Raw genomic sequence first — 204,085 nt, forward strand, 5'->3', positions numbered from 1 at the left:
GTGGAGCGTGTGCTGGTTTAGTGTTCCTGGCAAATTGGAGCTGAGTGCCAGACTTAGACTTTTTGTCCAAAGCCTTTGCCTTTCACAGGCAATTTCTCCGGTGGCTAAGCTATCCAGGGGCAACCCACGTCCCACTCTCACAGGTACAGGTTCAGGGTTCGAGTCCCATTCTGGACACAGTTTTGGTCTGCCGGGAAGTTTCAAGTCAGTCCACAGTCTGCTGTAGAGTGGGGCTTCATTTTACAGACATACATATGGCTGATACACACAAGAAAAAATAATTAGTACACCTGGAAAGATGACATTGATTTTGATCTCACAATGGCATATGCCACCGGGGAGATACTGCATGTACTGATAATGGTTTCAACATCATCAGACAACAGATAGCATGGTGGCATAGCTATCAGAACGTCATCTGTGTCTACCCTTTAATAATGAATGCTCACAATCAGAAGGCTCAGTGTGGTGCAAACTTGTGAAGCAAGTAGGCAACCATGCCACAGAGATGCATTTGTGCTCCCTACAGCCAAGAGAGCAAGTTTGAAATGGATCAAATTGTGGCCTTCTGAATGGTGGGATGGTCCTTTTGAAAAAAACGTTACACAACTTGTACGTGCTGGGTCAGTTGTGCAACAATGCTGGTATAAGTGGTCATGTGAATATTGGCACATGAGGAAATGGGGTTCTGGATGTCCACGTTGCACACCCACCCACCAGGATTGTCGTACTGTAAGGGCAGCAGTGACAGATCTACAGCTACCACAGCACAGATAATAGGGCTTGTGAGCCCATTCATGTCAACATGATGAACTGTTGTGAACCAGTTGTTAGCAGTGGGACTATGGGCACACACATCTTTAATCCATCTTCCACTCACACCGCACCATCGACATGCAAGGCTCGACTGGTGTCATCAGAGGATCACTTGGAATATGGATGGTGCACCATGGTCTTCAGTAATGAAATCAGATTCCGCCTGCGTGCAAGTGATGGTCACATGCATTTACGATGTATACCTGATGAGTGCTGTCTTGTATAGCGCATTTGTCCAAGACACAGCGGCCCCACCACAGGCCTTATGGTCTAGGATCCAATGAGCTACAACTCTCGTTCACTTTTAGTGTTTCAGAAGGGGATGCTAATCAGTTCTCTGTATGTACAGAATGTTGTTTGGCCCATTTTTGCCATTCTTGCAACAAGAAGGTGATGTGTTGTCCCAACAGGGTAATGCTCGTCCAAACGTTTCCCACAAAACTCAACAGGAAAGTTGTTGCACATCTTTGGAGCATTCAAAAGAGGTGCAACAACTTTCCTGGCCTGCACAATCTCTGGATTTCTCTCCAATTGAGCACATGTGGGATGTGATGGTACAAGAACTGACTCATAGGACTCATCAACCAACAGCTCTTACAGAATTACATGCAGGTTGAGCACGCATGGACTAAAGTATTCACCATATGTACGATCAACTGGGTGCCAGAATCAGTGCCTGCTCTGGCACACATGGAGACTACACCATTTATTAATATGCGTGCTTCAGTATGGGTCAATAGCTGGTACCTCAGAACTGCTTGTGCTATATCCCGTGAAAGTCAATAAATCCTGAGCGAACTGAAACCTCTAACTAAAAGGGTGATCTAATTTTTCCTGCCAATGTATTTTTAGAATTTTGACATATGTTGAACCACGGTGATTTCACTTTGTTCCACGTGAACATGTGAAAATGGATGGAGGCCAGGAGGAATGCTGGGTTTTGTAAGCCGAGGTTTTTGCAGCTGGGGTCATGATGATGACTTTAGTAAAAAAAATTTTCTATGACCGTGAATTCAACCAATAAAAATCATTCTGATGAAGGATGCTACTAGCATCTGAAGAAACTAACTGCTGAGAGAGAATGAGGACAAAGGGCTGCTGCAATCCAAACCATTCAGTTGAAAACAAGAAGCCTAATCTGCAGTAATAATGGGAACTCTGCCACACATGATAATATACCATACATGTTTGATTATAAACTAATAAAATGAAGTATTTACCTATGGGAAAATAGGCTAAAAAAAAAATCATTGAACTTCATTCCACACCGATATACTGTAAGGAATATCAGATATGGCAGAAGTGAAATATTGCACATTTTTTAGAGTAAATATTTAGCAGTAAAAGGAGACCACTCAACAAATAGTAGAGGCATTGAGTCATCAAGACCCATTTACGAAAGAGAATGAAAACTTTGCTAAGCTAGTGTGTGTACACACACACACACACACACACACACACACACACACACACACATACACACACACAAGTGAAAAGCAGGAGGAGGAGGAGGAGGAGGAGGAGGAGGAGGAGGAGGAGGAGTTGGGGAAAGGTAGCTTGTAGCACAGAGGGAGGCAGTAAGTGTTCATGACAGGAATGTGGCAGGGAGGGATGGTATGTGAATGGGCTAGGCATGTGTCTCAAATGAACAGGAGTTGGTGAGGTGCATTGCACAATGAATGTGATTGGAGGCATGGATAGGGAGGGGTGACAAGACAGAGGGAGGGGAAACTGTCAGAGGAACATGTGTGGACACGGTGTAAGTAGAGGTTGAGAACAAGAGGATAATGAGAGCAATGAATGGTTTGTCATGGTAACTCCCACAAACGTAGCTCATGAAGGTTATTGTTTGGGGGAAGAATCCAGATGACATGGGTTGTGAAGCAGCTACTGGATTCAAGCACGCTGCGCTCAGCACCATGTTCTGCTACTGTATGATCGACATTGTTCTTGGCCACAGTTTGACGGTGACCGTTCCTTCTGATAGACAGAAAGTAGCAGGTCATGCCCACATAAAATGCTGTGTGTTGACTGTAGGACAGCTGTTATATAATGTAACTGCTTTCGAAGGTGGCCCTGTCTCTGATGGGACAGGATAAACATGTAATGTAATTGGTGTATCATGGGCTGGGTGGGTACACCAGGTAAGTCTTGCACCTGGATCTTCCACACAGACAGGACCCCTGTGGCAAGGTGTTGGGAATTATGGACATGGGGATGTATTAGGATGTTGTCTAGGTTTGGCGAGTGATGGAATACCACATTAAGATCTCAGGTAGGATGCACCTCATTTCTGGGTACGATGATAGGTAATCAAAGCCGTGATGAAGGAAATGTTCCAGTCCAAAGTGATACTAGCTGACAAGGGGGAGTGAAATGTGCCTCTTGAGTTTCCAAAATTTCTTTCTCAATAAACATACATGACGTATTTGAATCAGAATTACAGAAAATAGCAAAACCTAATGAGTACACGCACGAAACTCATAACAATGCAAGTACACTTTGGTTCAGTCAGCCACGACAATGGCTCTTATGTTTGCTACTGTTTCTTTAGTAGTAATTCTAGAAACTGACAACAGAAGGCACATAGTGAGATGTCCATACATTGTTTTCATATCAAATGAGTCCAGCTTTCAAGCAATAGGTGGCTTGCACATTCAGAAAATCATGGACTAAGATATTCTCGGGCTTGGTCATCTGATCACAGTGTTGTGGCATGAATTACATTTGGTCTTGCTCGCCAAAACATTATTAATTGTTTTAATTTGCTCTTAAAAGATTTTGATACAGTTTCTTTATATCATTACACAGCCTTTTAAAGAAATGTCTTCCACCAGCAAGTGGGCTGGGCTGTAGTCTGTGTTTCTCCCTCTCATCCTGTACAGTAAGTCTCTCCTGACCCACGGTTACTTTCCCAAAATCTATCCCTTTTCCTAGACCTCTCCAGCCCTTTTCCTCCAGCCCACTTCCTCCCCCTTCAACCCTCCTGTTCGAAGAAGGAGCCACTGGCTCCAAAAGCTTGACAAATTACAACCTTCTTTTATGTGTGTGTTCTCCCGCCAGTTGGAGAGTAGATTTTTTTATCTATCCCCTTAAATTCTTTCATTACTCAGTCTTTCATGATAATTTACTCTGGTTCATATAGTGTAATGATGCATGTTTCAATTCATTATGCTGTTTTTACATTCTCTTTCTCAAATATAATTCTCTTAAAAGTGTGCAAAGAAATACTCCCTACAGGGCTACTATTTACTTATATGAAGTGTGAATGCATTTGTTGTAATGGCGACCGGAACGGTCATGGGGTAGTAGTGATGGAAACGCGGCGGCACCCGCGGAGTGGCCCGCAAACAACAACACAACAGAGAGGACAGACACGACCAATGGAGGACCTTACAACACAACAAGAACAGACAACAGAGTAACGAACCAAACAAGACAACCATGTCCACTGAAATAGAAACATGAAGTTAACACGCTGTCTGAGACGATATGTCCTGAGACACAACGCGATGTTAGACTGCTGGCTGAGCGCGAGGTAGGCGCTTAAGTATGCTATCGGGGGCGCCGCTATTGGCCACTGGGACCACGTGTTCCACTGTGGCGCCCTCACACTAAAAGCAGGCCAGGAGGTGCGCACCGCCACAGCTTACTGTGCGATGGTGCAGAGACCTCTATGGGTCTTCGATGTCCATGACATCTGGTGCGGATTCAAATTCCGCAGCGCACGGTACCAGATCCCTCCCCCCTGAAACTTAGCGTAGGGGCGGAAATGCCCTGGACGTTGCCGAGGTGGGCGGCAGTAGGACGAGGAACTGGTGTATCAACTGCAATTGTTGGGGATGAAGGGGCGCCCGAAGTATCCATGACAGCCGATCCAGAGTCCAGGGCAGGGGAGGGAGCCGCTGATCCACCCGGAGGCGGAGAGGGCTGGTAGCAGGCCTGCGGGGTGACTCGAGGACCACATCCGTACCCAGAGGAGGTAGGGAAAGAGGCGGCGGCGCAAGTCCCAAGGCAGCACGAGGGCGGAGCTGATTATGATGGCCGTGCTCCAACCCTTTCGACGTCTGCACCGATGTCACACACCGCCCATGGGCCCCGGGTGTCCAACCCGCCTTGTGCCCGTACTCGAGGGCCCACATGGCCGTGTCAGGGGCATACCGCCGCAAGGGCTGGGAGTGGGGGTGGGAGGAGGACGGCATCAACAAATGGAGCAGGGTGCGTGGCTGTCGCCCATGAAGGAGCTCTGCTGGACTGCGTCCGTCAATGGGCGTAGTGCGATAGGTGCTCAAAAACAGGGTGAGAGCCGATGTGGCTGGGGATGTGTCGACTGCCTTAGCCAACTGGTGTTTAAAGGTGCAGACAAGCCTCTCCGCCATGCCATTGGATGAAGGGTGGAAAGGGGGGCTATGGATATGTTTGATACCATTGGCCTGACAGAAGACATAGGAGGAGGATGCTGTGAACTGGGGACCATTATCAGAGACCAACGTGTGGGGCAGGCCCTCAATGGCGAGAAACTGGGTATGGGCCGTGAGTGTAGCCTCCGTAGTGGTGGATGCCACTCAGACAACAGATGGGTATTTGGAGTAAGCATCAATGATGAGCAATGACATGGACCCCAAAAATGGGCCTGCAAAATCGATATTGATGCGACCCCAGGGCCAGCGAGGCACAGGCCAGGGTGCAAACGACTGAGGGGGGCTTGCCTGGTGATGCGCACAGACAGTACACCCACGGACCAGGTGCTCAATATCGCCATCGATGCCGAACCAGTACACATGCCAGCGAGCCAAAACAATGATACGGGACATACTTCAGTGCCCGCGGTGTAACAAACTGAGCACCCGAAGCTGCAATTTCGGAGGGATGACCACCCGGTGGGCATCTGACTCTGCGAGCAACAAAAGGACATCACTGACCACAGAGAGCCTGTGGGACAGGTGGCACCAGGAGCTGAAATCGGACTGCATCCAACAAGTAAAATAGGACGGCCACCCGTGGACCACATAGTTGAGAACCTGCCGCAAGACAGAGTTGGGGCGGGTAGCCGCAACGACTTCAGCAGCCATAAGAGAAAGACTGTCCAGCGCATCCCGGCAGGCGGAATCAATGTGAAAGCAGAGGACCTTCTGTTGGTCAAAGGCAGGATCAGGGCCTGCTGGGAGATGTGACAAAGCGTCCGCATTAGCATGCTGGGCGATGGGCTTATACTGGATGGTGTAAACGTAATTACGTAAAAACAATGCCCACCGCTGGAGACATTGAGCCGTCCGCTTGGGAATGTGAGAGTGGCGCCAAAAAAGTGTAACCAAGGGTTTATGGTCCGCCAGGAGGGTGAACTTTGCCCCAAAGAGATAGGTGTGAAATTTTTGGAAGGCGAACACGATCACCAGGGCTTCCTTTTCAATCTGTGAGTAGTTCTGTTGCACTGGGGTTAACGCCTTAGAGGCATAAGCAATGGGCTGTTTGGAGCCATCGGCATCCAGGTGCATGAGGATGGCCCCAAGGCCGTATGCCGATGCATCAGCTGCCACAACCAAGGGGCGGTCTGGAGAGAAGGGAGTAAGGCAAGAGGTGGACTTCAGCATCACCTTTAAATGGAGAAAAGCCTGGTCACAGGCAGGAGTCCAAACAAAAGGTACCCCTTTGTGATGCATGTGATTGAGGGGTTGAGCAATGGAGACAGCCTGTGGCAAGAACTTTAAGTAGTAAGTAACTGTGACCAAAAACACCTGCAGATCAGATAAGTCCTTGGTAGGAGGAAGGGCCTCAATGGCCATGACATTATGACCCGAAGGGCGAATGCCATCTTTGCTAAGCCAGTGGCCTAAGTATTCCACTTCCGGTTGAAAAAAAACAACACTTGTCCAGCCGACAGCAGAGACCAGCAGACTGCAGTGCGTGAAATAAGAAGCTGAGGCTTTGCAAATGTTCCTGGCGGGAACGCCCAGTGACTAAGATGTCATCCAGATAATTCACACGTGCAGGGATAGGCTGTGTAAGCTGCTCCAGGAATCGCTGGAAAATGGCCGGCACCAAAGAGACACCAAAGGGAAGGCGCTTGTACTTATACAATCTGAAAGGCGTGTTAATAACCATGATGTTCTGAGATTCGGCATCCAAGGGCAACTGGTGGTATGTCTCAGCCAGGTTGATCTTGGAAAAATACTCTCCCCCAGCAAGCTTGGCAAGAAGGTCTTCCTGTCAGGGAATGGGGTAAGTGTCAATGAGGGAATGAGCATTGACCGTAGCACCGAAGTCCCCACACAGCCGATGGGACCCATTGGGTTTCCGTATGGCCACCAGTGGTGTCACCCATGCCCTGTAAGTTACAGGTTCCAGCACACCAGCGGCCTGAAGCTGATCAAGTTACTGCTTGACGGCTGGCCGTAAGGCCACTGGAAGGGGCCAGGCCCGGAGAAAGCAAGGCTGTGCATCCAGCCATAGGGTGATGTGCGCCTGAAAGCCGTAAGCATATCCAAGATCCAGTGCAAACAACGATGCAAAAGCAGAGCACAGATCATCCAAGTCCTGAAAGGGAACAGCCGTGTAAATGACCTTAACTTTGTCAGAAATTGAAAAGCCAAACAGTTGAAACACATCCAGGCCAAAAATATTCAAAGCCAATGGATGGTCAATGACAAAGAGGGTGAGGAGCCGCCGAACCTGCTTGTACGTCACCTGGAGGACGAACTGCCCACGAAGGGGAATGGAACCAACTCCATAGGCGACCAAACAGCGAGAGGGAGGCGACAACACAGGAGAGCCCAGCCGTGTATACGTCACCATATTAATCAGGGAGACGGTGGCCCCAGTGTCGACCTGAAAACTGACATCCTCTGTGAAAATGCGGAGCTTGAGGAAAAGCCTCCACGCTGATGGATCATCCTGTGGGACGACCGATTGCAGAGCATGGATGGTATCTTGAGACCCAGGAGGGGCAGGACTGGATTGAGTCAAGCAACTACGACAAATCGATCAGATGTGGCCCTCCTTGTGACACAGCGCGCACGTTTTCCAGTGGTGAGGACTATCAGCCCACAAATGAGCAGTAAAGCACGGTGGGCAAGATGGAAGTGGGCCGCGTGACCGGCGACGAGGGGTGACCAAAGGCGCCGATGCCATAGACGTCAGACAATGAGGAGTCCTGACGGTGCTGGCCTGTTGGCTGGGCCACGCCAACAGCGCGAGGGAGGAGCCCACCGTGACGCCGCGATCACTGCCACCTGCGGTCATGCTGTAAGACGCTCGTTAACCACTTGAGCAATTTCAAAGGAGTGGGCAATGCGGAGAATCTCTTCCAAGGAGGGGCTCTCTAGTTTCAACTCCGCAGTACAGACCTCAGGATCGGCAGCCAGCTGAACCACCACATCTCGGATCAGGGAGTCCACGTACAAAGCCTTACACTGCTGATTGGTGCACATAAAATCGCATTGACGGCTGAGACCCTGCAAGTCCGTAACCCAGGAATGACACGATTGACCAGGCTGTTTATGGTACTGGTGGAACTCCAGCCGAGAGGTGACCACATGGTAGCGTTAGGAATAATAGTTTGTCAGCAAAAGGCAGATCTCCTGGAAAGAGAGAGACACAGGATCAGACAACGGTGCCAACTTGCAGAGAAGAAAGATAGTGTCCGGAGAGGCCCAAGACAAAAATAACGACCACTGCAAGGAGTCATCCGTGACTTGAAAAGCCATGAAATGTTGTTTCAGCCAATGTAAGTAGATTTCCCAGTCGTCTTTTGTGTCATTAAAGGGTGGAAACAATGGTGGATGCGGGAAAGCATCTGATGTGTTGGTAAATGTGCCAACACCTTGTAGATAGAGGAGGCCGAAATCTAACGCAGACGGGCGTGAATTCTGGAACAGGATAAGTAGTGAATTCTAATAAGAAAAGTATGCAGCTCCTCGAATACTTAACTTTATTCTATCCTTGTGGTACATCGCTCTTGATAATACAAATAAGACTATCTTCAGATACGGTTAATGGCGCCTTGCTAGGTCGTAGTCATGGACTTAGCTGAAGGCTATTCTAACTGTCTCTCAGCAAATGAGAGAAAGGCTTCGTCAGTGTAGTCGCTAGCACAGTCGTCGTACAACTGGGGCGAGTGCTATTCCATATCTCGAGACCTGCCTTGTGGTGGCGCTCGGTCTGCGATCACACAGTGGCGACACGCGGGTCCGACATGTACTAAATGGACCACGGCCGATTTAAGCTACCACCTAGCAAGTGTGGTGTCTGGCGGTGACACCACATTCCTCCCCCGCAAATCGTCGAACGGTCGTGTTATAAGGCTTCCGCCCGCCGTGGGGAGGACCCCATGTTGACGTATGCGATGAGGTGGGGAGCCTAACAACAGGCGAGGCTGTGCCACCCGCACCCGGCCATTCGGTCCGAGGGGAGCTAGAAACGCCTGAAAACCTAGTCCAGGGTGCACGTCAACATGCGGTGTATGCGCCCGTAAAGAGACAGGAGGGGCCGAAGGATCGACCTCCATTGCGTCGGGGTACCCGACGCGCGAAGACGCCATGTGGTCCGGAGCGGGCAAGAGGTCCATGGCGGAGGACAGCTGGCCACGGGAAGCGATCGGCGGCGCGTGACCCAGGGAGGCCATTGGCGCCAGCGAAGCGTCGAATGCGGGCGGCGCCGGCTGGCGGACAGGCGGCGGCTGCGGCGGCGTGTCGCCATGGGGCAAAATGGAAGGCATCGTCGGTAACACCTGGGGATGAGGCGAGCCAGTAGATGGGTCCCCAGGGCGCTGACCGGACGGCACCGTCGCTGAAAGCAGACGGGGAGTGGCAGAACCCGTGCGATGACAGAGGCGCAGCTGATTGAGATGCCGCCGCACCTCACTAGAGGCCCCCAAAACCAAATACATCGCGCGGCCGAGGCAGCGAAGAATGCGCCCTGCGAGCCAACGCCGTGAACCTCGATAGTTGCGATAAAATACAACGTCGCCTGGAGCAAAAGCAGAAGTCTGCCGCTGCACAGGAACCTGATGCGGCGGGTGCAGCAAAGACATCAAGGTCCGATGAGGACGGCCGTGGAGCAACTCAGCCGGTGAGCGACCATCTCAGGGCTGAGAGCGATACGATGACAAAAAGAGCAACAACGCGTCCTCCTGAGAATGCGACTCTTTCAACTTCAACATCTGTGACTTGAAAGTCCGGACCAATCGTTCAGCGGCACCGTTTGACTGAGGCGAAAACGGCGCGGATGTCAGATGTTGAATACCATTGGCCTGGCAGAATGACTGAAATTCTGCGGACATGAATTGTCGGCCATTGTCGGAAACAATAGACTGCGGAATACCTTCAATGCAAAAGATAGCAGACAACGCTTGGATGGTGGCAGAGGACGTCGTGGAAGACATCCGGACAACAAAAGGAAAATTACTGAAGGCATCTACCAGAACCAACCATCGAGCATTCCAGAATGGACCAGCAAAACCGATGTGCAAGCGTTGCCAAGGGGAAGTGGCTTTTGGCCATGCAAAGACTTTCCGCGGCGGTGCGGATTGTTGTTCGGCACACGCCATGCAAGAAGAACACATATTCGTAATCGCAGCACTGATCCCGAACCAAGTACAGTGCTGACGAGCAAGTTGTTTCGTTCGCACTATACCCCAATGTCCTTGGTGAAGAAGCCGTAAAACAGAGGACTGTAACGAACATGGGACCACGACTCTGGACTGATCATTATCAGAACGCAACAACAAAACACCACGTCGAACAAAAAGTCTCTCCTTATGAGCAAAAAATCGGCGAACCAACGGATCCTCGATCCGAGACTTTGACAAAGGCCATTGCGTAGCAACAAAACGCAAAATGGTAGCAAGGACAGGGTCAGCAGCTGTGGCTGTAGCTACTCGAAGAAAATCAATTGGAAACGATTCGACCACTTCATCGGTTTCCGCATCAATGAACATGCAAGCAAGTTCGGAAGAATCGAATGCTTTATCCTCAGCAACAGGCAAACGGGACAACGCATCGGCGTTTCCGTGCTTAGCAGTGGACCGATACAAGATATCGTAGCGGTACTGCGAGAGGAAAATAGACCAGCGAATGAATTTCTGCGCTGTACGTGGAGGTACAGGCTTGTTCGGATGAAAAAGCAATGTCAAAGGCTTGTGGTCTGTGATGATGGTAAAGTGACGACCATACAAGAAATCATGGAACTTAGTAACACCAAACACGAGAGCCAAAGCTTCTTTCTCTATCTGTGAGTAATTTCTTTGCGCAGACGAGAGCAATTTGGACGCAAAGGCAATAGGGCGATCATGCGAGCCATCTTTGTGCGCAAGCACAGCACCGATCCCGAAATCCGATGCATCTACCATCAACAAAAGGGGTTTCTGGGGATCGAATGGTGTAAGGCAAGTATTAGAAAGCAACGTCGATTTCAACTGGCGAAAGGCGCGTTCGCATTCCGTCGTCCAGACGAACGGAACACCCTTACGGCGTAAGCTATGAAGCGGAGCTGAAATAGAAGAGGCATTGCGCAGAAAGCGATGATGATAGTTAATTTTACCCAACACACTCTGTAGCTGCTTCACATTTTGTGGGGAAGGCAAATCTTGTATGGCACGGAGGTGCTCTGGACTCGGATGTATGCCTTGGGCATTGATGACATGTCCCAGGTATGGTAAGTCACGAGCAAAAAACACACATTTGTCCTTCCGCAAGCGAAGACCATTTTGTTGCAAGACTTGAAATAACGTTCGTAGGTGTGCTAAATGCTCGTCGGCTGTCTTTCCGGAGATCACAATATCGTCCAGATAGTTCGCAGCAGTAGGGACCGACGCACAAACAGTTTGTAAATATTGCTGAAACAATGCAGGGGCGGATGCACACCCGAATGGCAGTCTTTTGAATCGGTACAAACCAAGATGCGTGTTAACCACCAAGACGCGCTGGGATTCGGCGTCCACTGGGATTTGCAAGTACGCATCTGCTAGGTCCAACTTCGAAAAGTATTTACCCGGGCACAGTTTATCAAAAAGATCTTCCGGGCGGGGTAAGGGAAAAGTTGCAGTCACTAGTTGTGGATTCACTGTTGCCTTGAAGTCCACACAAAGTCTCAGTTTTCCGGAAGGTTTTGGCAAAATTACTAAGGGTGAGGCCCAGAGAGAAGCTTGCACACGTTCATTTACACCCTGTGATTCTAGATCGTTTAATGTTCTTGCGACCTCATCATGCAATGCGTGGGGAACATTGCGTGCCCGGAAAAATTTCGGTTGCGCGTTTACTTTCAGTTCCAAATGTGCTTCATAATTCTTAGCGCAACCAAGGCCCGGTGCAAAAATGTCTGCAAATTCTTCACATAGACTAGAAACACTGTCTGAAGGCACAGTCTGATTCACTGATTGGACCTGATTTACTATAGACATGTTATACAACTGAAATAAATCTAAGCCAAACAAGTTCACTGCAGTAGACGAACGAAGAACGTAAAATGACACAAGTTTTGTGTGTCCCTTGTATGTTGCAAGAAGGGTGCACTGTCCTAACACAGGGATAAGCTGGCCTGAATAACTTTTTAACTGAACATTTGCGGCACGCAACGGAGGTTGGCCCAGTTGTTTGTACGTGTCGTGATTGAGCAATGAAACTGCAGCTCCAGTATCGAGCTGGAATGGTATGACCGTGCCATTGAAGTCCAAATCTACAAAAAGTTTATTGTCCTGCTGACGACAAGAGCGACCGTCTCGTGCAATTTGAACTGATACAGGTACAGCATCACTTGTGACTTGACGTGATTTCCGGCGACGTCGATGCACACTTTTTGAGGGACGAACACAGTCACTGTTAGAGAAAGTGGCACTGGACTAAGCGGAATTAACTACATGAATGTCCATGGGCGAAGGTTCACGAGTCGGAGTGTCCTTGGTTCGATTCCGGCGCGAAGCAAAGGGCCTGGAATGGTTGTGATTGTCTGATCTGAGCCTTTTCTGGCAAACACTTTGAACATGTCCTTTCTTATTACAGAAAAAACAAATAGCTTGGCGTGACGGGCAATGTTCACGCGAATGTCTAGTAGCACACCGCGGGCATGATTTCACTGCATTTGTGTGCTGGCGCGGCACACCTGGTTTAGAGCGTGGCGGCAGCTGCGCAGACGTGCGCGAGGGCAGTTTACCGGGCCGCGCAGTGCGAGCGCGCCCGGCGGGCCGGTTAATGTTACACACTGCTGGCGAAGTTTCAAAAGATTCCTGAGCACAGTCAAGTGTGTCTTGCCTATGCAATATGTCTATCACTTGTTGAAGGGAGGGATTAACTAGTTTCAAAATTTGCTCCCAGATACGAACATCAGAAACGTTCTGTGCAATTGCATCACGTACCATAGTATCTGAATAAGGAAGGCCACAGTCACATTCAAACGCACAATCCCTAGTAAGGCCATGCAAAGTTGCAACCCACTCCCTATTAGTTTGACCGGCCGTACGTTTTGTACGAAAGAAAGTATACCTTTTTGCAACTACATTAACTGTTTCTTTGAAATAGGCGTCCAATGCCGACAAAATTTCCTCGTAGGACAGAGTTGCTACGTCGCGGCGGGGAAATAATTTCACTATCACACGGTAGGTGGACACACCTACACACGAAAGCAAAAACGGCTGCCGCTCATTACCTTGAATTCTGTAGGCGGCGAGATGGAATCCAAACTGGCGGAACCATTCCGTCCAGGATTGTACGTCTGCTTGAAAATTACGGAACGGCGGTGCAACTGCATGTTGTGGCTGTGGTAGTGGTGAAGCGGCGGCTGCCGCATCGTTGTGCAGTGCACGTTGACCCTGGACAAGCTGTCCAAGGGCATCCAATAACGCCTGCGTCTGCTGATTCTGCAAGCGATAAAATTCGGACAGTACATCTGGAGATTGTGGCGAAGCCATGACACAAATAAATCAGAGCAAGTTACTATCAAAATGACTGCAACGTGGGCGCGTCACCAATACTCGGCGCCAATGATGTGTTGGTAAATGTGCCAACACCTTGTAGATAGAGGAGGCCGAAATCTAACGCAGACGGGCGTGAATTCTGGAACAGGATAAGTAGTGAATTCTAATAAGAAAAGTATGCAGCTCCTCGAATACTTAACTTTATTCTATCCTTGTGGTACATCGCTCTTGATAATACAAATAAGACTATCTTCAGATACGGTTAATGGCGCCTTGCTAGGTCGTAGTCATGGACTTAGCTGAAGGCTATTCTAACTGTCTCTCGGCAAATGAGAGAAAGGCTTCGTCAGTGTAGTCGCTAGCACAGTCGTCGTACAACTGGGGCGAGTGCTATTCCGTATCTCGAGACCTGCCTTGTGGTGGCGCTCGGTCTGCGATCACACAGTGGCGACACGCGGGTCCGACATGTACTAAATGGACCGCGGCCGATTTAAGCTACCACCTAGCAAGTGTGGTGTCTGGCGGTGACACCACAGCATCGGACACCCGAGGACTCAGAAGCTGTTGCAGTAATGCGTCCCGGGCATCGACTTTGTCCGTGAGCAACTGCAGTGACTTTTATAAGATAACTGGAGCTGCTGCTGCTGCATGAGCTGCTGCTGTTGCTCCAGCAGACAGACCAACTTCACCTCCATACCAACAATGACCACCATTTACCTCATCACCAAATATGTTGTAAGGCGACCGGAACGGTCGCGGGGCAGTAGTGACGGAAACGTGGCGGGACCCGTGGAGCGGCCCGCGAACAACAACACAACGGAGAGGATAGACACGACCAACAGAGGACCTTACGACACAACAAGAACAGACAACAACGTAACGAACCAAACAAGACAACCACGTCCACTGGAATAGAAACACGAAGTCAATACGCTGTCTGAGACAATATGTCCTGAGACACAACGCAATGTTAGACTGCTGGCTGAGCGCAAGGCAGGCCCTTAAGTATGCTACTGGGGGCGCTGCTATTGGCCGCTGGGATCATGTGTTCCGCTGTGGCACCCTCACACTAAAAGCGGGCCAGGAGGCGCGCATCACCACACCTTACGGCGCGATGGTGCAGAGACCTCTATTGGTCTTCAACGTCCATGACGTCTGGCGCGGATTCAAATTCCATGTCGTGCGGTACCACAGCATTAGCGTTAAGTTTGTTATCATATTGAACAGGTTATGTCTCTATGATTTAATTGTTTTATGTTAATGTATGCTCTAATGTGATATTCTTTGTTTCATCTACAAAGTTTCTGACTTTTTAAAAATATAATTAATAATATCGTTCAACAGGAGATTTTGTTGACAAGACAACCTAAAGCTTGTCACAATGCAAGCACTGAAACAGACAACATTATAACAATAACAACAATATGCAAAGGATAGAGTGCTAATCACCACATACAGGGTGCTGAGTTGCATACAGGTAAACAGAATCACTTACACACATGGGACCACTGTCTCTGGTCACTGGAGCCTGTTTGCCATCCATATTCTTGTTATTTCACTTAGAACAATAGCAAAATATGCTTAATTTGCATCCTGAATAAACAAGTCCATAAATAACCTGAGTCAAATCTGTTAATTTATTCATTATAGGTGTGACAGTTAATATCACTTCTTTTGAAAGTCATCTTTTCAGTTTTACGTGTTAATTCTAGTTCAATCTCCACCATCATAACACAGTACTACAAAGCAATTCATAATACCAACCAAACACTGCTCTGAACTGAGACATGTGGTCACAACTGCATTCACCTACATAATGTTATGGCAATCAAATTACATTTTATGAAATTCATGACACACAGCTGTCTACATGTCCTTTATTATCGCTACCTATTTAAGTCAATAATCATCATAGTATAAGAGGTCCTACATTATTTACGTATCATTTGATGCCATATCTGCAGAGCAGAATTATCAAAATAGCCCCATCAGAACTTCTAAACATCAAAGAACAAGTATATATCTGTGCACAAGGGGTGATGAGTCAGATATCCATTACTTCTTTTGAGATTCAACAGTTCTGATGGGGCTATAGTAACAGCATTGCTACATATGTATGACATGACACTGTACATAAGTAACATATGAACACCTATACTGTGATGATGGTTATTAACCAAACCCAGTAGTGGTAATGAAGGACTTTTAGGCAGCTCTGTGTCTTGAAGCTCAAAAACACTTAACAGCTGTTAGCAATCACCTACAAAAAATCTTTAATCAACTCACAATTTTCTTTGTTACAACTTACAATATAATTACATTTTTACAATTCAATTGATTTCACAACAAATTTCTAATTACAGATTACCTGACATTTTTAACTGCCAGAATTTTAATTAAATATTCTGTGGAATAACATGTTCCACTTCTAACCACTCAGACCAGTGAAAGATGTTCATGGAAGCCAGAAACATTGTCTATGTATTTGTTAAGTGTGGAACATCCCACTGTGCCACCTCTGGCTTGTCATACGTTCAGATGGGTGTAATAGACTTCGGATCAAAACATAGACATGGCACGACAGCGAGTGAGCACCTCCACCTGCTGGGGAACGCCGCTTATGCTTTGGCATTGTGGCTTGGTGGTGCCTTAGAAGCCACAGACCAAAGGACTTGGACAATAATTTCAACATCAGAACAATTGAAGAATGTACAACATCAGATCAGTAAATCTATACATGTTGTGATATATTGTTAGCTACAAGTTGAGAGAGATTTGTTTCATCCACAACTGTAATGAAACTGTACAGTGAAAACAATGTGCTTATAATACACATCTACATCTACATTTACATCCATACTCCGCAAGCCACCTGACGGTGTGTGGCAGAGGGTAATTTGAGTACCTCTATCGGTTTTCCCTTCTATTCCAGTCCCATATTGTTTGTGGAAAGATAGATTGTTGGTATGCCTCTGTGTGGGCTCTAATCTCTCTGATTTTATCCTCATGGTCTCTTCGCGATATATACGTAGGAGGGAGAAATATACTGCTTGCCTCCTCGGTGAAGGTATGTTCTCGAAACTTCTTCCAATGAATCTCAGTCTGGCATCTGCTTTACCGACGATCAACTTTATACGATCATTCCATTTTAAATCACTCCTAATGCTTACTCCCAGATAATTTACGGAATTAACTGCTTCCAGTTGCTGACATGCTATATTGTAGCTAAATGATAAAGGATCTTTCTTTCTATGTATTCGCAGCACATTACACTTGTCTACATTGAGATTCAATTGCCATTCCCTGCACCATGCGTCAATTCGTTGCAGATCCTCCTGCATTTCAGTACAATTTTCCTTTGTTACAACCTCTTAATATACTACAGCATCATCCGCAAAAAGCCTCAGTGAACTTCTGATGTTATCCACAAGGTCATTTTTGTATATTGTGAATAGCAACGGTCCTACAACACTCCCCTGCGGCACACCTGAAATCATTCTTACTTCAGAAGGCTTCTCTCCATTGAGAGTTATTGCACAAATGGCTACATTATTTTAGTAGCTTGAATAGATCAGAGCCCTCTTTCAGTGCCCAGCCCTGCAAAAGGTGAAGAGGTCCATTATCAAGGGCTAGTCACAGTCCAGGGGGCATAGCACAGCATATCCATTATAGCAAATAATATTAAAAATGATGACCACAAGATATTTGCACATATCAGCTGTGTGACATTGTGTAAAAAGTGGAATACATATCAAAATCACATCTGTGTCACTCCATTTGTCGTCTTAGTGTATGACACGAATTAGAGGTGCTAAAAGAAAAGAACTTTAATAATAACAGAAAGAATTTACAAGAGATTTGATGAAAACAAGGGACAAAGACATAGTGTTGCCCAGGGCGACCCAAGTCAGTAACTGAGAAAATATGAACAGTCATACACAGTGGTACTGCCCGAATTGATTTGAATATTTAATGAGAAATTAGTTTCATTTGCTTACGATCAAAGACATGTTAACTGACAATCACGAGTTGGAGAAAGGATGTTAGTTGACCTCAGCAATGAGGTCAAGATCAACAATGAAAGATATTCACATGCTTAAGTAACCTTTCACACTTGAGTAGAGAAGAATTTCATTAGCAACAGAGAGGAATCCTACATTGTGATATCAAGACTACAATTGCATAGATCTTGACAGCATTCCTCTGGTGGCCAACCAGCACAACAACTGTGCAGTCCTGCTTCACTGCGTAGTGATCAAACAGCTGGCTATGCAGTGTCTGCACAGCAGGGCATTGCTACATCAGTTAGCTCACAAGTGACACCTTGTAGATAGCTGTACACCTGATAATGTGAGCTGTAAACAATTGGACCTGAGATTTTTTTAATATACAATTTATTCTGTGAAGATATGTAAAACAACATTTCACAGGCTTTGTTCAGTGGTGTCAAAACATTGCAACAATGTTTAAGTGCTACAGAGTAAAGATATATATTGTTGCCTATACCATATGGCAGTTACTATCCGTAACACAGAATATTTAAAAAATTAGAGGAAGTGTCTAATACAGTTCAAGCCACCAAAGAAGAGTTGTCAAATAGTATTAAAACTCAAGGGGAAGCATTGTCAAGTAGTACTGAAAAAGCACTAAAAAGTACTCAATGAGTTACAAATGGAGACAATTAAGCAATGTGACTTAGTATGGGAGTAGGTTACAGAACAGTTTAAAGAACAAAGCAATAAGATAAAAGAAACAGAGGAATCTAAAACCAATAAATTCAAAAGTATATATAATCAAATCTCAGATACAGAAGTCTGAAGAGGCATTAGAACAAAGCAGAGAATTTGGTGACGTAATTAGTGACCCATACACATTAATTAGTTTGTAAGTATATCCACAGGAACTAGCTGAACAAAAAGTGCAAGAGAATGTTAAGTCTGCTAGCTGTACCACCAATTCTTTGGGTAATACTGTAGAACCCAGAAGGAATTTCATAAGTCAGTAAGAACTTGGTAAGATGATGATGATGATGATGATGATGATGATGATGATTGGTTTGTGGTGCGCTCAACTGCGCATCATCAGCAACCGTACGAAGTCCCAAATTTTACACAGTCCATTTTCTTTTCACAATCCAATCCAGTCACTCTCACAAATGATGACGATGATGATGAAATGATAAGGACACAAACACCCAGTCCCCGGGCAGAGAAAATCCCATACCGGCCAGGAATAAAACCCGGGACCCCATGATCCAGAGGCAGCAACACTAGCCCCTAGACCACGAGCTGCAGATAACTTGGTAAGAAAATGACTAACAATAATACTTGAGTATCAAGTGATTTATTAGAGGAACTTAAACTAGGAAATGGTATAAATTTATCAAAACAATTTCCAAAGTTCAAACCTCATGGGGAGATACATTCAGCCCATTTTTTGCAAGTATTTCTCTAGGTTGTTACGTAAGAAATGGGAAGATTACAAGAAAATAGATTTTGCACTTAGTTATTTGGTAGGGGATGCAGCATAATGGGGAACTACTCCTTCACAAGACTTTAAATCATGGGAAAATTTTCAGGAAAAATTTCGAGATGAAATACTGGTCCTCCAGCATAAACAAAAAACTGCCTTTAGAATTACTAACCCCAAAATATTGTAATAGTTCTTGGGAAAATTATAAGAAATACATTGAGTGGCATCTAACTTGATCTAAATATTTGTATAACCTGTTAGAGGAATCACACCTTGTGAAAGTATTGGTATACAGGTTGTCACACTATTTAAGAAAGTCAATTTGCCATAGAGGGTGGACAACCATTAGTGATTTGCTGACCTTTGTTGAAAGGCTACAGACTTTTCATACAGATTGCTGTAAGAATGTTATAATCTTACCCTCCCACACATCACTGTTAAATTCTTTGTCTTTGCACAAATTTTGAAAGTTTCATGAGGTGTAAGATGTACAAAAGAAAAACTTTTTACTTACCTTCAGTATCTCGTTGTTATTGCTGTTGTAGGCTCCAAGTCTTGTCTAGGGGTACATTCTTGCAGCTGAAACTTTAACATTCTGGGTTCCTGAAGATGAAATAACTGATGAAGATTTTGCCTGTTGTTACGAATATCTTTTTATTGTATCCCATTCTTCTAAATCACACCGACTTTACAATTTTCACTTCTATCACACCAAAAATTGCATTGTTGTTGACAAGTTTAGCAAAATACGTGCATTTCCATCAGAGGCATGCCCACCACTACTGCTTACATTCTGCACAATTCCAAATAGTTTACAAAGCAAGAGAGTTTACAAACTTTCTTGATACAAAAAGCATCTTTACTAATTTACATCATTATTTTATAAATGAGTCCAGAATTAAATTTAACAATTCGCATTAGATTGTCCAATTAATAATATGAATTTTAAGTATGCCAAAAATTTTGTAATTTCAAATATTTCTAAAACAATAATAATTTTAACTGTTAGTACATATCAATTTTAAAACATTACTTTCTTTTTATGCATTTTAGCCTGAAATATAACACATCGTATAGAAAATCATATGAATTCTTTTAGAGAAACAGCCAAGATAATTTTAACCTATGTAAGAATCGATAGTATACATGGCATCAGTTATTTCTATAATAAAAAGGTAATGTTAGAGGAGGATGACTCATTATAATGTCCAGGGAGAAAACTGAAGAAATGATAACACAAAAGGCACGTTTATGTTTAAGAAATGCGGTACCAGAGGAAATAAACAAGATTATAGAAAACTAAATTGCTGAACACAGTGCTAGTATTTACATCAATCTCTTGTTGTCTGGCTACAGGTGGAGTACGTCTGGTCTTAGACGCACTTACTCTCAACAAACACGTTGAAACTGAGAGAGATGGACCTCTGTGTATTAATGAGTTGCTAACCATGTTTGAACAAACTGGATATTTCAGTTTGATTGGCAGTTGAAGTTACTTGAACATTCAAAACATTACACAGCCTTCTTGTTTGATGGGAAGTCATACTACGCAATTCACAAAACGAAAACATAGTATCCTATGACTATAATATCATTGAGTCACTGCTGGAATTGGCCACCTCATACTAATATCTGGGGATAACACTTTGTTGGGATATGAAATGGAATGATCATATAGGTTCAGTTGTGCATGAAGGAGGCGGTAGAATACTGGGGAAATGCTATCAGTCTACAAAGGAGATTGCTTACAAACCACTCATGTGATGAGTTCTAGAATACTGCTCAAGTGTTTGGGACCCATACCAAATAGGACTAACAGGGGTATTGAATATATAAAGGGAAGGGCAGCACAAATGGTCACAGGTTTGCTTGATCCATGTGAGAGTGTTACAGCAGTAATAAAGAAACTAAACTGGGAGATTCTTTAAGATAGGCATAAACTATCCCGAGAAAATCTACTAACAAAATTTCAAGAACTGGGTTTAAATGATGACTCTAGGAATATACTACAGCCCCCTATGTATCGCTCACATAGGGATCATAAGGATAAGATTAGAGCAATTACTGCACACACGGAGAAATCCAAACAATCATTCTTCCCGTACTCCATACAGGAATGGAACGGGAAAAACCATAATAACTGGCACAATGGGACATATCCCCTGCCATGCACCTCACAGTGATTTGCAGAGTATAGACGTAGAAAGTCCAGTTGATTCATATCTACATTCTGAGAACCTTTTACATAATTAAATATTTCAGATTTGGTATTTGTATTGCTATAGATGGGCCTCTGGGGAACAAATTTTTACAAGAACTGGTTATCTACATGAATGATATTTTAATAGTGACCAAGATGTGGGAAGAAGGTTATACGTTATTAGCAAAAACTCTGCACAGGTTTTATGAGAAATCTCCTTTCAACAGGAAGGAACTAAAGTTCTTAAGACATCAGGAAGACGTACATGAAATCAAATCCTATCCTGAAAGGAAAGGGATTATAAATGATTGTTTGGAACAGCAGAACATGAACCAATTACACTCTTTCCTACGACAAGCAGATTTCTATTGTTGGTACATAAACAATCCTTGATTATTAACATTATTAAAACAAAGATCAAGATGGATATGGGTGAAGGGGCATCAGCAAATATTAAGAATTTCAAGCCAGCATTAGTAAATGCACCTATGCTGAGCCATCCTGTGAAGCATGAGCCATTAAAATTAGCCACCAATGCTTCAAAATAGGAAGTCACTTCAGAAATTCTGGAGCAATGGAATTCTGAAGTTCAGGAACATAAGACTATCAGTTTCACAAGTAGAAGCCTTAATAAGCACAAGTTAAATTACACAGCTATGGAAAAGGTGTTATTGGCTATTGTTTGGAGCATTCAAAAATTACAAATGTTGATTAGGGGGTCAAAAATAATTACTTCAACCAGCATTATCAATGGAGCGTAGGTTATTACACATCAATTTAATGATGTGGGCCTTGCTTTTACAATACTTCCAAATAGAAATTCATTACATAAAGGGTTCTCAAAACCAAGTTTCCGATGCATTGTCAAGATTAATTCTAGGTATGAGTCAAATGAAAAGGACTGAAGGACCTGGTGTTATCTTTGCAATCAATTTTGTAACTCAAGTTATACCAATAATGAGGTTAGAACCATAGCAACAAAAATAAACCAGGAAACAGAAACACATGAATATTTTAGCACTAAATTTCAGCAATGCAAACAGACATAACCAGGTGAGGCGGCATTATGGAAGATAATACCGTAAATGGTACCTTGTTCTGGAGATTAAATACTACGGTATACAGCTGGAAACAATGCATCCTGCATAGTGTTGAAGATCTCATATGGTTTATCTATAAAGACATGGAAATTTTGGTGTACATAAGTGCATAAAGCACATGAATAAATTTTTTTGCTTTAAGAACTTAAGTTGCAAAATAGTAAAGCTACTATAATATTGTGAAGTATGACAGTAGGTAAAAGATGATAATAGCCATCATAATACTAAATCACCAGCTACTCACGGATACTAGATCACAATTACAAGCAATAACTTCACAGACTATCTAGCATGAGAAGGAATAGAACATATAGCTATTTCTAAATATCACCTCCAATCTAACACTTGTGAATGAGTCACGAAAGAGATTGGACATCTGTATAGAACATATTGTTCTAACAAGCATACCACATGGGCTCAGATGATTGCTGAGTTCCAAAATATTTTGAGTAAACTACTGCATATGTCTACAGGTTTATCAGCAGCAAAAATTCTGAACTTAACTTTCATTGATGAACCTATCAAAGTTACTTAAGAGGCGACCTTCAATGGAAATTACAACAGACGATGTACAGAATATGGTACAGGAAAATTTACAGAAACCAGTACAATTTTGGATACAGACACACAATAAAAAAGCAATTATACCTGCATTCCACGTTGAGGACTTAGTATTAGTCAAGGATTTCCATCCTAGTTCTAATCTGAAGAAAGAAACAATCAGATTTTTTCCACACTACAGGCTACCCTTCAAGGTGTTCGACTTACCTCATCCAAACGCTGGATTCCTTGTAAACTCAGAAATTGGTCAAGAAAAAAGATTATGTAATTGTGACATGTTAAAGAAATTCATAACTCAGGACAATTTGTGCCCATTGCAAATTCGGTGGAGTGAGCTCCATCTGTAGTCACAGTTAACTGCTTCATTACTTCCTATATAGTTTCCCATGCAGCAATGTCTTCCTCTTCAATTATCCTGTTTCCTTCAAGGCAAAAAAATCTCCCATTGTCCTATGTTAGTTTTACTGCTAGAATGAGAGGGATTGGCAGTGTCCTAATACAGAGAGAATAACCATTCTTTTTTCACAGGTAAAATAAACAAGCACATTAATATAAAAAAAGATACATTACAAATGTGATAGAAGAGAACAAAACAACTGAATAGCCACCGTAGGCTGTATATTTGTGTGTGATGTTGATCAAGTATAGTAGTTTCCAGAAACAGATGACAGAATCAAGCTGTCATCTTTCAATTGGCATTACACTATATGAAAAGAAAATAGGTAATTGGTAACATGTACAAGATACAACCATTTCTTGGATGACCCAAATTTTACAAAAACTTGCTTATGTGAACAAATATATGCATAATTGACATTTTGAGAACAAAATTCAAACATATTAAAACCTCCACATGGTTTGTCATTTATAAAACAGAATGTTCCCTAGTGGGTTGTCAAATGAATAAAAGGTAAATGTACAACATCCATAGCACCAATAGAGTTAAAACTATGCACCATGCCGACAGCCTCATGTGACTAACCTAGGGTGCCACAGAGCCCTAATGACTTGCCATGTAGACATCAGGTGGCGCCATCGTATTAACCGTCAATATATTGAAATATATTGGAATTAGTCTAATGAAAATTTTATGCAATTTAAAAAGCAGATTATGTACTATAGGAATCACAAAGGTAAATCTTCACACCTGATTCATACACACAGATATTATGCAACTCACCAATATAAATTACATGTGTGGAAAAACATAGTGGCAACAAACATTTATAATCCTTTTAGATGGTCGTTATGTGCTAGAGGGCACTCAGTACATCACAACATATGAGCTTGCCCACTGCACAAAACAATCTTTTTATTTATACTCTACACATACCATTCACTAATCCATCCAAGCCTAGTCATACAAAAAAATACTATATGCACCATTGAACAAATAATCCAAAAACAAGGTGGATGCGGATGGAGATGGGGATGGGGATAGGGAGGGAGAGGGCAAGGTAATGAGGAAAGGAGTGGCAGGAAGGGGAAGGAATCCTAGAGGATTAGGGAATTGTGTAGGGAACAGGGGTGGAAAGAAGAAAGGGGGAGGTGGTACATGGTTAAAAGTTATGTCACGTTAAATGTACAGTATCTTTGTAAAGATCAACAGTCAAAATATGGTGCTTACAAGGAAATAATAACACACTAATGCCACAGTGTGCATGAATTCACAATCATAAGAGTAAGATGATACACTAAGTGCCAAAAGTATCCGGACACCCCCAAAAACATACTTCTTTCATATTAGCTGCATTGTGCTGCCACCTACTGCCAGGTACTCAATATCAGTGATGTTGATAGTCATTAGACATCATGAGAGAGCTGAATGGGGAGTTCTACAGAACTCATGGACTTTGAATGTGGTCAGGTGATTGGGTGTCACTTGTGTGATATGTCTGTACACAAGATTTCCACATTCCTAAACATCCCTAGGTCCAGTGTTCCTGATGTGATAGTGAAATGTAAACGTGAAGGGACATGTAGAGCACAAGAGCATAAAGGTCAACCTCATCTGTTGACTGACAGAGACCGCTGACAATTGAAGAGGGTCATAATGTATGATAGGCAGTCATCTATCCAGACCATCACACAGGAACTCCAAACTGCATCAGGATCCACTGCAAGTACTATGACAGTTAGGCAGGAGGTGAGAAAACTTGGATTTCATGGTCGAACGGTTGCTCATAATCCACAAATCATGCCGGTAAATGCCAAACAACGCCTCACTAGGTATAAGGAGCATAAACATTGGATGATTGAACAGTGAAAAACATTGTGTGGAGTGACGAATCACAGTACACAATGTGGTGATCCGATGGTAGGGTATGGGTATGGCAAATGCCCGGTGAATGTCATCTGCCAGCTTATTTAGTGCCAACGGTAAAATTCAGAGGCGATGGTGCTATGGTGTGGTCGTGTTTTTCATGGAGGGGGCTTGCACTCATTGTTTTGCGTGCCACAATCACAGCACAAGCCTACACTGATGTTTTAAGCACCTTCTTGCTTCCCACTGTTGAAGAGCAATTCGGGATGGCAATTGCATCTTTCAACATGATCGAGCACCTGTTCATAATGGACAGCCTGTGGCAGTGTGGTTACATGACAATACCATCCCTGTAATGGAGTGGCCTGCACAGAGTCTTGACCTGAATCCTATGAAACAACTTTGGGATGTTTTGGAACGCAGACTTCATGCCAGGCCTCACAGACCGACATCGATACCTCTCCTCAGTGCAGCATGCCGTGAAGAATGGGCTGCCATTCCCCAAGAAAACTTCCAGCATGTGATTGAACGAATGCTGTCATCAAGGCTAAGGGTGGGCCAACACCATATTGAATTTCAGTATTACCGATGGAGGGTGCCACAAACTTGTAAGTCGTTTTCAGCCAGTTATCCGGATACTTTTGATCACATGGTGCAGCTAAGCAGAATTACAGTTCTATCCCCCTTGCCCCCTTCCTGTTTCTGCCCCAATTCCCTAACCCTTTGGGATTCTTTCCACTTCCTGAAACTCGTTCTCTCATTACCTCCATTTCCCTGCCCCCTTTCCCTTTTGCCTCCCCCACCCTCTATCCTTCCCTCTTCCAAATCCCTCCCTCCTCCCCCCCCCCCCCTCCCATCTTCCCACCCCCTCCGCCTGGTTTATAGATTTATTTTTCTATGGCGCATACAACTATTTTTGTATAACATGACTTGGATGGATTAGTGACTGAGATGTATTGGGTATAAGTAAAAATATCGTCATGTGCAGTGGGCGAGCTCATCGGCTGTTGCGGTGTAGGGAGTGCATTGTAGCACATAACGACAATCTAGTAGGATTAAAAATGTTTGTTACCATTACATTTTTCCACATGTTATTTACACTGGTGAGATGCACGATATCTGTGTGTATGAATCAGGTGTGAAGATTTACCTTTGTGATTCCTATAGTATACAATATGCTTTTTACATTGCACAAAATTTTCATTAGACTAATTTCAAAATTTTTCAATACATTGCCGGTTAATACAATGGCGCCACCTGATGTCTACACGGCAAGTCAGCAGGGCTCTGTGGCACCTCAGTTTAGTTCACATGAGGCTGTCAGCAAGGTGTGTAGTTTTAACTCTACTGGTGCTAGGGATGTTGTACTTTTACCTTTTATTCATTTGACAATTCACTAGGGAGCATTCTGTTTTATAAATGATAAACCATGTGGAGGTTTTAATATGTTTAAATTTTGTTCTCAAAATGTCAACGACACATATATTTGAACATATATGCAAGTTTTTGTAAAATTTGGGTCATCCAAAAAATGGTTGTATCTTGTGCAGATTATCGGTTATTTATTTTCTTTTCATACAGTGTATTGCCAATCGGAAGATGACAGCATGAGTCTGTTGAAACTAGTAATTGGAATAAAGGTCTTAAAATCAAGTGGTATTGGCTTTCACAAAATACATATACAAACAGAGATCACCCCAATAACATGTGTACGTTATATAATCATGTATGTTACGTACAATGAGAATTTTATACTTTTTCTATACTTTGATGTATTTTATTTCAGTTTGAACAACTTTTTGAAAGGGAGTTTACACACCATAAGGCAATATGAGGTTGTGGAGGTAATCACCACAGATAGGCATAGTGACATTGATGTCACCTCACTGAGTTATAAGCATGTAGTTACTCTCTCTTCATGCTAATTGTAGGGTTTTCTGAGGCTCAATTTTCAGGGCCTTACAGGTGATGCCAAGACAAGGCTTTTCTTTGGGTATGCGGGATGTTCTTCATCCCCTGGCATCTCAGTGATGAAAACATCAAGGAGGAGATCCTGGGTTGGGGAGTGCTATAGGACTCTGTCTTTAGGACTCTATCACCTTTCTCTCTCCAAGCCCACCAAATCCTAACATAGGACAGCAAGGGAAGTAACGCAAGTATGATGATGAATACAGACCCTGTTAAGTGAGTCACGCCATTTTTTCCCTTGGACAAATGGTTTATGTTTAAATATATGATAAGCTCTTCATAAAAAGGAAGGGAAGAGGTAGGAAAAGAACCTGTGATTATAAAGAATACCTTGACATGCTAACATGATCAGATAGTACCACAAAATAGTGCAACTAAAGCTGACGAGCAAAGATAATAAAATAAATAAAAAAGGACATGAATTATCCCTGACAAGAGAGAGCTCATGAAAACAATAAATAAGCCTTGAGTTATCTCTGTTGAGAGAATGCTGATGAATAAATGACTTAAGTGAATAAAATAAAACAGGCAATAGTTATTAACATATTTTGTCAGGAGGTATAAAATCGAAGTATTGAGTAGACATTTCTTACCTTATAAATACTGGAAAGATTAAATAAAGATTATGAGTAAACTTAGAATTAGTCTCAACAGATTTCAAGAAGCTACCTTACAGACAGTGAGCATTCGTCAATAGAAATGAGGAAAAGACTACATTTCACGGAAGTAAACACAGAGGACTATATTATTGCACTGTTTTTTATGTGAACAGAATGTGACTGCTTTAATAATAAATAATACACATAAAGTTTATATTCTGGTAACAATGAATAGATCCCTAGAGACAGCCATTGACAACAAATATTTATTGATAGGTGAAGACTTTCCTGAGAAGCCTGCCTGAATGTTAGTAGTTCAAGGTTCAAATGTATGTGAATTCCTAATGGCCTGCTGAGATCATCAATCCCTAGACTTACACACTACTTAAACCAGCTTAAACTAATTTTTGTAAGAACAAACCACACCCCCCTGCCCGAGGGAGGACTTGAACCTCCGGTGGGAGGGGCCGCGCAATACATAACATGGCGCCTCAAACCACGCGGCCACTCCGCACAGCTGTTAGTAGTAACTTTGCTAAGAACAACACACACACCCACGCCCAAGGGAGGACTCGAACCTCCGGCAGAAGGGGCTGCGCAAATTGTCACATGGCGCCTCAAACTGAGTGGCTGTTAGTAGTAACTTGTTGTAAAATGAACAAGGAGGAAAAACATGAGAGAAGACTCATTATTAGATGATGTAAGTTCAGGTATTAAAAGGAGTACAGGTAAAAAGGAACAAAGAAAGGAGGCAGGGATCATGCATTTGGAATGCATTATGTCACAGAGAAGCTTCATCACTGAGATGCTTAAAACTTGTTATTATTATTATTATTATCATCATCATTATTATTGTTGGTGTTGTTGTTGTTGTTTCCAACACTCTCTTCCCCCTGCATACTATAGCAAATGTTTTTTTTTTTTTTTTTTTTTTTTTTTCCTTTTCTTTCAATGCCACTTATTTCATAGCCAGCAGCCACCTATTTAAACAATTTTATTTATTTCAAAGTATTGGGTGGTAACAGAGACAGTATAAGTCACAGCCTCCACTAAAACATAATAAACAGTTACATTTGTAGTAAACGACGCAGTTGTGCAGAAAACACATCCTCGGGTAGCTTGCAGATGTGACATCAGGCATGGGGTGCAGGCAGGGGTCCTGAGAGCACGTAGCAGGCGCTCTGTTTTTGGCAGTGCAACATCTGTTGCAGGCGATCATATTTATAAGTTCTATAAATTTGTTCAACGATTGTGGAACTTCATTTTCCATTATTCATTTATTTAACTGTTATTATTTGAACAAATTATACAAGAACGTTATAAACAAATGGTCTGCATATGCAAGCTGATTTATTGTGTTGCCTTATTCTACCTGGGTTTACTTTTTTGTGTTCTAAAATTAAATTAAAAATTATTGAAGATGGTGTGTCTCCTTGTCTAACACCTGTTATGACTCTGAAATACTCTGCATTCTTGTACTCATCTTTACTCTGCAACAGGCTTCCTGTACACACATCTGTACTATGATTAGACACTGAGGTGACAAAAGTCATGGGATACCCCCTAGCATTGCATCAGACATTCTTTGCCCAACATAGTGCAGCAACTCAATGTGGCATAGACTGAGTAAGTTGTTGGAAGCCCCTGCAGAAATACTGAGCCATGCTGCTTCTATAGCCATACATAACTGTGAAAGTGTTGTTGTTGCACGATTTTGTGCATGAACTGACCTCCTGATTATGTCCCATTAATGTTCAGTGGGATTCATGTCAGGAAATCTGGGTGTCAAATCATTCACTCCAATTGCCCAGAATTTTCTTCAAACCAATCATGAACAACTGCGGTCTAGTGTCAAGGAGCATTGTCATCCATTAAAATCCCATTGTTGTTTGGAAACATGAAGTCCATGAATGGCTGCATATGGTCACCAATTAGCCAAACATAACCATTTCCAGTCCATGATTGGTTGATTTGGACCAGAGGACCCAGTCCATTTCGTGTAAACACAGCCCACATCATTATGGAGCCACCACCAGCTTGAGCAGTGCATTGTCGAGAACTTGTATCCATAGCTTCGTGAGGTCTGTGTCACACTCTAATGCCATCATCAACTCTTATCAACTGAAACTGAGATTCACCTGACAATGCCACGGTTTTCCAGTCAGCTGGTGTTAAACTGATATGGTCACAAGCCCAGGAGAGGTGCTGCAGGTGATGTCGTGCTTTGGCAAAAGGCACTCACATTGATTGTCTACTGCCTTAACCCATTAACACCAAATTTCACCACAATGTCCTAAAAGATACATTTGTAGTATGTCCACATTGATTTCTGTGGTTATTTCACACAGTGATGCTTGTCTGATAGCACTGACAACTCTACGCAAACGACACTGTTCTCGATCGTGAAGAGAATGCCATTAGCCACTGTGTTGTCAATGGTGAGGGGTAATGCCTGAAATATCTATGATGAATATACATGCAGACAGAAGCACCAGCACTCGGAATATTGAATTCCCTAGTGGTTTCCGAATTGGAATGCCCCCACACGTCTAGTGCCAACTACCATTCCATGTTCAAAGTCTGTTAATTCCCTCATCATACCATAATCAAGTCAGAAATCTTTTCACATGAATCACCTGAATACAAATGACAGATCTGTCCATGCACTGCCCTTTTATACCTAGTGTACACAATACTAGCACCACCTCTATATGTGCATATCGCTACCCAATGACTTTGTCACCTCGGTGTATATGCAGACACAAACAAAAATTTGTACAAGGCCAAGATTTGGTACGAGGTCTTCTGCTCACTAGATGGATGTGCTAACCCCTATGTCATCCTGTCACAGTGGCTTTGCACAACTGAAAGGACTACCCTAGCACACCTTCCTCCTCAATCCAAATTTCCATTCATGCCTGAGCCCACTTTGTGTGCCCCTAACTCTAACAGCATTGCAGAGGCTCTCCAACTGTATCAGAATAGCACCTCAGCAATGAACAAACACCCTGCAATGCTGTTCAGATTTAGAGGGAATACCAAGTGGGCTGAGGCATGAACGGAAATTTGGGTTGAGGAGGGAGGAGTGCTATGGTAGTCTGTCCAGTTGTGCAAAGCCACTATGCCAGGCTGTATAGTGGTTAACGTATCTGTCTAATGAGCAGGAGACCTGGGTTTGAATCCTGACTTCAGCACAAGTTTTCATTGGTGCTTCTGTCTGCATGTATATTCATCATATATATTTGAGATATGAAAAGCTATCTGGAAGCATATAGTTTCTCTTCACATCTGTACTGGATGTATTAACTCATGTGAAAACAAACTCTTTCAAGACACTGGTGACAAGACACTGGTGATTGTGTCCCTATGAAACCACATTGATAGTCCACTCAACTTCCTTCCGCAACTGGGATCGTTCTATTCAGTAGACACTGCAATAGAATTTTGTAGTTTACGTTAAGGAGTGTGATCCCTCTATTGTTATTACTTACCAGTGGATTGTTCTTTTTTAGCATAGGACTGATTATGGGCATTTTCCAATCTTCAGGTGACGTGTCGTATTTCCAAACTTTTTTCACACTTTTGTTATTAGTTTAACCATTACCGTTCCTTCACTCCTTATTAGCTCTCTTGCAATTTGATCTCCACTAAAAACCTTATTGTTTTTTGAATTTTTTATTATTTGTCTTATTTCTTCTTCATTTGAGGCCTCTTACTTTGCTGTCTATGGTATCTGGTACCTCAAATGGAAGACTCAGTAGGGTTATCACAGCTTAATAATTCTGTGAAGTACTCTGCCCATCACTGTTCTGTTTCAGTGACATTCATGGGTATCTTCCTGTGCCTTTAATAAATGTTCAGTTTTTCTTATATTTCTGTGTTACGTTCTTTACTTTTCGGTACATTTGTGTTGCCCTGTGATGAATACATCTTCCTTCCACTTGTTTTAGCTCCTTATAATATTTGTTTTTCTCCTGTGTTAGTGTAGTAGCCATTTCTTTCTTCTTCTGTCATCATCGTTTTGCAAGCAGACTTGATTGAACCATATCTTATCTGACCACTTCCATATCCCTAGAATTCTGGAAGCTACTCTGTTTACGGTCTCCTAATTTGAGATCAGTAGTGGTTGATACCACAGTCTCCTATCTCTTCCTCACATTTATTTTGGTTGCCTGCTAGTGTTGATTCTTATTTTCTATTAATCTTCATATCTTTTAATCTATTTATACTGTAATCTATAGTCTACTTTGGCATTCTAAGCATCTTCTTAAATTTAATGTTCATCTTACTTATCACCAGGAAGTGATCAGTGTCGCAGCCTGCTTGCATACCTTTGATGATGTTTCCATACTGTTTCTGGATACATACATGGCCTCCCTAGTGTCTGGTGCCACCGACGTCCCTTTAGGTATGTTTCATGTTGAAATCATTTACTCATGATGCAGATATTATAGTCAATTGCAAAACTGATCAAATGGCTGCTGAGCCACTGCTCTCTTGATGCAGACTTGCATTAACAGTCACAGATTTATACATGTCTTCCTGAACCACTTTGGCATTAAAATCACCTTATGGTTTGGAAATGAGTATAGACATGATCAAATTCAGTGCAAAATTCCACCTTATCCTCATAGGCTGTGTGTGCATTAATCAAGGGTAAGTCACTATTACAGAAAACAATTGCAGTCTTGGAGATTCTGTTGTTAATGGAATTAAACTCTTTAACTTCAGAAAGCAAAAAACATACTATTGTATAACTAAAATATCACTCAGCCACAGTTGGAATCGGCCAGCTTGTACAAACATCCTGCGGTATCAGTTTGTACAGATATGAAAAGGAACATTCACATAACAAAAGTCCTGTGATGCATAGCAGAATATTGCTCAGCTGTCAGGATCTGCACCAAACAGGACTACCAGGATATTGAATGTATACAGAGAAGAGCAGCACAAATTTTCAAACATTTGTTTGCTTCATGGGACAGTGACACACAGATCCTGAAGAAACTGGACTGGTATAAGTGTTAAGATATATGTGAACTACTCAGTGAAAGTCTGCTTACAAAGTTTCGAGAAACAACTTTAACTGATGAATCTCGTAACATACTGCATCCCCCTTTCTTTTGCTCCCACTGTGATTACAAAGATAATAGTAGACTAATAACAGCAGGCACAGAGGTTAATACGCAACCTTTCTTCCAACATTCCATACTTGAATGGAGCAGGCAAAAGCCTTGGTACAATGGAAAGTACACTACGCCCTGCACTTCACAGTGATTCACAGAACTATGGACTTTGACGGTGAAAAAATTCTCATGAAGGATGTTACTCTTGAGTTCACACAAATTCTTTTTTACTGTTATCAATTGGTACTTTCCTATCGATGTGATGCAGGGCTTTAGAATTCTTGTTAGCATTTGTGATCTGTAGTGATCCCAGTAAAGTCAGCTGTAATATCTCTGCTTTCTGTCCCCCATATTCTGGTCACCTGCATTGCATTCATAACCCCCTCACTTTCTGTCCTCCATATTCTAGTCACCTGCATTGCTTTCATACCAGTGGAATTTTGATTTGCTTTTTTAGCGAAATCATCTTACAGAAGGAGATCAAATAGTTTTCTTCAGTCCCTCAACCTACAAACACTCAGCAAATTGAAACTGGCTCACCTTGAAAAAATCTAGCTGTAACCAAGAAACTACTACTGTCCTCAATGTATACGTTTCACAGTTCCAAAACTGGCAATCTTGTACCAAAAAAGAATATATCTATTGATGGCAAAGCACCACAATGGAAATAGTTACTTGAGGGTAAAAGGTTCAGGTTAATTTCTAAGACAATCATCGAGCTATAAGGAACATTTTTATTTTTTGTGGGAGGGTGCACTGAACATTAATCACCATCCACTGTATCTTTGCCTTATTCTGGAATACAATGAGGTGGCAAAAGTCATGGGTTACCTCTTTTTACCTGGCATAGTGCAGCTACTCGAAGTGGCATGGTCTCCTGCAGAAATATTGAGCCATGCTGCCTCCCTAGCCATACATAATTGCAAAAGCGTTGCCAGTGCAGGATTTTGTGCACGAACTAATCTCTCAATTAAGTCTCATAAATGTTCGATGGGATTCATATCAGGCAATCTGCGTGGCCAAACCATTCGTTCGAACTGTCCAGAATGTTCTTCAAACCATACATGAACAACTGTGACCCAGTGACATGGCACTTTATAGCCATAAAGATCTCATCGTCGTTTGGAAACATGGTGTCCATGAATGTCTGCAAATGGTCTCCAAAATGGCTGAACATCCATGGGACCTGGTCCATTCTATGCAAACACAGCCCACACCATTATGGAGCCACCATCAACTTGCACAATACCTTGTTGAAAATTTGGGTTTATTGATTCTTGAGAATGTGCATCACATTCGAACCCTACCATCAGATCTTACCAATTGAAATTGGGACTGATCTGATCAGGCCATGGTTTTCCAGTTGCCTAGGGTCCAATGAATATGGTTACGAGTCCAGGAGAGGCACTGCAAGTGATGTCGTGATGTGATGTGACGTGATGTGCTGTTAGCAAAGGCAGTCCCATCAGTCTTCCAATGCCATAGCCTATTAACGCCACATTCTACCGCACTCTGCTAACATATATGTTTGTTTTACTTCCCACACTGATTTCTGGGGTTATTTCACACAGTGCTGCTTGTCTGTTTGCACTGACAACTCTAGGCAAATGCTGCTGCTCTCAGTCAGCCAGTAACTGCGTTGTCCGTGGTGAGAGGTACTGCCTGAAATGAATGAATCACCTAAGTACAAATGAGAGCTCCATCAATGCACTGCCCTTTTATCCTTGTGTACACAATATTACTGCCATCTGTATATGTACATAACAATATCCCAACTTTTGTCACCTCAGTGTACAGATAGAGGCAGTTAAAGGTATCTACAGATTCCTCAGTGGGAGACCACCCAACATGCTCCCAGTTGGTGTATCCCAACATCTGAGTGTCATAAGCAAATCTCACATCATTATTTTCCAATGGTCACCTTTCTAAAGCTGTGTAAACTTTCTCCTGGATTGTGAATATAGCTGAAAAACATGGTTGCTGATTGGTGATAGTTAATACCTTGGCACTGTTATCCACAAGGCAAAACAAGTATGAGGGGCAGTCTAAGTATTAATTATCACCTCAAAAAACTCAAGCTGCAACCACGAGGCTTTATAGTGGTGTTGGTCTTCCTCTACATAAATGCCCTTCAATGCAACATCTTTTTACCAATGTTGGATGACTTGGTCGAGACTTTGATTGTAGAAGTCTGCACTTTGGCTATTCAGGAAACGTTCCACCTCAAAAATCACCTTGTTCTGGTATGTCAGGACAATACAAGGAGGGGGTGAGGCAAAATTGGGTAGACCACAGCAGCAGCATCTGTGACCATCCTGTTCAGAATGGCCCATAGTGTTATCATGGAGAAAAATATCTCCTAGACAGCTTACTACAAGACTTTGCCTCCATAAAACTTCGCCTTGAGAGTATCTTGTAACCTCATCAGGAGATTTCAGTGGTACATTTCTGCAATGGTTTCACTCCTTTCTATGCAAAAGTTGAATCCATCATAGGGAAGTGCAGATCAGTTTTACATTCTGCAACAAAAATTAAAGGGCGACTTTTTCGAAAACCTGTAATTGTCGTCCATTGGATGCAGAAGTTTCAGATTTGGTGCCAAAAACCTTTCCCTGCTTTGCTGCAAAATTGTGGTGCTCTGCAACATTGCCCTCAGGCTCAGCAAAGCTTCAAACAGCAAGGTGATAACACATGTGAAAGAAAGGTCAGAGCTCAGATGTTCATGTGTGATGTAAGGTGGGTTAATGATATCACAATGACACCAAATTTCACCACAATTCTGTCCAATGCCATCATGAACACGTCTCATGATGGGAAGCTCATCAAACCTCTTCTTACCCTCATTTTATCCCTTCTTTTGACAATTCCGTGATGAAACTCAGAACCATGATGTCCGGTATTTAAATCATGTGGTTTTCTTATGTATAGCCAAGGAAAACACAAAATCGACATGAAAAGGCCACTGGGGGTGGCATACAGGGTATCAATGAAACCATCCATTCCCTTGGAGTGTTGATTTCCAAACATTTTGCGGTTGAAAACATTTAGTAATGTGATACACAACAAGATGACATTCTTGGCAATGTTCAACACTAATGACACCCCCTGGATGATTCAACCCTTCCTCTAATGACATTAAGGGGTTGCTACCCCAAGAAACATGATATGACCCTCTTTGGAGTGTATTGTGATCACTATTTTTGCTCTGGTGTACACAATGGAACCACTATGGAACGTTCTAAGCTGTCTGATGAAACTCTAACATAATTCAAAGCAGCAAAGGGTATTTTTTTCCCAGCCGTCCTGTTTTGTGCTCTTCTATAGTCTGATCATGTGGTGGAGTGAGAGGAAGGGTGGGGTGGGGTGGGGGACAGGCATGGAGGTGCAAAGGTTCCATCCAACACACACACACACACATACACACACACACACACACACACACACACACACACACACACACACACACACACGCATGCACGCACCACAAGTTTTTCCCCAAGTGAAATTCCTAATTTCCCTGATTTCCAGACATGTTTTAGCATTTTTCCCTGACAAATTTTGAGATAGATTGATTGACTGATTAATTGAGATGGTTTATGGAGCCAAATGGCGAGATCATCAGTCCCACGATTTCGAAGTTACTCACAGAAGAAATAGGATCAGCTACAAGTAAATGGATCCAGCCAGGTGATTCAAACAATAAAACAAGAACATTAAAAAACACCACAGTAAAAGGCATAAAAGGTTAGACCAAATCTAAAAACCGGAAAAAAAGACTGATCTTTCCACGGGGGACTGGTCATGGGGTCTCAGACTGAGAAAACGTGAAGAGAGGCCTCAATCACAAATATCCTGCCTCTGCCCCAGGAATAAAGCAAAACCTTATATCTGGAAATAACCACTTTCACAGAGGAAACTGATGACCAGTTCAACCATCCATAAATTGTCTGCTAATATTAAAATTAAGGTAGACTATACTTAGCATGAAGGGGAAAGTCTACCAATATTTTGTAGAGGGAGAATCCCCACTTCCGTGAGGAGACTGCCAATGGGATTAGGGCAAAAGGCACCAATAGCCAGGCACACCCCACAATGGTGAACAGGATCAAGTATTTTCAGAGTGGAATGAGCCGCTGAACTATAAACCTGACTTCCATTATCTAGTCTGGACAAGACCAGAGCACTGTAAATATGGAGAAGATTAGTATGGCCTGCACCCCAAGATGTGTGGGCCAGGAGGTGGAGAGCATTAAGCTTCCGCATGCATATAGTCTTCAGGCGATGAACACAGGGCAAACACGTCAGCTTTTCATCAAACAAAAGGCCAAAGAGAAGGGACTGTGCTGTAGCATCTCGGAGCTGGTCGCCTATATAAAGTTCTGGATCAGGGTGCACTAGGAATTGACAGCAAAAATGCGTAACCCGCATTTTGGGGGAAGAAAACTGGACGCCAAGAAAGACAGCCCACACAGAAGTTCATTGGATGGCCCCTTGGATCCGGCACTCAGGAGACGCTACCAAGTGGCAGCTGTACCAGATGCAAAAATTGTTGACATACAATGCCAGGGTAATCTGAGGGCCAAGAGAGGTTACAAGCCCATTGATGGCAATGAGGGATACCATTCTCTCTATGTGTGATACCATTCTCCTGAATCCGAGGGATGCTGAGTGAAGTGTCAAATGGAACTCAGAGAGGTGGTGAGAGAAAAAAATCGTGAATAAAAATCAGAAGGGAGCCATAACAGCTCCAGTCACAGAGGGTAACTGAAACACAATGGCGCAAGCCATATCATATGCCTTAGGAAGGTCAAAGAAGACCGTGACGTGGTGTTAACAGTTAGTAAAAGTCAGTCAGATTGCAGTTTCAAATCTGAATAAATGGTCAGTTTGAGATCATCCTTCCTGAAAACCACACTGATATGGGGAGGCCCCAAGATTCAAGTACCCAACATAATCAGAAGCAACCATCCTGTCAGGCAGTTTACAAAGTACGTTCATCAGGCTAATTGGGCAGTAGCTGTCGAGAGATGTTGGGTTCTTCTCAGGCTTAAAGATGAGGATAACTACACTGTGTCGTCACTGTGAGGGGAAGGCACCCACGAGCCAAATGTGGTTGAAGACCCTGAGTAGGCCAAATGTGGTTGAAGACCCTGAGTAGATATTGCCTCTGTGTAATGTCCAAGTGTTGGATCATCTGGTTGTGATGGAATCTGGGCCTGGTGCCATGTCATGTGAAGAGGTAAGAGCTGCAAGAATTCCCATTCAGTGAAGGGTTCATTATAGGGTTCAGCTTGGTAAGAGTTGAAACAGAAGGGGGTCTGTTCAACTCTGTGGTCGTGCGGTAACGTTCTCGCTTCCCATGCCCGGTTTCCCGGGTTCGATTCCTGGCGGGGTCAGCGATTTTCTCTGCCTCGTGATGACTGAGTATTGTGTGATGTCCTTAGGTTAGTTAGGTTTAAGTAGTTCTAAGTTCTAGGGGACTGATGACCATAGATGTTAAGTCCCATAGTGCTCAGATCCATTTCCATTTTTCAACTCTGTGCTTCTGCCAGGGAACAGTGGCAAGATACGAAGAGGAAGCCGATGCAGTCACAGTGTGTCGCAAGGTGTTCTGCAAGGACCAATGGATCAGAAGACAAGAGCACCTTGGAGGATAAGCCCCAGGACAGTTGACTGTCAATGGTGGCCCAGAAGGCTAGAGAGCTTGGACCAAACTTGCAACGAAGAGCCATTTGTCCCCAGGGAGGAAACATAGCACTCCCAGCATACCTTTTTGCTCAGCTTAGTAAGGTAACAAGCCTTATCACAGAGACGCTTGAAAGCGGGGAGGTTGGTCTGTGAAGGGTGTCATTTAAATCGTTGCAGTGCCTGTAGGCGACTGCTATGTCCTTGGTACATCATGGTACTGGTCGATGATGAGGGAGACCTGTGGATAGGGAGACAGCAGTGCCAGCAGCATGAACAATAGTGGCAGAAATACCTTGCACGACTGCATTGATGCAGTTCGAGAGACGTGTCTAAGTGCGCAGCAGATGTATATAAAGGCCAATGGGCCCTGCAGGATGCCCAACGTGGGGCCTGTCTGCCTAGTGGAGGCAGGGGAGTGACGGAATCACTGGAAAGTGGTCACTGTCCCAAAGATCATCAAGGGGGTGACCAATGTAGGCAAGCCATGAGAGTAGAGAAGGAGATTGTGAGATTGACAGCAGAAAAGATTCCACGAGCGGCACTGAAGTGGGTCGGGGGAACTGTCATTGAGGAGAGACAAATCAAAGTCTGTAATAAGTTTGTCAAGTAAAAGACCCCTACCCAACGAAGTAGCACTCCCAGATGGGGGGATCCAGTCACTAATGATATCGATGCGAACCAAAGTATAAACCCCTCCAGAAACTATCCCGGAGCCGGTAAAGTTCTGGCATAATGCTCAATAACACGAAACTTTAGAGAGTGGTCATCTTGAAAATGAGTTTCTTGAAGAGCAAGACAGAATGAAGAGCAGGAGGGAACAAGGCATTTTATTCCCGGTAGGTGGCAATAATATCCGTCACAATTCCATTGGACTATCATGTGGTGAGAGTCCAGGTGAGACATAAAGAAGACGAGGGGAGGTCAAGTCACTTTCTCGGTGGACTTCACCAATGACGATGGGGTGACATCCATTAAAACTGGGTCTGATTCAGGATGAGGTGGAGGGATGAAGCCCTCCGGGAAAGCAGGGAAGCCCCATCCATTGACTTGCACTGTTTCTTCTTCTTCTTCTTCTTCTCCTACCTCGGAGGGAGGGAGGAGGCATTTTCAGTAAGGGAATAGGCGGCAGTGATTTCAGGATTGGACAGAGAATGAGTGGCTTTGGGGCCCTTGGAGAGTGGATCTCTCCTCCTGCCCAAGGGTGCAGGCTTCCTGTCCTGAGAATTCCGGGGAGGGGTGTTCCGAGATGGAGTCCCATCCCTAGCAGGAGTCAGAGGATAGGAAGTTTTCCCTGGCAGAGGAGGATGAGGAGGAGCGGTTCTTGGAGGAGGAGGAGCCACTAAGGGTGAGGAAATGGAAGGAGGGCAAGGGTGGCGGTAAGGGTGAGGGGGGAAGAGGTGAAGGCATAACTGAGGCACAGGTAGAGGAGAGATTTACATGGCGAAGTAAATCATATTTCTTCTGGGCTTCAAAGCACCTGAGACAGTCTAGTGCCTTTATTTCCTGAATTTTTTTTCCTTCACGTACACTGGAAACTCTGGTGAGTGGGGAGAATGGAGACCAGAGCAGTTTACACAATTAGACGGTGGGGTGCAAGGGCTCCCCACATGAAAAGGGTGCCCACAGTCACCACAGATGCGAGCGGCATTGCATCGCTAGGACATGAGGCGAAACCTGAGGCAATGGAGGTGAAAAGTACGGTTTCACATTGCACCTGTACACCATAACCTTGATCTTCTCGGGCAGGATATCATCCTCAAATGCCATGATGAAAGCACCAGTCTTTATACAATGGTCTTTGGGGTCTTTCTGGACACGCCAGATGAAATGAACGCCATGTGTTCCAACTCGAGGAGAAGGTCCCTATGGAACATTACATCCTATGTCACACTGACGGGGTTGTCTCCTAAACAGTTGCAGGCACAGAGGGAGGCTGGCTGACTGGCAGAAGTTGTCTTTATAAGGAGAATTATCCCTGTGATATAGAGGGGCTTAGTCAGGTGGGTACATAACAGCCCCACCACATGGACTGGCTACCAAGCAGGTGACCTAGCAAGAAGGTGAAAGGACTTTGGCGGGGTGGGGGGGGGGGGGGGAAGGGAGAAAAGGGAGAGGGAGAGGGGAAGGGAGAAAAGTGTGAAGGAGAGGGGCGAGGGGAGGGGAAGGGGAGGGGCGAGGGGAGGGGGAGAGGGAGGGGGAGAGGGTGTGGGAGGGGGAGGGAGTGTGGGAGGGGGAGAGGGAGGGGGCGTGTGAGGGGGAGTGGGACAGGGAGGGGGAGGGAGTATGGGAGGGGGAGGGGGCGTGGGAGGGGGAGTGGGACAGGGAGGGAGAGGGGTGGGGGAGGGGGAGTGGGACAGGGAGGGGGAGGGGAGGGGGAGGGGAGGGGGAGGGGAGGGGGAGGGGGAGAGGAATCCATGCCAAAGACTCTAGGGAGGGAGTTCTTCCCCATCTGGCTCACACTACAGATTTCAATTAGAGAGGGAGGTCGAACGCCTGAGGGGGGGAATGAAAAGGAAAAGCCAAAAAGGATAAGGAAAAGCAACCAAACAAAACCGCAAGATGAAGCAAAGTCATGAGGATAGCCAGACCGACATAAAGAAGAACACCAAGAGAAAGAATGGAAGGGGCAAAGGGAAAGGAAGGAGAGCAGGGAAGAAGAAGGAAGGGGCAAAGGGAAAGGAAGGAGGGCAGGGAAGAAGAAGGAAGGGGAAGGGAAAGCAACCCAGAAAAGAATAAAGGCTTCAAATAGCTCAGGGACCCATGCCCACCACACACACAGCCATCAAACAGCTGTTGGCCCGCTGCAGGGACAAATTTTGAGATCTCAAGGGTAAGTAAACAAAGTAAGTTGATACAAGAATTTAAGGACTTCTATATTTCTAAATATGAGAGCAAAATTCTTAAGTACTAACATTAACATCTTTTGCAATGAATTGTTTTTAAATGGGGAAAGCAAGTCAAATGTTATATGCGTTACATTATGATGTCAGAAAAAAAGTAGGCCTCTTGAAAGAAGTGTATAAGGCAGGGAAGAGTTCTATGAATCAACACTATAGGTGACTCCCAATAAAATATTGGTTCTACTATGTTTGTTATTGTTGGTTGCTGTTCACTGTGTTGTCTATTATTTTACAGGTATTTTCTTTCACAAAATATGAGTACATAGTGTACAAATTGCCAGTGACTGCCATTATTTTCTTCTTCCTATGAACCACACTCTCTAATATATAAACTACTTTCTAATATATAAACTACTTTTAAAATGCCAAAATGTACTAGAATAAATAAAATGTCCATAAAATTCCCCACTGTACAATGTTCTTGCAGTGAGACAGTCGTAATTCCTGAAATCCATTGCCCATGGCCTCTGGCCTGCCAAGAAGCACCACAGTCCTGAATCCATGGATAAACCACAAAAATCTGCCACATTACACCACACACAAACAGACCTGGTATGTGGGCAGATGGGTGAGACTAGACCCAACGGGTAGGGCGTGCACTTTAGTGGGAAATGATGGACTTCAGACTGGCAGGCCCGGTCCATTAGAGATACCCACAGTAATGGCCAGTGGTTTTGAGCCATCATGGAAGTCCACTGGTGTGGGCAGCTATTTACATGTCACAGACACCTTGCTGATGAAATGAAACCACAATGATCAATCCATACAACAGATAACTTGCAAGAGTACTCTGGAAATCAATACTGATGAGGATAGGCAGCAACTCACTGTAAAGATGATCACTGAGGTAGAGACAGGCACTTAGAAAAGACAATCACACTCTCACAACAAAATTTTTGGCCATAGACTTTGTCAGGAAATGAGAGCGCACACACATTCACACAATCATTCAGACACAATTTATGCACACGACTGCTGTCTCTGGCCACTGCATCAACAGTCTCTGAGAATCAGATGCAAACAAACCTCTCCTCATGCCTTCCATCGGCAGCTACTGGGCTAGCAGCAAGAAGTGGTGGCAGCATTGACTGAAAGCTGAGGGGAGTGGCAGAAGGGGAAGAAGCAATAAGAATGATGGAGTAGGGAAGAGGCTCACATACTCAGCTGTGCCCAGCCAGCAACGATGCACGATATCTCAGTAAACAAACCATTTCATCTCCTGAGACCAACACTACATTTTTCCGGTGTTTTTCCAAATTTCCTTGATTTCCCTGACACATTTGAAATTCCCTGATATTCTGTGATTTCCGGAACTTGCGGCAACCCTGCTATGTTTCTATATTTTTGAATTTTTATGAATGACCTGCTCATGTAGTTTGACATGCAGCATGCTATTGTGTAAGACACAACAAATTCACACTGCAGATTAACAACTATTGGTCTGGTACACTAGCCAGGCTGAGAGAGTTTTCTATGCTTGTTTAGTCAAATTCTGCATTGGTTCCCACTTTCCATCACAGAAAATACCATAAACAAACAGTTAAATGAGTGACAAACAGTTAAATGAGTGACAAACATCTAAAAGACAATAAATATTAAAAACTATACTAAAACTGCCTTTGCAAAGAAATATTTTGTGTGTTCTAATAACTGTAGAGCAACTACAGACTCCAAGGACACAAAAATGAAGTACACAGAATACAGTTCACGTTTCACAGAAAGACATTTAGAAGGAGACTGACAAAAGCAACCCATTTCCTTTCTGTTATTACCTTTCAAATTCCTATTACTTTCATTTTCGCCATTATTCAGTGTTGTTATGAAGCAAGTTTATTTCCCATTCCCTATATTCTTATGCGACAAATGCGTCTCTTAGTATCAGAACGTACCTTAAACAGTAGTCTCATCTGATCCTAATAACCATAGGGATTTGCAGTCATATGTAGGTGGATCATCTTACACTTTGTGCTAACAGATCTGCTAACCTGAAATTTTACTACCTAAATGTAAGTACCTTTAAGGAATTTCGTCTCAGATTTAAAGTTTTTCCCTCTACAGTAGGATTAACCCAGGACTGATAATGTCACCACAGGGTCTCTGCAAAACTTACACTTGCATTTTCAATAGTTGCTTCTACTAGTGTATTTTACATTTTTGGTCAGACTGTTTTCCGTTTCCCCGACTATTAGTGATTGTCTTCGGTAAAATTCTTAAACATTTGTCTCAAGTTCTCTCTTATATGGTTAAGATTGGCATTTAGTTTCACAAACATTATAACCTAGGGCCTTAAGCCCAATATTTTGCTTTAGCTGCCCACTACTACTACTACTACTACTACTACTACTACTACCTAGCAGCAGAGCTCTATTTTTCACCCAACTTACTTGTAAGATACCTAGAAGTGTTCTGCTGCATATTTACCGTTGCCCATCCGTAGAAAGCTTCTCCTCCTCTAATTCTAGTAACAAATCAAATTTATTTGTTATCTGACTTTTGAATGTGCTAATTAAATGTTTGTCCTCCCCTCTTTGCTGATCACCCTTTTTCCCAGCACCAGTACCCCCATCCTTTTAACTGTCCCAATTTAGAATTTCATTTTGCAATTCTACCTGTTGTTGTTATGGTCTCCAATCCAGAAGCTTGTTTGATGAAGCTCTCCTGCTACCCTATTCTGTGCAAGCCTCTTCACCTCTGAGTAACTACGGCAACCTACGTGGTTTTGAATGAGCTTAGTGTATTCATCTCTTGGCCTCCCTCTACAATTTTTAGCCTCCGCACTTCCCTCCAATACTAAATTGGTGATCCCTTGATGTCTCATAACATGTCCTACCAACTGATCCCTTCTTTTAGCCCGGTTGTGCCACAAAGTCCTCTTCTCCCCAATTCTATTCAGTACCTCCTCATTAGTTATGTGATCTACCCATCTAATCTTCAGTATTCTTCTGTAACACAACATTTCAAAAGCTTCTATTCTCTCTGTCTAAACTATTTATGGTCCATGTTTCAATTCCACACATGGCTACACTCTACACAAATACTTTCAGAAAATGACTTACTGACACTTAAATCTATACTCAATGTTAACAAATTTCTCTTCTTCATAAACGTTTTCCTTGCCATTGCAAGCCTACATTTTATATCCTATCTACTTCGACCACCATCAGTTCTTTTGCTCCCCAAATAGCAAAACCCATCTACTACTTTAAGTGTCTCATTTCCTAATCTAATTCCCTCAGCATCCCTGATTTAATTCAACTACATTCCATTGTTCTCGTTTTGCTTTTGATGATGTTCATCTTATATCCTCCTTTCAAGACACTGTCCATTCCGTTCAACTGCTCTTCCATGCCATTTGCTGTCTCTGACAGGATTACAATGTCATTGGCAAACCTCAAAGTTTTTATGTCTTCTCCACTGATTTTAATTCCTACTCGAAATTTTTCTTTTGTTTCCTTTACTGCTTGCTCAATATACAGATTGAATAACATCAGAGATAGGCTACAACCCTATATTATTCCCTTCTCAACCACTGCTTCCCTTTCATGCCCCTTGACCCTTCTGACTGCAGTCTGGTTTCTGCACAAACTGTAAATAGCCTTTCACTTCCTGTATTTTACCCCTGCCACCTCCATAATTTGAAAGAGAGTATTCCAGTCAACATTGTCAAAAACCTGCTCTAAGTCTACAAATGCTAGAAGCGGAGGCTTGCCTTTCCTTAATGTATCTCCTACGACAAGTCGTAGGGTCAGTATTGCCTCGTGTGTTCCAACATTTCTATGAAATTCAAACTGATCTTCCCCGAGGTCAGCTTCTACCAACTTTTCCATTCATCTGGAAAAAACTCGTGTTAGTGTTTTGCAGTTATGACTTACTAAACTGATAGTACGATAATTTTCACACCTGTCAACACAAGATTTCTTTGAGATTGGTATTATTATATGCTTCTTGAAGTCTGAGGGTATTTCGTCTGTCTCACACATCTTGCTCACCACATGGTTCAGTTTTGTCATAGCTGACTCTCCCAAGGCTATCAGTAGTTCTAATGGAACGTTGTCTACTCCTGGGGCCTTTTTCTGACTTAGGTCTTTCAGTGCTCTGTCAAATTCTTCACGCAGCATCATACCTCCAATTTCATCTTCATCTACGTCCTCTTCTATTCCCATAATATTGCCCTCAAGTACATCACCCTTGTACAGACCCTCTACATAGGTCTCTCTAATTTTCCTGTAGGCAGTATCTATCTTACCCCTAGTGATATATGCCTCTACATCCTTACGTTTGTCCTCTAGCCATGCCTGCTTAGCCATTTTGCACTTCATGTCAATCTCATTTTTGAGACGTTTGTATTTCTTTTTGCCTGCTTCATTTACTGCATTTTTATATTTTCTCCTTTCATCAATTAAATTCAAAATCTCTCCTGTTACCCAAGGATTTCTACTAGCCCTCGTCTTTTTACCTACTTGATCCTCTCCTGCTTTCTCAAAGCCACCCATTCTTCTTCTACTGTATTTCTTTCTCCTGTTCTTGTCATTCATTCCCTAATGCTCTCTCTGAAACTTTCTACAACCTCTGGTTCTTTCAGTTTATCCAGGTCTCATTTCCTTAAATTCCTTCCTTTTTGCAGTTTCTTCAGTTTTAATCTACAGCTCATAACCAAAAAATTGTGGTCACTTCACATCTGCCCCACGAAATGTCTTACAATTTAAAACTTGGTTCCTAAATCTCTATCTTATCATTATATAATCTATCTGAAATCTTCCAGGGTCTCCAGGCCTCTTACACGCATACAGCCTTCTTTCATGATTCTTAAACCAAGTGTTAGCTATGATTAAGTTATGCTCTGCGCAAAATTCTACCAGGCGGTTTCCTCTTTCATTCCTTACCCCCCAGTCCACATTCGCCTACTACTTTTCCTTCTTTCCTTTCCCTAGTATCAAATTCCAGTTCCCCATGACTATTAAATTTTCGTCTCCCTTCACTATCTGAATAATTTCTTTTATCGCATCATACATTTCTTCAATCTCTTCATCATCTGTGGAGCTTGGTGGCAAATAAACTTGTACTAGTATGGTAGTGTGGTAGGCAAGGGCTTCGCTTCTATCTTGGCTACAATAATGCGGTCACTACACTGTGCTTAGTAACTTATCCGCCCTTCTGTTTGTTTATTCAGTATTAAACCTACTCCTCCATTACCCCTCTTTGATTTGTATTTATAGCCCTGTATTCACCTGACCAGAAGTCTTGTTCTTCCTGCCACCGAAATTCACTATTTCCCACTATACCTGACTTTAATCTAACCATTTCCCTTTTCAAATTATCTAACCTACTTACCCGATTAAGGGATCTGACATTCCACACTCCGATCCGTAGAACGCCAGTTTTCTTCCTCCTGATAACAACGTCCTCCCGAGTAGTCCCTGTCCCGAGATCCAAATGGGGACTATTTTATCTCCAGAATATTTTACCCAAGAGGATGCCATCATCATTTAACCATACAGTAAAGATGCATGCCCTCGGGAAAAATTACGGCTGTAGTTTCCCCTTGCTTTTGGCCGTTCCCAGTACCAGCATAGCAAGGCCATTTCGGTTAATGTTACAAGGCCATTTCGGTTAATGTTACAAGGCCATTTCGGTTAATGTTACAAGGCCAGATCAGTCAGTCATCCAGACTGTTGCCCCTGCAACTACTGAAAAAGCTGCTGCCCCTCTTCAGGAACTATGTGTTTGTCTGGCCTCTCAACAGATACCCCTCCGTTGTAGTTGCATGACAGAGAGAGAGAGAGAGAGAGAGAGAGAGAGAGAGAGAGAGAGAAATTTAATTAACCTATGGCAATATCCACTCTAATCACATATGGATGATCTGTTTTATGGAACTAACAGCAGATAAAATGAGATAAAAACAAAATTAATGAAATAATAAATTTTTTATCAATATTTGAACACTTCCTTTGCATAAAATTAATCCTAGGAACACATCTACTATAGCAAGAAGAAATATTCACTTTTCACACTGCTTTACTGCAAATAACATCTCACTTACCTCTCCATCTGCGACAACAGTGTTTAATTTTGTGGTTGTAATGTAATGTTTTTGCTCTATTTTTTTGAGATTTCTTTTTATATCCATTAGGTGCTTACTTCATTAAATATCTCTCAGCTGCTTACTCTTTTTCATCTGTTACCAATGTAAGGAGAAAAATCAAAAAGGTGTTTATTGGTCTTCTTGTTGTGGCAGCAGTTGTAGTGAGTGGACACAGTCCAGAAGTTGCTTCCACTCTGGATAAAATTTTACTCAGTGTGGTGGTGAGCTGATGTAGAATTTGTTGAGATCTATATTATTCAAATTTCCTGTAAAACTTAATGATATCTAGGTTGGAAGCTTATCCAGAAAGCAGAAACAAAGTGTGAAGAGCACATTGAAGATTTTATTTCCTCTATCCTTAAGTGGTCTGACGGGCAGGGTGGGGGAAATCAGCATCTCTTTGCTGATGAAGTATCATTGTTGAATGATTGTAGAAGGATACAAGATGACTTAGACAAAATTTCTAGTTTGTGTGATACGTGACAGCTTGCTCCAGAAGTAGAAGAATCTATATTAATGCAAATGAATAGTAAAAACAATCCTGTAATGTTCAAATACGGTATTAATAGTAGGCTACCTGACACACTGCATCAATTACATACCTAGGCATAACGTCACAAAGTGATAGGAAATGGAATGAGCATGTAGAGAATGCAGCAGGGAAAGCAAATGCCTGACTTTGGTTTATTGGGAAAATTTTAGGAAAGTGTGGTTTATCTAGAAAGGAAACCATGTACAGAATACTAGTGTGACCCATACTTGACTACAGCTTGAGTGTCTGGGACCCCTACAAGGTCGGATTAAAGGAAGACATTGAAGCAATTCGGAGGTGGGCTGCAATACATGTTACCTATAGGTTCAATCATCACGCTTGTGTTATGGAGATGTTTTGGGGACTCAAATGGGCATCTCTGGAGAGAAGGCGATGTTCTTTCTGAGGAACACCATTGAAAAAATTTAGAAAACCAGCATCTGAAGCTGACTGCAGAACTACTGCCTCTAGCTTACATTTAGCTTAAGGACCAAATTATGTATTGTACAGAGGTATATGGACAGTAGCTTTTCCCTCACTCAGGAAAGGAAATTACTATTAACAGATACAAAGAGCCCTCCAAATCACATTAAATGGTGGCTTGTTGTGTATCTATGTGGATGCAGATGAGAGAACAAGATAGGATTTTTTAATTACATTATAATCACTAAAATGTCACTTAGACAATTGCTTTGAAAATACACTTTTATCAGTATGACACATTACTTATAATCTTATTTATTTAGTTGTCTATCACAGTGGAATTCAGAATACACTTAAGGGTGCAGTATTGCCTGCACAGAGGTACCAAACTTACTTAAACCATACTTTCAATATGAGAGAAGGAAAGTTGCTCCTTGCCATATAGCGGAGATGCAACTTTCCTTCTCTCCTATTGTTACATTCCATCCTGGATTTTCCATTGTTTGATTAACCATACTTTTGTGAGATATAAACATTCGTGTAGAATTCAAATCACAGAGCATTCCATAAGAGGAAATAGTACTGACTGCTATAAAAGACATAAGAACCAGGTATTGCAAGAATACAAAAAAAAGATTGTAATGAGCATTTATTACAAGGCATAAAGTTCTCACAGAAAACATATGACATTTCCCTCATATTCATACAATATCACAGAATAATCTTCATACATAAATTTTAGTAAAAAGTATGTACAGGTTTTGCTCTTCATCAAAATAAACATTATGTAAAAAACATTGACACACTACAATAAAATCACAAAAGCATATACAACTGACACTGACACACACACACACACACACACACACACACACACACACACACACACACACACACTTACATTTTTAACTACAAGTCAAGCGACCTCTTTTATCCGCTTCTTTCTTGGTGAGAAGTTTTCTTGTAGAACAATCTACTTCTTCTGCAGCAAACTTGCTCTTCCTTATGTTCTGTACTTCTTTAAGAGGACATCTTTCAACAACTAGTTGCAGCACATTCTCTTTATGGTTATCTGTAAAATTACAACCATGACAATCTCAAAAATTCATCCGGGACTAATTTACATATTTTCTATAATAATTCATTTTCAATATGGCTGCCTTTTCCGAAGGAAAACTACAAAGTAAGTAATTGATGAATAAAAATCTAATACCTGTCACAACCATGTAATGCAACTGTCATGAAATCAACGACAAAGGCCTGTTACAACCAATGAGGAACAATGTCTTCATAAGAGTTTATTGCATAATATTAAGGTTTGATGAATCTACCTGCAGTGGTGGTGGTGGTGGTGGTGGTGGTGGTGGTGGTGGTGGTGGTTCCCTCCATTACCAAACTGACTATTGCTTGATGCCTCATGTGTCCTGTCAAGCAATCCCTTCTTTTAGTTAACTTGTTCCCAATTACATTTAGTATCTCCTTATCTGCTATTCAATCTAGCCCTCTAACTTTAGCATTCTTTTGCAGCCACACATTTCAAGAGCTTCTATTCTCATCTTGTCTGAGCTGCTAATTGTCCATGATTCAAATCCACAGAAGGCTACACTCCGGATAAATACCTTAAGAAAACACTCCCAAACACTTTACATTATATCACATGTTAAATTCCTCTTTTTCAGAAAACTTTTCTTCTTACTGCCGGCCTGTATTTTATATTCTTTCTACTTCAGTCATCATCAGTTATTTTTCTGCCCAAATAGCAAAATCCATCCACATCTGTATGATGGATCTGTAAAAACTCTTGTTTAAGTCCATTGCTCTATCTAACAGAATTACAATGTGATCGATAAACTTCAAAGCTTTTATTTCTTCTCCCTGAACTTTAATTCTCTTTACCAATTTCTCCTGTTTCCCTTCCTGCTTGCTCAATGTACAGACTGAATAACTTCAGGGATAGGCTACAACCCCATATCACTCTCTTCTCAACTATTATTCCCCTTTTGCATCCTTCAACTCTTATAACCACTGTCAGGTTTCTGTACAATCTATAAATAACCTTTAGCTTCCTGTATTTATCCCTGTTACCTTCAAAATTTTACAGAAAGGAGTGCAGTAAACATTGTCAAAAGACTTCTCTAAACCTATAAATGCTTTAAATATAGGTTTGGCTTTCTTTAAATTATCAAGTCAGATGTAAGGTCAGTACTCTCTCGTCTTCCTACATTTCTCTGGAACCCAAACTTACCTTCTCCAAGAGCAACTTCTACCAATTTTTCTCTTCTTCTGTAAATAATTTAGGTCAATATTTTCCAGACATTATTCATTAAACTGATGGTACAGAAGTATGCACAACTGCAGCATCTGCCTTCTTTGGGGTTGGTATTACTACTACACACTTCAAGAAGTTATTTTGCTTGTCACATGTGTCTTCCACCCCAGGAAGAATAAGTTTTATTATAGTTGGTTCTCCAAACGATTTAAATAGTTATGAAGGAATGTTGTCAAATTCTTCTCGCAGTATCACGTCTCCCATCTCACCTCAACTTACTTCCTCTTCTCTTTCTGTAATATTGTCTCCACATTTGTTTCCCCTACACAGACCCTCTATATATTTGTTCCACATTTCCTTTCACTTCTTTGCTTAGTACTGGCTTGGCATTTGAGCTCTTTACATCCATACAACTGCTTCTCTGTTCTCCAATGGACTCTTTAATTTTCCTATAGGTAGCACCTGTTATTCTCCTAGTCACACATGTTTCTGCAGCTCTGCATTTGTCCTTTAACCATTCCTGTTTTTCCTGTCTTCCTGTATTTCCTGTCAATCTCATTTTTTATACACATATATCCCTTTTTGATTGCTTCATTTGCTGCAGTTATCAGAAGATAGAACATGTAAGGTAAAGCAATAGGATATGGGAGTTAGGCAGCGGACTGTGCAAACTTAAAAGAGTCATGAGAAATATGTGCTGCAGTTGAAATATGGTCTCTTATTTTGGTGTCAAAACACTGAAGTTAAAGATACAACAGTATAAGTAAATTCACATCGAGGTTTTCATTCATATTTATATTCATTTATGTGACTTTCTCTCAAGTTCTATGGTAAACTCACAGAACTGTCACAAGTCCTACTTTGGTGTCATCAATATTTAAACTGAAATTTATACATTATGATTAGTCACTTCATGATGTTTCCATGAAAGAAAAAATAAGTTTTTGCATGTTTGAGGAACTGTGATCCTTAACACACCAACAGTTGTAATTTGTACTCCATTAATGGGTCAGTCACTAAATTATTTAAAACCAAAGAGTGTAATTTTTTTATCCAGGGAATATATGATGTTGAAGAGTACTTGAATAATGCAAAACTCTCTTAAATAACTAGGTGATAGAATATAATAACAAATGCAAAAGTCAGCAAAACACTCTTCTCACTTCTTGCACAGCACACAGATTACTCATGAATCTATCTACAAACATATAGTGTGGAAGCCTATTTACCCCAATATGAGCTATGAGCCAACATGCAAATTAATATAAGGCCTTTGCAAAATGGAAGTTCTTATCTGTAAATATTCCACAGCCAATGGTTCTACCCAGAAACTTAATACACACTGAGTTCAGTAGCACCAAAATAAGATAACTAATATTCATTTTAACAGCTGCCACAACTTACACATTAAATGTTCTCCAACTGAGTGGACGTGTTCTGACAGATATTCTCAGTACGTAAACCAACAATCTTGTAACTGCTTTTACACCCATAATTACCATATTGAACACATAAGCAAACAAATATCTTTGCTATATATACCACACTCAAAACCATGATGCTACTATAAAACAAAAGACTACTGCCTTGTCAAGTTTCATCCTGGTCAAAAATCTATAAATATCAAGATTATAATTTCCTCAATCACTCCTCCTCATTATCCACCTGGTCTTAATTTACATTACTTCTTGAATTTGTTTCCTTCCTAAGCCTACCTCAATTTCCTTTCCAAACTACATTCTTAAAGTTGCTAATATGACACAATTGGCATAATGTAACAGAATAGATATCAAACAAAACTACTCATCGGTCAGAAAGTACATCTTAAGAGGACAAAACAAGCGATGTTTAATTCTATAGTAATTTTCTGCTGTCTTACACATTGACATACCTTGTTCCTGGCTTTGAACATGATTCACAATGTTGGAATCTGACAACTATAATCCGATTAAAATTACTTGAGATTTCAACTTAACGCATTTGAACTGGTTTCCTCCAATCAGAGCTCTCAATGCCATGCCCAAATTCTTCACAGTTGGAAAACTCTCAGTTCAATTTCAGTTCCTTGTCCGGATTTTTTCTTGATGTGTTTGGATCCTGAATCATAAGTCTGACACTCCTACTTTGTATTTCATCACACTGCACAAGACAGGATTCAACATCCCATATGCCCTAAGGAGCCAAAACATGACCACCAACCTACTATCAATATAAAGCCATCCAGGCGATAGCAGCATCAATGGGCCAAGGAATGACTGCTTATCAGACACAGACAGGGTGTAAGTAGTATCAGTGAGCATGGCGTCCATGTGTAGAATGGGAGAGGCACGCAATCAATCTGAATGACTTCAACACATGGTGAAACCATGTCCCGATGTTGTGGGATTGGGTGGCCAACCCTCATGACAGATGTCGGACGTCATGGGCTGGGAAAAGTGATAAAACAGGACAGTCAGCAAACTGTGGCAGAACAAACATCAGACTTTAATGCTGGACAAGGTAGATGTGTGTATGAATACACAGTGCACTAAACACTCCCAATGATGAGCTGATGACCCATGCATGTGCCAATGTTAACACCACGACATTCGGAAGCTATGACTGATAAGGGCGTGTCACCATCGGCACTGATGTTGGTGCAGTGGCAGAGCATTGCATGGTCTGATGAATCCTAATACCTCTGTCATCATGCCGAAGGGAGGACACGAATCCGTCGTCAGCTTCTCGATACCTGTATTGCAGACCACAATCAAGCTGGTGGCAGCTCCATTATGCTCTGGGAAACATTCACATGGGCATCCATGGGTCCAGTGGAGCTTGTGCAAGTGAGTTCCAATTGATGTGCTGGCCCCCCAACTCGCCAGATCTGAACATGATCAAACACATCTGGGATATGATTAAACATGGCATCAGAGCTCATTGCCCCCATTTCCAAAATTTACGGAAATTAGGCAACCTGTGTGTGCAAATGTAGTGCCAACCCCCCCAGCAACCTACCAAGGCCTCATTGCTGCCATTCCATGATGTGTCGCCACTGTTAGTTGTACCAAAGGTGACAATAGACAATTGAAGGTGGTATGGAGATATTTATGAAATTAATGATTGCTAGAAGGTTAAGGCAATTTTTTTTACTTTCCATGCCCAACTGCTGAGGTACTTCAAAATGTTGAACATACTTTGATTCATCTTGCTTACATATATTATGGGAGACAGTATCACATCAGAAGTTTTCTGACAACTATTTGTGGATGTTAATATGCTCACTGCGCTGATGGTAGAACTTTGGAACTCTTGAGTACTTCCTTCTGTAGATATCATGTGACTTTTTAATGCTACCCCCATAAGCACTCCATAGTCTCTATCCCTCAGTATATGAGATCTCCCTGGTCTTTGTTTAGCTGTGGTTGTTGTCCCTTCACATTTTCACTTCACCATCACATCATCATCAGTTGACCTGAACAGCTTCAGAAGAGTCTAAATGTCTCTGATAAACTTTCTACTCGGGTGACACCCAATGACTAGTCCACATTCGAAGTCACTGAGCTCTCCTGATTGACACATTCTGCTATAGCTGCTTCTCTACAAACAATACAATACTCCCTGGCTCCTTTTACAAGCACATCTGCCTCTCACCACATCCAGTGGTAAATTCCCCATTTCGTAGGTATGTCTGGTTACTTTTGATCAGATAGTTTACATACACATCCTAATTTCTCTTCTCCTTTATCTTTACTTCTCACTCTGTCCTTATCTCTAGAATGAAGCTGGCACAGTACTTACCAATGTACAACCTCTGACCTCTCTCCAATGCTTCCCCCTTCATCTTTGTCTACCCTCATCATAATTACTGGTGGGTCTCTCATCCTTGTGTCACAATGACTTGACTTTCCCTTTTAACCTTCAGCAGCATGTCCGTATCTCCTCTGCCACACAAGAACTATTAGCTCCAAAAGCTAAGTAGTGTGTATTGACAGTACTAGTACTACCTAGTTCATCTCCTGCAGTTAAGTACTAGCAAGCAATACCACCTCTCAATTTCTCAGAGTGTAACATTCATGTCAAATGGGAGTACTGTACATACTTCTAAGCAACCAAAAGACACAAATTTAACAAGCATTTAGCATACCCTTTAACAGTAATGATGGGGGCAATTTATTGTGGCATATACCCTACAGGACACTAACATCAAGGAGCCATCCAGGTCCACGACCACTCAATTACCACCCATAACTTATGAACATTTGTCAGTACTGGATCCATGGTGTACATTGTACACTTATCACTCAATGGTGCCCCAGATGTGCCCAATGGAATGCAAATTGGGTGAACTGGGATGCCACACAAGCATTCTAACGTCCATAACATTTTGCGGATGATGAATTTGTGGTGGCCTGCCTGCTACAGCAGCAAGTTTTTCTTCGAACTCAGCCTTCCCCCACAGACTGCTGCATGATCGGTTAACTGCACGCTATGGTCACTGGCTACAAGTGCAAAAGAGTGTTGCTCGGGGTGTAACAAGGCTATCAGCCTAGTTTTGCTCAGACTGACTCTTTTCCTCATTGTATTAGAATCGTTCCAGTCCTGCAACTGTGTTTCGGTGGACACACCATGTAGCAACACATTTGTCGTTGACAAACGTGCCATCAAGTGTGAAGGTGAAGGTTCACCCACACCGTGAGTGAAAAATAATGTGCAACAAACATTCCGACTGGTGTTCATTTTTTGGCTACGCGGGTATCGCCGTGCAAAACTTGATTCTCCATTCGTCATCTTGCCACTGACACTTCCCGCGAGAGACGATTGCAATGCGCGCCTTTACTTAGCACCGCAGAACTTACCAAGTGATCTCCTGCAAGGAAGTTAATCTGTGAGGCAAATTCATATCCATTTGGTGTAGCAATTTGGTTTTTAATAAAAGTGTCATTTTCTAGCCACATGTAGAACCTAGCACTCCACACTCCACTACACTGTATTTAGTTTTAGAAAATTAGTTATGGAAACAATCCCCACAAATTGTCCTTCTGAAGGTACATGACACAAGCAGAGTGCTGTAGTTGAAGAAAGAGATCCACATGGTCAAATAGAAAGTGTCTTTATCGTCTGACAGTAAGGTAATGCCAAGTGTGTGTTCTTTTCTTTGTAAACATCCACTATACAAAAATACTCCATTACCTGCCTGAATGGTGTCCTTATTGGCAAGAGAAATGTGAGGCCTCACGTGGCTTTCAATGCATTCATACCACACCACCAGCTTATAGTAACATATAGACTGACTCTCATCTTCAGGTGACAAAACTTAATGCTTTTAGTGTCGATTTATTGTGTTTTTGTGTCTGTTTTAATTAGTATGCCTTGGGTGGTTTTGCAAGCAGCGATGCAAGTATAGGGTAGTGGTTTCTGTACCTAAAAGCAAGGATGTGATTCTGGGTAGTATATCTGTCTCTGAAACCAGATTTTCCAAAATCTTAGCACTCTCAGCACACTCAATGTGGCATAACAAAAAATCTTAGTGCGTACATAACCTATGAGATGCAAAGGGCAAAGAGCATGAGAACCCATATTCTGCCTACAATCAAATATGCTGATGTTTTCCTTATCCAACTTTCACTCAATTGCCATGCCAAATGTAATGTCTGACATCCCAGTCATGGAACACACAAACTACTTAAATTCACTGAGAGAATGCTTTCTCCCAAACAGCGTATCTAGCTATAATACAGTTGCCTGTGAGTGTGTTACCTGAACCACATGACAACAGCACTTCAGGAATCACATCTGGAAAACGAGAGAGCTAAACAATAACTGGTAAAAATCATCAGAAACAATTATTACAGAAGCAGCATAGGATATGGAAGAAAAATAGGGGGAGTAAGGAAAGCTATTGTCAGTGCACTGACTAAGAAAATCTCATTACTTATCTGGATACAGCCACCCTAACTAACAAAGAGGAGGATTAACATGATCAAAAAACCAAATCTTACACAAGCATGGTTTCTGAAAACTTCAGATGACTATTTGTTCCACCTTTATGTTCATCATAATGGTAAAGAATCAGCACAACAGTTACTGGACTACATGATTTTATTGTAAGTGGATATGGTTTCTCTGAATTTTTTAAAGTGCAGATTAGCAAGTGAGATTTTCAGCATATTGTGATACACTCTTGACCAATTTAAATTCTTACTATGGAATATGGTGGAAGCTTTTACTGTTTTGACAAGGTAATGAGGCATCAGCAGGATGTGTGGGAGGAGCTGTTTCACGAAAGTCTTGACCGAAAATGATTTAAGAATCAGCTATAACAGGGTGTATATGTGGACAAGGGGGAAAAAAATTCCCAGATTTTTCCTGGGTGTCCTGAGTGAAAATACACTTATTCCCAGGTGAAAATATACTTTTTCCATGTTAAGTGCCAGAATACTTTCTCCCGAAACCATAAAACTTTTTGCCCCTGTGAATGATTAAGGTTTTATACCCCGGCATAAAACTTCCCTGCACTTTAGAAAACAAACGCCCCCCCCCCCCCCCCATGGGGGGGAGGGGAATTTGGAAAGATCTTTGATGTGCAACAGAATGTACGCTGCATATTTTCGTATTACAAAAGTATGTGTTTGGATTCCACCAAACACAGCACATCAGTTTCCAAAGCATTGAAATCTAGATTGCGATGCCAATCATAGCCAGACAATGACAGCAGATATTCGAGGCATAGGACACATGAGTCAGGCCATAGCAACCAACATCACTGTCCAGTAGCACGAACAAATAAATAGGAAAAGTTATTTGTTTAAGTTTATATATATATAGTGTAGCTACACGAGAAACTAAGCTTTCCCATATAATATTGGTCTTATTCGCACGTGTTAAACTTTAATATACATCACACAAACGTGCCAGTAAAATTTTAAACAATACATAAACGTTTGGCTCGAAATTCTTCTAAGTGGTTGGCCCTCAGCGTATTAAGCTTTAAATGGGAATCAAAAGCTTTGTGATTTCAGAAATTCAATGCACATTCGCACATGTAACATAATTCACCTTGCGTAAAATGAAATTTACTTTGGAAGTAATGCTTTTCAACCACCATTCGCAATATTTTCCACGACCTGTTACAGTTCGTTGCAGCAGTTGTCAGAGAGCGACAGAAAACAATGTTACAATGCATGCTCAGCTATGATGATGTAGGAAGCCCACATGTTCATACCTATACAGCTTTATGAGATCTTACATTACATCGTAAATGAAACAGAACATCAGAGGGTACCCGAAGAGAATCTGAACTTTGCAAAGAAATAGGCCCCAACCTTATCTTAAGCTTTTCAGTGTGGTTTTCAGACTGCAAATTTTCTTGGAGTACCAGTACTGTATTATCTCATGTTTGGTTCTTTATTATGGCATAACGTCATATGTGCCAGGAGGTAAAAATGGGCACTTTTAATTCAGCAAACAGTTGACACTAGCCAATACTGTAAAATGAAACACTCTCTTTCAAATAAATTGACTGCTTCTGCGGAAAAGATTAATAAAAGCCAAATTTCTTTAGCAAATCGACAAAAATAACTTTAGTGTTGTGCAAGGCAGTAAACTAAAACTAATAACATATTCTTGCCTTCCACATGTATGTAAATGTATTTTAATTCACTCGCTAGCTCTCACAGAAATCTATTTTGTTTTCATTTGATACGAGAGTTGTAAACAAAGACAAAACAGTGAAATCACTAAACCTAAGCACGGGGCATGTGAAGACTATCACATGGAGACTACTACCCTCTCCACTGCAACTTAAACTGCTCTGCGCATGCATGCGTGTATCTGGCAGCTTGGGCTCACCAGAAGTAGTTTTCCAACTAGTGTCTGGCTGCTTGTTGCTACTGCTGATACAGCTAACAGCCGTACTTCAAGTAGCCATAAGCGTGAGCAGGTACTGCTCATACACGACTGAACTGAGCATACACACGAGCCCGCTGGCACATGTTCAAACGAACCTAATGTAAACTGCCATGACATCACAGTCATTGGAAGCAGTTTGTTGTTAGGAAGTATTGCATAGTCTTCATCCTAAAGCCTTTGACATATTTTGGTGCTGGCAGACATTTGTGTGTGCACTGTGTTTTGTTGTTTGAAATGGCGCATTTCCTTTGCAATTTAAGTTTATTTTGGTCCCACAGCTGCAATATTATTCTGCAGTAGTGGGCAACAGTAAAATTCTCTGTTAGAGTATCAGTTCTTACCAGTCAAAATTACAAAAATTTAACTGAAAACTAAAACAATGAAAAATTCCTGGGTTTTTCATGGTTTTCTCCCACATGAAAAAATTCCTGGGTTTTTCTTGGTTGTCCTGTGGCATATACGCCCTGTATGGAGTGTAGCCATGTATGGAAGTGAAACATGGACGATAAATATTTTGGACAAGAAGAGAATAGAATCTTTCGAAATGTGGTGCTACAGAAGAATGCTGAAGATTAGATGGGTACATCACATAACTAATGAGGAAGTGTTGAATAGGATTGGGGAGAAGAGAAGTTTGTGGCACAACTTGACTAGAAGAAGGGATCGGTTGGTAGGACATGTTCTGAGGCATCAAGGGATCACCAGTTTAGTATTGGAGGGCAGAGTGGAGGGTAAAAATCGTAGAGGGAGACCAAGAGACGAATACACTAAGCAGATTCAGAAGGATGTAGGTTGCAGTAGGTACTGGGAGATTAAGAACCTTGCACACGATAGAGTAGCATGGAGAGCTGCATCAAACCAGTCTCAGGATTGAAGACCACAACAACAACAACAACAACAACTTCTTTGAGTTCAGTCAGTGTGTGCTCATCTTGAAACTGAAGGAAGATCATTAATCATGCCTGAAAAGCAGAAGTGGTATTCTTAGAGCTGGTACTTAGATATATTGTCAATAACAAGAATGTAACAGCTGATATACTACTACAGCAAATCAACAGAACACGCGTTGAAACCCCCAGGTCTCCTAAGAGCACATGTGATAGCCCTTCTCCAGTCTTGTCAATACTTTGTCTCAGGTAGCTATCAAATCATGTGGGCACATTATTTAAGAAAAGTAAGATATTCACACATCAAATGCCTTTGTGAATTTTCTTATTCTTTGGTGCAGTCTGAATCTGACCTGTGTTCCCTATCAGTTTGTTATGTGCCACTATACAGCACGAGAAACTGATGTCAAAAGTGTCAATTTCAAGGCTTTTAATCATTATTATTTTCATTCTCTTTGCATTATTGCCTATTGTCTCATATAAGTTTCCCACAATGGCTTTCTATACTGCACTTGAGAAATGGTCTAGCTTCAGCTGCCACAGACTGAGGTTATGTGTGTGTGAGTTGCTTTTGTGAGCACGTGTGCATGCGTGCGTGTGCATGTGTGTGTGTGCTTGTGTGTTTTGACAAATGCTTTGTTGGCTGAAAGCTCACTTTCCAACAGTCTTTTCGTTGTGCCTATCTGCGACTGAGCATCTCTGCTGTATGGTGAGTAGCAACTATCCTTTTCATATTATTATGAATGGAAAATACAGGCTGGAATGTAATAACGTTATGTAAAGGATAGTTTCTGCTCACCATATAGCGGAGCTACTGAGTCGCAGTGCCACACACACACACACACACACACACACACACACACACACACACACACACACGACTGCAGTCTTTGGCAGCTGAAGCCAGACTACGAGCAGCAGTTCATGATGCGACAGGCAACCAGGCGGGGTACCTAGGAAGTCGCGGTAGGGAGGAGGAGGGATGGCAGGGTAGTGGCAGGGAGGGTAAAATACTGCTAGTGGGAGTGTGCAGGGACGAGGTGGAGAGAGGGTAAGGCATTAAGGTGCAGTTGAAAGGTTAGAAGTGAAAAGACTTGGTGCATTGGTGAAATAGTGGGCTGTTTAGTGCTGGAATGGGAATAGGGAAGGGGCTAGATGGGTAAGGACACTGACACTCCTGCAGCCTCTTTTCCTAGCAGTAGTACACACATTCACACAAACAACCACACCTCTGTGGTCAGGAAGTGTGCATTTGTGTGTGTGAATGTGTGTACTGTTGCTAGAAAGAGGGAGTGCTCAAAAGCTAGTGTGAATGCTGTTTTCTGTTGTATGTTACTGTCCTCCATCCATCGATCTGCTGTAGGTGAGTGGTTGCCATTGCCTTTCCCTTATTTTACGTACTGCACCATCCAGGAATTTCCACTGCTTTTGATGCATTAAATATTTGACTTGAATTGTATAATTGAGAAAATTATGTGTAAAGTTTGTTGCAAGTAACCAAGTGCTATCATTCTCAAACACCAGATGAATATAGTGTTGCACAATGTCAGTTGCATTGCCTCAAGGCGCACACAGTTTCTAATTGTAATACTTGACTTATTATGTTATGGTTACAACATAAAATTATCTCTCATAGCATGAAGGTTATGACAGAAATTTAAATTTTTAAATTTGGTTGATAATTATGTGAGATATTGAAAATCAAATTTCTGTTGCCTCTGAAGATCATTCAACAGGCAACTTGCAACTGGGACTGTGAACCACAAACCAGGATAGGGATTTTGTAACATAGATAGAAGTCGCTTGAGCGGGATGGTGTCAAAAGCCTTCAGGAAACCTGAAAATGTCATTTCCTGCATTCTTCACAAGTTCAGATGTTTGGTTTCAGAAAATCCATCATAAGCCATAAATTCATTATCTATCGGTGTGATACAAAGAAAAGGACACAGTGATATGAGTAACACAAACTTTTGTCCGGCGTTCAACCACAGTGTGGAAGTCTTAACACACACTGTATAAATTGCCAGAGTGAATTTGTCCTAAGTTCCAGAAATACAAAAAACACCAGCCATAACTTGACATATATCCAATGATAGGACATAAGCGACAAGACTATATTAGATCATGAAATTGAGAATTCATTTGCACAGTCAAAGACAGCTCCTGTTTCATGGCTGACAGTGCAGATAAAAGAAAAGATAATTATTTATTACAGGGACCCGATTTCAAGGTCTTAATGATTGCCTGAAGGGCAGTCATTTAATTTGGTTGAGAAAGAGTAGCACTTGCTTTTATTTCTTTTCATCTTAAACTGTGAATCAATTATTACTGCTTTTAGGCAACTGTCACTGTTACCAGGCCCAGTAGTTCATATTTTGCCCCAGTGTGTAGTTGTCCACAAAAGGAAGAAATTGTAAACAGAAGAAAAATTCATGAACTGGAGACTTTTTAGGGATAAAAATAGAATATTATTCAACTCTTCTTAAAATATTTATTTAATTAAATGCATTCCAATACAAAAAATATGTTTTGCATGATGCAAAAACTGTGCTACACTTCGTCCATCATGAAAGAAATGTATTTAACAAGTAATACAAATCTAGTTCATTACTAATGTCACAGACCACATGCAAAATAATCGTATGGTTCAGTCTACCTTGTAACATCCTTTATCTTAAACAAGTTTTTCATAAACTTACAAAAGCATTGTTTATTACAACAAATGACCAAGGAAGCTTAATAAGAATGCAAACAAAGCACGCAAGCTTTGGAATCAATTGTCTTGTCCACTCATAACTTTTTAAAAACTCCACATTTTTCCTAACTGCTCATTTTCTCTCTCTAAAAGTTGCAAAAACACATCTCTTACTTAATCTCTCTCCATCAGACCCACTTTTGTAAAATTTTACAATTCCATCCAAGTCTGTATTATGTCCAAGGGTATATTTTTCCAATGATTAAAAAAATTTCAAGGAACTAATGCTGAATCAACCCTAGAGTGATGCAATAAATTGATTTAAAACTTCAAAACACAATTTTCTGAAAAATTCTTGAGACATTCTGAATTTGATACTTTCATCAAGATGTTTTGAGGTAGAACCAAGATAAGCAACTGTCTGAGCACTTTTACGCAAAAATTCTTCAAATTTAAAATCACAAGAAGCACCTAAATCATCAGTAACTGGTATTTTTTCACACGATTACATTTCTGTAATTCTGTATTTAAAATTTTTAACCAATGAAAAACTTTAATAACCATTGTTAAATTGAAATAACACTTTCACCTTTGCAAATAATCATAATCGTAGAAACCCATACTTTGGCCGATACCTTGCTGCCAATTCCTTCGTCAATAAAAATGCCACACAGAAGCTACATCAGTTATTTATAATTTGCCATTACAACCTTGCTATACTCTATTTGTGCTACACGTCTGTTAAATAGGAATGTATACCAAAATGAGACATCAACCACAATTCCATAAAATGTTAAATCTTTATATATAAATTGTTGGACTGTAGGCTGATGGAGAAGGTAAACATTTTTCAATTTCTTTCTCACTTTCAAACTGCAACTCTTTGAACTGAGCACAGCGCTTCGGTGACTCCCGTATAAAGTTTACTAAGTCTTTCATTATTCCAATAAATTTTCTGACAGGTAAAAATGTTTGAACTCCATATTGCATGATGAAATTAAGATTATGAGAATTACATTTCAAAAGCAATGCTCAAGGCTCTTGCTTGTGTATCTGTGACTGCAGACTTAGCCAAAAACATTTGAGGCCTCATTCTAATACTGGCCCCTTACTTTTGACAGTGATAACTTGTGTAACATTAACATTTCTTATGTTTGTAAATGACTGATGCTCAAAGATACTTTTTCAGTTTGGGACACATCAGAAGTTTCATGTTATAAAACTGAAACACAAGCAGAAGTTTCTATCTCCTTCATAGGGCTTAAAAAGTCTGTAGTTGCCACCAGATCAAGAATTTAATTTTGATTATGATTTTGTTTTAGGGCACAAAAACAACTAGGCCCATAAGCACCCACATCAGAACGGTAGAACACAAAGACAAAGAGAGGAGTTAAAAACAACTACACCTTAATACCAACTGACAGAAGAGAAGACAGCTAAAAACATAGATGTGGAGAAAAGTCCATCATTTGTTTGAAATAAAATGACAATATCGAGAACTTCATTATTAGTTTCAATGGGTATTTTATGTGCTGATACAATTAACATGAAAAGATGGTTGATTTTGGGGGAGGGGACCAAACAGCGAGGTCGGGAACCATACAAAGAGGTCATTGTTCCCATCATCTGGATTGCAGAAATCGAGGGAGGAACAACACTCATCATAGTTCAGTCAAGTGGAAGGTATAACATGCAAAGTGGAGAAAGGGATATCAGGACAGCAGGAAGAGGAAATAACAGGAGTGCGGTGGGTGGAAATGGGGAAATCAGGGGTGCCCCACAAGCGTTATGCACGGTGGGGCATCAGAACAGCCACTGATTTGTCCTGACACCCACACCATGCTATTATCACGATAGAACAGGACAACACCAGAGGAAGAAGACACTAGAAAAGAGGAGCAAAAAAGCAGAACAGATAAGACCAAATGTAAGGAAAAGGTAGGGAGAACCTGGCCAGTGTGGAGGCAAGATCAAGGTCTTCATAACCAATGCCTACATTAAACTGAGGGACTCAAAATTCCAAAGGAAAATTCAAGGATTTATACCCAAGAGTACGAACCACTTTCACAAAGAAAACTGAGGACAGACAAACATGTGACGATCGTCTGCTAACACCAGAAACAAGGAAGGCGGGAGGGCATATTTAGTACGAAGGGCCGAAAGCTGGCGGAGGTCCAACAAAATATAGATCACTGTGCGAGAAGCCCCACAACTACAAAGGAATCATTGCAGAATAAAAACCATGGGCCAACTTAGTATGGCCAATATTAAGATGGAAGAGGATGGTGAACTCCCACCAGGAGAGGCAGGGAGAACAACATCACATGGTGGGAGTCTCCTTGATGACACAAACAAAATTCATTAGACAGGGAAGAGCCTCCCAGGAGTAAGGCCACGACTGAATAAAAAGGGATTTGACGTCAAGCCAGGATACTCACGTGGCCAGGAACCAAAAGGAAATCAAACCAAACAAGCAGTGATGAAGGTGAGCAAGGAGGTCGTGAACAGCAGAGACAAAGTGGTGGTGGGAAACACATCGAGTGATAGCCGAAAGACCACAGCGGGAGACGGGCAGGAGGAGGGAGGGTGGAAGACAGGACTGGGGCAAGGAAGAGGTAGGAGGGGGAAGTATGCACCAGTAGAAATCATCAACACAGGATGAGTCAGCCATATTTTTACTATCCTCAGTGTAAAACAAATGATCAAGGAATCTCTTATATTCCTTTCTTTCTTGTAAATCAGGTGGTATGGTGAGCATGGAGTGTCAGTCATGACAAATTACACACATGGGTGGCGGAACGCATGTGCTCCCCTCATGGAGTGGGTACCCATAGTCACCACATGGCGGATCCGCGATACATCAGGAAGATCTGTGCCTGACATGCAAACTCCAAGCATCTCACAGGCGGTGGGCCGTACGCTTCACCTCACACTGATAACACATAACCTTGACCTTCAATGGGAAGCTATCTCTCTCAAAAGCCAGAACACAGGCCGCAGTATCGGTGCAGTTGTCCCTACAACCTCCCTGCACATATCAAACAAAATGAACGCCCCATCATTCCAGATTAGCCTGTAGTTCATCAGTCTAAAGGTTGAGGTCCCCGTGGAAAATGACTCCCTGGATCATTCTCACAGACTGGTGAGGTGTAATACACACTGGAATCTTTCCAAGATAATCATAAGCCTGAAGGGCGGCAGACTGGGCAGCAGAGGAAGCACTGATCAACAGCCAACCCCGCAACATCTTACTGAAAGAATCCACTTCATCAAACTTGTCTTTCATATTTTCTGCAAAAAAAAAAAAAAAAAAAAAAAAAAAAAAAAAAAAAAAAAAAAAAAAAATTGCTTTTTGTCAGTGAATTTGTCCCATTCGTCCTAGTACAGACCAGGTAGTGGGGAAAGTGTTTTTTTTTTACCCCAAACCTTCCAGGGTGCAGCCAGAAAAGGGAAAGTCGCAGGCTTATAGGAAGCAGCATTCAACAGTCTGTTACCACACGAAGAGATGGTCATAGGAGAATGGACATTTTTGGAACTCAATATGGTTTATGCACAAAGCATCCTCCCCAGTGGCTCACCTCATGGACACCACCCAGCCACATCACAGGCCATATGGCACAGTGGCCATTTCCAAGAGCTCCAATTCTCCAGAATGACAAGCAACCACTCCTAGGCATAAATGGGGATGCAACAGCTCAGGTATCAGAAGTGTTGTCAGGTGGCCAGCCAGTTGTTTACATAACAGCTCCACCACAGATTGGCTACACGTGTTGGGACCTAGCAAGGCAGAGTGGGGCTACCACAGAGAGGGAAGAGGGGGAGGAAGGAGTTCTTCCCCAAATAACTCACTCTACAGACAGAACATGTAGAAGTGGAGGCAAATCCCAAAAGGGGACCAAAAACGCCAAAAAGGATGAATGAGAAAAGGCAAGGGGGAAACAAAATTGCAAGGAATACAGGAATCCAGGTGGAGTCATGTTGACATGAGTAAGAACACCGCGAGAGGGGGAGTAGGTGGCAGCGGGGGAGGAAGAATGGGCTGCAACAGCTCGGGACCCAATGGGTGCCATGCACAAACTCACGAAAGAACCATGAGCCCCCTGGAGGGAACAGGAAAAGAACTTTATGTGTGAGCCCTTGTTTGCTCTGCTCCAGGTCTCCAGTTTGAAAATCAATCACCACCCAAGCTTTTTACTTAATTTTCTGGTCTACACGTCAAAACTCTGAACTTTCACTCACTCACTTTAGCACTGATTTGATGAATTCCGTATATCTATCAAGTTGAAGCCAAAGATTATTATTAAGACAATTTTTAAAAACTGGAAAGACTGAAGATTTCTCTGCATCTGACTCTAAAATCAAAAATGTATTTTTATGTTGTACAAAGAAACATTTAAAAAAATCAGCATGAAAATAAAACAATACGAATGATGCTGATGTTCTGTGTTACTGCATATTTTTCATTTATATTTCAGGTAGGTAACATATTTAACGTCATGTTCGTCAATTCATTGTCATAGTTGTCGGATGTAAGTTGTTTATTAAAGTCAAACTTTTTGTAAACTGCAGAAGTTTTTAATACATGCTTTGAAAGGTAAAATTATAAAACTACACACTTGGTTCTCAGAGTACAGTGTAGTTCCTAACTTCACGTTAATAACAATATTTTACGCACATTTAAATGAATACCACACAGTGATTTTATTCCTTTAGTCTGCCTGTTGATAAGAAGAAATGTGAACACAGTACTACAGATATTCAGATTTAGGTTTGACATGTGCGATATGCCTGCCATCATTGGAGGCGATGTGACACAGACAAATAGCAAAATTCTGCATGACCTGCTGAAGTGTCGAAACATCAATGCTGTCCATGACTTCCTGAATGTCTGTTTTCAGCTCAGCAATTGTTTTGGGGTTATTGCTGTACACTTTGTCTTTAATATACCCCAGAAAAAGGAGTCATATGTATTCAGATCCAGAGAATACGGCAGCCAATACAGGTCTATGTCAGTTGTCTCTAGGTACCTCAGTGCCAGAATGGGGTCCCCAAAGTGCTCCTCAAGGACATCAAACACTATCCTGCTTCGACAGGGTGAAGCATTGTCTTGCATGAACCACATCCTGTTGAAGTCAGTGTCACTTTGGATAATGAGTATGAAATCATCTTCCAAATCCTTCACGTACCTTTTGGTAGTCACTGAGCCATCGAGGGATATCGTTTCTATTATCCATGAATGGACATTGCATACTGTACAGTCACCCATTCAGGGTGAAGAGACTTCTTAATTGTGAAATGCGGATTCTCAGTCCCTCAAATGTGCCAATTTTGCTTATAGGCGAACCCATGCAAATGAAAATGGGCTTCATTACTAAACCAAACCATGCATTCGCATATTAATTCCCATGATGCCCCACAGCTAACCGTGCAGTTTGAACGTCCTAATGCAAACCGCTCAGAAGTTACGATGACTGTCATATAGTTCAATAATGGTCATCCTGTATATTGTAATTTATTTTAAATGTAAATGTAGTCTATGAACCACCAGGTTTTGATTTTAAACATTTCACACACACAAAGCTAGGGACACTTCTTGTCCATTGTGATTCACAGTAAATACATTATTGGAATCGTAAATACATCTCAAGTGGAACATGAACATATACTCGTAATTTATTTTCTACAATCACTATTACAGTGGAACTTCGATTTTACGTTTTTTTTGCGATTCTATACCATAAATTCGTAGCCTCTATGAAAAGCCCCGAAGATCAATGCTAAAAATTCTTCAATTTTATATTTCTTCCTAGAAAGGTTTACTTCGATTCTAAATACTTACTCGGCGTCTCACTTGACTTCATCCCGTTTTCTTCCTATTGACAACTGAAGTGACTGAACGAGTTATAAGTGGCACAAGAAGGAAGATGGCTCACACCATGGGTGGTGGTGGAATTAAGGGAATATTTTTGGCCATTGCAGAGAGGGGTGCCAACACAACTTGCGATATTTCACTTCACCGCGCAATTATGATAGAACTACTGCAAGGTTACAGGAGTAAAGGAAAAACAAGACAGTCAACATGAAGTGTTCCAGACCAAGCCAATACATGACGAAGGGACCCAGGCACCATCTTTTCTTGAGCCAATTATAACTAAGTCTCCACTTTTAGCACATATTTCCGATGTATTGTATTCAGCAACAATATCAATTGTCAGCCTTTTAAATTCAAACCAAGTCTCAATATGCTTGGTCACAATCAAGGAAACATCACCTCTTTCTGGCTAGTGAATTCTTATTCATTAGTGACTTGTTACGTCATCCAATAGCTAGCCCAGCCACCACACCACACCAAAACACACAAAATAAGCTCTCCTACTGGATGCGTGGAGAGGGGTTGTGGCCCTTCAGTGACAGGACAGCATGTAACGGTGAAAGCATTTTGTGAAGTGCTGAAAATGCTGTGCTATGACAGAGCTGTCACATGGGAATAGAACAAGGGTTTTGCAATAGCCTATTTTAAAGACTTCTGAAATGATACAGTTGCAAGAAGTACATACACAACTTGTGCATGTACTCTGCATCGCACACACCACACACCGTAGATCGTAAAGACTGGCAGCAGTAACAGAGGGCATGAAGCAAAACTGTAGCACCTGAGCTTTATTTCAGACTTACATTTTACACAGTGTACAGAAATCCACTGAGGTAACTTTAAAATGCTTGTAACATCAGCTGAGGAAGTGAACTCATTTTTTCACATCCCTGTTCCTCTCATCAAGAATAAAATAAGACTTTAACAGTTATCAGCATACAAAGTGCAGCTCGTCAGAAAGTCATTAAACAATAACAGCAATGGTGACAAACTACACTCCTGGAAATGGAAAAAAGAACACATTGACACCGGTGTGCCAGACCCACCATACTTGCTCTGGACACTGCAAGAGGGCTGTACAAGCAATGATCACACGCACGGCACAGCGGACACACCAGGAACCGCGGTGTTGGCCGTCGAACGGAGCTAGCTGCGCAGCATTTGTGCACCGCCACCGTCAGTGTCAGCCAGTTTGCCGTGGCATACGGAGCTCCATCGCAGTCTTTAACACTGGTAGCATGCCGCGACAGCGTGGACGTGAACCGTATGTGCAGTTGACGGACTTTGAGCGAGGGCGTATAGTGGGCATGCGGGAGGCCGGGTGGACGTACCGCCGAATTGCTCAACACGTGGGGCGTGAGGTCTCCACAGTACATCGATGTTGTCGCCAGTGGTCGGCGGAAGGTGCACGTGCCCGTCGACCTGGGACCGGACCGCAGCGACGCACGGATGCACGCCAAGACCGTAGGATCCTACGCAGTGCCGTAGGGGACCGCACCGCCACTTCCCAGCAAATTAGGGACACTGTTGCTCCTGGGGTATCGGCGAGGACCATTCGCAACCGTCTCCATGAAGCTAGGCTACGGTCCCGCACACCGTTAGGCCGTATTCCGCTCACGCCCCAACATCGTGCAGCCCGCCTCCAGTGGTGACGCGACAGGCGTGAATGGAGGGACGAATGGAGACGTGTCGTCTTCAGCGATGAGAGTCGCTTCTGCCTTGGTGCCAATGATGGTCGTATGCGTGTTTGGCGCCGTGCAGGTGAGCGCCACAATCAGGACTGCATACGACCGAGGCACACAGGGCCAACACCTGGCATCATGGTGTGGGGAGCGATCTCCTACACTGGCCGTACACCACTGGTGATCGTCGAGGGGACACTGAATATTGCACGGTACATCCAAACCGTCATCGAACCCATCGTTCTACCATTCCTAGACCGGCAAGGGAACTTGCTGTTCCAACAGGACAATGCACGTCCGCATGTATCCCGTGCCACCCAACGTGCTCTATAAGGTGTACGTCAACTACCCTGGCCAGCAAGATCTCCGGATCTGTCCCCCATTGAGCATGTTTGGGACCGGATGAAGCGTCGTCTCACGCGGTCTGCACGTCCAGCACGAACGCTGGTCCAACTGAGGCGCCAGGTGGAAATGGCATGGCAAGCCGTTCCACAGGACTACATCCAGCATCTCTACGAACGTCTCCATGGGAGAATAGCAGCCTGCATTGCTGCGAAAGGTGGATATACACTGTACTAGTGCCGACATTGTACATGCTCTGTTGCCTGTGTCTATGTGCCTGTGGTTCTGTCAGTGTGATCATGTGATGTATCTGACCCCAGGAATGTGTCAATAAAGTTTCCCCTTCCTGGGACAATGAATTCACGGTGTTCTTATTTCAATTTCCAGGAGTGTATGTCGTTAAGCAGATGTCCACATTTATGCTTATGGTTTAAGTATCTAACTGCTGTGATGATTTTGGATTAATTCAACATGTTCATCAATTTTTGTTTTTTTCTGGGTGAGCACATAGAATGATTTCTCAAAAACACTTGTTTTGAACATATAATTTGTGCTCATAGCATTTCGGAAAACAGCTCAATTACCTTGAACCCAGATACCAATTACAATTTTTTGACAGGTTTTTACTTGCTGTTACACATCTGTGATTTTTTAAGAACTGACGAAATTCATTACCATAAAATATTGCACAACATTGTATTGTACATTTAATTTACTTCCCTTAGATTTTGTACACAGTATTGGAGAGGATTAAGATTTTTAACCACATATGCAAATTACATGTGTCTTTGCTCATATTTTGGGGGTTTTATCATTTTCCTCAATTCTGCGTTTTTTTAAGTCTGGAAAGCACAAAAACATGAAGTAGGGGTTTCGCTGTACTTTGGGCCAATTTTTGTCATGGAATAGCAGTTGGCACAAATAGTCGACATTTTAAGATTTCAGCAAATTCCACTATTCTTAGCAGTAAAAACACTAACATAAAGAATCATCAAAACATATTCAGGCAGAACAAATTTTTAAAGAAACATTTCAATATTTAAAACTAATTCTTTTACTCTATTCTGCAAAGCCTATCTCTGGATATACAATTTCTTACAAGATCATGTTTCCTTAATTTTATGAAAGTTATGCCATAGAACTTTCATAAAACACTTAAACGCCAAATAAAACAGTAATACTATTCCTAAAAATATTTAACTACTTTCCTACTAGTTTATTTCTTCTATTTTTTGTTTTCTCTATACAATTTGTATCAAGGATATTGTCATAAACACAGATTATTGCAAGCAGCTGGATTCCGAGGTTCAGTTAGTACCACAACATAAGAGTGGAAGCATTTGTGGTGAGTAACTGAGATTATTTAAAATTTTCATTGCACCTAGGGATTCCAATTCATAACAATCTGAGGATTTCTTGGTGGAAGTAATAATGTGCTGGGCACTTTTTTTAGAACTATTGCAGATTTCAGCAAGAGTACAACACAAACTTTGCTCTGAATAGGCCATTAAGTTGAACAGTATGTACATAATTGATGATGAGTGTTAGTTGATTCAATCTGATATTTATTTATTTAGATATTATAAAGGTCTTAAGTCAAGGGAAGGCAAGAATAATATAACTGTATTTTTCTTTTCTTTTTGGTGTCTGGGTTTTTGTGAACTCAAAGTGCGTGGACTTCAATTTCACTTAAAACAGTCCTAGATACAGAATGGGAGTAAGAGGTACACATGTAAATACTGTGCTGTCTCATGTGGCTTTACATTCAAAAGCTGAGCAGCAGGTTGCACGCATGTAATACTCATACCTATCACTACAAACACATGGTGTACCACAAAATAAAGTGAACTGTCACATCATTTTAAGAGTTTCTACACTAAAAGGAAAACCAAAGATACAGCTCCTTTCCACCTATCAGCAAGAGTCTTATAATATTATTGGCTAACTGGGATGAATTTCACTTGGTAACAAGAAAATACAAATATCAATCAAATGACGAATGTTTACTGTTAGTCTCTTATTCAGAAGTAATTTAGAAGTACAGGAGACCACACACCGAACAGCAACAGCATAGAGTCATCAACAGGCACACACGAAAAAAAGAATGAAAACTTTGCTAGCTTTCTGAAGAAATCCTTTGACGAGTTAGAGAAACACACACACACACACACACACACACACACACACACACACACACAGTGAGGATGACATATGGAGACATGGACTGGGAGGAGGGGTGACAAGAGCAAACAGATACAGGGCGTGGGGACAGCAAGTTAGTGGAGATTGAATCCAGGAGGATTACAGGTGTGAAGGACATATTGAACGATAACTCCCATCTAAGTTTGAGGACATGATGAAAAGTAATGCCTCCAAATTTTTTATTCCGTTTGCAATATTGGCTTAGGTATTACTCATCGTGTTTATCACTCTGTTGACTTTCCCACTTCGCCAACACAAGTTGCAACCCTCTGCCACAAGAGGGCTCTGAACTGTAGCACATAACATGGTGGTGTGTAATGTAACTATGTCAGTGTCTGAGCAACAGAGTTTCAAATGTGATCAGAACGTCCACACATGGAGCAGCCCCCCCTTCAGCATGACAATGCCCGGCCACACGCAAGTGCTGTGACATCTGAAACAATCCGATACCTCGGATTCACTGTCATTTACCATCCTTCATAGTCTCAACTTGGACCCATCGAGGACGTCACTTAGATAGTGATGATGCAGTGCAAGCAGAGTTGAGGTTGTGGCCCCATTAATAAAGTCAAACATTCTACAGTAATGAGATCAACAACCTGGTCTCTCATTGGGAGAAATGTGTTCATCGACAAGGTGGGTATGGTGAGAAATAAATATATAGCCTTGAAGAATAAAGATGTAGAATGTTAATTATGTTTGTTTCGTTTAAAAAGCTGTAAGGTTTTTCACAAAATTCTGAGGCATTACTTTTCAAGCATGTCCTCTTAGTTCAGAAAAGCTGGTGCTGCAAGGAAGGAGATGGCACATGTGGTAAAGTAGCCACTGAACTCTAGTATTTTATGCTAAACAGTACGTTCCACCACTGCACTGTCAACTCTGTTCTTTGCCACAGTTTGACAGGGGCATTCGTTCTGATGGACAGCTGGTTGGTAGTCATGTTCACAGTCTGCCTCATTTGGGATAAGCCTGTGACATGACTGGATTAGGAAGTTCTGTGTGGGTGAACTTGACAGGTCTTCCACAAGGATACAACCCTTGTGGCAAGGGGTTGTGAGTAGGAGTGGTATAGGGATTGGTCAGGATGTTGTGTAGGTTCGACGGGCACTACTATAGGAAGAATAGGAAGAATCATCAGTAGAGTGCCTTTCATTTTCAGGCAGGTAATCAAAATCCTGGGATGGGTATGGTTTAGTTGTTCCATTCCAGGGTGATATTGAGTGATGAGTGGGGCACTCCTTTGCAGCTAATTCTTGGAGGCGGCGGGGGTGTGTGCGCAATATGCCATGGGAAATCTATTTGTGGACTAGGTTTAGAGGGTAGTACCTGTCCGGAAAGGCCTTTGTGAGACCTACAGCATACTGGGCAGTGGAATTCTCATCACTGCTGATACACTGTTTGCAGGTGCCCAGGCTGGCCTTGGGGTGAAATTCTGGTTTAGAAGAGCACAACAATTGTCAAAATTAATGCACTACTGGTGGTTAGTGGGGTTAAGATATACAGATGTATGGACAGAGCAGTGGAGGTCAACATCCAGTAAGGCAGAGCATTGGATTGAGATGGACATGGTAAAGAAGATGAAAGCGAAGGTATTGAGTTTATGGAGGAATGAGGATATGGCATCTCAGCCCTCCGTTCAGATCATGAAGATATCATCAGAGAACCAGAACAAAACAAGAGGTGCGGGTGGCTAGGAAGGTTTCCTCTAGATGGTGAGTACACATTTTCGCACAAGATGGTGCCATGCGGCTGCCCATGACTGTGACACTGATTTGTTTGTATACCGTCCTATCAAAAGCGGGAACACAGCATATGAGGCTATAGTTGGTAAGGAGTATAAGGAATGAGGTAATGGGTCTGGGAGTCCAAAGGACAACGGGAGCAGTAAATTACTTATATTCTGCCTGAACTTTCCACACAATGAAAATAGATTCATATTGTGCAACTATGCATTGATGTCAGCTGTTTGCAACACATGAAAATTTATGCCTGACCAGGATTCAAACCTCGAAGTGAGCAGTTGCTTTAACCACCAGGCTATCCAAGCACATCTCCAGGACCGATCAAAACTTCCATACACCAGGTATCATCATGATTCCACACTATGTTTACCCATTTTCTCATGCTATAAGTGTACCAAAACAACACTGTCAGATGGAAATTCACTAATTCTTTTTATATTGCACAACTGTCACGTGATGTGTCAGCTAGTAAGTGTTTAATAGTCTGAAAAATAGCTTTTGTTGCTTGGCTGCAGTAAGAGGTCAGAATAATATACAATTTCCGTATATATATATAAACAAAGTATAGTGCTCCCCTGCATCCCTTGTTGTCTTTCTTGTAGGTTAGTTATCTTGATCATATGTTTTCATAAATGAATGTGTTTGTACACAGAGTGGACACTGGTAGAGCTCCTGTCCTAATCACAATGCCTGCAGTATCTCATGATGATTACCAGCAATCTTATCAATTGAGTAAGTTTCTCCCCCATTTGAGACCACAGTGTTCTTAAATGTGCAGCAGCTGCTGCACCAGTATGTCAGGTTAATACTGCCGCCACACATTTGTGATGCTGCTGTACCACTTGAAATGGCCACAGTATCATTTGAGGCAGCAGCTCTCCCAAAGAAGATATGTCTGCTGTCTAGCATGTAGGAGCAGACAGGTTACTATTCATGAGAGCAGCTTTCCCAAAAGTATGAGAGAACTCACGCTAAGTAGTAAGTATGTCTTGGTAACTGCGATTAGCAAAGCTGCTGTGCAAACATTCTCTCAGTGTAAATGAGGTGCTGAGAACAATAAGGGCCTAAAGCACACCATCATCTATTTTGAGACTGCAACATGGATGCATGCGCCTGGCACGTGTTGATTTTATAACGAACCAGTTTCAGCGATAAACAGGATTCGTCCAACTAGGCAACAATCTCAATTATACCAAGCCCAAAGTAACCATAACTGGTAATGATGATGATGATGATGATGATGGATCAACATGGGAACACATAGGGGTTCTCTGCAGAGAATATCATGTTCAACACCGTGTGCTTAACTTTGTGCTACAGAAGACTTGTGCCTGGACCAGCACTGTACTTTGTTATCAGATATACCACGGATCACCTGCTTTAGAGAGTGGGCAAGCCTCCGGTCCATATGTTCTGTGATGAAGTATGGATGTCCAACTTCTTGTTGCCTACTTGCGGTTTCAGCATTCTTCAACCACTTTCCATGTGAGACAACCAGCTTTGCCGTTTCCGCAATGCTTGTTCCCAAGCACTGGGGCACAACAATCTGATTTTTGTAAAAGTTGTTTAAGTAAGTGGATTTAAGCATTTTCGCCATGTATCAGCACTAGAAAGTGTCCCCTACTCCACTTTACTGTTCTGTTTCTGCTCCGCTCATATATTTCTCTTACTCCATCAAGTATGCTCACTGCCACCAGGCAGCATACAACCTGATAGAGGGCGGTGGTCATATTTTGGCTCATTAATGTAGCTAAGTAGTCAAACTGTGACACGAAAGTACGTAGGTTCCATAAATGGTTACAGCTCTGTTAGACCCACATGGTTGTTCCTGTATAATACTTAGAACCACTTTTAATTTCCAGCATCTTCTTTGAAAGCCACACTTTGTCAGACGTGGGCTGGCAGCTGACACATCCAAACTTAAGATGACAAATCCAATTAGCTTTTTGTGGTTTCTACACTGTATCATTCTTTATCTCTATGCCGGGAGCTCACCACATGTACTACTCCATGTGCTTGACAGTGATTTGCAACTCTGAAGCAGCCCAATACCACTTCTTTCAGCAAGTTGAAATTTTGCATTGGCATCAATATACTAGGACAAATGTACCTTAAATTCAGCAATTACTGGGAAAACAGACAGATCCCATACTTGTATATGGTACCAAATGAGATTTTGCACTACTGATTAAAAGTAACTGCTAAATTTGTGACAACTTGTTATTATTAAAGCCCTCTTTTCTTAAAGGCTGTCGTAATAATTATCAACATATTTATTACTATAACAAAACTGATTGTAGTATTTTTTCTGTATTATCCTAATCATCAAAACAAGCTTCTCTTAACAAAATTAGTCACACACAACAGACAGCCTTCTTAAAAAAATATTCCATCAAAGTTACCTTCTTCACTCTTCAGGAGCTGCAGTTTAAGTTTTACTATTTCTGCCTCAGCACGCAGTTTCATACTTTCCACAACTGCTTTCTCACGTTCAGTGGCTGCGACTTCTTCAGTTGCTGCAATGTACCTTGCCATAATATCTTCACATCGTTCCCACACCTGTTTTGTCTTCTCTCTACAGGAAAGAAACAGAATTCAAAAAATGGTTCAAACGGCTCTGAGCACTATGGGACTTGACTTCTAAGGTCATCAGTCCCGTAGAGCTTAGAACTACTTAAACCTAACTAACCTAAGGACATCACACACACCCATGCCCGAGGCAGGATTCGAACCTGCAACCGTAGTGGTCGCGCTGTTCCAGACTGCAGCACCTAGAACCGCACGGCCACTCCGGCCGGCAAACGGAATTCAATAGCACACTCTGCAGAGGATGTTTTCTTTCAAAATGAGGGTGTACTCACAAAAGCTACAATCACAGAATGACAAGGAGGAGGTCAATCAATGAAAAACTAAGTCTCATGGAACATGATTATGAAGGACAAAGGAAAGCATCAGAGGATGAAACAACACAAACCAGTATGGAAGTTCTACTAACAGACTGGTTACAGAGGAGAAATGTAAAATAATTACTACAAACAACATCTTTCCGAGATGGCTTCCCTTTGAGGTTTTGAGAAAAACCACACTTCCCAAATGAATTACAGCAGTCCTAAATAGTAGATAATGAATATGTTATTAGATTTCATCTCTTAAGCAGTGTTTTTTCAATGGTGAAATCTATCATAATAACCTCCCCACCACCACCACACACACACACACACACACACACACACACACACACACACACACACACACCTTAAGGAAAGTGTAATTAAACGGTGTAATAAAATAATAAGCACTATGTGAAATAAATTAGACTGAGTAAAAGTAGGATTATTAGACTGAGTAAAAGTAAGATGACTAGACTGAGTAAAAGTAGGATGACAGTATTCAAGGAGAATACTATTACACACAAAGCTGTCGAAATTAAATTTTACCGCTGTTTAATGTCACTGGTGCCCATAGCTGTTGCTATATGCAGTTTACAAGTCTGTTGTTCTCAAGATTTATTTTACTCCCTGTACAGAAGAGTACAAATAAAGATGTTCCATAATTAAATGGTGTGCCTGTTACTTCCAAACCACAACACTGGGCACAGGTTACGCAACTGGTAAAAGCAACATTTTTCACACAGAGAAAGTGTAGAAATAAACTCGTTAATGTGATGAATACGGCACACATGACCACTGTACACAGAGTTCGACCAGAAATGCTGTCATAAAATAATTACAATACTTAGAGAATACAAGTTCAAACAATACAAGTACTCTTCAAAAATGACACATGGGAATATCCATCTGGAAAAGTAATGCAACTTGTAGTGACGTGGTGAAGGTGAAATGCTTGCTTGGGCAGAAGCTGCATACAAAGCATGGCTAGCGGCAGATAAAATGGCAAAAGAAAACTTGATTTTATAAATCAGAGAGACCTGAAGCAAGTAAAGAACTGCACTACGTCACATGAAGTATAGCCTAGACTAAAATCAATCTATGCGTCCGAAGGACCTGCTGACTAAGCAAAGCTGCTCAAATGCCTCACGTTTCACAAAATGCAACCCACTGATGATGTAACAATATCTTACTGAATTCTTCAATGCTGTGAACAAGTTACAAGCAATCTCTGGCAATCTATTGCCAATAATGCTGCTCTATGGACACTTATGACAATTTTAAATGTGCTATTGATTCCTGTTACCATCTACCAGATATCAAGACACTAAAATTAAAATATCCTGGAAGAACATACTGCAAGGATTCAGAAAGACAGTGAAAATGTAAGTGCTGCAATGTTTGTTAAACAAGGTAAGCATTTTGTGAACAAATTAAAAAGTCCTGTTAGCCACAGTGACAAATGGTAATAAAAAAAAGGTCAGCATACAAATGCAGCTTTTGTAACAAGGGCACGAATAAGACTTCCCGTTACAGGTTTGAAATTCAGTGACGTCTATCTCCCTAGATGCACTGTGTGTCCTGAAGGAAAAACCACATCAATTTCCTTCATCCACAAAGAATGGAATTCAAATGAACTTCTGGATGTCAGTGGACCAGTAAGAGATATATCTTCAGAGGGTGGGATTTTTTTTTTGTGTGTGTGGCATTTATAGACAACTACATCAGACAGTGTAAAGTATATTTCCTTCAACATAAAGGAGATATTTGTAACAAATCTGTCAAATTCAAAAACACAGTTTAAACTCAGTATGGTCATGCAATTAAATCCTTTCAGTCAGACGATGATATGAAGTACAGCACTGAAGGAATGGACTCCATCCTCAGAATGGTGGGAATACAGCAATGTCTAATAGTTCCATACAAATTGCAGCAGAATGGTGTTGCTGAATGAAAGAACTGTTCATTGGGCGAAGTGTTGCTCGAGTCACGTCAACCGTCGTCATTTTAGCCTGAAGCCGTCAACACAGCTAACTACATTTGAAATTGTCATTTAATTCAAGGAGCGTGCAACGGAACTCTGTATGCAAGTGGCTGAAGAGAAAACCTGATGTATCTCGTGTTCATACATTTGGTCAAAACATTGCCATCCTAGATAAATTGCCTTGAGGGTCGCACTTTCCTTTCTTTGGCAAGGAAGAGATTTTTGTAGGCTATTTTAACTCTTCAAAAGCCTACTGTGTGTGGGTACAAGAAATTACGCGATTCTCTTGATAATCGATGTGAGGTTCCTTGATTAGGACAGTTTTGAGCCCCAGCAAACTTATGTGGACTCCAACAAAGATGAGCCAGTTCATCACCAAAGAGGAGGTATCAACATCAATTCCAGGAGTGGGTATTTCAGTGATGATACAAACGATGAATCCAGGTTGTCATCACAACAAACCATTCTACGGCTTTAAAGAAGAAGTTATTCTGCCATCAAGCAATGGTGTTAACATGGCAACAAGATGGAGAGATGGCACACCAAAGCTAGTGCGAACAAGAAACAAGGGTTTCCAAATAAGGCATACAGACTTATCACTGCAGGACACGAATTCACCCCTGAAAATGACTTCTGTGATGATGACAATAATTCTTCAATTGTCACACCTGCTCAACAGTTTGAGCCAGATGTAGACTTGTCAGATGTTTCAAACCATGATAATTTCATAGCAAATGCGACAGAGGTCAACATCAATGATTCATTACTTGTTCCGAATCACCAAGAGTGCTTTAACCTGTGTATGATGAAATCAGGTCAACTATGACACATGGGACATCACAGACAGACCAATGAATGAAAGGGTAATTGACTCTAGAATTGTTTTGAGGAAGAAATACAATAGTGATTGATCTTTGCCGAGGAGATGAGTAAGAATAAATGGACAAGGATTTCATCAACAACCTAGAGTTGACTATGTGGAAATGGTCTCTCCAATTGCAAGAATCTAATACTTAGGACTACGCAAGGCTCTGTCAGTCAAGCTTAACTTGTATGTCTCCCAACTGGATATCATCATTACATTTCTCTTGGTAAAATTGACACAGAAATATTCATCAAAAAGCTAGATACACTCGTAGAATTCTTACAAAACAGGAGAGGCGAACAGAAAGATAATCATACAGTCAAGGCGGCAAGTGACACGTTCCAAACATTGAAATCCAGTGATACAGTGTGCAAACTAAGAAAAGCTATTTATAAGCGGCACCAAGCTGGTCAACAGTGGTGAGAAGTTGAATGTAAATCTAACATCAACTTCATCGAACCCATTCTGGTCCATGCATCTCTGTAAACAGAGTATGAAAACTATCTAGTCTTCATATTCACTTTAGTAGATGACACTTGTTTCAGCAGATGCAGAAATAAAACAAATTAAGGATGAGTTACCTGCCAGATTTGACGTCAAGGATCATGGTGTCAGAACTGGATGGAGCATTGATGTTCACTGCCATCAGTACTCAACCAGACACGCTATGCAGTCAGTAAGCTAAGCTAGTACAGTAACAGCCATGATTTTGTTCACTGGTAAGCACCTAAGCGAATACTTATATTCTTCAAAGTAACTGACCTACATCAAGTGCAACAAAGGAATCTTCAGTTTCATGGAGGCTGTTTGACGAGTTCTGATGGAAGGCTACAAGGTTCACCAGCAATCTCATGGTGTTCACACAAGAAGAGAGCTGCTAGTCCAACAGAATACGTGATGACAGATGCCAAAAGGCTCTTCCTGCACCGAAGCACGGAAATGTGTTTAAGTACTTTGACTTCAATCCTAGAACCATAAACTTAACGATTTATAATTGTTCGTAAAGCTTGAGGAAGTATGCTGAGCTACAAATTCTACTGACATCTAATATCGTTAGTATCCATACATGTCGCTATGTGCATGTTTTCAGATCTGTTGTTCCCAATCCTATGTTGTCCTCCATACAGGAAACTACAAATAAAGTTGTTCAGTAATTAAATTAGGTGCAATTCCTGAATTTTGAAACTACAACCCAACATAAACAAATGTTCAGAACACATTAATAAAAGAAAGATGATTGGAAATTGATTGTTTGACTCTGAAATGCATAAAAAAACTGCGCGCAACTGGAGCCCATAATTTTTCCATTCTTTGGACACAAGTAAAGGGTCATCAAAGTAGACAGCCATCTTCTGGATGCAGCTTATTATTTCAAGCTGTTTTAACTCCTCCCCCTGGGTTGTCAGCGAAACAGCCCTATGCTACTATCCTTGCAGAATGTACAGTTGTGTACACGCAGTTCTAGATATTCATAACTTTAATGATCAGCCAGTTAAAGACTTGCACTTACAAGATGATCTCTTCAATTTTCTTCATACTTATACTGCTGAGGTCAGCGCCTAGAAACCAATTTCCTAAAGCAGTAGGGACACTTCTCCAAAAAACTTAAAAAGGCTTTTGCAAGCAAAGTTTTTTTAGCGTTGTTAAGAATAAAAAATGTAGAATATTTTATACTTTTTTGCCAGATCTTTTTATTTTCCCCTTATAAAATTTACACATCTTCCTAAGAAACAAACTTTTCATTCTAAACTATGTAATGCTACTATTAACAATGTGGTCTCTACAAATTTAATTGTGTCCCGAAATATGGTGAAATTATCTTACCCACCAGCAGCTCGGAGCATAAAGTAAAACTCTAGTAGTCACAAAGTACCTAGTTCACCACCACCACCACCACCACCACCACCACCACCACCTCCTCCTCCTCCTCCTCCTCCTCCTCCTCCTCCTTTAATCAAACGGGAATGTTAGTAACAAATATTGAATATCAATTTTTAAATAAAAAAATTTTAATTTTAATTGTAAATCACAATAAATTAAAATTTTATGCTGAAATGTGAAATTCTTTACTCCCAAACCTAAAAATGTATAAATCAATAACAGTGTTCAATCTCTAGAAACAGGAAACTTATTTTCTATTTGATGTTTTGCATGGCAGCGTGGAGGGTAAAAATCGTAGAGGGAGACCAAGAGATGAATACACTAAGCAGATTCAGAAGGATGTAGATTGCAGTAGGTACTGGGAGATGATGAAGCTTGCACAGGATTGAGTAGCATGGAGATCTGCATCAAACCAGTCTCAGGACTGAAGACCACAACAACAACAATAACAACAACAACAACATGTTTTGCATTTTTGTACTAAATTAAATTTATTGTGAATGCTCTCATTTTCATGTAATTAATAACTAAAAACAAAAAAGTTTTGTTAATATTTCCATTTGTTAATAAATATGGAAATGAAATGAAAGTTGAAATAGGTTGCTTCAGGTGATAACTGAACCAGCAATTTCCCAATTAGAAGATATTAAAATGCTTGAAATTGTTTGAAAAACAGTGTTTGGAAATCTTCAAACACAATTTTTCCCTGAGGTTTCTTTTTTTCCCACATTTCGTGTGTCTTACTGCTTTGGTAAATTTATGTCCAAACACAGACCTACAAATCCAGTAAGTAGAGTACGCGAAGGATACGGTGGCTGGTGAATAGTGACCAATTTCCATCTAAAGTTATGCAGGAGTTCATTTTTTCGGAAGAAGATGCCAACATTGTTTGTCCCCTTTCAGCTGGTTGGTGACACACTGCAATGACAGAAAGGTGGCGTATGCCTTGCAATCATCCTCAAATGATCTTGCAGAAACTATATGGTAAAAAAATCTTTTTGCCTTACTTATAGCTTTAGACCCCCCATGAACCATGGACCTTGCCGTTGGTGGGGAGGCTTGCGTGCCTCAGCGATACAGATGGTCGTACCGTAGGTGCAACCACAACGGAGGGGTATCTGTTGAGAGGCCAGACAAACATGTGGTTCCTGAAGAGGGGCAGCAGCCTTTTCAGTAGTTGCAAGGGCAACAGTCTGGATGATTGACTGATCTGGCCTTGTAACATTAACCAAAACGGCCTTGCTGTGCTGGTACTGCGAACGGCTGAAAGCAAGGGGAAACTACAGCCGTAATTTTTCCCGAGGACATGCAGCTTTACTGTATGATTAAATGATGATGGCGTCCTCTTGGGTAAAATATTCCGGAGGTAAAATAGTCCCCCATTCGGATCTCCGGGCGGGGACTACCCAAGAGGATGTCGTTATCAGGAGAAAGAAAACTGGCATTCTACGGATCGGAGCGTGGAATGTCAGATCCCTTAATCGGGCAGGTAGGTTAGAAAATTTAAAAAGGGAAATGGATAGGTTAAAGTTAGATATAGTGGGAATTAGTGAAGTCCGGTGGCAGGAGGAGCAAGACTTTTGGTCAGGTGATTACAGGGTTATAAATACAAAATCAAATAGGGGTAATGCAGGAGTAGGTTTAATAATGAATAAAAAATAGGAGTGCGGGTTAGCTACTACAAACAGCATAGTGAATGCATTATTGTGGCCAAGACAGACACAAAGCCCATGCCTACTACAGTAGTACAAGTTTATATGCCAACTAGCTCTGCAGAAGATGAAGAAATAGATGAAATGTATGACGAGATAAAAGAAATTATTCAGGTAGTGAAGGGAGACGAAAATTTAATAGTCATGGGTGACTGGAATTCGTCAGTAGGAAAAGGGAGAGAAGGAAACATAGTAGGTGAATATGGATTTGGGGGAAGAAATGAAAGAGGAAGCCACCTTGTAGAATTTTGCACAGAGCATAACTTAATCATAGCTAACACTTGGTTCAAGAATCATGAAAGAAGGTTGTATACCTGGAAGAATCCTGGAGATACTAAAAGGTATCAGATAGATTCCATAATGGTAAGACAGAGATTTAGGAACCAGGTTTTAAATTGTAAGACATTTCCAGGGGCAGATGTGGATTCTGACCACAATCTATTGGTTATGAACTGCAGATTGAAACTGAAGAAACTGCAAAAAGGCAGGAATTTAAGGAGATGGGACCTGGATAAACTGAAAGAACCAGAGGTGGTACAGAGTTTCAGGGAGAGCATAAGGGAACAATTGACAGGAATGGGGGAAAGAAATACAGTAGAAGAAGAATGGGTAGCTCTGAGGGATGAAGTAGTGAAGGCAGCAGAGGATCAAGTAGGTAAAAAGACGAGGGCTAGTAGAAATCCTTGGGTAACAGAAGAAATATTGAATTTAATTGATGAAAGGAGAAAATATAAAAATGCAGTAAATGAAGCAGGCAAAAAGGAATACAAACGTCTCAAAAATGAGATCGACAGGAAGTGCAAAATGGCTAAGCAGGGATGGCTAGAGGACAAATGTAAGGATTTAGAGGCTTGTCTCACTAGGGGTAAGATAGATACTGCCTACAGGAAAATTAAAGAGACCTTTGGAGAGAAGAGAACCACTTGTATGAATATCAAGAGCTTAGATGGCAACCCAGTTCTAAGCAAAGAAGGGAAGGCAGAAAGGTGGAAGGAGTATATAGAGGATTTATACAAGGGCGATGTACTTGAGGACAATATTATGGAAATGGAAGAGGATGTAGATGAAGATGAAATGGGAGATAAGATACTGCGTGAAGAGTTTGACAGAGCACTGAAATACCTGAGTCGAAACAAGGCCCCGGGAGTAGACAACATTCCATTAGAACTACTGATGGCCTTGGGAGAGCCAGTCATGACAAAACTCTACCATCTGGTGAGCAAGATGTATGAGACAGGCGAAATACCCACAGACTTCAAGAAGAATATAATAATTCCAATCCCAAAGAAAGCAGGTGTTGACAGATGTGAAAATTACCGAACAATCAGTTTAATAAGTCACAGCTGCAAAATACTAACGCGAATTCTTTACAGACGAATGGAAAAACTGGTAGAAGCAGACCTCGGGGAAGATCAGTTTGGATTCCGTAGAAATGTTGGAACACGTGAGGCAATACTAACCTTACGACTTATCTTAGAAGAAAGATTAAGAAAAGGCAAACCTACGTTTCTAGCATTTGTAGACTTAGAGAAAGCTTTTGACAACGTTAACTGGAATACTCTCTTTCAAATTCTGAAGGTGGCAGGGGTAAAATACAGGGAGCGAAAGGCTACTTACAATTTGTACAGAAACCAGATGGCAGTTATAAGAGTCGAGGGGCATGAAAGGGAAGCAGTGGTTGGGAAAGGAGTGAGACAGGGTTGTAGCCTCTCCCCGATGTTATTCAATCTGTATATTGAGCAAGCAGTAAAGGAAACAAAAGAAAAATTCAGAGTAGGTATTAAAATCCATGGAGAAGAAATATAAACTTTGAGGTTCGCCGATGACATTGTAATTCTGTCAGAGACAGCAAAGGACTTGGAAGAGCAGTTGAATGGAATGGACAGTGTCTTGAAAGGAGGATATAAGATGAACATCAACAAAAGCAAAACAAGGATAATGGAATGTAGTCTAATTAAGTCGGGTGATGCTGAGGGCATTAGATTAGGAAATGAGACACTTAAAGTAGTAAAGGAGTTTTGCTATTTAGGGAGTAAAATAACTGATGATGATCGAAGTAGAGAGGATATAAAATGTAGACTGGCAATGGCAAGGAAATCGTTTCTGAAGAAGAGAAATTTGTTAACATCGAGTATAGATTTAAGTGTCAGGAAGTCGTTTCTGAAAGTATTTGTATGGAGTGTAGCCATGTATGGAAGTGAAACATGGACGATAACCAGTTTGGACAAGAAGAGAATAGAAGCTTTCGAAATGCGGTGCTACAGAAGAATGCTGAAGATAAGGTGGGTAGATCACGTAACTAATGAGGAGGTATTGAATTGGATTGGGGAGAAGAAAAGTTTGTGGCGCAACTTGACTAGAAGAAGGGATCGGTTTGTAGGACATGTTTTGAGGCATCAAGGGATCACAAATTTAGCATTGGAAGGCAGCGTGGAGGGTAAAAATCGTAGAGGGAGACCAAGAGATGAATACACTAAGCAGATTCAGAAGGATGTAGGTTGCAGTAGGTACTGGGAGATGAAGAAGCTTGCACAGGATAGAGTAGCATGGAGAATTGCATCAAACCAGTCTCAGGACTGAAGACAACAACAACACAACATAGCTTTAGACATCAGCTTCATAATGATGTGCCCATCATTTCATTAATGGTCACAGTTATTGCGATGATATGTATAAAAGAAAGCAAAATTCGAAAAAGTTTGCAATGAAAAATGGGGTGGGGGGGCTATTATTTTGAGTTTGGTGCATATTACATATGTTGCTGCATACGAAATTTAGTTAACATATTGAATTTTTCTTTAGACTTGGAAGGGTCTCAGTCACCAGTCTCAAGAAAATTTATTTCATGTGGCGCACTAATGTGCTATCGCGCACACCAGCAATAAAGCCACAATGAAATGTCCATAAATTTCCTCATATCTCAAATGGCAAATGGTTTGAGATACCGAAACGAGATTTTGACAAATGGTATCAAGCAAAGAGGAGAGTATTTTGATATATGGATAGTATGCGAAACTTTATTATCTACACTGTTATTCCACTAGCTACAGATTTTTTTTATTTTTTTTATTTTTTTGAAACACAAACTTTTAAGGGCCATCAATTGCTGGTGAACCAGGAAGTGCTGTGTGTTTTGGAACAACGTAAGTGAAGGCATTACACATTCATTTCTGTATCAAGGACATGCTTTTTCATAAGCTACTGACCTTACTTGTCATCAATTCTTCACTTAATAAACCACTGTTACAGGATTTTGTTGTGATTGCAACTGCAGAACACGTTGTGTAAACTCTGCTGTGTTTTGACAAAAGGAACAAATTTTAACATGTCTACAAGAGAAGTTTAGGCTTCACTCAAAATTTGCTATTCATAACACTTCTCTGAAAGTTACAAATTGTTAACAAGTCAGGCAAGAATAAATTGTCACTAGTCGCATTTTCAGCAGGATTCTTTTTAGTTACTAACCAAAGCAGAGGTGACAGTAGATCTTTCTGGATGATCACCATACAGGTGTGGGTGTGGAGGGGCTCCACTTAATATTTACAACAACTACGATCATAGGTTTCTGTTTGAATGGCACTTCCCCTCCAGTGCTTGGCATTTACCCTACAACACGTTGACAGTCTACCACCAAACTCCGACCACTATCACTCTCTCCACACTTGCCCTGTCAACTGCAAATCTACCAGCCATGTTAATCTATGCACATTACTACGGAAATCAAAGGGGGTGAACCAGAAACAGTCTGCTGCCCTTCTTACTTCATCGGAAAGGCGGGAAGGCAGACACACAGCAATTGCCTCATAATTCACTAATGAAGCACTGCGAGCAAGCTATGAAGTAGCATACGCTTTTGTAACAACTGACTCTCAGTTCCCAATGGGCCCTGTTGAAATCATGTCTGCTCTCCATCACAGAATGTGTAATGTCATGAGGGTGCACAATTTGATGCAGTTTGCATCTTCAAGCAATTTTAAGTTCAATGCTATGCCAAGAGAAGAACCTACTTATTATTAACAACTGGGATAAAATTAATGCACCTATGGACAAACTGTCCATTGCCTGCTTTGCGCTTTACAACCTCAATGACACCTGTAGTGGTATTTCTACCCTGTCAGAAACTGTTGTACATTTTGAAACAGTTATCTAGATGGTTGTGCATGAAAGCACTAAGCAAGTGTAATACAGATGTACCACTTTTTCTAACTTAGTTTTTCAGTGTTCTTACTGATGTCAGGCAGCACTTCTTAATTTCTTTTTAGTCCAGAAGTAAATATGTTTGTAGGTTTGAAAATTCTTGGTGATGTCTGGTGAAGCTTTGCATTTGCTTGGTGCACCGATGTACTGTTCACAAGTAAGTTTTTTTTGTTAAGATCATGGTTTTATAAGCTTTATAAATAATGCCATTCAGCTTGTGCCATTATTTACAAATAAAAATTATATACAGTGCTATTTAAAAAGAAGGAACAGATTTCAAACATTTATTGCTGCCAAACTACAAAAGATAGAAACACAATTCCAGTGTTTTTGGAAAGAGAAAGTTCACATTTTTATGCATTCAGTGTGAGCATCATGTGTTACATGACAAATATCCAAATGGTGGTTCATTTCCTGCCACACACGAAGCAGCTGGTCTCTTGTTAATGAATTCACAGCTTCAAGAATGCAATGTCACAGGCTTTCAAGAGTATTAGGCACAGGGGACAAGAACATGGTCTTTTATATAACCACACAGATAAACTTACAAGATGTGAAGTCTCAAGAGCTGGAAGGCCACTGGCTATGAATTTCATATTCCGCTCTTCCTCTTCCAATTCAACACTGGTAGCAGTTACTTCTGTAAAATATCTGGGAGTATGCGTGCAGAACGATTTGATTGGTTGTTTGAGGTGTAAGGGACCAAACAGCGAGGTCATCAGTCCCTTGTTTCAAATATACTCCATTCTGCTAACGAGACATCTCAGAAAAGTCAGAACAATAAAACGGAAAAAGGGAAAAACATAAAAGGGCAGTCACGTTGTCATTGGTAAAAACAAATGAGGGAAGTTGGCAAGAGAAACGAACCCAACACTATGCTGAAGCAGCATAGGCAAGACCACCTGTGACTTAAAAGGTACAACTGCTATAATGCAGAGAGTACGTATGGGAATAGAAAGACTAACAAAGCCTTAAAAAGAAGGGGTAAAAACAGAGTAAAAGGGGAAGAAAAGAGGATTCCAGTCAGGGAGGTGAATCGGGAATCTCTGAACACTGCCTACAGTGGGAGAAACCCAAACACTCACCGCCCTGCCCCAACACCAGAGAGAGATTAAAAACTTTAAAACTGAGAATAAAAACCACTCTCCCGGAGGAAACCGAGAACCAGAGAGACCATCCGCGAATCGTCAGCCAACATCAAAGGTAAAGTGTGGGGGAGTCTGTACTTAACACGCAGAGCTAAAAGAAGGGGGCATTCAACCAAAATGTGGGCCACTGACTGGAAGGCTCCACAACCACAAAGCGGGGGTGGCTCATCACGCAAAAGAAAACCATGGGTCAGCCTGGTATGGCCAATGCGGAGACGACACAGTGTGGTCGAGTCCTTTCGGGAGAGGCGAAAGGAAGAACGCCATGGGCCTGGTGTCACCTTAATTGCACGAAGTTTATTAGACAGTGGAGTAGCCTCCCAAGAATTGGCCCATGACTGTGCGAAGTGGGATTTGATGTGAAGCCGTAAATCTGCTGCAGGAGGGGTTACGGAAAACGGGGGGTAAGTAACTGCTCCCCCAGCCAAACGATCAGCGAGCTCATTACCCGGGATACCCACATGGCCAGGGACCCAAAGGAAGTCAATAGAACAAGCAGCACGGTGAATATCAGCGAGATGGTCATGGATGGCAGAGACCAATGGATGGCGCGAAAAACACCGGTCAATAGCAAGAAGGCCACTCATCGAGTCCATACATAACAGAACGCAATTGTATTGGGATTGTTTAATAAAGGTAAGGGCCCGGGAAATTGCCATCAATTCCGCAGTAAACACCCCACATGTAGGTGGCAGCAGATGATTTTCCGTTCCAACAGAGGACGTGAAGGCATACCCAACATGATCAGCAGATTTAGAGCCATCAGTGTAAAAAACAACAGCATCCCGAAACTCCCATAAAATTTGGCGGAAAAAGGTACGGAACACCACCGGGGGGATGGAATCTTTCGGTTCGCGGCGGAGATCCATCCGAAGTCGAGGCCGAGGAACTAACCAAGGAGGGGTGGAGGGGAGGGAGCGAGGAAGACAGGACAAAGAAGGAAGCTGAAAATGACGGTAAAGAGACGCAAGGCGCAGTCCAACCGTTAAACCCGCCCGAGGGCGGGAGTCGGGTGGGCGACGTCCATGGTCTGGGAACAGGATAGAATAGGAAGGGTGAGTGGGAGAAGAACGGATAGTGAGGGCATAAGACACCAGAAGCTGGGACCGCCGAACAGAAAGGGGGGGGGGGGGATCCCAGCTTCAACCAGGAGACTATCAACAGGGCTAGTAGGGAAGGCACCGGTGGCCAAACGGATACCACGATGGTGGACTGGATCTAGCACGTGCAGTGTGGAAGGAGCAGCTGAACCATAAACTTGACAACCATAGTCCAAACGAGACAGAACTAGAGCACGATAAAGACGGAGGAGGAGGGAACGGTCCGCACCCCAAGAGGAGTGGGCAAGGAAGCGAAGGACATTGAGTTTACGGAAACATCCTACCTTCAGGAGTCTGATATGGGGCAGCCAAGTGAGCTTGTTGTCGAAAAGAAGACCCAGGAAACGAAACTGTGGGACCACAGGCAATCGTTGTGCATCGAGATAGAGCTCTGGATCAGGGTGGACCGTAGTACGGCGACAGAAGTGGACCACCCGCGATTTTAAAGGAGAGAATTGAAACCCGTGTGAGTGGGTCCATGCAGAGGCACGCCGTATAGCCACCTGGAACTGCCGTTCTGCAAATGCCATCGAGGAGGAACTAACCCAAATGCAGAAATCATCCACATACAGGGCAGGAGCGACCAAGGGACCGACAGAGGCCACAAGTCCATCGATAGCAATGAGGAAAAGAAGGACACTCAAGACAGAACCCTGTGGGATGCCCGTCTCCTGGGTCCGTGGAGAACTAAAAGCAGTACCAACTCAAACTCTGAATGACCGATGGATCAGGAACTGGCGGATAAAAATCGGGAGTGGGCGCCGAAGACCCCACTGATGAAGGGTTAGTAAGATGTGATGGCGCCAGGCCGTGTCATAGGCCTTGCGAAGGTCAAAAAACACTGCAACCAAATGGCGGCGCTGGGAAAAAGCCTGCCGAACTGCGGATTCCAAGCGAAGTAAATGATCGATTGGATATCGTCCCTCTCGAAAGCCACACTGGTAAGGGGACAATAGATCCCGAGATTCGAGGACCCAAGTGAGCCGACGGGCTACCATCCGTTCAAGTAACTTACAAACAACATTGGTCAAACTAATTGGCCGATAGCTGTCAACAGATAGGGGGTTCTTACCAGGCTTAAGGACAGGAACCACAATGCTATCCCTCCACTGAGAAGGGAAGTCACCCTGGAACCAGATACGGTTAAACACCCGAAGAAGATGTTGCCGTTGTGGAGCACTGAGATGTTGAAGCAGTTGGTTATGAATGGAATCTGGGCCAGGGGCCGTATCATGAGAAGAAGATAGAGCAGAAAGAAATTCCCATTCAGTAAAACGTTCGTTGTAAGATTCTGGCTCACAAGTGGTGAAACATAAGGTGAGAGCTTCAGCCTGCTGTTTTTGATGAAGGAAAGCAGCTGGATAGGAGGCTGACGCTGATGCCACTGCAAAATGGGTCGCAAGATGTTCTGCGAGAACTAATGGGTCCGTACAAATGCCATCTGGGAGGTGAAGGCCTGGGAGGGTGGACTGCCGATGGCAACCTTGGAGAGAGCGAAGTGTAGCCCATACCCGTGACAGAGGGACAGTGGAACCAAGGGAAGAAACGAATCGTTCCCAACATATCCGCTTGCTCTGTTTGATTAAATAATGGGCTTTAGCGCGAAGGCGTTTAAAGGTAGTAAGGCTGGCTACGGATGGGTGCCTCTTGAAGTGTTGCAAAGCTCGACGGCGATCACGGATGGCAATGGCAATGGCCGTACTCCACCACGGGACTTGCCGGCGACAAAATGGTCCAGATGAGCGCGGGACAGCAAGGTTAGCAGCGCGAACAATCGCGTCAGACACGTCACGTAGGACGTCATCAATACAACCCGACAAAGAGGGAGAAAACTCGACCTGTGCAGTGTATAGAGGCCAATCGGCGCAGTGGAAAGACCAATGAGGTAACCTGTCCGTCGGGGAGCGGGAAGGGAGCGTGATAATCAACGGGAAATGGTCACTATCACAAAGGTCGTCGTGTGGCGACCAGTTTAATGAAGGGAGGAGAGAGGGAGAAGAAAGAGAAAGATCAATGGCAGAAAAGGTACCATGACCAGCACTGAAATGAGTAGGGGAGCCATCATTAAGAAGGCACAGGTCGTGGTCTGCAATAAATTGGTCTATAAGAAGACCTCGTCGAGATGGAAGAGCACTGCCCCACAAAGGATGATGAGCATTAAAATCCCCAAGGAGGAGGAAGGGAGGAGGAAGTTGCTGAAGAAGGGTGGTTAAGGCAGCAGGTGTAAGTGTCCTGTCAGGAGGGAGATAAAGATTGCAAACTGTGACTGCAGAGTCTAAGTGGACCCTAACAGCAACCGCTTCCAATGTAGTTTGGAGAGGAATCCACGTGCTAGGAATGTCTGTACGGACCAACGTACAAACGCCACCAGAAGCCCGCAAGGGTCCGACCCGATTTCGACAGAAAACACGGAACCCACGGAGGGTCGGTGAGTGAGCATCAGTAAAATGAGATTCCTGGAGAACCACACAAGCTGCAGAGTAGGACGAAAGAAGGGATTTCAATTCCGGAAGGTGACGATAGTAGCCATTACAATTCCATTGGAGAACCACAGAATGATGGGTTAAATGAGGGCGGAACACGCTAAAACCAGTCATACCGCCGGGTCCCCACCCGTCACTGACAAGGAGGGGGCGACATCCATGAACGACAGGTCAGAATCCGGTTGTGAAGTCGGGGAAGGGACCTCCGGTGACACCAGAGGCTCTTTGTCCCGGGACTTATGTTTCTTCTTCTTTTCAGGCTGAGAACGAGGAGGGCTGTGTGGCATAAAGGAGCCAGCTGCAGCAATATCAGGAACAGAAAGAGACCGGGTGACCTGCAGACCCACAGCCCGCGGCTCTCGCGGTCGCCGCGCGGCAGCAGACCTTTGACCTGGAAGGTGCCGGGAAGGGGCATCTCTGGAGAGGCGCCCTTGACCGGCAGACGCCAAAGGAGTGGGACACTTCTCCGGCTGGGGAGGGGGAGCAGCGCCCAGAGGAGAAGGTGTGGGAGCCGCAGGGGAGGGGGGGAGGAGAGGGGTCCGGGATGGGAGTAAGGAAGGGGGAGGAAGGGGTGAAGATGTAACCAAGGTGTAACTAGATGTCATGGACACAGGGTGCAGTCGTGCATATTTCTTACGGGCCTCTGTGTAGCTTAAACAATCGAGGGACTTATACTCCTGTATCTTTCTTTCTTTCTTATATACTGGGCAATCTGGTGAACGTGGAGAATGACTACCATGACAATTTACACATACAGGAGGGGGAACACAGGGACTCCCCTCATGGAGTGGACGTCCACAGTCACCACAGAGAGGGTCCTGAGAACAGCGAGAAGACATGTGGCCAAAACGCAAGCACTTAAAACATCTCATAGGAGGTGGGATGTACGGCTTCACATCACAACGATACACCATAATCTTAACTTTCTCAGGAAGGGTATCCCCTTCAAAGGCCAGGATAAAGGCACCAGTATCAATACGATTATCTTTACGACCCTTCTGAACACGCCGAACAAAGTGAACACCCCGCCGTCCGAGATTGTCCCGAAGTTCCTCATCAGTTTGAAGGATGAGGTCCCTGTGAAAAATCACACCTTGTACCATATTTAGAGACTGGTGAGGGGTAATGGACACAGGAATTGTGCCAAGATGGGTACAGGAACGAAGGGCCGCAGATTGGGCAGCTGAAGCGGTTTTTATCAGCAACGAACCCGACCGCATCTTGCTCAGGGAGTCCACTTCGCCGAACTTGTCTTCAATGTGTTCCACAAAGAATAAAGGTTTGACACTGGTGAAAGTATCTCCATCAGTCCTGGTGCAAACTAGATAACGGGGGAAAGGTTTTGCCCCTAGACGACGGGCCTGACCCTCTTCCCAGGGGGTAGCCATGGAAGGGAAGGCCGAAGGGGCAAGAGAAGCAGCACTTGAGGAATCAGTACCACGCAGAGAGATGGCCGCAGAAGAACGGCCAGAGTTTTGGACCCGTATGCGTTTCATCTGCATAGCGTCCGCCCTGATACCACCCACTCCGATCAGGGGCTCTCCTCACGGGCGCCACCCAGCCACAGCAAGGGCCGTCTGGCACGGCGGCCATTGCCGGGAGTTCCGATGCTCCAGGATGACGAGCAACCACTCCAAGGCATGCATGAGGAGGTCACAGCTCAGGTATCAGAAGTGTGATCCCTGTGTGTTCAGGGGGCTCAACCAAAAGGGTACATAGCGACCCCACCACACGGGCTGGCTACCGTGCTGGCTATGCACCCTAGCATCAAACAACGACGTGAAAGAAAAGGTGGAATGTACTAGGAGGGCGCACGTCGAAGACACTAGGTAAGGTGCTCTTCCCCAAATGGCTCACACTACAGAGGAGAAATTTTGTAATGGAGGTCAAACCCCAGAGGGGGACCAAGGAATGCCAAAAGGAGGAGACGATTACGCAACAAAGCCGGAGTGTAAAACCAACAGAACCAAGAGGATAGCAGGGCCAACATAAGTAAGGACACCAATAGAGGGAAAGGAGAGGGCGAGGGGAAAGGAGCATGGAGGGGAAAGGAGGGGAAGGGAAAGGAAATGCAGCCCGGGAGAGAAAGAAGGCTGCAGTGGCTCGGGGCCCCGTGCTCGCCACGCACGTATCCACAAAAGAGTTGTGGACCCCCTGGGGGGAGAACGATTTGAAGTGGAATGATCATATAAAATTAATTGTTGGTAAGGCGGGTACCAGGTTGAGATTCATTGGGAGAGTGCTTAGAAAATCAACAAAGGAGGTGGCTTACAAAACACTCGTTCGACCTATACTTGAGTATTGCTCATCAGTGTTGGATCCGTACCAGATCGGTCTGACGGAGGAGATAGAGAAGATCCAAAGAAGAGCGGCGCGTTTCGTCACAGGGTTATTTGGTAGCCGTGATAGCGTTACAGAGATGTTTAATAAACTCAAGTGGCAGACTCTGCAAGAGAGGCGCTCTGCATCGCGGTGTAGCTTGCTCGCCAGGTTTTGAGAGGGTGCGTTTCTGGATGAGGTATCGAATATATTGCTTCCCCCTACTTATACCTCCCGAGGAGATCACGAATGTAAAATTAGAGAGATTAGAGCGCGCACGGAGGCTTTCAGACAGTCATTCTTCCCGCGAACCATACGCGACTGGAACAGGAAAGGGAGGTAATGACAGTGGCACGTAAAGTGCCCTCCGCCACACACCGTTGGGTGGCTTGCGGAGTATAAATGTAGATGTAGATGTAGATCCTGGAATGGTGTCCTACAGGTAACGTCTGGCGTGCTTATACTTTGTATAGTCTGAGCATCTTCTTTCTAATGTCGCATCATCAGCATACTTCTCATCAGTTTTAGTTTTTTTTTATGCTTAGGGTTAGTACTGATTAAAGGTGAGCATGATTACAATAATTGTGGCAGGTTTTTAAAGAAAACTTTATAAAACTGTCTCTTACCCAAAATCTTGTCTTAAATCTGTTAATTCATCAATGAATGAATGAATGATGAATGAATATATAAATAAATTCCTCTTCCCTCTTTTTGCAGTGTAATACTAGGCTCACTGTTGAGTGACAAATTTGACTTGGACCTTTGTTCACAGAAGCTTGGAAACCATAAACAAGAGCTTCACCAGCAAATGTGACCTCATAGGTATCTCTAACTCTTTAAGAGATAGATTATACATTTCCATCTCGATATCTATATAAGCTAACAATTATGACATCTACATTTAGCCATATACAACTCCATTCTCTGGCCAGCTCAACACAGTGAAGGCCAACAACTACCTTTTAAAACATTAAAGTATATTTGATAATATTCTTGCAATTCTATTCTTTTACTTCTGCAAAATGTCTTCAATGGTATAACTATGAAGAAAAAATGTACATAGACATTTTCAGCATTGCAGAAAGTTTCTAATTCAACTAATGTTAATTTACATCATAGTTGGTGATTTCTTTTTATTGTTACTGTCTATGAACATTTTCCTTTTGGAGTCTTACTTTTAGTAACATGCGAAGTGAATAACGTGTTACAGATTTATGATGTATAAAATGAGCACTCCTGGAGAGCGCAGAGCCAGCAACATCGAATTGGTAGATCTGCAAACGCACAGAAAATCTGAACCTGTTTCCCGAGAATAATCATTTATTTATTTTATTTTATTATGTCAAGTTCCGTAGGACCAAATTGAGGAGCACATCTCCAAGGTCATGGAACATGTCATTACATGAAATTACAACATAAAAGTAATAACACACAATAATAAAATGTTTATGAAGGGGGGGGGAGGCCACAAGTTTAAGCAAAAGCATGTTGGAGTCAAAAAAATAATCATGCTAGGGACCAGGAAGAATTTGATAACACTGGACACTTCTTATTGTTAACCTTGTAATTGTTGGAACAGCATTATTAGATTGTATCGGTTACCACTTAGAGCTTATTCAATGTAGATGTTTATGATCTGGTAATTGTTAAAGGATGTGAATGTGTCACTGCCGTACTTTTCAGTTCTGCCTCGAGTGAATTGAAACCAATGTTAATTGGCCAAGAGAAAATAATTTATGCTTATTGAGCATAGAAGAATTACAGCTTTTCTGCACAATTAGTGGGAACATCAGTAAGCTACAACCAATTCTGGAAGTGGTTCTTATTTCCTTGTTTGGAATAACTGAAAAGTAATTGAGTGGAAAAGTAGTCTTCGAGACAGTAATTTTATTTTTGTTTGGAATTTTGACTGAGCTAGACATTAGGGCTTGTGTGTACAGAATTCTTCAGAAATGAACAAGGATGACCTGTAAGATTATGTGCTTGTATTCCATTAGCAAATATAAACCAAAAACTTATTAATTATCTTCAAAAGAATTACTGTATTCTGTATTTAATTAGTTCCTTTTGCTTTTGAGGTGCTATCACAAAGTATGATTTCTCCCAATTGCTAAATGAGAAGCATGGGTATTTAAGTTCATTACTAATACCAAATCATCTTAACCTACAGCCTTCAGCCAGAATAATGAATCTTTTAAAAAAGATCAGAAGGGGTTTTGAGCTAAATTACACAATGCTATGCCATATAGTACTGAAATTACAGCATTACTTATGAGCTTCTGAGCCAGAGAACTGATCTCTCTCTCTCTCTCTCTCTCTCTCTCTCTCTCTCTCTCTCTCTCTCACACACACACACACACACACACACACACACACACACACACACACAAACATTCATTTTTAAATAAGTAGTGCATCTTACCTCTCTTCCCTCAGTAAATTATCATAAAATTTCCCTGTCTCATCATCTTGACCACGAACAATGGGTCCAGCAGCTTCTTCCTGATCCCATATTTTTTGTGCATCTTCTAGATCCTGGGACAGTCGTAACAATTATTAGGAATTTAAACATTTATTTGCAGTAATTTGTTTTTCATTTTTACCAGTCTTACTAATTAGAAAGCAACAAAGGAAAGCACTTACATTACCTTTATGCATCGTTTGTATGTAGTGAGTTGCAGTTTTAATTCTTCCGTTGATCTTTGTTCTTTGGCATGTTCTAGTTCTTCAGACATTTTGGCATTTTCTTTCTAAAAATGGAGAACATTTCTTAAGTGCCCTATATTCCACTCAAGCAAAAACAATTAAGGATAATGATTTTTTATTGTGACAGCTGTAAATTCTGAGAAATGTCAACAGTACAGACCATAAGTTTCCGAATCTCAAACACTGTCTGGGAATATGTGTTCTGTAAAGCCAAAAGCTGCTCTTTCTGCTTCTTGGCCTCATTTTTCAATTGCTGTCGACTAACTTCAACTTCAGCAAACAGTGAGTTTCCTTTTGAAGAATGATTGACCACCTTTCCCTTGAGCATTTCAAGCTCACCTTTCATTATGAGATTTTCTTCCTGAAGAGCCTACAGTATAAAATAGAATTATAAGTATGATACTGCAAAGCCTACTCCTAAATGATATAATACTTACAGACTAATAAATTAAACTGAAGCTGTCCCCAGTACTTTACATTCTTACTCTACCTCCATTCTACTCACACTAAAAAAATATCTACAGGGTGAATCACCTGAAGCTTGCACTGCAAGAGAAATGAATATGGCCTCCATGGTGCTGTAAACAATGTTTTTGACTTTTTAAACGTTTATAGTATGTGCTTTTCAAATCGTTCTGTTTAAAGGAATTGTAAATGTTCGTGAGTTTCGAAGAACATCGTCATTACTGATGCATGCATACGAAGTCAGATGTCTGCATTAACTACTCATTCTGTACCAGGGACTGGACCTACCACGATCATCCAGAAATGTCGTGCTGGCTCAATAGGGCCTACTTTGCTTTGTTCAGTTACTTCACATTTTGCTGAAGTTCGCCTGGATTCGAAGTAAACAAAACAATGTTGTCACCCACAGTTTGAAGGTGGTTCAGGCCACTGAAGATGCCTTGCAGAAAATAAAGGCATCATAAAGGCGTCATCATCCACTCAGGACCACACATTTACAGTCCATGAACGGTGACGTTCCATCTGCCAAAGCCAATCGGGACCGTCAACAGATCAATAGCGCGTGTTTCAGCGACTGATAAATGTGGCTTCATCACTAAACAAGATACACAATACATCTGGAGTAGCCTGTCTTAATGCCCACGTACAGAAAGTAACATGATTCTCATAATCGTTTCTATGCAGCTCTTGGTGAAGAGAGATGTGATAGGGATGGAATCTATGTCAATGGAGAATGCGTAGGACACTTGTCTGACATGTCACTTCCTCAGGCAATTGTGCAGGAGCTAAATTTCTCCCTCTTCAGTCATCACTATTTCCTTTTGTTGTCGTCTAGATGTTACACTATCACTTTCGGGTAACTGGTTGAAGAGGTTGATGAATAATTGCCGAGATGGTTGACATTTACTGGGATATCTTGACAAACATTATACAAGAACAAATTGCATTCTTCCTACACACTCTACACACCATGAACATGTCATCATTTTTGGTACTTGTAAATCTCATCATCCACTCAGGACCTACTGCTTGGATTGACTGACTGGCAAGTCACAGTGCACTCAAGGAACACAAAAGCACATGTAAGTAAACATGATAACTTTGTGTTGAGGAACTAGGCAGGTTGAATGGCACCAAAATAGGTAGGTGTGTAAACTTTCCAAAATACGATCTCATAAATGGTTCGCACTAGAATCCTGCAACAAACACCACCAACATTCAAATTTACCCCTGCCTTTAGTTTGTTAATGTCAATAGGCATTGTCACATTTAAAAAAGTGTGTCTGCACAAAACATATTTATTACAATGTGTTTACTGGACAACAATACGAGCCCTGACTACCAATTTATTCTGTGAAAACCACAGGTCAATAACACTTTCCATTTCCACAATATTTGCGATGTAAGATTTAGGTGATTCACCCTACGTATAAAAGCACTTAAAGCTGTCACTCTACAGCAAGTAATTCACTATAATAATGAACAATTAACACTACCTTAAACAAGTCAAAATAACAATGAGTAATCAAAATATACTTGTGGACCCATGGAAAAAGCAGATAGATATTTAATCCTAAGTTAATGAAAATTACAGAATTTTATTGCTCCAGTGATGGACAAAATAAGTTTGACTCCAATTGGCAAATAATATGTTTATCATTAAGACTCTTTTCTGATGAAGATTGCATGATCAGGCTTCACACAGTTATGTTAAACAAGATTTGTGATAATGTGATGGCTTGTTCCTTTCCATTTAACTCACTCTGTCCTAACAGACCAGACCTTTCTGTTAACAGACCAGACCTTTCTGTTGTTCCACAATTAAATATTCTAGAATATTTTCGATTGATAATTTAAAAATACTAGCTCCAAAAGGACAATAGTTCCAAGTTGAGTAGGAATCTGTCACAAACTGATGAATAACCAAGCAATGAAAGTGTATTATTTCTGAGAACTTTCCTTGCTTGTATTTGGAAACATGCTCAGTTTCAAGACTTACATACAGACATCGATCTATTGAGGCACTTGTCTAAACTACTATTAAGTATTGACAATGAAGGAGTTTAATACTGCTACATCTGATCACCCAATTGTTGGGCACAATTACTGAAATATTTATTGTATTCTCGAAAGAGGCTACATATTTACAACATCTTCCTGTTCCAGTACTTCCTTTGCATAAACAGACTTTACAGCACATCAAAGTGATGAACTTAATTCTAATGTTAAGCAGGGTACCAGGTACAACAGCATCTATCAATAGTTATTCTTTTGTGGAACCTAAATACTGGTCTTTGCGTAAGATTATTATTACTATATTGCTATTATAATTATTATTATATTCCATCCTGGATTTTCCATTGTTTGGTCTTTGCATAACAGTAGTCCAAACCTTATTTAAGAAATAAATAAATATTATGTAATTATTTTTTGTATGCAGTCCAGATACACAGTGAAACCCCACACTAAAGAATCATACCACTCTGCTACAGCCGGAACAAAACAGCAAAGCCCATTTACTCTTTATCAACGGTTTGTGCCATTTTGTTTTGGCTTCTCTGTGGGGATTCTACTGTAATGTGGAGCAAGGATTACAGAATGTACCAGACAGCAGATGTGTACTGTGGAGGGGGGGACTTTCTTTTTTGTGATAGTTAAATCTGTATGACTACCCCTCAATATTACAGCAATGGTCCTAGATATGGCATACAGAACAATTAAGTTGGCATGGGCAGGAACTCTTAGTGACTTTACGGATTCCCATGTTCCAGGTCCGTTTACTAAATCATTTTAGGATTTTTGATGTTTTTCTCTCACATCTAGTAATAATAATAGCAAAAATGTGGCAGCAGAGGATAGGTATTAAATTACAATTACTTTCATCTTGTTCTGGCGTGTATAACCCTGATTATGATTGGTTGGTTGGTTTGTAGGAATTAACCCTCTGGTGTACATTTTCAGTGCAGTGGACAGTTATTAATAGTCACTTCTTTGGTGTTTTCTATCAGTCGTGATGCTGCAAATGCACCCAGGGCACAGCACCAGCAGGGAATATCCACTGGAATGGACTGCATACACTTTCACCTCCGGACTGATTGAGAATGCCAAAGAAGCAACATTAAAAACTGTTCACTGAAGTTGACATGTGCACCACAGGGTTAAGGGAATAAACAGTGAAGTCATCAGTCCCCCGTTCAGGAGACAGTCCATCAGGAGTTAGTGATGTCAGCCACAAACTTGATTTGCTTCTGACAGTATGTAGGAGTAGTAACATTGAGATACTAAATGCAAAACTGATATCAGAGATGATAAATAATTTAAAGAGAGGTAAATGTCTATGGATATGCCAGTCTATGAGGGTTCCCCAGCACTAATCTGTGGTGGGGTACACACCACCCAAATCTTATCCCCTCCCTCCCCCACAACCCATTAAGAGCTAAGACAGAGTGGAAGAAAATAGGCCTTCTAGATAGAATATTCACAACAGTAAAAGTCAGAAGGCTGAAATCATAATAAACATTTGTTGGACAGAGAATTAATCATATCAGTACTGAGTAAGGCCAGCCAAGTGGCCTGAGCTCTGCATGCGACAGGACCTGTCTCTCCCACACGATACCTATGGGTAAATTGCTAAATATAAAAATGATTCCATTCCATTGGAGGAAGCATAAAGCCCTGTTGAACCATTCTTGTGACATCAACAAGTATCGAGGTTAAGGAATCCTTAAGATATCACATTCATTTAAGAAGCACTCCTAAAAAGTAAAAGTGGGTGAAGCAGAAAAATGGTTACCCACAACCAAATGTAATTAAAACAGAATAAAAGAGGGACAATCATGGCAGCTAGCACAAGAGGTATGACTGAGGGCCCCTCTCCCAGAATGTGATGGAAGACATTCCAACCCAACGACCATGTCTCCACTCCAAAAGCAGTTTAAAATATTAGCTCTGTGAATAACCAGTTTCTCAAAGGAAACAAAACTATCTTAACTGTCCATATATCATCCACCAATGTTAGAGGCAAAGAATCTGGAAAACCATGCTTGGCATAGGTAGCCAGGAGGAGGAGGTATACTACCAGAACGTGCGCTACTGTCTAATGCTAGGCAAGCCTCAACACATCAGACAAAATTTAGGCCTAATCTGGTATGACGAATGCAGGAGTGACATGGGATGGTAGATTCCTTCTATGCGGAAAAGAAAAGGGAGCATCATGCTGCCATAGTCTCCTTGTTAGTGTAGGGTTTATTAGAGGGGACCGTGGCCCACCAGATGTCTAATTTGCACCAACAAATACGCACTATGATGTATCGTGCAGCGTAACTTGCTGTGACAGTGCGAGAGAGAGACAAAGATATTGTTTATTACTCTGTGGCGGACAGCGCTCACATAATTATTCTTAGGATATAGTTTTTGTTTGTTCTGGTTAAGAGTAATTTTTAGTAGAGGAGAGCCATTCTTGTGACGTAAAAAAAATCGACGCCATTGCGAGTTTTTGATTCACATTGTAAAATATAAGTGCATATGGAAGGAAATCAGTTAATAGAACAATAAAATATTGTTCATTTCAAGAAGGTACGTCTTATTATACACCCAGCGATGTACTGCTATTGTGATTTACTAATAAACACCAGTTGAGAACAGTTCCGACGGGAGCGTTCAGTTCTAGTGAAATAGTTCGATGTTTTCTTCAGAAAAGAAGTCACTTCATGGATCATTCAAATCCACAATAGTAACTGGACATTTCTCAGAACTGAAAGCAATCTGATTGCTATGCAACAGACCCCCAAAGAATATTTCTCCGTATTTTGGTTACCACTTTCAGCTCAACACGGTATCTGCAGCATCTGGAGCAGATTTCTACAACAGCGGAAGCGTGTAATCGCCATCAGTTTCACACACCGCCCTGTGTACGCTGTATGTATTTACCCACAACAGTGAACATACAGTTACTCACACAAATAGAAAGACAATACTAGGTGGTGTGGGGAAACATTTCAGTATAATGGCCCTGTAGAGCTAAACAGTAATTAGCCTAGTAAGAAAAGGAGTCGTTATAAATGTCTACCGTTAGACAGGACACGATCCTGATACAACACTCATAGTGAACCTGCAATACAAATATGTTAGTAATTTAGTAAGTAATGTTTCATTGTGTGTATATATGTCTAGTCTTATAGAGTAACTACATTATGGTCCTTTGTATGTTTCATGCTAACGCTAACGTGCGGGAGTATCTTGTGAAGAGAACGAGTGCGCCGTCCCAGCAGCCGAGCAGAAACTTCAAAAAGGCCAGAACATTTGAATTACTAGCTTTCTTGAGCATTTATGCATTGTAGTGACCCCTCATGTTGAAATTTTCTAAGTATAAATAGAGTTGCTATATTACTTTTACTAGAATTCCAGTATTTCAGTAGATATAGTAAGACAACATTTTATGTGTTATCTATGCACTGTTTTTGTGTCACATTGTAAAGTGTACATTAACAGCATTAGGACATTAACGTTTTTGCGTGTGTAAAAGTTTAATAGTCACTTTTGTAGGACTTATTTAGAGGAGAAACTGTCAATTGCTCATTTACATGGTGATAACTAGATCTATGTTCAAAGCCAATAAGCAAGCACGCATCACAATGCCACAAAATGAATTAAATAGTGTGAATGCATCGTCAACTAGTGCCACAGAATTTAATACCGCCGTAGTTAGCGATATGTCGATTACGGCTGAGCAACCAGCAATAATTAATGTGCTCATGCCGTCGACACAAACGGTTGCTAGTTCCGACATTCATATGTCGAAAGTAGTCCAGAGAAATATGCAGCAACCAACAAACAACATGAATTTCATCTCTGACACAGACGCGTGCGAAAACGAAATGACTGTACCGAAAATTGTGTCGGTACAATCCTCATTAAGCCCAGTGCAATCGCCAATTGCTGAGAATACCGATTTGTTATCCCAGCTGATGTCAAGTTTGACTGTCATAACACAAGGGATTAAAGCATTGGAAACCACGCAATCTAATCTTGCAACGGCACAATCCACGTTTGCAAACGACATGAATCGTAGATTCCAGGCATTGGAGAGTGCGCAATTTAATTTGGCTCAGGAGCAATCTAATAAACTAAAAGAAAAAAATGATAAGATTACTGAAAAATTCCAGAGTTTGGAAACAAAGCAGAGTCACTTGATTACCAGTCAGGCACAACTCATAGTTACACAAGAACAACAGTATCAGGAATTAACAAACAAATACAAAGACATCTTATGTCGTCAAGATACACTAAATCATCAAGTGCAAGAAGTTATTCATGTACAGAACACTATTGCACAAGACGTGAATACAATTAAGCACGATAACGAGCAAGCTGTCATTGAGCTTACTCGGAGGATAGACACTCTCAGTCTCGAAGGCGAGAAACACATAGAGAAACTTTTCAATGAACATAAGATCGCATTTTCTAAGGACATTGAAGATTGGGCGAAAGAGCAAACCGAGACAGTGCGAAATTATGTTGACAAAACCTTGAAAGAAACGGTTTCTAACGTGCAAGTTAACAACGAAGCTGCACAAGAACAACTTAAAGCAGAAGTTAAAGAGATTAAGGAGAATATAGGAGATGAATTTTCTGCTTGGAAAGCAAAGATAGAAAATACATTAAAAGCATGCCAGCAGGGTCTAGTTAATACTAGAGGGGCACATACTACTTGCAGTTTATCAAAAGCAGACATTATTCCTGATGAAACCAGTGAAACCGAATCCATGCAACAATATCCATGTACTGGTGCATATTTACGTAATCAACCAGAAACAAATTATCGAGATTATCATTCACCGCGTAGTAGCCACCAGAATACACATGTGACTATGAATGAAGAAAAAATGCTTAAATATTGTCAATTCCAGATATTTATTTCCGAAAGGAAGTCGATCAATCCCGTGGTATTTATCAAGCAATTTAAAGGGATATTGCCGCGAATGTGGACTGAGCAACAAAAAATTATGTACGTTGCAGGATTCATACATGGAGATGGATCGATGTGGGCGTCAGAAGCATCCGATTGGTGTCAAGATTATGACCAATTTGAACGCGCTTTCTTGCACAAATACTGGAATAAAGGTGTACAAGAAAGACTACGTAAGGAAGTTTTTGACCCACAACCTTTTCCTTTCAAAAATGGATCTCTAAGAAAGTATTTCGAGAAGTATATAAATAAAAGTAAATACTGGAATGAACCAATCCCGACGCAGGATATCATTCGAATATTAAAGGGCAAACTTCCACTTGAAGTTAAGGAAAAACTTCTACATGTGCCTGAACAACATGTGGAAGATTTTCTAGCCACATTGGATTCAATAGACATTCTGTTCGAAGAATCTCGTATGCGCTATAACCAACCAAGTTACCAACCTAACAAATACAATAGTAACAACAAACAGTATGGAAACAAACCTTTTGCACACAATTCACCAAACCCACAGGTGAATTATTTCCAGAAAAACGTGAAATTTGGTAACGAAAATCCCGACAAGTGTAATCATGACCAACAATGTGAACAAACATATAAACGGAAATGGAGGAAGAATAATAAGAAGAGGAAAGGATACTATCAAGAAGGGAATTATCAGCAAAAACGCCGATATCAGCAACCAACCCATGAATATCACAACCAACCACAAACTTCAGGTTGGGTACCAAATGATAATGCAAATGAATGGAGAAATCAACCACCAATAATAACCGACGTAACGGAGCAGACATCTACTAATAATGGACAATCGTCAAACTAAACTCGACTGTCAGAAGCCCCGACGGTGCAGTCGAGGAAGTTTTCAGGGGCGAAAATTCGAGCATCAAATTTTTCCGGTACAATGAAGGCAGATTATTAATGGAAGAACTTCAGCAGGATATGATGCCTTGTCAAGAGGAACATATCACTGTACCTGTTGCGAAAATTCAGGCGGCGATTGAAGGCATTACTGTGCAAGTTACTTTAGATACAGGAGCAGCAGTAAATGTCATTTCTGAGAAGTTATTTCAAAGAATACTTCAGAAAGCAAATCCACCGATTTTTCCTGTTCAATGTTGTAGAATTGTAGGTCCTACTGGTCATAAGTCTTCTCAGGTTAAAGTGCAGACTCAACTCCAGTTAGATATAGGAAATGTAGCTATAAATTGCACGTTCCTTGTAATAAAAAAATTGGTTGAGGACTGTATCCTGGGTATAGATGAATTTAGAGAGAGAAATTGGCATATCGATTTTTCTCTAGGCCGTGCCAGTTTTACAATAATGGATCAGAAACATCAACTGAATCTTCTCAGGGAATATAGTACCCATGGAAAGTATTGTCAGGGACGAAAGCTGCAATTAAAGTGGATACATAGCAAACCTGTACGGTATTGCCAAATTAATTACTTGCAACCAGTTTTAAACCCTGAAGATATGGTATATGAAAAGCTACAAGAACCTGAATATTTGCAACAACACCAAAGAAAGCAATTATATGATCTTCTACAGGAATATCATGAAGTCTTTCAAGAAAGACCTGGTGTAATCAAGGGATACACATGCCATTTAAATGTGAAAACACACCAAGTTTTTTGCCGTATTTTTTATCCAGTACCGTGGCACCAACGAAAGGCAGTTGATGCGGAAATCCACCAGATGCTTGAATGGGATCTGATCGAACCTTCGACGAGTCCATACTGTAGTCCGCTTCATGTTGTCTCGAAAAAGGGAGGAAAAGTTCGTCTCGTGCTAGACGCACGGCAGATAAATAAGAATATCATGCCCGTGCGAACTCACCCGGAAAACATCGATGAGCTAATTCAAAAGTTCGAGGGGATGAAATACTTAACAAATATTGATTTGAGAAGTTCATTTTGGCAGGTGGCTCTAGACGAACCATCAAAAAAGTACACCGCATTTGTACATGCAGGTAGAAGCTATCAATTTAAGGTTTTACCTTTTGGGCTAAACGTGAGCTCAGGAGTTTTTATAAATGCTCTAGATCATGCATTGGGACCTGCACTTCGAAGCAATTTAACTTTATTTGTGGACGACATGCTCATAGCTATGAGCACATGGGAGGAGCACGTTGATTTATTGCGAAGAGTGTTAGAACGTTTCAAGGAAGCAGGCATAACCGCAAATCTGCAAAAGTCCCATTTTGCTCGAGATAAAATCAAATTTTTGGGTCATCTTATAAATGAAAAAGGCATCTTACCGGACTCCGAGAAACTAAAGGCAATCAAAAACTTTGCAGTTCCAACAACAAAAAGACAGTTAAAGGGCTTCCTTGGAGTTGTCTCTTTTTTCAGGCGTTTCATTCACGACCACTCTATTAATGCAGAACCGTTGTACAGCTTGTTGCGCAAAAATACTCCGTGGGTGTGGACGCAACAATGTCAGAATGCATTTGAAGCAATAAAACATGCCTTAGTCAATTCACAAATATTATATCATCCGGATATGAGCCAAGAATTCGGTTTAATGGCAGATGCTTCGGAAATTGGAATAGGTTCACGCCTCTTCCAAGTAAAGATGATAGATAGGAAATCAACTTTCTGTCCAATAGCTTTTGCTAGCCGACTCTTAACTGCTTGTGAAAGAACATATACGACTACCGAAAGGGAAGCATTGGCCGTAGTCTGGTCATTTAAGAAATTTTACTATTACTTATATGGAGCGAAGACAACAGTATACTGTGACCACAAAGCGTTAAGTTTTTTGCAAACATGTAAATTATTACATCCAAGATTAGCAAGATGGACGCTCTCACTCCAAGAGTTTCAATTTGAAATTAAATACCTAAGCGGACAGGATAATTTCATCGCTGATGCACTGTCTACAATGCCAGATGGAGATTTGTCAACTATCAACATCACCGGCAATCCGTCCGAATTTAATGTTCTTATAATGACTGATAGAATATATAGGAAACATTTTCTTGACATGTGTAAGAACATGGAAAAACTACAGAATGAAGATCCTCGTTGGCATTCAATAAAGGAAACTTTAGCAAAGCCTGGAAACGATGATCTGAAGAGACTGTACAAAGTTGAGGACGATGTCTTATTTTTCAAAGGGCATCTTGATTCAGATAATTGGAAGGTGTGTATTCCCGAGAAGAATGAGAATGACTTAATTTTGCACACGCACATCACTTGGGGACATTTTGGAGTATTAAAGTGTGCTCGGAAGATTCAAGCATATTGCTACTTCCCAAACATTCGCAGGAAAGTGCACAGACAGTTAAGGAAATGTAAAATTTGTCAGCTAGCCAACCAGGAAATTTTTGTGTGAAAGATTTCCTACATCCTATTATACCCACTAAACCGCTGTCAATAATTTCGGTCGACGTCTGTGGTCCTCTACCATCATCAAGGGGAGGATGCAAATATATTGTAGCTTTTCTTGATATATTCACTAAGTATGTCAAACTTTATCCATTAAAATCAGCTACTGCTGCATCCATAGCCAAGAAGCTGGTCAAAGATTATATAGTCAAAGTAGGCAAACCAGAGGCTATTCTTTCTGACAATGGGTCAATGTTCACTGGATTTCGTTGGAGGCAAACATTAGCCAGTTGTGGTATAAGACAAATTCTAACATCAGTGTACCACCCTTCGGCGAATCCCGTGGAACGAATTTTTCGTGAATTAAACCGGTTCATGAGAACATATTGCCACAACCAGCAACCCAAATGGATCGATTATCTTCACGATTTTCAGGAAATTGTAAACAATATGCCACATACTACGACAGAATACACCCCATACGAACTGATGTTTGGAAAACAGGAACAGAATGACTGGATTCAACCAATTCCTAAAGTAGCTATTAACAAAATAGACCTACAAAATAAAGTACGACAATCCTTACTCAATATAATGGACAAGGCAAGAAAAAGGAAAATATATTTTGACAATCGACTTGGAAAAATAAAAACATATAAAGTGAAAGACCAAGTTTTAGTAAAAACTCATCCTAAGGCTTCTCTTATACAGAGGAACAACACAAAATGGCAATTATTGTATCAAGGACCATTTGTGATTACCAAAATACCCCATCCAGGAACTTATGTTTTGAAGGATGTGAAGAATGGAAAGGTGAAAGGAATGTATCCTCATCACTTGTTAAAGCAATTTCCTGATGACTGAAGATTCTGAAGATTGAAAATACTATTCTTATCAAATAATATTGATTAGAGAATTTTCATTAAACCTATGAATCATACTTAGGATAGTTTCTTTTTTTTTGCAACTTAGTGGTTAGTTTTTCTTTTCAGGCATACTGTACGAGAGATATGCAGACATTATGTATAGGTTTTCCACTGTAAGGATAAGTTTTCTTTTCAGTATGCAGAGAATTTAGCTATAGTATGAATGATTTCTTTTAAAAAATTTTTATTTAGTAGATAGTAATTTCAATCAGGTTTCACAATGCATAAAGACCATGGGTTAGTGACTCAAATGAATCTGGTCTATGGCAAGATATTTTTTCTTATGTCAACTTAACAATCTCAATGTATGTTTGTATTTGCTTTTTTACTCGCTGAGCTGAAGTCATGCTGTTCGGAAGGGGTAACCCGTTCTCAGTTTTAAAAGGACGCCTATTACTTTGTTTCAATCTTTTGTGATGAACATTGTCTTTATAATTGTACTATTGTTGTAACATACCTGTGTATGTAAATTATGTTATATCAATTGTTGCTCGCGAAGTTACCAACTGAGCGAATGCCTTTCAGTTATAAGCCCATCAACAAGTGTTAAAGTCCATCTGAAAGATGACGAGCATAAGTTGACACGGCAGCTCCAGTTGGATTTGTGTATAGTGCATTCTAGGGTTGTTGATAAAAATGAAGAACACCTTACGACTTCCGAATATTTCGAATTCAGGACAGAGAATTAGAAAGAACTTTAGATTAGATTCTATTTCAGCTCAGCATAGATCAAACACCTTTTCCACGGAACTTACACTGACTCTTATTTTCATGTTAACCATATGCGGAAAACCATAATACCCACGAGGAGACGGTGAAATGGGAATAGAATTTAATCAGTTACCCGGAGATGACTGATAGAAGGGAATCGTAGATGGACGTAAACCAATGCGTCGACGGTTCACCTCAAGACACAGAAGATTAACAGTGTTGTGTTTCTTTTGTGAACAGTGTTTAAATTCATTCAACAAAAAAAAATCCATATTGTAGATATTTTTTTTTATTTTCCATTGTAATTCAATTAATTATCCTTGCAAATGAGAAATACGAGGATGGTAAATCTACCCCGAGGTTTTCCTTGGTTTTCCTTTGTGGGGCTTGGCCGAATGGCTAGATTATCCATTTGAGACAGCCCAAGGCGAGTGACAGAAGCTTTGAATGATGATAAAAAAGGTTTCTGATCACATCTCATGCCATCCTCGACAAATGAATAAAAGCAAGCATGTAAGCTATGCATATATGCTGCATCAGGAATTCAGCACAGCATTTGTCAGCAGTATATGCACCCAAATCTATAATTTACATTTAGATAGTCATTCACTAATACCAAAATATCATAAGAAATGCAGTGGACATTAATACTCTAGTGGACTTTAATACAGCGTCATAAACAATCACCGATATAGTGTTGTGTGAACGCACGTATTTGTTTTTGCCCAAAAACGTTCGTCCACAAGAGGGGCATATATGATGTATCATGCAGCGTAACTTGCTGTGACAGTGCGAGAGAGAGACAAAGATATTGTTTATTACTCTGTGGCGGACAGCGCTCACATAATTATTCTTAGGATATAGTTTTTGTTTGTTCTGGTTAAGAGTAATTTTTAGTAGAGGAGAGCCATTCTTGTGACGTAAAAAAAATCGACGCCATTGCGAGTTTTTGATTCACATTGTAAAATATAAGTGCATATGGAAGGAAATCAGTTAATAGAACAATAAAATATTGTTCATTTCAAGAAGGTACGTCTTATTATACACCCAGCGATGTACTGCTATTGTGATTTACTAATAAACACCAGTTGAGAACAGTTCCGACGGGAGCGTTCAGTTCTAGTGAAATAGTTCGATGTTTTCTTCGGAAAAGAAGTCACTTCATGGATCATTCAAATCCACAATAGTAACTGGACATTTCTCAGAACTGAAAGCAATCTGATTGCTATGCAACAGACCCCCCGAAGAATATTTCTCCGTATTTTGGTTACCACTTTCAGCTCAACACGGTATCTGCAGCATCTGGAGCAGATTTCTACAACAGCGGAAGCGTGTAATCGCCATCAGTTTCACACACCGCCCTGTGTACGCTGTATGTATTTACCCACAACAGTGAACATACAGTTACTCACACAAATAGAAAGACAATACTAGGTGGTGTGGGGAAACATTTCAGTATAATGGCCCTGTAGAGCTAAACAGTAATTAGCCTAGTAAGAAAAGGAGTCGTTATAGCACCTGGGATTGTCAATGTGGATACTGTGTGGGTAATTGCTTCTCTAGCCAAACAATCAGACAATTTATTCCCCAGGATATCCACAGCTTGGGCCCCAACAAAAGACAAGTGAGTAGGTAGTACAACTAAGGTCAGAGAGAAGCTCCTCAATGGCAGATATCCTAAGGAGACATGAGTAGCATCGATTAAAGGCCCAGCAACTGCTCTTTCAATCACTACAAATTAGAACACTTGCGTAAAAGATCTGTTTAAAAAAATGTAGGGCTACATGAAATGTATTTGCAATTGCGAATACGATCAGATTCTGGCTGTGCAACGCACAATGAAAATTAGTGCCAGACCAGGACTTGAACCCACATTTCTTGCTTTACATGAGCTGTCACCATAACTGCCTCTGCCATCCGAGCATGCCTCGAGAACCGACACAAACCACCTTAAGTCTCCACATGTCTACATACTATACTCGCACAATTACTGTTATTCCCACACAGTAAGAGGCTTGCAATTACTAGCAGTATAGTAAAATGTAGGGCTCTGTTATTGGCTACCAGATTCACAGTAAAAAAGCTACCATTCTGGACAGCAAATGACAATCTGGATTCGTGGGAGCTGTTGAAGTGTGTCTCGTACCATCCATAGTTTTAGAGTCATCAGTGTAAATGACGATACCACTCCTGAAGAACCAGGAGAAACAGAAGCCAATAAGATCTATCAGGTAACTGAAACTTTAGGTCCTTGAAATAAATCATTCCTTTTTAGTTGTCTGGGTACTAACTAGGGGAAGTGTTCAGGAATATATCGGCAACACATTCCAAAAGGGACAGGCAGAGGTCCAGGAAGAGTGTCTTGCTGTGCAGTCCAACTGGTAATCCAACCCAAAGGCAAGTGTCCCAGGCTCTTCTACTCTCACAAAAATGGATAAGTCAGATGATTAGTAAGTTGCTGTATGGCAATTGTGTATCAGAACTGAAGAAGTAAGATTCACAGTTCGGCAAGGAGACTGTCAAACCTGTCAACCATAGTCCAATTGGGGTCAAGGTCATGTCTCAGTAACTATGGAGTAGAGTAGTATGATTCACACTCCAAGGGGCATGGGCTGGGAAGCAGAGAGTGTTAACCTTCGCAGACAAGACAGTGTTTCTCTCTCAGGCAGCTTTTGGGAGCAAAATATGCCGTATAAACAGCGCCAAGAGTCAGCTTGCTGGCAGTGTCCAAGAGTAAGGCAAGATCTCAGATAGTTGCACTCTGCATGTTCAGACCTCCCATGCAGACAGCAGCTTACATCTCTCAAGATCTGCTTGGTGTAGCTCTGAAACAAGAAAAATTATACCGGCATTGTCAGGAGAGCTGAGAGTACTCCTAATGCTGAGCAGCCATATTGTATCCAGGATTTGTGCCATATTTCACTGTTTTTACACTATCACATGTTGCTAATATATTCTGAGTTACTCATCCACACATTACATTTAAGTACACATGAAATTGTATGTTTCGAGCCATAATTTGTGGCCATGTCAAGTTTCTGAGCAAAGTAGTCATCTGTTTCACCTCTTATACGAACAGCAAGATAGATAGGAATACAGCAAAGGAAAATGCTTCTAGCCAAAAAAAGCTGAAGACTGGGTAGATGAGTCCGAATAACATTCTGATGTTGAATTATGTGATTATGTATCCATTCAATGCCTATTGCTGTATCATGTGGGGAGTCATAAGCCTGAAGCAGTTCCCAGTTGGTAAAAGGTTCAGTATATAATCCAGTGTTACGGAGGTTAAAAGATACGGGGATGTCTTCAATTTGTCATGTGTGTTCGAAAGGTAACAAGGAAGGAAGGAAGACTGAGTTTAACATCCCATCAACATCGAGGCTACTAGAGACTGAATACAAGCTCCTGATTGTCAAGGAAGGGGAAGAAATCTGATGTACTCCATCAAGGGAACCAACCCAGCATTTGCCTGGAGCGATTTAGGAAAATCATGGAAAATTTAAATATGGATGGCTGGCTGGCTGGCTGCGGATTTGAACCATTGTCGCCCCAGAGAAAGGTAACAAGGCAAGAAGAGGATGACACTACCATTGCAAAGTGGGTTATGAGGTGCTCAGCATGAATTGACGCATCTATCACCGTGATGGAGAACACCCAAACCAGCTGATGATCTTTGGTGGCTCAGTATACAACAAAGCTTGGCTCACACCTCAGATGAGGAGGTATATATTCCCAAAGAGAAGCAGCATTCCCAGCATTTGTTCTTACTGCATTTAATTAGGTAGCAAGCCCTTATACAGAGTCACTTAAAATGTGATAAGGGTGGTATGTGAAAGATGTCACATGAGACTTTTCACAGCCTTTCTGCAATTCTTAATAGCTGTTACAATCTTTGATACCAGCTGCCGATGGAGTGAGCCCATAGGAAAGGGGATGGCAATTTAAGCGACAGGTTAATGCATCAGGGATGCTTCCCACAATCTCATCAATGGAATTTGACAGAGGGGATCAAGGTGACAGCAGAGGTATAAAACTGCCAAGTGGCTCTTGAGAGAATCCAACATGGCAACTGGTCCATCAGTCAGTGACAAAGAATCCATGCTTAGCATAGAGATCTGGGAGGATAGGCATTACATATGGATGTGGGCTACTGTCTGCAAGGCTCCACAACCACAATGTGGAGTTGGCTCATGACATTACATAACATGAAACTAGGGGTTAATCTACTACAGCCAAAACAGAGGTGACAAGATGGTGGATTTCTTCTGGGAGGAATATGAACAGGAGCACCATACAGCAGTAGCGTCCTCGATAGTGCATCTACATCTACACCTACACTTATACTCCGCAAAACACCATGAGGTGCATGGCAAAGGGTACATCCCACTGTACCAGTTATTAGGGTTTCTTCCTGTTCCATTCATGTATGGAACCTGGGAAGAATGATTGTTGAAATGCCTCCATGTGTGAGTAATTATTCTAATCTTATTCTCACAATCCCTATGTGAGCAATATGTAGGGCTTGTAGTATTTCCCAGAGCAATCACTTAAAGCCATTTCTTGAAACGTTGTTAATAGACTTTCTCGGGATAGAAGTGCCATGTTTGTCAGTTAAGGTTCAACTGCTAATTTGTTAAGTTTCTATATGTTACAAGACCATTATTACTGTACTTACTTTCTGCTTTGTATTTTAATGCACTAGGTGTGTGGAGAATTACAATCAGCATGGCTAACAACAAAATACCCATAATTCTAACTCGATGCCTCCGATGTAATTCCCGTTTGCACTCAGAGTTATTTCCTTTTCATATTGTTTTCTACAGTTTTTCACTTCCTTTCCTTTTTTCTTTCATCCATAACTTGTCATGGATTACATCTAAATCTACACTATTAATTAAAAGGTAACAAAATACAATAAACATGATGACATGTTATATAAATAAAGCTAGTTTCTTCCATCCCTTAAAAAAAAGCAACTGTACAAATGTATTTCCTCATGAAATAACCTCTTTTTTATAGTTACACTGTAAACTTATCACGAAATTATAATCCATGCCTGCTATAAAATGTAAAGTATTAGAATCAGCATGCCTTACCTCCATTTTTTCATTGGACATATTGCACTCTTCAACTGTCAGAGCCAGTTTTGAACACAGTTCAGAAATTTTTTCTGAAAGCTCATTTGTTTCACTTGCCAGTAGATTATTTTGTGCATTAAGCTCTTCAGTTCCCTTCTGTAACTCTGAATAGGTTTTCCAAGCTTCACATTTTTCAGCCTGCAACAAATAATACCAAAATCACACACACACACACACACACACACACACACACACACACACACACACACACACGAGAGAGAGAGAGAGAGAGAGAGAGAGAGAGAGAGAGAGAGAGAGAGATATTTTTTATTTTATTTGCTGCCATTTGCAAATGACCTGTCACATTGATACTAACACAGGTACAGTTTTCACAATATAAAACTGTACATGTACAGAATGTGAAACTTATTTGATATTTATTATTTTTTAATAATATTTAACAATGTTGCAGCTTTACATATTTATAGACTTTAAAATAATTAAGATATGGCAAATCTTAATATTGACAATTTATGTATCGAAGACAGGAATTTTGGAAAATAAAGAAGAGGTTAAGACATTATAAACCTGGAAAAAATTTCTAAAATAACTAGATTCTTGCATTTAAACAGGAGAAATAAAAGATAATAGGAAAGCACACAGATTTGTATTACAGATCATGCCACCACCTAGCTAGCCTATCTCTGATGCTCGGCAAAGCATCAGGCCTGTCACATTCAAGGCAGTGTACAAAATGTATCTAATATTCATTTTATAAATTTATGCATACAGAGGTGTATTTGTATTATTACATTATTTGTGCATCTTTGGTTTCTTATTTGTGTGTGTTATGTGCACAGATCTTTGTGTTGTCGTGTATAGGTAAAGCTGTTTTTTTCTAAACTTATACCCAACTATCTCACTTTCAGTACAGGTATTACTTTATCTAAGCTTAATAAACAATTACATCATTTAAATTACATGCATTACACTAGACATTTGTAAATACATCAAAATATTTTATGACAGTTGATCCATTTTTGTGTCCCTTAATTTAGGCTCCCCAATTTAGTATTGGAGGGTAGCATGGAGGGTAAAAATCATAGAGGGAGACCAAGAGATGAATACACTAAGCAGATTCAGAAGGATGTAGGTTGCACTAGGTACTGGGAGATGATCACTGGATAGAGTAGCATGGAGAGCTGCATCAAACCAGTCTCAGGACTGAAGACCACAACAACAATTTATCTTACTCTTGTTGTTGTTGTAGTCGTCTTCAGTCCAAAGACTGGTCTAACACAGCTCTCCATGCTACTCTATGTTGTGCAAGCCTCTTCATCTCCAAGTAAGTACTGCAACCTACATCCTTCTAAATCTGCCAACGTATTCATCTCATGGTCTCCCTCTACGATTTTTACCCCCCATACTTCCTCCAATACTGAACTGATGATCCCTTGGTCACTCAGTATGTCCTATCAACTGATCTACCCTTTTAGTCTAGTTGTGCCACAAATTTCTTGTTCCACAATTCTATTCAGTACCTCTTCATTAGTTATGTGATCTACCCATCTAATCTTCAGCTCTCTTCCGTAGTACGGGATTTCATAAGCTTCTATTCTCTTCTTGTCTAAACTTTTAATGATCCATGTTTCATTTCCATACATGGCTACACTTCAGACAAATACTTTCATAAAAAGACTTCCTAACATTAAGTCCATATTTAGTGTTAATAAATTTGTCTTCTTCAGAAAAGCTTTTTTTGCCATTGCCAGTCTGCATTTCATATCCTCTACTTCAACCATCACCAGTTATTTTGCTGCCCAAATAGCAAAACTAATACACTACTTTAAGTGTGTAGTTTCCTAATCTGATTCCCTTAGCATCCCCTGATACAATTCGACTACATTCGACCATTCCTTTTTTGCTTTTGTTAATGTTCATCTTATGTCCTCCTTTCAAGACACCACCCCTTCCATCTGGCTACTCTTCCAAGTCCTTTTATGACTGGCAGGATTACAATGTCATTGGAAACCTCAAAGTTTTTATTTCTTCTTTTTTTCTTTCATTTCCTTTAATCTTGCTCAATGTACAGAATGAATAACATTGTGGAAAGGCTACAACCCTGTCTCACTCCCATGCCCAGTCTTTCTTTAACCTCTCTTCTAAGATATGTCGTAGGGTCAGTACTGTCTTGCATGTTCCTACATTTCTCTAAAAACTGAACTGATGTTCCCTGAAGTCGGCTTATACCAGATTTTCCATTTTTCTGTAAGGAAATCATGTTAGTATTTCGCATCCATGACTTACACACTGATAGTTTGGTAATTTTCACACCTGTCAGCAACTAATTTCATTGGAACTCTAATTATTTCGTTCTCATTGAAGTCTGAAGGCATTTCGCCTGTCTCATACAACTTGATATCAAATTGATGTTTCGTCACGGCTGGCTCTCTGATGTAGTTCTAATAGAGTGTCATCTACTCCAGCTACTCCTGGGTCTTGTTTTGACTTAGATCTTTCAGTGGTGTGTGTGTGTGTGTGTGTGTGTGTGTGTGTGTGTGTGTGTGTGTGTGTGTGTGTAAAGAAATGAATGAGGAGAAAATGACAAACTGTTATCACAGATTGAGGAGGAAAGACACAAAACGACAATCGCTTACTCACTCCCACATCATGAGCGTTGACCTACACAATCACACATCTGGTCAATCCATATGAAGTGATAAAAAAAATTACATGTTGCTTGAAAATTTTTGATTTCAATGATTTCTGTATATGTTAAAATATAGTAAATAATTAGTTCAAAATAGGTTTATTTTAACATATGCTAAATTCAATAACATCCAAGACTATGAAGGTAACCCCCAACCTGAAGTGATACGGACTATTCCTTGTGAATTGTAAGCCAAGACTGCTAAAGACAGTCTTATTCAGAGTAAATGTATGTTTTTTTCAAGTACAATACGTTATGTAACATTAAACCCATATGCATTTTTTTAATCATCTGTAAGTGAATCTTCTAGGCTTTTATGTACGTAGGTTAGTTTATGTGGGCAACTATGAAATAGTGTGGAGGACATTTATTAGTATGGACAATATAACAAGATGATGTATACATGTCTGCTTTCATACACTGATTTGGGTCCTCAAGTTACTGGTTTGTGTAATCATTCAAAGCTGTTTATGACTATGTTTACCTGAATTTATCCTGAGTATTGCAACCATTGTATCTGATTGGATCTTGAGTAGTGGACAGACTCATGCTCAACTGTTTTGGGTTCCCTGGTCATCGTGAGTCTGTGTGTGTGTGTGTGTGTGTGTGTGTGTGTGTGTGTGTGTGTGTGTGTGTGTACACTCAAGAAGAGGTTGTGTGTGTGTGTGTGTGTGTGTGTGTGTGTGTGTGTGTGTGTGTGTGATTGGATCTTGAGTAGTGGACAGACTCATGCTCAACTGTTTTGGGTTCCCTGGTCATCGTGAGTCTGTTGTGTGTGTGTGTGTGTGTGTGTGTGTGTGTGTGTGTACACTCAAGAAGAGTGTGTGTGTGTGTGTGTGTGTGTGTGTGTGTGTGTGTGTGTGTGTACACTCAAGAAGAGGGTACAACTATTGATTGAGACTAGATGCTTGTTACAATTACTTTTTGCATACGATTGAACTTACTGGTATGATTATGAGGAGCTCTATTCGTTTTGCTGAGTCAAAACATTTGAATACCATGGTTTATGTGGCTGACTGATTCCTACTCATTATTGAGTATATTATTATTGTCTGTACCCATCGTCATGAGTTTTTAGAGTTAGCTCACTCGTCATACACATAGGCTCTGAAATTTTTCTCTTCTATTTTTAAGGTTGGTTTGTATGGATGTTAGTAAAATTTATAATTCTAGTAATTTACATTGTCTCTATTTATTTATATAGCTTAGTGGTGTATTGATGTAGTATTATTTGTATTATTTGTCTTGTAACAGTATATTCCACAGATCTGAAAATCTGAATGCAATATCCTGATATATGCATAGATTATGATTTGTATAGTAGATACTTTCTTATCTTCTCTGTAATATGTTACATGTAAAATACTTCTATACATCCATCTCTTATCCTGGGCATCATTTTGTTCACTAGTTGGCAAACCTTATAGTCTGTCACAAAATATTGTACACATTGTTTCCAAATTTTATGAATGGGATACTGTAATAGGTCACTCTCCTCTAACATTACCTTTTTTCATAGAAATACCTGATACCATGTATACCATCGATTCTTGTACAGGTGAACATTATATCAGCTGTCTAACTGAATAAACTTCATATGATTCTGTATACGGTGTGTTATGTTTCAGGCTAAAATATTTAAAATTAAATTAATTTGTTAGTACTCCATGTGTACAGTTAAAATTACTCTTCTTTTAAAAATATTTGAAATTACAAAATTTCTAGCACATCTAAAATTCATATTATTAATTGTACAATCTAACACTAATCAATAAATTTATTTCTGGACTCATTTAAAAAATATTGATATATTTTAGTGGAGATTCTTCTTTGGTCAAGAAAGTTTGTGAGCTCTTTGGAATATTGTAATTACCACAGAACGTAAGTAGCAGTGGGCATGCCTCTGATGGAAGTAGATGTTTTTCTAAGTTTGTCAACAACAATGTAAATAATGTTTTTTTCTTAATCTGGAAAATGCAAAGACAGTGTGATGTTTAATAATGCGACAAAGAATAAAATCCAAGGAATATACAAGCAAATCTTCATCAGTGATTCAGTTCAACAAGAACCCACAACATTATAAAAATTACAGCCTCAAGAATGTATCATGGATGCAAGACCTTGAGTCAACAACAACGAGATAATTAAGATAAGTAAAAAGTTTTGCTTTTGTATACCTTATGCCTCTCTAAGCTTTTGAAACTATGAAGGTGGTGATGTGTCTTACAACACTGGAGGAGGAACAGAAAACAAAATCATCCACACTGTACAGGACTCCTTACCGTAGATGCGAAACTGTTTATGGCTATGGCAAAGAGGTCAATACTTGAAACACTGCCTTAAGAACAGAGTTCTCCTAAACGATCAGACAGCAACTCCGGACCTAAAAAAGCAATTCGACAGAAAGGACCGACTGTATGAAGTTGGGGAGGTGGACACAAAAGCCCCATTGATGGAGTTTCATGAGATTCTGTGTCCTTGAGTACTGCCGTACACCTGTCTAATATCAAAGAACATGCCAATATGCTAATCTTCTCTGTATTGTTCCAATATTAGCATATGTACCACTAAAGTGAATCCCATTGCTTTGTCAAATTATTCTTGCAATATCATGTGCCCCATCTCATTTTCATCTACATGCTCTTCCATTTCTGTAATACTGCCTACAAGTTCATCTCCCTTGAACAGACCCTCTATATACTCCCTCCACTTTTCCGCTTTGCTTTCTTTGCTCAGGACTGGTTTTCTATCTTAGATCTTGATATTCACACAGCTACTACTCTTTTCTCCAAATGCCTCTTTAATTATCCTGCAGACTGTATCTATCTTTCCTCTATTGAAATATGCTTCCAAATCCTTAGCTTTGTCTTCTAGCCATTCCTGCACCTTCATTCAATTTCAGTTTTTAGATGTTTGTATTCCCTTTTTGCCTGCTTGATTTGCTGCATTGTTATATTTTCTCCTTTCATCAATTAAGTTCAATATATTCCATGTTATCTACAAATTTCTATTTGGCCTTGTCTTTTTACTTATTTGATCCTCTGCTGCTGCCAATATTTCATCTCTTAAAGCTATCAATGCTTCTTTTACTGTACTTCTCCCTTTTCTAGTCAAGCATTGCCCAATGCTCCACCTGAAACACTCACTCAACATCTTGTTCTTTCACCTTATCCAGCCCCCATTTCCTTAATTTTCTGCCTTTTTGCAATTCCTACAGTTTTAATCTACAATTCATAATCAATAAATGGTGGTCAGAGTCTACATCTTCCCCTGGAAATGTCCTAAAATTTAAAATCTGGTTCCAAAATCTCTGCCTTACGATTATAAAATCAATCTAAACCTTCCAGTGTCGCCAGGTGTCTTCCATGTATACAACCCTTTTTCACAATTCTTAAAACAAGTGTTAGCGACGATTAAACTGTGCAAAATTCTACCAGGCAGCTTGCTCATTATCCTTCTCTTCCTTTTCCTACTATAGGAACTAAATTTTAGTCTCCTTTAATTATATGAATAATTTCTTTTATCTCATTTACATTTCATCAATCCATCTGAGGAACTAGTTGGCACATAACTGTAATGCTGTAAGTGTAAGATTCGTGTCTATATTGGTTATGATAATGCATTCACTATGCTGTTCACAGAAGCTTATTTGCATTAATATTTTCTTATTCAATATTAAACCCACTCCTGTATTACCCCTATCTGACTTTGTATTCACCTAACCAGAAGCCCTGTTCCTCCTGTCAACAAATTCACCAACTCCCACTATATCTTATTTCAAACCTATCCTTTTTCCTTTTTAAATTTTCTAACCTACTTGCCCGATTAAGGGATCTAACATTTTACACTCCAATCTGTAGAATGCCAGGTTTGTTTCTCCTGATGACGACATCCTGCTGAGTAGTGCCCACTTGATGGTCCGAATGAAGGACTATTTCACCTCCTGAATATTTTGCCCAAGGACATCATCATAATCCAACCATAGAGTAGCTGCATGCAATCAGGAAAAATTATGGCTACAGTTTCCCTTTGCTTTCTGTCATTCGTAGTACCAGCACAGTTAGGCCGTTTTTGTTGTTACTAGGCCAGGTAAGTCAATAATTCAGACTGCTGATCCTGCAACTGCTGAAAAGGCTGCTGTCCTCCTTCAGGAACCACACCATCATCTGGTCGAGAGAGAGAGAGAGAGAGAGAGCGAGAGAGAGAGAGAGAGAGAGAGAGGGGGGGGGGGGGGGACTTTTTCCTTAACTTTAAAATGACTGACATTACTGAGTAACCTGCCACGTTAGTATTCACATTAATCTCACACAATGAACTGTGGACATTATTTGAAAGTTCTTCCTACCTTACAACATATTTCCCATGGTAAAATATTCTTGTTAAAACTTTTTGCCTTTATTGATATAATAGATATATCATACAAATCTGCCTACCTCGAATAATGTTTTAGGGCATTTGAAGGAAAATCATACGTGAACTTACGTTTTGAATTGTAAAAACCGGCACTGGAAAGTGAAAGCTACTTTATCAAAAGTACACAGGAAGTTGAAATCATTTTACCTCTAGCATCAGTAATTCCTCTGAACTGTCAGTAGTTAGACTAATACATTGCTCTTCAGCCTTTTCGATGCTTGCTCGTCTCAAACTTGAAATTACTTCGAGTTCTTGAATTTTTGACTCCAGCTCATTAATCTGAAAATACGTAAATTAAATGCATTATTTGAAAGCAGTTCTCTCTAATAACTATAAAAAGGCTGGATGAAATTATGTTTAAATTAATATTTACAGCAACACACAAACTAAATTACTTATACATGAGCTCACTGCAATACACATGCTTAAAATTCAGACAAGAAGAGCGCAAATATTACACACTTCTATCATCAAGTAAGTTTACACTAGTACAAAAAGAAAGAAGAATACTATGCCCATTAACTATCTCCTCCCACTGTGTGTTAACAAGTTATGTCATAACCAGGGTTTCCATTTGATTTTAACTCATGCGCAGTTTCCTTTTTTTGGCACGAGAAATTTTTATTCCAGGTGTAATCCACTTAAATTTACTGCATACATTCTTTTCCCCAGGTCTACAATAGAAAGTTTCCGTACAAATATCTAAATAGCAATTTAAGAATTTGCCATAGTTTATGTAGTGCTCTGCAGACCTGCTCACAGCACTGAGTTTATCGTGGAATAAACCCATATTTCCTTTGCTGAAATTCCGTATGATATACAATTTTGGAGGCTTTAATGTATCCGCCTTTGGGAGCTCAACAGAGGCATGATTCATTAATTTGAAGAGATCCTCTCCAGTTTCACGAATCATTTATTCGAAGCACAACTTGTTTTGTGATGTTAAAATCCCATCTACAGGTGTATAAAACTGTAACATACTAGACAGGAGAGGAGGGAAGAAATATAATACAACATATCCAGAAAAACCAGAAGGGCAGACTAATGAAATAAGGTGACTCACTTCTATGTATCACTGCATTTTAGGCAGAACTAGAAAAAAGAAGAGGGCCTAATAGTGAAATGGACTTAAGAATGTTGTAACTGGATAGGTAGGAAGAAAGAGAGAGAAACCAAAACAAACTGTGTGAGTACAGTGTTCATTTCTCCTTCATCCCACCCACCCAGAGCTACATTCTTAGATCTGTTTAATTATTACAACTTCTTTTCTCTAAATTCTCACTTGATTATGTGATTTTGAATGCTTTCTAACTGACCTGATTGCATGTTACGCATTACCAAATACCATAAGTGAGTCGTTTTGTTTAATTAGCCTGCTCTTCTGGTTCTTCCAGATATGTTTATTATATTTATTCCTTCTTCCTCTTTGTATGTTGGTTTTATACAACTGACATGGGATTTAAACATCCCAAAACTGGCCGTCGTTTGAATAAATCTTTAGTACAACTGCAGCAGATCTCTTTACATAAATTAATGTTCCTAGGGGGTGACTGAACAAGATAATATTGTCCTTAAAATGTCCTGTATCACAAACATATTACATACCAAGTGAGACTGAATAGGTAAATGAAACAACTGTAATTACACAACATAAAATTTTAACTGGGTAAGTGAAACTACTGTAACTGAAATAAAGGAAAAAAATAGGGCATTTTGATAGTAGGCCTAAGTTACGAAGTTATCTTGATGGGATTAATAGCAGTACCAGTAGCTACAAGTGTTGAGCAATAGAACTGCGGTTCTCCAGTACTCAGCTTGGGAGAGTAAACATGTTTTGACAACGTTGACTAGAAAACATTCTTAGAAACTGTAAAGGTAAATAGGGTAAAATACAGGAAGCAAAAGGTTGTCTGCAACTTTTACAGACACCCAACAACCTCGCTCTATTTTGGACAGTATTGTTTGCTTATGTGCAACAATCGTAACATGAATATAGTCTAGGTATGTCCAAATGTAACATACTGCGTCACAGAGTGGTGTATGAAAGTTTTCCTGACAGGATGTCTGTGCATACACAGGCCAGGAGAGAGGGAGTCCTGGAAATTATATAGTGCGATGGTTTCAGAGCGCTGTCCCAATGCAGTGCTCCTTCTCCAGTAAGGCCACTGTGAGGTTCATAAAAGTCAAATCGTTCAGCAACGGTTTGCACAACAGGTTGACATTGACCTGATCGACTGCCTTGTTTGAGCACTGCACTTTACTTCCAATAAAAACCTGTGAGCCAAAATGAACTACCACTTGCCAATACTCACCCATGGAACTAGTGCCGGATACATGGGCAAGTCTTGCCGATGAAGAGAGATTACTGGATTTACAAAGCTGTCACAGACTAGTGGAGTTATGAGGATCTCCTTGATACCGTCAATATGCAAATTTCAACCTGTTTGGTTCTTACGATGTTTCATACCCTTTCACTTGAAAACTTGTTATAAATCTGGATGGCAGGACAAGGATTTCAACTGTCATCATACCAGACGCAACTCCAGTGCGCTACCCACTCCTCCACCTTGCTCGAGAGTGATAAAAGTGTTGGGAAAGGGTACCATTAAGTAGGCTACTAGGTTGAAACATCAGGCACTCACCTCTTTATTCAATTCAGCTATTTCTGTCTCGTGTACCTTCTCAGTGCTTGCTTGTAGTTTATCTTGCCCCTCATTTTCCACCTCTAAAGACGTAATTACATTCTGTATTCCTTCATTCTCATTTTCTAAATTGGATAACTGTAAACGTAGTCTCTGAATATCATGCCATTGATCCTGTACAGATAAAAGAAATTAAAACTATTGAAACAACAAGATATATAAAAAAAACATGCTGGCCAATTTCAGATGTCAAAGATTTTGCGAAGAAAGTAGGTTAATGGCCTTCAATGTTGTCATCACTTCGCACAATGAAATAGGAATATATTAAATATTTCTTCCCCCACGAAAGGCGTAGGCTCCACCCACCCACCCCCGAAAAATCAAGTGGCTGTATAAGCCTTTCACTAACGCACATGGCGCGAAATGATTAGCACGTGGACGCGGGCCCAACCCTAAAAATCTTGGCTGAGATGACAGCTGCAGAATTGGTAAAATTAAACTTTCTCTCTCTTTAGGTTTAACTTGCTTCAATTTAATCTCGCTTACAGTACCTTGTACAATTATGGTAATATTTAACATTCTAAAGCTTATAAAGTCTAATAATTTTCATTGATAAAGTTACATTACTAACAGGCAAGTTCCAATGACTATTTTCTGAATTTTGAGATCCTTATACACACTACAAACTACATCTGCCAATTGTGTAACATTAAATTTCCATAGTAACATATTTCAAGCCAAATTATTCTCTAAGGTCTTCCGAAGCAATTCACATGAAACAAAAATTTACCTCCATTTTCTGCTATGAATTAAATGTCCCCACAACAGTTAACAACAAAGTTCAAACTTAACAACCATATCATCATATCATCCAAAGATATTACTAACCAAAGGCATTCTTTTGAACATCATTGGTATCATTAGAGCCACTTGGAGCTCTGAGATACGGCAATCTGAACGTGCCCCGACACATTCAATAATAATGTTGAACCATCAATATATAGACTGCTTGACAGTGCTAAGTGAAGATATTGTTAATATAGATGAGACATATAAACTTGTAGGAGGCAGGCAACCATGGTCATATCCTACTGTACTATTTGGAGCTAAATAGGACACTTTAGCAAAGTCTCTCAGCCTGTCAACAAATGACATTAATAATCAAATTTCTCATGTGACATGTTTCAGATTTATTTCGATAATCGGATATCCAAGTGCACAGTGGGTGACAGGACAGGAGCGATTCTAGATGTATATGTACCACAAGCTGAGTACTCACTAGTGTATCAGCTAATATTACATATGCATTTAGTTACCCCAGCATCTTGTGACCGTATTTGCACTTCGATTCATGGTGAAGGAAATAAATCCGAAATTGCATCACATGAAAAATTTGAATAATAAAGCAATTTTTCACCTTTTGAAATGACATTTACTTCTGTGATATTAAGATCATTGCTAGCTAAATTTATTTTGTTTCGTTCTAATGATTTAGGTTCAAACTGCAACATTTTGATTTCAGTTACATTTACATTCAGTCCACTTTGATGGAATTGGGATTTAATTTTCTCTACAGTATTTACAACACTTTCCGGAGTTCTTTCAGGCGCCTCATTTTCAACTAGGGCTGATGTATCGTCAACAAATAAAACTTAATGAGCACCAGTACAAAATGGTAGGTCATTTATGTAGAAAAGGAATATGGACGGACCCAATATAGAACCCTGCAGGGCTCCTTGGCCCATTATTTTCCAGTTTGAGACTTAATTTCATGAATTTGAAGTTATAATTACTCTTTGTTTCCTATCTGTTGTGAGGTGAACATATAATAAAGCAGTGTGTGAGATTCTGTATACATGAAATATGCGTAGAAGTAAGGAGTATTTCATGAATCTAAAGCTGTTGTAAGATAAATTATTCCTGTGACCTTTCTGCCCTTGTCTACTCATCCAACCCAGATGAGGTTTGGTTTTTTTAAAGACAAAATTTCATTTTCCACGTCCCTTTGAGTGATTTTTCAAACTGTTTCAAAGATGTGTTCAGGTTGTATCCAACTTTATGTGATTTACATTTTCTTGATGGATGCTATACCTTCATCTTACATCATTCCATTTAAGAAGAATTCATTGAAACAATCTGACATCTTATCAACAGGTTTTATTAGATTAGATTTATTTTCATTCCAATTGATCCATACTGAGGAGGTCCTCCAGGATATAGAACACGTCAGAAAAAAAATAATAGGTGACAAATATTTACAACTGAAACAGATAAGTTAATGAACCTTCCACAAGCCCCAAGTGGAATGACCGTAATTTTTTTTAATGAACACTATATGAAAGAACCATTTAACAAACACTCATTTACAAAGATCGCATTAATGCACTGAATTCAAAATTTAAGAAAGTTTTTATTATTTGTAAGGTAACGAACATTTAATAGAACCACCACAATACTTGAAACTTCCTGGCAGATTAAAACTGTGTGCCCGACCGAGACTCGAACTCAGGACCTTCCCAAATTCGAGTTACAGTCGGGCGCACAGTTTTAATCTGCCAGGAAGTTTCATATCAGCGCACACTCCGCTGCAGAGTGAAAATCTCATTCTGGACCACAATACTTACTTACAATTAACACATTACTACACTGAAATGGTGCAGAAGTTAGATTGTGGTGTACACACACACACACACACACACACACACACACACACACACACACACACACACACACACAAATGAGTTGGCCATCAATAAATCCTTTAGGCTTCTCTTAAACTGAATTTCATTGGTTGTTAAGCTTTTTATGGCTCCTGGCAAGTTATTGAAAATGTGTGTTCCTGAATAATGTACACCATTTTGTACAGCAGAAAGTGATTTTAAATGACTATGAAGATTATTATTATTTCTAGTACTGATTCCATGAATTGCGCTATTGGATTGAAAAAGTGATATATTTTTAATGACAAATTTCATTAAGGAATAAATATATTTGGAAGCAGTAGTTAATATCCCTGGTTCCCTAAACAGGCTTCTGTAGGATGGTCTTGAGTTCACACCACATATAACTCTTACTGCACGTTTTTGTGACCAGAAAACTTTAACTTGGCTTGATGAATTACCCCAAAAAATAATACCATATGACATTATGGAATGAAAGTAAGCATAGTATGCCAAGTTTTTCATTTTTATATTCCCTATGTCTGACAAATCGCATTGCAAATAGGGATTTGTTAAGACGCTTCAGCACTTCTGTGGTGTGCTCCTCCTAGTTGATAATAAATTTAAGCTGTAATCCCAAGAATTTAACAGTGTCCACTTATTCTATCTGTTTGTCATGGTACGTTACACATATACTCGGGGGACACCCCTTACAAGTTTTGAACTGCATGTAGTTTGCTTTTTTAAAGTTTAGCGACAAAGAATTGGCTAGGAACCAGTGATTAATGTCCACAAATGTTTTATTAGCCAATCTTTCTAAGACTACACTTGATTTGCTATTTATTGCAATGTTTGTATCATTGGCAAACAAAACAAACTTGGCATCTGGGAATGTTATTGATGAAAGGTCATTGACATACACAAGAAAAAGTAGTAAGGGCACTCCTAAGATGGAACCTTGTGGGACCCCACATGTAATTGGCTCCCAGTTGGATGATGCCTGATAGCTTAATACAAGTATCTTTCCTGCCAGAGATATAAGATTTGAACCATTTTGCATCATTTCCTGTTACACCATAATATTCTAATTTATTTAAAAGGATATTGTGATTTACACAGTGAAATGCCTTTGACAGATCACAAAATATACCAGTTGCCTGCTACTTTTTTGTCTAATGAATTAACTACATTTTCACTGTAAATGTAGATAGCCTTCTCAATACCAGAACGATTTAGAAATCCAAACTGCTACTTTGACAGTATGTTATTTGTGATAAGATGGTTACAAATCCAATTGTACATTACCTTTTCTAAAATTTTTCAGAATGCTGGCAAAAGTGAAATTGCGCGGAAATTTGATGCTATTTCCTTACATCCCTTCTTCAACAGTGGCTTAACTTCAGTGCATTTCAATCATTCAGGAAACATTCCACTGATTAACGACTGGTTACACAGATAGCTTAATATGATACTTAACTCAGAATGCATGCAGCTTTACTGTATGGTTAAATGATGATGGCATCCTCTCGGGTAAAATATTCCGGAGGTAAAATAGTCCCCCATTTGCATCTCCGGGAGGAGACTAGTCACGAGGACGTCGTTATCAGGAGAAAGAAAACTGGCATTATACGGATCGGGGCGTGGAATGTCAGATCCCTTAATCGGGCAGGTAGGTTAGAAAATTTGAAAATGGAAATGGATAGGTTAAAGTTAGATATAGTGGGAATCAGCGAAGTTTGGTGGCAGGAGGAACAAGACTTCTGGTCAGGTGAATACAGGGTTAGAAATACAAAATCAAATAGAGGTAATGCAGTAGTAGGTTTAATAATGAATAAAAAAATAAGACTACGGGTAAGCTACTACAAACAGCATAGTGAACGCTTTATTGTGGCCAAGATAGATACGAAGCCCACACCTACTACAGTAGTACAAGTTTACATGCCAACTAGCTCTTCAGATGACGAAGAAATTGAAGAAATGTATGATGAGAAAAGAAATTATTCAGATAGTGAAGGGAGACGAAAATTTAATAGTCATGGGTGACCGGAATTCGATAGTAGGAAAAGGAAGAGAAAGAAACGTAGTAGGTGAATATGGACTGGGGGTAAGAAATGAAAGAGGAAGCTGCCTAGTAGAATTTTGCAAAGAGCATAACTTAATCATAGCTAACACTTGGTTCAAGAATCAAAAATGAAGGTTGTATACATGGAAGAAACCTGGAGATACTGACAAGTTTCATATAGATTATACAGGGTGATTCAAAAAGAATACCACAACTTTAGGAATTTAAAACTCTGCAACGACAAAAGGCAGAGCGAAGCACTATCTGTCGGCGAATTAAGGGAGCTATAAAGTTTCATTTAGTTGTACATTTGTTTGCTTGAGGCGCTGTTGACTAGGCGTCAGCGTCAGTTGATGCTAAGATGGCGACCGCTCAACAGAAAGCTTTTTGTGTTATTGAGTACGGCAGAAGTGAATCGACGACAGTTGTTCAGCGTGCATTTCGAACGAAGTATGGTGTTAAACCTCCTGATAGGTGGTGTATTAAACATTGGTATAAACAGTTTACAGAGAATGGGTGTTTGTGCAAAGGGAAAAGTTCTGGACGGCCGAGAACGAGTGATGAAAATGTAGCACGCATCCAGCAAGCATTTGTTCGCAGCCCAGGAAAATCGACTCGCAGAGCTAGCAGAGAGCTGCAAATTCCACAATCAACTGTATGGAGAGTCCTACGAAAAAGGTTAGTTATGAAACCTGAACGTCAACTACCCGAGGCGATGGATCGGCCGCCAGGCAGCCCGTGACAGAGCACTTCATCACTGGCCTCCAAGAAGCCCTGATCTTACCCCCTGCGATTTTTTCTTATGGGGGTATGTTAAGGATATGGTGTTTCGGCCACCTCTCCCAGCCACCATTGATGATTTGAAACGAGAAATAACAGCAGCTATCCAAACTGTTACACCTGATATGCTACAGAGAGTATGGAACGAGTTGGAGTATCGGGTTGATATTGCTCGAGTGTCTGGAGGGGGCCATATTGAACATCTCTGAACTTGTTTTTGAGTGAAAAAAAAACCTTTTCAAATACTCTTTGTAATGACGTATAACAGAAGGTTATATTATGTTTCTTTCATTAAATACACATTTTTAAAGTTGTGGTATTCTTTTTGAATCGCCCTGTATAATGGTAAGACACGAGATTTAAGAACCAGGTTTTAAATTGTAAGACATTTCCAGGAGCAGATGTGGACTCTGACCACAATCTATTGGTTATGAAATGTAGATTAAAACTGAAGAAACTGCAAAAAAAGGTGGCAATTTGAGGAGATGGGACCTGGATAAAGTGACTAAACCAGAGGTTTTACAGAGTTTCAGGGAGAGCATAAGAGAACAATTGACAAGAATGGGGGAAAGAAATACAGTAGAAGAAGAATGGGTACCTTTGAGGGATGAAGTAGTGAAGACACCAGAGGATCAGTTAGGTAAAAAGACAAGGGCTAGTAGAAATCCTTGGGTAACAGAAGAAATATTGAATTTAATTGATGAAAGGAGAAAATATAAAAATGCAGTAAATGAAGCAGGCAAAAAGGAATACAAATGTCTCAAAAATGAGAATGACAGGAAGTGCAAAATGGGTAAGCAGGGATGGCTAGGATGTAGAGGCTTATCTCACTAGGGGTAAGATAGATACTGCCTACAAGAAAATTAAAGAGGCCTTTGGAGAAAAGAGAACCACTTGTATGAATATCAAGAGCTCAGATGGAAACCCAATTCTAAGCAAAGAAGGAAAAGCAGAAAGGTGGAAGGAGTATATAGAGGGTCTATACAAGGGCGATGTACTTGAGGACAATATTATGGAAATGAAAGAGGCTGCAGATGAAGATGAAATGGGAGATACGATACTGTGTGAAGAGTTTGACAGAGCACTGAAAGACCTAAGTCGAAACAAGGCTCCGGGAGTAGACAACATTCCATTAGCACTACTGACAGCCTTGGGAGAGCCAGTCCTGACATATCTCTACCATCTGGTAAGCAAAATGTATGAGACAGGCGAAATACCCACAGACATCAAGAAGAATATAATAATTCTAATCCCAAAGAAAGTAGGTGTTGACAGATGTCAAAATTACCGAACTATCAGTTTAATAAGCCACGGCTGCAAAATACTAAAGCGAATTCTTTACAGATGAATGGAAAAACTGGTAGAGGCCGTCTTCGGGGAAGATCAGTTCGGATTCCGTAGAAATGTTGGAACACGTGAGGCAATACTGACCCTGCGGCTTATCTTAGAAGCTATATTAAGAAAAGGCAAACCTTCATTTCTCGCATTTGTGGACTTAGAGAAAGCTTTTGACAATGTTGACTGGAATACTCTCTTTCAAATTCTGAAGGTGGCAGGGGTGAAACACAGGGAGCGAAAGGCTATTTACAATTTGTACAGAAACCAGAAGGCAGTTATAAGAGTCGAGGGACATGAATGAGAAGCAGTGGTTGGGAAGGGTGTGAGACAGTGTGTAGCCTCTCCCCGATGTTATTCAATCTGTATATTGAGCAAGCAGTAAAGGAAACAAAAGAAAAATTCGGAGTAGGTATTAAAATCCATGGAGAAGACATAAAAACTTTGAGGTTAGCTGATGACATTGTAATTCTGTCAGAGACAGCAAAGGACTTGGAAGAGCAGTTGAACAGAATGGACAGTGTCTTGAAAGGAGGGTATAAGATGAACATCAACAAGAACAAAACGAGGATAATGGAATGTAGTCGAATTAACTCAGGTGATGCTGAGGGAATTAGATTAGGAAATGAGACACTTAAAGTAGTAAAGGAGTTTTGCTATTTGGGGAGCAAAATAACTGATGATGGTCGAAGTAGAGAGGATATAAAATGTAGACTGGCAATGGCAAGGAAAGCGTTTCTGAAGAAGAGGAATTTGTTAACGTCGAGTATAGATTTAAATGTCAGGAAGTCGTTTCTGAAAGTATTTGCATGGAGTGTAGTCATGTATGGAAGTGAAACATGGACAATAAATAGTTTGGACAAGAAGAGAATAGAAGCTTTCAAAATGTGGTGCTACAGAAGAATGCTGAAGATTAGATGGGTAGATCACATAACTAATGAGGAGGTATTGAATAGGATTGGGGAGAAGAGGAGTTTGTGGCACAACTTGGCTAGAAGAAGGGATCGGTTGGTAGGACATGTTCTGAGGCATCAAGGGATCACCAGTACTGGAGGGCAGCATGGAGGGTAAAAATCGTGGAGGGAGACCAAGAGATGAATACACTAAGCTAGTTCAGAAGAATGTAGGCTGCAGTACGTACTGGGAGATGAAGCAGCTTGCACAGGATAGAGTAGCTTGGAGAGCTGCATCAAACCAGTCTCAGGACTGAAGACCACAACAACAACAACAACAACAACAACAACAACAACAACTCAGAATCACATTCTTTAATTAACTTTGTTGATATTTCATCATAACCACTAGATTTTTTATTTTAAGACTTTATGATGGACATTACTTCTGCTGGGGTAGTGAGGGTCAAATTCATATTATGGAAGTTACTTGAAATGTCTGGTCTGAGGTATTCCATAGCAGCATCTACAGAAACTGACAACCCCATCCTTCCAGTAACAGTTATGGAATGTTTGTTAAAAAGTTCTGCAACACTATAAACATCTGTCACCTATGTATCATTTACTCTTAATGCTATTCGGCCCTCTTCATGTCTGGTTCTACCAGTCTCCTCTTTCACTATATCCCATATTGTCTTTATTTTGTTATCGCATATGACTACTTTTCCTTGTAATATATTTGCTTTGATGTCCGTATTACAGTCTTTAATATTTTGCACTATTTCTTGTAATGTGCTATATCATGACATCAGAACTGTTTCGGATTGACATATAGTTTTCTTTTTGTTTTACAAGATACCTCTATTCCTTGAGTAATCCATGGCTTCTTTGTAGACTTTGCTCAACCTTGGTTAGTTTTTGGGGTAAAACAGTGTTCCAATAAGGTAAGCACTTTATTAGCAAAAGTGTTATATGTTTCATTCACACCATGAGCGCTGTAAACATCACTCAAGTGAATGTCTCTGAGGAGTGTCCTAAAATAATCAACTTTTGGCTTATCCATTACCCTCTTGAGCTCAGATTTAACAGATTTTATATCCTGTTCAGTATTAACATTTAACGAAGGAACTGCATGTCATGGCCCGAGAGACCATTGACTATTGGTTTTGTAATATAATTTTGTTCATTGGACTTTTCTATGAAGATATTATCAATGGCTGTTTGTGAGCAATTGGCTGCCCTGGTGGGCAACTTTATAGTGGGAATTAAGTTGAATGGTAGTGTTACTAACTCAAATAAGTTCTTATTGGGAGAGTCTAAGGAAATCTACATTGAAGTCACCAGCAACCACTATTTCTTCATTTTTTATTGTTAAATAGGCCAGTACAGCTTCAAGGTCGTTTATGAATAAATTAAAGTTACCAGCAGGTGCACGATATAACTTAATATTACCAAGGATTTTTTGTGAAATTCTATTTTTGTTGCACATGCTTCCACATGCTGTTCTAGGCAACATTTATGAATGTCTGTTTTCTTAAATTTATGATGGTTCCTGATGAATGTCATAACTCCTCCTTTCTCCATTTCTGCTCAACAAAATTGAGATGCTAACCTAAATCCTGCAACACTTAAAAGCTCTATTCCAGTTGTCACATAATGTTCAGTATCATTTTCAAATCTAATTTTCAAAATCTTATGACTACAACCTTGGCTCCTAATTCTGATTGAACAATTGACCATACTGCAAATTTTTATTCCTAGTGTAATCCATTTAAGTGTACTGCTTACATTTTTTTGCCACGATCTAAGGGGGAAATGTGCATTTTCAACTTCTCCCAGCTTAACGAATAGCCCATTAAATTTCGGGCATGCAGCCGTGCAAATAAAATTTCCTCCAATGATATTTCAGCCACGTATTATCCGGCCATCCTCAAAGTGAATAATAAGATTGACGACAAGATGCCAAGCGTGGCCTTATATGCTCCACCACAGCAGTACTGCGGATGCGGGTCACAGATGCTGGTCAGCGGAAAGGAATACGTTTACAGATTTGCCGCCTGTGGCAAAGGCGTACAGACATTCAATTCACTTATCAATGTATGATCGGCAGCGGTGACACCATGACGACTTCTCTACAGTTTAATTACCTCAAGAGCCAGATTCCATGCTTTGTCCCAATTAAAACCATTATCTCCGTTTATTAAATTATTAGCTTCCTTGAAGACACATTCCCAAAAGGAAGAGGTGGATGTTAAAATCTTCACATCACTGTAATTCATGGAATGCCCCATATCAATACACTGTTCAGCCACAGCTGACTTGTCTGGCTATAATAAGAGTGTATCTTTGATGCTCCACACATCTCTCATGAACGGTGAATGTTGTTTGACCTATGTATGACCTCTCACGGTTTCCACAAGGAATCTGATACACGCCCGCCTTATGAAGCTGTAAATCGTCCTTCACAGAGCCGAGTAAAGATGCAATCTCTGTGGGGGACCGGAAGATCACCCTTAACACAGTGTTTCTCAAGAATACAGCCTATCTTCGAGGAACGAGTACCCACATAGGGCAAAAACACACTAGATCTGAAGGAATTACTATCTTCTTCCTCATCACATACCTGAATTCTAGGTTTTGTATTGAATGTTCTATGAATTTGCTGTGGAGAAAATCCATTGGATTGAAATATGCTCTTGGGGTATGTGAGCTCTTCTCGCAAATTGTCTTTATCAGATATACAGTGTGCTTTATTCACTGAGGTCTTAAGGACGACTATGGTCTGTGAAGGGTGACGGCAGCTACTGGCATGAAGGTGCAGATTTGTGTTTGTTGGTATCCGATATATGGCATGTCCTATGTGCCATCAACTTTACAGCGAACGACAACATCCAAAGAGGGGAGGCAGATGTCTTTTGCTGTTTCCATAGTAAATTTGATGCTAGCATGGATGGAATTCAAACGCTGAAGAAATCGATGTAATTCATCAATCCCGTGTGGCCTTACCACAAATGTGGCGTCCACATACCTCCTGAAGACCATTGGTTTTAAACTTGCTGAGCATGTAAGGCCACGCTTGGCATCTTGTCGTCAGTCTTGTGACTCACTCTGAGGATGCCGGACGACACTCAGCCGAAATATCAGTGGAGGAAATTTTATTTGCACGGCTGCTTCCCCAAAATTTAATGGACTACAAGGAAACGTTTCAGCAAATATATATAAAATGCAATTTAATAATTTACCCTAGTTTATGGTGCTCGAATTGTAGTGCTCTGCAAACCTGCTTACAGTACTGAGTTTACCGTGAATAAATCTGTATTTCCTTTGCTGAAATTCCGTATGATATACAATTCTGGAGGCTTTAATTTATCTGTTTTTGGGAGCTCAACTGAGAGGCATGATTGATTAATTTAAAGACATCCTCTTCAGTTGCACGAATCATTTATTCGAACCACAAATGGTTTTGGGATGTTAGAATCCCATCTTCAGGTGTATAAAACTTTAACATACTAGAAAGGAGAGGAGGGAAGAAATATAATACAACATATCCAGAAAAACCAGAAGGGCAGACTAATGAAATAAGGTGACTCACTTCTATGTATCACTGCATTTTAGGCAGAACTAGAAAAAAGAAGAGGGCCTAATAGTGAAATGGACTTAAGAATGTTGTAACTGGACAGGTAGGAAGAAAGAGAGAGAAACCAAAACAAACTGTGTGAGTACAGTGTTCGTTTCTCCTTCATCCCACCCACCCAGAGCTACATTCTTAGATCTGTTTAATTATTACAACTTCTTTTCTCTAGATCCTCTCTTGATTCTGTGATTTTGAATGCTTTCGAACTGACCTGACTGCATGTTACGCATTACCAAATACCATAAGTGAGTCGTTTTGTTTAATTAGCCTGCTCTTCTGGTTCTTCCAGATATGTTTATTATATTTCTTCCTTCTTCCTCTTTGTATGTTGGTTTTATACAATTGACATGGGATTTAAACATCCCAAAACTGGCAGTCGTTTGAATAAATCTTTAGTACAACTGCAGCAGATCTCTTTACATAAATTAATGTTCCTAGGGGGCGACTGAACAAGATAATATTGTCCTTAAAATGCCCTGTATCACAAACAGATATTACATACCAAGTGAGACTGAATAGGTAAATGAAACAACTGTAATTACACAACATAAAATTTTAACTGGGTAAGTGAAACTACTGTAACTGAAATAAAGGAAAAAAATAGGGCATTTTGATAGTAGGCCTAAGTTACGAAGTTATCTTGATGGGATTAATAGCAGTACCAGTAGCTACAAGTGTTGAGCAATAGAACTGCGGTTCTCCAGTACTCAGCTTGGGAGAGTAAACATGTTTTGACAACGTTGACTAGAAAACATTCTTTGAAATTGTAAAGGTAAATAGGATAAAATACAGGGAGCAAAAAGTTGTCTGCAACTTTTACAGACACCCAACAACCTCGCTCTATGTTGGACAGTATTGTTTGCTTATGTGCCGTAATCGTAACATGAATATGGTCTACGTATGCCAAACATAACACACTGCGCCACAGACTGGTATATGAAAGTTTTCCTGACAGGATGTCTGTGCATACACAGGCCAGGAGAGAGGGCATCCTGGAAATTATATAGTATGATGGTTTCAGTGTGCTGTCCAAATGCAGTGATCCAACTCCGGTAAGTTCATGGAAGTCAGATCGTCCAGCAATGGTTTGCGCAACAGGCTGACATTGACCTGATCGACTACCTTGTTTGAGCACCGCACTTCACTCCCACTGAAAACCTGTGGGTGAAAATTAACTTCCACTTGCCAATACTAGCCCCTGGATCTAGTGCTGGATACATGTGCAAGTCTAGCTGATGATGAGATATTTCCAGAGGCTGACTGCCTCCATGTCTCATCAAATGAGGCAGATAACTGATGCCAATGTGGGTGGCTCTCATACTAGCCTAATCCCTGATGTTTAACTTACCCCATCCCACATTACTCTATAAGACAACATTTGATGCAACTGTACACTTGTTAATAGGAAATTTACAGGACATCATTGTACTTTACATTTTATTTACTGAATTCATGCTACTGAAAACTTGATAAATGTAAATTTGGAAACATTGAAACAAATCAATTTGAAAATAAATAGAGTCCTAATATGGGACAATCAGAAAAAACAATATCAATCAATGTAACACCAGATTAACCCTGAAGTAACGAATCCCATCTTCAGGTGTATAAAATGTAACATACTAGAAAGGAGAGGAGGGAAAAAATATAATACAACATATCTGCAAAAAACAGTAGGGCAGACTCTCTTTCTTATTCTCCCTCCAATATTTCCTGCATTTGTTGTGCAAAAGAAATGCACTCAGGATACATAAAAGCTTTCTTTAGAGTTAACTTTGTTCTGAAGCCCATCGACAGCATCCCATCCTCTGTTCCATTTCTACATGTTAGTCTTTAGACAAACAACCACTGCAGAAAATGCATTCAGAGTTAAACTCCCTGTGTATTGCAAAGTCACTGTCTCAATCACATGCCCGCCACTCAGGGTGGCTGAGCAGTTCTAGGCGCTACAGTCTGGAACCGCGCGACCGCTACGGTCGCAGGTTCGAATCCTGCCACGGCCATTGGTGTGTGTGATATCCTTAGGTTAGTTACGTTTAAGTAGTTCTAAGTTCTAGGGGACTGATGACCTCAGAAGTTAAGTCCCATAGCGCTCAGAGCCATTTGAACCATTCAACCACATGACTGTTACATGTGAAGAGTCCCGTTTTTCAGAAGCCTTTTAGAGCATTTTCCATTGTTACTGCTCTCAAATAGGCCACACCAAAGAACTGTGCAATAACAAATGTTCCTACTTGACTTGGGTCATTTTAACACCATATTTCTATTTCTTGGAGATTATCTGTTGTAAAGAGTGACATAAATTTAACGCAAGAGGCTATATTTTATGTGTAGAATGGGGTGATAATAGTCTTACTGCCACTGCTCTATGTTTACGGTGCTATGTGAACTAAGATCTGATAGCTCTCAACAGAGCTGAGCACTTGATTTAGTCAGAATCTAGCTGTCTTACATTTACATTTTCCACCTACCTCAGCAAAACTATTCACAACTTACACACGTCATTGAAACAGAAACAACACTACTTGTATGGAGATTGGAGCCATGCGAGACATGAAAAGGGAGATTGATAAAGCCACCAATATTATGCACCCTAATTTTTCAGCAAAACTTTTACAATCATAATCAATGTCAAAACACTCCCCAGGCCCTAAGAGTTTGGCGACACATTTCAACATTGTCAAACTTTACCAGAGCTATACTCACAGCTGTCTCAGCATACACCTACCTGGTTCTGAATGTCAAAGCGCACAACCAACGCAATCAGTTCATACACTAATCGTGTGTCAGTAGAGTACACAACCTCCAGCCTTCAGTCAATACCCTTTGGCAGTTCTTCTTTCTCCCACCTGTAATTAACTGAGTTGAGAAAATAGCAGGCTTCTAATAGTCACACTGTCAGCAGTGTGCACTGTTGAGCAACCCATCCTAATTTGTTCACCGTAAAGCAATCCAACAAGAGTATTACCCCATTAATGATTTTTCCACGATTGAGTATTGGACTTCCGACATTGAAAAACATGGGGAACTTCACCTTGCTTGCTCAGTGCGCAGCTCGCAATTTTTGGGGAAGATGATGACAGCACATTAGCATTACCAGATACCTCACTACATTACCTAAAAGCAGCATTTGATGGTAGGCAATGAAAACCTCAAACTCCATTTTGTTTAATTTTACATAAGAAGCAAGAACAGTTTGTTAAAAACATTTTAAAGTGATACAAAAAGTTGCTACATATGTAACTATATAGTAGAGGCCTAGTTATTGACAGATTAGAGAAATCTATGTACATTCAAATCTTTTTGGTAACTGAATTACTGGATTTACAAAGCTATCACAGACTAGAGGAGTTATGAGGATCTCCTTGATACCATCAATATGCAAATTTCAACCTGTTTGGTTCTTATGATGTTTCTTACCTTTTCAATTGAAAATTCATTATAAATTTGGACGCCAGGACAGGGATATCATGTATCATCATTCCAGACTGAACTCCAGTGTGCTACCCAGTGATAAAAGTTTTGGAAAAGAGTACCATTACGTAGGCTACTGGGTTGAAACATCAGGCACTCACCTCTTCATTCAGTTCAGTTAGTTCTGTCCCGTGAACCTTCTCAGTGCTTACTTGCAGTTTATCTTGCCCCTCATTTTCCACCTCCAGAGATGTAATAACATTCTGTATTCCTTCATTCTCATTTTCTAGATTGGATAACTGTAAACGTAGTCTGTCAATTTCATGCTGTTGTTCCTGTACCGTTAACAGAAATTAAAAATATACTGAAACAACAACATACAAAATAAGATGGTTGAGTTCAAATGTCAAAGATTTTGCAAAGAAAGTAGGTTAATGGCCTTCAATGTAGCATTCACTTCACACAGTGAAATAGGAATATATTAAATATTTCTTCCCCCACGAAAGGCGTAGGCTCCACCCACCCACCCTCGAAAAATCAAGTGGCTATATAAGCCTTTCACAAACTCACATGGCATGAAATGGTTAGCACGTGGAAGCGGACCCAACCCTAAGCCTCCTGGCTGAGGTGACAGCTGCAGAATTGGTAAAATTAAACTTTCTCACTCTCTTTAGGTTTAACTTGCTTCAATTTAATCCCACTTACAGTACCTTGTACAATTATGGTAATATTTAACATTCTAAAGCTTATAAAGTCTAATAATTTTCATTGATAAAGTTACATTACTAACAGGCAAGTTCCAATGACTATTTTCTGAATTTTGAGATCCTTATACACACTACAAACTACATCTGCCAATTGTGTAACATTAAATTTCCATAGTAACATATTTCAAGCCAAATTATTCTCTAAGGTCTTCCGAAGCAATTCACATGAAACAAAAATTTACCTCCATTTTCTGCTATGAATTAAATGTCCCCACAACAGTTAACAACAAAGTTCAAACTTAACAACCATATCATCATATCATCCAAAGATATTACTAACCAAAGGCATTCTTTTGAACATCATTGGTATCATTAGAGCCACTTGGAGCTCTGAGATACGGCAATCTGAACGTGCCCCGACACATTCAATAATAATGTTGAACCATCAATATATAGACTGCTTGACAGTGCTAAGTGAAGATATTGTTAATATAGATGAGACATATAAACTTGTAGGAGGCAGGCAACCATGGTCATATCCTACTGTACTATTTGGAGCTAAATAGGACACTTTAGCAAAGTCTCTCAGCCTGTCAACAAATGACATTAATAATCAAATTTCTCATGTGACATGTTTCAGATTTATTTCGATAATCGGATATCCAAGTGCACAGTGGGTGACAGGACAGGAGCGATTCTAGATGTATATGTACCACAAGCTGAGTACTCACTAGTGTATCAGCTAATATTACATATGCATTTAGTTACCCCAGCATCTTGTGACCGTATTTGCACTTCGATTCATGGTGAAGGAAATAAATCCGAAATTGCATCACATGAAAAATTTGAATAATAAAGCAATTTTTCACCTTTTGAAATGACATTTACTTCTGTGATATTAAGATCATTGCTAGCTAAATTTATTTTGTTTCGTTCTAATGATTTAGGTTCAAACTGCAACATTTTGATTTCAGTTACATTTACATTCAGTCCACTTTGATGGAATTGGGATTTAATTTTCTCTACAGTATTTACAACACTTTCCGGAGTTCTTTCAGGCGCCTCATTTTCAACTAGGGCTGATGTATCGTCAACAAATAAAACTTAATGAGCACCAGTACAAAATGGTAGGTCATTTATGTAGAAAAGGAATATGGACGGACCCAATATAGAACCCTGCAGGGCTCCTTGGCCCATTATTTTCCAGTTTGAGACTTAATTTCATGAATTTGAAGTTATAATTACTCTTTGTTTCCTATCTGTTGTGAGGTGAACATATAATAAAGCAGTGTGTGAGATTCTGTATACATGAAATATGCGTAGAAGTAAGGAGTATTTCATGAATCTAAAGCTGTTGTAAGATAAATTATTCCTGTGACCTTTCTGCCCTTGTCTACTCATCCAACCCAGATGAGGTTTGGTTTTTTTAAAGACAAAATTTCATTTTCCACGTCCCTTTGAGTGATTTTTCAAACTGTTTCAAAGATGTGTTCAGGTTGTATCCAACTTTATGTGATTTACATTTTCTTGATGGATGCTATACCTTCATCTTACATCATTCCATTTAAGAAGAATTCATTGAAACAATCTGACATCTTATCAACAGGTTTTATTAGATTAGATTTATTTTCATTCCAATTGATCCATACTGAGGAGGTCCTCCAGGATGTAGAACACGTCAGAAAAACAATAATAGGTGACAAATATTTACAACTGAAACAGATAAGTTAATGAACCTTCCACAGGCCCCAAGTGGAATGATCGTAATTTTTTTTAATGAACACTATATGAAAGAACCATTTAACAAACACTCATTTACGAAGATTGCATTAATGCACTGAATTCAAAATTTAAGAAAGTTTTTATTATTTGTAAGGTAACGAACATTTAATAGAACCACCACAATACTTGAAACTTCCTGGCAGATTAAAACTGTGTGCCCGACCGAGACTCGAACTCAGGACCTTCCCAAATTCGAGTCACAGTCGGGCGCACAGTTTTAATCTGCCAGGAAGTTTCATATCAGCGCACACTCCGCTGCAGAGTGAAAATCTCATTCTGGACCACAATACTTACTTACAATTAACACATTACTACACTGAAATGGTGCAGAAGTTAGATTGTGGTGTACACACACACACACACACACACACACACACACACACACACACACACACACAAATGAGTTGGCCATCAATAAATCCTTTAGGCTTCTCTTAAACTGAATTTCATTGGTTGTTAAGCTTTTTGTAGCTCCTGGCAAGTTATTGAAAATGTGTGTTCCTGAATAATGTACACCTTTTTGTACAGCAGAAAGTGATTTTAAATGACTATGAAGATTATTATTATTTCTAGTACTGATTCCATGAATTGCGCTATTGGATTGAAAAAGTGATATATTTTTAATGACAAATTTCATTAAGGAATAAATATATTTGGAAGCAGTAGTTAATATCCCTGGTTCCCTAAACAGGCTTCTGTAGGATGGTCTTGAGTTCACACCACATATAACTCTTACTGCACGTTTTTGTGACCAGAAAACTTTAACTTGGCTTGATGAATTACCCCAAAAAATAATACCATATGACATTATGGAATGAAAGTAAGCATAGTATGCCAAGTTTTTCATTTTTATATTCCCTATGTCTGACAAATCGCATTGCAAATAGGGATTTGTTAAGACGCTTCAGCACTTCTGTGGTGCGCTCCTCCCAGTTGATGATAAATTTAAGCTGTAATCCCAAGAATTTAACAGTGTCCACTTCTTCTATCTGTTTGTCATGGTACGTTACACATATACTCGGGGGACACCCCTTACAAGTTTTGAACTGCATGTAGTTTGCTTTTTTAAAGTTTAGCGACAAAGAATTGGCTAGGAACCAGTGATTAATGTCCACAAATGTTTTATTAGCCGATCTTTCTAAGACTACACTTGATTTGCTATTTATTGCAATGTTTGTATCATTGGCAAACAAAACAAACTTGGCATCTGGGAATGTTATTGATGAAAGGTCACTGACATACACAAGAAAAAGTAGTAAAGGCACTCCTAAGATGGAACCTTGTGGGACCCCATATGTAATTGGCTCCCAGTTGGATGATGCCTGATAGCTTAATACAAGTATCTTTCCTGCCAGCGATATAAGATTTGAACCATTTTGCATCATTTCCTGTTACACCATAATATTCTAATTTATTTAAAAGGATATTGTGATTTACACGGTGAAATGCCTTTGACAGATCACAAAATATACCAGTTGCCTGCTACTTTTTTGTCTAATGAATTAACTACATTTTCACTGTAAGTGTAGATAGCCTTCTCAATACCAGAACGATTTAGAAATCCAAACTGCTACTTTGACAGTATGTTATTTGTGACAAGATGGTTACAAAGCCAATTGTACATTACCTTTTCTAAAATTTTTCAGAATGCTGGCAAAAGTGAAATTGCGCGGAAATTTGATGCTATTTCCTTATATCCCTTCTTAAACAGTGGCTTAACTTCAGTGCATTTCAATCATTCAGGAAACATTCCACTGAGTAACGACTGGTTCCACAGATAGCTTAATACGATACTTAACTCAGAATCACATTCTTTAATTAACTTTGTTGATATTTCATTATAAACACTAGATTTTTTATTTTAAGACTTTATGATGGGCATTACTTCTGCTGGGGTAGTGAGGGTCAAATTCATATTATGGAAGTTACTTGAAATGTCTGGTCTGAGGTATTCCATAGCAGCATCTACAGAAACTGACAACCCCATCCTTCCAGTAACAATTATGGAATGTTTGTTAAAAAGTTCTGCAACACTATAAACATCTGTCACCTATGTATCATTTACTCTTAATGCTATTCGGCCCTCTTCATGTCTGGTTCTACCAGTCTCCTCTTTCACTATATCCCATATTGTCTTTATTTTGTTATCGCATATGACTATCTTTTCCTTGTAATATATTTGCTTTGATGTCCGTATTACAGTCTTTAATATTTTGCACTATTTCTTGTAATGTGCTATATCATGACATTAGAACTGTTTCGGATTGACATATAGTTTTCTTTTTGTTTTACAAGATACCTCTATTCCTTGAGTAATCCATGGCTTCTTTGTAGACTTTACTCAACCTTGGTTAGTTTTTGGGGTAAAACAGTGTTCCAATAAGGTAAGCACTTTATTAGCAAAAGTGTTATATGTTTCATTCACACCATGAGCGCTGTAAACATCACTCAAGTGAATGTCTCTGAGGAGTGTCCTAAAATAATCAACTTTTGGCTTATCCATTACCCTCTTGAGCTCAGATTTAACAGATTTTATATCCTGTTCAGTATTAACATTTAACGAAGGAACTGCATGTCATGGCCCAAGAGACCATTGACTATTGGTTTTGTAATATAATTTTGTTCATTGGACTTTTCTATGAAGATATTATCAATGGCTGTTTGTGAGCAATTGGCTGCCCTGGTGGGCAACTTTATAGTGGGAATTAAGTTGAATGGTAGTGTTACTAACTCAAATAAGTTCTTATTGGGAGAGTCTAAGGAAATCTACATTGAAGTCACCAGCAACCACTATTTCTTCATTTTTTATTGTTAAATAGGCCAGTACAGCTTCAAGGTCGTTTATGAATAAATTAAAGTTACCAGCAGGTGCACGATATAACTTAATATGTATGTTGGTTTTATACAACTGACATGGGATTTAAACATCCCAAAACTGGCCGTCATTTGAATAAATCTTTAGTACAACTGCAGCAGATCTCTTTACATAAATTAATGTTCCTAGGGGGTGACTGAACAAGATAATATTGTCCTTGAAATGTCCTGTATCACAAACAGATATTACATACCAAGTGAGACTGAATAGGTAAATGAAACAACTGTAATTACACAACATAAAATTTTAACTGGGTAAGTGAAACTACTGTAACTGAAATAAAGGAAAAAAATAGGGCATTTTGATAGCAGGTCTAAGTTACGAAGTTATCTTGATGGGATTAATAGCAGTACCAGTAGCTACAAGTGTTGAGCAATAGAACTGTGGTTCTCCAGTACTCAGCTTGGGAGAGTAAACATGTTTTGACAACGTTGACTAGAAAACATTCTTTGAAATTGTAAAGGTAAACAGGATAAAATACAGGGAGCAAAAGGTTGTCTGCAACTTTTACAGACACCCAACAACCTCGCTCTATTTTGGACAGTATTGTTTGCTTATGTGCCGCAATCGTAACATGAATATGGTCTAGGTATGTCAAACATAACACACTGCGCCACAGAGTGCTATATGAAAGTTTTCCTGACAGGATGTCTGTGCATACACAGGCCAGGAGAGAGGGCATCCTGGAAATTATATAGTATGATGGTTTCAGTGTGCTGTCCCAAAGCAGTGATCCAACTCCGGTAAGTTCATAGAAGTCAGATCGTCCAGCAATGGTTTGCACAACAGGCTGACATTGACCTGATCGACTACCTTGTTTGAGCACCGCACTTCACTCCCACTGAAAACTTGTGGGTGAAAATTAACTTCCACTTGCCAATACTAGCCCCTGGAACTAGTGCTGGATACATGTGCAAGTCTTGCTGATGATGAGATATTTCCAGAGGCTGACTGCCTCCATGTTTCATCAAATGAGGGAGATAACTGATGCCAATGTGGGTGGCTCTCATGTTAGCCTAAACCCTGGTGTAAATCTTACCCCATCCCAAATGGTTAAAATGGTTCGAAGCACTCTGGGAGTTAACATCTGAGGTCATCAGTCTCCTAGAGTTAGAACTTCTTAAACCTAACTAACATAAGGACATCACACACACACACACACACACACACACACACACACACACACACACACACACACATACACACACGCCCAAGGCAGGACTTGAACCTGCGACCGCAGCAGCAGCGCAGTTCTGGACTGAAGCGCCTAGAACCGCTCGTCTACAGTGGCCGGCTACTCCATCCCACGTTACTCCACTCTATACAGCAACATTTGATACAACTGTACTTTTAATTTGGAAACACTGAAACAAATCAATTTGAATATAAATAGTGTCCTAATATGGGACAATCAGAAAAAACAATATCAATCAATGTAACACCAGATTAGCCCTGAAGTAATAATACTCTCTTCCTTAGCCGCTCTCCAACATTTCCTGCATTTGTTGTACAAAAGAAGTGCACTCAGGATACATAAATGCTCTTTTTTGAGTTAACTTTCTTCTGAAGAACAAGGACAGCATTCGATGCACTGTCACATTTCTACATGTTAGCCTTTAGACAAACAACCTCTACAGAATATGCATTCAGAGTCAAAACTCCCAGTGTACTGCAAAGTCACTGTCTCAGCCACATGCCTGTTACATGTGAAGTGTCCCATTTTTTTGAAGCCTTTTAGAGCTATTTCCATTGTTACTGCTCTCAATTAGGCCACACCAAAGAACTGCGCAATAACAAATGTTCCTACTTGACCTGGGTCATTTTCGCACCATATTTCTATTTCTTCAGGATCATCTGTTGTGAACGGTCACACGAATTTAAAGCAAGAGGCTATATTTTATGCGTAGAATGGGGTGATAATAGTCTTACTGCCACTGCTCTATGTTTTCGGTGCTATGTGAACTAAGATCTGATAGCTCTCAACAGAGCTGAGCACTTGCTTTAGTCAGAATCTAGCTGTCTTACATTTACATTTTCCACCTACCTCAGCAAAACTATTCACAACTTACGCAGGTCATTGAAGCAGAAACAACACTACTTGTATGGAGAGTGGAGCCATGTGAGACATGAAAGGGGAGATTGATAAAGCCACCAATATTGTGCACCCTAATTTTTCAGCAAAACTTTTACAATCATAAGCAATGTCACAACTCTCCCCAGGCCCTAAGAGTTTGGCGACACATTTCAACATTGTCAAACTTTACCAGAGCTATACTCACAGCTGTCTCAGCATAGACCTGACTGGTTCTGAATGTCAAAGCGCACAACCAACGCAATCAGTTCATACACTAATCGTGTGTCAGTAGAGTACACAACCTCCAGCCTTCAGTCAATACCCTTTGGCAGTTCTTCTTTCTCCCACCTGTAATTAACTGAGTTGAGAAAATAGCAGGCTTCTAATAGCCACGCTATCAGCTGTGTGCACTGTTGAGCAACCCATCCTAATTTGTTCACCGTAAAGCAATCCAACAAGAGTATTACCCCATTAATGATTTTTCCACGATTGAGTATTGAACTTCCGACATTGAAAAACATGGTGAACTTCACCTTGCTTGCTCAGTGCGCAGCTCGCAATTTTTGGGGAAGGCGATGACACCACATTAGCATTCCCAGATGCCTCACTATGTTACCTAAAATCAGCATATCGGTGGTAGGCAATGAAAACTTCGAACTCCATTTTGTTTAATTTTACATAAGAAGCAAGAACAGTTTGTTAAAAACATTTTAAAGTGATACAAAAAGTTGCTACATATGTAACTATATAGTAGAGGCCTAGTTATTGACAGATTAGAGAAATCTATGCACATTCAAATCTTTTTGGTAACTGAGTTACTGGATTTACAAAGCATTCACAGACTAATGGAGTTACAAGGACCTCCTTGATATCATGATTTGCAAATTTCAACCTGTTTGTTTCTTACGATGTTTCATACATTTTCATTTGAAAATTCGTTATAAATCTGGACGGCTGGACAGAGATATCAACTATCATCATTCCAGACCGAACTCCAGTTTGCTACCCACTGCACCACTTTGTTCGAGAGTGATGAAAGTGTTGGAAAAGGGTACCATTACATAGGCTACTGGGTTGAAACATCAGGCACTCACCTCTTCATTCAGTTCAGGTAGTTTTGTCTCATGTACCTTCTCAGTGCTTGCTTGCAGTTTATCTTGCTCCTCATTTTCCACCTCCAGAGATGTAATAACATTCTGTATTCCTTCATTCTCATTTTCTAAATTGGATAACTGTAAATGCAGTCTGTCAATTTCATGCTGTTGTTCCTGTACCATTAACAGAAATTAAAAATATATTAAAACGATAAGACAAAAAATAACCATGGTGGCCAAGTTCAGATGTCAATGATTTAGCAAAGAAAGTAGGTTAATGGCCTCCAATGTAGTCTTCACTTCACACAATGAAATACGAATTTACTATCTCTTTCTTCCCTCACTAAAGACGAAGATTGCACCCCCCACCCCCGGTAGATCAAGTGGCTTTATAATCCTTTCACAAACACAAATGGCGTGGAATGGTTAGTACGTGGAAGTGGACCCAACCCTGAAATCCTGGCTGCGATTTCAGCTGCAGAATTGGTTAAACTGAACTTTCTCTCTTTTTAGGTTTAACTTGCTTTAATTTAATCTTGCGCACTGTAGCTCGTACAATTATGATAATATTTAACATTCTAAAGCTTATAAAGTCTAATAATTTTCACTGAAAAAGTTACATTACTAACAGGCACGCTCCAACGACTATTTTCCGAATTTTGAAATCCTCATACACACTACAATCTATGTCTACCAATTGTGTAACATTAAATTTCCATAGTAACATATTTCAAGCCAAAAGTGTCGCAACAACACTGAACAACAAAGTTTAAATTTAACAACCATACCGAGTGAGGTGGCGCAATGCTTAGCACACTGGACTTGTATTTCGGGAGGACGACGGTGCAATACCGCATCCGGCCATCCTGATTTTGGTTTTCTGTGATTTCCCTAAATCGCTCCAGGCAAATGCCCTGATGGTTCCTTTGAAATGGCGTGGCCGACTTCCTTCCCAGTCCTTCACTAATCCGATGAGACCAATGATCTCGCTGTCTGGTCTCCTCCCCAACAACAACCCAACCCAACCCAACAACCATATGATCACATCATCCAAAGATACTACTAACCAAAGACATTCTTTTACACATCGCTTATTTTGTTGAAGCCACTTGGAGCTCTGAGATACAGCAATCTAAAGGCGCCTGACACATTCAATAATAATGTTGAACCATCAATATATTGACCACATGACTGCACCTATTAAGGTATTGTTAATATAGATGAGACATAAAAACTTGTAGGAGACAGGCAACCATGGTTGTATTATCCTGTTGTACTTTATTGGAGCTGAATAGGACACTTCAGTGAAGTCTCACAGCCTGTCAAAAAATGACATTAATAATCAAATTTCTCATGTGACATGTTTCAGATTTATTTCCATAATCAGATATCCAAGTGCACTGTGGATGACAGGATAGGAGCAATTCTAGATGTATATGTAACACAAGCTGAGTGCTCACTAGCATGTCAGCTAATATTACATATACATTTACAGAGTCTATATGGGGACAAGGAAAAAAAATTCCTGGATTTTTCCCTGATCTCCCGGTTAAAAATACACTTTCTCCTGGATGAAAATACACTTTTTCAGTATTAAGGGACAGTATACTTTTCCTCAGAACTGTAAAACTTATCAATCCATTGAATCATTATGGTTTTATACATGAGTGTAGAGTTTCCCAGCACTTTCGGAATGAAACTGGGGCAGGGAGTATCTGTGTTGTGCGGCAACATGTACACTGCATGTTTTCATACTGCGAAAGTATAAATTCGAATTCCACCAAAAACTGTGTGTTACTTTCCGAAGCATCGAAATCGAGATTGCAATCCAATTCTGTAAGCCAGACACAGCTCAAGTCGTGACCTCGCCAGCCGATGACAGCGGACATTCATTCATAGCAGAGGACACCTGACATACTCAGCCAATAGCAGCAACATCACTATTGAGTAGCGCGATCACACAAAAACAGGAAATGTTAATGGTTTAAATTAATATACATAGTGTTGCTACAAGAAAAGCAAAGCTTTCGTATATGATATTGGTCTCCAAGATTAATAAGCTGCAAGAGAAGCTAAGCTTTCATATATAATATTGATATTCTTTGCCCATGTTACACCTTAAGATACATCACACAAATGTGGCAGTAAAATTTTTAATAACGACATAAATGTCTTATCATCTGGGCTCGAAATTCTACTAAACAGTCGTCCTAAACAAGTTGATTTTTAAATGGGAGTCAAATGATCTGTGATTTAAGAAATTCACCGTACATTCTCGCTCATAGTTCGTTTTGCGTAAAAGGAAACTTGCTTTGAAAGTAACGCTCTTCAAACAACCATTCGAAATATTTTCCCACGAACTGTGGAAATAGGTTCGTTTCAGCAGTTGCCAGAGCGGGCCAGATAGCATGCATCATCGCACTTGCGCAGTTACGATGACGCAGGAAGCCTGTATGTTCATACAAGTAAAACATTAAAATATCTTACATTATTTCATAAAAGAAACAAGATATCAGAGGATACTTCAAGAGCATCAGAATTTCGTGAACCATACTAAAATCCAAAATTTGGCATAAGTGCTTATTCGTAAGTCCAGATTCAGATGCAAACTTTCTTGGAGTACCAGTACTGTATTATCTCATGTTCGGTTCTTTATTATGACATAATGCTATACGCACTAGAAGATGTTAACATGCACTGCAAAGCAGCAAACAGTTGAAACTATCCAATAGTGTAGAATTTAACACTTAGTTTCAAATAAATTGACTGCCTCAGCGAAAAAAGTTAATAAAACCCAAATTTCTTTAGCAAACTGACAGAAATTACTTCATTGTTCTGCAGGGCAATTAATGCTTGCCTGACAGAAAGGTGGAAATAAAATGAAATCTGTAACTAACAACAGATTTTAGCCTTCCGTAATTATGTGAATGTATTTTAACTCACTTCATAGCTCCCCACCACAGAAATCAGTTTTATTTTTGTTTGACGTGTGACAAATAATCGAAGAGAAAACAGCAAAATCACTACACGTAAACACGGGTTGCGTGGAGACTACCCACCTCCACATTACAACTCAGTCTGCTCTATGTATCAGTCCCATATCTACAATATTTCTGAACCAGGGTAATACTAGATAGTGGCACCCCCCCCCCCCTTTTCCATCGACGGTTTGAGATAGGACACCAAAAATTTTAAAAAATCGACTTAACTGGGCATTTACGAAGAAAGAGAAGAAAACAAACAGTGTGAGTACAGTTTTTGTTTCCCGTTTCTTTGTCCGTCATCCCGCCTACACAGAGCTACATTTTTAAATCTGTTTCATTATTAGGCTCTATCAATTTTTCTAGTTCCACATAAGATGCATTGACTTGGAGCCCTTTCTGACTGGCCCACCTGCATGTTATGAACTACCAAATACCATAAGTCAGTTGCCTTGTTTAATTAGTCTGCTGCTCTGGTTTTTCCATATGTGTTTATTATATTCCACATTTCTAGCACAAACTATATAATAATTTTATTGTTAATAACATTTGTTTTCAATAAACAGTAAAGGAAACAAAAAGGGAAATTAGAAAGGCGAATTATAATTCAGGGAGAGGAATTAATAACTGTGATGTTCCCCACTGACATTTTAACTCTGTCACAGTCATCTGCAATTAGCTGATGTGACTTACCAAACTAAAGCTTCCAGCGCTTTCGTTTGGTAAGTCACATCTTTGTTTTATATATTTTCAGAGTTCTTTATAGATATACCGTAGTTCTAGAGTTCTCTGCACAAAGTTGCAATAGTTATACAGGATTTTACGAAGAAAACAATAATACTTGGAAAAATTTAAATCTTGGACAAAAAATTGCCAGATTTGCAAAAAAAATTAATAATCACAATTCTGAATAGCTCCTAAAGAGCTCTACAGAAAACACTAATGACTTTTTTGTGCAGATAATACATTATAAGATAACTGCGATGATAAGTGGTCCATTTGCACAGTCATGTGAAGCTGGCACCCGCCTTTCAACATATATAAATATGATATAGTTCTAGAGTTCTCTGTCAAGATTTTTAATTGTTCCATAGAGTTTTGTGGAACAAAACACGAGTGCAATTCTGAATAGCTGTGAAGTTGGCAACCAGTTTTTCAGGGTTATTCATAGTTATGCTACAATTCTAGAGTACTCTATACAAATTTTGAATAGTTCTGTAAAATTTCACAAAAAATAAAATAAAAAATAAAAAACTGTAGAAACTGGGAAAATTTTAATGTTGAAAATAATATATGACAATCTGGGAAAATAAAATTGCGATCACAATTCTGAAGAGCTCGCCAAGTGTTGTACAGGGAACCTTAATGATAGTTTTTGTGCAGTTAATAGTTTATAAGATAACTGAAGTAATGTGTGACCCATTTTTACTACACAAAACATACAGACTCACACTAGTGTTCTGATGACAGTTCCGGTCATCGTTCTGGATAGCACCCCAAGAGTTTTATCGAAAAACCTTATGTAATTTCTTGTGAAGATATTTGCAATTGCAATAATATGGGACCTGTTTCATTAATGTATTGCTTTTCAATCGCAAGTTGAGCATTGGTGCCCTAGTTGTGATAGGAGCATGTAGGTACAAGTGACTAAAGTCTTGGACACGGAAAGTATGAAGCACTAGGAAATTCTGGATAGAAATCAGGAGTGGGCCTCTGAGACCCCACTCGTATAATGTGGCGAGGATATGATGTCACCAAGTCATGTCATACGCTTATCATAAAGCAAAAATGACAGCAACCATGTGTTGGTGTCTGGAAAAGGCTGTTCGGACAGCAGATGCTAGGGACACAAGATTATCAGTGGTAGAGCGACCCTGGCGGTAGCCACCCGGACATGGAGCCAGTAGGCCATGTGACTCCAGAACCAAACCCAACCGCATCATATGTTCCAGCAGCTTACAAAGAACATTGGTGGGACTGATGGGCCAATAGCTATCCACATCAAGTGCATTTTTACCGGGTTTGAGTTGAGCACCAGAATGATGGTGCTCTCCCGCCACTGCGATGGAAGAAGCCATTGCACCACATCCAGTTGAAGATGACGAGGAGACGTCACTTGTGGTCAGGTGAGAGATGTTTAATCATCTGACTGTGGATCCGAGCTGATCTGGGAGCTGTGTCGGGGCAATGTGCAAGGGCACTGAGAAGCTCCCACTCTGTAAATGGGGCATTATAGGATTCACTGTGGCATGTAGTAAGCGAGAGGACTTTCCCTTCCAGTCGCTGTTTGATGTTAATGCCAGGGACACCTGTTGGGATCTGGTACCCAAAAAGACGTCTGATCTTCGCCCAGACTTGGGAAGGTGACGTATGGCACCCAATGGTCGACATGTACCTCTCCCAACACTCCTGTTTCCATCATTTTATAAGCTGGCGAATGTGGGCACGGAGCCACTTAAAGCCTATTAGGTGCTCTAGGGAAGGGTGCCGCTTATGTTGCTGTAGAGCTCGCCGACACTCTTTAATTGCCTCAGCGACTTACAGCGACAACCAAGGGACTGTCTTTCGCCGGGGGCACCTTAAAGAACAAGGGATCGCGTTTTCCGACACAGAAACAATCGTTGTGGTGACCTGCTCAATGACAAGATCGATGGCACCAGGTGGAGGAGATTCAGCAGTGACAGCAGTGGTGAAGGCTTCCCAGTCTGCCTTACTGAAGACCATCTGGGTAGGCGTCCATGGGCATGATGCTGGGGGAGTGACAGGGGGATGGGGAAGTGGTTACAACCACAGAGCTCGTCACGTGCTCTTCAGTGGATAGATGGGAGAAGGCCAGGACTCTAAACCGAGAGATCATTGCCAAATATGTGCCATGTGCCACACTGAAATGTGTGGGGGCACCTGTATTTAAGAGGCAGAGGTCGAGTTGTGACAGTAAATTTTCGACCTCCCTACATCAGCCAGTAAGCATGATGCCACCCCACAAGTGGTTATGCGCGTTAAAATCTCCCAAAAGCAGGAAAGATTTAGGGATTTAATCAATTAGTGCAGCCAATACGGTCAGGGGTACTGCACCATCTGGAGGAAGATATACATTGCAGACAGTTATTTCCTGTGTTGTCCTTATCCTGACAGCCACAGTTTCAAGAGGGGTTTGAAGGGGCACAGGTTCACTGCATACTGAGTTCAGGACATAGATGCAAACTCCACCTGACACTCGATTATAGTCGCTACAGTTCCTGTAATATCCCTTATAGTCGCGGAGGGCAGGGGTCTGTACTGCCAAGAACCAGGTTTCTTGGAGGACAATGCAGAAAGCTGGTGTAAGGCTTAACAGTTGCTGTAGCTCAGCCAGGTGGTGAAAAAAACCGCCACAATTCCACTGGAGGATTACGTGGTCATGAGACTGGGAAGGCATGAAACACTCAATGAGGCAGTCTACGCCTCAGGGTCACCTGCTGCCACCAGATGAGTACCTGTGCAATTGACATCCATTGTGTCTGAGGGCCCATTTTGATCTAGGTCTTCAGCAGACGCCAGAATCTCCACCTCATCCTCAGACACAGAGCTTGTAGGTGGTGGTGGTGGTGGTGGTGGTGGTGGTGGTGGCGGCGGCGGCGGCAGTCACTGCAGTGCCTTGGTTCTTGGGCGTCTGTTTCTTGTTAATTATCTCTCGCTACTCCTTAGGTTTGTTCGGCTGGGAGGGCTTCTTTGATGCAGTCTCAGGGACTGAGGAGGACCGTGAAGTCCTACGACCAGCTACCTGTGATTGCTTCAGCCACTGGCAGGTATCAGCTTTGCCACTGGTAGGAACCTAGGAAGGGAGTGACCCAAGGGATCCCTTCCTGGCGAGAGGAGACAGAAGATTAATGCTTCTCCGGCTGAGAAGTGGGGACTGACATCCCTGATGGTTGGGGGAAGGGGGAAAGGAGGGTTGGGGGGGCGGCAGGAGTGTTGCTCCTTAAGTACTGAAGTAGGTTGTGCAGGAGTAACAGGGAGGAAAGTGCCCCCCACCATCAAGGGGAGAGGTGGAGTTTGACAGCTCTGAGAGCCAACTGTAAATGGGGGAATGGAAGATGGTAGAACAGATGTAGCGGCGGCATAGGTTGACGACATATGCACAGCATGTAGCCAATCATATTTCCTCTTAGCTTCAGTGTAGGTCAGTAGGTCCAAGGTCTTATATTCCATTACTTTTCTTACTTTCTGGAGAATCCTGCAGTCTGGCAAGCAAGGTGAATGGTGCTTTCTGCAGTTGACACAGATGGAAAGCGGGGCACAGGGAGTATTGGGATGTGAAGGATGTCCACAATCCCGATAGGTGATGCTGGAAGTACAGTGGGAAGACACATGGCCAAACTTCCAGCACTTAAAGCGCCGCATCAGGGGAGGGATATGTCGCTTTATGTCACAGCGGTAGACCATCACCTTGATCTTCTAGGGTAATGTGTCATCCTCGAAGACCAAGATGAAGGCACCAGTGGATGCACAGGACAAAATGGACAATTCGCCGCTCTAAATCAGTGCACAGCTCATCGTCAGACTGTAAACGAAGGTCCCTGTGAAACATTATACCCTGGACCATATTTAAGCTCTTATAGGGCGTGATGGAACCAGAAACATCCCCCAGCTTGTCAAAGGCAAGCAGTGCCCGTGACTGGGGAGAGGACGCTCTTTTGATCAAGAACAACCCTGACCACATTTTGGATAAGCCTTCCACCTCCCCAAAATTGTCTTCAAAATGCTCCACAAAAAACTGAGGTTTCATTGACAAGAAAGATTCCCCATCAACTCTCGTACATACGAGGTACCAGGGTGAATAAGCTTCACAGCCATCATTAGCCTGGCTTTCCTCCCATGGTATGGCCGGAAGGAAGGGAGGGAGGGAGGGGGGGGGGGAATTTAGGGTCATATTTCTTAGCACTGAAGTTAGATCTTGACCGTTTAGGAGAGTGCTGGTGTTTGACCACCAGCAAGAGATGCTGTACTACACTTCATGGCGTGTCATCCGCACTGATGCCAACCACTCCGACAAGGGGCCCTCCCCACAGGCGCCACCCAACTGCAGCAAAGGCCACCTGCCAGGATGACCATTGTCAGGAGTCCCGTTGCCCCAGGGTGACAGACATCTACTCCTTGGTATACGTGGGGAGTTAACGGCACAGTCATCAGCAGAGCGATCCCCATTTGGTCAAGGGGCTACAACCAACAGGGTACATGGCGGCCCCAACACAACTGACTGGCTACCGTGCTGGATATCAGGTGCAAACAAGCTAAGAAGTCCATTATCGTCGACAGCGCAGAAAGCGATACCGCACAGAGGATGGAAGGAAACTCACCCAGGAGGGTTACCTTGCCCGACAGCTGGAGAATGAGCGGAAGTGCAGTTTCATGTCGATGAAGGATAGGAGAGGTCTCAGTGCATGATGGATACTATGCACCATGCAAGGTGCCCATCCCCAATTGGCTCACTCTTCAGGAAAATTTTGAAAAATGGAGGACAAACCCTACAGGGGACCATCACATAAAGGCTGAAATTTGTGACACTCCTTTCAGTCGCCTCTCATGACAAGCAGGAATACTTCGGGCCTATTCTAAGCTCCGGACCCGCAGGGGGACCCTAGTTTGGATCCACGGATCAGATTGTGTCTCTAACGAGCGAGGCCACACATAGGTAGCACACTGGGAAAAAAAATGACACTTGCGCAAGAGACCTCGCAGGTCAGCAATTCACACTGCATAAGACTGCAAGGGTGCCTATGGTGCTGGTCAAGCTGTAACTGTGCCACCAGCACATGGGTTCGGCCACCAAAATACTGTGTGAGCAACTGACAAAGTTCGTCAAAGTCACATTTCTCAGGCTCGGTAGGGGGCTTCAAATTCCGTACAATTTTGTATAATCCTGTACTCTTGGACATTAATGAGGCAGCCTTATCAACTGGATTGACACTGTGCCTTACTTGCCAGTGCAGCAAGAATGGCCACAGGTAATATTCCCAACTTTCCATAGACTCATCGAAGGGGGAGAACAACATTGGGGTGGCATGGAGAAAGCTACTCCGCCAGTGCCTGACTCATTGTCAGCACAGCATGAGTACGGAGCAATTACGCATTCTCACTGAAGAGTTCCTGCATCTGCTCCTGCTGAAATTTCTGTTGTTACTCCTGGAGATGCAAATACTACTGCCAGCATTGCAAAAATGTCAGGTCTATGATGGCCACAATTTAACACCAATGAAAAAGGAAGAAAGAAAAGTATCACATACGTAAGGTCACCCTACATCACACTTTTATATCTGTGCAAGGCTTGACAATGCCATGAACCATCACTGTTGGCACAAATGTAAACTATATGAGCTGAGAGCAGCTCAGCAGCAAAGCTGTGAGTTGGAACCAAAAAAAGGGAACATAACTCTACATGCGAGTCACTCTACTGGGGGGCAGAACAATGAAACAAAGTGTAGAGACAAGCTAACAGATAAACACAAATGCAAAAAATGTTTACTACTGTCATTAGCATACAGAAAAAGAGCATGGCTTGAGGCGAGCGATGATCAGATGTAGGTTAGTCCTACTGTCATCAACACATAAACACCTGAGTCAGTCACTTTGTCCTTGCCCCACTTCATGTGCGCCCGCATCCTAGCATTCTGAACCACCACCGCCACCACGTGGTATTCCTGCCAGCTCATCACCCTCTAGTCATGCTCATCCCACAGCACTTTTTATAAAAAATGATTCATGTAATGGCAAATTTATTTGAAGTTGCTATAGGCAACCCTCAGCAATTTTTTTTTCCATGTGTAAGTGATCCATGTGACTAGTTTGGCAGAATAGTATCTAGTGTGTACCTAGTTTGGTTTAAATCGATCCAGTGATTTATGAGGAAATGTGGAATACATACACATCCATTTCTATAACCCATAGATCATAGCCCACTATTCAAGTTCAGTAGAAAGATAGATGTTAGCAGCTAAACAAACATAACTTTCCCATTATCAAGCATAGATGCAATTGTTATTTTGCTTTCCTCCAACTGGTTAGATCCAGCTTGTTATTTCCTGCCCTGTACCATGCTCAAGAGTAGACCTGGCACCCAATGTCCTAAATTATATGCTCCATATATTCCAATCCGTGTCTGCACTACAATTTTTGCCCCTTGTGGTCCTCTAGTGCTGCAGAAGTGTTGACAGTAAATACAATTCATTTGTTCAGCACAACATAATCAATTAATTACAATGTGTAATCATAAGACTGCAAGAAGCATCTATATCTTTTGTTTTTAGTTTGACGCAGGGCAAAGTATCAGAGCTTACACTGCACACACAAAAAGTAGATGGTTCACTGTTCACAGAAGTAATTTCCTGATCATCATCATCATCATTTAAGACTGATTATGCCTTTCAGCGTTCAGTCTGGAGCATAGTCCCCCCCTTATAAAATTCCTCCATGATCCCCTATTCAGTGCTAACATTGGTGCCTCCTCTAATGTTAAGCCTGTTACTTCAAAATCATTCTTAACCGATTCCAGGTACCTTCTCCTTGGTCTACCCTGACTCCTCCTACCCTCTACAGCTGAACCCACAAGTCTCTTGGGTAACCTTGCTTCTCCCACTCATGTAACATGACCCCACCATCTAAGCCTGTTCACCCTGACTGCTACATCTACAGAGTTCATTCCCAGTTTTTCTTTGATTTCCTCATTGTGGATACCCTCCTGCCATTGTTCCCATCTACTAGTACCTGCAATCATCTTAGTTACTTTCATATCTGTAACCTCAGCCTTATTGATAAGGTAACCTGAATCCACCCATCTTTCGCTCCCATACAACAAGTTGGTTGAAAGATTGAACGGTGCACAGATAACTTAGTCTTGGTACTGACTTCCTTCTTGCAGAAGAGAGTAGATCGTAGCTGAGCGTTCACTGCATTAGCTTTGCTACACCTCGCTTCCAGTTCTTTCACTGTGTTGCCATCCTGTGAGAATATGCATCCTAAGTACTTGAAACCGTCCATCTGTTCTAACTTTGTTCCTCCTATTTGGCACTCAATCCGTTTATGTCTCTTTCCCAGTGACATTACTTCCGTTTTGGAGATGCTAATCTTGATAACGTAGTCCTTACTTTTCTGATCTAGCTCTGAAATATTACTTTGCAAGGCCGGCCGATGTGGCCGTGCGGTTCTAGGCGCTTCAGTCTGGAACCGCGTGACCGCTACAGTCGCAGGTTCGAATCCTGCCTCGGGCATGGTTGTGTGTGATGTCCTTAGGTTAGTTAGGTTTAAGTAGTTCTAGGGGACTGATGACCACAGATGTTAAGTCCCATAGTGCTCAGAGCCATTACTTTGCAAACTTTCAATTGAATCTGCCATCACAACTATAGTCATCTGCATATGCGAGACTGCTTATTTTGTGTTCACATATCTTAATCTCACCTAGCCAGTCTATTGTTTCCAACATATGATCCATAAATAATGTGAACACCAGTGGAGACAGGTTGCAGCCTTGCCTTACCCCTGATACTACTCTGAACCATGAACTCAATTTACTGTCAACTCGAAATGCTGCCTGACTATGTAAAGACCTTTAATTGCTTGCAAAAGTTTGCCTCCTATTCCATAATCTCGTAGAACAGACAATAACTTCCTCCTAGGAAGCAGATCTACAAAGATCTACAAAGCATAGATACAATTCCCTGTTCCACTCTTAACACTTCTCCATTATTTGCCGTAAGCTAAAGATCTGGTCCTGACAACCTCTAAGAGGCCTAAACCCACACTGATTTTCATCCAATTTGTCCTCAACTAATACTCGCACTTTCCTTTCAACAATACCTGTGAAGATTTTTCCCACAATGCTGATTAAAGAGATAACTCTGTAGTTGTTACAATCTTTTCTCTTTCTATGTTTAAAGATTGGTGTGATTACTGCTTTTGTCCAGTCTGATGGAACCTGTCCCGACTCCCACGCCATTTAAATTAACCTGTGTAGCCATTCAAGACCTGACATTCCACTGTATTTGATGAGTTCCGACTTAATTTCATCCAGCCCAGCAGCTTTATTGCACTGCAATCTATTGACCATTTTCTCCACTTCCTCAAATGTGATCCTATTTCCACCATCATTCATATCCCATTGTACATCGAAATCTGAAACATTACTGATCGTATTTTCACCTACATTGAGCAACTCTTCAAAATATTCCCTCCATCTGCCCAACGCATCAACAGGATTCACCAGCAGTTTTCCTGACCTGTCCAAAATACTTGTCATTTCCTTCTTACCTCCCTTTCGAAGACTGCTAATTACACTCCAGAATGGTTTTTCAGCAGCTTGACCCAAAGTCTCCAACCTATTTCCAAAGTCTTGCGAAGATTTGTTCTTGGATGCTGCAATTATCTTTTTGGCTTTGTTTCTTTCATTTCCTGATGTCTCAACAAAAACCATCTAATTGTGCCACTTCGTATAATTGTGCCACTTCGTATAATTGTGCCACTTCGTATAATTGTGCCACTTCGTATAATTGTGCCACTTCGTATAATTGTGCCACTTCGTATAATTGTGCCACTTCGTATAATTGTGCCACTTCGTATAATTGTGCCACTTCGTATAATTGTGCCACTTCGTATAATTGTGCCACTTCGTATAATTGTGCCACTTCGTATAATTGTGCCACTTCGTATAATTGTGCCACTTCGTATAATTAGTGCTTTGCTTGTGTCACTTCATATAATTAGTGCTTCTCGTTTCTTATCTTTGTCAAATAAATATTCAGCACTCTCTCTCCCTCTCTCTTTTTGCTTTAGGGCGCAAAAAAACTGTGGTCATACAAGCCCATGTCAAAACTGTAGAACACAAAGACAGAGAGGAGTTAAAAAACGACTATACGTCAGTCCCAATTGACATAATAGAAGACAACTAAAAACAGGCACGTGGAAAAAGTGCTAAAACGACACCACACAGAAATGGAGGTCCAAAACTAAAAAATTAAATGGCCTTTGCCACATTGCTTTGGCAGATAAAAAGTAAGATGCGGTCAACAGCCATGCGTCATTTGCTAAAACAGCCAATAACTCCGACGGCAAACCCAAACGGGGATATAAAAGGTTAAAAAATGGACATTCCATCAGGAAGTGGCAGACAGTTAAAACTTGAGTGCAATGTGCACAAAGTGGTGGGGTAGCACCACTTAGCAAATGAGTATGGCTAAAAAGGCAGTGCTCAATACGCAGCAGAGTTAAAATAATCTCTGCCCGGCGGGAGGGCCAAGAGGTGGTCGTCCAAGCCGCTGGGAGAGGCTTAATAAGCCGGAGCTTATTCCCGTGAAGGGAGGACCATTGGCCACGCCAAAGCAACACCACCTCCTGACAGACGGCAACAGAGAGATAATTGGAGGGAATATAGGTACTCGTAGGCTGAGGTACGAGGACTGCAGCTTTAGCAGCCTCGTTTCCTGGCAGACCGACATGACCAGGAACCCACAGAAACATCACACTGGCTCCACCAAGAGTGAGCAGTTGACAGTTTTCCTGGACCCGCTGCACTAAGGGATGGGCAGTGTACAGCACACACAGACTTTGAAGGGCACTGCGAGTCTGAGCAGAAGACACAACTGAAAAGTCTGTGTCACCGGATGTACTCCATGGCCTGCTACAAGGCGAAGAGCTTGGCTGTAAGACTGAGCAGTGTGCCGGAAGCCGAAATCTAAAGACATTGGTGCCAATGATGAAGTCACACCCGACCACACAGTCAGTCTGAGGGCCATCAGTGTATACAAAGGTAATATCGGGAAGTTCCATGTGAAGGTCGTGAAACTGAAGGCGATAAACTGAGGCTGAAGTAGTGTCCTTAGGAAGCGAATCAAGGCCAAAGTTAACATGGGCCACTTCACGAAGTCAAGGTGGTGAAGGGTTCAGATCCACCGGGAAAAGGTGCAGGTAGTGTGAAGTTAAGGCGCCGTAGCAAGTGCAGAAAGCAGACTCCACGAGATAACACATAAGGACGAGCTCCATACTGACGATCAAAGGAATCATCAAAGGAGGAGGCATAGAATGGATGGCCACGCAGGGCAGACAAACGGCTTGCATACCTGCTGAGAATAAAGTCACAGCGGTAGTACAACGGTAGTTCAGCAGTGTCAGCATACAGACTCTCAACCGGGCTGGTGTAAACACTGCCCGTGGCCAAACTGATGCCACAATGATGGATAGTGTCAAGATGGCGTAAGAGGGTTGGGCGTGCAGACGCATAAACAAAGCACCCATCGTCGAGTTTCAAACGGACAAGGGAGCGGTACAAACAGAGGAAGGTGGTTCGATCGGCACCCCAGGAAGTACAACTGAGGAACTGTGTACAGCTGGCTGCCAGGTAACATACATGGGAAGACCAAGAGTTTCCTATCGAGCATGAGCCCGATTTTGTAGAAGGACAAAATGCCCAAGATGTAAAAATGGTGGGAGAAACCAATTGCGGTTGGTTGGTTTGTGGGATTGAAGGGACCAGACTACTAGAGCCATCAGGCCCTTTTTCCACAAACTTTAAACACCCACAAAGAATAAGAACAAACAATGGAGATGACAAGAGATGACACAGCACAAGAAAGAGACAGACAGAGACCAGAAAAAAGGAATTAAAATCACACCAAGTGTGACAGTGGTTGGCCGACCACAGAAACAAAAAATGAAAAGCCAACCACCAAGAAACGCACTAAAAACCCCAGTCTAAAATCGTAGGCCAAAGGCCAGACTCAACACAAAAAAAGGACAAACACTTAGATCAAGCGATAAAAACCCCCTGCACAAATAAAACTCAAAACTAAATCTGCCATCGCAACATCATCTGATAAAAGTGCAGGAAGAGTATCAGGCAGTGCAAACATCTGCCTGAGCGGAGTTAAAAGTGGGCAGTCCAACAAGATGTGGACCACCGTCAAAGCTAACCCGCAGTGACATAAAAGTGGGTCCTCACGGTGCAATAAATAGCTGTGTGTCATCGAGGTGTGGCCAATGCGCAGCTGGCAGAGGACAACAGAGTCCTTGCAAGAGACACACAAGGAGGAGCGCCACAAACCGGTAGCCTCCTTAACGGTCCGAAGTTTGTTGGGTGAAGGAAGGGGGCGCCATTCTTCACCCCAGGTGCGAAGTACCTTCTGCCGCAAAACTGACCTGAGGTCACTCTCCGAAAGGTCAATCTCCAAGGCTGGTGCTCTGACAGCCTGTTCGGCCAGCATGTCAACACATTCATAACTTGGGATGCCGGCATGACCCAAGGTCCTCACAAAGACCACAGAGCGGCCACAACGGGCAAGAGTATGGAGGGACTCCTGGATAGCCATCACCAGATGAGAGCGAGGGAAACACTGGTCGATAGCTCGTAAACCGCTCAGGGACTCACTACAGATAACGAAGGTCTCACCTGAGCAGGAGTGGATATACTCTAGGGCGCGAGAGATGGTGACCAGCTCGGCAGTGAAAACACTGTAGCCAGCCGTCAATGAGTGTTGTTCATAATGATCCCCTAGAGTAAGAGCATAACCAACATGACCAGCAGCTATCGAGCCGTCAGTATAGACAACGTCAGAGCCTTGAAATGTGTCAGAGATTGAAAGAACGCAGCGGCAGAGGGCCTCAGGAGGGACTGAGTCCTTCGGGCCCTGCGCCAAATTGAGCCGAAGGCATGGGAGGGGCACACGTACAGGGGTATACGCAAAGGGGCCCAGAAAAGAGGTGGAAGAGGGAAAACCTCAAACCCACAGAGAAGAGCTCTGACGTGAACCGCAATTGTACACCCTGACTGGGGCCGCTGTTCCAGAAGACGGACGACCAACTGAGGAAACAGGAGACGATAATTGGGATGCCCGGGCAAGCTACAAACATGTGTAGCATAAGCGGCCAGTAATCGTTGGCACCGGAACCGCAATGGAGGGACACCTGCCTCCACAAGTATGCTGTTGACAGGGCTTGTCCGGAAAGCTCCAGTGGCGAGTCTGATCCTACTGTGAAGGATGGAGTCCAGCAACTGCAATGCGCAAGGGGATGCTGAACCGTAAGCCAGGCTCCCATAATCTAGACGGGACTGAATTAACGCCTGGTACAGCCATAGAAGGGTAGACCGATCAGCAGCCTAGCTGGTGTGATGCAAGCAACGGAGAGCGTTAAGGTGCTGCCAGCAAATCTGTTTAAGCTGCCGAATATGAGGGAGGCAAGTCAACAGAGTATCAAAAACCAATCCCAAAAACTGATGCATCTCCACCACAGCAAGAGGTTTGCCGTCAAGATAAAGCCATGGCTCAGGGTGAACAGTGTGTTGATGGCAGAAATGCCTAACGCAGGTCTTGGCATCCGAAAACTGGAAGCCATGAGCCACATCCCAAGAAAGCACCATGCGGATAGCACCCTGCAGTTGCCATTCAGCAGCTGCAATGACAGTGGAGCTAACAGATAGGCAGCAGTCATCAGCATACAAGGAAGCTGAAACAGATGTTCACACCGCCACAGTGAGCCCATTAATTGCAATTAAAAAGAGGCAGACACTTAAGACAGATCCTTGCGGTATGTCATTCTCCTGAACTTGGGAGGAACTATGGGAGGCCACAACTTACATGCGTAAAGAACGATGCGACAGAAAATTTTTTATGAAAATTGGGAGCAGACCCCGAAGACCCCAACTATGAAGCATAGAGAAGATGTGATGCCGCCATGTCATATCGTAAGCCTTCTGCATATGAAAAAAAGATGGCGACCAGATGCTGACGGTGGGCAAAGGCTGTATGGATGGCAGACTCGAGGTACACCAGATTATTGGTGGCAGAGTGGCTCTTATGGAACCCACCCCGAGACATAGCCAGAAGACCCCAAGACTCAAGTAGCCAACTCAACCTCCGGTTCACCGTGCATTCAAGCAACTTACAAAGAATGGTGGTGACGCTAATGGGGCGGCAGCTGTCCACCTCCAGGGGTTCTTGCCAGGTTTCAACACGGGAATTATAGTGCTTTCCCGCCATCGAGATGGGAACTCGTCCTCAATCCAGATACAGTTGAAAAGGTCTAGGAGGCGTCGCTGGCAGTCCACCGAGAGGTGTTTGAGCATCTGACAGTGGATGCTATCTTGCCCGGGAGGCAAGTGGCTAGGGCACTTTGGAATTCCCACTCACTGAACAGAGCATTGTACGAATCAGTGTGGCGCGTGTGAAATGAAAGGCTCCGACGTTCCAACCGCTCTTTCAGGGAGCAGAAGGCCAGTGGGCAATTTGCAGAAGCAGAACTCTGAGCAAAATGCTCCGCTAAGCAGTTTGCAATTGTGTCAGAGTCAGTGAAGTGCAGGTAAGCTGACGGGGGTCCGAAAGCCATAGTTGCCTGATCTTGGCCAAAACCTGCAATGGAGAGGTACGGAGGCCAATGGTGGAGACATACCTTTCCCAGCACTCCTGCTTACGTGGGCGAATGAGGCAGCAGGCTCAGGCACGGAGCCGTTTAAAGGCAATGAGGTGTTCCAATGAGGGATGCCACTTGTGACACTGGAGTGCCTGCCTGCGATCTTTAATCGCCTCGGCGATCTTGGGCGACCACCAAAGCACAGTTCTCTGCCGAAGGGACCCAGAAGAACAGGGAATGGCAGATTCTGCTGCAGTAATGATGCTGGTGGTGACCAAGTGAACCACCACATCAATGGTGTCAGCCTTATTCATAGCCCATCTGCAGAGTGACGCTGTGGCAGTGACAGAAAGATCGGAAAGTGGTCACTACCGCACAAGTCATCATGCACACTTCATTGGACTGGACAGATGGTAATAGGCTATGGCTGCAGATCGAAAGGTCGACGGCTGAGTACATGCCATGTGCCACACTAAAATGTGTGAAGGCACCAGTAATTAAAAGAGAAAGGTCGAACTGTGACAATACTTGCTCAACAATGCTGCCTCGGCCTGTTGCCACTGATCCACCCTACAGAGGGTTATGGGCGTTGAAGTCGCCCAGTAACAAAAAAGGTGGCGGCAATTGGTCTATCAGCGCAGCCAGGACATGCTAAGGGACATCACCATCCGGAGGAAGATGGAGACTGCAGACAGTAACAGCCTCAGGCGTCCACACCCGAACAGCGACAGCCTCTAAAGGTGTTTGTAGAGGGACAGACTCGCTGTAAAGAGAGTGAAGGACATAGATGCAGATGCCACCAGATACCCTCTAATAAGCTGCCCGGTTCTTATAATAACCACGATAGCCACGGAGGGTGCGGGTTCGCCTTGTTGGAAAGCAAGTTTCCTCATGAGCAATGCAGATGAAAGGGTGAAGGCTGAGAAGTTGTCAGAGCTCAGCAAGATGGTGGGAAAAAACCGCTGCTGTTCCACTGGAGGATGACATTGTCCATGGCCGAGAAAGGCATGAAGGGACCAAGGAGGCAGATTATACTGCTGGGTCACCTGCTGCCACCAACTGAGTACCGACAGGAACGACATCCATCATGTCTGAGGGACCAGTGAGATCTAGATCCTCAGTGGACGCCAGAATCTCCACTGCGTCCTCAGATGCATGGCTTGTAGGTAGCGGTGGAGTGGGTGCCACCATGATTTCCTTGGTCTTAGGGGTCTTTGACTTCGATTTCTCACGCTGATCCTGTGGTTGCCCTTGCTGGGAGGGCTTCTTTGATTCAGTCTCCGGGACCGAAGAGGACCGCGAAGCCCTATGACCAGCTACCTGCAGCTTCTTCAGCCCCTGACAGGTGTCTGGATTGCCACTGGTAGGAACCTGGGAAGGGAGCGACCCAAGGGATCCCTTCCTAGCGAGAGAAGGCGAAGAAGACTTACGCTTCTCCAGCTTAGAAGTGGGGACTGGTGTCCCCGATAGGAGGGGTTGTTGCTCCCAAGGTAGGTGGTGCGGGAGCAACAGGGAGGGGAGAGCCCCCCCACCATCAAGGGGGCAGGTGTGGTCCTTCGGCTCTGAGAGCTGCCTGTATATGGTGCAACCTGTAACAGGAGTGACAGTGGCAGCATAAGATGACGTCATGCACACGGGATGAAGTGGTTCAAATTTCTGTTTAGCCTCAGTGTAGGTCACTGGGTCCAAGGTCTTGTATTTCATTATTTGCTGTTCCTTCTGTAGAATCTTACAGTCCGGCAAGCAAGGGGGATGGTGCTCTCCGCAGTTGACACAGATGGGAGGCGGGGCACACGCAGTATCGGGATGGGATGGACGACCACAATCGCGACATATGACGCTGGAAGCACAGCGGGAAGACATATGGCCAAACTTTCAACACTTGAAGCACCGTATCGGGGGAGGGATATATGGCTTAGCATCACAGTGATAGACCATCACCTTCACCTTCTCGGGTAATGTGTCACCCTCGAAGGCCAAGATGAAGGCATCGGTGGCAACCTGATTATCCCTCAGACCCCAGTGGACGCGCCAGATGTAATGGACACCTTGTCGTTCTAAGTTGATGCGCAGCTCGTCATCGGACTGTAAAAGAAGGTCCCTGTGGAAGATAATGCCCTGGACCATACTTAAGATTTGGGGGGGCGTGATAGTAACAGAAACATCTCACAGCTTCTTACAAGCGAGTAATGCTTGTGTCTGGGCAGAGGATGTTGTTTGTAGCAAGACTGACCCGGACTGCACTTTTGACAAGCCCTCCTCCTTCCCGAACTTGTCCTCTAAATGCCCTACAGAGAACTGAGGCTTCATGGACACAAAGGATTCCCCATCAGCTCTCGTACAGACTAGATACTGGGGTGAATACGTCTCGCTGTCATTCGTAGCCTTTCGTTCCTCCCATGGTGTGGCCGGAGAGGGGAACGATTTGGGGTCATACATGTGTGCATTACAGTGAGCCCTCTAACACTTAAGAGACTGCTGGTGGTTGGCCACCATCAAGAGAAGATGTGTCACACTTCATCGCGTGTCATCCACCCTGATGCCACCTACTCTGACCAAAGGCCCTCCCCGCGGGCGCCACCCAGCCACAGCAAGGGCCACCTGGCAGTCCCGATGCCCCAGGGAGAGAGGCATCGGATATTAGGTGGCGAGCGGTCCATGGTCGTCATCAGCGCAGAAAGAGACACTGCTGAGTGCATGGTGGAAATCGCACCCAGGAATGTATCCTCGCCCAAGAGATGGAGAGCGAGCGGGACTGCAATGCAATGACAAATAAGCTGGCTAAAGGTCTCAATGCACGATGGACTCAACGCACCAAGTAAGGTGCCCTTCCCCAATTGGCTCGCTCTTCAGAATAATTTTGAGCTATGGTCATCACAGCCAAGAGGGGACCATCACATAAGGGCAAAAATGTTTGAGTCTGCTTTTAGTCACATCTTACGACAGGCAGGAATACCACAGGCCTATTCTTACCCCCTAACACGCAGGGGGAACCAATTGCGCCGCCAGAAATTTATACAGAGAGTTTTGTCAGTGGAAAAGCGTAATCCGATGCCGGTGGGAAACAGGCCATTATAGGGTTACCGGCAATAGCAAAGAGGACGATGCTCAGGACGGAACCCTGAGGCACACCGTTTTCCTGGACAAAGGTGTCCGACAAGGCAGGACCCACACATACCTTGAAAACTCAGTCTATAAAAATCCCTGAAGGAAACAGGGCAGGCAGCCACAGAAGCCCCACATGTAAAGAGTACGGATGAGACTAGTTCTCTAGCAGGTGTCGAGGCCTTCTCCAAATCCTGGCAGGGTCACAGTCTGGGATTTCCGCAGAAAACCATTCATGACATGGGTGGACAAAGTAACGAGATGGTCAACTGCAGAACGCCATGCTCGAAATCCACACTGTTCATTCGTCATTAAATTGCGAAACTCGAGCCACCATACCTGCCGGGCATGACTAATATGTTCCATCACCTTGCAAACACAGCTGGTAAGAGAGATGGGGTGGTAGCTAGAAGGAATGTTTTTGTCCTTACCAGGCTTATGTATGGGTATGACGGTGGCCTCACGCCAGTGTCTGGGAAATGTGCCCTGTGTCCAGATGTGGTTGCATGTGTGAAGCAGAAAGTGCTTGCTCGCAAGAGAAAGGTGCTGCAACATTTGAATGTGGATGGCGTTTGATCCTGGGACAAATGATCAGGATGAACTGAGAGCATGATTGAGGTCCCTCGTAGCAAAGGCAGCATTGTAGCACTCACGATTCAGAGAAGAGAAGGGTATTGCCCGAGCCTCCACCACTCATTTCTGGTGGAGGAAGGCAGGATGATAGTGGGAAGAGCTCGAAACTTCCACAAAATGGTGGCCCAAGATGTTGGAGATAGCAATAGGGTCCACGATAATGCCGTCTGCTACTGTCAGGCCAGAAATGGGGGAATGGATCTTGGTCCCTGAGAGCCGTCGGAGGTTGGGTCACACGACGCAGGTGGAACTGTTAAATGCACTAGCGAATTAAATCCAGCTAGCTCATTTGCTACCTCAAAGACCATGACAACACTTTGCATGCATCTATTTGTAATTAATGCAGTTAAAAATGCAGAGAGCACATCTCTGTGTGCGAATTGTATCGCGGCATACCTCAGTCCACCAAGGGACTGAAACACGATGTGGTGAAGAGGAAGTGCAAGGAATGGAACATTCTGCAGCAGTAAGGATAACGTTGGTGAGGTAGTCCACTTGGTCATAACAACTGGGGAAATATTGTTCTTCGAAAATCACCAGGGAGAAGTAAAGCTCCCAGTCAGCCTTAGTAAGGTGCCATTTGGACGTGCACGCAGATGGGGGCAGGAGTCAGCAAACAGAGAGCACGTGGGAAATGGTCACTCGAGTAGGTGTTAGAAAGAGTGGACCACTCAAGACGAGGGGCAAGCTGGACAGTGCAAAATAATAGGTTCAAATCGGGATAGGCATGCAAGGAGTTGGAAGGGAAAGTAGGTGCTCCAGTGTTAAGGCAGAAAAGGTTAAGTTGGTTAAGGAGGTCAGCCAAGAGGGAACTCCTCTGACAGGCCCTGGGAGAACCCCAAAGGGGATGATGCGTATTAAAATCACCCAGTAGCAAAAACGGGGGAGGAAACTGCCCAATAAGCTGAAGGAAGTCTGCCCTGGTGCCATCAAATAATGGAGGTTTAAGGTACAGAGGAAAAAAGTCAGGCGGGGAAGGAAAAGGCAAACTGCAACAGCGTGAAGATGGGTAGTCGGGGAGATGGGATGACACCCCCATGACATGAAATGCCGACCTCAAGGGGAAGGTCAAAGCAGTCGTGAGGGCGCAACTTCATATCCTGTAATATGTTTCCAAATTTTCAGTCTCTTTTCTGGTTTCGTCATAGTCCACAATTCACTTCCATGTAATGTTGCATTACAGATGTAGATTCTAAGGTATTTCTTTCTCAAATTAAGGTCAATAACTAATACTAGAAAAATATGCATGTATCATCTTCTTATGCCTTTTAGTTCCATCCATTTCACATTAAGTTTACTTACAAGGCAGCAGAATTCCACCTCTGTCTGCTATGTAGTCCACAATTTCCATAAGTTCATTGCAGATCTCATTTCTACTACCACATACTTTTGTGTATTTGATTTATTCCAAATAAATGCTATGTGCTTAGCAGATGACTCATTCGATTCAACAGGCACTGTAATTCTTCCTCACTTTCATAGAGAACAGCAACACCATCAGCAAATCTTATCACTGATATCCTTCCACTCTGATCTTTAGTCTCACTTCTGAACCTCATTACCACAAGGAAAGCATTATTATTTTTTTATTATTATTACTTCTGTTTATTAAAGGTTCGGATACATACAACCACAGAAGTAATTAAGATCCACACTATCTTGCTACCATATCTTTTTTGAACTGTATTGTTTGTTGACATGTTGCAAGTGTAACATTAATATAGTTAAGATTTGCCGAACATAACACACTGCACCACAGGCAGACTTCAGTGCCAGGACGTCTGAGCATACACAGGCCATGCAAGACGGAGCCCTGGCACTCATACAGTATGATGGTTTCAGTGGGCTGTCCCAGTGCAGTGATCTGGTTCCGATAAGACTACTCACTGACACACACAAGTCTAATTGTTCAGTAATGTTATTCACAACAGGCTGCCCCTGATGAACTAATTTTTTCACGCACCGGACAACATTTGATACAACTATATGTCTGTCAATTTGAAATTTATATGAAAACACTGTACTTTAATTCTATTTATTGAATTAATGCTACTGAAACGTGAAAAATGCAAATTTTATACATGGAGAATGGAGCCATGTGTGGCATGAAAAGCGAAACTGATAAAGCCACCAATATCATGCACCGTAAGTTTTCAGCAAAACTGTTATAATCACAACCAATGTAACAACTGTCCCCTCAGCCAAAGAGTTTGGCAACATATTTCAACATTGCCAAACTTTACCAGAGCTTTACTCACAGCTGTCTCTGCAAAGACCCGACTGGTTCCGAATGTCGAAGCGCAAAATCAACAAACTCGGTTTAAACACTAATCATGTGTCAGCAGAGCCCTCAAAGCTTTCAGTCAATAAAATTTGGCAGTTCCTCTTTCTCCCTCCTGCAATTCACAGAGTTGAGAGGGTAGCAGGCTTTGAATAGCCATACCGTCAGCAGTGTGGATGGTTGAGCAACCCATTCTAATTTGTTCACCATAATGCAATCCAACAAGAGCGTTACCTTGTTAACGGTTTTTCCATGATTGAGTATTTGACCTCTGACATTGAAAATCTTTGTGAACATCACCTTGCCTGCCTTGTGCACAGCTTTGAATTTTTTCGGAAGGCAATGCACCACATTCACATTCCTAGATGCCTCACTGTGTTACCCAAAAGCAGTATATTAATGGTAGGCAACGAAAACCTCATAACTCCGGTTTGCTACATGTGTAACCATACAGTAGAAACCTAGTTATTGACAGATTAGAGAAATCAATGTAGTTTCAAATCTCTCTTTGATAACGGAGTTACCAGTTACTGGAATTACGAAGCTTTCACAGACAGCTGGAGCTATGAGGTTTTCATTGATTCCATTGACATGCAAATTTCAACCTGTTTGGTCGCTAGAATGTTTCATACCTTTTCATTTGGAAACTTGTTACAAATAAGGATGACCGGACATAGCTTTCAACTGTCGTTACTCTGACCATAACTCCAGCGTGCTAATCACTGCGCTACTTCTCTCGGTCGTGATAAAGATGTTGCAAAAAATTACCATGAAGTAGGCTACTGGGTTGAAACATCAGGCACTCACCTCTTTATTCATTTCAGCTAGTTCTGTCTCGTGTACCTTCTCAGTGCTTGCTTCCAGTTTATCTTGCTCCTCATTTTCCACCTCTAAAGGTGTAATAACATTCTGCATTCCTTCATTCTCATTTTTTAAATTTGATAACTGTAAACATAGCCTCTGAACTTCATGCTGTTGTTCCTATACAGGTAACAGAAATCAAAAACAAAGTAAAACCACAAGATATAAAAAAGAAAACATGGCACCAGATTTCAGAGGTCAATAATTTTGCAAAGAAAGTAGGTTAATGGCCTTCAACGCAGTCTTCACTTCACATAATGAAATTGGAATTTTCTAAATCTTTCTTCCCTCACTAAAGATGAAGATTCCACACCCCACCTCCCTCGAAAAATCAAGTGGCTTTACAAGCCTTTCACTAACGCAGATGGCGTGGAATGGTTAGTACGTGGAAGTGGACCGAACCCTGAAATACTGGTTGTGATGACAGCTGCAGAATTGGTAAAACTAAACTTTCGCTCTTTTCAGGCTTAACTTGACTTAATTTAATCTCGCGCACTGAAGCATGTACAATTATGATAATATTTAACATTCTAAAGTTTATAAGGTCTAATAATTTTCATTGATAAAGTTATATTATTAACAAGCAAGTTCCGACGATTATTTTCTGAACTTTGAAATCCTTATACACACCACTACCTAGTCTCCAAATTATGTAGCATAAAATCCCCGTAGTAACATATTACAAACAAAATTATTCTCTATGATCATCCGAAGCACATCACATACACAAAATTTTACCTCCATATCCTGTTATGAGTCAAATGTCACAACAACGCTACGTCGCTAAACAACAAAGTTCAAATGTAACCACCAAACGATAACGTCATCCAAAGATTTTACTAATCAAAGACTTTCCTTTAAACACCACTGACTACATTGGAACCACAGTCATAGAAATGTATGTCCTTGAGTGTAGAGATGTTTCGAACTCGTTCATTCCAGTGAACTACTTCATTCATTTCACTCTTTGCCGTGAAGCGTTCAAATGAAGTAGCTCATTCGTGAAGTACGGAAGCCTGTCAAAGTTGCCCAGTTCGCCGCTCAGCCGCTGCTACGCTCGCTTCGCCTCGCTCGTACAATGAAGCTTCGTAATACTTCATAATTTTAACAACAGATGGCCGAACTATGTAGTAACGTGCACGCAACGTTTTACGCTCTTACAGCGTCTGAGTTAACTTAAATAGAGCATGGTCGAAGGGGACAAAGGAAAGATAAACAGAGAAGCCTGTCACATATAAAGAAGGTATTACATTTAATCTTGCTCGAAATTTTCTCATGAAGCGTCCAAAAAAGTCTTTATCTGCCAAATGAAATATTATTTGTGGTATTCATGAACTGAAAAATAGGGCTACCAACGAAATGCAGTCCAATTTTATGTTCCTTGTAAAATTTAATCCAAAATAGAATGAGTATGTTTACCACTGTCACAGTCTATATACCTACGTTAAGTAATTATTCAGAAGTTTTCCTGTAGATTTTATTTTTGTTGAGAATAATAACCCTCCAGATTCAAAATGTAAACTGTCACCTGTAGTCATTGGTACGATTTCAGGTAAAATCCCTCTTTCAGTGTTATTAACAAACCTTTTATTTTCATGTGGGCTGTGCGTGCTCACACAGCCAGCCCCTTCGTTTATATCTTTAATATTCATTTGTCTGCAAGCGCTGCCAACGGTAGGCTACCCGTAGACGCGAAGTATAACTGCACAAATAGTCACAAGTAATGTCAGCACTGCACGTAGCAGCTGACGCTGCTTTCCCCTCGCCCCTCGCCTCCCAACCGCTCGTAAACCTATCTTTCCCCACAAACCCCGCGCGATTCGTCGACAGGCAGTAGAGGGAGGACTGAAGTGAAGGGAGGATGAGTGACGTAGCGCCGATGTAGTGGGAGAGGGAAAGAGAGTGAGTGAACTAGAAAAAAGTGTGGAGTGTGCTATCCCTGAAGAGTTTGAAGTACCAGTACATTGAAATTGAGTGGTTAGTTCACACTTCACGGAAGTGAAGCGTTCATTTGAACTACTCATTCACGAGCTCCCCATCACTACTTGAGTGGAGGAAAATTGGAGCTCTGAGATGCGACAATCTAAAGAGGGATTCACACAGTCAATAACATTTTCAAACCGACAATATATTGACTGACTGAGGGCGCGTATTGACGTATTGTTAATATAGATGAGACACGAAATCTCGTAGGAGGCAGGCGACTGTGATTTTATTATCCTGTAGTACTGTATTGGAGCCGAATAGGACGCGTCAGGTAAGTCATAAAGCAGGTGGAAAATGACTTTATTAGTCAAATTTCTCATGTGACGTGTTTCGGATTTATTTCTAGAATCTGATATCGAAGTGCACAAAGGGTACCAGGATACGAGCAATTCTAGATGTATATTAACATATGGTGACTACTCACTATTCTGTCAGTCAATGTTAAATTACAGATTTAGTAAACATGCGTCAAGTGAGGACTATGGATAGTAAAGTAATTTTTCACTGGTTGTGTGACTCTTTTGAGGCGACCTATTGAGCTCCAATATAGTACTATAGTAGTGTTTTCTCAGTACTGCAAATATAGACGAGCGATATTAATCGCCTTAAAATTTTTTTAGCAATTTCAATACATATTGAACGTATGGCGTCAAGCGTCAACAGTTTGACAGTATTCTTCATTCCGATGTTGACACAGCTTCATGAACAGTCACATGGCGATAGTGTGCACTGTTTTCAATTCGCCTTCGTGGATATCACATCCTAGATTGAGTTTTTCATATAGTCTTCTAACACAAAATAATTTTAATAATTTTAAACATAAACCATACAAGAATACTACTCATATAATATAGACAACAGGTTACAATAAGATTTAACTTGACCTCGTTGCGACACCGACCTTGACTTGCTTTATCAAAAAACTGAAAACACTTTTAATATACTTGAGAGAATAATCATTACATGTAACATTTTAGGATGGTCAACAGAGCATTCTCTACGACAGTCCTGACTTTATTAATTTGAATATACAGTAAGTCTGTAGGTTGGTGAATTATATTTAACATAAATTTAGGAAAAGGCTTCCACTTCGTAAAGCAGTCACCTCATATAATCTCTCGTCCACTGTGATTGCTTCTCTCAATGGCGCATTTTGTTTTCCTATTTTATCTAAAATCAGCATTAATAACTTCTCATATCCTGCAGGATTCGTCGGAAATTTAATTAAGAAATCTTTTGGATCAATAGATCTGATCTGTCCGCAAATAAACATGCGACAGGCGCACTCCCACTATTATTCAACCATTCTCAGACAGATTGCGGATATTTCACTGTTTTATGCTGCTTGTGAGCGATAGCTGATATAATAGCACCACTTGGTTTCTTTTCGGTGTTGAGCATCTTACCCTTGTAAAATCATGTTGTGACCTAAAAATTTTTTTCATTATTATCGATGATTCAATATATTGAAGCTTTGTTAAAATAGTAGTGTCAGTAAATACTGAATGTGTGCAGGCCTCAACGATTATGCCAAAACCTCTTACGACTTTTTGTCAGGTCGGTAGATATAATTTTACTTTTAAATTTATTGAACGCTTCAGTCAGGCATCTCCATGCACACATTTTGCCTATGATCAGTTTTGCTCGTTAACAAGCCTTTGGCTTGGTTGAAATATGTGCTCAGGTCTTCTTCACTTTAAGAGCAAATTTCAAATTCTGCTGTTGAAGCAAGGAGATTATTTCTCATTCCTCACAACATATTTTGGTATATGCATGGCTAAGACATGTTGTACAACACTCCTGATTTCTGTTCGTTTGTAACTTCATGTTCTCAGTATCAAAGATGGATTTGAAGTGCAGTGCTTCGAAGGTGCAATGTTAAGTGAAATGCAGTGCTGTGCATACAAGTGACTGTTTCAGTCATTATCATTGACACAAACTCTCTTTAATTTGTTTTTGCACTCTGTAATTATTCTGTTGCTTGACTCTACGCATATAAAAAGTAAAATGAGGGACTATATATTTCAAATTTTGCAACATAGAGATTTCATTAAGCGCAAACCAATTGGTGACTGACGTGACATTCAATCATCACTGAAGTCAAATTCATACTGGCCATCGCGGCCCATCATGTCAAGGTGTATTCATACTGGCCACACGTCTCGGTTCATCAAGTTAATTCACATCATGTGGTCTCAAATCACACGGCTGTCCTCAACCATTTTTTTTTTCACGATAATTGCGATCTTCATAAAATGATTGTACATCATTTTTAGAGTCCGAATTTGTACAAAAAATGACATTTATTGGACTCAAATGGTTTGCAGCTTGCAGGGGTAGAATGTATATTTGAGAAGGGAGACAAAAGTGCAAAACAAAAAAATGTCATTATTTGGAACAGAAGGATACTTCACACACTATACAAGGAGCTTAAGAAAGAGGGATCTGCATTTTATAACTATTTTAGAAAGTCAAAGCACCAGTATTTTCATTTGTTACTTAAAATTGCACCCAGAGTTACCAAAGGAACACAGTGTTGTGAGCTCCCTTTAAACCCCATAAAAATTGTTTTGTGTAATGTTTTTGTTACCACTCCAGTGTAAACTTATGTGTGATAGTCGTATAGCACTTCTGTCCCTTCAAGATTTATATGTTTTCTTATGGTTCCTGAAGAGAGGCTGCAACCTTTTCAGTAGCTGCAGAAGCAACAGTTTGGATGATTGACTTGTAACACTAACCAAAACGGCCTTGCTGTGCTGGTACTGCGAACGGCTGAAATCAAGGAGAAATTATGGTCCTAATTTTTCCCAAAGTTAAGCAACTTTACTGTATGGATAAATGATGATGGCGTCCTCTTGGGTAAAATATTCCGGAGGTAAAATAGTCCCCATTCGGATCTCTGGGCGGAAACTACTCATGAGGACATCGTTATCAGGAAAAAGAAAACTGGCGTGCTACAGATTGAAGCGTGGAATGTCAGATCCCTTAATTGGGCAGGTAGATCAGAAAATTTAAAAAGGGAAATGTATAGGTTAAAGTTAGATATAGTGGAAATTAACGAAGTTCAGTGGCAGGAGGAATAAGACTTCTGGTCAGGTGAATAGAGGGTTATAAATACAAAATAAAATAGTAGTAATGCAGCAGTAGGTTTAATAATGAATAAAAAAATAGGAGTTCAGGTAAGCTACTACAAACAACATAGTGAACGCATTATTGTGGCCAAGATAAACACGAAGCCCTCGCCTACGACAGTAGTACAAGTCTATATGCCAACTAGCTCTGCAGATGATGAAGAAATTGAAGAAATGTATGATAAGACAAAAGAAATTATTCAGGTAGTGAAGGGAGACGAAAATATAATAGTCATGGGTGACTGGAATTCGGTAGTAGGAAAAGGGAGAGAAGGAAACGTAGTAAGTGAATATTGATTGGGGGTAAGAAATGAAAGAGGCAGCTGCCTAGTAGAATTTTGCACAGAGTACAATTTAATCATAGCTAACACTTGGTTCAAGAATCATAAAAGTAGGTTGTATACATGGAAGAAGCCTGGAGATACTGACAGGTTTCAGATAGATTATATAATGGTAAGACATAGATTTACGAACCAGGTTTTAAATTCCAAAACATTTCCAGTGGCAGATGTGGACTCTGACCACAATCTGTTGGTTATGAAATGTAGATTAAAACTGAAGAAACTGCAAAAAGGTGGCAATTTAAGGAGATGGGACCTGGATAAAGTGACTAAATCAGAGGTTGTACAGAGCTTCAGGAAGAACATAAGGGAACAATTGACAAGAATGGGGGAAAGAAATACAGTAGAAGAAGAATGGGTAGCTTTGAGGGATGAAGTAGTGAAGGCACCAGAGGTTCAAGTACGTAAAAAGACTAGGGCTAGTAGAAATCCTGGTGTGACAGAAGAAATACTGAATTTAATTTATGAAAGGAGAAAATATAAGAATGCAGTAAATGAAGCAGGCAAAAAGGAATACAAACGTCTTGAAGGAAGGATATAAGATGAACATCAACAAAAGCAAAACGAGGATAATGGAATGTAGTCGAATTAAGTCGGGTGATGCTGCGGGAATTAGATTAGGAAATGAGACTCTTAAAGTAGTAAAGGAGTTTTGCTATGAGAGATGAAATGGGAGATATGATACTGCGTGAAGAGTTTGATAGAGCACTCAAAGACCCAAGTTGAAACAAGGCCCCGGGAGTAGACAACATTCCATTAGAACTACTGACAGCCTTGGGAGAGCCAGTCCTAACAAAGCTCTAACATCTGGTGAGAAAAATGTATGAGACAGGAGAAATACCGCCAGACTTCAAGAAGAATATTATAATTCCAATCCCAAAGAAAGCAGGCGTTGACAGATGTGAAAATTACCGAACAGTTTAATAAGTCAGGGCTGCAAAATACTAACGTGAATTCCTTACAGACGAAGGGAAAAGCTGGTAGAAGCCGACCTCAGAGAAGATCAGTTTGGATTCCATAGAAATATGGGAACACATGAGGCAATACTGACCCTACGACTTATCCTAGAAGCTAGATAAAGAAAAGGCAAACCTACGTTTCTAGCATTTGTAGACTTGGAGGAAGCTTTTGACAATGTTGACTGGAATACTCTCTTTCAAATTCTGAATGTGGCAGGGGTAAAATACAGGGAGCAAAAGGCTATTTACAATTTGTACAGAAACCAGATGGCAGTTATAAGAGTCGAGGGACATCAAAGGGAAGCAGTGGTTGGGATGGGAGTGAGACAGGGTTGTAGCCTCCCCCCTCTGTTATTCAATTTGTATATTGGGCAAGCAGTAAAGGAAACAAAAGAAAAATTCGGAGTAGGTATTAAAATCCATGGAGAAGAAACAAAAACTTTGAGGTTCGCCGATGACATTGTAATTCTGTCAGAGACAGCAAAGGACTTGGAAGCGCAGTTGAACGAAATGGACGGTGTCTTGAAGGAAGGATATAAGATGAACATCAACAAAAGCAAAACGAGGATAATGGAATGTAGTCGAATTAAGTCGGGTGATGCTGCGGGAATTAGATTAGGAAATGAGACTCTTAAAGTAGTAAAGGAGTTTTGCTATTTGAGGAGCAAAATAACTGATGATGGTCGAAGTAGAGAGGATATAAAATGTAGACTCGAAATGGTAAGGAAAGCGTTTCTGAAGAAGAGAAATTTGTTAACATCGAGTATAGATTTAAGTGTCAGGAAGTCGTTTCTGAAAGTATTTGTATGGAGTGTAGCCATGTATGGAAGTGAAAAATGGACGATAAATAGTTTGGACAAGAAGAGAATAGAAGCTTTCGAAATGTGGTGCTACAGAAGAATGCTGAAGATTAGATGGGTAGATGACATAACTAATGAGGAGGTATTGAATGGGATTGGGGAGAATAGAAGTTTGTGGTTCAACTTGACTAGAAGAAGGGATCGGTTGGTAGGACATGTGCTGAGGCATCAAGGGATCACCAATTTAGTATTGGAGGGCAGCGTGGAGGGTAAAAATCATAGAGGGAGACCAAGAGATGAATACACTAAGCAGATTCAGAAAGATGCTGGCTGCAGTACATACTGGGAGATGAAGAAGCTTGCACGGGATAGAGTAGCATGGAGAGCTGCATAAAACCAGTCTCAGGACTAAAGACCACTACAACAACAACATGTTTTCTTTATGTCTTGTATCTGGCTTCTAATAGTTCATGTGTGTTATTTGTACTGCGGTTAGGTAGCCAAACTACATAAATAGTTACCATTGATGTTTGCAAAACTTTCTCACATAGAATCCAGAGAGCTACCTAACAATAAATAAGACTGCCACAAATACGTATTTAAACAAACAACCAACCAATCACGAACATCATCAGATCTTTAATCAGAGTTTGGTGCAGTGTAAACCCCAATGTTCTGCTGACCATACATAGGGTGTTAACTAAGAGCAGATCGAGTATGGTTGCATGGCATATGGGAAGGTATGACTGAACTGTTCACTGCTTCTTTAGGACTATCTATGAATATAACTACCATGCATACTTATATTTGAAAGTCTAGTATTTTATGTTCTTGGAAGAGTGACTCAGTTTATCTTTTCATAGTACAGTTTCTAATGCTAACTATGAAAATACGATAGCTTACACGCCTGTGCACTTTTTTCCACTTTCATTTATAGGATTGTAATAAGTGACGACTTTTTTCCTGGCTTGGAGGAAGTGGACAGACTCTACTGCCTCAGGACAAACTTGGTCTGCGTGTTTTATACCATTACAGCTGATCACGTGACATTCATAAAAAATAAAATCAACCCCCTGCCCTGCCATGAGTGTGTAATTGCCCTGTAGGTCTCACCTTTATCCACCCAGTTACCCTGTACGTATTTCCACGTTTAAAAAACAGAAATCATACTCGCCTTTTTCTGATACAAAATGTTTATTGTAGTTTTGAGCAGTGTCCCTAATGTATTTTCCTAATTTGGATTAGGCACTTTATTCTATTGAACTTTATGATCAAAATGCAGAGTTCACAGGATGCTTCAGTCCATGATAGAACAATGGTTTAATCGCCACACAAAACAAATCACTGTCTATCTTACACACTACTTCTTTGTGTTATATATGGTATCGATCAGTTTCTGCAGCAGCAGATAACCTCAGTGAGACTTAGTTAGAGTGAAGTCACTTTCTGTGAGAAATCCTCTGAAAATCAAAGTAAAACTACAACTGGATAGAGCCAGAGGTCCTGTCAAGCGTTTCTGATATCTGACATACACCGTTCTCTTTGTGAAGAAAGTACTAATGCCAATACCCAGCTGACAGGAACACAAATTCACTTGAGCTTTTCTAAAAGGTGGAGACCTAGACATTATCATAAGCCGTTGTCACATCTAAGTACGTCGATGTTAAAAACTTATTTACTTGGAAACCTGAGCACAAAACTGTTATGTTGTCCAATGTTTCTCCACTTTGATAAAAGTGATGTCACATCTAAGTACAGTGAGTTAAGAATTTCTTGGCAAGCTTGGTGAAAAATTGTTATGATTTAGTACATTCTTCTACCTTTAATAAAACCAAAGTGGGATCAAAATAGCTGTTCATCAGTTTCCAGCCATATCTCAATACGATTTTGACTAGCCATTCAAGAGTTTTTGTCACATTTGAGGACAAGGCTATTGGTCTATATGAGATATGAATTTTGGGATCTTTTCCAGGCTTCAATAGAGGTGTTGTAATTTGTGTAGTCCATGCCTCCATAAGTTGCCCTCTTCCCCAAATGTCACTGAGTACCAAAAGAAATAGTTCCAAAGCATCAAGAAGAAGATTTTTTTATCATATCATAATGAACATAATAAATTCCGGGAGAGGCATTTGTAGAATTCTCCACAACTACTTCCAACTCATGCCTGGTGAATATAACTAGTAGAGGATGATTGAAATTTGTTTCATGTGGAATGCCCATGGGGACTTCAGGCATGAGTGTACCCAGCGAGAGGCGCGGGGGGGGGGAGAGGGGGAGGGAGGTTACTGTCCCACCTAGAAGATCTTTGAACTTCTTCACTTGGACTTGGGTGTTGTTTTTATGTAATCAGTACGTGGCTGTTGGTAGGGGAATTTATGGAAATAATAAATCTGGGCAACATGAAATCCGCTCTGTTAGTGGCAGGCACAGTGATGATACCATGAACAATATCGTTTCTCCTAGCTTTTTTTAAATATTAAATGCTTTTCTGCAGGAAAAATATTAATTTTAAAAATGTTTCATTTTTAAGACAGGCTTTTGCACTGTAAATTTGAAACAGATCAAATCATGTATGAATTTTGTCACTGGGCCACCTTTCAATCTGAATTGTTGCCTTTCAAATTCAGGAACTTGTAACACAATCAATTGAAATGCGTTAACACAAGGAATAATGGACTATTTGTAGAATATTGCTCAAGTGTGTAGGACCCATACTAGGTTGGACTAACAGGGTATGTTGAAGGTATACAGATAAGATCAGCACAAATGGTCACAGGTTTGTTTAATCTGTGGGAGATTGTCACAGAGACATTGAAGGAACTGATGACTCTAGAAGATACATGTAAGCTATCCTGCGAAAGTCTGTTAACAAAGTTTCAAGCACCAAGTTTAAATGATGGCTCTAAGAATATACTACAATCCCCTATGTATCGCTCACAAAGCAATGATGGGGATAAGATTAGAACAACTGCTGCTTGCATAGAGGCATTTCAACAGTCATTCTTTCCACACTCCATTCGTGAATGGAACAGGAAGAAACCCTAATAACTGGTAAAATTGGATGTACCCTCTTCCATGCACCTCACGGCAGTTTGCAAAATATAGATGTAGAGGTAACTGTGGAATTAAGTGTTGCTTATATGACCTACTGGAAACAGTACAAGTTGACCTTCAAGTCAGCGACACTAACATGCAGTGCAGTAAATGTGCCAAACTTTGGTGTTATCAGTCTTGTAATGCTGCAAAATAATTGTAGACATGTGGTAAGGAAACAGGAAACTTTGACCAGTTCCAATTAAATATTTATTTTGCTATTGACCAGTTTCAGTTATTTTATATCTCCATTGTCAAATGACAACGGTGTTAAGATACATATGTTAAATGCATAACATAATCAAGGACTGTGTGTTATAAAATCAAAGTACAGCATTTTTAGTGGATGATATTATGAAATAAGGTTACGTACACGTTACTAAAGGAACTATGATGCCTGCATCACAGTTATGCCATAAATGGAAGTTCTCTACAAACTTTTATTTTACCAAACTTTTTTCAGTTGTTCCCTATTACCACAATAAAAATACTAAGCCCTTCTTTTTTGCGGTGAATTGCCTTTCTTACTTATTTTCGACAGCAGTATGAAGGATGAATGTTCGCATTCTGCAGGACTTTTTATTATTTCTGGATGAATAGTGGGGAAATACTCTGTTGGTATTGTACACAAGTTTCTAATGACATTCCTTCTCTGAATAAGTTGCTGCATCTATGTACAAGAGCAAACGTTAATTCAAAGTCCTGATTCTGATTGATTGAGTACTACTGCATGGCAAAATACTTGATGGGGTGTATTTGTTTTAAATACTCTTTCATAAAATAACATCATTGACTATGTCCAAAGGAAGTTTGTTACTCAGCTAGATTCTTGATAATGATAAGAACAAATATGACTGTCTGCTACCTTCACATTGTCTTTTCTACATAATTTCAACAACAAAAGTCCTGCTAGCCTTATATGCTAGGGAAATATGAAGCAAAATTTCAGTTCCTTTTGTGTTATGATCGTGGAAATTACAGCTTACAATAGTACAGCCTAGCACTCCACCATTACTTTTACATACAAATTACTCCTTGGATTGAAGTACTTGATACATTGGAAAATAAAAACGTCAACACTAGTAAATTAATTATACTTTCCTACATACAACAGTTGCACCAAGCATTCATCAATGACGTCGTGCGACCAAGAGTCTTAACACATTTCCGTCTTAACACATATCAACGCATCCTCAGTAAATATTCCAACCACCAGTGCCAAGAATGACATGCACAATGTAACAGTGTAAAGCAAAAGTCAGGCTGATGATTAGTCTTTTTAATATATCAGTTACAAAGTTTGAAATTGTTTTAGTGGTGTTATTGTAATCATCAAATGGATGACAGGAATTATTTTTAAAAAAGATGAGTTTAGCTACATTATCTACTTTTTGTTAATGTTTTTCAAAAGGCAGGATATTTAACTAAGTTTTTATATGTAATTTAAACTAAGACATTATTTTATTATACTGTTATCTGTGAAGCAACAATAGCATTATTAAATATTTTGATGTTCTCTATATAAACTGACATAGCATGCGATATAGTGCAAAAACATATTCTACAACTACGTGACTATTCTGCAGTGCACACTATTTCTCTACTGTTCCACTCACAAAGAGAGCTGGAAAAATGAACATTAAATCTTCCTGTGTGTGCTCTGATTTATTTATTTTCCTTACAATGATCATTTCTCTGTATGTCAACAAAATATTTTCGTATTCAGAGGAGACATTTTGAGAATACAATTTCTTGAAATTATTTCCCCACAATGAAAAATGCCTCTGTTTTAATAGTAGACACCCAAACTCAAACACACCATATTTGTCTCACTCAATTTTATGAATGAAAAATAGAATATTATCCAGAGAAGTTTCTCAAGGTAAAAAAACATTCTCTGAGAAAATTCTCAATTTCGTCTGAATTTGAAGTATATTCACTTAGGATGGAGTTCTTCTCCACTACCTCCCCTCCTTCTTGAGAAGGTTCTCGGTATGTGTCGTCTGCCACATGTGGCACAGAACACTGATGTAATCTTATATGTCATTAAACTCGCTCAAACAGGCAAACTATTCAATGTGCAGATATCGAACTGGCATCAACGTGTTCTTGAAGTATTGCACTACGTTTCGATGTAAGTTTTAAGTGCAGCAACAAATTATTAAGTCGATACCTGGTCAGTTTACAAAAATGCATTTTCTGACAGTGTTACAGAATTTTCAACATGCGGGGAAACTTTTTGTTTCTGATGTTAGGTGAACACATTAGGCGACCGATAGCTTAAAATTACATCACATTTTCATCTACTCCAGACTAGAGCTACTTCAGAGTTTTCTTACACAAGATAGTTTTGGTTAACTATGATGCATAATGGTCCATTTGTGCATCAAGTACGTAAGCAGTCGTCTGTGCCAAAATCACAAATGCAAGCAGGTGGTCATTCACGCATCTGTGCTTACTCGTTATCAACTGGCTCATAAAAAAATCCTATCCTGTATCGTTAGTGGTGACGAGAAATGGTGTTTTTATGCTAACATAAGGAAAAGAAGGAGTGGTTAGGCCCAAACAAAGCAGTGACTTCCCAAACAAGGCCTGTACACATTTACAAAAGATAATTTTGTGCATCTACAACTACATACATACTCCACAATCCACCATACGGCACGTGGCGGGGGGTACCTCGTACCACAACTAGCATCGTATCTCCCTGTTCCACTCCCAAACAGAACGAGGAAAAAATGACTGCCTATATGCCTCTGTACGAGCCCTAATCTCTCTTATCTTATCTTTGTGGTCTTTCCGCGAAATATAAGTTGGCGGCAGTAAAATTGTACTGCAGTCAGCCTCAAATGCTGGTTCTCTAAATTTTCTCAGTAGCGATTCACGAAAAGAGCGCCTCCTTTCCTCCAGAGACTCCCACCCGAGTTCCTGAAGCATTTCCGTAACACTCGCATGATGATCAAACCTACCAGTAACAAATCTATCAGCCCGCCTCTGAATTGCTTCTATGTCCTTCCTCAATCCGACCTGATAGGGATCCCAAACGCTCGAGCAGTACTCAAGAATAGGTCGTATTAGTTTTTTATTAGCGGTCTCCTTTACAGATGAACCACATCTTCCCAAAATTCTACCAATGAACCAAAGACGACTATCCGCCTTCCCCACAACTGCCATTACATGCTTGTCCCACTTCATATCACTCTGCAATGTTACGCCCAAATATTTAATCGACGTGACTATGTCAAGCGCTACACTTCTAATGGAGTATTCAAACATTACGGGATTCTTTTTCCTATTCATCTGATTAATTTACATTTATTTATATTTAGAGTTAGCTGCCATTCATTACACCAATCACAAATCCTGTCCAAGTCATCTTGTATCCTCCTACAGTCACTCAACGACGACACCTTCCCGTACACCACAGCATCATCAACAAACAGCCGCACATTGCTATCCACCCTATCCAAAAGATCATTTATGTAGATAGAAAACAACAGCAGACCTACCACACTTCCCTGGGGACTCCAGATGATACCCTTACCTCCGATGAATACTCACCATTGAGGACAACGTACTGGGTTCTATTACTTAAGAAGTCTCCGACCCACTCACATATTTCGGAACCAATCCCATATGCTCGTACCTTAGTTAGGAGTCTGCAGTGGGCACCGAGTCAAACTCTTTCTGGAAGTCAAGGAAAATGGCATCCGTCTGATACCCCTCACATGGTTTGCAAGATATCATGTGGAAAAAGGCGAGTTGCGTTTCACAGGAGCGATGCTTTCTAAAGCCATGCTGATGCATGGACAGCAACTTCTCTGTCTCAAGGAAATTCATTATATTCGAACTGAGAATATGTTCGAGAATCCTGCAACAAACCGATGTTAAGGATATTGGTCTGCAATTTTGAGGATCCGTCCTTGTACCCTTCTTATATACAGGCATCACCTGCGCTTTTTTCCAGTCGCTCGGGACTTTACGTTCGGCAAGAGATTCGCGATAAATGCAAGCTAAATAAGGAGCCAATGCAGTATAGTGCTCTCTGTAACACCGAATAGGAATCCCATCAGGACCTGGCGATTTATTTATTTTCAACCCATTCAGCTGCTTCACAACCCCAGGGATGTCTATCACTATGTCCTCCATACGGGAATCTGTACGAGACTCGAACGGCGGCATGTTTGTACGATCCTCCTGCGTGAAAGATTTCTCAAATGGTAAATTTAAAATTTCAGCTTTCGTTTTGCTGTCTTCCGTTGCCAGGCCAGACTGATCAGTGAGTGACTGGATGGAAGCCTTCGACCCAAATACCGATTTTACGTAAGACCAGAATTTCCTTGGGTTTTCAGCAAGATCTTTTACTAAGGTATGACGGTGGTAGTGGTTGTATGCTTCGCGCATCGCTCTTTTTACAGCATCAGGAATTTCTACTAACTTTTGCCTGTCCTCATTCTCCCGATCTTTCTTGTACCGCGAATGCAACAGTCTTTGCTTCCTGAGCATTCTCCGAATTGCGCTGTTAAGCCACGGTGGGTCTTTTCCGTCCGTAACCCACGTTTTCGGTCCATACCTCTCCAATGCGTGATTTACAATGTGCTTAAAATTTGGCCATAATGCTTCCATGTCCATCGTATCGCAAGTAAATGAAGTCGATTCACGATGCTAACAACTCCTTATCTGCTCTTTCTAGTAAGAATACTCTCCTAGCCTTCTTGACCGACTTTTTAACTTTCGTAACCATAGCCTTAATGACAACATCATTATCACTAATCCCTGTCTCAACACTGACACCCCCGATGAGGTCTGGTCTGTTCGTGGCTACCAGATCTAAAATATATCCATTACGCATTGGCTGTCGATTTAGCTGCTCAAGACAGTTTTCGGATAATGTGTTCAAAAGTAATTCACATGACGCCTTGTCTGTACCACCTGTAATGAATCCATAGACATCCCAGTCTATACTAGGTAGGTTGAAGTCGCCTCCGACTAATATAGCATGATCCGGGTACTTCTGCGATACAGAGTGTAGACTCCCTTTGAATGATTCTAGAACTGTCACGGTGGAACCTGGAGTCCGATAATAACACCCAACAATTAACTTTATTTCTCCTAGCCCTGTTAAACGTGTCCAGATAACTTCACAATCACACTCTACTTCGACCTCAGTAGACACAATATTTTTGTCAACTGCAATGAAGACACCACCTGCTAAGGTGTCTAATCTGTCTTTCCGATACATGTTCCAACCCTTACTAAATATTTCAGAACTTCCTATCTCAGGGTTCAGGCAGGTCTCAGTCCCGAGAATAATTTGCGCGCCACACGCTTCCTGGAGGGCAGTAAATCCAGGAACTTTATTCTGAACACTCTGAAAATTTACTGCTAATATTTTGAGAGCTGAAGTGTCTTTACACTGAGCGCATCCTGATTTCCCTGCCTGCACGTCGACTGGTGAGTGTTCATCAGGACACCTCGCACCACTGCCTAGCCTAAAAAAACCCCATGTGCACGCCACAAGTACTCTGCTACCCGAGTAGCCGCTTCCTTTGTTTAGTGCACTCCTGACCTACCTAGGGGCGTCATACAATTCTCCACTCAATAACGCAAGTCTAGAAATCTGCAGCCAAGACCGTCACAGAGTCGATGAAGCCTCTGGTTAAGACCCTCCACTCGGCTCCAAACCAAAGGACGCCGATCCACTCTGGGAAAGGTGCTGCAAATAGAGAGCTCTGCTTGCACCCCACATGCGAGGCCAGCAGTCTTCACCAAATCCACCAGCCGCCTGTATGAAGTGAGGATCGCCTCAGAACCCAAGCGACAGGCATCATTGGTACCAACGTGAGCAACTAATTGCAGACGACAGCACCCCATACGCTCAATAGCCGCAGTCAAGGCCGCCTCCACATCTTGGATGAGGCCCCCCGGCGGACAAACCGAGTGCACGTTGGAATTCTTTCCAGCCCTGTACACCATTTCCCTAAGGGTCTCCATCACCCAACTAACGTTGGAGCTCCCAATAACCAGCAAGCGTTTGCCCCTGTGTGGCTGCTCGGGCCTTGCTGAAGGAGTGGACACCTGCTCACCGACAGGATAAACGGGCGAGGTCAGCCGGCCAGCCTCCACCTTGACCCTCCGCCTTGAGCGACGTGAACGCGTTGCAGTCCGCCACTCACCCAGAGGTGAGGGCGACCCCAACACGCCGGGAACACTAGAAGATGCCTCGGCGGCAGCAAGCGACACCTGGGGTGTCTCAAGCGACGCGCCAGACCCTCCGCCATTGCTTCACCTCGAGGCAGCAGCCTGAAGGCGGCTGACCGTGGCCATCAGCACGCTCAGGTGCCCGCGAACCGCGGCCAGTTCCTCCTGCGCCCGCACACAGCACATCTGGTGGAACAGCGATGATGTGGTGTACTACAAATTGCTTCCACGAGGTGTAACCATCATTGCTGACACGTTTTGTCAAAAACTGAGACGTCTTGCAGACGTAATGTAATCCAAAAACTATGACCAGGAAGACTGGGTGAGTGATGCTACTCCACGATAAAGCCCACCTACATTCTGCCAGACTGACAAGAAACACTAAACAGTAGTTGAGTTGCAAAGTCGTTCCGCACATACCTTACTCATCTTGTGTGCTCAGATTTTACACTTTTCCACACTCTATCGGACAACCTTGACCTTCTTTTGGTCTCCACAAGGCTCGACGAGTTCTTCGCTACAAAACTACGTGATTTCTACAGTCGCTGAATTGAAAAGTTACTCCAGTGTTGGAAGGCTGTTGTAAATAGACAAGGAGAATACGAGGGTAGTTCAGAAAGTAAGTTCCGTTTTGACTCTTCTCTGCCGCACTGCTACAGAACGAAATGACGCGATTGCGAGCTCGCTCTGTGTTATGTGTCGTTCGTTGTGATTGTTTGTAATGGCGGCGTTCATAAAAAATACCGCCGTTTGTGAACTGAGATCTGTGATTCGTTTTCTGAATGTTAAGAACGTTAACCCAAGCGCCATTCATCGACAAATCTGCGAAGTTTATAGAGAAAATGAAATGAGTGCTTCAATGGTGAAGATGGGTCCCACAGATTAAGGAAGGGCGTGATCGGAGGCATCACGAAGAACGAAACGGACGTCCATCTGTGGTTTCTGATGAACTGGTTTGTGCAGTCAAAGAAATGATTAAGAAAAACCGTAGATTTATGATTCATGCCATTGCTCGTCAACTTGCAAAAATTTCACGAACAGTAGTGTACGAGACTGCTACTGAAGCTCAGAGGAATGCTCTCAAAATGTTTGGTTTTCACTCACGACAACGCCCGACTACACACTACGTATGTGACAAAACAACTCCTTCAGAGATTTGACTGGGACGTTTTTGGCCATCCTCCCTTCAGTTCCGACCTCTCTCCTAGCGATTTTCATCTCTTTCGGCATCTGAAGTCGTTCCTTAGTGATAAACGCTTCAACAACGATGAATAAGTAAACAAAAAATGTAACGACATGATTGACAATATAGGCGGCAATATTCTAGGACAAAGAAACATATAAACATATACCAACCTATGAGAAATGCCTGGAAAATAACAGGGGCTATGTTGAAAAGTAGTGCAAATGTTAGAGATTTTTGTGAAATAAATTACTTTATCTGTATTCGACTCCTTTTTAATTACCAAACGGAACTTACTTTCTGAACTACCCTCGTATATTATTGATGATTAAAGTCCCTGTTACGTGTATCTGTGGTGTTTATTAAACTTATTGAAAACGCTACAAACTTATGCACCAACCTACTGCATCTGCTACAACCATACAAAAACGAAGGAGAACCTATTGTTGTCAACACCAATTGAAGGAAGTGCACTCTGAAGAAGGTAACACATTCCTGTCGCTAGCTGACGTACCAGCCACTGCTTGTGTAGAGAAACGGCACTGATGGAATGTGTTTATGCACTGTGAGCATGTTGATAATTGTAGGATAATTGTTGACACTTAACAAAACAGGGTATGAAATGTTAGCTGCCACGCACCTGCCTGCTTCTCCTTAATGGGTTTTCATGGTTAAATCGAATATAAGACCATATTTTTAAATAAATCACTAAAGTAGTTTGGGGCTCCCCAAAATATTGGGAACCTTCTCACAGAGCCCCGCCCTCGCTCCTCCACTCACACCGCATTGCGTGGCAGTTATTTGCGCCACTGAACCTGTGAAATTTTTCTAAATTTAGAGAATAAAGTACATTATTCATTTTATTTACACAGGCCACTGCCTCCCTTTTTCAGGATAATACAAAACGAGCTGTCTTCCGTTGAACGTTTCAGATGTCCTCCATCAGTGCTATCTGGTAATGGGTCCCACACAGCACTGCAGTACTCAAGCAGAGGACGGATAAGTGTAGTATAGAGAGTGTCTTCAGTAGACCTGTTGCATCTTCTAATTGTGCTGCCAATAAATCGCAGTGTTTGTTAAGCTTTCCCCTCGACATTTCTATGTGATCCTTCCAATTTAAGTTGTTTGTATTTGTAATTCCTAGATATTTCGTCGAATTGGCAGCGAATGAATTTGTGTGATCTGTAGTGTTGCCGAAATGTTGCGGATTCTGTTTAGGACTCACGATGATCTCACACTTTTCATTGTTCAGGGCCACTTTTGGCACTACACTGATATTTTGTTTACATAATTTTGCAATCGGTTTTGATCTTCTGATGACTTTACAGACAGTAAATGAGAGCATCATCTACAAAAAGTTTAAGATGACTGCTCGGATTGTCTCCTAAATCATTAAATTCATTAGGAACAGCAAAGGTTTTCCTTCCGAAATTGATGATACTTATACTGGAATAGCTCTGCTGACAACATGTAATGAAATATGCTTGAAATGTATTCAGAGAGTTACAACAGGAAATTGCTTTAGTTCCAGACAGAAATTCATTGCTGCCTGAATTACGAATCCTATCTGCTTTGTGGTGAATTTGTCAAAAATCATAGTAGTTTATACGACAGTTCACAAACTAAAATAATAATTTCTTATAGCTTAGGAACTGATGGAAGAAATAATATAGGTACTTGGCGCTTGAGAGTTATAATATTTATGATAAATCTATCTCCCTGCCATTTATCTTAACTCTGTTTTCATGTTAAATAGTAGGAAATAAATTATTTTTAACTGTTTTGTAAAGTAAACTGTTCATTAGAGGAAAAGAAGTCGAAATAGTGGCAGTGGGAATGATGACGATCATAACAAAAATGAAGAGTCATGATCAACACCTAAAGGTGATACTGAACAACAATCAAATTCAACAACAATACCTGTAACTGTAGCAGTCTCTGTTCATAGTTCTCAGTCAGCATTCTAAGTAGAGATAGGCAAACTGAAACACGTAACTGTTTCGAAACAAATGAAACAGTACAATGTCATGTTTCGATACGCTGTTTCGAAACAGTGGAACAGTTTGTGTTTTGTAATCTAATAAACCTAGACATTTTATCATCTTGAATGTCTACTGTATAGGTATGTCCATATAAACACAAATGAGGTGCGAGAGCGCTAATCATATCGCAGAAAGTATGAAACTATCACTTAGGCGTCTTGGCAGTTTCGTATTTCATGCAGCAAATGCGCTGCTTTCGTGTCGTGTGACTTTCATACTTTTCAATTGGCTGAGGACAGCCATAGCTGAAGACAGAAGAACCACCACGAACGGAACTGGAGGTGGGAGCGAACTGCAGAAACAACGGATATGATACTGGGATTCCCACATTCCGGTAGTATGGGAATATACCCATCCTGCTAATTCCCATGCACACAAAGGGAATCATTGTGGATAATAGGCACAGTGACTACAGACTCACAAATAATGCCAAATAATTCGAATAAATAACAAAATATAACAAAAAAAATTTTGTCTTTCAAGGTGTTTCGAACCATTACTGTAAATTCACCATGCTTCCCAGCCCTTCCCGTTCATCATTACACTATCAGTGATGTGTCAAACAGATCGCTTGCAATTATACCTACATTAAATTTATGTATATGAGTAATAACTGTCACTCTACACCTTTTTTTATTCATAATGTTCTAGGTTTACTTGCGTTTCTTAACATGATTACTGTACTTGAACAGAGAAACGTATGTTATAAAAAAAGTGTAATTTAACTCAATGATTTTCACATATTTGTTATTTTGAATGTGAATAGTATGTGTTGTTTTATTGTTTGGTTAATGTTTATAAAGCAAATGTTACGCCATTTCGGAATAGGACAGTCATCTAGAAACGAAGGTTTATTTTCGGATATCTTAAGCTTCATGCTATTGCTTGTCAAAACGATTTCGACACTCTTGAAAGTGTTTCACGAAGTGGTATGTTGTGTTTCAGTACCTGTGCCGAGCTCGAATCTCGTCCGACACAGAGCGGAATGAAACATCACTGTTTCGATACAATCAGTCCGTTCCAAGCACAGGTGGACTGAAACAGCCTTATTTTGAAACAACGATACAGTTTCTGTGTCTGGCTCCAGATCGAATTTGGTCCGGATATCCGAGACAGGGGCGGAATGAAATACCACTGTTTCGAAACAGTGAACCACAGCCGTTCCGAAACACTGAAACAGTTCCACGTATCGATACACTGTATCGAAACATAGAAACAGTGGCCAAGTCTAATTCTAAGCAGCTTGTATGTTCAAAGACGATTCAGAAACTGCAGTTAAAAGTGACTGCAATGAAAATGATCTGGTGTAATTATCCTGATATCAGTGGAAAAGAAGGAGCTCTTACTAAATTCTTGGATCCCTTCATGGAAATATGATTTTGAAAGCGATGCAGCCTGTTTGTAAAAAAAAAATTAGTCATGGCAGGTTAGATCAATATCGTTGAGGAGAAACAATACCGCGTAACTGACAAATTGCCGATTTTTCGTTTTTCTGTCAGACGATGTCGTTGGCCGTACACGCATCTGCTCTTAACGCCATAATGCCGAATTTATAATTATTTACCATGAAAAAATTATCTAAAACAATACCGCGTATGTGAAATAGCAAATAAACAGATGGCAATACCGGAGAACTGTAGAGAATTAAATACTGCATATCTACAATCTATGGATACTGTGAACAATACCGCGTAAATACAAAAGCGCGCGCAGCCACACATTGTTACTGTCTTATTACGTATTTAACAGTGCTCGAAAGTGGTTCCATGCTTGTAGCTTCATTTGTGATAATGGACAGCGATATAGATGACGATCTTTTTACTGAAAAAGAAATTGTTTCTCAGCTGAAATCAGCTTATGAAAGCGGAGGATCATCCCTGAGAGTGACAGGCAGCGGTATGAAAATTGTTTTATTATTCACATTTGAATGTTAGTAGCACTGCAAGTGTCTTATTGTCATATAAAGCAGAACGCCCCCACTTCACTCATTCTGTGCTTTATTAATTTCTGCCAAAGATTTCTAGACTCTCCACTTTCTTGTAGGATCTCCTGTAAATGCAGAACAAACAAAAGGCGAGAAAAGTCGTAACGCTGAAGTTACATTTACCGAAGAAGAATTTCGTATATGGGGTTCTCGGTTACTGCTTCTGCAACGTCTAATGATGCAGGTAAATTTTCTTGGGATTATTGTTAATAGTATTACTGATGCCGTCGTTCTCGTAAATACATGAATTTGAGCTTTATCTTTGTGTGCTTAAATTAATTTATAAATATTTTTCCATCTAGAAACTTCAGTGGCTGTATCCAACAATGTTCAAAATGAAACCACAGTCACAGTTTCCACTAGAGACGACAGTACTTCACACTCATTGCTATGCGATGGTGCTCATTGTTTGCCAAACACTCTGGATAAATTATCGGAAGATCACAGGAGTAATAATGATGCTGACGGTGAAGGCCAATAATTTTATGGTGATGAAAGCAGAGACAGGAAAAGGAAGTCTAAACCACATACTGAAGATTGGCAGAAAAATGCCAATAAAAATCTGACAATGTGTGGACAGGCATATATTGGATACAAAAGAAGTCAAATTGGTAAAATCATTCATGATACTCCAAGAGAGGCACGAAAATTAGGTCCAACATATACTTCGAAGATGTACCAGAAAACAGTTCAAAGGAAGTGTCATCAGTTTTCTGCTGATGATAGGCAGACAGTGTCTAACACATTTTGGGAAACGATGTCATGGGATCAGAGGAAGGTTTATGTTATCAACCTTGTGGATGTAATTCCAACTAAACGTCCAGGGAAGAACACTGGCGAATCCAGGAGAAAAGGGACGCTCATTTATCATTTGAAAAATGAGCAGGGGAAACATAAAGTATGCAAAAAGATGTTTCTCAATACTCTTGAAATTAAAGAATGGACTGTCCGATATTGGCTGAGCAATTCCACACAGTCCTGATACAGAATCGTCACGACCTCGAATCAAACAGACGAAGAAGAAAGATGAGGGCACCTTCATGAAAGAATTCCTGGACTCTCTTCTGAAACTTCCGTCGCATTACTGCAGGAAATCCTCCTCGATGTTGTACTTTGAGCCTATTCTACAATGCCAATTACAGCTGTATGGACTCTATGTGGAAAAATGTCATGTGGAGAAGGTTTCGCCATTAAGTCGGGCTACCTTTAACTTGATTTTAGAATATGATAATATTAGCTTATTTTCCTCCAAGAAAGACCAGTGCGACTTGTGTTGTAGTTACAGTCTTGGTAACTTGAGTGAAGACGTGTGGAAGCAACACACAGAACGGAAAGAGCAGGCAAGGATGTAAAAACATGCTGACAAGAAAGAAGCCCAGCAGAAGCTCTGCTCAGTGTACACCATGGACTTACAGGCCGTGAAAGTAGCTCCATTTTTAAGTGCAAGTGCAGATTATTATAAAACAAAGTTGGCTATACCTAACTTTACAATGTATAATTTAGAAAGTCATGATGCAGTATGTTACTGGTTCGATGAAACGCAAGGTGATTTGGTTGCATCATGTTTTGCCTCATGCATCGTGGACACCCTATCCAGAACGATTAAGGAAAATCCCGTTCAAGTCATTCTGTATTCTGCAGCTGCATATATCAGAGCAGAAATGTGATATTATCAGACACTCTTTTAAGATTAGCAATTGATACTGGAGTATTGATTGCACAAAAGTGTTTGGAGAAAGGCCATGGAATGTGACTCAGTTCACAGTTCCATTGAGTGCAAGCTTAAAGGACGTGAAGTTACACTTCCTAACCAAAACGCTATGATATCTAAAGAAGCGAGAAAAAAGCCACAGCCATATGAAGTCCATTACCTAGATTATTCCTTTTTCATCAACTACGCAGAGAAAAGTTTGTGGCTGTATGACTCAATTAGTCCTGGAAGAGCTGTAAAAACTGAGCCTACAGTTACTGATCTGAGAGCGCTACAGTACCGCCCAAATAGTATTATTTACTACAAGTGCTCTTTCAACTAGGTGAGGCAAGAATTCCCGAGGCATCCGAGAAAAATACTTGGAGATGTTTGTTTCCCGAAACTATACAAGGAAACACTGAAAATCAAGAAATACAAATGGGATCATTTACAACAACTTAAATCTGTTCTTCCTAAAGATTGTCATAATTATTATGACAACATTCCTTATGAATGAAAATTATCGTGGAGGTAACTGTGTGACCAGTATCAGTGCAGTGTAATTCTCTATTGCTGCTTTGAGTGACATATAGGATTTTTCTTGAAGAAATGTGCAGACAAGTATATTTATTTAAAATGTTTCTATGAAATCTTTCAATAAAAATGATTAATGCTCCAAAACATGTTCATTCTAGCTTCCTCAGCACCAAATACCAACGTAAATGTGTCAAGTCATGCTGGGAGACTGACAAATAAATACCGCATAAGTAACAGATCATGGCATAGATACCGAGACAATTCCGCGTAAGTGCCGTAATTAAGCTTTCTAAAGCGTTTTTTTTTGTTCCACATTTTTATTTGATCCAGTACTTCACTGGAGTGCAAATTTATCGCCGCTGTGAAATGTATTAAGCATTTTAGACAGTTTTTTGTCTCTTGTGTAAAATTCTTGTTTTGCTACTTACGCGGTATTGTTTCTTCATTGACGATATGCACTTTCTTTCCTTGGGCCTATGTCCTGCGCCATCGCGGGGTCGGTCGTGTTATTACGGATTTGGCAGTGCTAGTTGAAGACGGTGGCCGGATGCCCTTCCTGCCACCACCACGAACACCCCGGGATGTAAGTAGTGTACCCCAGCTGTCAGCGTCTAGTGTAAGCCGTGAAGCAGTGCAAACATTCGTCAAATGTCTGCAAGTCGTGTAACTGAGGCGGAACATGGGGACCAGCCCAGTATTCTCCTAGTGGGATGTGGAAAACCGCCTGAAAACCACATCCAGGCTGGCCAGCAGACCGGCCTTAATTAATTCACTGGGTGGATTCTATCTGGGCTCGGAGCACCTACCTGAGTCCAGGAAGCAGGGCATTAGTGCTCTCCACTACTCTGGCAGGCACTTAGATCAATATGCACCATGGCCGATAAATTCCAAGCTACTATAAAGAGCCCCATGCAAACACTGTGATTTCTTTCCTCGTATCACTGGCACTGTTAGAGGCATTATGGGATCATTTGTCATAAGGACAATAACAAAATTCAAGAATAGGCGTGAAGATTGTCGGAAACACATTAAAACCAAGTGTCACTTAACAGCGACAGCTGCAGCAATTAACTTATTTTGAACAAGTACCTGTGAACGTCCAACTCATAATGTGCAACAAAAAGTGATCAATGGAAACAGGCAAATATTGTCATCAATTCTTTCTTGCATAATTTTTTGCAGTACACATCATATGCCTCTTAGAGGAAAACAGGCAGATGAAAATATTTTATTAGATTTGCTGAATTAAAGAATCGATTCTGGTGACGACAAGTTACGGAGACGTCAGGAAAAGTTTCGCTGCAATGTTGTTTACACATTGCCAAAAAAACAAAATGATTTGATAAATTTTTGTGGCAGTGTTATTAATGAGAATATAGCCATTGACATTAAAGAAGCAATATTTTACGCAGTCTTGGCTAATGAAACAGCAGACTTAACCAGGAAGAAATAGTTATCGATAGGTGTGCAGTTCTACGATGGAAGCAAAGTGAAAGTTCGGGATGAATTTGTAGGTTTTGTAGAACTAAAGTCACAAAACACATGATTATTAACTGAAGCAATTGACAGTTTCTTGATCAGTAACAATCTTCTAGCAGTAGATTCTGTAGGATTAGGCTTCGATGGCAGTTTTACAGTGGCAGGCAGAGAGAGCAGTGTACAACCCATTTAAAAAAAAAATATTGTTGAGCCTCATATGTTCATTGTTCAAGTCACAAACTTAGCCTAGTGGTGAACAACGTAAATGCAGTGCCCGAAATTAGGAACACTTCTGCGATTGTAGAAAACACTATAACCTTTTTTAGAAGGCCGACTACACGTCAGAAATATGCTCCCAATTTATTACATATGTGTAACACGAGATGATCTGAAAAACGTAAATCCATCAGACTATTTTCTAAACAGTTCCCAGAGCTTGTGAGGGCTCTAGAAAAATTATCTACGAAGAGAAATTACTCAACGATAAAATCTGCATATCAATTGCATTCACCCACTGCAAAACCAGTGGTCCTCTTAGCTTTACAAACAATACCCAGATACTCCTTAGTTTTGGAGCCAGTAGCTAACTTCCTGCAATCTAAGTCTGTAGACATGAAAGCAGTGAGAATAACATTGCAGGTATCCTTGACTTTCTCAGTAATGACTGTAAGGAAGCAGAAAGAACAGCTAGCGAACTACTTTGAAAAGCGTAAGCAGTGCAGAGGAATTTTGAATAGAAACTGCTGATCCACTGTACTTGTAAGCAAAAATTCAGCAGTTCCCCATCGGAAAGTGACAGCGAATACTGGTGACTTTCGGTGGTAATACCATACATTGAATCACTCATGTCATCGTTAAATATTTGATTTTCACAAGAAAATATTCCACCTTTTGGTCTAAATAAGCTACATTCCTTGTATATGAGCAAAATAGTGTTGCAGAATTTCATAAGAATTGAGAACTGTTTAAAAACATTTATGGTTTGGAAGACATTGCCTGAGAACAGGTCCTATTGTACAATTTATGGAGGAAAAAGAATATACCTAAAGCTAAAAAATTAAGGGACGCAGAAGTCGTTGAACTGTTTAATGGGACCAATCTCTTCCCCCCCCCTTTCCCTTCTTAGCATGAGAAAAGCGCTACGAATTTTGGACACTATTCCAAGTACAACAGTAACTGTGGAACAATCCTTCAGTACACTTCAAAGAGTCAGGTTTCGAAGCACTATAAGAGATGAAAAGGCTTATGGGTTGTGCCTGCTGAGCATACACCAAAGTTACATGAAAGAAATCTGCGAGATATCAAAAAAGAAAGTAGCTGACAAATCTGCTGCAAATCCAAGAAGATTAATACCAAATTAAGGAAGTGTGTTGTTATGCAAGTGCATTCTCATGTCTGAAATGTTTATTAAAAGCATTTTTTTCTGTTTTCTGTTTTATTTGTTAAGAAAAGCTGCCTGTTTTTCCTGCTTGTTGTTCCTTGAGTGTAATATGATCTGCCCCCTCCCCCGCACCCCCACCCCCACCGAGACCATATCCTGGGTATGTGCTTGACTTGAGGGCAAGATGGTGGAGCCACATTTCACACAAATTCTTCTAATCACATGGGATCCACTATGGGAGATCCAACAACATTAGGTTGTTCTAGAGACTGAATTGTCTTCCATACCTCTGAAATGTTAGAGTCCTTATTCTGTCTGCTACAGTAGTTGAATCAAGCCCCCTTTTTTCTTGTCTCGAGGAATCTCTTAGTGTTTGCATTTATTCTTCTGTACTCCACGAAACGTTACAGCATCTGTTCCCTATGGTTTTCGTTAAGGCTAGCATTCGTTTAGACACAGATTTGGAACAGACAGAACACATTGTTTCACAGGGTAAACTGCTTTTTTCCCCTAGGGTACTGTGTTGGTACCTGCTAGATCTTTGGATGACATCAGTGCGGCTTAACCTTCCCATGGCGTCCACGCAAGATTCTGTTTCTCAAATACTTCCTGTATGGTTTTTTGATATTTTTTCCAGCAGATGCCCTTTGTTTTCCATGGGCTGTTTGAGTAATACTTGCTTCTCAAACTTATCTCCAATTAAAAGAGTAAAGTAAAATTGTTGGAGAGCTTTCAATCAGAATGATCAGATCTAGAACTTCAATTGTACGAAAGAGGCACAATCTTCTGGGTCGCTGACAGCATTGCCCCAAGCACTGCAATCACAGTTAAAATCCATGACAGATGAGAAATGTAGGATGAAGCTGAGAAAACGATATATGCCAAATGTGGTCCTGGACACTATATTGAAGCTGCCATGTGAAATGTCTATAGCTACAGGTTGAAATCTCAGATTGTTAAAGTTAATGTGGATTTTGTTGTCTCATATGCTGTTCTTAATTAATAGTGCCACTCCTCTTTTATTTACACATCTGACCTTACTAAAATGAATGAAATGAACTGGCATTTGTGGCTTGAACCACATTTTGTAACAGTGATATTGCTATTCACTTCTTTTTCCAGAGTTTTCCTGTTCGAAATTGCTGGCCTAGCATTCCATTGTAATATGTTAAGCACCATCTTGAGATAAGAGGATGCTTTTATCTCGTTATAGTCCATATTTTATTTCTTGGATAAACCTGGAGCAACCACATTTTACACGACCGCAAGCTACTCACTGTCTTTACTGGAAAAGATTTTCTGTGTTGTAAAATTTAATATTCCAGACCCTAGCTTTTCAATAAATGCTTTGTTCTTGCCCTCCCTCCAAGAAGTTGAACAAATGCGTCTCACTGTTGGCGAACAGCAACTTGAGGGCACAGTGTGTAAGGATTCTCTGCAATTGGAGATGCAGACAAATTTGTATTAACTAAGAGGTTGTTTGGGGTGGGGGAGGAGGGGGTAGAGAATGAGTTGGTGTAGGTTTCGCAGGTTTTCGTCTATTTTGAGGTACAATAATTTTTGTGAATCTGTGTTGTGTGTTTTGTGGGAGAGAAAATTCCTTCTCCAAGACCGATTTACTCTTACTATGGTCCTGTCACACTAGCAAATGGTCTGTTGTTTACATATTCTTCAGCTTCCTTGTATGAGATACCAAGGATAGCTGAAGCTTTTTTAACCTCCTGTTCTTTCAGATACATTAGATAAGATTAGCAATGAACACAACAAGATTTATACCAACAGACCTCTGACCAGCACTGATTACTTAAGTGACCAAATCATAGGCAACAGAAGTGCTGTTTGTGAAGTGGAACGTATGGCTTCACTGTAAACCACATAACACAAATTGTAACATAATCTGGCAAGAACTCTGACGAAAACGTGATAACACATGTTTGTCTCATTATTTAGTGCACAAAGTGATTTATTCTCTTGAACATCCTATGAACATTTGTAACAGGGACTGATTTGCATACTGAGTGGAGTGGCACCATTCAGCTCTAGCTCTGACAGTTCAGTGTCTGTTGTTGTTGTGGTCTGCAGTCCAGAGACTGGTTTGATGCAGCTCTCCATGGTACACTATCCTGTGCAAGGTTATTCATCTCCAAGTACCCACTGCAACACACCTCCTTCTGAATCTGCTTAGTGTATACATCTCTTTGCCTCCTTCTACGATTTTTACTCTCCACGCTGCCCTCCAATACTAAATTGGTGATCCCTTGATGCCTCAGAACATGTCCTTTCAACCGATCCCTTCTTCTAGTCAAGTTGCCTACAAATTCCACTGCTCCCCAATTATATTCAGTACCTCCTCATTAGTTACATTATCTACACATATAATCTTCAACATATTCAAACCTTCAATTCTATTCTTGTCTAAGCTATTTATTGTCCATGTTTCTCTTCCATACAAGGCTACACTCCATACAAATACTTTCAGAAAAGACTTCCTTACACTTAGATTTATACTTGATGTTAACAAACTTCTCTTCTTCAGAAATACTTTCCTTGCCATTGACAGTCTACATTTTATATCCTCCCTGCTTCGAACGTCATCGTTATTTTGCGCCCCAGATAGCAAATCCCATCTACTACTTTAAGTAATTCCCTCAGTATCACCTGATTTAATTCGACTTCATTCCATTATCCTCGTTTTGCTATTCTTGATGTTCATCTTACATCCTTCTTTCAAGACACTGTCCATTCCATATAATTGCTCTTCCAGGTCCATTGCTGTCTCTGACAGAATTACTTTGTCATCAGCAAACCTCAAAGTTTTTATTTCTTCTCCACAGATTTTGATTCTTACTCCAAATTTTTCTTTTGTTTCCTTGACTGTTTGCTCAATACAGAGAAAAGAAAAACAAACTATTGGAAAGAGCAACATGGGGCATTTCACAGACTTAAAAATCTTCCATGAATACATGCCTTCAATAAAAAATAAAATACAACTATTAGAAGTTGCGCTCCAATCTTTGGCACATTAGTTTGTATTACTGAGCACTGCTGTAGAGACACAGAAATCCAACATGTTGTATTATCATTGTATGAAAAGGCAAACTCTTACTGTAGAACTACTTCAAGGGGTGGAGGATCATGCATTTACATCAGAAAAGGAACACAGTTCAAATCAAGACATGACCTCAGTACCATAAGTGAAGACAAACACTTTGAAATATCAGCTGTTGAATTAACAGGGCTTGATATCATCAAGAAATTAATCATTTTGCGTGTGTATAGATCTCCCAGTGGTAGTGTGGACACTTTTTTCAATAAGTTAACAGAAGTTCTAGTTAAAGTTTCAAGTACAAAGGTCAACATAATTCTGTGTGTGGGGATTAACATCAACACTAACTCATAAATGAATCCATCACCACCTTCATAAACATCCTTCAAGATTTTGGCATGTCGCTATTGGTCAATAGTGCAACAAGGGTTACCACAACGACTTCTTCGTAATTGACCACATGGCCACAAATATGGACAGGGAAAAATGCGATGTAGCTGTAAAAGATCTCAGACTATCAGACCATCTCTGTCAAATAACAACAGCAAAGTCAGGCATCGACTCACTCCCTAAACTACAAGCCTACAAACGACATCTGTCAGAAATCAAAATAAATATTTCTAAAAGCAACTAGAAAAACTAAGCTGGGATGAAGTGTATAAGGAAATTATCCACATTGTTTAAATTGAACTTTGAAAAGGCATTTCCAAAAGTATGCATGTCTCTATCAACATACCACAAAACAGATCGATAACAGCAGCTATTAAGAAGTCGTCCCAAACACTTAAACTCCTCAGCTCCATGAAAATATTTGCAATGCTCTAGAATTCTTAAATTTCTATCGTAGATACAAAAATATCTATAGGAAGGTGCTGATTGCTGCAAAGAGTCATTTAATGGTAAAATAATATATAATGCAGAGAACAAAAGCAAAGCAGTCTGGAATTTTATAAAAAAGGAAACGAGGAGAGGCAAACAAATGCAGAATAACATACTGCTAAGGGAGGGGGATAAAGTAATAAATGATCCACAGCACTTAGCAAACTATGTAAAAGAGCATTTTCAAGTACTGCAGAGAAGTTACAGCAAAAATTCCCCCAAACAAATATTTTACCTGTAAATAATGTTGCACTAAATACAATGATGTTACTTCCAACCACAGAGAATGAAGTCACTAAAACAATTCAAAAACTAAAAAATAAAAAGTAACTAAGCTTAGGTGAAGTACCAATGTGTGTACTGAGACAATGCATAGGGATTATACAAGTATAATAAACGTATCCTTCACATCAGGGACATTTCCAGAGTAGTTAAAACAGGCAAGAGTTGTACCTTTGCTTAAGAAAGGTAAAAGGTAATGCAGAAGACATAGAAAATTACCGGTCCATTTCCCTGCTGTCAGCATTCTCAAAAATAATAGAAGCAATTATGAAAGACAGATTAATGAATTACCTGAATAAATACAATCTTTTAACTGAATCACAATTTGGTTTCCGAGTGGCAGAAATAAGGGGTCAGCCATAGTAGAATTCACAAAAGTTGTACTTCATGATCTTGATAAAGATGAGTGTGTCACAGGCATATTTTTGGAACTTACTAAGGCATTTGATACAGTTGACCACAAGATTCTATTGAATAAATTAGAAGCATTAGGAATGAGACGGGTAACTAATGACAGGTTTCGATCATACCTAACAGATAGGGTACAAAGAGTAGAGATAACACATACTTCAAATAGATCTAAACATTTAGCAAAACACTTATCAGAACCAAAATACATTAATATAGGAGTTCCACAAGGTAGCATATTAGGACCAATACTGTTCCTGATATACATCAATGACTTTCCTAATAGTGTTACTTATGGTGAAAACTGAGAAAACAAGAAAACTCCTTGCCGAGAAAGCAAATGAAACTCTCAAGGAAGTTTATGATTGGTCAATAAG

General features: G+C 41.1%; 1 protein-coding gene across 4 annotated transcripts; it reads right to left on the reverse strand.

Annotated features, from left to right (window-relative positions):
* Positions 1-49,265: 49,265 nt before the first annotated feature.
* On the reverse strand, positions 49,266-173,172 carry LOC126416477 (myosin-2 heavy chain-like). 4 transcript variants are annotated; one of them, XM_050084213.1, is made up of 12 exons: positions 173,025-173,172; positions 172,233-172,406; positions 148,056-148,229; positions 139,685-139,822; positions 124,746-124,919; positions 122,251-122,382; positions 114,999-115,178; positions 97,659-97,868; positions 97,441-97,542; positions 97,215-97,327; positions 76,618-76,790; positions 49,266-49,706 (listed from the first exon to the last, which is right to left on the reverse strand). In XM_050084213.1, exons 1-12 carry the CDS (start codon positions 173,028-173,030, stop codon positions 49,540-49,542), a joined length of 1,743 nt encoding a protein of 580 aa, XP_049940170.1. In that variant the 5' UTR covers positions 173,031-173,172; the 3' UTR covers positions 49,266-49,539. The 4 variants fall into 4 exon arrangements, with proteins under 4 accessions (XP_049940170.1, XP_049940169.1, XP_049940172.1 ...); XM_050084212.1 differs by having other exon boundaries at positions 139,685-139,858; XM_050084215.1 differs by lacking the exon at positions 148,056-148,229 and having other exon boundaries at positions 139,685-139,858.
* Positions 173,173-204,085: the final 30,913 nt, after the last annotated feature.

Source organism: Schistocerca serialis, chromosome 8 (genome assembly GCF_023864345.2).
Source record: "Schistocerca serialis cubense isolate TAMUIC-IGC-003099 chromosome 8, iqSchSeri2.2, whole genome shotgun sequence".
NCBI classification, from domain to species: domain Eukaryota; kingdom Metazoa; phylum Arthropoda; class Insecta; order Orthoptera; family Acrididae; genus Schistocerca; species Schistocerca serialis.

What these genes read in the sequence shown, in the direction of transcription:
- LOC126416477 (XM_050084212.1), bottom strand. An exon ending in AATTTACTGAGGGAAGAGAG is followed by an intron (nt 76,791 to 97,214) that starts GTAAGATGCACT and finishes TCTTTCCTGTAG; the next exon opens with AGAGAAGACAAAACAGGTGT. An exon ending in GCTCCTGAAGAGTGAAGAAG is followed by an intron (nt 49,707 to 76,617) that starts GTAACTTTGATG and finishes GTAATTTTACAG; the next exon opens with ATAACCATAAAGAGAATGTG.